Source organism: Myiozetetes cayanensis, unplaced genomic scaffold, assembly GCF_022539395.1.
Source record: "Myiozetetes cayanensis isolate MyiCay16 unplaced genomic scaffold, myiCay2020 scf2-11, whole genome shotgun sequence".
In the NCBI taxonomy this organism is placed as follows: domain Eukaryota; kingdom Metazoa; phylum Chordata; class Aves; order Passeriformes; family Tyrannidae; genus Myiozetetes; species Myiozetetes cayanensis.
In genome coordinates this window covers 33,082,558-33,370,915 of record NW_026087411.1, presented here as the reverse complement: position 1 = coordinate 33,370,915, position 288,358 = coordinate 33,082,558, and the positions used below count along the sequence as shown (strand labels likewise).

Sequence of the window (288,358 nt, the reverse complement as noted above, 5' to 3'; positions counted from 1 at the left end):
GGTATAACTCTAGTATATAGTTAGAGCTTTTGTTACTGCTCATGACAAAAGTTTACGTGTACCATAAAGGAGGCAGTTTTCAGGTACCTATTTCCATCACTGCCAGGAAGGCAGCCATGGCAGCAAGTTCTGCAACTGCCTGGGAAGTCAAATGCTTGGCAAGGCCTTGGCTGTGGGCTGTTTCAAGACAGGTTGGGTATGTCCATATGAACTTTCAGAGTGGTTTTGGCAAGAGAGTAGATGTGACTACACACTGCCATTTTTCCTCTATTAAAAAACACCAAGTTATTAATGCTGGAGCTGAAAAATATTGAGCCTCTCTAAACATGCATGAAAGGCAGCAAAAAGCAGAAGTTACTGAATCCACATGTGAAATGGAAGAAGTTGAACCCCTTTCTTTGTGTACTAGTTTGGTTATTATAAAAGTAGTCCACCAGGTAGAGCACACTACAGAGTGGGGCAACCTGCCAGCCCATCTCCATGATCTAGAGAGAAGGGCTCTGGTTGAAAAACCTTCTCGCAGAAGGCTGTGGGTCTTCATAGCCAGCAATGGCTCCACATGCTCCTTTGAGAACAGCCCAGCAAAAATCCAGAATCTGTACCCCATGTGCTCAGGTCCAAGGTAGGCATCTTGCCAAACAAAAGAGCATATGGTCTGAAAAATAGTTATGATCTCTTTAGCAAGGGTTGGAGCTTTTTCTTTGAATTTGTCCTCTTTTTCCAATTTGTTCAAATCAGAAATCAAACCGACAGGCTTAATAATTATAGGCAGTGTGCTTTGGCAAGCACAGTATCTCTTTCCAAGTAGTGGCAGCTGAATATAGTAGGTAATTCCCAACCTCCTACCTCAAAGTGGGTAATCTCTGTCTTTCCTTGCTGTGTATTTCCCCAGCTGCCAAGTATTAAACAAATATAGAAGAAGGAATGCTGTTGGGTCACATTTGAGACGTGAAAGTTTAGAATTTCTGCTGATCAACATGAACAAGACTCTGCAGAAAATAAAAACCCTGACTTATACCTCTATATTTAAAAAAAAAAAAAAAAAAAGTTAACATGTAAGGTAGCAACCTCCACATTTCAGTGTTGCATGGGTTCATCTGTGCACAGGTTTATTTGTGCAACTGAATAAATTGCCAAAGAGAATGTTAGGTCTCTCACTGTTCCATAAGACGAGGGAATTGGGGAGGGAGGAGGATGAAGAATACAGAAAGCAAAATTAAATTACATTTTAGAAAACGCCTCCATGTGTCAACCTGGGGAGTTTGATTTAATGTGGTAGGTGTTTTTGGAAGTGAGCATTCCAGATTTCACATGTTTTTTTAGCTTTAATTAAATAATTTGAAAAAGAATACCATATGTGCACAGACTTCTCAAGGGATAAGCATGTAAATTTCTACGTTGATATCTGCAGACTGTTGAACTCATATCAGCATGGAAGATGGCTCAGGGATTTTTCATTTCTTCCAAATAACTGCCTGAGTAACTACCAGAGAAACTAAGTGGGCATCTAGTAATCTTTGTCACATTTTTTAAGGTTCAAGTTCCCCAACACAGAAGCAACTGCATCACTGAGAAATTTTCCCAGAAAGAAAACACACCTTTTATGAGCATTTTTGTTCTCCCATAGTAATAATAAAAAAACATTAAAGCACACATAATGCAGCAGTCAGTACCTATCTAGCTGTGCAGTAAAAAGTAAAAGGAGCCCAGAAGAACAAAGGGAAGGCATGAATAAGTGCTAACACAGGCACCAGGTGGAGCGGTACAGCCGTCTGTACCCTGACTGACTCTCTCACTCAGCTTGTTTTTATATACATCAACCAGGAGACAAACTCCACTGTTATGTGCAGCTTTGATAATACATAATAATAAATAATGGCCAGTCTTCGCGAGCAAAGATCCGGGGAAGGTCTTTCCACCTTCCAGCCTGCGCATTGGATTTTTTAGGTGAGACACAGTGTGCGCGGAACTGAGCCCACCCTTTAATCCTAAGGTTCATCTGCCGGGGCCAAGCGAGCTTGGACGGTGGCAGCGAGGTCCTTAGGACGTAGGTGGGTTGCCTTTAAGGGCTAACGAGCTCCACCTGCCCGGGAGTGGCCCTGACCGGGAACCGAACCCGGGTCTCAGCGGTGACAGCGCGGCGCCTTTACCACTTGACCACCAGGGGCTCCTGATAATACATAATTAGTTAGTGATTTAACAACCACCAGGGAAAAAAATAGGACAGTAATAACGGCAGGAGGAAAGAACGAAACACCTCAAAAAAGGAGCTGAATTAGCCCCTGCAGCCGGCAATTTTTTGAACTCTTTTGGTAGTTTGTCAGACTGTAACAATAGAGGTGATTTTGGAAATAGGAGCAGTTCATAAAGTGGCAGTGCTGCTGATTGACGTCCCTCTTCCAAACTAAAGAAATGTTTGTGAATCTGTAGTATAGAAGTCTCTTAAGGAAATATTTTAAAACCAGGATAACTACTGCAAGCATTGTTTTTCTGATCGGAAGCAGGAGGTGAGTGACAGCTACACAGCTGGGGATACAGGGAGGCAGGAGACATCCAGACCCAAGGTCTCATTCTGAGAGAGACTCACAACTCTCTCATCAAAAAGAAAGCTCATCTCTGTTCCTTACAGTGAACGGGATAAAAAGACAAGTCTTAAACATAACAAAAATTGGTCCCAGTCCTCACTGCAGCCAATGTGGAGTTTGTCACTAGCATTATCAGATGTAAATATCTGCTGAATTCTGCTATTAAAATGGTAGGAAATATTTTCTGAAGCAAAAAGTAAGGAAGAAAGCACTGGAATTAACCTTTGCATTCATTAGAGGTACCTATTAGAGTGATTATGTATTTATTAAAATATGTTAACATAATTGCAGTTTTAGGTAAAGGCTCTGATGGCTTATGAATATGAACACATTTTTTTGGTTTGTGATAGCTGGGATCACAGACTGAGAAAAGAGCTTTTACCCAGTCACTTTATAATTCATTTTAGCTGCCTCTCTGCCATAGAGGGAATTCAGTCCAAAAAAGCTAACCTGAAAGTTCCAGCTTAACTTGCACCTCTGTATTTATGCTTAGGTACGTTCCCTTACAGAAAACTGTTTTTGAACTAGTATTTTATACACAACTGCAATTTCCTATGTAAAACTTTGTGCAGGAGAAATAAAAGCATCATGTTTCTCACATGCAGACTCAATCTGGGCACAGTTTTGCGATTTAGTTTTTTGGGGTTTTTTTCAGCTGATGTCTACAAAGCAAGAGATCAACTCTATTTTTCAAGTTTTAATAAAATAAAAAAATGGAGTTCTGGAGTTGGAGGCACTCCTAGACTTTCAAAAATCTCATATTTTTGTCCTTTTGCCCTCAAAACAATTCCAGATTGTGGGATTCCTGATTTGGAGATGGTTTTACATTTAAGATTTCTTAACGTTCCAGTACATTGTAAATTAAATTCAATTCTAAACTCCATTTAAGAATTTCAATGTAGAAGTGAAAAGGTTGATAAAATTTATCATAATTAAGATTCATAAAGGCAGGCTTCTCTTTTATTGGCTGACTAATCCTGAGATTTCACTTAAAACATTAGACAATAAAGTAAACCTCACACTTTCCTAACTCTGAAGGAACTTTATCAGAATGAAAATTACTGACCCGAAGACTTTTTCCTTCAGCTACTCTTGTTTAGGCTTAAATTCTCCTTACTGTTCTCCAGTCATCCTGTCTCTGCACAGTTCTGAAAAAAAACTATATATATATGTGTTTGTGTGTGGGGGCATATATATATATATATATATATATATATATACATTGATATGTTCACTGGAAAAAAAACCTTAAAAACTAAACATTAATTTTGTCCTTAATAAAATGGGAAATATTCAACATCTTATATCTCAAATATTAAAACAGTAGTTCTTACGTGATTGATAAAATATGTCTTGCCACCCCAGTTACACAGACAAAAACCATGAGTCTAGGGTGTAGTACCTTGTTCAAAGGGAGAAGAAAGTCTGTGTGCATGCACGCTAGCTAAAGGAATGGTGAGAACTGGAGTTGCACAATTTTTTCCACAGTGTTGACACAATGTGGTCTACCATACCAAACAATACGAAAAATATAGTAAAAAAACAAAAACAAAACCAAAAACAAAAACAAACAAACAAAAACCAACAAAATTTTACATTTCAAAATTGGACACACATGATGTCAAATCACCAGCTTTCAGGCAGAAACTATACTGCCCTTTAGGTCATGCATTGGTTCCTTCAGCATTTTAAAGTGTAGCAGTGACTCTGGCAATCAAAATCAAGAGAATCAACAATGAGACCAAGTCCAAAAATGGTAGTATGAAAATACAGGACTAAAATACAGTTTGGAAAAAAATAGCTTATATGTAGACTGCATATAATATGTAAGATTTGAGAGTAAATTTTATATCGATACATATTGTTGTACAAAGCATATGAAGACAAAGATTCCTGCTGAGAAGCTGACTTTTAGTTCATTTTCAAAACAGAAAGGAAGAACTTTTGAAATGCAACTGAGTTGATGAGACACATAGTACATTTTTATTTCTGTATTTTGCTGACAGTCTTGACACCCATTTGTTGCCAAGTTGTTCTGGACTTTATTTTTCCCAAACAGTTCCTTTAAAAAAAAACTCTTTTAAATGTTGAACACTCCATAGAATAACGGCATGGTAACATCTGGGGACCTCTGCCTCACCAAAAATAATGGCAGCTCCCTCAAAAGCAGGAAGATGTGCTCCCATTACTTAGTGTTATATATTCATCTGAATGATGCATTTGAGTCTATTAATGTATCTATTTCTGTGGCATTCAAAGTGCAATATTCTTGTGACTTAAACAGCTTTTTTTTTAATTATAGTTGCTGTGTAAGAGTGCATTCGAGCCCTGTTGTACCAAATTTCAAGGCTCATCCTGAAAATTCAAACGGGCTTTGACTTCAGGACAACAACCTGTATTGCTGGAAGAGTACTGAAATTTCAGACCCTCTAAAATCTCTAGCTGTTTGGAATTATGGCACCAACCAGCAGCATCAGTATTCCACAAGTCTTTCCCAAAACCAGGAAAGCCTTAATCCCAAAGAGAGTTGTGATCACTGCCATTTCACTCCTCAGCTTTAGTCCTTACCTCTCTTCTGCAAGTTTGAAGGACTAAGAGAGTTAAAGAAGCAGTTACATTCCTTTGTCTTGGTCATATATCTTTCTTTCCTTCTTTTTTTAGGTAGTAGGCACCCAGGTCTTTTTGTACTCTTCAGTTTTTTAGTGTTTAAATGTAGCTTTATATTTCCAGATATGCACAAATCTCTCTGAAAAAGAGAAGAGGAGGGAAGGAAAGTTCCTGAGGCTTAGAAGTTATATATAACATTGCATAAAATTGCTCTTTAATATATTTTCTGGGGCCTCTGTTTGATCCTAAAGACCTGAAATTGTCATCTGCAATTTCTGGTAAATAACTTCTGAAAAACTTTTGCTTATCAGGAGTGTCCTTTTCTGAGACTGTGCTACATATGATGGCACTCAGGAGATGGGATTAGGATTAACTCATTACTGAGGAAGAGGATCCAAAGAAGGAAGCCAGATAACTGGCTCTGAAATGGTGGTTTCACCATTGAATAACCCAGCTCAGTGCTACATTTCTGTCCGGCTCGGGAAAAATTTCTTGCTTTTGAAATTTCTAGCTAAACAGACGAGCTTTCATAGATCCTCAGAGTTCATAAACACTGTGGGTTTTCATCAAGTTGGCAATTTCGTTTCATTTTGATCCAGTGCCGCAGTCAATTTGTTGACTTGATTTTGATTTGATGTCTGTAATGCTGCACTTTTATTTTCGTGGAATATTAATGCTAGCTATGCTTTGATTTCATGGTTCTATTTTAGTTCAAGTTTCTTAACAAAATGTATTGAACTGATCCTTCAAATGGGATTTTCAAAAGTGCCTAATCTGCACAGGTTTTTTCAGTATGCAGCATCACTGCAGAGTCTTTGAAGACATGGTTAAGTATGAGCTAGTCAACCCAAAACACCAACTAACTCTCAGTGCAGCAAGGAGTTTGCTCACTACAGCAGTAAGTGTAATAAAAACATCATCCAATGGAGTATGTATTTATGTGGGGAAAAGAACACAGAGCCAACTTTTTTTCCTTTCTCTTTTTTTTTTTTTTTTTTTTTTTTTATTTTGAGAGCAATTTTTTTCTAAAGTCTAAGACAGAACAGAACTTCCACCCTTGAATACCGTGAGTCATCCAAGGATGCTTCTGGACAGAGAAAAAGGGTATTTGCACACACAGACGTGTGCAGCTCAGTGTCCAGGTAGTGCCCCTGTGCCACCAGCATTGCAAGAGGACACAGAAGGCTGTGATCTCATTCACCACTTGCAAGAATTTATTTTTTCTGTCTGACAGGGAACAGTCCTTTAAGTTACATGCCTAATGCTGGGTTGGGCAAAGAGCCCACAGAGCATGCAGAAATGCAAATGCAATTTCTGCGTTCAGCTGAGGGTTTTCTGATGGGTGGCGTTGCTGAACTGTGAGTAAAACACATCATAGAGTGTTTTGTGCCACCTCCTTGCTTCACAGTGAAGGACATGGAGGATTATTAAGGTCTGCATACATAGCTCCCTACGTTCACCTTTAAAATCGATCACACTGAGTACTCTCATCCCACTGTCGGTGGCTGAGCTGACAGGACGACTGCAATTTCTACATTGTGCTTGAACCGCAAGGCAGTCTTGTCTACACTTCTGCACTGCATTTGGAAGCACCTCACAGCTAAAGTGAGGCTAATTCAAAGCTAAGGCCTTTCACAGCTCTCAACACTCTCATCCACTCCTGTCTCAACTTGATATTTTGAAGACGGAAACTGAGAAATGTAAATGTTCATGGCTTTAAGACTGTTTCATCTTTTCAGTCCAGTTGCTCTTTGGCTTTCTGCAGGTTTTAAAGATTTTTACTCTATTACTATGCTGAAAAGCTAAGTTAGGGCTGCCATAGGTCACCTTTTTATCAGTTAGTTTTAATCTGGACTTGCCACTCATTATCCTCAGCTCACTCTGCTCAGATCAAGCATACACTTCTCTAAGTAACAATTACTAGAACCACAGAATCCCACAATGCGTAAGGTTGGAAGGGACCACTGTGGGTCATCTGTCTAAACCTCCCTGCTTAAGCAGGGTCAGCCTAGAGCACATTGTACAGAACTGTCTCCAGAAGGTTCTTGAATATCTCCACTGAAGGAGATTCCACAACCTCTGTGGGCAATCTGTTCCAGAGTGTGGTCACCCACACAGTAAAGTTCTTCTTCTTATCCAGGTGGAACTTTCTGCTCATTGCCTCTTGTCCTATTGCTTGGCATCACTGAGAAGAGCCTGGTTTCATCCTCTTGGCACCTTCCCTTCAGATACTTATAAACATCAACGAGGTCCCCTCTCAGTCATCTCTTCTTGAGGCTGAATGGGCCCAACTTCCTCAACCTTTCCTCATAAAAGAGATGCTCCGGTCCCTTAATCAAATTTTTAGCCCTCTGCTGGACCCACTCCAGGGGTTCCATGTATCTCTTTGTACTGAGGAGCCCATAACAGACACAGCACTCCAGATGCAGCCTCACATGGGCTAAGTAGAGGGGCAGGATCACTTTCCTTGACCTGCTGAGATACTTATGTTGACATGTTCTCTCTGTAAATCAATTAAATAATCTCAGTCTCTGTAGGAAAGCAAATTTACCTGATAAACAGTTCATTTTGTTCCACCGGGGACCTGTGGGGGTTAACTGATGGAGATAATTGTAGGAAATATTTTCCCATCTCCTGATATGTCCAACTTCACTTTCTTCAAGTGCCGATCCTCTTCTCCTACCTGTCTCTCAACACCTCTCCCCACTGACTTCACGGGCTTCTTTGCTGCACCCCATTCCCAGGCTGCCTCCCCTCCCTCTCCAAGAGGCCTTTCCCAACTACTTGCCATATGCCTGGCCCCACCAGTCAGTGCTGCACCTCTCATAATTTTGTATTTTTCGGCTCCCACAGTCAAATGATTAGGTGAGAATCTTGGCTTATGGTTTTAAGTAAGTTTCCTAGACCTCATGGTAGCAAAGAGAAACTTAAAAACATGACTCAAGTGCACCCTAAAGGCTAAGAAACCTGAAGGCAATAAACCACACCCTAAACTTATTTTCTTTTTAAAATATCAGTTTTAAGTTTTTACCCAATCTCAGGCCTTTCTCAGACTTTTCTCGTGATTTGTGAACATCTGGGATTGGCAGTGCTGCAATCTGAGCACTCAGGTTGAAAAACATCATCCTACAGTCCAGCTGCTCTCTAGGGTCCACTTCCCACTGGTCCCACCAGAATGCATCTCCTGAAATGACCTTCTAAGATGCACCAGGGACTCCAAAGGGTCACATACTGAGTCACTACATTGCCTTCAGCTGCTGTTTCCCCACTGCTATCTTTGGAAAAGTTAATGACCATGTTGGTTTTCTGAGCTATCCCAGAGAGAGTGAAGTTTTGTAGGCAAGCACAGATATCTGGAAGTAAGAGAAAGAGGTGTGATCAAATCCATGTGTTTTCTCTTCCCAGAGGAGTACATATTCAGCCTTCACCAGCAAAATCCTTTTCACTTGTTTTTCCTCCGCAAAAGAGCGATTCCAGGCACTCCTTCAGCTTAGTAAACAACCTGAGTTTGGATTTTTCCAAGTAACTAGCTTTTGTTTCTTTTGTTGTAATTTCCAAACATAGCAGGCCCAGAATAAAGTTTTATATAAGACTTGCCCATCAAAGGTTATTGATTTCCTGCCTAACAAACATCGCATTTCACTCCAGCTGCTTACCCTGTTTTTCCTCTGTATCTTATTCTGCTTTCAGATCCCACTGTCATACTAGGCAGAAGAGCCTGCCTCCATTATTTCATCTCTAGCCTCAGTAAGTGCTTATATTTTAAAGTTAAATTGACTTTTCCCTCTCTTCTGTGAACACTGCCACTTGGTCTTCTGGCCACACCAGGCCACCCATGACAGCCAACAGAGTTTGCAAAGTACAAAGTATATGGTTTGTAAGAAGCCTGAAAAATGCTGAATTCTAATGAAACAAGGCCAATGTAATAAAAAACACTGAAATTCAGTCCTGATGGTAAGAACGTCACCGTTAGACTTAGCCCTGCTGCAATGAGAACTGCGGGGGTTATTAACCGTCTCTTCCTTCTTAATAGTTCAATTGATGATTTCAGTAGTGATACACAAGTTGCTGCCAGGTGTTAGATAAAAATAGCTAAATACAGTATGGTCACAACAGTGCTGATCAATGTGGGTTATGACAAAGAGTCAGATTTCCCATCTTTGGTTTACTAAGGGTTAGCTGATTCATAAAATTACTTGAAATAGGAAATAACTTTTTCTTTCATCTCTGCAGTCTTGCTGCTCATGATCCATTACTGGAGGACAAAACCAAATAATGTATTTATTATTAATAATCAATATAAATATACCAGAAAAAAAAAACAAAGCCCTGTTATGTCAAGGTAGGGGTTGAAGCTTAAAATCATTGAAGCCCGTGGCTTTGGTTTTGATTGAACAAAAAAATTAATGGAAAACCTGAGAGGGCTCCAACAAAAGAAACACAGAGCTCCTGGGCTGGAGTCCCAGATGATAGGAGATGACTTGGGGAATCTCATCTTAAAAAAGCTAATTTCTTGGGGACCAGGCAGAAAGGCTGCATCAAACTAAATCAGACTCTAGAGCATATCAGAAAATCTGCAGGTCCTCTGCCTATGAAGCAAATGTCTAATGTGTGCCATACACAAAGGACATCAAATAATTAACAAAAGCCTTGATTTTGCTACTGACCTTGTGAAAAATATGCTTTCTGTCACTTAAAAAAATCAAACTCATGTGAAGATGAGCTACCCCTTCTTTCTACATATGAACTACAGTGACCTCCTCCTTAAACCTATACTTCTTTAGATATAAGTGGGGACATCAGGAAATCACCTTGTTACTGCAGGGTGTTGACTACTGAGAAGAGCTTCAATGGGACCTACACAAAGGTTTTAGAATGTCCTCAAAATGAAGGCAGACAGCTGAAGGAGGGATGGGCTGGGAAAGACAGTATATGGAGAAATGAGATTGCACCCTGCTCCAGTTGCTGCTTGATCTGTGAAGATAGCAGAACCTTTTCCTAATATACGCTTTTAGGCTAGGATTGAAACACTCAATAAAAATATACCTGGAGCTAACAGACAATTAGCTTTTATTGCAACTGCTTTTTGTCTGTCAGTACTCCTTAGATTAACTGCTTTATTTTTATTCCAGTATTTGAACAAATGGTGCTATTACAAGCCTCTCCTCAGAACGAGTGATGTGGTTTGTTTTGGTAGCTAAGAGTACATTATACCCCACAGACTATCCTCTAAGTCTTGATAAGAATAAAAGCTTTTGTACTGTGCTAGATATTATATTAAGTGGAAGCTGAAAATTTTATAGGCAAAAAACATGACTTCTGTAAGTGGTATTGTCCAACTTCACCAGGAGTTGGGCTTCCCACACAGTGAGTTTCCCACTGATTGAAATCAGTTCAAAAAATGCACACTAGGAGCTCTTATGAACTTTACAGGAACCAGGGGATGCCATTATGCTGGTGAACTCATAGCCTGAAATGCATGTTAAGATAAACAAGCTCCTCTTCTGCTGCATTTCACCCCCTCCCCCAGAGCCTTGCTCTCACCTGGTGAAGAAGCAGAGCAGCATCATTTATCTACTGATAGGTACCAGAAGCTGCTGTCCTGCAGCCTGGTCAAAAGGGACCAAGGGGAATTGGTTCCCTAGAGAGCACTGCCAGCTTTCCCAAACTCTGATAGTGTCAACATATGCTTACATTTCCTCTTTTTAACTCACAACTCTTATTCTTGCAACCCCAAGAGGAAGAGGAAGGTGTGATCTCTCTCTTGCTTAGCCTGAAATGCAATAGCCATTTTTGCTCTCTGGTAGCTATGCTCTTCTATGCAGTTCAGAAGGCTGCCTTAGAGAAAAGCCAGGTAGTGCCTACATTTACTGCTGCAGCAGTGATATTGGCAAGATCAAGGCTAAAACTGTGCCCATTTCTTTCCCCTGGTAGAAGTTGAGTCACAAAGAGCTCTGTTGTGAGCTGTGTCTGCTGTGCCACATATTGTGAAGAAAAGCCAACAGCCTGGCTAGGGATCAGTATTGAACAGGGAGATGATACAAATCACTGGGGAATTGAAATGACTCACTTACTTTGCATTCAGCTCCACACCTACTGCCTCCTGGTCATTACATTAAAAATAAAATAAAGTACTTTATATTTTCAGCTTTATAAGGTAATATTAGTGACAGCTACCAGAGTGTTGTGTTTCTGTAAAACTCACACTACAAATATTAAACTGCACAATTATTAATAAAAGTGGCAGTTTTATAAAATAATAGAGATAGGGTAAATGCAACTAAACCCATGCATTTAAGTTCAAAAATAGATAAATAATGAATGGAGATGTCATCCTGTCATGAAAATTGTGTGACAGATTAATAAAATTTTCCACTCACTTCCATATATTTATCATAAAAATTTACTGAGCATTTCTAATTGTGACGTGTTTGCATAAGTTCTCTTTTTTTTTTTAAACTGAGTTTTAGCAAATGCTTGCTTTCCCAGAAGAATAATAATGCTGGACTAGACCAGCGGTTCACCGGGTGAAATTTGTAACAGCCACAGTGCTAATGCAGCTGCGTGATGAACTTGGCCCTCATCTTTAACATTCTTGCGAGTAAAGCATAACTATAAATGAAACGAGTGAATTCCTACTACTAAAGTTGTCAGCAGGATATTTCCTTCCACGTCACTTCTCTAGCACTAAAATTTCACCCATAACTGAGACTGAGAGCTGTTCTTAACTCGTTGAATTGGTTTATCCTAGGATTTTTTTTTCTTTTAAGATTTCTAACATATTTCTTTTTACTTTGACCTCCACTTAAAATAGCAATAACACCTTCTTTTTTCCTCTTTCCTGAGCAGTTGGGGCTATTTTTTTTTTTAATTATTCTTTCTATGTTCTTTGCTTTGCATTACTCAGTAATATTCTTCAACTTCCACTCTACCATGCTTTAGTTTGCTTATGTCCCTCCAAGTTCCTCAGTCATCTCTCATCCAAGCTAACCTGGATTACTTTGTCTACTGTATATTTTTCATTTAGTATTCACCTACTTTTCAAGAAAAATATGCATGTAAACACATATATTTAGGGAGGTAAACTGAGGCACTGCAGTATTCACCTTTGCCCATACTAAGATTTAACCATTTAATCTTACTTTAGTGAGGTTTTCTTGTCTTGCAGTCATATCTCTCAGTCATATTCTCCTCAGTCATACCTCTCATAAGGCATGAAGCATTTTCTGAAAATTCAATTTCAATGTCATCCCATTCTTCACTACATTTCTGTTAACTTTTTCAGGGATTTTTTTTTTTTAGAGAGAAGTTATGATTTAGCAAATGAAACACAATTGGGATTAAAAATATCTGAATATTATTTCAGTATCTCCGGGTATCAGCACCCTGACCTTGTAACATCCTTTATTTTTGTTCCTTGGGAAGAATAGGTTACAGAAAAATATATTCACCATTAATTCAAATGTTGAAGACTGAGACAGATCTTTCACCATACTGCAGTACTCACCATCCTTAACTACAGTTCAGCAAACTTACAGGTTTTCATGTAGGTTTTCTGATTGCACTTTATTGACAACTTAAGCTTTATTTGGTCTTCTGTGTCTTTGGTTATTTGTGTTTCATAGGTTTCCCACATCTCTGAATTCTCATCTTTTTGTCCTTTTAATTTCATTCAGTTTGGGAAAACTACCATTTTTTGAAGAATTCCTGTTTGCTTAGGAATAAAAAACTTGAGCTCTGCCTTTGCTCTTACCATCCTGATTTTTGTTGTATCTGTCTCTATTTAGAAATTATTCCAGGTGGTCTTCACACTGGTTTCTAAGAATTTTCATATTTTAAAGTGCCTTTATCTGTAGGGGATTTTTTATCCCCGAGATTTCTCATGACACAAAATATTTCATTTTAAAGCAAAGTGTTATGGTTACAATTATTTTCTATTAACTTATTCCTTTGGAAGGTTTATGAGGGGGTTTTAATGAAGATGTCTAAATTTAGGTTTATAAGTAATAAAATAAGTAATTTTATTTTTCTAAAGCACTGAGATCTCCGGCACCAAATGGAACTGCTCAGCATTTCTAAATCATATTGGGAGGTAAAATTTTGCATACCTCTTATTTTTAAAATCCTGAACCATGTCATGTCAGAGAGAGCAAACAAACTTTACATGGCATTCCAGATGTCCAAAACAAGCAAATAACATCCCCAAAATAGGTCTGCAACAGCATTTTAGAAATCTTAGAGAAAGCAGGTCTGGTCTGTACATGCTTTTAGGGCCAACTCATAAACAAAAATTTTACGAGCTGAAATCTGAGGACACTAACTAATTGCTAAAGATAATAGAGCAATTTTAATCTCCTCCTTTGTAAATAATATTAATTGCCAACATTTTCACACTACTACCATCAATGGAACATACCCAATGCCCCCAGAAATTATTTAGTGACCTCAGCCTTTCTTTCCTATAGCTATGTACAGACTGATATACTTTCTGCAGAAGCACTTGACTTCAGCTGATGAAATTATCACTCAATAAAAGAGAAATGCTTGAACAACGCTTCTTGTTTTGTTATTTTGCTATTTTTCCAGTATTTCCCATAAACAAGATGGTTGCAAGAAGAGCATTTGCAAAGCAACTGTGGAGGGTATTATTCTCTAACACCAAATTAGTTAGTCTGGAGTTCTAATTGACTTTCCTTGGTTTTATATGAGTAAATATACCAAAGATTCAGAAGAAATAAAAAAAAAAAAACCAAGGACAAAGTAAAACAGTATGTTTTGGTTTGTCTTGTTTTTAAAATAACCAAAATCAAAGCACAATTTTTTATTTTAAGTAGATTAAACATTGGGTTCAATGGGAATCTCAGAACTCCTTCTGAGTCACTTCAACCTAGCTGTACTTTTCCACAAATTTCAAAAGCCAGTGGACTTCTTGACCCTTAAAAAACCTTTTATTTCTTCAAGAAATTCTGAAGCAAACCAAAGGAAAATATAAGAAATTGCTTCAGTGTTTCACATGATGTAATCCAAGTCTCACATGATCTATAGTCCCTTCCCTTAATAAATCACTTGGTTAATTACAGCTCCACCAGCAAAGATAAGTGCTGTCACACATCAGTACTAAAGCTGCAGTTTCCCTCTGTTATTCCAAGCAACAGATTAGATAGTAATCTAACATGAGGCACTTATTTCAAACACAGGAAAAAGAATATTCATTTTAAATCAACAATAACATGTTAATGTTCATCATTATTATTACCAGTTTTGATGGCCTTCTTCCACAAGAGGTTCTTACCTTCTTAAGACAATTAACTTCTGCTGAAAAGAAGATTTAATATGTGGTAAATGTCGTGTTTGAAAATATTTAAAATATCAAAATCAATTTACCTATTATTTTTAATACTAGTTCAAATGCCAGAAAACGTTTCCTAACAAGACCATAAAAACCTTTCAGCACATTTTGGTACCGAATACACAGATGGAAGCAAGTTCTCGGTGATGGTAAATATCATATCTTCATCTACTCCTAAATTATTTATTCTCTCTGATGATCTGCCCTGTTAAATAACCATTTCTTCGTTCCTTGTTTCCCACCTGCAGTAGCAGACCTCACTCACAACAGAGAGTAAAGAGAGAAATGGAATGATGTGGATTGACTAACTCTGAAGATAACACAAAATGGAAATTCCTACCAGAGAAGTACTTGAAGACATGTTGTCAATAATTTCCTTAGTCATTAAAAGACCAGTGCATTCAGTGCTGGCAAATCTTTTGAGACAGGATACAAAGCCCTTCTCAAAAGAGATCACCTAGGCTCTTCTTTGAAGATCCCATTCGGACTCTCTGCCAATGTACAGACAGACAGACAGGCGTGTCACTAACTTCCTTGAGCCACCTGAGCCTGTAAGTCCATCTTCCTATCTGTCCAACCACAACAGGATCTGCACCTATAGCCCAAGCCCATTTCCACAATGGTTATCATTCGTAATAGTATATTCTTTAAAAAGAGAACCCAAACACACAGAGACTTCCTAACAGCAGATGTGGCATGTTCCACAGGTAGCATGTCACATGGATTTCTGTGCCCTGCTGTCCCTAATACACTTGCTGGTTTGTCAGTGTTTCTCCAGCAGTAGACTTAACACAAAGTACATAATCTTGTCTTCATTGTACTAGGAATTTAGGAGATCTACATATTAGAAAGTCATCTGGTAATAACCAGTATTATAAGGCTGCCTCACATTTGTTATTTTAAAAGTAAAAATTCCCATCAGATGGGAACTTAAATTACAGGACAAGGGAGGTGGGGGTAGAGAAGAACTAAAAATCTTTTCCTTGTTCCTTTTAGTCTGTTTGCATCACACACAGCCAAGTCGTTGTCTTTTATGTCAAACAGTCCCAGGTACACAAGTTGCTGAGCAACACAGTGACACTCTTGTGAAGAGCAGGCTGCCCTGTTCAAATTTAGTGAATATGTCTTCAGATTCTATAGAGTTTACATAAAATTATGTCCACGAATTAAAAGGGTTTGGGATTATTCTTCAAAAATATTGTGAGTGTGGGTTGCTATTACTTTGTGTCTTCCATATTTTGCTGCTTTATGGAAAATTAAGGTAAAATATGAATGCCCTAAGGCAAAACTAGGAGTACTTAGAACAGGGGTGGGTACATAATGAGCAACCTTGCAACGCAGATGTGAAGCCCCACGTGCTATCTTGCTTTCATTCCCATTCCACAGGGGCAAGCCTGGCTCTGGCTGTGCCCAAGGGGGTGCCATGTTTGGGACCTGCTCCCCTCGGAGGGGCGGGAGCCGCACCGTGCTGTCAGCACTAGAGGGCACTCCGGGATTAGGAAGCACTGCTCGGTGCTCCTTGGGGTGATGGAGGCTCTGCCGCCTTGGGACAGGCTGAGTGCCCATCATGTATTTCCCACCAGGAGACCCTTCGCATGATGAAAGCAAGCAATGCACTCTCTACCCTCAGCCCAATAAAGGGGGAGTGGGGGATGTTATGCTGCCAGTGAGGACTGACCAGGCGATTTTGCAACTTTGTCAGCAGAGATAAATAATAGTCACCTGAAGCATGAAACAAAGCTTGGGAAGAAGTGGTGTGGCTCTTCCCAAAGGAATGGTCAGTGTAGCACTTCTCAGTCACTGTGCGGGGTTTCTTTCCTCATGGGGTAATAAGTGTTACTTTGGCTTTTTCTCCAAAAGCCTGTTATTAAAGAAGCTCAGTTTGCAACTACTCACACATCTTGCAGAAAATGTCATGCCTTTGTGAATGTACATCTCCACCTCCTCCCCAGCAAAGCAGGGAGAACTGCAGATTTCCAGAGGTCTGGCTTTCCTCAGGTGCTAATGAGAAAGCTGTTTAGGAAGGGTACTGCTAATGGGCTAAAGCATGAAGGAGGGAAGAGGGCTAGTCAATCAGATTGTCACTTTCCATAACGGAGCAGAAAACCTCAACTGAAGTTCAAAAGGCTGCCCATGGCTGGAACATGAGAGGAGCCTGTTCCTAGTGAGCTCCACTATCCTTTTTGCGATGGGAGACTCAAGTCAACCTTAAACCATCTCCAGCTGTGCTTTAGGAAGTTTAGCCTTAAATAGTCTCATTATGTTGATTCTAAAATATTCCCTCCATGACTAATTCATATTTTTTCCTTGATATTTAATCTAATTTGCTGCAGGCTAATCCCCTTAGTTTTTGGCCTGTTGACAAACGAAAATGACTAGTCCCTGTGATCCTCTTCTTTCTCTCCATGAATCTATGGATAATTATTATCTCTTCCACGTCTTTCTTCTCTTTCTTCAATAACTCTTAGAGCATAAACACATCTGCTACTCTTCTTTCCAGTTAGGAGAGAAGATTCCAGGTGTAAAGAGGTGGTCAAAGCAAACACTATCAGCAAGTTGCAGGTAAATGCTACATTCCCCACACATCTATTTGGATTAAATTCTTTTGTGCCTAAGTGACTTTAATTACCACCTATAGGCTCTTACTGGAATACTTATTCCTAAGGTGTTTTCTTCCTTGATCTTCTGGGTAATATATCAGGGTATCTTCTTCACTGCTCCTGTTGGCTTTAGTTTAACAGCTATTACAAGCTTCATTAATATTTTAAGTAACGTGTACTGGAAACCTAATGCTTAATATGACCCTTTCAAATGGTAGTAGGTTTGGTCTTGATACTGAAATATAATATTCCACAGATCCTTTACAGAATGATTCTCAGTGATTAAGACATATATATGTGTATACATATATATATATATGTGTGTGTGTGTGTGTGTGTGTGTGCGTGCATGAAAATTTTACTCACAAAAACTGGCATGCTATGGCCACCATATTTCTGGTGCCTAAGTAGACAATGTCTCCTTGTCATCCTAGAGGAAGGTTTGTATTGTTTTGTTTAAGAAATATTCTGAAAATCCGGACTGCAAAAAAAGATGGCTCAGTAGTTTGTGCAGCAAGAAAGTCCAAGTTCCAGCCCAAGTTTTCATAGGCAGCCTTGGGCAGCTATTTTACCTACCCTGCATCTCTCAATTTCACTTCTGTAAACTGAAGATAAGGTTTGTTTCCCATCTGGGAAATGCATTGATACTAGTGAGATATTTGGATGCTATAGAAGAAGCGCTAGGCAAAGCTTGCGTTCAGTCCAATTATAGAACTCCTAAAAGATAAACAAAATAAATAAGATTTAATATTCTCCAGCTTTTGTTTACCTACCTTCAGCACTAGAAATTCCCTGGACTCACAGAGACTCCCTTGTGTTGTCTGAAGCCTTGAGCTGACCAGATAACTCAAACCCAAGCAAAGCTTTTTCATGAGCTGCCTCAGTGTGGCACTTGGTTTAGGCACCCCAGCCCCAGTGGTGGTTGGGACAAACAAACAACTTCCTGGGCACATGGATTTTTTTTCTGGTTTGGAGTACCATGCACTAAGCAACATACAATCAGTGCAACAAAACTTTTAACCTGTTTCGGCTATATTTTAAAAACAAATCATCTGGTGGCTAAAATGGAGAATGAGAAACCTCATCTTGAAAGGCTGATTTTTGTAATAATAGCCACCCTGCCTTACAGAAAGTGGGGCCTGTGTCCTCTAAAGCAAAGATCCATCCCACAGGCCAAATTCTTCAATCTTGGTCATGCAGGCATCACCTACGAAAAAGTGTCCAGTACTGGAATATATCTTTTTCTAATGAAAAATTGTTAATTTAAGCATGCTGCAGATATATATGAGAAGCCATCATGGAAAAAGCAAGTCATGCAAACTGAGCTTAATTTCTAAGCCCTCGTCCCATAGAATTACTTAAACACATGAATCCAGAATTTTTCAGATAACTGTGGAGCATTTGAGCAATATGAGGCTAGTGCACAAAGTACTGTACACACTGTTTATGCACTGCACAGTCTCAGTGAGTGTTCTCAGGGAATATGAGGGCCTCCCCATGAATGTGTGTAAACAGTGAATGTTCAGGTCTGCCAGATAAAATATCTAGCACTTGTAAAATTGTGCTCATGTACACCAAAGGGCTGTGCCACAGGGCTGGAAATCCGAGGTAAAATAAGCAGTTCCTCAGAATCTTCCCAAATTTTCTGTGGGAGATGAAATAATATTCAGGGAAAAATGTGCATGTATCAACCCTCTTATCAAATATTTTATTTTGATTTCTTCAAACCCCTGGGCAGCAACCACTTATGAATGTAAGTTACCACAATGAAATGGATGGAATTATTCACATATTGGCATGTAAATAGGTGGCTGCAGAATTCCGAGCCTGCTTCACAATGAAACTTTACTGCCAGTGGCCCTCTAGATGTAATTAGCATTATTGTAATAATGATATCATCTCTTGTCCTGTTTTTTTAGAAAAAGGAAATACAATGTCAGTCTGCATGAGAGGAGTGCTGGACCTGCAGAGTTTTACAGAACACTGCAAGAATCTTGCTAGTGCAAATAAGAGCAACTCACCATAAAATTAAGAGAACAAACATTATCAACTAAACAGCATAGAGCACAATGTTGTTCTTTATTATATTATTTAAAAGGGGTAGATTTACTTGGTCATAAATTAATAATTCAGAAGGTATAAGAAAGCACAGCCAATTAGTTCCAGTAATTTGCATTTTTATGCTCCTTCATTAGTTTTCTAAGGTTCTTCTCTCTTATTATAGCAATCCAAATGCCATCTTCCAAAAGGTGAATAGCCAACCTGTTATTTGTTTGCATGGTAATGAAGCCTTTTCAATTATTAAAAGACCAAACAATTTATTAATTTTTATGAAAAATTTTTGTTGCTACAATACCTCTTCTTTGTGTTGTTTTTCAAGAAATGTGCTTTTTTAATGTAATTTATTTTTACCTGAAGCAGTGAGTTTATCAGGTGACTGATTTTCTGGGTTTCCTAAAGTCATGCCTAACTTTAATCATGCGAGTAAATCTCTTAAAGGGAGGTATTAAAATCCTTTCTTAATTTAGAGGCTGACAAATAACTCGGTGTATGATGTCTTTGTTTGCAGCCTAGGGTCTGTGCAGGAATAAATTGAGAAGGGTATTTGGCTGTTAGGGGAACTTCCCTTTCTTATGCCACGTGCCTCAGATATCTGCTGGCACAACCACCTTCAAAAGCTTCATGCTGCCTGCCCCAGGGATCTCCCTTTTGGTCATTACTATCTATGGGCACAGTCTTGCTAAAGTTGACCTCTTTTGCTTCTGAGAAATACTCCTGAGGCCAGCAAGGTTACAGCTAAAAGTCCTCCTGCAGCATGACTAAAGCCCTGGTCACCAAAGTGCTGCAGGGCAGCTGTACTTGCTTCGTCTCTGCCTTCCCATGAAGGGCACCAGCAAATCCCATTGGCTTCCCGGAGAGCTGCTCCTAACCTGCAGCTGGCCTGACACGTACTTATTTTTCCATTTTTACTCTGGTATTTTCCTTTCCAAATGCTTTCCATGTGAGGCCATTTCATTTTATTTTTATAATTATTTTATTTTTAATACAGCCCCTCATTCCAGATGTAGATAGTACATACACACACTCAAGTATGCATATAAGCAAAGTAATGCTGAGGCTGCACCTTTAAAGTCATTTATCTGAGGCAGAGTGTAACCCAAAAGAACTCTACACATATTTCAGAGGACCGGTGGGCACTAATAAAAAAAAAAAAAAAAACCAACGAAACAAACAAAAAAAACCTAGGGAATTAAGCAAAGATATGGTATGTTTTCAGAGGCAACCTCTTAAGGGACCTGGCTCTTCAGATTGCTGCAAATGCTATCAAATGGCTGAAGAAGCCGTAGGAAGCCTGCCTTTCTCCGTTTACCTCTACAGAATGCTTGTCTTTTGTGATGTTTGGTCTTTCTAGGGGCGACCTGAAGCAGTGCTCTCTCCCAAGGACCATGAAACCTCTCACCAGCCCACTGAAATCCACTCCACGCTGTTGCCCCATCAGCTTTCCTTTCTTTTAGCAGAGGTGGTGTTCACAAACCGTACAGATCATCTTGGAATTTTTTGGCAACAAATGACATACAAAAAGGCACTGTTTTTGTCATTACACTGATAGTGCAGATAGCACGCCTGTAACATGGACCAAATGACCAGCCATGCAAGCAGTAGGGTTTATTGGTGTGGGGTTTTTTCTTCCTTTTTATGTTAACTCCTTGCTGAAGGCTGCATGGGAAGACCAGGCTCTGAATCACTCCAAGCAGAGGAATGGATGGCTAAATTAGATCTAAGAGCTATGACTCAATGGCAAGTGAGATTATGCCAGCAGGTATAACGAGGTGAAACAGGTGCCAGCAGGTGTAATGAGAAAGGAGAAACAAAATGGATTAATATGTACTTTTAACTAGAACTGAACAAAATAAAAAAACAAAAACAAATGTTGAGCAAATAAACCTATCTGAAAGCATAAAGAAGAATATTTTCTAACATCATAGTAATGGCAGGAGTCTCTATCTATGCCCTTACTCCAGCCCCTTCATCAGCTCCTCCGCTTGTCTCCCAGCCCAGCCCCAACACATCTCCTGCATGGACAGAAATAAGCAATTCTAAACATGCTTATTTGGAGATGAAAGACCAGATTTTGTAATCTAGGTGAACGTAACTGTTCCTTACATCAATCAGAAAAATCAATCTTTTATTTTGTAATAAAGAATTTGAACATTTCATAGCTTATATGCCTGATATTTAGCTTACAAATTAAAATTGTTTGTGAAGTACATTTCTAAAGAACATCACTAAGACCTTTTTGTAGATCATCTCAACAGAATAACATGAGCATTTTGTATTTTTGACTGAAATACATTAACAGTAGAAGGGATCTATTGATTATTTAATATGGCTTCTTTCATCACACATCTACAGGATTCCTCTAAGTGAATTTCTGTACTAAGACCGATAATGCAGCTAAGCTAGACTGAAAACTGATCATGATTTCAAATTTTCTGTTCAGAGGAAGTCTACTGCAGGCCTCAGTAAGTTTTTCTTGTGTTCAATTCTCTTCTCTGTGGTAAGTTACCTTAAGTCTAAGTTTCTCTAATTCCTGGCAATGGATTTTGCTAATCTTTTTCAGAGAAATTAGAAATGCCTTTGTACCACTTTTCTGTTCTTTAGTAAGTCAAGAGTTTAAAATTTAGTCCCTCATTTTCAGCATATTTTCCATTCTTTTAAGCTCATCCAGAGTTCCTATCAAACCCTCCTTATTAAAGAAAACCAAATAAATAATAATGTTAAAAACCAGAAAACAACAAACAAACCAACCAAACCAAACCAACAAACAAACAAACAAACAAAAAAGGAAGAAGACCAAAATCCTTTCCCACAGGGTAAGGTCAGCAGGGATGAAGCATGGTGGCTGACTGCTGAACCCCAGCACAGGCACAAGGGAGGAGCTGTTCAGTGCCCCACTTTCTCCTCTACCAGAGGTATGAAGCCCCAGGCCACACCTCGCCAAGGAGCTACAGTCTGTGTAGCACTTTCCCTTTTCCCTCACACTAAATCTTCACCTGAATAATGCAAGCTCCCTGTTTTTATTCATATTCTCCTCATTATATGCCAATGATCATTTCAGCACTTTGGCCGTGGTGCACCACGGGAGCTCCACGTGTATCTGATTATCCATCATAAAATCAAATCCTTTTCAGTCCCTATTTCCCAGCATGGAGTCTTTTCCATCCTACAAGTATAGCTCACACTGTTCCCACTGCACAGGCTTCCAAAAAAATAACTTGTTCCATTTTGTAAAGAAATTCAGATTGCTCTCTGTCATTCACCAGCTTTATTTATCATTTAATCCTCCACCAGTGTTAGTGGTATAAGAAAACTTAATCAACAAAATATCATGCTTTCTTGTCTCATTAAGAAAGACAATGGAGGGGGGAGCGAATCTCACAAGGAACAAATCCTCACCATGATGGTTCTTCATTTACAGTTATAAGACCTATTTATTTTTAATTAAATTCATAGATGTTAGGTGGATTTTCTATTGCTTTATTTTCTTAACAAAATGTCTTCTGGTGTGAATGCATGTCCTTTCAAAAAGTTTATTACATCAACAATATTATCTTGATTGAAAAGAACTTGTAATCTCATCAAAGGATGGGATCAAATTAGTCTGACAAAAATTATTTTTGCGAAGCTAATGTTGATGGACATTAATTGTGTTTGAGCAATCTCAGCTTGATAGGCCTTTAATTTCCTGAGTTAATTCTGTTATCATCTTTAAATATTGGCATGCATTGGATTTTTCCCAATCTGAAAATTCCCATGTTTCAACACTGTAATCACCAAAATAAAATGACCATGGGGGTCTTTTGCTAGTTCTTTTAAAGCTAGCAGATGCAAGTGTAAGTACACATGCAAACTTTAAAATGTCTAACTTAAACAAACTGCTGTGTAACTGGTTAAAATTAAAAAGACTGCATCATCATGTTATATGACTACCATCTGGCTTTCCCCAAATGCAGACACCAAGTGACTGAGATTCTCCTTTTCATGAATTCTTGTCAATTCTGCTATCATCATACAGTCACAGAACAACAATATTATCAGGATTCCCAGTACAAATGGGAACTCCTTTCTCTACCTTTTCATTCTTAGATCTGCAAACCACAGATTTTTGTCTCTAACATTTTGCTTCCACTATCTACTTTCTAAAATTCAAGACTATTATTATTATGACTGTTCCAGCTTTTTTTTCCCATGTTTCACGATGATTTAGAGATGCTTTTCATTTTACTTTGACCCGTACTGTTCTTTCTTTAAATCACTGCAACAACATCATTCTGAAAATGCAATTTGGAAATCTAGTAAAATGTTGTTCAACAATGGACAATTATCTTTCTCATCTTTCTGTTTACATTTTCTCCAGTTGATTGTCTCAAAATTATTTTCAGCTTTATTAAATTGTCCTTTTCAACCCCCCGAGAACATGTATTCTTGGCAGAACTCACAATAAAAATGTAATCAAGATAAAATCAGTTTCATTTATTTTTTCAGTTCTGTGATTAACTCTTTACTTTTTAAGGTCTTATATAGAGTTCTGCTCCATCAGATACAATTTTTTTTTATATAGAAAATTCCAAGGGTGCCTTAAAAATTAGCAACCTATGGCACATCTCTTTTGAACTGATGCCAACCCATAAAAATTTTTGGGTTTGTTATATACTGTAGCTCAAAGGTTGCACAGCTAACAGTCTTATTCTCTAGTGTGTTTGCACATTTCCAGCATGCCAAAGCTAGCAATCTCTCTTGTGATTTGCTTGTACTGAATCCTTCTCTTTATATATCAGTGGCCTGTAATTTGAACTTGACCGAGGCCATTTTAGAACAGGATGTCTCTCATGCTGCTGCATTTTTCATTCAATCTTTTCAACATTGACTGTTACAGCTGATAATTTTAACATTGTCAGTATGGGAATTTTGCTATTTGTTTCCAGAACACCTATCTTTATGCTAATTAATGAGAAATTTCCACTATGTATATCACACATAATAAATGAAATGCACATATTAGAACCAAATATTTTGCAATTAATCTATGTTATTAAATATTCTTACATTTCACTTTTATGGTTATATTGGCCATAGACAAGGTCAGATAACTTGATTGAAGTCGGTGGGAAATACCAGGAAAAGCAGATATTCCCTGTTTATTTCTCTCGGTTTTATTTCCTTACAATCTGTCTACTGGTCATAATGAGTATGAAGTATGACTGAGTCTAGACAAATGTGTTAAGGGCTTCTATTAGCAAATTTCTTGGTAGAGCTGTCATTATTTTTTTAAGTTGCTATGGAGACTTACTAGTTTGAGGCATCACTGTTTCAATGATTTTCCATAGCAATACTGCTTTGGCTCCAGTGTATACACCAAAACAACCATGAATGTCCTCTAGGATAATTAATCTCCAGTTGAACATGCTAAAATATCTACACAATTGGCTAGAATATGGTAGAAAGCAATAAAATGTGAAAAAAGACTGACCTACTTGCAAAAACTATTGATAGATAAAATGAGTTTCAAAATTAAGATTTCAGTTAAAAAATAGGTAAAAATACATAGCTGGGAGAAAATAGGAAAGGCAGAGTATTGTGTCAAAATAATATTTTTATGCTTTCCCAGTATTTTAGATTTTAAACCTCAACACCCCTTCTAAACCTCAGATTTCTTGGAAGTTAAAATACTCAATTTTGGCTGGTATATTTTCATCCTCTTTATGCTCAAACACAAATAACTATTTTCCTTTTTAGCTAATTGCTGCTTTATAGAATTGCAGAAGGAATAAATTTTAAGAATTGCATAGCCCAGTGACAATACTGTCAAATGGTAAAAATCATAAACTGCCTTTATATGGACAAAGCATATAGCTATTATATGGATGACTGAAAATCTCTCACTGCAGACATGTATAATATTCTGTTCTGAATCTAAAATGCTCGGGACCTGATATATCTTGCATCAAATGTGCAGAGATATAAGCAGCCAGGAGTAATTGGTTTTACACCAATGGAAGCAGAGTACAGGAAGTCGCTCCAGGTTGGGAGTGAGGTGGACCTCACCTCCCAGAAGTCTTGGATAGGGGAAAAATGCACTGGAAAATTTACTTCCCACCATTTATTTTTACTGATGCTCCTCAGTACCTTGTTGCAACCTCTATCCCTTTGCTGGATTAACCCACACAGCCTTCTAGAGATAAAAAAGGGCAGCAGTTCAAGCAAAAAATCAAAAGGAAAGTCACTCAAATAAATTTTTGTCGGTCCAGTGACACTTCAGAGCATTATTGATTAATTCAAATAACTGATTCATTATATAGAAAGGCCTCAGAAAAATTACGTCTGTTGAGGAAGAGACTGAGGTTCTCCTTTGACCACTCAGCCCCATGACTTCTACTCTCTTGGGGAGGAGTAGGAGAGGAGATGTCCTCACACTCACCTGCAGCCCTTCAGTGGGGTTCAAAAGGAGCAACAACAGCCCTGTTCCCCCTTATTTCTCATCGTTACTAACATCCCCACATCTGGCTTGTCTTAGCTCTTGGGTAACTCAGGGCTATAGTTGGATATTTTTCATATATTTATCAGTTTCCTGGAGCCTATTGATAAAGAAAAAATAATAACAACAATAAAAACCCCTTCCTGTTTTTCTCTTAATAGTTTTATTTCACTATTTGAAAGAAGCACCAAGAGACATCTTCAATTTTTTAGATGTGTTCCGTTTTGTATTTTCCTAATGTTTCCCATTGAGACTTAATTTTGTTTGTAGGTATTTTGCTCACATTGCCAATATATTTTCCATTAACATACTCCTTTGTAAGCACACACAGACCACACGATGCTCATCTAAGAACTTTTTCCAATAAAATTGCTGCACGGTGTGTATAACTTCGAGTGTTTCACCTCAGCGACATACTTTTTTGTTGAAAAAAATTTTTTTTTCTTCAAACAACTTGGATTCTCTGCATGGTAGAGATACTGACTTACAGCAAGGCTACATTGGGTTGTAAGCCTCTGAGCAGGTTTGGAACTAGTGACTAACTGACTGGGCGGTCAGACTGGTGCTATGGACACAGATATGTAAATTAATTAAATTCTGTAACAAGGAAGCAGAACAGCACTTTCATTTATAACCATGTGGGAAATTCTTATCAGTGCATGACATATGGCTTATTTTTTTCTGAAAACAAGCTTACATGGAATAACCCCTATTGCAATGCAAGAAATTAAAGATGCAAGATTGCAGCATCTGGTGTAAATGGGCATTGTACAGGACATGTGGACTAGTGCACACTGTAATTTCCCTAGTATAGAGTATGTTGACAACATAGAGTGGAACATTCAGCAAATAAATCAGTGTGTTTTGATACCACAGATCTAATACTTTTCAGTCTGGAGCATGAAAACAGTCTGTATTTTAAATCACTTTAGTATTCTATATATGGACATCAAAATGACCAGACTGTGTCAGACCAGAGATTCATCTATTCTAGTAGCATAAAATGGTCCCTTTAAATTCATCAAATCACCTTCTAAAGCTGTGATAGTGTGGGAAAAATCTGCTTGCGTAAGTAATGTTTTACTTTGAATAAAAATAGTCAGTGATGCATGACATTAATAGCACAGTTATAGTCTGAGGTATCTATCCATTCAAATATTAAGAAGTGAAGAGTGAGCTTTTTGCTATTATTTCAGGTTCTCAAAAGAAAAGAAAAATCAACATAGTTACAATGAGCAAGATGGTAATAATAAGAATTGAAAATAATTCTAGCTTTTTGATGAATTTGTTCCTAGCCAAGGATTATAAAAGCATTGTATTTAAAAAGATGATTGCATTTGCAGTGGAGAAAAAATGTTCTTGTCACCACCTTTTAGGAGGAATATCACCAGAAACTAACATAGAAACATTTACTTCTGTCCAGCAGTTAAAATTCATACTTTCCAAGGAAATTTTTAGTAACCTGTGTGACTCTGAATTCATACAAGCAAGTCTGAGGCAGCTGTGAAAAGCACTGTGGCACAGAACTGGTCTGAGGCTATGAACCATTATAAACTAATTGCACCCAAACGACTGATCCCTATAGGCAGAGATGGACTGTCCCCTCCCAGAGACTAATATGTGTCCCCAAATGAAATAGGCATAAATTAAATGAGATCAATCAGCCTGTTTTGCAAGAAGCTCAATGAGACTGCCACGCAAAGGGAAATGTGCCTTTAAGGCTCTAATCAATCAGAGTCAAGTATGATTAAGAACCATGAAAAAATGGCTAAAACTCTGGGGTAATGGTATTTGAGTGAAGGTATGGCTCTGCTTGCACACCCTGACTTTTGACTACTTAACTGTAATTTTATATTTGCACAGTCCATTGCAGGAGCACATGTACTGACATTGGCTATCAGCAAGGAATACAGCTAGGACCAATGAACAAAAAAAAAATGTAATTGGCTGCTATGGTTCATTTTAAGAGTCCATCTACTGGATATGTGGGGCCAGACTTCATTACAGCTATCTAAGGAGACACTCAAGTGCCTGTGGGCTTGGAAATGACAGCAGAGCTCTGCCCAGGATGAGGGTGTACCCGTGGGCATTCTGCCTTCTCACAGCTGACCTGCAGCGGGAACAAAAGCCTGCTGCTGCCTGACAGCCCAAATGAGATATCAATCACAACAAAGAGTGCAGATCTTCAATCCTCCCCTTTCTTACAGGGGAAAAAAAATGAACAAAATTAACATGAAATTACTAAACCTCCACTGAGATGAACAGAATAGTTTCAAGCTCATTAAAATTGTTCAGAAGGTGGCTTGGGGTTTTTTGGCCATGTGACATTCCATATGACAAGACTGAAATTCTTCACTTATGTCAACCTTTTGTTCCATTTTGAGTTTTCATAAAGAAAATTTTTCACAAGGAATTCAGTATAAATTAAATTTTAAAAAAATGGCTAGCCAAAACCCACATAAGTTTCTTTTTTGAAACAGGTTTTATAATATTTTTGAACTAAATAAAGATCATCCTTTAAAATAGTTGCCATGAGAAACTTGTAATCAAATTTTCCTCTATTTCAGAATCTGTACGGAAGTAATAAATTCCTTCTGTATTGGTTAGACTTGTTTTATCTTCATTTCAGATTCTCTTCACAGGCAAAACAGATGTTGAAATGATTTCATTAAATTAAAAGATGTTGGAAAATGCAGGTAGGCATCTAATGACACGTCCAATGACATCCAGCTACATAATTTCTATAGATAGGGGAATGATCCTTTTAATCCATAGTTCAGGACCAGGTAGCATTTGATACACCTGGTCCAGGGGATCCTGTGTTGTTTGAGGTATTTCAGCTCCCTGCAGTGACACCGTGCACTTTGCAGCATTTATTACTGAAGAGCAATGGGGAGCCAGAGGTTGCCCCTTCTGCAGAGCAAGAGGTGACACCAATAGGTCCCTTTCTCCCTCTGACTAAGCAACCACAATGCCTCAGGAAAGGGTCCGTCAAAGGTAGCTGTGAAGCAATCCCTAAAGTTGCAACTCACTGTTAGTTCTTTTTCTCAAGTAGACGATACTCAGACTATAAAAACCTGCTGCTTCTGCCAGCTAATGTAGGAAATCCATTCCTTCGAGTCACAGGTGTCTGTGCAGTGGAACTGAAAGACTGGATCCAAACACAGCTGATGACTCACTTGGAAAGCTGCTACAACCACACGCAGCAGCACTTGTAACATTGGTCTTCTTTTTCTTTGAAAAAATATCCCAACCTTTTACGTGCAAAAAAGAAAGCAGATTCTCCTTCATTTATGTTACTGAGTTCTATATTAACTTTTGTCTTTTTCCTGCATAGTGAGTTTTATTACTTTAAACTCTGAAGGTGAAAGAGTAAGAAGTCATCACCTCACTCATGCTATGAATACATATTAGATTAAATGCAAATATAATTCTTACCCTGGATGTCCATTTGGTTTGTATTAATTATACCTCTGTACATCTGCCACCCAGTTAGCTCCCAATATAGCCACACAGCTTCAGCAGCTTTACACAACCAAAAGGAGAAAATAAATCATCGCTTTAATGAGAGTTCAAAACTCTGTTAAAAAATTTGCTGGAAGAAATATGAAAATAATTCAATCTGGAACAACTATGGAATAAAAGAGAATATTTCAGTATGTATTGAAACATGACCTAAAAATGCCAGTAAAGCACTTTTCTTTTTTCTATTATTTGATCTGTTAGAAGTCTCTGTACTCTCTAGAGTAAAAGTAAGTTTTCACTCGTGGTAAAATTGCAGTATGTGGATTTTTCATAATATTTTATGTTACTGAATCTCAGATTTTTAAATTGTCAGCTGCTTTTATAAAACACCAGAATCTACTCAAGAAATGTTCAAATTATCAACATTTGTCCTTTAAGGATGAGACCTCAAGAAAACTAATTAATCAATAGTCAATCTCTCCAACCAAGATCTTATCACCCGGGGGAGGAGAGAGAGAGTATGTGTGTGTTCTAAGATATTAGCACAGGTTGTTTATCAATCAGCTTGGCTTAAGGAGAATACAGAGATGAAGGAAAAGGGGAGATTTTCTGTGTGAAAAAAGACAAAAACTGGTAATGCACATCATAGATCCACATTTTTGCTGTGTTTGTTTGCTATTGGGCTTGTTCTGAGATTGTAGTATTACATTAGCTGGTTACAAATAAGCACACAATTGCAGAAGCTCCAGTTTTCCAGTTGCTATTGTAAGGAAGTCAATTGTCCTACATATGTAGGGCAACCCTGGATGCCAGAGATGTATTAGCATCTCTACTTGTGACTTTCTGAACATTGCACAATGAATGAGGGTTTTGGGAATCACTCCCAGCTGTTTCCTTGTTTTCTTTTGGAGATAGAAGTGTGTTTGACACTGTTATGTTATCTCTGCAGCATAGCTGCAAAGCAATTCCAAGAAGCAACATAAATTAATTTTTAAGAGATAGCACATTCCTCTGTGTGACATACAGAAGACAAGTCACACTTTGGCTTTAAATTAGCTTATGAAAGCTATCTTTTAGTTATAATAAGTAATATTTTTAACTGCACAAACACAACAAATAAGCAGAGGAGGCCACAATGATTTCTTAAGGGTTTATAAAATGGCAAGTATGAGCTTGGCTTTTGGTTGTTTTATCACGTGTCACATGTGCGACGGGTCATTTACGGTCATGCAGAGCAAGTATGAAATACTGCAACCTAACCCTGAACTCAAGGAAGGAAACAGTTAAAGAAAGTATATGTGCCTGTACAGTAAACCAAACAATAATATCAAAAATTATCACAGAATGGTGCAGTGCTCTTTCTTCCTAAAATAAGTGCTATTGGTTCACCAGTAATTTCAAATTACTGATATGACGTAAACTCGATAACACTGAAAAAACTCCCACAGTGTTCTGTACAGGATATCCAATTAATTTTATGTTTTCTGTCATTCATTTAAACAGAGTGGCTTACTTTTGCACAGATAAGGAGCAGTTTCAGGTGAACAAACAGCAACACATCTGAAAGGAGCCTTATTTGCAAAGGGGTAGCAGCCAGTATGCACTGGACTAGGTCAATATATCCTTTCCAAGTTATTTTCTTTTTCAAAAGAGTTTTGGTCACATCCTGAGATTATCACAGAGAAAAGAGGGACAGATTCCAAAGGCTTTCAGAAACTATGAGCTTAAGAATCATAATCAACAATACATTGTTTGATGTTCATATAATAAAAACTTGGAGCGCCTGATAGAAACTCGCTCTCCAAAAATCAACAAGAGATCTTAAACTATAATGCCAAGAATGTGAAACCCATGCTTTGCTTATGTATAGTACTGCAAGTGAGTGTTTTAGGGAACAAAAGCAACTGCCCAGAAGCCAGCTGTGTTCATGTTTTTATCTCTAAAACAGCTGCTGCATTTGACTATGTCCCTAAGACAGAAAGAGCTTCCCCCTCTCCCACTGGCCACTATATTAAGCAGCTCGCTGTAAGTGCCGCACAGCACTTGGCAGTTGCAGGCGTGGTAACAGTTAGCATTAATAAAAGTAGAAACTGCTTTCACAGTTGTGTGTCTCACAGCAGCATGTGTGAAACGTATCATGTTCAGTGTGGACAAACCGCACATCTACGCCACGGACGACTACAGGTTGTGACGGGACAAACGGGTTCAGCAAAGGGTGTATCCATGTGACCACATACAGTACCGAAGTAAAGCAACTACGCAGTAAGAAAACATGCAAATATGATGATTACTGAAATCACTGCTTATTTATTTCATGTTTCAGAGCTCAGTGTTGCACTAATAAAAAATAATAACTGTGAGAGACTGTTTTAATTTAAACATTAATGCCTTAGTGCATGAAAAATAATGTGTCTTTAGGCATGTTTAGATATATTTTTCCATACACGTTCATCTGTAGGGAGGGAATGAGTCAGGGTAGCCAGCACATAGCTCTATCTGTACCTGTCTATTCCCAAAATATCACAACAAATATTTAAGGATCTTTTCAACTGACAGAAGTAAAGGTCAGGGTCATAGCAAAGGGCAGTTTGTGGAGGAGGGGTTTAGCATTTCTCAAAGTGATTTCTTCTTCCATCTACTTTTTTATATCCTCTATAAACAGTCCTCTCTAATTTCAAACACATTTTTTGAATTCTGCAGAGAAGTCAGTTCTAAAAAGGTGTCGTCCAAAATAAATGTTTTTCTTGGCTCATACATCAGCTATCCTGTCTTCTCTGGTATAGATATGAGTGGGAGAAGGCATATGTGTGTGTACATTCTGTATATACGCAAATATCAGTGTAGCCTCTATTTAGCATTCTGTACTCACACACTACTTATGCAAAGGTGTTGACTACAGAGCTTTGTTACTAAGACTTTTTTTAGTCTCTATTTCATTGAAAAATTATTATTTAATAGATTGATTAGATTAGCATTTATCTGTTTTATCTGATTAGTAGGCTAATGCCAGAAGAAAGTTCCAGGTGCTCAGCTCCTTTACAAAACAGATCTTTATTTTGCATACCCAAACACAGGGCAACTCTCCAGCATCCCACACGCACACACTGAATACTCTTCTTTTAAGCAGCTGTAAAGTGTGTGCCAGGTCATCTCTGAATTCATACAGACTGCATTTACTTTTCATTTATTTTTAAAGATTGCCTTTAGATCGGAAATTGGTAAATGGCTCTCTGGAAGGGTGACCCCTCCACTGCCACCCTCTGCCTTGTCACCATTCAGCAATAACCAGTGGTTTCTAAAATAAAACTAAATGCAGTGTTTCCCAAAGATTATAATATAGAGTGCTCATTTCAGTTTTTCTTCCCACTTGTGTTTTGGTAAGCAGTTTTCCAGGTTTCAGATGAAATTCCTCAGTAAATAGTTTTCTCTCTCTCTAAATGTGTGGCCAGAAAGCTTAAAGAACCCATTTCTTAATAGCTTTTCAGTTCAGGTCCTCACCTACCACTTTGCAAAATGAAGACAGACAAGGAAAACAGAACCAGTGCTGTGACAGTAACTCACAGGCATCTCATACAGGTATAATTTATTCCCATCCAAGCTGCTGTTACCAGTAGCATTCAGAACCATTCCTGCCTGGCTTTGTGCATGTTGGTACAGTTAATTACAGACACTGTGTATGAGACTGGAGAAGTCAGGGATGCTGAAGGAGGCAAGGCTCCAGAAGCACCATCCCTGGCCTAGCACTGGCCGTCAGCACCCTTGGGGCAGCAATGATCCATCCACACCACTGACAAACCTAATGGTGGGGTTGCTCCCCAAACTCATCACTGACAGCACCTGTGCCTCTGCTTGCCCAAGGAACAGAGGCTATGCCCTGCCTGCTCACGTTACCAAGGGTTCCTGGGGAATATTTCCTCCAGGCCTCCCCATTTTTAGCCCTGTGCTGTCTTCATAAACTGATCAGTGCTGAGCCCAAGGAGAGATAAAAACATTACAGTGGCAGCACAGCCCAAGAGTGCAAGATTTTTCTCCACACCTTGGACAGCACATGTGACAAAGAGTGTAAATGTGCCTAAACTACACCTAGACTAGAGACAAAAAGAACAGACTACGTCAACTTAATATTAAGACATGCAGAGTAACTTGGGAATTTGCTCCTAATTTCAGGGGAAAAAAAGTAAGAATTTGGGACTTTCACTATACAGCAAACACATTCAATAGTTTTTGGAGAGGACTAGGAGGGTAACTATAAAGAGGTAGAAGTCAATTCTGGAAATGAGTTTCCATGTTGTTTGGCTGACTTTCAGAGGATCTGATCATTTTAGTACTGTAAGTATTAAACTGTTCTGTTAATGATGTGTTAAGGCAGTCATGGATTTACTAGAGGTTCTATGCAGACCAAGACTACGTCTTCCCCACTGGGCACACAAAGTCTTGGACAGACATCATTTAGCTATCATTTAAACCAAGGAGAACATAGTAGCTGCTTTCTAGAGCTGGATGAATTATTAACATCAACTGCCCCTTTCTTGCATGTAATTTCTGACAGAAGAATGACTTCAGGAATGTTTCATTGCAAATTTTACATAGCTTTTTAATTTTTGCTTGCCTTGGTGCATGGCTCTATATTAATTCAGGTTATACTATTCTCTGTGGCTGAGATATAGGCAGAGGTATTTGGAATCACTTCTTAAGAAGGAGTAGCCTTTGTGGATGTGGTTTTAGCTACATGGAAAAATAAAGGCTGAAACCTACTTGTTAGTCACAAACATTGCTGTTCCATTGAAAGAGAATGGGTTTAGGCTTTTGAGCTGGCAACACCACCAGTAATAATTTACTGAAGGCAACAACCCTGTATCACCAGTCAAGCAAATCAGGAAAAAAAAAAAAACACAACAAAACAAAACAGTAAATAGTCCACAAAGGCGAGATAACAGATCACAGGCTATCAATGATCTTCTACAGATGTTGTTAGAGAGTCACGTGGATACACAGAATGAAAAGGTAACATTTCTCTTTTTTTTGTCAAGTTCTTAAGAACTGTGAAGATGGTTAGTTTAATTGTCTGCTCAGGCATGAAGAGATAGATTCTTAGTACCAGGAAATCGGCACTCCTTTTCAAAGAACAGGCACATAAGAAAAGGCAGGGTTTCTCATGTGCATAGTTGCAGACTGGCATTTGGAAAAACTGTGTTCTTGTCCCAGGGGTATCACTGCTTTCCTAGGTAACCACGGAGAACTCGTTCCCTTGTCTTCTAGCACAGCTTCCCCCTCAGAAAAGTATGAATAATAATGTCAGGTTTCTTTGGAAAGAACTTTGAAATCTATGGGTGGAGAGAATTGTGTAAGAACAGGGTATCAATGGTTATTTATTTATTTATTTTTCAGCTGTGTGAATACTGGTATACTTTTATCCACTGCTGCACTACAGCAGTAATCACAATAAATATTACACTCTTGGCAGCTGAAGTACTTCCCTTGTGTTCACTGCTCAAACTCCTGTTCCAAGTCCTCTGTCTCCTGCAGCTGACAGGTGGAAAATCCATCACAGATTCTGGCCCATTCTAAAGTTGGACCTGCCTTCATAAGTCCTGTGTACCCCAGTCTCCTACTTCCTCTAGCTTGGGTGCTTCCTTTTCCCCTCTCGCTCTTCATTATGTGATGTGAGTGTCTCACAAGATCCATTCCTTTGTAGTGTCACCTGGGCAGTGATCCCCACTGCATCACCTGCACTGTGACAACCAAGGTCAACACCTCTTCCTCCTGCTTCCTCTATCTCTCTGTTGAGGGCTGTGACAGTTTGGTAAAAAAAAAAAAAAATTAAACCCACAAAAATAAAATAGCAAAGCATCAATGTATTGCCTTGCCTGGAAGCATAGCATCTAATAAGGATGTGCATGACTACAAGCCACTGACAGCAAACTGGATGAACGCTGGTTTCCACAGATCTCCAAGCAGTCACTTATCAGGTTTGGTTCCCCAAACCATGAGCAAAGACTTTCAAAAGAAGGAACACTCTGCAATCTAGTAAAGGTCACAAGCATCACTGAATTAAAAAGGATGACAGGATGGTTTGTATATCTGACCATTATTATATAAGTTTGACTGGGGAAGGGGGGACCAGCCATCCCAAAGATGCTTCATTAACTATGTGAAAAACCTTGCAATTTTAGGATGAAGCCAATCTGGTTTACCTGAAAAACAAACTTAAATAATGCACAGGATAAGGCCTTGAAACTGCCTTAGAAAATACTTTAGGGGCTCAAAACCTATGTAATAATTAGTCATAGATTCATTAGATTTATCCTCAAAGTTTGGTCTCCCTTTTAAACTACTACCATTCATACAATACAGCTTACTCTCTACCAATGGAAGATTAATTAAAGTTCTGATCTAAAAATGAAATCTTCCATCATGTTTTTAATTTTTAAGCCAATTCCTTTCACTTCTTTCTACCTTAATCTTTTTTCACCTGTACATCGTCTCTGCCTTCAGAACTGCCAGTTTACTAACACAGTATTTATGTTATTTTGATTTATAATATATCACCACAACAGAGTCATTCTTGGTGGTAGGTCTGTGCTGCCTTCCTCCCTATTTTTTTTTAATCAAAACAATTCTTTACCATAGCAACTTTTCTTGGCTACCTCCTCATTCCAATAACTTGCGAGCAGAAAACATTTGACAACACAGATCAGACCACATTGTCCTTGTGCCAAATTGAAAGGCAACTCCTCCCTGGAACAGTAATGCAATCCCAAAGTTACAGGATGAAGCTGTTGCACGTCTCTCAGAAAGCTCATATTCTTTAGAAAGTTATTGAACACTAAGAAGTTGGCTGTGCCAAAACTTTCGGAACTTTAGAAGTAACTCAAGGGAGCAACTCCTCCCTAAGCCTTCTAATTTATGATGGGAAGTGAAGAGTTATAAAAGCTAACAAACTATTCATAAAACTGGTAAAGGAAAAAAAGTGTTCAACTCAAGAAAGTATCAGACAAGGAACAAAAGGTACCAAAGTCATGCTGAACCAACTTCTAACAATAATATATGTCAGTTTGACATTAGATTTTTAAGAATATGTGAAGGCAAGAGCCCACTTACTTAATAAGGGTTGTTATTTTACCTATCAAACCACAAATTTCCAAATTACACTTTATGTAAAAATATCAAAATATTATATTTTCCTTCAAAAGTTTCCTACATAAATTTCCCCATGACTTAAAACTATATATCCTCCAACATTCTGGTCAAGGAAATAATTTCAATATTCTCACTTATGTTTTCATACTCCAAAACTTTATCAGTTAAACTACAAGAAAAGGGGTTTGCCTTTTATTGAATGACTTGAAAATGATTAAGAATCATTAATTATATTTATCCTATCTTGCTAAGAAATAGCACTGAGAGTCTCAGTAAGTCATTTCATACTTCCAAATCAGTATGTATAAAATAATTTTCAATCAGTTTTATACTCAAAAACTAAATATTCTTCAATTTATTTTTGGTCAGAAAAATCATTAGTCTCTGATTACAAACCATCAATTTAAAGAAAGACTTTACTTGTCATTGGTAGAATTGGATAAATCTAAAAAATATCCAAGAATGTAACATTCAGTGTAGCCAAGAATTTGTGTTGTATTAAAAGTGAGAGATTTTGAAGAGGAAGTAGCTACAATGTAAGCATAACAAACAATATCACCACATAAATATTAGAGAATTCCATATATTATACGGTTGTAAAAAGTGGTAGGGGTTCTTTTATTGGTATAATCTTAGTGATACCACTCAATCGATAATCTTCCTAAAAATTACCATGCTGTCAAAATTCTTTCAAGATTCAGTTTCTAGTCTTGTTGCCAGAGATGCAACAAGTTGCCTGGAACAAGTTGTTGTCTGCATGCAGAGATGAGACAAAGGCTGCAGCTGTGGTACAGATATGGATGTGGACATGGAACAGTCATACCCCTTTTTGGAGCAACCAGCTTAGGTCTTTTTACTGCTTAGGTCTATACTTGGGGTATTTGTTGTCTCCAAATTCATATGAAACAACAGTAGATTCACCTCTACTCCTGAGATGCGCCTCTCCATCTCTGCCCTTCCTATCATTTATCAGGGTATCTTTCCTTAGTCCCTTCTTTACTGAATCCGACTTAGTTCTTTTTATCTGTTCATCACCTCAGCTGGCAACTTAGGTTGTTCCATGAAACTTGTCAGGCTCTTCAAGACATCTTCCCAATGTCTTTGAATGCAGCTCATACTGACTGCCTCCCTGGTTCAGGAAAGTGTCTGTTTTCGTATTTACTTCAGTTACTCAGACCCCCACCAATACGTATGAGAAAGCACTTATGCAGGGCTTATCCTAAAATTCTCCAGATCTCGCTCTTCAACTTCATTTTCCTTCCATAAACATGACCCATATTGGTTAGACTTTTTTTCTTCTGAGTAGCCCATGAATCTACCTCTGCCACTCCGTTTGCATTGCTAATGTAGGGCTGCCTATCTGATCCTCTTCAGCAACCTGCATCCTTTCCAATTCCTGAAAGAGAAAAGATTTTGTCTCTCTCCTCCTGTCGCAGGGAAAATCTGCTCATTGAATGTAGCTTAACCAAACTGGAATCAAGGTGCTGTAGTGATTTTTTTAATGACATAATTAACTGGCAGTGAGTGAATCCATATATTCATGACCGATATCAATAGTAAAACAGATAAACTATAATATTATATACCTATGAAATGCTCATACATACCCCAAAGTTTCTAAACTCCCTTGTATGAGGAATCCCGGGAAGGACTATTGCCCCATAGATACAGCTAGGTGCATATTCATGCACACACACAGCAGTGGGGGTTACAAGCTCTCTTCTCCTGGAAGCCCAGGTACCTGCAGACACCTCCAGAGGGAGATCTGGATGCTATCAACAGGACCCCTGCAATCCACCCTACAGTCCATTAACACATCACATAACCTGTGCATGTTGAAAAAGCGTCCCAGAAGGATGCAAAGGCACACTCTGAGTCTCTGGTTGCTGCACCCCATGTCATCAGGCTCCTATCTAGGTTCAGGCTACAAAGCAACTTATTAAAAGCTCTACTGAAACTTTCACAACAGCATGCATCTTATTTTAACTATTCTTTTACACAGTTTTGATAATGCCTGAATTATTACAATAGACTCAAGCTTAGGCTATTAGGCTATGGATGCCGCCTCTGTAGCCTATAGAAGTTACCTGGTCTGAATTTTCCTCAATTCACTGTCTTTTATTTTGTACCCTTCTCCTGTAAATGTGAGAGCTGCAGGGACAATTGCAACAGCCAATTTGGATGGTTGCAAAAAGAGAAACAGGCTTCAATCTATAACCCCAAAACTCTGTGTAAAGACCCAAATCCGTCAAATCAGAAGCTTGCTAGAATTCAGTGCTTGTCACCATTTCTGTGAACTGTTCCAAAATGTGAATGCTAGCTGAATCATTTCAAACTGTTTTAGACATTCCAAGGTTGTTTGGAGTTGTTTTTCTCAGAATGACAATAGAGTATTTTGGAAAGAGTATTACCAAAAGCCTGATATACTTTTTATAGGCTGAGAAATTAACAGAATAATTCAGTGAGAGCTTGCTTTGTTTTTGGCAAACCTTATTGTGTTTGCATTCTCTATCGCCTTCTTAGTTTTTCTATATTTCTTGTTTCAAACAATCAGTAATATAAAGTCAATTAAACCCCATGTCATAGAATTGGTTACATTTTATCAGTGCCCTCCAATCAATCCCCAGTTTCATCTTTATTCCAGCCTCTTCTCTGACTTGAGATATTCTGCGTCCTCACAGACCTGTACCTCTCATAAAAATCAAAGGCTTCAGAAAAAAAAAAATCTATATTTTACCTTTCCTTGTCTGACATTTTTGTTGAGAAAAAAAAATCACATTAAATCCTAATTAAGACAGAACTTTATAAATAAATAAGGTATGCCTTTCAGAAATCAAAACTTGCTTGGTAAGCAGCAATTGATTCCTAACTTTAATAATGGAAGACATTTTAAGCCACTAATACTGTTACCAGCAGAGTATTTGTGAATCTATTAAAAAAGACCTAAACTTAGGTTCATCCAGAAAACATAAAATTGGCTATATAATATTCACAGGGACTTAGCTGCAGCATCTCCTGTCTGAAATATTTGCCCTGTATTTCTGTACCTTGCTGACTCACAATTTCATTTCAAGCTCCAGAAGAAAGCTTTTCTTGTCCTGTATCTTATTTCCTCTATGCGATGTCCTAAATTTCACTTGAAGCCTTGCTTCAGAATTCCTCGACAGAAAGTCACTTCATTTGTTTTGGCACTTTCTCTTTGCAATTTTTCCAGTTGTCTTCATGCTTTCAACTAATATTTTTTAAAACATTACTCAAGAGATTCCATCATGCCTTATAGATGACAGAGATCATATCCTATCAGATGAACATTTCTGCTGATAGAGAGGAAGTATGAATGATCCTGATTTCTTTCACAATTTGGCTGCACCAGACCTAAAATAATCAAAATTCATTAGCTGTCCCCATGAAAAATGCATGTGTAAGATGGTGCTATTGAATTAACTATGTTTCTTTCTCTGGCCTATTGTGTGCTATCTTTTCCTACACATCTACCAGAGAGCTCGGTAGTTCAGATTTAACTCAGTGCCAGTGTTCCTTTGCTGTATTGCACAGCATCTCTATATGGAAAGGACAAGATTTTTTCACCCCTATTATTCTCATGTTCACAATTATAACTTCTATATTGAAATTACCATTTCTCCAGGTGCCTTTGTGCTGGTCTACAATCAGTGTACCCCACTGCAGTGGGGCAGATAGGCAACTGCCCCAGCAAGAGTTCACAGACCTGCAGTTTTCATGCACACACAGAAGGGCCCTGCACTGCCAACTTCTTGCTGCTGAAAAGGGATATCCTGGGAACTCTCAGCTTCCTGAGAAGCAGCATTGTTTACCTGAACATGATCACTAAGAGTCAAAGAAAGGGTAAAAAATAACAAGCTGCAAAGCTGATCAGAATTTGTAAACCTAAGATTCAAGAGAAGTCCTTGCACAGAATTTTGGTCTTTCTTTTCCCACAGTACGGTTCCTAGGACACTTCTACCTCTGTAGTTTCAGCCCCTAAAAGAGACATGCAAACATTACATTTCTCAGTAGCAGACCTGGCTCATTCCTCTATTGACTCCTGTCAATGCCCACCACTACCTCTTACATATTCAGTGGAAATCCACTGTTTTCCTCTGTTTATGCTCCCTGTTGACCCACTGAGCCATGACAATTACAATTAGACCAAGAAAGGCCTCTAAGATAATCTCCCAGACATGGTGTCTGACCTAATATCTGATCTCCTAGTCTCACTGAATAAGAAGATTTTACTCACCATCTATTCAGCAACATGTTCTCTGTTCCAACTGGTACAAACATTTGAATAGTAGAAAATCTGGCAGAGATCTTTCACAAAATTCTACTCATAAAACAATCTCCATTCATGTGATGAGTTGAAATGAGATGCTTTACAGGGTCGATATTTTGAGTATGTTTGTGGGCTCTGTTTATGGTCTTATTTCAGTGTAAAGAAAAACAGCTGAGAATATAATTGAATAGAGAGTTGAAAAGCACCAAAGATTAATACAAAATGATAAGAACTAAACAATTCTGCTTCTGTAATAGTAAAAATGTCTGTATATCCTATTAAAATGCTTAGAAAGAATTAATACAATGTTAGATAAAACCAAACTGATGAATACAATAATTTGTTATTTGCAAAAACTTTTAAAAACCAATCTCCTAGAAGCGGCTCTTAGGAATATTTGGAAATCATTTGAAAGTGCATCCATATCAGTGTTTTAATTTCACCCTCACTTTGGTTTGGTTGATAGCGGAGCTGCCTCAGAATGCACAAAAAGGTTTCCTTTTAGACTGAGCTAAATCAGAAGATGCAGGCCTAAAGCAGACCTGTGACACTTCAAATGCTACTGTGTATTTAAATTCCAGACTGTATCAGAAGAAATCTAGCTGAGTACAAACTCCCAAAATGCATGAAGCATGTACATGAGGGACTTTCAACTATTTTGGCCTACATGCTTGCCCTGAGCTATTCTGCTGGCTGATACAGACCTAGTCTGGGGCTCACAGTCACCATGTGAAAGTTACTATACCAACTCCTCTCCCCTAAGTTAGCATGTCCCTTTGGGGCAGTAAAAATTAACCTCATGTGAGTAAACATCTATCTCTTGGGTGGTAAAACTAAATCCCTCAAAGTAACTTACTATACAGGGAGAATCAACAGATGTTGGGGAATGTGCAGAAAGGAAGCTGGTGGTGTGAAAAGACTAAAGTGGGTCAGCAAACCAGTGGGTGAAAGGACTTAAAAACAGCTAGTGGACACTGGGGCAGATAGTGGGGCCAGGAAAATTTGGAGAGACTCTGGGGGATGAGTGTCAAACTGAGTTGGAGCAGTGAACCTTTCTTCAGGTATCTATGAAACAGGGATTAGTGCTGCTTGTCTTCTGGCAAACTCTCACCCCTTTCTCAGCCACAGAGCAGAGGAGGAGGAGGAGAAGGAGGCAGGAATTTGCTGTTTATGCAGCGTGTTCTCCTCTTACAAACAGCCCTCCTGCCCTTTGGCAAAGGCAAAGCTATGCTACCGCTGGCTACTGCCTACTCTGCCTGAGTAGCAATTTGACCCTGTCTGTCTTGAACGATACACCCAAAGAACGAGGGTCTTTCTTCACTGGTGCACCATCTCACAAGCTGCCTTGCCAGCTTCCCTGACTGAGACAGACTCCAATGGTGCCTCTTACAACTCTGCTCTGCCTGCAGGCATATCCTCTACAGCCTATAGTCCTAATATTTTGAGGAGGCTAATTGCAAGTATCACAAATGACAAGGGTCCTGAGATAGTTCACTGCAGTCCCATCATATCTAACAGCTAGTCTAAATGATAGAGGCAGAGAATAATTTATGTAAGATCAACAAAGTCACTGAGTGCCCCTGACACTAGGCTCTTATTCTTGTATTAAGAAGATCCACATCTTCTTTAATTGTTATCCTTGCATTTCTTTGGTATTTAAATCCATACATTTAAAACATGTTTCTCTTCAGCCGTGCTCAGCAAAACAACATGTTCTCAAGACTGTAGTTTTATCTTCAACATTTCTCTGGTATTTTGCGGCTCTTTGGCTGTCACCTATCTGGCAGTGCATCCTGGCCAGCAATCTAAAAAGGTAATTCCAGGTAGTGTTTACACTGGCACCTTACTGCAGCTCTCTCCTTCCTCTCTGATACTGCTACTCTGTGTGCAGCATCAAATTACAATGTCCTTTTTTTACTGCCATATTGTATTGCAGTCATATGAATTTGCTACCTACATTTATGCCTGTTTCAATATTCCCTCAGATGTCAGTATTAATAATAATCATTATCCTTTTCAATATTAATTCTCCATAACAGACTTCACCAACTGCCTACATGTTCTTTGGATCCCAGCCTCATGACTCTGTGCTTATTCATAGAAAACATTTTACATAAACTCAGTATACTCTCTCGCAGCGTAGAAAGAGAAACAGCAGTTGAAATAGATCTGTGAAAAACAAGAGAATTAACTTGTTTTGATGAGAACAACTAAGAAGCTTGGCTGAATGTCCTACATCAGTATCTTTGGTGCATCTCCTCCACTTTGAGGTACTGTGACATCAGTTATTTTTTGTTTATTGAATATCTTTATAAACCAAGGTTTATTTCCAGCAGTAGTTATTTCAGTAGGGTTGCTTCAGTGTAAAAAAGGCAGAACTTGGACCTAGTGTGCTGTGTTAGGTTCCCACAAACTCTTTTTCTCTCTTGCTTCCTCTATTTTTAATGTCTTCTCTTGACACCTTCTTACTAAAGAAGCATAGCAAATTTCAAGATAGCTTGCTTTCATTTGAAAAAGCAAACCTGGCCACTCTCCAAGATTTCTCATTTTAAGTTACCTGGAACATCATTTTAAACAGGAACCACATGCATTTACTGGTAGGCAACCCAGTAATTTCACTCTCCACAGGAATTTTGAGATGCATACATTAATGGTATAAGCATGGGGGGAGAAAAAAAGTTACTCTGAATGAGAAACCTAGTGTTTACAAAACCAGTGCTTGATACTTCTGAGTGGAATTTGGTTTCATTCCCCAGCATGTTAAATCGTAACTAGGCATGTGTGATTTAATATAGCAGAGTGATTTCCTGATTTGTTTTTAATTGCCAGTATACACTGACTGCATTTTCAGCATGAGTTATTTTTATTTTAGATGAAAGAAAATGGGAACAATAACAAAGTCTTCATGAGAAAATACTTTTATGCAACATTTCTTGCAAATGTGAGTTTAAAGAAATGTTTTTCAGAAAAAGTTTAAAGAAATGTTACTTTCCAGAAAAGGAAAGTAGCTGCTCAAGTCCCAAATCAAGAAAGGATTCAAGCACAGTTTACTTCAGTGGGAATTAAACTTATACTTTGACTAAGCATAACTAAAAGTCTTCATAAATTAGGAGTCTGGTTTATAGATTCATACATATATAATATATATGTATTCATCACTGTTAACTGTAATGGATTCACAAATAAGAGAGCCTCCTGTGACATACACCCAACATGGTTCCCATGTCATGTTTATACATAAGTTTGATTCTGTATTTTCCCTATGGCTGAAGGTAGCTTGTTAGGAAGGGAATTGGCATTTGCTCTTTCTCAGCCATTCATCTGTATTAAAACATTCTACTGTAACATTTTCATTTACAACCCCTTCAGGCCAATAAAAAGCATAATCATTTTCCTCCCCAGTAACTGCATGGACATCAGCTTTAATTTCAGCACACTTTGCTCTTCCTAAACCTTTTTGTCTGGTAACAGCTGGTCAGTATATTTCTTCTTTATGCTGCTTTTCCCAAAAATGGCTATGCCATGTTCCCAGTAATATAGTTTCTTGACAACACCTTTGTCCTAATTGTTTCATCCTTTGTAATTTTAGACATATCCTACTGATGGATACAGAATGTCTGGAAGGCATATATTACAGATTCTATTTCCTCTACTATATTTATCTAGTTCCTGTGAAAAATAAATCATACCTGTAATAAATCATAAAGGTTAAAAAGACTTCATATAAAGTTACCGGTATGGTGGACTTTGATACAGAGTTTGTATTTGCAAATAAAATTCTGCTTCATTTTCTCCAATGCTTTTTCAAATGTACACACAAAAGCCTTGTTTATCTATTTGATCCTGGGAGATAAGCAGTAGTTCTAATATGCTGTAGTGAATGTGTCTGAAATTGTTTCAAAACAACTGTGGACTGTTATCAAACAGTTTCTTCAGATAATCCACAAACAACAAATAAACTCCAAGAGTTTTTGACATTCTGGACAGTCAGCAAGGCTATGTGCTGGCACAAGTACCAGCTATAGATAAGTATATGACTGAATGTTAATCTCTGCAAAATCCAGACGTAGTCTTTGTCTCATTTATGTGTCCTGCGACAACGTGAAGAATTTCAATCCTATTCATTTTCTGTCACTTTTCCACTCAGAGCAATTATTAAAGCTTCAAACTGCATTGTCAGGAAGCAGCATATCTTCTGAGACTGCTCTTTCAAAAGCCTACTTATTCAAAGTAATTCTACACATTAATCTGTGACACTCTTTCATTGCCCTCTCTTCCATTCTTTAGGAATACTTGAAGTCCTCCAGTTCTGGACATAAAACCTCTGATATATTTCTTTAAAGAAAAACTAGACTGCTGGCAAGTTGGACATCTTAACATTGAGTAGAACCTACTAACTATCGTCATCTTTGTTTAGTGACCTTTTTTCTCCCTCATGAAAAATCAGTGATGATGTTTAAGTTAAGGCAAACAGGAAAAATAAAATTTCCATGGAAGTGTTAAAAGACTGTCCCATAGCTTAACCTGATGGGTCATACACTGTCATTGCTCAAATCCCTGGCAGAAAAAGAAATAATCTTTTGCAATTAAGGAAAAGGTAACAAAATCATACAGGCAAAAATTATACTACAAGTAGCAGTAGCAATTTTGGTTCCAGTTCAGCAAAGATGTTGAAGACATATTTAGTTTGTCTATTTCTCTGAATTAAAGTCATCACTAAGATGTTCTTAATCACCTCTTTTATTTAGTGAAGGAAAATTATTTTTTAATGTAGATTGCACATAAAGAACTAATACAAATTATGAAATGGAGTGATTGGTGAAAAAAATAGAATCTAAAGTTCAAATCATTTTAGGAACACATAATTATCATTTAAATATTACAATGCCCAGAATAGCCCCACCCTCTTCCTACCTTCACCTCATGTTAGTCATAATTAGAGTAATTGGACAATTTTCTAAGTGCATCTTCCTTAGGAGGAATCTTAAGGTAGAAGATCTGAAGGAGGAGAGCATGAGCGGCTCTCCAAATAATTTCAAGAGAGGGTTTCCGTAAACAGAGTGGCACAGGACGAAGCTTAATGATATCTGTACTAGAGACTAACAAATGCAAGCTCTTGGTAGAGAGAAGGTGGCTGCCACAAGGACTGACAAAAGAAACAGGAACTCTCAAGGACCCATGAAAATAAGGACAAAAAGCATGGGGATTCAGAGGAAGTATTTCATTCAAGCAGGAAGCTGAGACAGTCCCTGCAACTTGATTGTCACTGAACCATCAGATTTCAGGCTTAAAGCCCTGTGAGGCCTTTGTGGTTTACATGAGAGTGTCATGCTTTATTCCTCTTCTGTTCCAGGGACAAGTTAGCTGTATATAAAGAAAATATCAAGGAACAGTGTAAAAATCCCAGTGCAGTTAATTCTTGTGTTCAGTAAAGATGCGATGGCTGAAGTCAATCAGGGTCCTGAATGCACTAAGGGGTTCTACAACTTCCCTTCTATTCCATTCTTGGGAGCTTCTGCCTGTACCCAAGGACAGCTACAGTATGGTGCAGCAGGGTCACTTCGGGCCAGAGTTGGGAAAGAGTTGTGAGGCCTCCATGGGGGCCTCCATCCCTCACCTTGCAAGATGCGTTCAGGTTTAGGCCCTTGCATCTTGTCTCTGTTTTATGAATGTTTGTGGCTAGAGCCCAGAATCCTCTTCTCAGAACTGAAGAGAGCTAAAACACCCAATAGATCCTTCTACCTGTTTTTAAGACAAATCTTTGGGTGCAACTGAGGGCTCATCTCCACATGAATGGAGAATTTCTCAACCTCTACCTAGTGGTTAACCAGAATCCCTCCAAATGAAGTTCAAAGCATTTCTGTCAGTGAATAAGGGTGTGCCAATAAATCAGACTAGACACCATACCTCTTGAAGTCATGAGGGAGAAAGGAGACCATAAAAACAAGAACTTCTAAGGTATGCTTTCTGGATTTGTTTTATTCATGTTATCCAAAATATAAGTTCATATATATTTTCATTCATTAGTAGGGTATTAGTTATGTGGTAGACACAAACACAGACACAATACATGTTTAGATAACAGCCCACTCAGAGCTGAGTAGAGCTGGTCTGTTAACATACACACCCCCTTGTCCCCATTTTCCAACTCTTTGATCCCTGAAAATATTTACCTTACACTGAAAGCCAAAACCTCCTTTTACCCAACTTAACTAACAGCTGCACAAACTTCTGAAAAAAAGCTCCAAGGTTTTTTCTATTAAAAAAAGCCCAACCTAATCTGTTGGGTAAGGACTATTCTCTATAATCTTGCTTTCTCTGTTTATGGATCTGTTCCCTTCTGGAATACATCTGCTTGCTTGGTTGTAAAGGGCTTCTGTGTGATGAATCATTCACATATATGCCTGTCCTGCATGCAAACTGCATGCAGAGCTGTATCAAAAATTGGCTTCACACTTTCTATCAGCAGCTGAAAGTTGGGGTGTGACTGGGAACTTCTCAACACTTTATACTTTGGCCAGTGAAACTTTTGTTGGTTGAAGGTAAATTTTTGAACTACTGCATAGAAAAGGAATAGAAAAACAAAACAAAACAGACAAACAAACAAAACCCACACTGCAGTATGTAAAATGGCACATTTACATTAGCAAACTGGCTCCAAATAACTAAGAGAAAAATGAGGCTTGTCACTGCATTCTGAGCATAAATGGCCATGTCCATTGAATTGTCTTAGGTCCAGGTACCTGAGAACAAGACTGCATCAGCTTAATAGCAAGAAAAAAAAAATCTCTGAAGCAGTTGAAAGACTGACTACAAGCTTCCATGTTTTGCAGCAGACACAAAGGGAAAGAAAACGAAGATGCATCAGGAAACATGGAGGAGAATTGGCACAAGGGGTAGTTATTTTTGGTGGTTACAACAGAATTCCTGCTACCAATTTACACTTCGAATTTACTCATATAAATATAAAGCATTCATGCAGTTCATCTGCCACGCACGCCATGTGGCTGTGCTGTCAATTTTGTCTACGGCAGGGATTAGGCTGGGACGCCTCCACAAGCAGCACTGATCTCTCACTCACACAAAGCAGTATGCAGCTTACTATCAGCAGTCAAGCCAACCATGTTTTACCTCTATTTATCACAGCATGGTTCAGCCAGTAATTGCAGGTTTCAACAAAAATGAGTAATTTTACCAGTAAGCAACACAAACTTCAGATGCCTTTCACCGATCTCAAAATATCTTGTTTTCCTGGATCGCGTCCATAGCCTGTATGTCAATAGTAGCTGTAGTCTAGCTGAAGAGACTTAGCTTCACAGCATAAAGTGGGGGTTTTAATACAGATGTTTATGCTGAACCTGCGATTACTTCATTTTCATATAAACTTGCGGCATTCTGGGTGTAGTTCGGAGCCAGCTCCGATCGCGTTCGCGGCGCTGCGCTCCCTAACGGAGCCATGGGGACATAAATTCTAAAACCAGGGCATACCCCGCGCGTCAAGGGACTTCGCTACGAAGCGCCCAGAAAAATCCAGCGGGCCCGATGGAAAAATCCCGGCCCGGGCAGGCGGGGCTCGGCTTCCCACCCAGCTAAACAAACGCCTGATAACGCCGCGGCGGGCCGGCAGCGCTGCCGCTCGGAGCGGGGCCGCGTCTGTCCCAAGGTCAGCTATTTGAAGTACAATAAACAGGAAGACACGGTGGCGGCAGCTCCGCACCCGGCGGGGACGCGGCCTCCCCGCCCGCCGCCGCCGTGCCCGGGCCGGCCCGCCGCCCCGGAGGGCGACACCTGGCGGCACCTCGGGGCGCTGCCGCGGCACCTGCCCGAGCCCCGGCCCGCCGAGCCCCGGGCCCGCTGAAACGCCTCGGTGTCCTTTTCATTGTAGTCAGATCTGTTGTTACCACACGCTGTGGGTTCGAGAGCAGTGTGCCTTGAACGCGGAGTTCTTGCTAATCCGGAGCGTCCCCTGAGTTGCACTGGCTTCCCCCCCCTGGCCTGCGACCTCAAACCGCGGGGGCTTTCTAAATTACACCGGGGGAAGCCCCTCCGTGATACTGTGTGAACATATGCTCGAACCCAAATGTAATTCTTTATAGCAAGAAAATTGCCTTTCTGGGTGAGCAGAATAAGCAGAGTGTTAAAACACACTCCCTTCAAAGAACTCTGGTTAATCTTCTTAATAAATCACTTCAGAGAATAACAGCAGTAACAATCTATTCATTTTAGTATCAAAATAGCAAGAATGTATTTTAAACCAACTATTTTTTCTGTCCCAGGAAATGGCCAGCCTACCTCCTTTTTTAAATACTATTTTTATAACTCCCGGTGGCCTGGATTCAGGATGGAGTTAATATTTTTCTCCATGACGCAGTAGGCAGAACATGCTGAAACTTTATGAACCCAGAAGCGTAATCTCTATGATAAACAAAAACAAACTAAAAAAAAAAATCTCTTAAGAGCTCTGTAACTCATATGGCTTTTACCATCTGGCACAGAGTCCTGGCACACTGTAAATCTTTGCAAGTGGTATCTCCTTTACAGACCCTAATACATAAAATCCATATGCCAGCAGCTCATAGAGGCCAGCCCCTCAAGTTGCAGGCATCACGTAGTGGTGCGAGATGAAGACAAAACATTTGTGATATTTCAAATTTAAAAAAAAAATCCATCACTTCCATACCATAACAGTTTGGACACTGACAGTGAAGCAACTTTCAGTCATGACTCCTTTCTTTAGAAATGTCACCAATCACACTCAACACAGAGGGCTGGGAGTTGAGCAAAGGCAAAGCATGAGAGGGGGATTGAATGTTGAGTGCTTTACAGATAATTCCACGGTTATCTCTGGAAAAAATTAAAACAACTCACATCGAGACATTTAGTAATACAAGATACCAAGGTTACATTTGATGAATACCAACCCTAATGACAAATATACTCCGTGTAAATCTGAGCTCCATGACTTCTGGCAAGGATATAAGCCAGCAGCTCAAAAGTCCTGGCAGAGAATATCAACATACCCATAAATTTCTGCAGGCACAAATACATCTGTTAAATCATTCCTTCGTGCTTCCCTTCAATATATAAAGTCATAAGTGTTGACCACTTCATCCCCAAGTTCTGCCATAGGCCATAACTGACCTGAGTGGCGTGAAGGGACTGGAGTCCTGAGGAAGCTCTGAACAGGTTCCCTGAAGCGGTGTCTCTTCTCCAGCATCTGAAATGGCACTGCAAAGCCCAAAGACCTTAAAAAGTTAGATTACTCTGAATAAGGACTGTCCTCATAGATTACGACTAGATTTTGATGCCAGAAGGCATAATCAGGTCTAACTCTATGACTAATACACGTGTGGTAATGGATCTAGCTCATCCGCTCTCTAGACTCAGAATCTGTTTGATCTGCTAAAATGAGGCTAATGAAGATATGGGATGCCTGCATCTTCCCCAGACTTTGTTTGCTTTCTCTGAGGAGTCATCACCATGTCTGACCTGAACTGGAGAAGCATTAGAACTGTAGTAGATTAATTAAAAATTATTTTATTCTTTACTCTATTCATAGGGGCATTTTGCCCAAGTGTTGAGGTCACACAGCAGCTCTTTTTGATGGCATCACTGATGAAGGAACATCCTGTTAGACTGCTGCTGCCGCTGTGTCTAGATTGTCCTGAAAGGTGGAGGTTGAGCAAGGGGGATTCTACACAAAGCATCAGCCTAATGTCTATATGGACCCAGAGGGTTGCACAGCTTAAAGATCATGTTCAGGGTGAGGTATAGTAAGGAAAAAAAAATAGTCTAATCTGGAAAAACAGTGTTTCTTCTCTATTCATACAGTCACTTAAAATTTGTAATTAGTGATATCTTTGTTCTTAGATAATTAGATAACTTGATCTCTCCTTTGCATAAATGTAAAATGTTTTTAGAATTCATACCATAATAACACCAGCAGCCAGTTCCATAGCCGTTCTTGGCCATTTTCTCTGACTGAGGCCTGTACCAAAAGAAGTGAAAGGAAGCATCTCTTCTTCAGGTGCCATCCAGTGACGTTTATACCAATGTACATTCTCCACTGTTTGCAATATTCAAGTACAGAAACTCTGCCAAGATTTTAGCATTTTTGTAATATTTGTATTGAAAGAATAGACAGATTTTAAAATAGATAAAGAGATTTTTAATTTGATAAAACACTAGAAGTTGTCTGGTTGTAAATGCAATGCTATGACAAAAATGAGTTTGGTTATGGTATATTATTTTTTATACTCTTAAATTAATAATTACTATTCCATTATAGTGATTGATTCTTCTTACCATAGCAGTTGTAAACTCTGACATGGGTTAAGATTTCACTGTACTAAGAACTATACCATGGAAAAAAGGGGGGGGGGGGGAACCCCATTCCCTAAAGCCTTTAAATCTAAGGGTAAATACAACAAGTCCCTTGTAGTAGAGGGGTTACAAACTGGGAAGTTCAAGAAACAGTAAAGCTGGTTTGATCAACATGATGGATTGACAGACATTGAGAGAATCTAGCTGCTCTCAAGGGATTTACAGAAAATTTTGCACAGGAGAATTTTAAGGAAGTATTTACAGGCAGATGGTGTGGTAACTTTCCATTAGGTTCACAGGCAGAACCTACAGCTTTCTCACTGTATGAAAAGCAGGCTTGGAAAGGCATATTCCAAAATGCTAACAGGTGAAGGATAGGTGCTAGAATCTCAGTGCGACAGGAAGTGGAGGCAAGATCTTAAACCTGATCTATGCAGATGAGTGGGAGAAACAATGTGGAAGGAAGCCTGAGTGGGAAGAGCAGGACACTGCCCTGTATGGGTTGAAGAGCAGGGAGGCCATGTGTTGATGCACAGAAAGGGATGAGTCTGTCAAAGACAAGAATGAGAAAATCAGTCTTTGCAGAAGAATTTTCAATGAATCTCCTTCCTTTTGTCAAGTTTAGACAGGAAAAAAGATGTACTTTTGAGATATAGCAGGTATTTCACAAAGTAGAAAGAAACTGCATATTGCAGACTCTATAACGGAAAAATTTGTGGGATTTAAGCACAGCACTGCAGCTCCAGAGAAGCCTGAGTAATATCAGAGACAAGTGTGATGTTGAAGAAAATGGTGTTACTTCTTGTATAGCAAAAACATTCTGGATAAGGATGGAGGATTACATCTGAGCCTGAATATGAGAAGGTTTTAAGTTTTTTTTGGAGTATGATAAGTGGAATCTCTTTTTCTGTTAAGCTTTGAACTACTATTTCTGTTATAAATAGGAAAATATATGTATCAATATAAGTCTTGACAGTAATGTCTACCAATGATAGACAGCACCATGGTAAAGTGAGTGATTGAAAACAGGGGCAATAGCTGAGGAAGTAAGAGGAGGTAAACATGATTCTGGAACTTATGTTCAACAGATATAGTGGAAACTAAAGTGAAAAAATATTCTATATATCCCTTGTCATTAAAAATTATTAAGCGAGAAAAGTGAATAAAAGCCCAAGTCAGAGTTGGCTGAGAAATTTCATACTATCATCATTTTCTATTGAAGTGAGGAAACCAAAGGCTGTCTATTGATATCAACCTTTTTAGGCATCTTGGTTAAGTTCAGTTTCATGATGAATTTAAGCTGGTATAAAAGCAATCTGATGCTGAGATGCATGGTCCAGCTTTCACCACATTTCAGCTGCTTCTTTTCTATTACTAAAGTAAACAAATTTAAAGTTAACCCTGGAAGAACATCACAAGTTTTAAGCAACATCAGTGGACTGACCTGATCTTCCCATGCCTGAAAAGGTCACTATAGCTGATGTCATAGAGAGGGCAAAAATGATCCGGTCTGGAGAGGGGAAAGACAGAACTGCTCCTTTCCAGGGCAACAGTATTAGATCAACTTTAAAACGGCGATACCAGAGAGTGAAAGCTGGTCTCATAGGTAGGTGCTCTGAATGATGATTAGGAGTCTCTAGATTTTCTAGGCTTTGTGCAATTCTCTCCATTCTTTAATGGTTTTACAGTAAAGGAAAAAAAATCTATATAAAAAGATAAGAAAAATGTCATATTCCGTGAATTACCATTTTTCATGGGGGAAAGAAATTGCCACAGATTTTATTCCACATTTTTCATTCATTTCAGCCCTTGCATTCCACAGAAAGGCAGACTTATTTTACATTAATTACATAGTTCAAATTGCTGGGAATTCAAAGCCGTAGCAAATTTTCACTTTTGAGGAATTTCTCTATCCTTATTTTATTTGCAGATTTAGCAAAATACAGTATCTTAGTCTGAACAATTGAATTTGCTTTGTTTTTCTGAAGTATCATAAAAAATTCAAGAAGTCTTTCGTATCATCTGTGTTCTAGTTTTTGTTTCATCATCGGTGTTTTTCCCCATAAATAACTTTGAGCTTGTGCCTAGTAGAGTGATCATGCAAAAAAACCCAAAACCAAAACCAAGACAACAACAACAACAAAAATCATTATTATGTAGCAAATAAAAGCTCGGCAGGATATTGTTGCAAAAACTCTGCAATTATCCTATCATACATGTAAAAAACAAACAAATAAATAAATAAATAAAAACAGTCCCAGCACATATTTTCTCGGAATATTTAGCAATTGAAATTTACTAATATTCAAGTTCGCTGAACTTAAAAAGTGCAGGCTTGAGCTCATAGAAGTAGACTTTAGACCATTCATTATTTTATTAATACCTGCTTGCATGCTTATCCAATAGGTAACATGAATAATGAGTTATTTATCATGCTTACTCAATTAAGCAAACCAGCTCATAGTTTGAATATCTAATAATGACACTTGAGCAAATTAAAAGAAAATTTAAAAATACATTGCATGAGTTACGTTGTGGATAATTTGGGGAGGGCACTGTTATCTGTTACGGATAAATCTCAAGGGAAAAAAAATAGATTTGTCATTTGAATTAAATGTTTATCTCCAGCAAAATGGCTAACTTAGTTACATCCATAAATGCCAGAGAGGAAAAGTATTGTCCTTTTAAACATATTTTATTAGCCTTGATTTGCTCTCTAATCTTAGTTCCTTTTTCTCCATCTTTTCCCCACATTTACTGCTACATTTCTATTTTTAACTATTGGGATCTCTGTTGTCCATAGTTTTCATTTTTATTTTATATCACAGGGTATTTTTTGTATATTTCATATCAACGTTTTAACCCTGTGAAGGTTTCAGGAGAACCATGACATCATAAAAAATGCTATCTAAATTTAGACATAGGAAATCGAGTGGGAAAAAAAAACTTGAGAAAAGTAAACAAGGGTTTCTATTGCAGTAATTGCCCCAAAAATTGTGCAACATATTCATTCTTAATGAAACAATATCCTGAAAAGATCTGTTCTAATGATACACGTGTACACAATATCTTCCCTATTTTAGGAATCCACGCAATATCTAAAAAAAGATGCTCAGAAACCAAACAAATAGAGCATGTACCTCTAAACTACGCAACTATAAAAACAAATTAAAATAGAAGTGCTGAAACAATTCAAAATTACAGGAAAGTTTATTAAAACAATTAATATATTCAGACAGTACAAGCAACATTGTTCTGAATTCTCTGCAGAATGAGATCTATTAAAGAGCGAAACCAAAAAGGCAAGATTATACTTATAATGAGCTGAAATCAGGCATTGATGCAGCTCCGGCTTTGCCTTTGCTGTTGTGATGTTTTTTAGTGGTTCTGGTGGTACAAAAGAGACAGACATTGAGAGAATCTAGCTGCTCTCAAGGGATTTAAAGAAAATAATTTCTGCCCTGTTTTATTTGGGAGTCTAGCATACTTCAGAATATCCCATTTCCAGAGGCCCATATTAATCCTTAAAGGCCTCCTGTTCAGGAAAGTTAGCTTTAAGCATGAACTTGATCACTTTCTTGAATCAAAACCTAGAAAATCGACTTTGTTAGTGCAATTTATAATAGATTTTGTTGGCAGAGCAATTTTAATTATATTAGTAGAAACAATCCACCTTGATGCCTTTATTCTTTTAAATAATTGATTTTCTCATCCAGCATTTTCACAATCCTACATTAAATGTAAAGATTTTCTACTGAGGGTGTATAAAATAGCTCTTCTGAAAGACATGGGAAAGGAAACACCCCAATAATATATTTGCTGAAACTATGCTGATACTGCTGTGACATTCATCAAAGAAAATGAGATACAGTTACCTTCCTATTTCTTATAACTTCAGTTATTACTGAGGTGGAAGTAGTTCTTCCTCCTATAAACCTTCATTTGCTTATTTACATGAAATCAATAGCTAAAAAAAGAAAAGACTTTTTATTTTTAAAGGACATTCATTTTCATGTAATGCTTACAATGTGATTCTTGGGGCTGTCCTGTGCAGGCCCAGGAGTTGGACTTTGACGATCCAAGTGGATCTCTTCCAACTCAGAATATTCTGTAATACTTGACCCACTCTATTAGAGTAAAATGATCTATCTATCAATAGAATTGGCTCTATTACCTAGAACTTATGATATATGGTAGAATATGGAATAGCTATCCTATAATACAGGGTGTTGTTGATTGTTGTTGCTTGGATTGCTTGAAAAGACTAAGGGTTCATCTAAATACTAAGCAATCTGATAAAATTATCTCATTGGTCTCTGAGACTCTGATCACTTTATTATGCTCAATCCTTTAAAATTTAAGAAAAATTACATCCTTTCAACAATATATAGGAAATAACGCTTCTCTTTTTAAAGAAGTTCTTGGCTGTCAAACTTTGTAAAAAGCAGTAAATTGTCATACCCCATCCACAGCATCTGTTGCTAAATTTGGCTCTTTTCTACTTACTCAAATGTGAGGAATATTTCTAGAGGCCTACATTTTATAGAGTTGAAGTGCCAAAAGTTCACTGACCACACTGTCATCTTCATAATAGCTTTGTTTGCTAGTTAGTTGTTTCTGAGTGCACTTATTCAAAAGGATTTTGAAGCTGCTGATGTGCTGTATTTGGTTCTTTTGAAATGCTGAAAACAGTGTCTTATTATGTTTAGCTTTTAGCTTACCTTTGTAACCAGTTCTAATTGTTTCATTTACTCATGCTCTTTTAAGGTGGACAGCAGAAAAATCCTCTCTTTTCAAATTACCTGAAGATTATGCTTCAGTCAACTGCCATTACATCGAATTAATAAATAAATAAATAGCTTTTTCATTGCAACTAAAATTATGGCTGTGAGGTTAATGTCTGCAGATGGAACTTAAGAGTTCAGGGCTTGGCCAAGGGTTCCCTGCTCAGCACTGGGCAGGACTCTCCATCTTCTTGCACCTAAGTTTATCCCTTAAAAACCAGTAAAAAATAGCTCATCTCTTCTTTCCTGCCTTTGCGCATTACTGGGGTTTTATGCAATGAGGATCAAAAGATTGCACTAATTATACAATTAGAACCATAATTTGTTAACAAATTTAACAAAGTCATAATTTTAAGAATAACAGTAGTCCCACTGAGACAGTCCCTATGTGGCCTATCTTTTCAGGGTCATTAGGACTAGTCATAAAGTATAAAGCCTACTGTAATATTTTTGCAATCACATTTCCATTTTGCTATTAAATTGCCTTTTTGTTTCCATTTTTAAGAAAGACTTAGAGACAGCTCCCGAGTTACGCTGATAATGACCAAGATAGAATAAAAAGAAACTTCATTTCCCTTTGTATCATGACATTCTGAATCCAGGCTGAAGGTTAGATCTAGCCTACCTTTTTATGACACTGAAAATGATACACGTTTATCTCTAAATATCAGGTGTACTTTTCTTCAGATGTCAGTTAGACTTAATTCTGTTATTAAAAGATTTGGCAGTTTGTGACTATTAAAAACAGTTTGCAAGGGATATTGTTGGCCTTGGCTGAGTTTTGCATTTTAGCTGTATCCCTTTTTAAACCTCTGTATTTTCCATGTCACATGAATTGTCAAGGGTCGTCTTTCAGAATAATGGACAACAGCCTTCACTACAAGCATACAGAGTATACCTTCTTCTCAATATGCTGTTTATGTTTTATATATTTGCTTAATATTTACTTAATTGCACATAAAAGAAAATAGTATCTGCATGTTGCAACAATGAAAATAGACTATAAAATCATCACAGAAATGAAAGAAGAACGATAGAATTTTCTTTGTATGTTCACACCAGCAACAAAAGGAATAACCTAAACCAAATATTCCCAGATCTAAAATTTCTAAATAAAAGACAACTTGAGCTGTTCAACATTTCTCATTTTAAAGTAACATGCCTTGTAGAAGAACAATTAATTAAAGATATTTTAGTTTGGACAGAAAATGAATTCTGATTTGCAGACACCTTCTCAGTAATTTCTATTCTTAGCAACAGATGAAATTATGAGTACCTCTGTGCCTTACGTTATCTGATACCTAATGTTTCTGAGCAGTTTTTGGGGGGATGGGGTGAATTCTCACATGAAGAGACCATGGGTATGCAAGTATTTGCTCCACCTATAATACAGTAAGTTTCCTTTAGAAGACAAGTGTCTCAAATTAAAAGAGTGTCTTTCTTTTTAATTGAGATAAACTATCCCTATTGATTGATTTGAATTCATGAATTGCTGCTTCGAAAATATGCACTATTGGCATTTGTATTTTGTTTAAATAAGATTTAAAATGATTCTTCTGATTCTTCTCCTACTCACATTGGTTGTAAAACCCTTAAAGTGAAAAATAATCATATCTTATTCTGATAAAATATCTGTGTTTGTGTTTATATGAGTACATTGTATACATATATATATATATATTTCCAAGAAAGAAGTAATTACAAAAGATGTTCAAAAGATTTCTCCAAGTCTCTTACTTTCTAATATGTTATACCCTTGGAAGAGAGAGACTTCTTAGCCTTTGAATATCTAAACCAATATCTGTCAGCATCGAGTATGAAGTTAACACCCATTATGAATACAACCTTCCCACTGGGCAGTCATTAGAAAGCTGTTCTTTCTGATTCCTGTGTAAATATCTAGGTTAGATTCCTAATAAAAATTCTGTGAACTTTAGCTGAAACAAAAATAACAGAACTATTTGAGGTTTGTTACAGTCACTTCTATATCCAGTTGACCTTGTCCCAATTTAGCTTTGTTTCCTTTTTCTGTGTGGCTTCTGGGAAACTGCTTTGAAAACAAAATCTACTCAGAGAGTCAAATCCTGAACATCTTACTCTGATAAAACTTCTATCTAGTTCTGCCTTGCAAACAATTGTCATTTTTTTCAGAATCAGAGCCCAAGTGCAAATGTTAAGGCAATGAGAACCTAGAATAAATTACAATATATTGAAAAATGTTAATTTGTGCCAAACAAAGATTCATAAAAGTGTAAACAAATTACTACCAGTTCAAACATACAGGAATCTTAATAGTAAATAATGGTCATATATTTAATGTTAAGGATTCAGGGTTTTTTTAAGATGTGAAAAAGTAGTAAACTAACTTTAACTGAGAAGGTAATATTAACTTCAGCAAGGTATTTTCATTTCAGACCATATGCTAAGGACTAGACTATGCCTTTAAAAAACACGTATCGAGCACTTTTTCCAGGTTTTCATCCTGAGATGAGAGGGGAAGAAAGGGGTAGCACACGAGTTGCTTCACTCCTCCACAGGAGAAGGTTACATTGTCCAATTTTTAGCACTGCACTGGGCTGTAAAGCAAGATCAACGCAGCTACCTGTCTCTGTCCCTTTGTGCCCCATAGTGAGACCATGGTAACTTGTGTTACCTACCTGGTAACACTGAAAATAATTATTTTCTTAGTTTCTTGATCTTCCTCAGTTTATCTGTTATTATTATCTTGGTCTCTCTGTAAAGAGCTTTTAAAATATTTAACAAAAACGGTATATTGTTTATATTTACTTTTATTTGAAACAACATGAAGTACAGGATTACCGGTAATTTTTACAGCAGCTTTGCTTTTAAATAACATAGACTGACAGCCTGTTCAGTGATGATCAAGTATGTATCAGCAAAGTTTAAATTTCTGTCCCTGTTTCTCAAATACGCTAAAAATTCATATTCTGTTCTGGTAAGCTAAAAGAATCTCAAAATTTAAATCTCAAAGATCTCATAAATCAGAGTTTGCCCCAGGACATAATATACATTTGTTGTGAAATACTATAATAAAAAATCAGAAGGCTTAATTTGTAGCCACCATTGCATTATGAACATTTCATAAGCAGAAGATAGACTTCTAACTGATAATTTCCACATAAACTCTTCTAATCACGTAAGTGGTCACAATAGTCGAGTACAAATGCTCACATGTGCAGTCCTGGCCCTTTTAAGTGTTGCAATACTCCATTCACACTGTTGATTGCTAAGTCTCAAATACTGCTACTCAGTATACTGTCAGTGGCTGAGGATAGATCTTTCACAGCCTGATGAAGCCACAGCAAATAAAGCATTCCCCAATGCAGACCTGAGCTGCAGTGACCTCCATAGTTGCATAGGTAGACAGTACAAACTCACTGTCTGTCTCTGGCCTTTTCTCAAGTCATCTGCATGGCATGGTACAAAAAAATGTTTTGAGGATCACATAATGCTCTGTGAAAGCCATACTTTTTCTGTCTCCTGGGTTTTTTTTACCAGAAACACATAGGAAAATACAGCTTTTGCATCCTTCTCACTTTACCTAGACTAGTAAACTCCTGAGCCTAATAGAAATAGCCACAGGATTAAGACAAGAAGGATCTGTGGGCCAGTATGTAACGCTCATGTATTCTGATGTTTGTTTCTTCTAATAGTATAGCTGTTGATGTTGTGTGGGACTAGCAACAAATACTGGACTGGATGTTGTTCCTACTGAAGTAAATGTAATACTCCCATAAGGAGAGCAGGTGCCAAGAACTTGTGAAACAGGTGCTACAAAACATATAGCTAAATTTGGAAGAGATTTTTGGATACCACCTACATGGCAGACCATACAGTATTGATTTCAAACTCTTTAAACATTCATCTTGTGGAAACTCCACACAAAAAATTATTTTGAAAGAAAGCCTGCAGCAGGATGGATACACAGTCAGAAAAATATGGTAACAATTTCATAAGATTATACACTACTAGATGAACAATAAACCACCTATTCAGGATATAGACTTCTATATTTTTATTTTATGACCAGAAAAAGATTTGCAAGAAAAACACTGACATACTTAGAGTTTTGAAAAATTACCATCTCGAGCAGGCCAGTGGGATACAGATCGTTCCCAAGAGCATCATGAGTTCTAACATCCTTTAGAGAACAACAATGGATTAACCTCAGAATGTATGTCATAGGTAAAGAATGGTCTGTTAACTGAAGCAGTAGTCTGTGAAGCAATCAAATACACTTGATTTCAAATAAAAATGCTCTTAAAAGAATGCTAAAGTAGCAAAATGAAAAAAATGTCATGATTAAAATAACTTTGATTTGACCTACTTGAACATATGCACTCTAACAGTCTTTTCTACAGTACACAAAAGTTCCTGGCAAAGTAAAGGTCTCACTTTCAGGTCTAACTTTGGTAAAACTAAGTAAAAGAGAACATTTCTTTCTTTCTGTCTCTCATTTGCTTCATCCACTATCTATCTGAAACTCTTAATGGTGGAGAGGAATATGGCATAAATTAGGACTATAAATTAGCCAAACAAAGGTTACACAATATCTTATGTACACAAAATTAATGACATTCACTTGAAGAGTTTAGTCAGAAAGTGAAAATGAGAAGTTTTGAGACTTTTATCAATAAGTGTTCAACAAACTCTGCTGACGATATGGAAATTAAGTTCTCAAAGGTTTACTTACAGTTTGGACAATTCTGCCTGGATGTTCCTAAGATTGGTATATTCATCTGTCTTATTTCAGGACTTTTCCTTCTGTCTTTCAAAATAATCTTGATGGCAATGGTAGAGCTTTACAAAACATTGATTTTTGAGAAGATGACTAAACATTTGCACAGACGCTTCTTTTCATTCTTAATTTTTCTTTTTAATTTAAGTTAAAATATAAAATTTGTTTGGAAGAGAGGATAAATGTAGAAAATTTGTTGACATTGGCAAAGCTATAAGCAATTGCAATTAAAAGAATTATGCAATGTTAACTTTGAACATTAGTACTAATTCCATCTAAAATACGTCAATTTCAATATTATTTACTCAATAATGGAAACATGCGTTGGAATTAAGGCTTTTACATTTATGGATTATTATAATATATCCTCGATTATTAATTATTAATGTAATCAATTTAAAAAACTGTAAGGATAAAATTCATCCTAAAATAACTAAATGAAGGTCAATTCCAATGGTCAGTTTGACCCAGTATGCTTACTATTACTTTTGCAACAGTCTTTTTGAAAATGCAGTCTTGAAGGATGGAAAGAATGAAGACAAATGAAAAACAACACACAAGGTCTGACACTGTTAATTCTTTGTTTCCCTCCCCTGGTTTGTTTAAGGACTCTTTCCTCATTCTTAGAAGTGCATTCCCCAGAAATTAAGTAAAATCATTCCCTATTTTGCTTACCAGAGTGCAGAGGGAACCAAGCCAAGGTATGTTCCCGTTCTGCCCCGGCTTACAAAGTAAGTCTTAATTCTTGATGGAGTCAACTGCTCCCAAAGGCATGTAGCAGTACCATAAATATTTCAAATACCAACTGTATGCTGGGAAGCTCCAGGAGGCATTGGGGTCTCAGTGGAACAAGACGCCTCCCCTGGGAAGGCATGAGGTTGTGTAATGCTGAGCTGTGCTTACAAGGATAACCAAGCTTCCTGTGTTGCTTATTAAAACTTAGATTACTTCTTGTTCCTTTTAAATCTACATTTGTGGTTTCTTATTAACTGTTCCTTTAGCATATTATCGAAGTCTGATGATACAAAGTCCAGAGTGTGCACTCCTTTTAGTCCAGTTTCCCCAGGAATGTGGTTTGCAACTATAGCATTTGTAAGCCTTTGTGTCATTTATCTACTCGTCCCTAGTAAATCTATTAGCTACTTTTGCCCAAATTCAACAGGGAGCTAGAAGACTCATCTGTATACATCTCCTGCAAGTCCCATGAAAATAACTGGACTCAGAGGCTGGGGTGATACAGACATTGCTGTCCTGGTAGCAAAGGCTGCAGTGTGAGTGAAATCATGGTTCGGCATAAGAGAATCCACACAGAAGGTCACCCTTTAGATACAAATGATATAAAATTACACTTCATTAATTCCTTTTGGAATAACTGCTTATGGAACTACTTGATTTAGGTAATGTATCTACACTGGAAAATCAGATGGCAGTAATATCTTTGTTAATTTATGGATCATTAACAATTTTGTATACTAATGTATGTAAGTATAGCAAGACATATCGATTGCCTGATCCAGCTGCCATCAACATCAAAGGAATCTTTCCACTGAGTTAAGTGGGAATTGGACCAAGCCCATGCATAGTATTATCCATCATAAACATTTATAAAAGAAACATTAAAACATAATTATTTTGTAAAATACTCAAAAGCAGAAAAAAAAGAAATTTTAATCCAATTTTAAATGCTGTAGTAGACTTCATTTATACAAACAGCAGCATAAAAGGAAAATACAAAATCATATTCATAAAGGCATAAATGAGTGTACCATAAGTGCAAGTAATGTTCACTTCCTTCACTATTCCTGCAACTTTATTATATTTTGGAAATAAAAGTTTCCATTATGCTATTTCTTGTTCAGTTACACTCTCTTACAGAGGTGGTTTTCACTGATGTACAAGATGGCCAAAGTTATTCTGCCGGATGGAAAATTAATGTATATGAGGTATGGGATTCCATGACTCCTTTTTTAAAACATCTATATAAATTAACATGAAAATTTTCAGAAGACTTGGCTTTCGATGATTCATGGAAGTCCTACAGAGGCTTTGGTAAATGCCTCCATTGAGGAAATATTTCATATCCTCCAGTAGACTGCTATTCCACCCAAGAGACCATTCACATTTTGAACCTAAGTTAAAGCTCAGCTAAGAAGCCATTAACTGTCCAGATTAATCCTGTACAGGAAAATCCTGCACGGGGAAATGGAAATTCCATGGCAAACTCTTAGCAGACTTTCCAGTGTATTGTTCTTGTAGGGAGAAAGAGTTGTGTTCCCACAGAACTATCAGTGGGCTCAGTCCAAGGGGCTATCACAGGATTCATCAGGATCTAGGAGCAGCAATAAAACTTCTGTGTCTTCTGATGCATTTTAGATCTCCATCTCCCAATAACTGTACTGTCAAGTTCTCCCTCTGTTGTTGCAACTGTCACAGAAACAAAATTTGGAAGGACATTGAGATTTATATCATCTAAATGTGCTCAGGGCAAAGCTAATGTTAGTTGGGAATTTCTACTGGTAGATCTAAGTCTCTAGTTTTGCTTCTCCTCAAAGGAAATGCTCAGGCCTATGAAAGAGCATCCAAAATAGGAGGAAAGTTCCTGAAAATTAAACACTGTTTCCATCTATAGAATTCATCTTGAAGTTACCTTTTTTTGCTACTGGAAAGTTTCTTGACTTCTTAAGCCTGTATTAAGCTGCTGATCATTGTACCAGCACATATGTGTGCTCACCAAATACTTTTTGAAAGGAAAAAAGAAAAAGATTTAAATACAAGTTATAGGAATAGTTTTCAGTCCTGGAATGTGCCCTGACTGGATCCTGAATGAATAGCAGGGCAACTGCTTAAGTTAGTCCTTCTCTCCTAATTTGCTCTCTTCTTGCCTCCGTGAGAAGAAAGCACATACATAGGCCAGACCATAGCATGGTCCCTTCAAGTGCCCTCAGCTGGGTAATCGTGGGTACCTGGTAGCATTCAAGTAAACCTTGATAGAGCCTGATTAGCAGACTAGATCCTGATTTCAAATTAATACAAGCCTATAGGGGTTTACACAAAGTACATTCATCATCTATTCACATTTGAAAATATAAACTATGCCTTGTTTAAGTCAGATGGGATGTAGGTTCTTCAACAGGATTTCTGAACTTAAGTGCCTTAATTAACCAGGGCCCTTTGGAAAATCTTAGATATCATTTTTCTGCTAGTGTGCTTTTTTCAATCTCTTAACGAATCAATTGGTCATTTCCATGCCTGTGATACAACTATAGTCTGTGAATTCTCAGAAGAAAGAAATCTTAAAATTCAATATCCATTAATGACTAAATTAATTTTGGTGTTAATTAATTAGGACCCAGAGCAGGCTATATTGTCAATGAAACTGTAACTCTATAGAAAAAAAGCAGACCAAAACATGCACCTGCAATTCCATTTCTTCTGCAAAGATGCATTATTTATAAGAGATCTTTTGTTTCTTAAATCTAGATATACTATTTCTGATTTTAAAAGAACACTTAGTATGTTCTGGTTCAGTGGATTTTGAATTACTACGTATCCACCCTAACAGATCTCTTTCTTCAGCAACTAAAATTATAAACCAAAGGTTTGTAAACTGTCAGGCAGTGACTGACATTGCTTCCAGCTTGTATATTTTGTTTTTGACACTCCTTGTACTAAAACTGGTAGTTTGACTCCTTATTTCTTACTTGTTTTTCTCCTATATAGGGTACTTGGTTGCACAAAATATTTTTGGATGATGACTTCTTCAGCAAAATATCTTTGAAATCTTCTTGTGTTCACAACATAAATTATTTAAACTTCATTATCCTTAAAATTAAGCATTAATATATTTTCTATACACTGTTTTAGATTACTTTATTAACCATGCTACTTCTGTTTATTTCTTGAAATAAAAATAAAGCTGTTTTATTTATTTTTTTAACATTTTCCAGACAAGCTCAGCTTGCTAAATGGCATGTAAAAAATTATATTAAAAAAAAAAAGACAATTAGGTATTTTGCCTAAAGTGCAAGTATTTGAGATGTCTAGTCTGTGAGAATCAATCAATGGATTGCTGATTTTGCTTGAGACTCAATTAGTTGTGAGAAAAGGCTTCAGGTGAGAAGTCACAGAATCACAGAATATGCCAAGTTGGAAGGGACTTACAAGGATCATTGAGTCCAATTCCTGGTCCTGCACAGGACTATCCCTAAGAGTCACACCATGTGCCTGAGAGTATCATCCAAATGCTTCTTGAACTCTGTCAGGCTTGGTGCTGTGACCACTTCCCTGGGGAGCCTGTTCCAGCATCCAAACACCCTCTGGGTGAAGAACTTTTTCTAATATCCAACCTAAAACTCCCCTGACACAACTTCAGGCCATTCCCTTGGGTCCTGTCACTGGTCTCTGCAGAGAAGAGATCAGTGCCTACCTCTCTTCTTCCTCTCACAAGGAAGTTGTAGACTGCACTTCCCTCAGTCTTCTCTTCTCCAGGCTGAAGAGACCAAGTGACCTAAGCCTCTCCTCATACAGCTTCCCCTCAAGGTCCTTCATCATCTTCATTGCCCTCCTTTGGACATTCTCTAACAGCTTAACATATTTCTGATATTCCAGTGACCAAAACTGCACACAATATTCAAGGTGAGGCCACCCCAGTGCTGAGCAGAGCGGGACAATCCCCTCCCTCGACCAGCTGGTGATGCTTTGCCTGATGCCCCCCAGGACACGGTTGCCCTCCTGGCTGCCAGGGCACTGCTGACTCCTATTCAACTTGCCATCAACCAGGACCCCCAGGTCCCTTTCCATGGCACTGCTTTCCAGCATCCATCATTTTGTACATATATCCGCGGTTGCCCCATCCCAAGTGCAGATGGCACTTCCTCTTGTTGAACTTCATATAGTTGATGACTACTCAGTCCTCTAGTCCTTTCTGGCCTGTCTGATATGAGAAGAAGCCTTGTCAGTAATACCACTAGGAATCTAATTTTCCATCACCCTGACTTGAATCAGTGTGTACCTAAAACCTGAAATATTTTAGAATGGCAACATAATGACTAAATGCCACCAAGATGTTTCAGCTTTAGAGAATCAAAAACAAGATTTCCCCAGTCTGGAGGAATTGGGTTCAATTCAATTTTCTGGGTTTTAATCTTGGTGACAAGAAATAAAAATATTCAAATGGCCTTATTGTCTGTGTAATTGGTTTGACAGCTAAACAAAAAAAACACCACAAACTGAAACCCAAAAATAAACAGAAAAAAATGTACCACAAACTCCCCTCAGAGTCTCGGCCCCCCAAGCAAGGTTTTTTGTGCAATGCAGCAGAAATGAGTGTCACCCTTCAGAGACAAACTCTTTCAGATTGTGTTGAATAATTCATTTTATGTTTTCTGACTGAATTTCATAACGGTTGGCTTGTCAAGAATCCATGTGATCATGTAGAGTACATTTGGATACATGTAAAGATGTTCAGCTTTCTTATCTGTGTTGCTGGAGTATGAAAATTGTCTCATTATCCATCAGGTTTCCAGCTGACACTTGCTGATGGAGGTGAATGGTCACTGAGGCACAGTATTATCATTGCTGCCATATCTCCTGTGCCTTAAAAGAATTTTATTACTATGTTTCCTGCAGTTTGCTTTTATATAAAATGAAGAGGTTTGAACTAAAAACGTCATCTGTTGAGCACATATGCTTCTATTTCCAAGAATTTGGATAATTTAATTATGTTATCTGTTACAAAATGTGCTTCATACAAAAAGTGGTATTTGAAAAAATTGTTTTAATTAATACTGAGTTTTAATGCATGTCATAAAATGTCAGATTTTCCCAGACAGAATATCCTGATTTTGACTGATGTGGTACCAGTAAATTAATGCAAAATGATAATTTAGTCTATTAACTACACTTTTACCAACTGGCAATGTTCACTCTCTACCTTTTCCTGTGTTAAGTATTTGGTGCCAGTGGATGCTGTATACCAGAACTTAGCTTCAGTCTCTCTTCTGAGCTAGTGTTCTTCATTTACTACTACACCCTCTGCCTACTGGCTCAATTTCTTTGCTAAGGTTACACTGTTAGACTGTGCTTCATATAATTCCAAAAATCTTTGAGTCAACTAACATATAACAGAATTAATTCAAGCAAAACCAAGCTCTGTTAAATAACTAAAATGCAAAATATTTTTAAGAAATTTTTTCCCCCAGGTTCAATATAAATTCAGTTTCAATTTCATAACACTGTGTGAACGGAGATAGCTACAATGCTAGAAAATCTGTAGAAAATCTGTTCTTCTAAACCTGCCTATCAGAAACCTCCTCTCACCTCTTCACACTTCCCTATCAGAAGCCTTCTTCCACATTTATGAAAAAAAGAAAAAAGAAGAAAGAAAAAGAAAAAAGAAAAAGAAGAAAGAGGTGGGGCCAGGGCAGGCCAGGTAAGGTAAAGGAATTAAAGCCAGGATGCTAAAGACCAAGGCTCACTATTCACAGAGGTAAGAAGTGTCTTACAGCCGCAAAGGCAGCTTCCAGATAGCTCCCCTAAATGTCCAAGTTCCATTGCTTTACACAGCATACTTTCCCTCATCTTACAGAGATTTTGTCTATATTTATTAATGCTTCCCCAAGGCCAAACCGGAGTTACAGCTAATCATAGAAGGATTTGAAGATGTTGTCTCCCAAAAGTCCCAGTACCTGACAGAAGAAACTAGGCACCAGTGGTACCCTGAAACGTGAAGGTAGCTGTACTACCCAAACAGGACAAAATTGTGCCAGGTACCAACTTCCCTGTCACATCTTGCCCGTATGATGCAACAACATCCAGCCCTACTTTTCCACCACCGCCACTCACTTCCTTCACCAGCACTGCCTCTAACTGTATTTAAAGCAACATAGAGTTTAAATGAACATGGAACTGTGACAGAAAGCAGCCTTTCTTGAAGTTCAGCATTTGCTAGTGGCCCATAGAAAACACTTCCTTTTCTTATATTGAGATTATTTTTATTTGCATTTGCTGATTTTTCAGTCTTTGTATTTGCAATATTTTAACAATATAGTTTTAACCCTGATATATCCTGAAGGAAAACCTACAAATATATGTAGATTTAGAAACAGTACTTTGACTAACATTAACGTTGGCCACTTCAATGTGATTTTTAAAGATATTAGTGAATTTGTTGTTCTAGCAACAGCAATAAAGGGAAAGGAAGTGTTCTGTACACAGCGTAGCTGTGAAAGAAGCAGAAAAATACACCTAAATGGAGTCCTAACAGTACCAAAGAACCCTTTATCTGCCCCCCTTCACCAAACATAATGACAATTTCTGATTTCCTTTAGGTTTTACCCAGCAGTAAAAGTCATCAATAACCTGTCACACCTGACAGAAACTGCCAGCACATGTTAGCACTTGAGCTTTCATCTGACTCATCTAAAATACATGACACAACAAGTGACAGCAGTCATTTGCACTTTCCCCAAATTTTTGAAAAAGCTCATTTTATGGCTCTGGTGCACCTTTGTATGGATTGAAATTAATGAAAGCTCTGAACTATAGAACACAGGAAAGTGATTGAGAAAACAGACAGAAATAAAACAGTATTTTGGAAGGAACGGGAAGTTTTGAAAAAGACGGGTTATGTTATTGCTCTGATTTAAACTCCAAACACTAATTTCAGATAATATGGTTGCAATTTAATAAAATATTTCCATATTAGTTATGAAGTGTTTCCTAGTGAGCTCCCAGGAAGTGAAAAAGCAGTCCTGTCTGCTTCTGAATGGTCTTAAATACAATGCCTAAGAAGAATCTGAGATCAAGTGAACACTATTTGCCAATGAATATTTTCCTCAGCAGGTTTAAATAGAGAGACACACTTTGGCATTTAAAGGAATATAATTTAAAGGACAACTGTCTGGTTTAACCTTTTACATGTCACGACCGTTAAATGGAGGAGACTATTGATAGACAAATGTGCAACAGGAAAAGAACAGCTAAAAAAATTAACCTCTAATAGCTTATAATATAAGAAACAATATTAATAATAATATCAATATTAATAATGTCTAGTTCACATCTGAGAACTGCAAATATCCTGATAATATTCTAAATGTTGACTCTTCCTGGGTAAACAGACTCGTGTCCTATTTATTCTACATATGGTATCAATATTGTCATGGTTACAGTGCATCTAAATTATTAACACATATATATAAAACCTCTGAGATCAGTTAGATTAAGAATGAAAGTAAGCATCACAGCCTTGCACATTGCTTCTGTGCCTCTAAAAACAAAAAAGTAAAGTTCAGAAGAAAGGAGAAATCATAATCATAGTTTAATAAAGATACATATATTTTGTATAAATAATTCTTAGCCAGAACTTTATAAAGTTAATGAGGGTATTTTTACCAGATTCAATAGATGTTCTGTCCTTTAGTTATGTGTGTAAAGTTCTTATAATGGAAAGTTAGCTTTAGTGGGTTTTAGGAGCAAGCCAAATGAAGATTTTGCTATTAAAAATATGTTCATCAGACAGTTATGGTCAAACCAAACTCTTTTTGTGACTCGTAAGCTTTAAATCTCACTAAAAATTGCATTTAAATAGCAAAAAGACAATGCATGAATATAAACTGAATTATTTATGATGATCTGGAAATCAGAGAGAATAAAAAATGTCCAAGGAGTATTCCTTTTGATAATTTTCACTTTGCCTATTTTGTAGAAAAAAAATATAATTTTCTTACAATAAATGTAAAATACCAAAGATATTATGGAAGAATTTGTAATATAAATACTCATGTGAACTTGAAATACTGCATAATTACAAATTTTTAAAGCTTCCGCTTAAATTAAAATTTAGCTATTAATTAGCTATTAATTAAATTAAATTATGTATTAAAAATACCTTATTTTTTCTATTTTTAAAGTTTAATTGTGTCTCAAGATTTTTATATTGAGAATGAATACCCACAGAATTTTAAAAAATAAAAAAAGAGTTCATTTGTATATTTTGTTTGTATTCATTCCAAAAGGTTCTCTATAAAACATACCATATGATTCCAATTGCATTACTTAAACTGAACAAATGACCTTGCTTTCTTTTTAAAAGGAAAAACAAACCAAAAACAAAACAAAGAAACAAAAAAAAACCAAACCAAACCAAAACAAACAAACAAACAAAAAACAAAACAAAAACAAACCCAAAGCTTTAAGTTGAGAGATAAGAAAAGAAAATGCTATTAAAAAGTAATGTATTGGCACCTTGATCTGCTGAAGTTTATATTGGATGACCAAAGAAAGGAAGGTGATTCAAGATGCTTCTGCCCTTACTTGATTCTAGATATAAAAAATTAATCAGAAGGGGTCGGGAGGATGTGGACTTTGCTTGCATCACACTGCCAGCTGTTCTGAATCTCTTTCATGTAAGTCAGAGGAACTGTGAATTGTTGTCCTCTTCCTGATCACCTGCTCATGTTCTTGAGTCAGTATCAGTGGTTTTATCCTCATAAAATCTACTAGAGAGAGTACTATGACAACAGGACTGGAACAGCACTCTGATCATAATGTGACCACAAGATCAAGCTGAAGGCTGAGAAAACTATTTGCAAAATGCAAGTCAAGATGCTGACAGTGCTACACTTTCCCAAGATGGACTGTAGCTGAGACGGTGTGAAAAATCAGTATACAACCTGTACTATAGTCACAAGTGTGATGTGGTGTTGCTTGCAAATCTAATAGAGATCTGTAGAACCAAATTAACTGGCTAGTAAAAAATACCTCTTTACTGCTATTCTGCATTGCTGTGACGAGTTAAGCAGAAAATACATAACAGCAAATCTTTCTCCTTAATGCTAAGTAAGAAAACTAACAGCTTCACTGCCATAAGGTAATAGGAGCCCTGTAGCAGTGTGTTTGGTACAATTCAAAGATTAGCTTGTGAGAGTTGATTAAATTATTTTTTCAGATTTGTCACCTAAACTCTCTGTATCTTCTTTTCTGAAGAAGATTTTTTTAATAAAAAAAAGTAAAAAATCACTCAAACACTCAAGAGAATACGTTAACTACATTAAACCTTACAAAGTCTTTCATAACTATCATAAGTTAAAGCATGCTAAAATCTACCTACTCAGTCTACCTACTCACTCTAGAGCCTAGCTAACCAGGGGGCAGGTTATAAAAGGCTGTAATCAGCTGTGGGGGCTAGACCAACTAACTAGAAAAGGAGGTGGGAATTGTGGCTTTAATGTAATCCCATAAATAAGGCATTTCCTAGAACAGGGGATCTGCTTCAGCTCAAAAGCAACAAAGGTTTTGTGAGAGGAGAAATCTTTTGCTTTAAAGGGGATGGCATAGTAGGCTATTGACATTAATCCCCCTTATATTAAGAATAATACCAATGATGTTTTGTGGGTTTATTCTTTTTTCGTTAGGAAGTGATAGAATTTGAAATGTCTAGAAAACTGCTAATATACTGCAAGTTCCTACCAATGGTAGGATGCTATTCCCCATAACTGCATCCAAACCATCTTTCCTCTGGTTTGGGAAAATTTTTCTTGTCTGCCTATTCTCTACTAGTCTGTACTAATCAAAACATCCCCCTTCCCCTCTTTGTTATTGCTGAGACTTCTCTGCTCTTCAGGGCTTGTTTCCTCCCACCATCATTTTTCATGTGAAACAATAATTTGTGAGGCAGAAATGTTTCAAGAAACAGGAGATGCTGTGTTCTCTTCCTAACTGCACCACTGACCCTGTTACAAGCAAGCCATCTTACCTTCCTGCTTCTTTCCTTAACCCCCATCCAAGTCCCTAAACTTAAGATTCCACACTTGAAAAGATAAATGCTGTTCAAAAGGCTGGGTATACAGCTACATTAATTTGCTTCTTTCATCCAAGCTGGACCGGGAAATCTATTGAACGTGTCTTCCCGCAGACTGAAAGAAAAGGTGCATGAACTTGTGTGATGTTGAGTACCTCCTGATGTAGAATAAGTGCATTAACATTTGTTGAAGCCTACAACAAAATCCAGTCTTGTAACATCTCTCAGTCTACTTAGGCAATTCATAAGACGAGTCACCATATTTCTCATTACGTACAGAAAAAAAACCCAGAAGTTAGCAAACAGTTATTGTCAATATATAGAAATAAGCCATGGGAGGCCAATTAATATCACGACATGAATAAGAAGATATTAACAGGAAAAAAATAGTAATGAATAAGTAAGGCCTAAATATCCTTGAAAAAATATAGTAATCTGTGGGGATTGCCCTAAGACGTTATAAAAGCTAATACAGACTAAACAATTGTTCTGAATGCTAATCTGTACTACCTTGTTCTCTCACTGCAACCATAACCCAATAACTGTAGACATATGGACTTTGCAAATGGTATCTAAGCTGTGCATGGTACTAAACAAGCTGTTAAAAAGCTGAGCAAGTTAGACTGCCCACTAACTATCTATCAAGAGACATAAAGAAGCCCAAACAATTTATAGGAATACTGGTTTACTCTGGGAAAATGTCTCTGCTTTCTTCTCATAAGCAACATCATTTTCCTAGGACTGCTGGATGACCTAGCAAAATCTGATTTCTTCAACATACTTGGTAGATACCAGAAGGCTAACTTCTTAATTTGGCATATGTGAAGTTGTTGTAACCAGAATGGCCTTTCACATTGTCCTAAACGTTTTTGATAACCCACACCATCATCTGCAGAAACTGAGAAGGTGATTATAGACATGAATTGGAAGCAAGTCGGTAGGAATAGGTGGCTTTTATGGCCAGTGACATTTTTCAGCATTAAAATCTAGAAAGAGCTAGAAAAAACATGGGAAATTTGCTATGATTTCTTGAAATGAAAGCTTCTATTCAGCTTTAATAAAGACATCAAAAATAGTTTTCATTTGCTAAATAAGTAAAGGGCCAAGTTGAGATTGTCCTAATAACCCCTGGCATCCGTGAGTTCCAGCAGGCAGAATACAGCCAGAATATGCAACGGTGCTTGAAAACATTATAGAAAGATTGTCAGAAAACTCACAGGGGTTTATATAGCCCTCTTGTCATAAAGCAGGATCAGCTATAGCTGCCTCTCAATCAACCACTGACGGTTTGTCTGGGTTATGGATTAACTGTACTGCAAGACCAGAGACTCCTGAAAGGCTCAGCATGAGCCAGCTCACATCCATGAGCAGAAGAGCTGCGTCGTGCTGGCAGGACTGACATGCTGGCTGGCTCCACACCTGCTGGGTCCCCACCCTCGGCTGTCACCGTTGTCACCAGACCACTCCTTTCCCCATTGCGTTCTCAGGGTGGGATCCCAAACGCCACCTTGCATTCATTCTGTACTTCCTGAGGGTTTTAAGGTAGGGTTGGGTTTTGAGTGTTTTGGGGTTTTTTCTTTCCCTTTTCATGTTACTCTTAATAACCAAGAGCTGACTAGGCCCACACACGTGAATATACCTGATGAAGTGACATTTCTCTAACATAGAAGATATATTTTGGAGATGTTTTATAGATATAATCCTTCTAGAAAAAGAGAAAGGGGAGATCTTCATTGTCATTGATGTTGTCATTATAAATCCTTTTTCAATGGTTACCACTGATAATTCAACAACGTTCCTTTCAGCTTTTGATTGAGCTGAAAACCAGAGAATGAGCCATTTTACCCCTATTTGAATCTGTCATTTGAAGAGTTTCAAGTTCAGGCAAGTTTTGATGAGTTTGAACTAAAATAGAGAGTATTGCAGGTGGGCCCTGACTTACCTTGATAAGCAGCTACCCATTAGCTTCAGCCTCTCCTTCAAGAGTTCAAAACTGTGTTCAGAATAGAAAGTACCTTGCCTAGAACTCTAGGAACTTCTCATGGACCTACTAAGCTAGGGAATTAGCTATAACAAACCTTAGTTCACATCCAGCGTATCCCTGATCCTATTTGATTTAATCTGTTTTTTACTGCAGTTATTGACACACAGCAGACTGCAGTGAAATAAACACAGTATTTTGAGATTTATATTTTAACTTTTAAAATCTTATCAGTATGCAGCACTATAAAGGGGATTGTGAATGCTGTTCTAGTCCACTTACTTTTCTGGTGGCCAGATTTTCTCTAATAAAAATGTAAATAATCCCTAGAATGACATACTAGTTTAAAAGACTTCTACTTTTCTTCTGTAAACTGACAGCAAATTGTCTTTCTTTGCTAAATGTGCTTATTTGTTAAGAATATTTACTTCATGCTAAAGAAGCTAAAACCAACGTGACCTTGAGTATGATCAATTTAAGTACAACATTGCATTTCAAGATATAGCAGTTATTTCTCCCAGTATACCCCTGGTAGATAGCCTCAAATAGATATTGACTCCCTAATTCCTCAGCCTTGAAATTTTGAAGTTATGTACTATAACATGTTAAGATCTGAAAAAATCATTAGATAGAATGCACAGTTTCAGTGATTTACGTGCAATGTGAAGTATTATACCTGTAAATGGCCATCACTATTCATTTATAATTTTGTTAATGTATAGCTTATAAATTTGAGAAAAAACATTCACAAGTAAATTAGTCATGCAATCGTATTTTAAAATTGCTTTTGCAGTTTGATCTGAAGCCATTAAAAACACAGATCCTTTTACTTCTATGTTCCATATGAGCAATCAAAGGAAAAACTACAAACAATTCTGCCTGTTAGTTCCAGACTTAAGTTTTGAACTACTGAGCTGTCCCAAGTTAGGGATTCAACTGAGAGGAAAAGCTTACAGGACTGAACCTCCCCCCTCGCCCAAGACTTCCTGTTGGGATATTTATTTCTTATTAAATGGTTCAAAACATATATTAAATGGTTCATAAATATATTATTTCTATTAAAATGAATTCTTATATTCACCTTCCCAAATGACTGCCATTTTCCATTTAAGGGTTTTGAAACATCTTGCAGCAACTAATGTAATAAGCCCATGATATCTCTCTCAAGATGAGAGAAATTATTCTCATGTGATTTAGACTGATTCAGCACTGCTTGTATTAGTGGCAGGGTTCATCTTGATCCTTTTTTTTTCTGGTAGTAGAGATTGCTCACGTGTATAACCTGTTTACGAAAGAGTTTGTGTCAAGAGACTGCTATAAAGGAGACATAAATGATCTTAACAGACTAAAGAATAAAAAAGAAATATAATGTGCAACAAAGACACAGTGAGGCACAGAATAGAAACAAAATATTTATGTAGAAAAAAAGTACAACTTTGGTATTAAAAACACCAACGTTCTCAAAATTCAGAGATATATAGGGAGTTTCCAGTATATATCAGCACGGTGGAAAGAGCCTTTTGAACTAAAATGGGGACATTTTGATGTTTTATTTAGTGTTAGGAGAGGGGGAGAGATGTTTTTATTTTTGGTAGCATAAATGTTATCTTCACCTATGTAATAAATTGTCATTATTGTGAATATCAGACTTACAGGTGATTTATGCTGAACACCTATTTCTCACATGGTGAGATTTACCAGTAGGAAGGGGAGTGAGCACAGGACTGAGGAATCAGTGAAAGGGATAGTAGTTTTCTCATACCACTTTGCTGTTTAGCAAAAGCTCCACATTCCATGTTGACCAAGGAAGCTATACAGCTTCACTCAATTACTGCTGCAACTCCATCCAGCCTAGATGTGGCTTTGATACAACACTAACATTACAGAAAAACAAGCCCAGGAAATTTCAGCTGTTACAGCCTGTTTATCAGAATGCTTTTCTTCCTCCCACAGTTGTATTCAGCATTATTTACTAACCTGTTTCTAGGGGAAATAAGGAGTTGGATTGCACTTTGGTAGCTGAATCCACTTACTCCTAAGCTATTTGGATCAGTAGAACCCTTAATAAATCAAGAAGAAGGTAGGAGCACGGGTAAGTGAATTTCCCAGGAAGGACCCTTCACTCCTTCTTGCTGAGGAAAGCAGGGATATTTACTTTCCCTGTGCAGTCACCAGGTAGCAGATTTGCTGATTTCCGAGGAGTATGTCATTGTCCCTATGGACTCTTCTCAGGTGTGGGGTAGGAAAATTCTCTACCTTTCCTGTTGAATCTGTGACACTGTGGAATTAAGTATTTAGATTCCTGGGGTCAGAAAAGGGAAACGCAAGCACAAGCATAAACAGTTTGTGATTTGTACTTAAAGGGCAAGGCATAAGGAGTCAAGAACCCTAATTTTTGGTCATTGTTCCATAAATATTTCCGTATTTTGCTCCCTTACATACAGCTAGATTGAGTAAACAGTGTATGAAGCAGGGTACTAATCCTGTTCATAGCTGAAGCCTCTCTGACTTGGCAGTGAGTTTAAAAGTTTGGTCTCTTTTTCTCAGGGCCCCACAACATTCTTATCAAAGCTGTCTGCAGCTTTCCTCTTCATCTGTTTTTGTACTGCTTCTAGCACTTCTTTGTTCGTTCCCACACAAGCAAACAGGCACAGTAGGTCCAGTGAATTCTTTGTGCATTGAATATACTGCACATCAGTACAGTACATGACTGGTAAGTCTGGCATGTCTGGGAAATATTGAACTGCCTGAGCATGCAATCCAACATGTCTGGGATTTCCATGCTGGCTACGTTCACAAGTCGTGGAAAAATACCTATGTATTTTTTATAGACCAATTCATTTTTCCGCATGAGGGGATTAGTACACTGTAATCAGTTCACTTTTCATCTTTTGATAAACTAAGCATATTAAATTCAAGCCTCTGATCACGTATTGTATCGTACAGCATCCTCTATAGCACTAAAATCACTACTGTGATTCCCTTCTGCTCCATCTCTGTTTTGTGAACAGTGTTTTAAAAATACAGTCGCATGAACTGTATGGCTTATTCAAAAAGCAATCTCAGCGATGCTATACATAGAAGGCAAACCCCCTTCATGTGCCTCGTCAGTAAAAGACATGACCAAAAGGCAGTGTTTCCAGTTCATAGGAAACGGTATGTTTTTACAAACTGCTCTCATCCAAATCACGGTGGGTTTTTTGGTGGAAATTTCTGGTGAATCAAAAGTACTCTGACCCCTGCAGGTGCTTCGGCAAACTGACACGAGAGGGCTGACATGAGGAAAAGAAGAACCTGCATTTTTAAGGAAACGACAGAAACTTCTTCCTTGGCGTGTTGCTTCACCAGGGAGTATCGTCCATTTACTACAACATTCAGAGTTTGAATGCTTGTCTAATATGACCTTAGGGGTGCTTTGCTGGCCTACTGCTTTCTAGAATTCAGGAACACGCAATGTTTTTAGTTGTTCTCAAATTATACATTGGGTTCGTTTATACCAAAACACAGAACCTTTAGAGAGATCAGCTTGTCATTTGCTTTCCAAATCTGTTAAAAATATATCAGAGTATTAGTTCAAATACCATTGCCCAGTAGATCGCTGTTTCTCCATTCATTGTTGAGGTATGTCAGCCACATGGCCCTAATCCACGTAATGTATCGATAGTGTTTTATTACAATAATGTCTTGCAAACTATTGGGGCTAATTAAAATACTCTAGCTCTTGAAAAATAATCTACAATTTAGTTTAAGTTCTGAACAAATCATGATACAGCCTGCTATTCTGCTACGATAAAAACATTATTATTTTTAAAAATAGACTTATATGGCAAATGCCTTCTTTTAGACAAATATGGAAGTGCTTTGTTTTTCAACATCGTGTTACATGGCTGCATTGTTTCCATTAGCAATGGACCTGTGTTGGTAATAGGGAACCTTTGCTACCAGTAGATATTTAGGCTGGAGTGAACAACAGTGACTTACAGTGCTTTTAAGAACACACCGAAAAGATATGCTACTCCTGACAAAGCTTTACACTACGGTTTCTTTTCTTCCTGGTGGCACTTTGTCCTTTGCCTTGTCAATGGGGAGCTTTGCCCTTCAATAGCAGCTCCTTGGTTGACATGAGAACTGGTTCTTTCTGCCAAAGTGGGACGAGCGCGTGGGACTGGAGAAACAGTAGAAGCCATACTTTGGCCCCCTCCATAATAACCTATATTAAGTTTCCAGAACCTCTTTCCCAAATTTTTGGCACGCGTATGTGCAACCCAAGCCTTCCCAGCCTCGGCACCTTGCAGCTGACACAACCCACCTGCGAAGCCAATGGCTTCATCCTCCCAACGGCCACAGCTTCGCGCATTCCTGACCGCGGGATATGCCGTTCTCAGAGCTGCCTACGCACCTTGGGCAGGGCAGGACACGGCAGCAGCAGGTCCTGCTCTGAGATTATAGCGAGGGGCTGCCCTGTGCAGTCAATTTACTCCCGTTTCCCTGCCGCTTCCTCCGCCCAGTCGCTGCCGCCCGCGGTTACCGAACGCAGACACGGCAGCGGCTCGTCCTTCGGTAAAACCGTTCCTGCTGGTTTCCCCCCGGCCGCCCTTTCGCCCCGGCTCGGGGCAGGCAGATCCCGCCCGCCGCTCACCGCTGGAGCGCCGAGCGCTGCCGCCTGCCGGTCCTCCGGGGCCGCCGCCGCCGGGCACACCGCGGCAGCGCCCCGCCACCGCACCGCCCGCCGAGCCGCTCTCGGCCCCGCAGCCCCAGCGCTCCGGGCGGCCCAGGAGCAGCGACAGGAGCCTCTCGGCAGGGGACCGGCCAGCAGCCGGGGGCGCCTCTCGCCCGTGTGCAGGCAAAGAGCGCCCGCCGGACCGGGGGCGGCTTTCGGCGCTGCGGTCGGCAGGCGAGCTGCGGCACCGCCGCTTGTTTACGAGCGGGCAGAGGGGCGGCCCGGGACAGCGCTCGGGGTGGCGGGGCTGCCCCTCCCAGCCCCGCGGACCGGGGTCCGCCCCAGCTCCTCCGCACCCGCGGGGTACCTGGGCGCGCCCGCAGCCCGGCGGCGGGGACGGGACGGGGCGGGGCGGGGCGGAGAGAGCGCGGCTCTGCCCTCCCGTGGCGCCGGGGCTGAGCGGGCGCGGAGCCGCTCCCCGTCCCGGATCCCCGCGCCCCTCCAAGGGGCAGGCGGAGGAAGAGGAGGAGGCTCCCGCCGCCGGGCACGGCGGGGCCCCCTTCGCGATTCCCCCTGGCGTTGCCCTGCTGTGGCTGCACCCTTCGCGGGGCCCTCTCCCACCACGCCCCCGGTGTTCCCCGGGCCGCCGCCAGCCCGTCCCCGCGGTCTGGCGCCGTCGCCTCACTTCGCTCCTGGAGCTCCGGGAGGGGGAGGGGAGGGGCAGGGGGAGGCGGTGGCGGCGACCGCCGTGGGGCCCAGGCTGCTCCTCGCCTCCGCTGCGCCTCTTCCAACCCCGGGATCTGGGGCTGCGGGGGGGGCGGGAAATGGAGGGGGCGGGGCCGGCATGGGCAGCAGCCAATGAGGGGGCGCAACCCGGCAGCTGGGGCGGTGCGAAGGCGGTCACCGCCCAATGGGGGAAGGGCAGAGGGCGCACTCGGAGCGGGGCGAGAGTCAGGCAGGAGGCGAGTCGGGACTCGGGCAGCGAGCGGGACACAGGAGCTGCCGCCGCCTCGGCCAGGGCTTGATCGCAGCCGCTCGCACGGACGGCGCCGCGGGACCGGGAGCCGGTGGGTGAGGGACGAACGGACTAAGGGACGCCGCTTCCCGGAGGGGGCAGCGGGCGGAGCCGCCACCCGGAGAAGAAGTTTGGCCGAAGCGGCCGCCTTCGCCGAGAGAGGAAACTTTCCTCGGGGGGCCGGAGGCGGGGGCGGCGGGAAGGAGCCGCGGCACACTCGGATCCGCCGCCCGGCGAGGGGGCTTCCGAGAGGCTCCCCCCCGGCCCAGGCCGGGCTGCGGCGGCTGGGATGTACCTGGCAGCGGTCTCGGCGGGGAGGAGACGCCCGGGCGGAGACGTCGGCTGGCACCTGGCGGCGGCGGGGTGGCTGCTCCTGCTGGCCCTGCTGTTGGGCGACTCGGGGACGCGGGCGCTCGTCTGCTTACCCTGCGACGAATCCAAATGCGAAGAACCGAAGAGCTGCCCCGGTAGCATCGTGCTGGGGATCTGCGGCTGTTGTTTCATGTGCGCTCGGCAACGGAACGAGAGCTGCGGGGGAGTCTATGGGCTGCACGGGGCTTGCGACCGGGGCTTGCGCTGTGTCATCCGGCCGCCGCTCAACGGAGACTCCATCACCGAGTACGAAGTGGGCGTCTGCGAAGGTGAGAGGCGGCGGGACATCATCCGTCCATCTCTCCATCCCCCGGGCTGGGGGTACCCGCTGGGCGGCGGGAAGGGAAGGAGGGCGCACCGGAGCCTAACACATCTTAGACGCCGGTGCGCCTTCCTTCCCTTCCCGCCACCCGTCTGTCCCATCTGCGAGCGCGTCTTTTTAACCCTCCTTGTCTGAAAAAAGACCCAAAAAACCCTCGTTACAAGTTTTACTCTTAATTTTTGTAAAGGCTTTATAATTTCTCTATTCGCATAGCGCGTTACTGGTTTGCTTAATAGCTTATACCAGCTACTGATGCCCAGCTAAAATTCCTTGATAAAGGACTCGGGAAGGGTTTGGCAGATGGAGATCGGCGGAGGTCAGTCGTGCACACATGATGCCTGTTCCGGATTCCCTCCTCTGTAAGGAAACAACAAAGGCTGATCATCTGTTGTAAAGTTTTCCTTCCTGTTCCTGTCATTTAATATCTCCCCGTCTGTCCTGCTCGATATTTGATAAGGGGTGTCTTTTTTTCCTGCTGGAGCATCAAGGGGGTAGGAGAAATACCCACGACAAAACTCCTCTCAAAGTCACTTCAGCTTCCTGTCGTCTGCTTGTTGATGTGATGAATTGGTATGAAATGCAAACGGAGTTCACCCCCACTTCAAATTTTGTGTCTATCAGAGTCCCTAAGACTTATTTTTTATATGTGATAATTTAACAAAGGCCAGAGGCAAATTTTTAGTCTCTTTCTCTTGTACCTCTAGTTCCGTTTTTCCCCCAAGTTGAGGGAAAACATGGCGCTGTAAAGAGATTACAAATAACCAGTAGTTTGGGATATGTATAAATGTATATGTGACTCGGAGCGGGAGCTTCGACAGTTCTGGAAAAGGAGAGGGAGGCGGTCTCCTCTCGGCGGGTAGAGGGCAGTAGAAAGTCCAGAGAGCTGGTGAGGCAGCATCTGTCCAAAAAAACTTGCGTTTAAAATGATGCACTATTTTGAGAAAGCTAAACTCGGTCATTTTTAGTGGGCAGCTGACCTTTGTCCTGGCTCTCATTATTAGTTTAAAACTCCGCTTGCCTGCGTGACAAATGAATTGCAAGCCACAGCAGAGCAGGGCAATGTGTCCCGCCTGTGCTACAACCAATGCCATCTGCCTCATCAGCTGATGCTTTGGTAGGACGAGTTCCAGGGTTAAAAGCTGTGTTGTTAAACAATTAAAAATGGCCCTAAACTTTTGAAGACCTTGGTTGAGATCATGGTGGTGAATATGTACATTGTTGTGGTCTCTCTTATTTTTAACACTGGAAAAGTTTTCATAAACAGAAAAGTACAAACGTACTTTAAAAACCTACCTGGTTTTGGAGGAGTTTCTCTTGTTGTGTGTTTTCAAGTAAAAGCTTGGCTAGAAGAGTTTCCCCCATTCCCCATGGTTAAAGGAACTAAAAGTCTGCAGTCATTAAATGGCTTAATGTTCCAGCTCCCTTACTGTATCACAGTACGGACAACTCTGGCAGTTTAAGAGTATTTCATTCCTTTGAAGTGATGCAATCTGTACGTTGCTGTAGTTCAACTCATAACACGTCCCATTTACTGTAGAAAATAGTATGAAGCATTTGTTGGCAAGATTGCATTTCAATTAATGTTGTGGTTAGGAACTAGTTCCAGCTGTCCCTATAGGAATAGTCGAGATAACTTATCTACTTAATTTTCATTCTCATAAATGAAAAGCAACTGAGTTGAACTGTCAGCCTAATAAATAGTCCTGGAATACCTATTACTGAATTGTCAGGAAACTGCCTCATTCTAAGGAACAGAAGTAATGTGCTGTTCTTCATGGTGCTTGTTTTGCACGAGGTGGCAGCAAGGATGAAAGGGAAGTTATTGTACTGCCTCTGATCACGAAAATGATGTTGAATAGCTCTGATTTTTTGATTGTGATGACCTAAACAGTTGTGCAGTTTACAGGCACATGTGCAACAGGCTAGGGTGGTGATGCCTGATCTGTGAGCTGTACCTTTATCTTTTAATGGAACAAAGGCTGCTTTTTTTTTTAATTGTCTTGTCCACTGGGAGTGCAAACCAGTCCTACCCCAGTTCAGAGAGGAGGAAATGGAAGTATCTTGCAGAACTGTGTGAACAGAAATCCGTGGTTTTGCTCTCCTTCCTGTCTTTAGCCTTTTCTTTCACTGCAGTTTTTTACGCTGAAATGACCCCTACTGGCTACAGTTATAAGCATGTTTTTTGTATCAGTGTTGAAGCTTCATCGGTGTCTTATTTCAGAGTATCAACACGTACTAGGCTACAGAAAACTCTTGAGAGCTGAAATAGCAACAGGTAGAAATACTTGTCTGGTAACTTAGTTTTAGCATTTAATGCACTTTGACGTTAGTTAGTTTATAACACCTGATGGAGGAGTCTCTGTGGCATCTGTTACTGGTAGGTTCTCTTTTTGAAATTACAAGTAGACTGTTCTTTGTTAAAGAACTGTTTATTAATGAAATCTGTTGCTGGTTCTGAGGTTGTTTTTTGTTTTTTTTCTTTATCCTTCTAAAACCTGAAGAAAGTTCTCATTCATGTCACCACCTTAACTATTCACATCTCTATGCAGTTCTAAGGCTCAGTTTGTGTCATTATCCCAAAGTAGGTAAATATCTTCCCTGACTGCAGTTATACCCATAGTAAATAATTCTGAGGTCAGCTCAGCTTCCCTGGTGGCCACTCCTGAAGGGCATTCTTGAGAGAGTTTGCACAGCTCCAGCATGTGTTGGCTTTATAGGGATACTGCTGGATTGGTTCAGTGAGGTGTGTTGAGAGCCTACAGCCCCTTCCAAAGAGTTTGAGCATTGAGAAATTTTGAATGCAAAGCAGGAATTGCCCATTGCTCTGCCTTTGAAGGTAGTCCTAGAGTCACCACTGAATTAGACTGAGGTTCTCCAGAAACACCTTAGCCTTGGCTTTTGCTGCAGTGCAGCTGGGCAGGGCTCTGTCTTCCTGGGGGTTCAGGGAGCCTTGGAAAAGTTCTGCCAAAGAAGTTTGGTTACTCTGTGAAGGCATTTCTTGTGATGACACTCTTCTTGTTTCAGTTACCATGCTTCCCAGGTTTCTGGTGCTATTAAATGAAGGGGCCTAGATTGCTATGCTAAACTCTTCGAAGACATGACAATAGCACATAATATAACACTGAAAATGAGATGAAGTTATTTTTAACTAACAGAAACATAAGATTTTGTAATATATTTGAAATGCTTCGTTAACAAAACTCCTAGTCTCACTGTGTTTTTAAGTTTCTTTTATGATGTACTTCCATATAAATTAACCTCTAGATACATATTAAAAGAAGGTATTTCTGTGCCAGTAGCTTACCAGTACTTTGTTTGGTTTTGGTTTATTGTTTTGTTTTTAGTGGGGTTTGAGTGTGTTTGTTTTTTGGGGGAATGGGGGATACAGCTATTGCTGTATTCTTTTTGCTCACTGTAGGTAGTTTAAGGTTTGCCTTGAATACTTGAGGCTTCTCTGCCTAGTGCATAGCTTCTGTACTGGGGCTCCCTTGGGACCAGAAGAAAGCTGCTTTAGGAGATTTTAGGCAAGTATTGGGAAAGTATGTGGGTTAATCTCCTAGGACAATGGCAGAAGCTTGCCTTCCTGTGGCTAATCCTAGTCTCATTTACTGAACTGCATCTTTTTGGGAACTTGGAGCATTACAGTCTGTCTGACTCCTTGTTGGGGCAAGCTGGGAGAGCTTGGATGTGTCCATTGTCCTTTTCCCCACCTTTAAGCCTGCTGTGGACTAGTTATCCTCTTAGAAATATGTAAGGGCACAATATATTATATGTTACCAAAGCATGGTGAAACTGGAGCTTGTGAAAAGAAAGGAAAATTTGACAACCCAACTTTTTTTCAGAATTTGGAAGAGGAAACCTAAGCTTGTTTTTGTTTTACTGTGTTCAGGTATTGGTTTACATGTATGCTAATGGAGTTCTTTCCTGCTTTTCTGTAGTAAGAATAACTTGGTTACAGACTTTATAGTATTTTTATCATAAGTAGTGCTGATACTTGTAACTTCTGTAACTAGTACCTTGGGAGAACTTTTATTTTCAGTTGTTTTCAGTCCTATGCTCTCTACCTAATGGGTCAATGGACCCAAAGACCTCAGCTTGATGCTTTGTCTCCAGACATACTTCTATACAGCATGCTAGGCTTCTTGCCTGTGATGCAGTCCAGACCCTTAAAGATCAGGCCGTATTTTGCTTTCAGTACCAGTTACTGAAGTTGAAGTAGTTGAGAAGTCACATGTTGGTAACCCAGTTGTTTATATCTGTTTGGACTCGAAGAGCATTGCCCAGGTTTCTTATCTTTTGTTAGATTGGGGTTTTTATCTTACTTCGTTATGTAGTGAGGGGCTGGGGAAGTATCCAAGTGGTTCTGATGCTCATGTGTGCACAGAGAACTTTCTCCAGTAAAGCAAGTGTTAGAACTGATGATGTAGTTGGGGACTTCATCAGTATTAAGTGGTGCACCAAATTGTTGTTGGCATGAAGACAGTCAAAATACTTTGTTCAAGGACTGTCAGCAATCCAGACTATCAGGGAAACAAATGGAAAAATTACTCATGTTTTCAAAAAAGAAAATTATCAGAAAAATTATTTTACTTGTGAAACTGGAATGAGAAGTAGTTCTCTGGTGGTGAATGTTCAGCTTCTGATATGCTAGTCTTGATCAAATTTAATAGTCCCCTTCCCTTACTCTCCTCCCTCCACCAGAAGATACTTACTAGGAGCATGCTGTCTTCTTACACACAGACCGGAGAATTTATAAACTACTTCTACTCTGTATTCTGTCAGTGTGGAAATCTCAACATCAGTAAGAACATGTAACTTTGAGTGTGGCATGGAATTTGAATTGGATCAGGTGCTTATTTGACTTGGAAATGGCTTCCTCTCTGTTTCTGGGCACCATATTTTGATTTTAGAAATCACTTGGTTCCAGTATTTCAACAAAAATTAAATGGAAGAGTCTAACAGATATGAGGAGAGATATTGATGCAGTACTTGGTAGGCTTTGGCTGTTGTGGATCAGCACAGTTAGTTAAAAACTAGAAATCTCACCATGGATAGGCTGGGTTACTAAATGTTTTAACTTCTGTAAGTGGAATATTCTCTTTTTATTTATTTTTAGTTTTTAAAACCTTTCATAAACATCCTCTGCTTATGTGAATTTTTCCACGTAGAAAGGGATTATTTCATCAGGTTCCCCAAAATCACACTGCTTATAAAGATTTATTTTTTTTTAAACTACCTTGAGACTCCCCCCTAGGCATGTTTGCTAGCTTAAGTACCCTCTAGCTGATTCAAGGATTCTTGCATAATTTAACTTCTTGCCTAGTACTTAGTCAAGCAAAATGTCATTTTACTGACAGGCGTATTATGCAATAATTAATCCATTAATATGGTTCAAAAATGCTTTCCTCTTCCCTTCCTTGCTTTGTGCCCCCCTCAAGCATTCTTCATCTCAATAAGTAAAGTTTATAGTATCTTGCAGACCAAATATTTCTCTGTTTTAATGGATTAAATGCCTTGTAGAGGTGACCTATTAAATGTCTCTTGTGACTTATAAACTGCTTTCATTTGAGAATGCATTTAATCCACAGGGAATGTAAACTTGGAAATGGTGAACTCAGGGTTTGCCTGAAACTTTGAGTGACACCAGTTGTGTAGCCTGGAATTTGGAAAATTACTGACTGACACTGACATAGAAAGCTTATTTATATGGACCAACTTACCAACATAAACTAAGATTGGAAGATAACTTTTGATAAAAGATACCTAGATTAAATTCCACATAAGCATAGGGATTAAAAGATGGTCCCTGAGGGAGCTCTTGTCTGAACAGACTAGTTTGGCCTTGTCTGGGTAAAGTAAATCCTTGGTAATGTTTTGAGATGAATGGGAGCAGTTCACACCTTTACCAGGGGCAGTATTCAGTCCCTAGCAGCATTCACTGGGTGTACTGGGCACTTAACTTCAGAATCTGCAAATCACTAACACTTTATGGGTCATGAGCATACAAGTCTTTAATAGGAAAACAAATGGGAATGCAGGGTTGTGAACAGAAGGAAAAGCACTGGCTCAGAGGCACAGCACCAATTCCCATGTTCTTACTCATTTCCTAAACTTTAAGCCTTATATAGCCAGCTACTGTGATACTGCTAGGCTTCAATTCGTGGTTGGTTTTTTGTTTTGTTTTGTTTGTTTGTTTTGTTTATTTTCATTTTTATTTGTTTGTTTTTTTGTTTGAAGGATTTTTTTGTATTAGTGAAAATAATTAGCAAATGTGATGTTTCTAAATCCAAGAGAGCCAAATCTGTTGGGTCACTTATCCTTGAAATGAATTAAACTTCAGTGTTTTGCTACAGGCTGTGTGGGACACTCTTCAGGATTTTTTTCAGAAAGGATGGATGTAAGCATGTTGGAGGTATTTTTTCCCCTCACTGATGGGCTGTTGATAAAAAACTGGGGTCATAATGATAATGGTGCTACACGTGGTAATGTAAAACATGCTGCTTTCATGATATAAACACCAAACTTGACATCTATCTCTAAGTTAGGTTTTAGAAAAAGAAAAAAACCTTGAGGCTAGTTCTAAATCTGAGGTAGAGTTCTAAATGTGTAGTCTCCTGCAGCTAAGAATTTGGGTGCAATTCCTCTGAAACATCTTGCAATTATGGTGTTCAGTGATGCTGCGTTAATGACTGGGGGCAAAAGTGGCCAAATATTTAAGATGATGTATTTCTCCTAATAGTGTTAGCTGTTCTTGGTATAGTTTGCTCAATTCATAGCCTTGTTCCAGAATTTGTCTTTGGAAAAACTTTTCCTGCTTCTGTCAGCTTTACCTCTGCCTAGCAGCTGCAGCAAGCTGCCAGCCAACTACTTGCTTGCAGTGAAGCTGATGTGTGCTGCTGTCCATGAAGGCTTCTGAAGTGTGTGGGTGCAGAGTGCAACTTAAAAGAATCAGAATTTTAGCCTCCTCTGGAAAATTATCATGAAGATTTGGCCCTCTTCTGAGGCCTTAGCAATTATTTTTATAATGAGATTTCTAGAGCTAGAGGAAAAATCTGCTACAACAACTGAAATGCTGCTGTCCATGCTCATTCTAATCAGGAGAGTACTGGCAGAGGCTCTTTCTGATCAATTAAACCCTGGGACATGGTGTAGTATTTTCAATCAGCTATCTACAAAGAAAATATTGTTCTGGTCACAGGTTTAAAACAACTTATTTGTCTTTTTTCAGGTGTGTAAATGCGTAGGGTCAGACTTCAGAACTAATGACTTACCATTTCAGGCCATCTTTGGGGAAGGAAGGCTATTGGAAGTACCATTCAGTTTTATTGTAGGGAGTCCTAATAGTGGAAGTCCTAAAAAAACAGAAGCCAAATTAAACACACCTTTCTTGCCTCTGCCACCCTCTCCGCTCCCCTGCCCCCCAAAAAAAAAGAAAAAAAAAAAAGAGAGAGAGAGGGAGGTGTGGTACTTGGATAACTAAAATATTCCAGACAGTGTGGGGAAAGGAAAACTTTAAAACCTGAAATAGTTGTCCACATCACATGCTTCACTTAACATTTCCATTTATCTCCTTGCCTTCCTCAAGGCTTCTGTGGAGTTTCTGATAATTGAGTGGAAAGCTGGTCTGTTTAAATACTTTCTGCATTCCTTAGTATGAAATAACTGTCTTGAGACACATGCAGAGCTACTGCAGTGAAAATCTTTCTCTCTGCACTGGGGATTTGATCACCTGAGATACATGCTCTATTTTGTATAAGCTAAAGCAGACAGTCAGATTTTAGACAAGCCTTACATGTGTGTGTGTTCCTGAGGTATCTAAATGTTATGGTACAGTTTGCTTTCTAGCTTTGACTAGAAATTTTCTCAGGTAGCTGCAAAATGCTTTTGTACTGCTGTACGTTCCACATGAAGCCTGGGTCTTGGAAAGCAGACCCTTCCAAAAGGTGGAAAAAATGCTTTCTCACAAAATTCTCAGCTGTGTGTCTTGCCATAAAAGTTTCTGCCGGCTGTAGTCCTTGATTCATGAGTTCAGTGAAGGAATAAGTTGCGAGAGGGGAAAGGCTTGAAGCCAGTGTATGAGCTCAAACTCACTTCAAGGCTAGTCTTCCCTTCTGCTGCTTTTCAAGGTCTGGGGCTGGGTTTCAAGCATTCTTTAGTGGTGATTAGTCATTTCTATTGTTCAGCTCCTCCAAAACATGAATTTCCTTTCCATCGTTCTTTTTTCCTGTTCAAAGAGAAGCCAAAGCCTACTGGCAAGAAGTATTTCCTTTTTTTATTTTAGCAAGTCTCTAGGATTCTTTCAGAGTCTCATACCATCTTAATGAATACCACTGATTTGAAAATGCTGTTGTGTAGACCAGTGTGCTGGAGTGCTGGGGCTCAGACCTTGGGTCTAGTTTGATGGAGGAGCTTCTGAAAGGTTCTCCGTCCACCAGTTCTCAGAGGACATTACCAGTCCCAGTAAGGATTGCTTCTGTGTCACTGTGAAACCCTTCTTTCTCCTTCAAATGCAGGATCTAAAAGGATGCAAGAGTCTGTAAGATGTGAGTTGGACTATTTCACTTTCAGACCAGCAGTGTATCTTTGCTCTTTCAGCATCCTGAGACCTACCTGTTGCTAAAAAAACAAAACAAAAACCAAACCAAAACAAAAACAAACCCACAAAAACGTAGAAATAGCTGAGTAACATGCTGCAGTTAAATATAAATTATGGGGCTTCACTAAGTTCACTCCAGTACTTTTCAACAGTGGTACACTTCGGTGTGTTGTTTGCTGTTTTGAGGTGATGCATTATCTTTTATAAACAGTGAAGAAGAATAGTATAACGTTTTCCAAACAATAGCTGATATTCCTTAAATGCCCAGAAAGAAAGAGAGGGGTTAGGAGAGGACACAGAAGAGAAGTTTCTGTGCTGGGCAGAAGGAACTGAGAACTTGAAAGAAGGAAAAGCAAAAGTTTAAGCAATGGAGAAGGAGTCTCTGAAAAGATCTCTCCTTGTACTTCTAGCTTGCACCTGTTTTGAGATGATCCTTTGCATATGGAGACAGTAAATGTAACTATAGTGAGGTACTGTGTGCCTTAAAAACAAGGCTCAAAGTTTATTTCTCAGTTACATGCTCTTTTGAAAACACAAGCAGCTCTTCAGGTGAAGAAGAGAAATGCTTCAACTGTAAGCATCATACCTTGCAGGGTGCTATGTTGTGAGTGCTGGTAGGTAAGATTTAGTATGAAAGAAGTGATGGAATGCTGCTTACCAGGAGATATATTTCTCAGACTGTTTCCTAGACTGGACTTGTTTAAGGACCTCTCGTTCAACTTGTTAATGCCTTAATCCTCTTCCCTGCTTTTAGATGCATGCTATGACAGGACTTGGGAGTTCAGCAACCCAGAGCAGTGCATGAATTTTTAGCAAACTGAAGTGTTTGCTTTGCAGAAAGCAAGTGATTATATGAATGATAGAAGAAAATGAAAAAAGTTTGAAATTAATGAGAAGTTCCCCATGGCTTCTTTATGGTATGAAAGTACACTTAGAAGAGTTAAAAAGGTATTATGTCCAGGATTTAACTTTGATCTGAGTAAATGCAGAACTGTGTTATTATCTGAAAAGGCAACTTGCCTGAATGAGTTGGAAAGAGTGGGGATCACATGTAGATAGAAATTATTTGAAAGAGAAATTACTTTGAAGCTGTAGTTACCGACCTGCTGGGAGCATTTGAACTGCTTTAAGACGTGTGTGCAAAAGGTGCTTAAGTAACTGACTGTATAACAGGAGCCCACTGACAACTCAGGGCTTCTAAAAAGCATGGTCCTTTCCTTTTTTGTCCCTACCTGACCATGCTGGCACAATGAGGTGGTGAAAATCACAGTTAAACAAAGATCAGCTTGGATGGAAACTGGCAGTATACTTGGGCTTCTTTTCAGCTGGATTGCTTCTAAACACTCAAGAATATTAAACACCTACTTGATTTTTGTATTTTTAGGTCTACTAGAAGTCAGCTAGGAGATAAGATGTGCATACCAAGGCTTGACAGACTCAGATTCTTACATTTGGGTTTTGTCAGCTCTACCTGCAGAGAAGTAAAGCTCTGACAATTTATCATATCTCTGTTTATTCCTTCATATAATTCAGATTTCTGAGATGTAGACATGAAAGACCAGAATCCTGAAAGGGAAACCGTAGAGACGGTGAAGCAGAGCATGCAGGAAAGTGTTTGTGCTACAGCTTGGAATAGTTCATGAACTGTCCCAGGTCCCAAATCACTGGTGTGTAAAAGTTTGCTTTCTGGAACAATCCACAGGATGCGATGACTTTTGGGAATAATAGAGGCTACGTTATATGTTTTGTTCAAGACATGATTCCATTGCCCATTGAAGTATTACTGACCTCTAAAGGAACAAGCTTGCTTTACTGGACTACCATTTATCTGCATCAAGTAACCAAAGCTTTGAATTGAAGTGAGACAATTGAGCTACACCCTTGTAGCTCATGTGAATGCTTTCATCTGGTTGTACTTCCCATTCCAAGGAATTTTGTTCTGCCTACGTTGATGTGATGTCTGAAGATTTCTCTAAATGGTAAACAATTTATCATTTAATAGGACCTTGAAATTCTGTTCATAAAAGGAGAAAATCAACTAGGAAAAAACGTCTTAAGTCTGCATGAAAAATCATTCTAGACTTTGCATTGATTTACTAAACTAAAATAAGCTCCTGTTACATATTTGCTCCTTCATTGATGGAAATCTTGTTTCTAAATGAACTTGTGTGAAAAGCAGGCTGGTGGAAGCTGTGCAGGCTAGAACTGGATTTGCATTCTTCTTGTCAGAATGTAACTTTTGTATTCACACCAAGTAATGAAAAATACCTTGTTTTAAGATTCAGAAGATGTTAGAAGTATAGTCTGCAAGTATTACTGGGGTTTTCTCTTCTATCCTCTTAAATGGCTACTGAGCTGATTTTGAGGTGTGCGGCACTGAAGACTTTAGGTGCACCTACTACTGGGCCATGTGCTTTATGTGTACCAGCTTTTATGGAAAACCATGAGAGGCAGCAGGTATCAATGACTGACCTGTCCCTGAAATTCAGGTGGGTGGTGCCACAGTGTACAGTGCATCTGCATCCATACATTCTGCCCTAGGTAAGGGGTGACTGCTATCCCTGCCAGGTGAGTCCCACTTAATGTGAGGGGAGCAGCTTTTGTGTGACAGGGATCCTGCTGATCTGTCAGCCTTGAGAAGATCTAGTGCTGAAATACCACAGGGCAAAGCGGCATGAACTCTCTGAACCAGTTTGCTAAAAAAGCACCAATTGCATCTTGTGTGCTCTACCTGTCTGCACTGCAGTGACCTGGGAGGCTTGGGGCTGTGGGGGTGAGAGCACATGCAGCCACCAGGCTAGCTGGGCTTTGTCCTGCACCCAGAGATAAGGGAGGAGAGCCCATGTTTCAGAAACAGGGAGCAACCCAAATCCTTTTGTTAGACTGATCTGGATGCAGCTGTGGTCCTTGTGGTTACAGACTTTGAAACAGGGAGCCTTGGACCTTAGATGTAGCTTTTGTTCTTGTTGTTACGTGGATTACTGCTGTGATTTCTAAAATACAAGTTGTCCAGGCTGTATTCCGGCTTCTCAGAAAACAGGATGTATTATTGTTCTCCAAATTCTCAGGACTTTTTTTTTTTTTTTTTTTTTTCCTCTGCATGCATGGCCTCCTCACAATTAAATTGTCCTAAGCATTACTGAAGGGGCATCTTCTTTTGAAAGAATTTTAATAGTTTCTCTTCAGGAACTTCTGCACTTCCTTTGACTTTCATTGATACAGTTGCTGTATGGGATGATAGGTTAACATTAGCTAAAAAAAAGAAATTACTTCCTGGGGTTAATGACTACTCTTCCTTTGCTATTTTTATAGAGTAGAAGAGCCATGAGGTTCCCATGGAGATTCCCATCTTCACATCTGTAATTGACTTGGTTGTTTATCAGTTCTTTGTTTGAGCAGAATACTTTGCCAGCTCATTAATAGAAAGGACACAGTTGCTTGTACAGGGAGAAATATACCTGTGAGAATCTGCTGTGACACTTCCTGTAGATCACATACAGTACTGAACTGGTAAACAGCTCTTTCCAGGTGGTGTTTTTTTTATTTTCCCCAAAACAAAAACTGCAGGTTAGCAGATATTCTTCAATTTTTCTGAGTGAACAGTACTTACATGCCAACCTCAGCATATGTGGGTATATACTGTTATTTATTATAGGTTTTCAGACTATGGTTGGGCATGAGACTACTGAATGACAAACAGTTTGTATTTGGCTGTGGCCTCTCATACCAGAGGACAGCTTTTGATAACACCACCAACAACAAAAAACCTACCCTTCATAAATGGAAGATGTTTTAACTTCTCTGAAGTATGTCTTGGCAGGATCTGTATTGGGAACTTGCCTGTTGCTACTATATAAAATTGGGGTGAACTGTTTAGAACACACAATGTGAGTGCTGCTGTTGAATGTAGAGATGTAAAGATTGAAAATATCTATTTGTTCCTTTTGTCATTACTAGAAGTCAGTAGATTTTGTGTGACTGTTTTGTAGTACTTGTTTTATAGACAGATAAGCTTGGAAAATTATCTGATTCTCTATAGCAAAGAATACCTAATGCCTAGTTTAGTTTTTTCAATCTTGCATAAAAAGCATGTGATAGGATGGCTTTAAAATGAGAGTAGGACTTAGATTAGATATTAAGATGAAATTATTTGTTGTGAGGGAGGTGAGGCACTAGAACAGATGGCCCAGAAAAGTTGTGGATGCCCCATCCCTGGAAGTGTTCAAGGCCAAGTTGGAAAAGTTGGTGGTGTTTTTTTGTTGGTTGTTTTTTTTTTTTTTTTTTTTTTTTTTTTTTTTTTTTTTTTTTAAGGGCTTTGAGCCTAGGTCTAGTGGAAGGTGTCCCTGCCCATGGCAGGGGCAGTGGAGCTAGATGATCTTTAAGGTCCCTTCCAATCCAGGCTGTTTTATGATTCTGTCTTGCTTGAACTTCTGAGTTGGTGCGATGTTGCTGTTTTGTGAACTTGACTGAAGGAAACTGAGATTTTGTAGAACTGGTAATTGTACTGAAATTCTGGATCGACTGGATTTATATCATTTTCTGGAGCCTCCTAAAAGGAAAATAGGCATTTTTATAGTGGGAACAACAGTTACACATATTTGATGGGACTGATTCAAAAGGCACAATTATTTGAGCAGAGGGGACTCATTGTGGCCCAACTATCTCCAACCCCTTGACAGCAAGGAATGCAGCATGCTTGATCAGTTCTTCTAGAATATGTAGGATAATCCAGGACTGCTGGAAAACTCACTTTTAGTCCTATAATGGAATCAGAGGTCTGGCATCTTGCAGTATTTTTGTAATAAAAAGTTATCTCTGTGGAGTGAATTCTATGTGATGCATTTTTAAAATCATTTTTTAAAGTACTCTCTTTCTGACTCAATTTTGACTTCTAGAACAGCTGCATATTCTGTCCAATGTTCTCACTTCCATTATAAATATAACTTCAACTGCCTGCAAAAGTTCTTTCTGTTAAAATAGCACTCATTTGTACTACAGCTATGCATTTCTCTGAGATGACATAGTTTTTCATACAGATAGAAGGTAAACAATGCCAGTTGCTGTAGCAAAATGGGCAATAGAATAGCTGTGAAACATGGTATTTGGCAAATCCCACTGCTTAAATGAATCCATTATTTTTTTTAATCTGTTATCTTCTGTCTAGCGTCATGTTGAACTTGATGTGAATTGCACCCAACTCCAAAGCAGCTCAATTTATATACTGCAGCTGAAATCCGATAGTGAGCGAGTTTGTTTGTTTGTTTATTTTAGATGAAAACTGGGACGACGATCAGCTTCTTGGATTTGAACCATGCAATGAAAACCTTATAACAGGTTGTAACATAATCAACGGGAAATGCGAATGTGACACCATTCGGACCTGTAATAATCCATTTGAATTTCCAAGCCGGGATACTTGTCTGTCGGCCTTAAAAAGGATTGAAGGTAAGCACTTGTCTTCAGTAATTCAGGGTTAGTAATTTTTTCTGTGCAGTTGATGAAAAACTAGAACCTAGTTTAGAATGTTTTAGGATGACTTGTTTAGTTTCAGACACACATGGTCTTGGACTTTTTAGAAAAGAGAAGTGTATGTTTTAGAGGAAGATAGTACCTCAGTAAACTTGGCATTCCAAATGCTTAAGTTTAAGAACGGAAGAAACTAAGACTTTGTGATTTGTGTGCTATGACGTTTGCAGATTTTAAGACTAAATGGTTCTGTTTGTGGTGGCTACCTTTGCATACAGTTAGCTGTAAAGCAGTGTGAAATACTCACTTTAAATGTATTGATATGACTGAACTGTGAATAAATGCAGTGGATTTTAGTAGTAAAGACCTAGAAAGATAAGTAGTTATTGATTGTACTTGTATCTTTTATTATATGAATGCATGAATTGCTATTTTCTTTAAGCTTACATAATGTAACATTACCTTATTGCTCATATTTTACAGTTTATGTATTCCATTGGTTAGATTTGCGTTAGGCCTGATATGTTTTATGTTTATGCTTCTGCATACGTCCATGTTTGTTTTGGTTTTTCTTGTTGTTACTTATGACTGAATTGGAAATGAGTTGGTTCAAATATATCTGGCTGGAATTAAATTTCCATGGTGCATTTTTAGGATTGTTTTGAACAGTTATCAAAAGCGATCTTGGACCCTTTCTATGATGCTGTAATGGACATGCATTATTAGTCTACTTTAATGCCTAAAGTCATATTGGTGAAGTGAATGTATTTATAAGGCTACTGGCTATATTTAAGGTTACAATCTTTGAGTTAAGGAAGTGTGATATGATGCCATCCGTTGTATTTCTTTTGTGATAAGATAATTGTTTTTGAGCTACAGTCTTTAAACAAGGAGATCTTGTGAGAAACTGCTGAAACATGATCATTGGTTATGATGTTGCTCACTAAAGGCGTACAAGTGCTTTGTCTGGGCCTTTTGTGGTTTCTTTTTTAGCTCTAGGAAGAGCAGAGGCCGAGCCTTTCGTCTTTTGTTGCTGTAGTCGTGGGCAGTAGCATATATGAGTTCCTAAGTAATCTTACTCACCAGTTCTTTTTTAACTTGTGAATGTGTGACTAAGTCTGTAGTAGTTCAGCAGGACTCCATTGGCATGACAATTCATCATGTGTTTAACTTGCTGTGAAAATCTGCTGTGGGTTGCCTTTCTGTACTTTGCAGCCTCAAAAGAAATGGACTTAGTTTGTGGAATGGCATAGCTAAAGCAGGTTGATTTTTTTTGTGCCACTTGCAATCTCTTGTTTCAGCTAAATTTCCATTCTGAAAAGAACAGCATTTTATACTTAGCCATGAGGTAACAGTATTCTACATGTAAACTGTTTGGTATAAGAGCAATGGTTCAGTTATTTTTTCAGAGGTATAATTTTTTAACCTTTTTAAAATTTGTTTTCTTGGTTTTATTTCCTTGGGGAGGGTGTTCTTCCAAAGCCTCAAACTATAGGGCACCAGTATAAATATTGACCTGTTGACTTTTTAATCTTTCACAATTTGGAAGGATAGCTGATGCAAGTGCTGAAACAACAATGGTATCCTTAAATACCAGAAATCTGGCAGTTACAACTTTAGTGTTAAAACAGTCCAGCTTTTACTCATAAGAGTGTGAATTTGCATTTTCATCCTTAGACTATCAAACTGAGGGATGTTGAAAGTTAAATCCCTTTGTATTTCCTAATAGATGGGCAGAAGTCATAATGTAACTTTGATTTCTGCATTTGACAGATGTAGTCTGTCAAATCTACCTACTGTATCTTACACTGTAAATACTTATTCCCTCTTTCTCCAACTAGGATTGGTAATCGAATGCTGACTGCTAATGGAGGTTGTTTCTTTAAATGCATTAGTTCTTGTTTTGATAATTAAAACCAAAGTAATGCTTCATCCTGTACCTAAGCTAATGGAAAAGAAGAATAACTTTTTTCCACTAGTGCTTGCCACGTCCCTGTTTGCTAAGCAAGCCAAGTCTCTTAGGTAAAATGGAATAGACACTTCTGTGTGTCTGAGCCAGTATATGCTGTTTGAATATTTCAGGCTTTCAAAGTTTAATAATCTGAAAGTGGAGTTCATCCATTTGGAAACTCCACCTGAAACATGGCTTAGGTACTATGCAAACCACACGGCTTTCTGAGCATGCTAAAATCTTTCAGTTTCTTGAAAGGCAAGGTAAATCTTAAACTGTAGTGTCATGTAAAAGGGATGATTCATAAGATCTGTTAAATATGTCAAATTAAGATTTTCCTGAAATCCAAAGTACTGATGTATTCTTCACTCTTTGGCTTGTCCGTTAATAGCAGGAAGATTTGAAACTAATAGTTTAAATCTTTAAATACTTTAATAGAATCTGTTGCCATGGAAAGTGGGACCAAGGGAGGATAGTCTAACTTTCCTCTCCTCACCACACTTTGCATGGATAATTAAATACACAGTGTGATTAAAAAGGTGTAAGTTGAGCACCTGAATGATGGATACAACATAATCAGTTTTTGAAGAAAACTGAAAGAGGAAAAGTGCCATTTAAGCAGCTAGTTTCATGAGTTTTCTACTTTGAGGATATAACACAATACTTTGTTGTTCAGTTACATGTCACTCTGCAGTGTTTTTGACATTCATTTTAAGTTTGTTTGTCATTCACATATTGATGAACTTCCATAACACAACTGAGGGAAGGAAAGTCCTTCACCCCATCCTACTGAGGGGAAAAATGGGTAAGGTAGCTAGGTAGCTTTCCTTCTACTTATGAGGATAATTATGAGAGAGGAAGGTCCTTCCTATCAATGGAATTTATTTTTTTGGTGACAATATTGTTGTTAAAAGCACAACTGAAATAGATTTATAATGTTAGAGAATATGTGACAAACTGCCACCTAGAAAATTGCTACAGCCCCTTTCTTTTGTTGGAATTTTTTGTTTCCTTGGAAGAAGGAAGCGTTGCATTTAGTCTACCCAACCATAGTAAGTATACATATGTCCATTCACAAGAGATGCATAGCATTACCTCAGTCAACCTGCACTGCTCACTGAAAGCCTACAGATAAGGAATCTGTTCTGTAAATACAACCTGATAAATAACAAACAGTGAGCTGAAATCTGGAGTCCCATTTCCAGATGAGAACGCACTAAGGGATTGGAGTTTTGCATGTACTTCATTTCCTTGTGTCTTTTTGTGCTCACACCTTCCCTTTCAAAGAGCCTTTCCAGTCATCTTCCTTCTTTATCTGGTTTGTCTTAAGCTTTTCAGGCTGTGTGTGGTCTTCCCTTCTGGGCTTGGTGTCAGTTCTAGCTTGCTTACTCTGCTAACCCAAAGTTTTCTCTTGTTAGCTTCTTGTAGGATCTTTCCTGCCCTCTTGGCTTGTGTCTGCCTGTCTTCCTGGGCTCCTCATATTTCTTTCTACCTGTACCTTTCTTTGTCTCCTTTTCTTGCTTTCTTTGCCTACCTATTGCATTCTGTTTGCACCCCAGTTTACTTAAAGCAACTTTTTCTGTTCTTCCTTCCTGAAATCAGGCTGCATGGGCTCTAATATCACATTGTTTACATGTCACTGACAGGGCCTAAAGCCATGTTCTTTATTTTGTCTCCTTGAGTCTTGCTCTACCCTGTTCTGAGGAAGGCTGTAGCAAGAAGATTTTTGGTTTTTTTAACCTCTACTCAAATGTATGTAACCTCTGTAGGGGTACTGATGTCTATTTGCAAGAAAGTATGGTGAGGCTCAAGTGCAGTCTCAGTAAGACAGGTACCGAAGGCAGTTGTCACCCCCAACCCTTGTTTTCCTGGAAAACAGTAGGATTAGGTACATTTGAAAGGATTGGTTTTGTCACAGAACTTGGTAGCCAACTTCTATCCAATTTTCATGTAGACATGCTGCAAAATGTTCAAGGAGTTGCTACTTCAGCAGAGTAGCATAAAGCATATTTATACTCTAGAGATCTCTCCAACTCAATTACCAGGCTTGAAGGGCATGTTTCTCTACATGGACCATCAGTGACTTCTCGTAGAGAAGGTTTGTATAGAGAACATGAACCATCCTACTATGAGGGAATGCACACATTCGGGGCTAGAAAGAAACTGTCTGGAAAAGCTATTGCATACCTTAGTAGTAATAATAATAATAATAATAATAGATTCCTGTGTTGGGGTGTTTTTTTTTTTTGTTATTGTTGTTTAAAATGCTTTTGGTTATTGTCTTGATGAGTGCCTGCTCTGATATGGCTCAGGAAATCCTGTGTTCTTGAGCTTGGAGAGCATATTTCTGTTCAGGAGATTGCTAATGATGACAGCTTGGTTGAACTTGGACTGCTGGAGTGGACTGTGAAAAATATGGCCATAGGGTAGAAAGCGAGGAGATGCTGCTGTCTGCTGAACCACAGTAACAAACAGGAGTCTAATAAGCTGTGTCTATGCCTTCTTGCAGTCACCATCTGGGAAGAATTAGCTGCAGATGGCACAGAACAGTCAGTTCTTCAGATGTGTGAGATACTGAGGATTGGGGGTGAGGGAAGTAAAAGAGGAAGTAATTTTTTTTTTCAAGATGAATTGATAGGGCATTGATAGGTAGTAGCATTGAAAACTTTTAATGCAGTCCAGTTAGGTTAGAATCTAGTTTGAAAGACTGCATTCCAGTTCTGGAATCTTCTCCTTTTTCTCCCTCAATGCCTGACTCCAGTTCAGATAGCCCAGCAGAGCTTCAAAGAACAGGAGCTTCTTCAGCCCACTCCTCCTCTTCTGTGCTCTCAAGAGGTGCTTCTTCAAAGGCATCATCAGGTCTTTGCAATGATAACTCACTTCTTAAAAAAAGTTTTCTGCTAGAACAGCTGTCTCCTCTTCCCACTGGGAAGTGAGGGAAAAATTGTGGGTCACCAGTGGGAAAGTTGTGGGTTCTCTTCAATGGGGTTTAGTAAAAACTTCAGTCTGTGGATTCTTTTGAAGATAAGTACTTGCTTTGATACTACCAGGTACTGATGTGACACAAACATGCTTTCCAGAGAGAGCATAAGTGCCCCCAGTCATAGCAATGGTAGTGGTTTTGTCTTATAGGTTCTCTCAGTGTACACTTGAGCTGTAAGAAGAGAAACAAGTTAACTTTATCATTTGTACTCTACCAAAACCATAAGCATTTTCCATATCAAAGTTAAACCCAGTCTTTATTCAAAGTAAATGTGAAGGATAAAATTTGGACCTTTTTTGGTGAAAGATGTGATTAATGTACTAGGTAAACCAACACCCTTTACCTGAATGTCTGTCCATATGTAAAACCTGCAGCTGATAAAGGGTTATTCAAACTGTTATTTTAAGAGTTGCTTTTTGGTTAACTGGCTTGCACCTTTCTGAGCTATTCACTACTGTCCTTCATAGGTGAAAGGAAAAGGCCCTTTTAAGTTGCTGGTATCTATTAAGCTGGTTTATTGCAACACACTCCTTGCATTCCATTATTTTTACATGTAACTGAATAACTTTATGCTGACAAATGTTGCAATACCTGTTAGACCAGTCCTGGAATAACAAATATGAGAAGAAGGTAATTTTATTCTGAATGCTTGTTTGGTTGTTGTTAAGTCTGATTTTGTGTTAAACTTCACTTGTGTGGTCTTAATGGCTGTATTGAATGACTAGAACAAAGTAGATCCAGCTCTGTGCTGATTTATCAAGCAAGGAGAGGAGTGAAATACCTTCAAATGGGCTTAATCTGATATGCTTTCCATTCTCCTTGCACAACAATTAACGTATGTTTTTGCTCAAATAACTGAACTTTGAAGGTTGGCATGTGTTTGCAATAAAGAATGCAGTTGTGGCAAAGATCCAGATTTTACCCTTGAAAATGCTTCTGAGAGCCAATCAGAAGGCAATTTGAAGGCAAAATTTCACATGAAACACAGAGGAAAACAGCAGTACAAAAAAGCTTTTGGGCTTTTTTTCTGACTGCATAGAGACAGAAGGAAAAAACACTGTATATGGAAGTTGTGTATTAGGAATACTAATAAGAACTTAAATATACAAAGAAATTTTCCAAAAGCAAAAAGGGAAGGTAACTCGATCATTAATTGTTGAGGGAGTTTTGTGACAGTGGCACAACTGGCAGTGCAGTTGCTCTCACAGCATGACAGCACAGTGTTAAATTTGCAGGACTTGTAACTTTTCTGATGCTAGTTCCTCTGAGAACTGTTCCCTGATCAAGGAAGTATTATCATTTTCTAATGTATCGGCTCTTTTACCATGTCCTTTTTTTTTTAAGATGAATTGTCACACAGACAACATCTGTGGCATGAAATTTCAAGCTAATCAGAAGAAAACCTTGTAGAAGTTTCAGAAATATATCAAAAGGGAAAAATGACTTTGATATTTCTATATTGATGTGACTGAATACCTAATTTTAGGCTTAATTAGATTATTAATAATGCAGTTTGTATTAGTGGGGGAAAAGCTGCATTGCAGGGGGGAAGGTTGAATAAAGAACACAAAACTGAGCAGCTGGTTAAAAAAAACCCTTAGTGTTAACATTACAAAAATAACTTATAATTGTAACTAATGCTGTATTTTCTGTATTTTTCCTTGCCATTTTATGTAAATGTGTGTTTTTACTGTATAATAACTGAAATTGTTGCCTTGCTGTGCTGTACTTGCTCATGTGAGCTGCTGTACAGATGCCACGGCTGCTTTTCCTTCTTCTACATCAAAATCCTCGTATATGTAATGCTTATGGAGACGGTGCTGGGTCTTCAGTTTGCGACACTTCAGTTTCCTTCAAACTTGCAGTTTTGGAGATTGCTGTGGACAGAAGTGTAACCTTAACTGTAGGGATAGGACTGTGTGACAAATGACTCCTACAAAGCCAGCAGTCAGATGTGGACAGTCAAAGCAGGGTTGTTCACAGAGACAAAGGGACATTCTTCTTGCCTTTTTCTGTTTCAAATGCTTACCTGCATTAATCTGAAACTGAATACAAGATAACTGATTGTACCTGGAGCCTCTATGAGAGCAGGAAAAAAACAGGGCAGGTATCTTACAGCTAGTAAGAGCTTGCTCTTGATAAATTCAGTGCTTCCCAAATGCTTTTTCCCATGTTGGCAGGTAGGCTGTGCTGAAGTATGTCCGCTTTAACTCTAGTGGCAAGTTAAAGGTTTTAATGAATGCTTGACCTTCTGTTCAAGTTGAGGAAGAGAGTGAAAATGGAGCAGGTGACTTTTAGCAGAACACTGCCAGGTGCAGTGTTGATTTTAAGGATCAAAAGTTATCTACACGTGACAGAAGAGACCTGAGCAAAGATCTCAAATTGAATGGTGTGTAAACATTAGGTTAATGTTGCATTGTTGCAGGAAGCTATATTCCTGTGGCTGGGTCACAGGTCTTGTTTAGACAGGGCAAGTCTTGTTTGGATATATGTGGCACTGATGCTGACAGAAATAAGTGAGTGTTGAATCAATGTATCCAGTGATAGTGGTATCAATGACATACTGGTCAATATGAAAATCTTAATATGATGGTTATGTCTCTATAAATATTGAGAAGCAATTTATTGTAAAATAAAGTTGACTTTTTGTTTTTGTTTGTTTGATGACTTTCAGTAACTTCACAGTTGTCTCTTTAAATGAATGATATACCATTATATTGGGGTTCTGAATGGCTGTATAGCATGGTGACAAGCTATTTTAGCTCTGTCTCCAAATTTAGACCTTGAAGTTGTTGTGGTGGTGCTGTTTTCTAAATAGAACACTATGCAGCTTCCACATCATCAGACTAATTTTTCTTTGCAATAGAATGAAGCATTATCAGCAATGTTTGTCTCCAAGATGGATAGATGGAGACTAGAACTGAAGCAAGATCCTGTGAACCAGTTGGGTTTTAGACAAACTTTGAAGTTGAATAATCCCTTTCAGAGGATGGAAGGTGGGAGAGGAAAGAAGCAAAAGAGAAGTGTTTCTGGAAAACTTCAATTAGTTTTTCAGAATACACTGAATAGTACTTCAGAATACACTGCAGATAGGATGCTTAATAAGCTTGGTTTGCCCTGGCAGCTAGTCCAAGGATACTCATACAGGTGTTCCAACAGTAGCCTTTTCAAGATGCATGAAAATTTAACTCAGTCAAACTTAAACGTTGGAAAAATGTGTATGAGCCCATCTGTGTTCACTACGAAAAGCTCAAACACTTCTTCCTCCCATATACAATAGCACTTTCTAATTAATACAGTAATAAACATGTCCCTATAAAATAATTTGCAAAGGTAAAGCTTTTGCTCTGTTATAAAGAAAAATTATTAATATCTGCTATGGAACTGTGATATTAGTGTGATTTAAAAAAAATATTCCTCAAGCAAATGCATATTTGTTTAGTTGTTTAGTTGAAATTTTTTTTTCCTTAATAATTATAAGAATACTTAGTCTTCTGCACATTAACTTACATAATATGGGACTGGACATGCTCTTCGCTGTTGGCCTTTCTGTGCTGGTAAATGCAGGGAAGTTTTAATTGCTGATCAAACTTTTGGAGTCAGGCTGAGCTCCTGCCCCCATTGCCTTCAGCCCAAAGTTGCACTCAGGACAGCTGCAAGCAGTGTGCTGATGTGCATGGAAGGAGTATCTAGTTTGCTTCCACAGTCGTCAGAAGTGTATCAAAGACTTCAGTGTAATATCCTCTGGGAAGTGACGTTGTAAGTAGGATACTATCCTGGATCTATCATGGGATTGTGCATTGAGCGCTCACAACCCTTACTTTGTTGGTTTGTCTGGTTTAGTGTGTGTTGTGAATCATTTCAAGCAGAAGACTTGCCCTGCTTCTGTTCCTCTTCCTTAATCCCATTTTTGTTATCTACTTCCAACAACCTTGGGAGTGGGATGTTTTGTCTGGGTCCATTTTTCTTTCTTAAAACTGGCAAAGTTTCTGTCTATGTCAAGTGAGTACCTCATCAGGTTTTACTGGGAGGTACCTCTCTAGAAAACTGTCCTTTTTTTACTAATGAGTGTAAATGTTTATCTAATAGAGGTACACCTTAGGAGAAGAGGATTTCTATCATAGCAATTAAAAAACCACATCTGAATCCCTTTTAGACTGTGTGGCTAACTACTCCTCATCTTCCCAAGGCCTTGAATGGAATTTTTTTAGGTGACTTTGCATTATTATTTGCATTACTATTATTATCTTTTCCAAATTACCAGACCTTGCTAATTTGGTAGCATTAAATCTGGCTGGATGCTATGTGACAAATCCAGTCTACCCTTCTGCTTTAAAAAACCAGCAGTGGGGAGGGGGAAAGGTGTACAAAACCATTTCAAGTTTTCCTGTTGCTGTGACTGCTTCAGTTTTAATTAGCTGTAATCTGTCACTGACAGCCTGACCTAATGATCTAGGAAGTTTTATTCTGAGCTTATTCCCTCTATTTCCCCTTTTAGGTTCAATATGAGCAGGTGTTGCTTAATTGCACCCTCTTAACCCCCAAAAGAAAACTCTGCATAAAACTTATTAAAAAAAATAATTCCTCTTACAAAGACATCCAAGGTGATTTTCCTCACCCTACCCCAGGGTGTTATCAGGGGTACAGCTGACAGTATAAACAAACATCCAAATGTCTCTTTAAGGGTATGGAAACTACCTAGTTGTAAGTGGGCTCTTCAGGACTAAGTTCCACCTTTCCTGGTGACACTGCACTGAGATGGTGCTCTGTCTATTACCCTTAGGTACTGGTCTTGAGCATAGGTGGTATGTGTCCTTTCTGGACGCTTAAAAACAAAATACCTGCTCTCCAAATATTGGGACATCTGTCCATCACTATCAGTATGTACTTTGTGGGCATGTGTTTGCATTTTACGTTACTGATAAAGAATTAATCTGTACAGATACTTGGGGAGAGTGTGGGTGTTTTATATGTGAAGCCTGACCTTGAAGTTGAATGGCTTTCTCAAAAGAAAACCCAACCAAAGGCTTTCTTAGCCTTAGTGCTGATGAAAAATAGCTCTACCCCTTCTTGAATTCCTGTGTATGTTCTGTTCCCTGTTGTTCTGGATTCCCTCAAGTGTTCTGTGATCAAAGTATTTCTAAAGTTCTTGTTGTTCAAATCCAAGAAAACTGCCTTTGGATTCATCAAGTAACTAATCTGATGCATGTTAAATAGCTTTTCTAGAATCAGATGTTGTGTAAATTTTGCCTTTCTGTCCAGAAGAGGTAAAGCTTTTAATAAGTCTTAGCTTCAGTTAGGAAGAGAAAAATGGTGATTTTGTATGTTTTAGAGACACGTAAAAATTGTTGTTATAGTGACAAACCGATCTACATAATTTAAGGTGTTAGAGTTGAAATGACCTGTCAGATACATATGCCAAAATCTCAGCTTCTATAAATGACTGCACTAAGAATGTTAAATGTTAAACATGTTTGACACTAGCATATAACTTCAGAAGGACAAAGAAAACACTCTCTTGATTTAAAACAAACAAGTATAAAAAAAGTCCCAAACTGGAAACTCAAATGTGCTCTTGACCCCTGGTTAGGAGGTTCACTCATATACAGCAGCAGAGGAAATGCCTGACATTCTAGCTGTGTGAGCTGGGACTTTCAGCCCTTTTGGCACACTTACACATGTAGGTCTGATGTCTTTTCTTCTCAGTTGTCATTGCAAGCTTTTTACAGAAGTGAATTGGGAACAAAGTAATTCCAAAAGCAACGTGTTTCATCTTTTGGGTCTTTCTGTAATATGTATTAACTGCTTTGGGAGAGTTGGCAACACAAGTTCCTAAACTCTTGTTCATTTTTAGAAGCCAGGATAGAATACTAGTATCAAGATGTTCCAACTTGAGTAAAAATAATATATTTTTTAAAAGCTAATCTGGATGCTCCTGAAGAAAACCACTTCAAATATCAAAAATTGTTCAATAAACTTGTGATTGATACACCATGCTAGAATGAAGGATAGAAAACCAGAAGTAAAATAAGCCTGTTTAAACAAAATTTTCTAATTATTGTCTATTATAGTTTGTGGGCAGTATGGGTATTCCTTACCTGGGTAGATCACATGTGACAGAAAAGTAAAATAGCAGTCTTCACGCTGTTGCTTTTCAGAAGTCTTGCACTTTGTACTACCATATCAGCCACAGAGTTAGAGTGTCTACTTTAGTCGGCGACATCGTTCTGGGTATCCAGTCCTTATCATGGTGCAAGCTGCTTCTTTCAGCTTCCAGCTTGCAATAACTGGATACCTTCTGCTGGGGTTTTGATGTCGTGCAATGTAGGCATACTGGGTAGAGAACAAACAGCTTGAGCCTGGAACTCACCTGTTAGAGCTGGAGAGCTATTGGAAGTTAAATGCTGGCAGTGTCCTTGAACCGGATCTGCCCCTGAACAAGATGCTGGCAGCTGGCAAGTCATGAATGAGAAGAGTCAAGTGTTTCAGGAAAGTGGATTTTTGGGAGAGCATACAAGTAGCTGAAGGTGGATGGAACTTGGATCCTGACTCGAGGGCTGTACGTGGGTAACAGGGCTCTGCTCATTATTAAGAAACAGGTGATCTGACTGGTTCTCTGGTAGGTCTGGAGCTTTTACAGAACATGATATATCATCTAATGAACGAGTCTGAGGTACAGGAGAAAATGAGGAGACGAGGAAATCGTTGCTTTTATCAACACCTAAATTGTGCAAATTTAGAACTCTATTACTGCATAAAGTTATTCTAACTTTATTAAGATTTTTGGTTTTTTAAGAAGTGTTTGCTTGGTCTTTTCCAAAGCTCTATAGCCTGTTACTGAGGTTTCCAAGTCAGGTCTGCAGCAGCTAACATTGTATAAAGGTATGGTACACGTTGGTACTGCTTGAAAACAGCTTACTGTCTCCTTTGCCATTCTGTTTGAAATTAGGGGTAAATAAGGACTCTAGTTAACTGCTAATTAACAATCCCTTATGAGGATTGTCCTGTATAAGGGGCTGTGGTTTACTACTGTATTCTGGAGGTTGCTTAGATTGCAGATGAGTTTCAACAGAGCTTTTCAGTACTACTGTGAAGTGTGAGACTAAGTGAAACTTGAAAACTGAGATAAAGCTGTATCTTCACAATAACACATCCCTAACTACTTTTGAATGACAGTACATTCCAGTAATGAGAGTAGCTCTCTTACACATAGAGCAGAGTGTGAGTGTTCACTGTAAGAAAGCCTTACACTTTCTGTAAACCACCATTGGTTTGGTTCAGGAGGCTGCAGACAGAAGCTGTCTGTCTGACTTTTACTCAGAATCCTGCATTTGTGAAGCATTGCTTTGCTAATGCAAACCTCAGTTTTCCTTCTCAGTCCTAGGGACTATTGCTGTGAAAGCTACTGGCTTGATGACAAGGGAAAGAGAGCTTTGCTTTCTAGCAGAAATCTAGTCTGTCTTTACAGCTGCAGTCCACAGAATCTATCACTGTGTGGTCAAATGTGGTTTCACATCTGCACCTCTCTTCATCACTGAGGTAGTTCTCACTTGCCTGATACTGTACACAATTGAAATTCAGATCTGTGGAATACGAAGCAAGAAATGAAACTTGCTGAAATCTTCTCTTACTTTCTTATAAAACTCCAGTAGAAATCTGTGAATCACTGCTAGGTCTGCAGATTGGTTCACCTGTGAACCTCCTATGCCAAAACTTCCTTTTTTTTTTTTTTTTTTCTTCCTCCCCTCCTAAGGGGAAGGTTGTCATAGGCTACAGCTAAGAAACTTTCTGGTGAGTGTAGGGATTGCTATGGTGTTGGAGGAAAAAAATTGAGAAGACAAAGGAAAAATGTCAAAAGGATAAGACTCACAGCTGTATCATGCTTGTGATCTTGCTTATGTGTGTGTGGGGTTTGTCCTTACTGTTTTGTAGTTTGGTGGGTTTATTTGTTTTCTTTTGTTGGTGGTGGTTTTGGTTGTTGTTTCTTTGGTGGGGTTTTCTTTGTTTTTCTGGACTGAAACTAAAATATCTGAATCTATCTGTTATTTACTAAGGTATCTGTAGTAGATACAGACCAGAAGTCCTCGTGGCTTACCAGGGTAACAAAAGTTGACAAATGGGGGCTGGAACCTAAAGCATTTGTGAAGGTATAGTCTAGTAAGAATATGAGATCACTTTAAATTTCTTTGTCAGTACTCCCACAGAGGAAGCATATCTGTCTTATATGAAACAGAATTGTTTGTTACCTGGCTATGTCAGTGTGAGGTGTGTTCTCTGAATGTGCCTGTGATAAGGTTTCTTTTCTTAAAAATAAATAAAAAAGCAGTGAGCTGCTCTGTGCTTTGTAGTCCAGTGGTTTTGACCCATCTTGACTAAGTTGAATGAATTGATACTTGCTTTCTCATCTGTGTTTTGTGTAAACAAAGACTGACCTAGTTTAGGCATTAAAGTGCTCTGGCTTTGAATCCCAAGTGGAAAAGGGGGCTTTTGAGTTTATGGCCTGGCAAAAAGGGGGATTTTTGCTAGCTGCTTGCCTTAAGCAGTTTGTGCCTTTATGTTCCTGTGTCCCCTCTCCCTGTTGCCATGACATGACATGCTGTGTGTCCATGCTGTGAACTGGGCAGGGGAATCCCTTAAGCTGTTGGGGCCAGCAAAGATTCTTCATTGACAAACTGCAATGCAGACAGTATTGTGAAGAAACGAGGCTTTTATCATTCTGCTGCTTCTGTCTCTCAGTCTCTGCCTTTCCCTCTTTCCTACTCAGGATTACTTCTGAGATTTATCAGATTTGAGCGGTTTTGACAATTAGATAAGGACTTCAAAGATATAATTCTGCAAGTAGTGAAAATGGACAAGTGACTATGAGAGAGACTATACAACATGAAATCATCAATATTAGGCAGCAAAGAATCTGTGAGAGTTGGAGGACTGATGAAGAGAAATATACTACGGCGACTTGAACAGCTAGAAAAACTTCAGTTGAAACTCTCATCATCTTGAGTGCTACAGAATGCAATTCTGAAATAAAGACACAAGAAACCAGGCTTAGTAATTTCAGCGCTAGTGAAACTGTGTTCTCTAATCTGTTCTGTGCTGTCAAATGCTTCCAGTTTAAAAAAAAAAGGGTAATAATAATATGGTAGATACAGTAATTTGAGGCTCTAGATGCCACTAGGTGGCAGAACTCCTGCATCTATTCTGTGGGTTTCTTTCTGTGCCTTGATTTTTCATCTGAGTATATTGAAAATACTTTTCAACTGTAATGGAATGGGAATACACATCATTAGGGATGCTTGCATGCTATCGTAATTGGGCTCGTATTGTCTATTGTGGGAAATATGGAGGGTCTGCAATACACTCCTTTACTGTTCAGACTGCTACTCTTCCTGAAAAGCCTGTTACTCAAAGCAGTTACGTATGCTTAGTTTCGTTTAGGTATCAACGTATAACTCTTCTTTTCCTGTTTCTTGGGTCTGTTGTTAATACGTGAGAAATCAGGAGATAGCAAAGTGACGTTTAAGAGCAATGCATTGTAAGGAATACATTGGTAGGAGCATGGAGATAGTGACTGGTTTAACCTATGGTAGACAGTACGATTTTTAAGTGTTGGAAGCTTAGTGCTTTGAAGTGACTCATTTCTTTTGGTGAGATGCTTGTAGTTGATAGCTACCAGTTGGAAACAAATTCATCTGAAGAATACCAGTTAATGATTATCTTTAATAAAGTTCCTCTCTCAGCGCTAGTCTTTGATTCCAATGTGCTTGTCATCCACCCAGTGCGGGAGGTTGTTTTAGCTTCGTCTTTTGACTTACAGAGCAGCTGGGGTGTGGTGACTGAGAACAGTCCAAGAATAGGGTCATTGCTCATCTGTATTTACTAGTAGTGGGCTGTGTAGGTTGTGGGTGTGGGGACATGACCAATTCTGCAATTATTATATATGTTTGTATGTTGTATTAGCTGAGGTTCAGCCCTCATCTTGCATTAGGGCACACAGTTGTGACCAAGGCAGGAGACATTGACATCATTGTGATCTACTTCATAAATATACCATCTCTTTTACTGGAGACCTCTGAGTGGATGCTTAGTAATGACTGATAAATACTGAATGATGAATCTAAAAGCAGTATTGTTTCTTTAGGTGCTGGATTGTAGAAACATCTAGTTATTTCCATTTGGAGTATTAAAACCGAAGTGTCAGATTTCAAAGCAACTTGATTAGGGTTTTCAAAGGGTGTTAGAATCACTTAACAGAATGTGATACCTACTCTGAATTCTGTATACAGTTGATGCTATGCTGCATGAGGTCAGTTGAACACAGCTGTTTCTGATCACCTATAAAGAAATACAAAGGGTTACCAGATTATTCTGTTTCTTATGTAAATTTTGATTAGTTTATAACTCTATTTTGGTCTTCTGAAATAATCACATGCATGAGAATGACCTTTTGAATGTAGTGTCTTGGATGAATTGTACAAGTCTCTTATTTCTCAGCAAGTCCAAATAGAAGTTCATATGCAAATAGCTTTTTCCCACATCAATTTTCTTTTAGTGCTACAGTCAGCACAGCCTTCTTATTCCTTCACCTTTTCAGTACATGTACTGTATCTACTCCTAACTATCTCCTCCCCAGCTACCCTGCATCAAATCAATCCTTTCCTCTGATCATCTTCCTGGGCATGCCCACAACTCATGAATAGCTCACTTCATTCCTCCCTGCATCCTCTGTGGATCTGCTCTGAAGAGCTGATCAGGAAATGCAAGTGCTGTTGCAGCCACTGTCAAGTTCTGCAATATCACTTTGGGGATGCCATAGGGATGTTAGAAAACTTGTGCTTCTTGGTGATGGTAGATGTAACACTCATTCTAATCTGGACAGGGTTGGTTTAGTTTTGATTTTATGTTGGGTGGTTTTGTGTATTTTGTTCTTTTTTGTTTGTTTTTTTTCGGTGGGTGTTTGTTTGTTTGTTTAGAGGGTTTTTGGGTTTTGGGGTTTTCATTTGTTTTGGGTTTTTGGTGTGGTTTTGTTTGTTTGTTTGTTTGTTTTTGTTTGGTTTTTTAAAAGAGATTTTAGGCTGTCAGATACAGGAAGCATGGCCTTACTTGAAAAGCTCTGTATTGGTACATGTGTCTAAAGCTAGTTTCTCTTTACTGTTCCTTTAAAATTACTAGTGTTTGGCTGAAGAGTCTTTATGAAATGTATATGGGAACACTGAAGGAAGTACTGGGAAGGAAAGAAATTCAGCCAAAAAACAGGGTAGTTTTCAGGAAGGTGCTACTTTGGCTCTAAGTTTGTTTGTCATAGAAAGGTAAGTTGAAATAACAACCCAAAAAGCAAAAAAATAGTCTGTTTTTAATTTAAATGTACTTTCAAAAGCACACTATACTGACAGAAATGCCTGAAACATCTTGGTGTTCAGAATTATGTATAAAGTTTCTCTTTTGTATCTTGTTCATGTCATTAGCTCAGTTCAGTTACTACCTACAAACCAATACCACAGAGATCATTCAACGGGCTTCACTTGTGATGTAAAAGCTGTGGGTATTTATGCATAATATGCTTCCAGTTCCTCCCCTCAAGTTATTATTTTCTAATGTTATATAGTATTTTGAAGATGATATTTCTCGAAAGTCTGAGGTTGTTTTTTTATGTTTGGTTTTTTTTTTAATTTTAAGTAGAATTTGACAATTTTTTTAAAAATTGTGCATAGAAAGCAGTCTTTCTTTCAGAAAGGAAGTGTTTTCTGTGCTTTCCTATGCTGTATTGAAAATAACTGATTGTTGAACTGTGGCAACTTGAGAGCTCCAACACATGAGATTTGTGTGATGCCTGGTGATGTTACTACTGTAATTTCAGACCAGTGTAAGCCAAGCATACTAAATAGGTGATGGAAACAAGTTTGTACTGAGTAGATGAGCAGTGATGCCGGGATGTAACAGCCCAATTTTGTTGACAGTTTAGAAGTGATAGTGATTTCTGATGAAGCTATTGCAGTGAGATAGAAAACAAACTTTTTAAGCAAGCTCTGGCAGACTTCAGATGCTGAAGAGTTCAATGTTGGTGAAGAGGGTTACTTAAAAAAATAAAATGTAGAGAGCATGTGGAAACACTGAAAATACTAAAATTCAAAAGACAGCTGTGGTTTGTGCTTTAAGAATAGCACTATTAGAGATAAAGGTGTATTTCTGTCCTGTTGCTGAGTCAGTGGTTAATATTGAAGAGCTGTTCTCCTTTGTGGCAGAGGTCTTACATGGGTTTCTGATCGGTTTTTGTCTGAGAAGAGCTGGAAATCCACCATGAGGGAAAATATCTTGTATAATCCATCAGCCTTGGCTTATATTAGGCCTTGTTTCAGAGTATGTGAAACACTATGATGTCTACTTCTGAGACTGAGTGACGTACTTGTGCAAAAAGAGACTTGCCTTTAGAACACTGTTTTGTCCCGATGATCAAGGTTGTACTGAGGCTGTATGAGTGCAGTGAGCTTTATTTAGAAGTTCCTGAAATTATGGTGATGATCCTTTAGTCTTTCTGCAACAAGATGCAGAGAAGACTGACAGTGCTGGTTTGTATCTCCCGATTGTGGCTGTGGTTCAAATGAGTTTTCTGCCAACTTCTGTGTGAAGAAATTTATTTTCATCCCTGCAGTTCTTTTTTCGTTTCACAGTAGGCATAATTGCTGAGTGGGGTGCAAGAGTTTTAATTCTGCAACATAGCTTGATGTGAGATACTCTTTTTCTGCTTATTTACGAGAGTGTGTGTGGGGAGCAATGCATTGGTCTGCTGTGTCTTGTGCCCCTTAGGGACTTCAGTGACCCTGGGCCATTGGTTTCAGAGTAGTGCCGTGACTCTGCCTGGCCAGTAAAGTTCTCTAGGGACATCACACTGGATTAAGTGAATTAGATTTGGACTGTGCAGCCAGTGGTTCTTACCAGCTCCAGCATGATCCTTTTTAGCAGGTGGATTAAGTCTATCAGCTCTGCAGTCCCTGGCTTCCATCAGTCTTGAGCCTGCGGATTCGTTGGCACTGGAGAAGGTAAGTCCCTTAAAAGGGAATTTTCTTTGGAATAAAACCCCCTCATCAAATCCAGCATCACTTTCAGTTAGTGTTTGAGGAAGTAACTGTAAGAGTTAGTGCTGCGTATTTAAAGCTTTGTCACTGACAATGTACACGCCAGGTTGTCGTAACTTGGATCATAATTCTCACAGAGAAGTGTTTTCTCAGCTTGACTTTTTGAAGCTCTCGAAGTTCTGCTGGATCCCAGGGGTCACAGTGTCCTCAGGAGCTGTATCTGTGGCTCTTCCTCCCGTGGCCCTGCCATGGTCTGTTTGGCCAGGGAGGGACACAAAGAACAGGCTGCAGTTACTGGCTGTGACCATCTGCAGAAACTACTGACAGACGTTACTCTCTCATCTCGCTCTGCAGTAGTGGGGCTGATACAAAGAACTGTGCAAGAACAAATGAGCCAGGCAAAAGCCATGCCTTCCAAATGTTTTGAGACACTCTTCTTGTGCATATGAAGGTGGTGACCTTCTTTCCAGAAAGTGATAGTAGACTCTTTTAGACTCTTTCGCATGTAATTAGTGGTTGTTGCCTTCACTGCCCCACCCTGTTAAGACTTGGCAAAAAGAATGTTAAATGTACAGATGTCTAATCTGTGAAAAAAATGAAATATCTCTTTTTTAATCAGGTCATATGGATTTCTCTCAATTGTTAAAAAGTTCATAAATGAACTGTGGCTTTTAACGTCGAAAAATGATGACATGATGGAGATTTCCACAGTCTGTGGCTTTAGAAGATCTCTAGATATTTAGAATTCTTGCTATTCTGCAGTGAATGTTGTATAGGAATTGGAAGGAAAGATGATCATTGTCTGAGTCAACTTACTTGCTCTCACTGCAGGTCTTGGACACATAGGAAATCAAATGCATTTCAGTTTTTGATTCTTAATCTATAGAACTTGAAATAACAGTTAGAAAGATTGAAGAGTATTAAGAAAATAATGATGGATCAAGAATTTAAAAATTGAGAGGAGGGATAAGTATAAAAAAAAACGCCTGTTCCTGACTTACTTTCTAGACATTCATAATGAGAGACTTTGGGTTTCTGATGCACACATTTGAAGCTTCTCTGCAGAGGATACTGAATTTTTGTCTTGCCATATTTCCAGCCTTTTTGCCTGGAAAATAGGTCCTGAATCATGAATGAGTGTTCACTGGAAGTTATTATGTTGGTTCACTGTAGTCTTCACTACGGATGCTTCTGTTGAAGCAAATATGAGTTGTTGTAATCTGTGTTACATTGTAGATAGCTTGAGTTGTAAACTTCTTATTCTTTAGTCAAACATGGTGGTAACTGAATCTTCTCTAGTGTTCGTGTTCGTTTTATCTATTACAGTTTTCTACTTGCAGTCACTTTCTTTTACACATTAACACTTGTGTTGGCTGTTTCTCAGCTAGTTCAGGAAGCTTTATGTTCTTACATTTCCCTTAATTCACCTCTAGGGTTGACATTTTAGGGAGTTCATTGCTATCAGTAATAAAATTCTTTCTCTTCTAGTTAAGACATCTGCTTTGTTCTGTGCTGTATTCTTCCAGAAACTGAAATATTCCCACTGTGATATTATACTGAAATTGCTCCTTGCTAATTGCTTGTGGAAGTACAGGATAAGGTTTTATCACTGCTTATAATACTTTCATTTCTAAACTTTCATGATCAAGGGAAAAAAAAAATCTTAAATATGATTTTAGATGTTAGTAATGAAAATTTGAGTATTATAGCTAACTACAAAAAAAGAGTGAAAAAATCCCCAAACATCCCAAAACAAACAAACAAAAAAAACCTCAAACATTTGGATAAAGGAGGAGAAGCAACAACCACTACCTTCTTTCAGTGTCCTCCTTATAGAAAAGAGATGGAGTCTAAACTGTGTTAATTCCCACATTTTAACTGCATTAACTCACAGTATTTTGCTCTTGCATAGTCATGTTTAGATTCTCTAGGATTATGCAACCTGCCTGTCTACCACTTAGACTTAATTTTAAAAAGAAAACGTCAAATTCTTTAATTTTCTTTAAGTTCTTTTCTTTAGGTTTTATAAGAAACAGGTTACTTTTCCCAGGTCAACAGACCTATAACAAATACCATGAAACCAAGTGCTTGGAGAGCTTCCTAACCTTTAAATATGGTGGAAATTTCCTTAGCTGCAGTCTTCAGCTCAGAAACAACCACATTCTCATGCTTTTGTAGCATGCTTGTCCTTTTAACATGAAGATGAGTAATATAAACATAAACGTTCAAAACTGACTCCTTGTTAATTCTTTTTAATTCATATCTCAAACATTTAATCCTAAAGATTTAATTTTTGGATTTTGGAAATAACTTTTTATTAATAACTGTGACAGACATAATTCCACATTCATCAACATTCCTATTACAATGTACTCCCATGAGTTTTTAGTACCCAAAATTGATTCTATATTATTTAATATTGGGAGTTTTCTATTTTATTTTTTTGTTATAGCACACCAATGATTTCATTTACTAAGAATTCTGTTTGATTTATGTACTTGTGTATATAATGTATATGATTTCATGTTATCTGTTCTTATAATCTTGTCAACTGATATATTGCTGACTGAATTCTAAAATGTCATTTTTAAATAGTATCTTTTAAATAGTATCTAAAGTCTCAGTTAAAAAAAAAATGGTTTGTCTCTGTAAGAGTTGAAAAGCAACACTAAAATATTTTTGGAGTAATATGCTATTGTACTCAGCCTCATTCCTGTCTCTGCATTGCCTGCCTGTTGCCTTTTACTTTCAAAGCTGGTGGTACAGGTAAACACTTCAAAGATTGAGGAAGAGGATGCACTTGAGCTCCCTTCAAAGCCCTTTAGAGAGGAAGTACAACTGACTCATCAGTGAAATTGTCTATACAGCAAATGCTGGTAAGTGTACTAAATGAACTGGAAAAGAAAATGTCTATGATCTTTTAATTTTAGCAGTCCTGTAATAGGACTACATTGTTTAGATGACAATGTATGTTTTCTTTTCAAGCTGAATGATGCTAAGTTAATCATCCTTTCTTTAATGCATCTCTTCTCGTCTTGGATCTACGATTGTCCATTTCTTTCAAATAATACAAGAAATTACTTTCCCTAGGCTGCTGCCTCTAATGACTGGCTTTCTTCCTTACAGTATATGTTCCTGTTCCTTTCACAGTAAGAATATTTCTCAGCAGCCGCTCTACTTATCCACATATGATCTGAAAGCAGTAATTTTTTGGTGGAAGAGGGAATTGTTTCCTGAAGTATCCATGGAGGCATGTATGAAAGTGTCTTAGATCCGCACTTAAAGCTTGCTGATTGTTTGCTAACAATGATGAGTGTTTGTTGCACTCAAACCATTTTGAATCCTTTTGTAATCAGATTTACTTTGTCTCTTTAAGATGTGAGGATACGTGATCTGATAAGAGCTAGGTCAGTGTTCAGTGGATTAAATTGTAACTGCTCTTGTCCACTTGCTTAGCTTAGTGCAAGTGCAAATTAAAATTCATAAATTTAGCTGGAATTTGCATTTGGAACAGAGTGAGCATGCTGTCGTTTCTTGTTACAGCTTAGCTCATAAATGCTAGCTTGTTAAGACAAGGTAATGTTAACATGGTCTGGATAGCATGTCTGTGTCCTTGGTATCACTGGAAGTGGAATTTTAAAATATGACCATTATTTTCCTTGATTTCTACTCTCATTATGTTTGCTTTATACAGCACTGTTGCTCTAAATTAATTTTTTTGTTTGTTTTATTTTGGTAACCCAAAGAGAACCCTTTAGTAGTAAAATAGATTTTTGGAACTTCTTTTAGAGAAACTTACCATGGGGTTTTCTCCTAGAAACATTGGCACAGGCATTTTCCAATGCTTTGGGTTTTGTTTACTCTGAATTAATCCTTCCCGCCCTCTCCCTGCCTCCTGCCTGCAAAGTTCCTAATACATTTTTTCATTAGTTAATTCTGTTGACTCCAGAGGTCTTCAGATCTATTCTTCTGAGTAACTTCTGTTTTTAGATGTTCATTTCATTGAAAAGTTTTGTGCAGGTTATGCTTAGACCACTAATGAATGTATGCTGGTGAGACATAGAATTTTGTGCACTTTAATTTTTTCTTTCTATTTTTTGGGGAAGCTGCATGTAGTAGGCTTTCCATCAGTGGAGGCTGGAATCATTGTTTTCCCCTCAGTGTTTTCAAACATGGTCCTTCATGAGTCAAGTCACTGTATTTTAAGCAAATCACTGCTTGTTTATCTTATAGACTTTGCTTGCATTAACAAAAGCAAAAATACTTTCTGAAATATTAGTTGTCCCCTCTGCTGCACAGCTGTTGAACATCCTCAGTAGCATTTTACTCAGTTCTTTTCTGGTGTTGTCATTCCTGTTAAAGCTTTTCCATGCTATAATTACTGATATAGTTAATAACTATTACTGATATAGTTAATAGTTATATAACTATAGTTACATAGTGAATCTCGAGAAGCAAACAGGCTTTCTCAGACAGTTGTTTTGTTAAATATGGATGGAAACATCTCTTAACTCCAGTAAGGACTGAAGTAAATGCCATACCATCTCATGATAGTATTTTAGAGTTTAAGGCTCTAAGGGGTTTCCATCACTCTAGTTAATTTCAGCTATGAGACAGAAGAATTCAAACAACAGAAAACTTAAAACCTTCTGTTTGAATATTGAGAGGCAAATGCTACTTCACAAAAGTTCACTTTTATGAACTGTTTCTGTTCAGAAATGCCCATCTTCAGGATGAGGAGTGATACCAGACAAATGTCAATGTGTGTATGTGCTTTAAGTTTGTGCAAAGGGACTGGAAACTTAAATGGGTTAGAGTAAGAAATGCAGTAATGCCTGTTGATGGGAACTTTAATAAAGAAAGAAACAAGCAGTGATATGACCACGAATGGGATGCTTTAGATATGGAAACAGAAGAAAGAAACTAAGTAAATGATAAAGCTGACAACTTAAAGGTCTGGATGAGCATCAAAGAAGAAAGGTTGAGGTGTGGTGGTAGCTGGTGCGGAACACAGGAAGGTGTAGGAATGGAAGTAACAAAAGAGCTGTATGGCAGTATAACTGAAAAAGATAACTGAGAAAACGTGTAAATTATGTGCAGCTTTGAGAATAAAGGGGACAAGGTGAAAAAGGCAGTCACTAAATAAGATCCTAACTCTGTGCTGAGAAAGTCTGCAAGATGCTTTTGCTGCTTGAGAGTAGTTGAGAAGAATGCCTGTCACTGTGAATGGAGGAATGTCACTCTTCTTAAGGAAAACTGTCTTACTGGATGATGAGACGAATCACTGACAGGGGAAGTACAGAAGATGTGACTGAGCAAAGTGAAGAGTATTAATTCTCTGAGGCAGAAAGGTCAGCTGTGGACTTGGAATTTAAGGGCTCTCTTTGCTTTTGATTTTGACAGAAACATGACATCTAACAGAAGCAAGTGATACCACCATCCTGGAAAGTCATTGTAGTGTTAAATACCTGTTGAAGGGCTTTTGGCAACCTAATGGTTTACAAGTGTGTTCAGAGAACATTTGATAAGATAGATACTGAGTAGTGGCAAGGTGCAGTCTGTCTGGGTGAAAAACCACAGTATTGCCCACTTACAAGCTTGTTTTTCTAGGTCAACACAAATGTGTAAAGAAATGCTCATTCAGTTATTTTAAATAATTTTATATTGGTGGAGGGGAGTGGGCCGGGAATGGAGTAGCACTTCAAGAAACTGTTAGAAGCATTGGTTAGCCTGAAGGTTAGCATTTGGTTTGCCTGAAGGTGTTTTGTGCACTTCTTCAGTGTTTCACATATAGTACCTACTGTGTCAAGATTTTTGAAATGCATAATGTGGGTTAAATCTTTAGTGCCCTGGAGTATTTTTTTTAAGCAGTTGGACTTCATGCTTAGTGAGAAATTTTTTATTCAGCTTTGATGTTTAGAAGGTATTCAACTTCTGGCTTCAAACTGGAAACTTTCAGCTCCTCTTCCATCCTGCCTAATTCCATATGTAAAGGTTCTCCATTTTCTATAGGGAAGTTGGGTGTGTTTGAAAGACAGGAAGATAGGGTGTGCTTCTGTGTTTATTCTGGTGTTACACAAGCTAAATGCTTGTTTCATTCTCAATTTAATATACTTCCTAATTTTCCTTTGCCATGTTTTTTCTGCTTGTATTTTGCTGGTAAAGGTGTTAACATAATGTTGGTTGTGGGGTTTTAAAGCACTGTATGAAAAGTACTGATGCCCAAAATTTAGGCACCTGTTTCCATCTTTGCAGAAAAATGAAACTGTAACGTTTCCGTAGGATCATAGAATGGTTTGGGTTGGAAGGGATCTTCAGACCTCTAGTTCCAATCCCCCTGTTATGAACAAAGACACCTTCCACTAGGCCACTTTGCACAAAGTCCCATTCAACCTGCCATTGAACTCTTCCAGGGATGGGGCATCACAACTCCTCTGAGCAACCTGTTCTAGTGCCTCACCTCCCTCACAGTAAATACTTTATTAGTATCTAATGTAAACCTACTTGCAGTTTAAAACCATTCCACCTTGTCCTGTCACTACATGCCCTTGTAGTCTGTCTCCATCTTTCTTGTAGATGCCCTTTGGGTGCTGGCAGGCTGTGTTTACGTCACTCCGAGGCCTTCTCTTTTCCAGATTGAACAAACCAAATTCTTTTAACCTTTTCTAACAGGAGAGGTGCTCCATCCCTCTAATCATCTTTGTTGCCCTCCTCTGAACTTGCTTCAACAGGCCAAAGTCCTTCCTGTGCTGAGGACTCCAGAGCTAGACTAGTACTCAAGGTGGGGGTCTCACAAGAGCAGAGTAGAAGGGCAGAATCCCCTGCTGGCCACGCTGCTTTTGATGCAGCCTAGGATACATTTGGCTTTCTGGGCTGCCGGTGTATGTTGCCAGCTCATGTCCAACCTCTTGTGCAACAGCACTCCCAAGTCCTTCTCAGCAGGGCTGTTCTTTGTCTGTTCGTCCCCCAGCCTGTATTGATACTGGACATTGCCCCAACCCAGGTGCAGCACCTTGCACTTGGCCTTGTTGAACCTCATGAGATTCCCATGGACCCACTTCTCAGGCTAACATTTTGAGTTACCCCTGTGAGTATACCCTCCAGGAATACTCCTTGGCAATCCATAAAGAAGAGACTCCATTCCTTCAGTTTTTTCTCATGAGTTGGGATGGTGTCTGAGCCATTTTTACTTAAGTGTAGCGAGCTCAATGGGTGTCTCAAATAAACTTAATTCAGACAAATATAACTTCATTGATGTGATGTCTTTATTTGGAACACGGGATGCTTTATTTTATAAAACAATGCAAATTTTTCTCATTTACTAATGTTTCTTATTTCACCCCTCTTTCCTAGACAGCTGCAGCTGCTGGAGGCTTACAGCTACATGTAACATGTAGCTTACAGCTAAAACAGAAAAAGCTATTTTTTTGAGGATCTTGACTTAAAGAATAGTTTCTATAATGTAAACAGTAATATTCTGATAGTAAAATGTGACTATCCTTGAAAAATTTGTATCATTTATGAAATCAGTTGGTTATTTTGGATTCTCAGCTCCTAAAAGAGGCAATGTCAAAAACTTTATATAAGGAAATTTTCTTGTAAAGAAAGTTAGCACCACAGAAAGGTGAACCTCAAATAGAAAGATGATTTCATTCTTGTTTTCTCTCATCACCTTATGTATCATCACATCAACCTCTTATCTGTAGATAAGTTTTATATCTCTAAGTTCCACAAAGATTGAGTTTCAAATGTCATAATGCCAGTAAGTTTGGCAGCTGAGATGCTTGTAATTTTTATCTCAAAGTAAACCCCACAGCAGTTGTAATACTTGGAAAAGGCGTGCTAGAAGCATGAAATCTTATGACAACTTTGTCATGTGTCCTCATTTTAGACAGGTAAATTGCCTTATAGCAGCTCACACAGTTCCTAAAAACAGTGTTTTGCGCTAGTCAATACACTTTACATTCCTCCTCTTCAAAGACTTCTGAGAATAGATAATTTTTTCCCCTCTGTACAAAGAATAGATAAATTTTGCAGATACTTTCATAAATTCAAACAAAAGGAATAGGTAAGTATAACATGCTTTTCCAGGCCCTTTTTAAAAATTTCCGTTGCAGTATATGCCCATAAGAATTTACCAATACACAAGTACAGACAGAATAACAGTCTAAACTGGATTATATGCATCAGTCCTTTGTGCAGTCTGTCTCTGGAGGTTGCATTAGCAGAGAAACATAAGTCCTTTCATATCCTTTTTCTTCAAAGGACAGTAGCCAATATAGCTAAATACTGCAGATAGTTTAAGTTTTTTGCCTAATAGCACATGTTCTTACCATAGCAAAAGCAGTAAGAGTCTGTAATAGCAATGAAGTCCTGTTCCTATGTAACTTGCTATGCCCCATTAAGCTTCATTGGTTCTCCTAGTGTTTAGACTGCACAGGTTTGGGCGCATACCTTGAGTGTGCATTTGGCCTCCAGTAACTGCTTATAGCAACCTTTCTTTTCTTTCTGCTTTCTTTAGCAGAGATTCCTCTTTAAGATATGTGTGGCAGGTGAGAAGGAGAGAAGTCAACAAGCCATTGCTTCTCTCCAGCCTCCTAATGCCTCAAGCAGCTACTTTCCTTAGGTATTGACCCATGCTGTGGAAATGTGGCTGAAATAGAACTGCATGGGCTGGTACTTCCCTAATGACCTTGACTGATAATTCTTTTGCCTCCTGGTAGGTGGGAGCCGTAACACTTAGTGTAAGGACTCTGTTGTAGGCTGGATGAAGAAGACGACAGCAATAAACAGGACAACTGGTAAGTAGTACTGCTCCCCTTTCCATAAAAGTCCTCAACAATATATGGTTGTGATGGTTGAACTCTCAGGAGGTTAAAGTAACTAAGAATAATTGAGGGTGCAAAGGGCAGTCTCAGTATGAGAGGCTTCAGACTAGTGGGATTTTCAATCTTCAGCATGTTTCTGGATTAGAGTCACTCAAATACAATGTTAGGAAACCTATTAAGAATAGAAAGTTCACCTTCAGCAAAAATTAACTGTCAGATAAAAGAGCATGGTTTCCTTGTAAAAGGAGTAAAGGCATTTCAAAGCTATGTCTCCTGTTTGTCTGTATAGCATTTTGATGTTGCAGCCACACATGTTGATTAGTTGAATTGCCTCTGATAAGTGTTCAGGATGATGTGTTTCATTCCAGTACTCTTTTAAAACCGTAAAGATTTCTGAGTGATGGTATGGTAGACTTGAGGATAGACTAGTTGGTGTTTGCATATTGGTATCAGTAAAGACCATAGCACGTTTCTTTGTAACCAGAAGAAGAGTGAAATAGTGACATCTATCCATGTTGTCCATCTGTACACTTAAATTCAATATCTGTTGCCCTTTGTATAGCCTTGCAGAGCAGGTGACTTCTCAGTGCTGTGTAATGAAAATGATTCTCGACTTCTTGATGCCGTGTGATGAAAACTATTAATTTTACATACAGCATCAACACTGCAGCTCTTTTTCGGTGTTGATTTTCAACAGAAAGTGCATGAGAGTGGTTATGGTGCTAGAGCCAGCTCTAAAAATGAAGAGAAGGATTTCAGATATTGCCCTGATTGCCATCTCCCTAATAAGGTTTATGAGGCATTAGAAGGCAATAATAGCACATAGGAAAAAATTTGGTCACAGTAAACTGTGAACGTTACTGTGTTTTACGAGTAAATTTTGCAGGTGTAATTACAAAAGCAGGTTGTGGAATGCTCATTAATTAAACAGTGTTTACCATCCTTCTGAGTAAGCAATGAGTTGGGGTAAATTTGTGCTTTCAGAATGGAAGTCTCCAGAAAGCCTTGAACAGAGTTGGTAAGGTAGATATGCTGACAAAGAAATCTGCTTAGGCAGGTAATTCTTCACAGTATTTGCTGAAATTTGCATGATGACAAAAGAAATGCTATGAATAAAGCAGGGATATAGATGGATTACACATGCAGTATCACATCAATTTGCCTTAGGACCTCAAGTATGCAAGTATAAATGGTTCCTTTCTACAGGATAAAATAAAGGATTTTTATGAATTAAAATTGCTCTCCCTTGCCTCTTTTAACAGTACTTTAATAAGAATGGGACACATTGGAGGATGAGACACACTTGGTTTGTTACTAAGCTCTTTGTTAAATATGTGAATATAAACTAATCTTGTAATCTTTGCAAGTGTCAAACTTTTACTTGACCTGCAGTTAAATTGAAACATTGCCTTCATAGGGTTTTACTTAGAAAAAAAAAAAGTAGATGATTCATAATTTAATACCTCCCTTGGTTTTATTGTCATCAGCTTTTGTAAGCTAGAATTAATTTCGGCAACATCACTGTGCTGTCATACAGTGCCACCTTTAATGCCTTGAAACCATATTAGTGTCTTAAAACCATATTAATGCTTGATCAGACTTTCTTAACTTCAACTCTGGATATATGTAGTCTGGTAGGTCAGCAAGCCTAGAAAGACAGAATATATCAAGTTTTCTGTAAGTGGCTGTTTCAAGCCCCTTAAAACACAGATATTCTTTCTGCTCCCATTTCTTAATCTGAAAAACCACTCTGTATCTCTGTAGAGTTGAGAAAAATTAAACAGTTCTCATGTCTTTTAGTATCTCTAATAACTAAGACAGGTAAGGCTAAAGGACCAAACTTACTGGGTTTCTAAAGAGAGTTACTCCACAGTTGATTTTAGTGGACAGTTTCATTTTAGTGAAGGTTATTGGAGCTGAAAAGAAAATAGTGAGTAAATACTGAGAACTTCTTGGAGCTAATGAAGTTATGAGTGTTTAACTTGTATACACTTTCAGACACCTGGAATGAGAAAGAGGCATTTTGGCTACAGGTGTCAGATAAAAGGTGTGCTAAAGGCTGACTTTAGCCCTTAGTTTGCTGTAAGTTACACAGAGACCCTTTCACCAGCAGTTTGTCTCTTGCACTAATGCTGCTGGAGGGTGTCCAGTATTACATCTCGCTACAGTAGTGTTCTAGCAAATATCACTGGTTTCTGCATTGATATATCTAGTTTGCACCCATGCCATCTTGCCACTTCTGATTGGGAGCAAAGGGCCTGATAGTCAGCTGCAAGAAGAAGCAAACAGAATCAATGCAAGACAGCTCCTTGTTTTGGAAAAGTGGCATTTCCCCACTCTGGCAACCTCTGATTTTCATTCTCAAAGGAACTATATGGATATAATGAATAACTTCTACTTATGTGTGAAATCTCCCATATGGAGCTGATCAAAAGACATTAACTACAAAATAGTGTATGATGTGATGTGGGTGTGCCATAGTTACTGATACGCCTTTGCATGCACAGGGAGTCATTAGCCATCTGAGTAAAAATTGATAGCTTTTAGGTGATTATAGCTAATGGTAGTTGGTATAAATTATGCATGGACCTTAAAGAGAAAGAAAATCCTCCAAGACCAGAAATTGTTTTAAATTTGTATCATACTTGGAGTGAGGGACAAAACACAACTGGTTAGTTAAGAAAAACTTCTAGAATTAAAAATTAACAATTATTCAGAGAAGGCACTGGAAAACAGTTGTTGAGTGATATGGAATGTGAAGTACTGCAGTGTGAATTAAAAAAAGAAAACCACTCCTGAAATCCTCAGTGATGAAGCCTGCAGCCAGCTTCCTAAGAAACCAGAAATACCCACTGTAACTGGTACGTTGGGCAGAAACAACATTTGTTTAAGAAAAATCTGGCACATAACCCAGAAGATTGTTTAGAGCTAAGAAGTAAAACTAACTGAAGTTAGTTTTAAAGTGTAATGTTTTCAAAGTGTAATGTTTGCAGACTGCATCCCAGGCATAGAGGCTTGGTGTTTGACCACCCTCCTATGAAGAATGTTTTCCATGTGTTGCACTGGGGTGACACTTTCTGCAGTTTGTGACCCTGCTGTGCTCTCCTTCCTGCTGGGCACCTCTCTGAAGCGTTGGGTGCTGCCTTCTTTGTAGCTGCCAGTCGGGCACTTGGAGTTAGAAGTTGGAAGAGCACTGCCAGTAAGGAGTCACCTGCTGGTTATCAGGACTGTGGCCACCATGCTTTAAGGCTGGTAGTCTAGTCTGTCATTCACTCACCTTGCAGTCCACCTGTGCAGCCTGTTTCTCCCTCATTTGGATGCAAAGGTGTTATGGGCAACCAAGTTTAAAGCCTTTTAAGTCAAGGTAAGTGACATCCACTGTTCTCTCCTCAACCACCAAACCAATCATTTTGTGGTAGGCAGTGATGAGGCATAATTCAATCAGTGGTGGCGGTTCCAAGTCACTTGTTTCATGTACCTAGAAGTGGCTTCCACAGTGACTTGCTCCATATTCTTCTTGGGGACTCAGGGATTCTGTAAATCCAGTTTGCTCGTAGCTGTCTCCAACTTTAACCATGCTCAACCCTGACATAGTCCTTCATCCTTGAATGCAGAGTGGCAGAGACCCAGGAGGGCTGATGGTAGTCCTTATCAGGAAGGACTGAGGTAAAGGAGACAGACATACAGTAACTCAGTCTTCCCCATGTATTCTTATTGCTAGGTCCTCCTTCCATGGGTAGCTGCTCTTGCTTTCCTTGATCTTATTTTTTTCCCTCTGTCAATGTAGCTTGCACAAGTCCTTGTGGCTTCTACCCTCGCTAGCAGTTTCAAATACAGCCCAACTCTGGCTTTCTTAATTTCATCCTGGTGTTTCTCAGCAGTGTCACTGTCTTTCTCCTGAGTAACTAAACTCCAATTAAAATTTATTTTGAGTTTGTATACAGTCAGGAATTCTCATTCAGGAAGAGTTTTACTTTAGCTGTTCACAGATTTGGGTTATCATATAGTGAATATATGAACTGGTCTACACGGTAGACCTAGAAAAACCTTTTTTACAAGGACAACAAATTCAAAGAAATATTTGCAGCAGTGAGGTTAACTATCTTGCAGATATACAAAAGGCAAGAAAGAGGCTTTTCTGAAATTCGGCATTAAAATTTCAGTGAAAAGTGTCATTGTTGCCTTCGTTCCCAAGATACTGTGATATATTCTATTCCTTGCTGAAGTTGTATGGAGAAAAGTATTCATGGTCAAAGTACACATAAGAGCTTTAGAAAAGCAACATTTTATCTGTAAAACTTATTAAAAAAAAAGAAGATGACCAGATAATGAGCATTTGGGAGTTACTTGTTAGTAGCAGGCCTAATTGATTTGCCTTTTTGGCTCTGGAAAGAAGTTGGTTTTATTCTGGTATAGTTTTGAAAATCTACCAAAAAAAATACAGTAGTTGTAATTTTATAGTTGTCTGTAATTTTAAGTCTCTTTTCATGCTTTCCTAGTAAATTCAAGCATTCAGAAAGTTTTACTAACTGTTTTGAACAGAAAATGTACTATACACTATAAGGACCCTCAAGAGAGTGACCTTGTGCCTGAGTCTGTAATTAATAAACACTGCAGGGCAGAGCAGCACTTTCCACAGTCAGTTCCTCAGTAGAAGTTTCTGATCAAAGCATCTTTGTGAGGTTTCTCTCCTGTGGAGATTTCCTACCTTGTGTATAGACTTGAGGGAAGGATTTTGTGCTTTGTAGCTCTTCTGCCCTTTGATTTTTGCATTGATTTTGTGATCTAGAGCCTCCTCATTGGTTTTGTTAGCTATAATTTACTGCAATGTCATGTTTTTCATACTTACTCTCTCAAGTAGGTGATGAGAGTTGTATAAGTGGTTCATGAGTCATAGAATATTAAGCAATGTAGGAAAGAATGGGTATCAAGAACATTGAGTTTGTTTACTTTAATCTCAGTGTTTTTATAACATTAACGATTATTCACTTTGCTCTTGAGGAATATTGAGTAATTAACACTTACTTAATGCAGACTTATTAATATAATAAAGCAGCACTTCAGTTGCACCAGAAGCTGAAACAGAGGTATTGGACAGCGGTGGAAGTATAATGAAGGGCAATACTGAAAGCTAGAATATTGAATGTTAGAGTACCAGAATATTAGGGTACTGCATCATGTTGATAGAGTAGGTTTTTGTATTGCAGTCAATATTCTGGAAGTGGTAATAAAAAGCATATGTATTAAAGCTTCCATGTGATTATGAATTGTGCAAGGTGTAAAGTATATTATATGTATCCAGAGAAACTAGGAATATGTAACAAGCTCTTCACAGAAAATTTCTGTCCATACTGTTTATATTTTAGAGGTAGGCAAAAGAGGAAGAAATTTGAAATAATTATGGGGTGGGGAGAAAGACTAAAACCTGGTCATTTAATGAACAATGTAAAGACTGAAAGTCTGTTGGGATACAGCTGTAAGGGCATACTGTAATTAGGTCATTTGATGATCTCCTCAAATAGCCATTTTATACTTGAGCAGAAATAAGAAATCTTCCCTGAAGTTCTGCAGAGAATCAAGGTTTTCATCTTACTTCCTTCACTAGTTCTTCCTATTTCCAAATATATATATCCTGCATCTATTCATATTGAGATTTCAGAAATAGATGTTTTAGGTCTGGTAACTCAATTGTTGAAACTTCATGTATCTCCTACTTTTTATAATCAGTCTCTTGTAATGATCTCTGCACAGAGGAGTGTATGGAGATTTCTGCGATTTCAGAACTCTCTGTTTTTAAAATGTGTTTCAATGTAGGTATCAGTGATATTTTTTAGGATGTAAAGAACAGTTTATGCCTTCTAAAACTTTCTGATTTAGACTGTAACATCATCAGATCTGGCAGCAACTTACAGGGAAATAATGTTCTAGAAACCACATCATTCAAGGAAATTTGGCACTTTATTTTTACTGTGTCCTTAAAATTCAGTCTTTCACATAATTGTGTTGCTCATTAATTACAAGTTCTTACTTCTGTGGTTTCCTAGCAGGAGCTCTTGAGTTTAACTGTTAATTGATAAATCTGAAAATCACACTCCAATTCTTAGTTTGTAAATTTTTTGAAGAATATTTATGAATGAAAAAAGGAATATTTTCAGCAGCAAGTGGAATATTTTTGGAAGCTCAAACCAAGAAGCAATGGTGAAAATGCTTAGGACTAATTTTAAGGATTCCTCCATTAAGTTGCTAATCACATCAGCTTTCACCTTATGCTACAGTGCAGATATGGATAGTGCTACCTGTAACAGGTTTGACTTTGAAATAGTAGAAATTAATAAAATACAGGCACCTGCTCCCTGGATATTACTCTAAAATAAGAGGATTACAGTACTTACAAGGGAATTCTGAAAGGTTTTACATTTAGAGCAGTAGTTCCAATAGAATTATTAATTACGCCTGATCTCCTAAGTCATTTTTGTTTGTAGAATTCAGCATACTTTTAGGTTACAGCATTTTCCGACACCTGATTCTTGTACCTTAAGCCAGAAGATATCATCCAATCTGACCTCCAGTTTAAAATTACAGATGTAATTTTAGCCAGTGAAACTTATTTGGAAAGATTAATAGCAAGATGATTCATATGCAGTAAACCAGTGAAAATACTCAAATGCAGTACACACCCTGAACTCTTCTTCTTACTCTTTTCAAAAGAAACCTTCAACTGACATTCAGACCTTCCTCTCACTCTACATAAAAATGAGCATTCAGGCTAGTTGCTTTCAGGTTATATAATAAAAGCAAGGGTGCTGGATAAATAATTGCATGTATATAGTGTCAAAACTTGACCTCAGAATGATTTTAATGTTTTGGAAAGAGCAGCATGGGTCCTTTTTTTACTTGCTGGTTTGGATGCCTTGAGGTAGAGTTGTCCTGTTCCATGCTTACAGCAAGTCTTCCTAAATACCTGAGTTTTCACTTTAAAAGTAGGTTATGTAAGAATAAAAAATACTAACTTAAGTCAAAGTACGTACCACAAGAACTCACATTTGCTTGATGGAATGTTAACTTTAGTGGTTTAAAATCCGAACTATCTATTCTGTCTTGCAGAGATTTGCTTTCTAAGTAGGCAGTTTTCACAGGCTTCCTGAGTCACAGGAAGCTTTTCCAAATTCCCACCTAGACCTTGGGAAGATCCTACTGTCTTTTTCACGTTGGTGTCTTGTTTGTTTACCTATTTTCAGGGGTCTCCTGTGTATTGGGATCCAGGGCTTGCTGTGTCTCTGCCTGCTGTCTCATCCCGGGACTGCAGCATCTTGCCCTGGATATGGTTAGCTGCCTCCAGGGAAAGGGACACTTTTTTTGTATTGTTTTGTTTTTTAAAGATCTCACCTCAAAGAGTTCAACAACCTAGACAAAGCAAACATGCAGTCTTCTTCATGGCTATTCAACAAATACTTAGTGTTTACTTAATTGAAGAATAACAGATCAGCACTGAGTACTACCGGTGCGTCCCTGAGTACAGTGCACTGCTCTGGAGATACCCGTGCAAATTCTAAAGTGTCTGACTTTGATGCAAGAAGAGCATAGCTGTCTTAATGAGCACTTGACAGGTTAATCTGTAGTCTGATGTCTCTCCTTTCTCTCTGATGTGTCCATATGGGAACCTGGCAGAATTCTCCAGTGACCGTGGTCTGCCCTGGCTCGATGCGGTGGCCCCACAGCACTCCAGCTTATGGTTCACCACAGGGTAGTTGCTTTGTGGTGAACCATAGGAAGTCTGACTTGAGACCACTGCCAGCTGCTGTTCCCAGTGCTGGTACAGCTCTGGAGACAGGAGACAGGCAGCACTATTTCAGGGTGGTACAAATAATAAGGCCAAGGAAATGATGTAAATCTAAAAATAAGTTATCTAAAATAAACCACATCTTTTTCCATTGTGATTTTTCACTACGACTTTATAATAATAATATGCTCCCAGATGTTGTATTTCAGAAGGGCATTTTGCCTTCACAAGGAATTAACATCTTCAGTCAAAGCTTGAACTTTCCCTGTGGCTATTAAATATGAGATGAAGTCCCCACCCTGGTCTCTCCTGTGCTGAGGACTTCTGTTCTCATTGTTAGGCATAGTCAACCACTCTGGTCTCCTGCCCTGTCATCTATCATACTGTATCAAAGTACATACTTACCAGCTGGTTTGGGTTGACAGCTTAATTTTATTGAAATTCAGCTGATGTGACTAGACAGGAATCTTGAATTACACAAGGCAACAATTTTAATATTATATCAACATAGTCTTGTGCTGCAGTCATGTGCTCATGAATAGTTCTTTCACTGTGTTTTACCCACAGAATGTATTAAAAATGGTTATTTGTTGTTGTGAGTTATAAATTGAGTAAAGCAGTTAAATAGCTTGATCAGTGTGGCTAGTAATGTAGACAGACTGCATTTGGTTGTGGGTTTTGAGGGAGCTTTGCCTTTTTTTTTTTTTTTAAAGGGCATTACCAAAATGTATGCCTGGATGAACATCTCAAATGGCATTAAGGGCTATACAGATTAAAAACAAAAATATTTTTCTGTTCAATTTATACAGGAAGTAAGCAAAGGATACCAACAAATGTGTAACTAAGCAGAACCAGTGAAAATTTGGTTTAGCGTGGAGGCTAGCATTGGAAATATAGTGTTGCCAAGATTTGTATTTGGTATCTTAGCAGGAGCTTAATAAGGATCTAAGGATAATGACATCGTGGGACAGTCGAGTAATCTGAGGGTGGCAGCTGCACTTTGTTTTGTGAGAGTGACCATTTGTCCTTCAGCCCCACTGTGTAACTGTCATCGTTACTTTCTCTGGTTTCCTTAGCTTATGGTTGCAGTGAGCCAGGATTAACATATCTGGATAATTATGCTACTTGAAAAGTCACCACTTGATTATTAAGCAGTGAACTAATACATGTAATTTTAAAACAGATTGCTTTTGCAGGGCAATGAGCTAAACTTTGCCTTAGGTGTTGGTGTTAGACATGCATTCTGCTTGTTTTCTTTTTTTACTAGCTCCTAGTGCATAGTTCTCTTCAGTACTATGAATGTGAATACATTTCAGGAAAATTAAGATAATATTATTTCAGAGCTTTTTTTTTTTATTCAGTTCAAGACCCTTCTAATGATAACTAGCTTGTGCTCTTAGGAAGAGGTTTCTAGATGTGTCTAACTTCTTTTAGAACTGCAAAAGTTCATTCTACCTTGTAAGACAACTTCAGTGTCCTTAGTGTATAAAGAGAAGACTTATGGTGGTTTCTCTTACAATTCTAAAACAGGAGAAAAGATCCCATTAAATGGGGTGAGCACGTGGATTTAGAAGATGAAGGTTTAACGGGTCAAGAACCTGCAGGCTGAAGCTTAGAAAAAAAATCTTATTAACGTTAAGGCTGGTTAAGCTTTAGATTATTTTTTTTCTTACCACTTGCAGTTTTAAAGTCAAGATCTGGGTATTTTTCTTAAAAAAGATTCATGAACTCGATTGGAGACAACAGTTGCTGTAGGTTTTTTTGAGGGGGTGGTTTTGGGGTGTATGTGAGTGTTACAGAAGTCTGTATACTACTGATTCTTCTTGGTATTAAAACAGTTCAGGGAGCCATATGTATGAAATACTACAAAATTTGTTTGAATGGAGTGTAAAGCAAGGGAGTAATGTACATGGTAATGTAGACTAGTAAAGACAAGAAAGTCTTTGGTCAGCAAGGATTCTCCAAGGTGAAGTCATGCTTTACAAACTTACAACCTTCCACAGTGAAATGACTGGCTTGGTACAATGGACAAGAGACTACCTTGGCTTCCATGAGGCTTTTGCCACTGCCTCCAGTAAGATCCTCATAGAGAAACTCATGAAGTATGGGCTGGAGGAGCAGATAGTTAGGTGAAGACTGGCTGAATGGCCAGATCCACAGAGATTGGTGGTTCAAAGCATAGTTGGAGTCTTGCAGCTGGTGTACACAGGAGTCAGTACTGAAACTAGTCCTGTTGAACATCTTCATTAATGATTTGGATGACAGACCAAAGTGTACATTCAGTAAATTTGTTAATTGATGCAGAACTCAGTGGAGTGGTTGGTACATCAGAGTCATGCTGCCATCCATAAGGACTCCAAAAGGCTGGAGAAATGGGCTAGCAGGAGCCTCATGAAGATCAACAAAGAAGAATGTTAAGTTCTGCATCTGAAGAGGAAAAACTTCAGGCACCAGTATGCTGGAGGCTGCTCAGCTGGAAAGCAGCTTGGCAGAAAAGGCTCTGGCTGTCACGGTGACTGTGAGCCAGCACTGTGCCATTGCAGCAAAGAAGGCTGATGGTATCCTGGGGCTGAATTAGTGTGTTGCCATCAGGTGAAGGGAGGTGATACTAGCCCATTACTCAAGACTTGATGAGACCATATCTGGAATACTGTGTCCAGATCTTGGCTTTCCAGTACAAGAAAGCCATGGACATAGCAGAGAGTGTCCATCAAAGAGTACAGAGACTATTAGTGACTAGAGCATTTCTCCCATGAGGAAAGACTTGAGAGAGCTGGGACTGTTCTGCCTATAGAAGAGAAGGCTTAGGGGGTTCTCTGCAATGTAGGTAAGTACCTGAAGGGAGGTATAAAGAAAATGGAGCCAGGCTTTTTCCAGCAGTGTGCAGTGACAGGACCAGAGGTAATGGTCACACACTGAAAAACAGGAATTTCCCTCTGAACATCAGAAAACACTTTTTCACTGTGAGGGTGACGAAGTGCTGGCACAGTTTAACCAGAAAGGTGGTGGAGTCAAAGGTGGTGGAGTCTCCATCCTTAAAGATACTCAGAAGCCATCTAGATGTAATCTGCCACCCTGGGCAGTCTGCTCAGGGTGGCCCTGCTTGAGCAGGGAGGCTGAACCAGATGACTTCCTGAGGTCCGTCCTACCTGTTCTGTGATATGTGATATGTGAACTAGGACACTGCAATTACATAAAAACTTTTTAAATAAAAATAAAAATGGGATTTTTAGAATGGTACTGTCACAGCTTGGAATGTGACTTTTATCTGAAGTTTTTCACCACATTGAAGATAATTGTATTATATGTATGGAATAGTTAAGTAAGATTCTGGAACTTGAATTGTTCAGGTTTGAAATTCAGACCTTATATATTTGTCTTCCTGAATTAAATAAAAGAAATCAATTTGTCAATCTCTGCAAGGAAGGCGTGTGCTTCAAACAAAACTTTTCCTCATACAGTAATATTTTAGCAATACACACTCCTGCCTTAAACACAAAGCTGTTGACTTTGTTCTGTGGAAAAAAAAAAAAAAAAAGAAAAGAATTTTCTTTATTTAAAAAAAAAAAAAAAAAAAAAAAAAAAAAAAGCCTACTTTCAGGGACTTTTGTGCTCTCTACCACAACTGTGAACTTAAGTATAGGTCTTCAGTAAAGAGGATGTATAATGTATCTATTGCTTGGCTGAAAAAGATGCAGTGTTTACTACAGGGAAAATTTTCTAGGGTAGGCATGTAAGACAGGAAGGCACTGCTGGATCATGCTGCTCTCTTTTTTGATCATAAAATCAAATGATTGTGGTCAGTGCAACTTTTAAAATAAAACCTTAAGGGTTTTGCTTCTTTCAAAGAATTGTAGGTTAATAGAAATAACATCCTATTCAGAAATAGGGATAATCATGAACTAAATGCCTGAATTTCTTATACCATTTTCTTAGCATGCCTCCATCTTAATGTCTTCAAACTGCAAGGGTTCTACTGTATAAAAATATTAATGCTACATTCTGCAATGAATGGTTGCTTTAATAGTGGTGTTAAAATGCCACTTTGCAGGTATTACAGGAAAATTTTGATTTGTAAGAAAATGACTCTTGATGATGTGCCATCACCTAGTATACAACATCCTTTAGCATAAACTGTCCCTATGTTCTGGTCAGGTTTTAATTTCAAAACTCCAGCTTTAATTTCAAAGTCCAATTGAGACATTCATTCTTTGTTTCATAACTGTAGAAGTAACTCATGAAGTCTTAAGAAATCTAGTCTTTAAAAAGTTTGAATATACAAATGAACATGTTCTGTGCATGTATTTATCTTTTCAGGGACGAAAAAGTCCAGCAAATGTTTATGTCCAAAGTAATTTTCCCAAGTAATTATGTTGCAAGCAAATAGGGAGTAAGGGCAAGAATTTTTTTGGTTGTTGTTGTTCCCTTTTGGGGTTTTGTACCTTCTCCTTGCTGTTTTTCATCAGTGTCCTACTTTGCCTCAGCAGTCTTTTGGTGTTTTTCTGGTTCACTGAAAATGCTACAGAGCTCTTAGGCTTTTGACAGTATGAAAATCCTGACTTGCACAGTAGACTAAACCTTTGCTTTCTGTTAATAATAATGACAGCTGTTTTAATTTCAAAAATATGAAAGATACTGTTGAGCTTTTTAGACTCATCTCTATTGCCCCATGAAGTACTTAATCATTTAATTCATGGAGCTAATTTAAAACTAAGGAAATCTTGCAAAATTACAGTATTTCTATTTTTCATAATGCTTTTCATGTCACACTAACTTGTACCAACAAGAGAACTTCAACAGGACAAAAGTAATGTTTTATTGTGTAAGAAGTGTCCAAACTGTCATCCCTAAAGTCTCACTGAGGAAGGTGTGCAAATCAAATTGTGCTCACTGTTTTCATGTGCTGCTCGCAGCATAACCTTAAAGCATGGGGTGAAGTGATCATCTGCTGCTTGTGTGCGTTACAGATTTGGAGACTGACAAAGCTGCTTTACTTAATGAGGGCACTTGAGCTTATTTTTATGCCTGAAGTAAAAGACCTTCAAAAAGCAGTCTTGTAGAAGAGCCATAAGGAATTCAAAGCTACCGCTTCAAAAAGCAGTAGCAGCAGTTTAAAGGTGCTTCTGGTATGGAGAGTTTCTTTCCTCTGCTGGCTGAATAGCTCCAACTCCTCTTACTCTCTTCCAGCTGTCTGCCCAGACCAGCTTCTCCTGACCCCTCCACCACTGTCTCTTCTACACTGCAGCTTATCTTCTCCCATATTCCTCTGTACATAGCATAAACAAAGTTCATAAATATAAAATATAATTATGACTTTATCCCTTCTGTCTACTTCTAGTTTACTTAAAACAGTCTCTTTCATAGCAAAGTATGTTGTCTAGCAGCACTACAGCATGCTTTCAACCTTGGCATGGATATTAGCATATAAACATAGGCTTAATAAAAAAGTTACCCTTAATAGTAAAAAAAAGAGCAACAGTTTAAACTTTTCCTTTCTAGAGTGTTTCATCCTTGCATCATAATCTGTTTTACCACATCTCTATCCAAAGAAAAGCCCCAAAAGCCTATGCATAGTAAGATATAGTGATACATTTGTTCTTTGAAAGGGTTGAAGAATTTACTGGGCTATTTTGATTAGATTAGTTTCTGGTAGGTGTAATTGTTATACATTCGGTGCTTTTTTTCATTTGTCAAAAGTATGGATTTGTTGCACTGTGGTTAATAGGGAAATTGGAGACGGTGATCCAGGTCACCAAAGTTCTGTGTGTCTATGGAATACAAAACTCTTTGTCACTGTTACATGTTTCTACTGTATTTTATGTTTTTCTGACTCTTTTTGCATCTTTTGTGGCACCTGCACTAGGCAAAGAAAGATGCATGGTATGTAATTAACAGCTAAACATATGATTATCTGCAAACTATTTTAAAAAGGCAAACCAGTATTGAATTAAAAAAAAAAAAAATCAACAACAACGAGCCAACAAACAAACAAACAAAAAAATCCCACCAAAAAAACCCAACCACACCATCCCTCCAAAACCAAACCCAAACCCAACAACAAAAAAAGCTAACTTTTTTAGTTTTCTGTCTCTCAGGTCACTAGATAATGGCAATAATCAGACACTGGCTTTATTCTTCCATACCCCTTACCTTTTAGGAGTTTATTTTCCTGTGTTTCAGACTTTGTCCTTATTTGACTGAAACTGGCAACCAGTTTAAAAGCTCTCAGGCAGAGGTGCTAGCAGATTACATAAGCTTGGGAAACTCAAATAAAAAAGGATCAAATTGCTTTTAGCACTGGCAAGAAATGCCAGTATTGCTTTTCTTCTCTCGTTTCCTTGAAGAAATCCAAGTTGACATGGCTGAAATGTTATGTTTTTTCTCCTTAATAGGAAAGCCTGGGGATGAAATACAAAGAATTCTGGGTTAAAGGGCTAGTTTGCCAGTTAAAAGCAACCAAACTATGATTTCAAAGGGAAATGGTAAAAATCTTAATTAGATTTCATCATTAGAAATTCTGACTAAACCAGAGACTTTTAATACTACCGTATTTTGGGTTTTTGTGGGATGTTTTTTTTTTCTCCATATAGTCTTTCAACCTAATGTGCTTTTTATTTTAAAACTTGGAGAAATATCTGTGGCACTTGAGATTTGGTTTCAAAGAAAACTATACATGTACAACTCAAATGTGTTTGAAATCAGGAGTTGAAGGTCAGTCTATTGAATGAGCTTGCAGACAAGTAAATGGGTGGCAAACAATATAAGCAGGCTATTTTAAGACTTGTTTTTGGGTTTTTTTAATGGAATAGGCCAATGCTGCTTTTTATCTTGACATTTCAAAAAAGCAAACAGTTTCGATTTGGAAAAGGAAACAAGTGCTGTGGACTACCCAACCCTGAAAAAAAGGTAGGGAGTCTGTGATAGGCAAGTGTATAAAGTACTGCAGTGGTCTCTTGAGAACATGCAGCAGATATTTGTCACTGTTTACAGTGTTATATGTGGGGCAAACCGCTTCAGATTAATGCACCAAATAGACAAAATTAGAGGAAATTTGCAAAAATCAAGTAAATAGTGGGAAAAGTATGTCTGAAAAGTAGTCAGTGCTAAATCAAAATAAGCCTGATAAATTGCATTGAAGAAGACCCAGCTTTTATTCACAAGGAACATATATTTTCTCAAGCTATCTTAAGAGAGGAGAAACAGATGAACCTACTCCAGAAAGGTTGAAACAAGCCTTTTGAGATCAAAGCTGAATCCAAGGTGCTTGTTACTGACAGTTTGTTTCATATTCACCTCTTCTGACGACAGTGTGTGCAAATCTCAAATGGAGTATACCCAGGCACTTAGAACACTCCAACCAGAGTGCTGCAAGCCCTGCTGCTCACACATGTACCAGGACTCCTGCCTTGCAGAGGTAGCTGCCACTTCCAGAGGGCAGTTGTACTTTGGGAGTAGGTTAGAGGTTGAACACTTTTAAATGCCTTCATTCTACCTCCTGTTTCTCTCGTATTTTACAATTGCCTGTTTGTTGGACCTGAGAGATAATTAAGTAATTTAAAAGATTAATTGGTTTCATAACTGAATTTGCATTCCTGGGATTCTGAAATTGCAGGAAGCTATTCATGCAAAAAAATGCCTTTGTGTTAATTCTAAATAGCTCTATAAATGTGAGACATTACTGGTTTTATGACTGTAGCCTTAAACAAATAACTCGTCTGTCTTCAATGTGATTAATTATTTTAAACATTTAGGGTGAGATTGATTGTCAAAGGTGATTAAGAGGTTTTTATCTAATATTTTTTCAATACAGAATTTAGAATTTAATTAAGATGTTGCTAGCCACTTTTACATGGAAGAAAATATTCTCTGTGTACTTATTTAATTAACAGTAGTTATTGATAATAGATCTATTGAAGGCTTATATTGTAGCACAGACAAAAAAGATTAGTAGTTGAGTTTGTAATTTTTTGTATTTAAATCAAGTCATATAAATAAACTCCTATGTTCCTTGTCATAGAGCTTAGACTGGCAATTTCGTGAATCTTTTTATTAGTATTGATAGACCTCAAGGCCCAGACTGGGACAGTATGCTGTAATGAGTGTCACTTTGTGGCACAGTGTAATCCTCTATAATTTTCTTCTGACATAAGAATTTGGAAATTGGGCAGGAAATATTTATATAAACAAATATACCACTTGCTTTTCCTCTGAGTCCCAGTTTTTTTCAGATGCATCATGTGTGCTTTTATTTCGGCTTTGTACTAGAAGGTAATAAGCAATTACAAAGACATTGTCGCTTTCCTGTAGATTGACATGGGTGTGGAAATGTTAGTATATGAAATATTGATTTAATTTGTTGGATACAGGTTTCTTATAGTTTCCTCTACTTAGCTTGTATCTGGTGTTCATGAAGTTGGTTTGTATATAAACTGAATTTCTCATATAACTGTTTATAGTTGGAAGGTTTCCAGGAATTTCTTTGGGATAAAATCTTCCATTTTATTAAAACACAGTAAACAACAGTTTCTAAGCCTGGGATATATATTTGGTTTCCTTTAAAGTTTCAAGTATATTTTCTTAGAATTTAGAATCCAGTGAGCTTCAACTATCTCAACTTCCTTAAATTCAGTTTTACATTTTGTTCCATTTTTGTTTGTAGGTGCTCTCCCCACTTTCCTGGTTGCACAGCGGGACTTTTCCCACTGCTGCTGATGCCCCAAATGGTCTTCTTGCAGGAGGAGCAGCCTCAGCCATTCCGTAGGTGAGTAGAGGCCTTCGGGATGGAGGCTTGGACAGTAGTGCCTCTCCTCCTACCTGCTCCTCTTCTCTTCTTCCCAAGCAGCCTGTGAATTCCCCCCAGCCTTTACCTATAAGACATGCAACGCTTGCATTTCCCTCCAGTTTGCAGGCATGGTAGAGGTCTTTTGATGGACACTTTCATCTGGAGAAAAACTCTTAATAGCCTCCCAGTTATGTGGTTATCAGACTGTGCCTTTCTGCAGCTCCTGGTTAGTCTGTTAACTGCACTGATCCATTCCCATGGGCTTTTCAGTGTCTGTGGTTCCTTCATTCCATCAGTAATCTCAGTCGCAAAGTTAAAAGACTATCAAGTGTTACAAGTCATGGATTGAATGTATTCTGGTGCTTCCTCAGTTTCTTCTTCTTCATGGATCTGTCTCTGACAAAATCCCAAGTCCTGCTTTGATAGTAGGAATTGGTAGAGAGTTACAGGACTGCTACTTAAAAACGAGTGAGGAAAAACAAACAAAACGTCACAGATTTCTTGTTGGTTTTAGTTTTTTGGTTTTTTACATTAGGGTTCCTGTTCCCTGTACATTAATGGAGGTCACTAGCTAAAAGAAAAGCATAGGTTGAACAACATTATATTTAGTTTTGCCCCTTTTTAAAGACCAGTTTCTTATCTTTTGTCTGAAGTAGTTCAACATGGTACTTAATCATTGATCGTGAAGCTTTTCTTGTTGGTTGGAAGTGGTGCTTGGAAATGGTGCTTCGTTCAACAAGTTAGACAAGTTTTTTCAAACTAACAAGTTTTTGCTTTCCTAAAATGGCGGGATTAAGTCACCTTCACACTGAGTATTACTTGGTTCTAGTAGCTCCATTCAAGATTTGTGTAATGCTGTCTTTAAGATAAACCTCTGTAGTTCAAAACCTATATAGTAGCTGTTAGTACTAAATGCGCATCTGAGAGGTTCATATACTCAAGATTTAGTGACATCTGTAAAGCATTTAGTCCTTAAGTTTGAGGACCAGCACTAGATAATAATTTGTGGCCACTGCAAAACTTCCTGAGTGAGAATAGTGGTAAAAGGACTGTTGCCATTCCTTAACATCTTCCATTATTTAAAATAAGCACCTGATGTCTACAAAAAATGTGTGAGCAACCAAAGTAGAACAAGAGAAGGCTTCTGAAGTAAGATAATTTATCTATTTTAAGACTAGGTTATTTATTAGAATCTCTGTTCTTTTGACTAATCAAATAGTACCAAAAATTGAGTATTCAACATTTGATTTAAGTACTATTTTATGGAATTCCATATTATATACAAAACTGTGGTCAATTAAAGTAGACTCCGTGAATCCTTACTCAGGGCAATGTAAGAAATGTTAAATTCAGATTAAAAACAAATTTATTGTTTACAAAAAGAGATTAACCTTTTCCATGTTAATTTGGAACTTTTCTCATTTCAAGTTTTAGTCGATAAGAAAACTGAAGAAATTTGGTCCTCAGTTTCTTGAAGCTTTATATAGCCAGTGTTTCTTTAGCTCTGTCTTGACCTTGATCATACATTACTTCCTGTTATCCTTAACTTTTTCTCTGTATCTAATTTTGATATAAAAAATCCTTCCAGAAAAATAATATCATTTAACATGTAGTGTTTGAACTGTTGTCCAATCCAGTGTTAAGCACTATATTACTGTTGTTGTATTACTGTGTTAGAAAATACAGGAGGTTAAAAAAAATATCAGTTACTCATATCGTCTCAGGTGGTAAATCATAATAGATAGTATTTGGACATGCTTGTGTCTTGTTCTTTCAGTAATTTCTGCAGAGCTGTAGCAATGTTTTACAAGTGGTAAATGAGTGGTGGTGGTGTTATAGTCTAAATGGTGGCTTATATTTTTGCATTTTTATGCTTGTCTTTACAGGTCTTTTAATTCAGTCTTTTAATACAAGTTGGAAACTAAATGTTATCTGTACTCAATATTTTGTCATCCTTTTCATCAGTCTTTTTGGTTGATACAGTTTTACCCTTGCATCTCTCTGAGTGCTTCATGTGTTATTGAGGCAGAGGCATTCATTCATTTGACAATGGTAGATTCAAGCTGGAAGTAGACAGAATTTAGATGTAGTGTCTAAGTTAATTTTGTTGATGACCTTATTAATACCTGCATGCTATCTACCAAATTAATGAAAGAAGTCCCTGTTACTCAGGCATATGTTACTACTGATTCTGGGTAGCTGAATAATATTTTGGATAGATATACGATTTGGAGGGAGGCAGGGGAGTGGACACTCTTATCTATTAAAACTGACATGGTCAGTGCACAAATAACACATCCACATAGTGAATGTAGTTATTTGGTGTCTGTGAAAGGAATCTTCTCTGTGTTAGGAGGTGTCTGATGCAAAGATTTTTGGAGTTCCACTGCACAATTATGTCCCTTTGCTTTGTGTGGAAAGATCTTTGCAACATGAAGCTACATACTACACAGTGGTCAGAAAGGTATCTTGAAATATTTTTCATTATTAGACTGAAGACTGAAGGTGGCAGAAAAATTACTTTTGCATATATTTTCAATCCCACTGTAAAAAACTGATCAAATAGAGAAATGGTAGGTGTGTGCCTACAGTTATTTGCAGCGCTTGACTTCTCAGCAAGCAACAGAAGCGATTTCTGTTGCAGGGAAATTGATAGTGGGCACGTGGCCAAAACTACTTTGGCTTGCTGAGACACCACTGAGGACCAGGATGCTGACTGAGTCCAGCTTAGGATTGTTTGGGGATGTAAGTGAGCAAGCAGCCCTGCCAGCTTTCCCTCTGCTCCACGTGAAGTGCTGGCTGCCTGTAGCAGCAGTGTGGGCGGTCGGACGCCTTCCCTGGCACTGCCTTCAGGTAGAAATCTGAACTGTGGCGTTAATCCTCTTCTGTTTACTCTGCCTTTCACTAAGGGAGGATTTTTGTGTTTACTGCATCAGTGAATAAAAATCATTTACACAGTATGATACTCCTTCTCAACTTTATCATCACTTCCTCCATTCCTTTAAACTTCTCCCAAACTAGTTTTTTGCACATCTGATGGTAAATTTTGTTGGTAGGACAAGAGCTTGTTTTGTGGTCATTTCAACCTTCAGGTGGAATTGTGTTAGTCTCTTAAGTTGCAGAGTTAAACTGGACTGTCTGATATTCTAGTAAGCTCTCATATTTTATATCACTATCATCATTAAAAATCACAGTAGAACTCAATTTGAATAATGTTATGGACAATGTGGATGTGTTCATTGCTTGTTTGCTTCAGGCAATAACATTTAATGGAGAAAACATATGCTTAGAGCTGGTGTGCTAAATACAGCTGAGGGTTGCTCAGGGGCTGAAGGAGACTTCGACCTGCTTGCAGGTTTTTTTTGATGTGTTCTCAATTGACAGCTTCCAACATGTTCCTCAGCACCACACTCTGTGGCAGACTGATCAACACATTGACTTTTTTTCCATTAGCTACATATTTGATTTCTTAGCTTTACGTGGCTTCTGTGGTGCTGTTGGTGCTGTGAAGAGGCCAAGCCCAGTTTGCTCAGGGAATGCCTGTGGTCAGTGCCAATGATTCTCACTATCCAGCTTTGCTGGTTTGAAGATCAGGATTATTCTGAGTCTTTGCCATATTCTGCAGTTGTGCCGTTCTTCACAATCTATGAAATGTAATTAACTCTTTACATAGTTGTTGTACTTCTGAGTAACTGTTCTGTCTTAACACAAATTGAGCATTTCTTGTTTGTTTCCTTGTAGCCTACTTCAGTGGTGTCGCCTGAGGGAGGCATTCTTGTAGGGCCAGTGCAATAGCAAACACCTTTTCTTTTGAATACAAAGCTTTTTTGATTGATCTTGATGTGCATTTCTTTCTCATCCACATTTGTGGTGATGCAGAGAAATGAGAATATGATTGAAGACACTTGAATACTCTGGAAATATATAGCATGGTTTTTCTGGAGATATGGGTCTGGTAGCGCTTTTTTCCCCGGCGACAATAGAAACAACAAAAATCTACCAAAACATTTCATAACTGTTATTAGTAGTAGCAGATATATGAATAATATTGTAGCAAACTCAATGATGATTTTAATGAGTGGGTTTTCCAGAATGACATAACGTTCTACGGGTTTTTTGTTTGTATATATGTGTGTGTATGTGTATATACATAAACCAACATAAACTAAACTTATAGACCCGTCTGACTAAAATTGCATCATATGATGTAGCACTGTTTCGTAACCTGATGTATCAAGCTGCTTCCTGAAAGCCTTTGTTTTTATAATGTGAACTTCAGGGACATAAAAGGCTACTGATGCAGAATACTGGATTTGCGTTTGTGTATTTGAAGAGAGAGAGAAGGGTCTTTTTAGGATAAGCTGCAGAGTTTGTTGTTTTGGGCTTTTAGCTTCCTTACTTGGAAATCTTCCTACCATTTGAATTCTTAAAGAAATCAGCTAGGTAGTCCATAGCTTCTGTATCTTTTCAGAGGAAAAAGTGCATGTATCTCAAATGTTATGCGTAGTTTAGCATGGTCAGAAGTATCTCAGAAAAACCAGTATGCTTTGTGGTGAGAAAAAATGCATTGGTGATGATAATGGAACAGAGGTGGTGTTTGTTTTGTTTTCCCCAAAGTTTATCTAACAATTTTAAACTAGTAATATAACAATTGCACTTTTTTTGTTGTAATCAATGATATTTAACTTCCTTTATTGTAGAGTAATATTAAGGCAGACTTCTTTATATGTAATGAAGAGCTATATAGTGATGCTGAAGCGATTATGTATATAGGATTAAATAAACTTACGTTACAAACCATGGGCATTTCCAGTTGCCTGAACCTTATGTTTATATAAACAGATTGACAATTTTATTCATTAACAATTGTCTCAAAATAAGATTTAGTAATTTCTTTACTACTTTGTAGTATAAAATAGAATATTAAACATTGTTCCTATGTAATGATATTTGTTAAGAACTTGAATTAGTAAAATATTTTCCAGGTGACTGTTTGTACATTGCATGTACATTTCTACTTACATTTTCTTTGCTCTTAAATAAGAAAAGGTGTTACTGGCTATGCATATGAATATTAAATCATTTCAAAACTTTGATTTTTATAATTAATGAGAAAATTTTTGGCAAAAATTATTAAACAGTAAGCTCATTTTGCAGCATGGGAAGACCAATTCTAGGACAAAATGAAAATCTGAAGTAAAATTTTTTAAAAATGAATAAGCTTTTAAACATAACTTTTTTCTTCTACTATTTATATTTGGTATTCCTAATGAATCGGAAGAAAAAAGAAAAGACTATGTTGTTTGAAATTCTTATTATGAAAATGTCAATTTAATTTGCTATTAAGAAGGTAGCTGGTATGAGCTTGGAAGCTTAGTTCAAGTATGTTAATTTGGTTGTTCCCATATCCACAGGAACTCTAGCACTGTGTCTATGTGATGTTTATAGTCTCTGTTACTGGAACCAGAAAAGATAAAAATTGCATGCACATGGTGTCACATCCTGCCAATCATTTGGGGTCTATGTAGTCATTCTGCTGTTTAGTGTTCTAGGAGGTATTTCCATACATTTCTCTTTTTTAATAAAAACTCAAGCTTTTACTATTTGATATTTGGGAAAAGCTGCCTTAGTCATCATTCTTGTGTATTTTATTTTTTCAAAGAAATTGCTATGCTTTATACTTCATTGGATTATGCAGTTTGCTCCTGCGTTCATACACGTATGTAGTTGCTTCAATTATTTCGTGCCTGCTAGAGTAACTAAACCCATAATTTAACAGGGAGGATGCATTTAGTCTTTAAGTAGACTCATTCCTTTTTAGTGCCAGAAATTTTTTTCTTGAAATTTGATGCAATTAGGTTGGAAGCTTGCCTTTTTTTTTTTTAAATTATATTTCTAAGTATATATATATACACACAATATTTTAAAAAAGTAAAAAAAAAAAAAATCACCACAGACAACAAATGACAAAATTTTTTGTCTTAGTATTTGGTGCAATCTAAGAGTGTAAATTTACTTGTTTTACTTGTTAGAATGTGACTGCCTGTGTGTACTCTTCTGTCCTACAATTACTGTGGGCTAGCTTGTGATGTTTGAAGTAAAGTCCTTACAATTGACTTATTTTTACTTTTTAAGAGCACAGTGTTTATTCCACCACCGATGGAGTACCTAAGGTGCAGTATGTAATCTTAACACCTTAGTTTTGTTTGTAATAGTTACAACTTTTTTCCTGTCAGAAGAGAGTTCATAATTTTGTTCTGTTCTGTGAAAATGTCATTGTGCAAAATCTGAGTTCACCTTCGCTGTTCATTTGCTGATGTTTTGCTGAAGTTTTGAGGAGAGTAAATGTACAGTTGCAGACTTGCCAGTTTCAGTTTGTTGCTGAACCAATATGGCAATTATAAAGTACTTACTAAAAGCGTAACATTTTTGTGCATTTGTCTCAGAAAGAGTGGTCCATGTGTGTTAGCACTGTGGGTAGCTTTGCTAGCATGATACCGATGAAGTCAAGAGAATCAGCAACAACCAAAGCTGACTGAATTTTAGTGGATTAGGCCACTGGGGCATTAATGTGGTTGGTTTTTCGTACAACTGTGCTGTGTGGAACAATGTGCAAGTACACTGGGTGTTTAGTTTTCTGTATGTTAGTGAACTCGGTCAAGGCACTGCTTTATGTGAAGTTTCAGGTGCAAATTTCGTGTTACTAGCCCTCTCAGTTATGTTACTGTCTCCAAAAGGTATTTTGACAATTGTTGGGTTCTGTCTGTCTGTTGCTTGATTGTGTGTGTCAAATCTGCTTTCCAGCTAAGGATGAGTTCTAATTTTTTGGTTTCTGCATGTATGCTTTTAAACCTGGGCAAATGTATTGCTTAAAAGTCTTAAGACGACAGATGAGGCGTGTTTCTTTCTGTGTGCATTGTATGGTACAGGACAAAAAGACAATCAAAGCTGCCCTGGTCATTGCTCTGCTCTTCCATTTTTGGTGGCATTTACCATGTGAGAGAGGGAGGGAGAGAGTTATGACTGGTGTTGAGATAATTTAGCAATTTAAATATTTCTCTCTTTAAATGTGTAGCGTATTGCTGGACTTCAAACAGGTAAATTGAATTGCTTTTTGCTACGTCTGCCTCTGGATGATTTAAAACAACAAAGTACAATGCCATAGCAAATAATCAGTTTAGTTTTGTTTTCTTTGGCGTTTTTTATTGAGTATGGTGTAATGTTCATTACTTTACAAAAAACCCAAAAGAACAAAACCAAACCTAAGAACACCCAAACCACCAAAAGCTTCCTGCAGTGCTTTCTCAGAAAAACTCTGTACCTCAGATTTAACTTTGACACTGGTGATTCTTCTGCTTAGAGATAACTGGTAGGGAATTTGTATTCATTATACTCTTTCTTTTATCAGCTGCCTTGTTACTTTTTGATATGACATTATCTGTCAAAATAGACATTGCTTGTAGTTGGCCAGGATAAGCCATTCAGAAAATGTTTGCAAAGGTTCAGTAGAGATTTAAGAAAAACTTTTCTCATTTTAGTTCTCTGAGGATTCAGTGTGCTTTTGGACATGAGAAGGCAAAAGAGGATTTCATGCAGTCTTGTATCTCTGTCAGGTGTAAGAATTGAAAGCAAGGACAGACTTTTGGGCTCTTCTTTACTTGCACTTGAACAATGTGTGGAAAGAGATTGTTTGAACTAAATCGAATATGGATGGGATCTGAAGAAGGGGAGGGAAGAGGGAGAGGACTAGGAAGTTTTAAACATGAGGTGTCTGGGATGAGGAAATGGGAGGAATTCAGAAAGGAAGAACTAGAACAGATCGGGGAGCAATAAGGACTGGTGTTTGAAGAGAAGATGAAAAGATCTGCCAAGGTTTGTGTGTTTGTACCTTCAGTCTCTGCAATCCAAGCTTGGAATAATTGACAGATTTCATGTATTTACCATTTACTTATCAAGCAAATTAGGTCTTGACTCACTGTACTGTTGGTCCAAATAGAAACCTCTATCTTGCAAGGTTTTATTGTTGGAAAATATTTACAAGCATTGCAAATCTATGGTGAGTATAATAAATACCCTTCCTATTCATGAATTAATACAGTTCCAAATGATGCAAATCTATAATCTATTCTAAACATAAATGCAACTTTCTAAAAGAAGTGTTGGCTCAAGAGTCCTTGAATTCATGGGGTGCATGTAAAGTTACATTCAGAAGGATCTATAGATCCATTTTGTATTTTACATGTTTTTAGAACTCTCACTGTTTCTGTCATAGAGTAAAATGTTTCTGCATTTATTATTTCCTGGGCAACAGTGGTGGGGCTTGGAAATGCATAAACTAACATGGATAGAATTGGTCTGGAAACCAACTGAGTTGGCAGGGAAAACATTCCTCTAATAGGAAAATGTGGTATTTAACTAAATTCTGATTTTCTTTGAATATCTCAGGATAACCAGAGAGGGTTAATCTCTTAAAAAGGTGTTCTTCAGGGTGGGTAAAGTTGTAACCTGTGTATGCATTCAGTAGGATACAACCTTGCAAGCTGAGTTCTGGTGGTACCTTGTCCTAGTTTAGAATGGGATGAAATTCATTTTCTCTGCAGTACCTTGTATGGGGCTATGTTTTGGATTTGTGATGAAATAGTGTCGATAGCATACTGTTATTTTAGTAATTGCAGAGAGTTGGGGCCTTTTCTGCTTCTCATGCTGCCCCACTAGCAAGTTGTCTGGGGGAGCACAAGGAGTTAAGAGGGGACGCAGCCAGGTCAGCTGACCCCAACTGCTCAGAGGGGTATTCCTCCATACCATGCTCAGCAACAAAACACGGGGAGAAGGGGGGAGGTTTGCCAGCATTGCCATTTCTCCAGGAGAGGCTGGAGGTCAATGACTTGGCTGTTGGTGAGTTTTTTGCACCGTGAGTGCAAAAGTGATGAGTTTTTTGTGAGTTTTTGGCACCGTTTGTGGTGGGGTTGTTTTGTTTTTCTTTGAGGAGTTTCTATCCTTTTTACACTTCTCTTTTTTTGACCTTATTAAGCTGTTTTTATCTCAACCCATGAGTTTCTGTACTTTTGTCCTTCCAGTTCTCTCCCCATCCCATGGCTGGGTGGTCAGTAAGCCAGTGGCTGTGTGGTACTTAAATTGCCTACTGCGATTAAACCATGACATAACTTCAGTTCATTTGGGAAAGTTTATCAAAAGGAAGTCTTGAAAGGTTTGGCTGATTGCTGAACATTTCAAGTTACTGTGAAGTAGTAGTCTAGACTCTCACATACTTTCAAGATCTGCCAGTTGCATGTTGTGTGCTTTAAGAGTTTGCTTGCATATCTGAAGACTTCACCATATTCGTGTTAGGTTTGACAGTTTACTTCTGTATTTCACTTTGACTTCTTATTCTGGAGTCTGAAATATTACAGAAATCTATTTGTTTGGTACTACTGCTCATGAAATTGAATCCCTTTAGTGAAGTTGAGACTACAGTGAGCCTGCTGCAGTTGAAGTCTGTTTACTCCACATAGACTCCACATATGCTGAAAGATGACATTTAGGTATTGCTTAATGTATAGACTCTAGTGTGCTGTTAATATGCTCCCAATAAATTTTCTTTTAAAGTCCAAGGAGCGTATTATGTTCTGTTTAAAAAGAAAAAACCCACCAAAACAAACAAACAAACAAATCCAAACCCCCACCAGAACAAAAACAAACCCAAAACAAAACAAATTTGCAAGTACTTCTAACTTTAAAAGGGAAGATAAGAAGTTCTAGTGTTCTTGTTCTTAAGTGATGCGTTACCCATTTAGTCTTGCTAAGTATACAGATCTTAATTTAATGTATGTATAAAAATAGAAATATATTAATGCACCAGTTATGTTGAATATTTTAATAATGTATTAATATATTATGTATATAAATAAAAACAACACTTGAAATCTCTGAAAGAAACAAAGATATTAAAAATTTACCAAAATAATTTTCATTTTGCACCATTGTAAAATAGATCATTATTTTTGTCTAACTGTAACGTGATAGTGTTGTTGAAGCACAAAAGTGATGTAGCTATAGCATCTGAGCCTTGTTAGCATAATAAATGTCACCCATTTACTGCTGGCCACTGTGCACCTTTATTTTAAGATGATTACTACAATGTTATGTGTTGTAATAATAAGTGCATCCACTATTGGAGCATTCATGTGACTGGTATTACAGGACAACACAAAGCTGTGACCATGAGTATGAATACAAGTGTATTTGTTTTATTCCAGTGTTTTTCACAACCGAGTCTTGGCAAAGGGCTTTGTAGTAGAAATGAAAATTATTTTTTACTGGAAGTCTTGCTCTTTATATTGAGTTCTTAGAAGACAAGGTTACTGTAGGCTAGTCATTCCTGTAGTTAAACACAGTGTAGGTATAAGTAATACATATCTGTCTAGTTATTCTGTGTGGTCACTTTGATTTACCACAACATGTGTGGTAAACCTCAATGTAATCAAAAGTTTGTGATAGCAGAACTGGTTGTTAGTGAAGGAGGGTGTGTTTAGCTGGAAGAATGTAACCTGTTGTATCAAAGTTTGGTACGTTGGGACATGCCTTCTATTTGACCTGTATAAACAAGGCTGTAGTCTTTTCAGACTTGTCTGGACAAGAGCAGGCATCTGAAGAGGGGCTGCCCTAACTGAGTGAAGGTGGAGGAGATAACTCTTAAGACTATGCCAGCCTCTTAGGTCTCAGGCTTTTTGCTTGGAAATAGATGAATTTCTGGGGTAGTTTAAGTTAATAATAAATATTGGGGACAAATTTGACTTGGAGTTTGAGGGGAAGAGTACTATTGTTTCTCCTCAGTTGTTATTCAGTACAGATGCTCCCCCAGCACACCTCCCTGCACCCCATGCTTAAGTACTACAAACAGTAATGCTGAGATGAGAGAGAAGGTTGTCATAACTCACCCTAGTGCTTCTGGCACTATCCCCTTAAGTCAAATCAAGTTTGTAAATTATTGAAGAACATATGTTAACTCTAGAAGAAAGCTTATGGGCACATCAGTGTCCATATAGCTCTCTCAACTCACAAATTAAGTTCAAAGTTAGTATTTAAGTCAAGGGCAGAAAAGAGTATCTGATAAAACTGTGTGGAGACTATATTGCATACCCAAACTGTGAAGGCTAGATTACAAAATGATAGGCAGGATTGTTTCCTTCATAACCCAAACAAGCTGAAGTTCGTAATAAAAATAATAAATACTTCTCTATTTGCAGAGCAGTAAACAAAATGTAGTACTCTGAAAATTTCCTCTTTTTTTTTAATTCAGGATTTGTCTATTACAGGTAAAGTTGAATTCAGGTCACAGTTTAAGAGATGAGAAGTGCATAAATTCCCCACTGCAATAGTAATTTGCAGACAAAATTAATTTCTATTTTTTGCAGTGTGTACACCTGTGCTACTCTTGAACGTTTGAACATCTTCAGGAGACATGACTGAGATGGAGGGAGGATAAAAACGGAATCTAAGATCAAAAATACGTGTCTTTGGACTTCCATTATCACATTTGTTGGTCATAAATGTCTAGCTCCAAAGTAAAATAAGTAAAGATTTTGAAGTTTCTATTTGGCCGGTGGCAATGATAGGATGGAAAATCTACCTTAAAATGTTTTACTAATAATTGAAATGCCACGCTGGGGCACACTGTGTTACTCATTGTAGAGATTTTTTTTTTTTTTGTCCTCACGAGAACTTGTGCAGGGAAGAAGTGTGCCTGTCGGAGGCAGGAGCGGTGATTTATCGCGACAAGGGCTCTGACGGTGCAGCCCGGATCGCGGGTCAGCAGTGTGCCCTGGCGGTGAAGGCGGCCAACTGCAGCCTGCGAGCAGCAGCGCGGCCAGCAGAGCCGGGCGGGCACTTCACACACCTTCTCTGCAGCACAGGCGCAGCTTTGGGATCCCTGACGCGAGACGGATGCTTGAGTAGGAGGCTGGGGAGCACGATCTGCGTGCGGAAGACGTTTAGTTCAGTCTAAAGACAAGGAAGTGGTGGAAGGGACTTTGTTGCTGTCTCCAAGTGCCTCCTGTTTGGTTACAGAGAAGATGTAGCTGGGCGCTGCACCAAGGTGCACAGTGGAAGGATAAGAAGTATCAGACATCAGCTACAATAAGAAACATACCAGTTAGACGGTGGGATGTGCTTTTGAGGGTAACCTAATAAACGGACCAGCTTCCCAGAGAGGAAGTGGAATTGCCATCCTCAGGGTTGTCTGAACTCACCTGGGCTTGAGCAGCTGACCAGTATCAGCCCTGCCCAGAGTAGGGATGGGATCAGATGACCTCAAAATGTCCGTTTGGACTGGAATTGCCCTGCTGTTGGCAGACTTGGAAGGGATAGATCCTCACTAAAAGTGATGGAGGGTCTCAGAACTGGTTTGACAGTTCGGAAATCAGAAATTTTACTTAGTAATACTTATAATTCTCGAGAGCAGTTCTGGGCTGCTTATAACCTGCTAGGGTTTGTTTTTCTCTTTCACTGTATGATATCAGTTGGAACAGTTGGTTTCTATGAGACATTAATACATTGCTTGCTTCTTACTGTGTAGTTGGTTTTGCTGCTGTCTGTGTCTCCTACATCTATATCTTCTTTCTTAGGATATATTTGAGACAGCTTGAAAATTACTCCATAGAGTAAAACAGTTCTGGAACCGTGTTGGTTCTTCTACCTTTTCTTTGAAGCAACTCCCTTCTGAAAAAATTATTCGGTAACGATTACCCGAAGTGTATTTTGTTCCAATAAAAATTATATGATTCTAGCAAACTGTCTAACTGTGCATAGGGGTATATGGCTTAGGGCTTAAGTGTTAATTTAAAGAAGAAAAATGGATACATCGTACTTTGGTTTAGTCTGAATTTTAATTACCAAACACTGGGTAAATGGAAGTTTCTTTGCAAAACAGCAATTCACAACTACTTACCAGTGACTGATTAGTGAATATGCATTTGATAGTACTTTGTGTTACCTACTTTTTGCCTGAATCTAGTAAAGGATGAATACTCTGATTCAATTTTTTTGTTGAAGAAAAACTTTTCCGTTTTTTCTTGAATATTCAGAATTTCTAGCAACTGTATAGCATTTTCACATACATATTAAAAAGTCAGGGTTTTTTTATTGGAATGTTTCTGGAGGGGTTTTTTGTAGCATCTAGGAATCTTAGCTGAAAAAAGGATTTTGTGTTGCACAAAGCATGATATCACATGTGGCACAAGTTCCCCTGCACTTGTGAAGCAATTGTGTTGATAAAATGGATGATAAATTGGGGAGTGAAATGACCAAAATAACTTGTCTGAATTACTGAAACTAGGAATAGAAAGAAACTCAGTCCTGTTAAATGTGGTATTAAAATTTGGTCCTAAGTCTTCTGAATTTTCTGTGCATTGGAGTATCCTTTCTATATACATTTGATGCCTCTTGGTTTGGCCACTTAGTTATATAAACCTCTCTGTTCCTTTGATATGTTTCTCTGTATTTTCATGTGTTTTTGTGATGCAATTTTTAAAATTTGTTTCTAGGTGAGTTGTTTTGTTTGTTGGTTTGTTGGGATAGTTTTGTTGGGTTTGGGGTTTTTTTGTTGTTTGTTTGTTTGTTGTTGTTTGTTTTTTAAGTCAGTGTTCTTAGTTACCATGTTGTAATTTGCAAGTCATGAGACAGTATAAATACCCACAAGTATTTGTAAGTGCTTACTAAGTCAAGCATCTAGGACAGTTTATGCTAACTGAAGATTTGTTCTTAAATTTTGCAACATAAATAATTAACTTCCAAAGACATTGATTTCACATTTCTTAAACTGTGCATTTACAGGTTATTTAAGCTTGTCCTACTGTCCACTTTTATGTATCTAAGTTTTGCTTGTTTTGCAGCATAATAGAAATTGTGCCTGAACATGACATTTACTCAGTTTAATTGTATCTTTTTAGCTTTTTTTCCTAAAATAGTTGGTGCTTAAATATCTTTTAAAATGTCTTGAAATCTACAACATAAATCAAGAAAATTGTGTGAAAGTGGAGAAGGTCAGCATGTTCAAAGTGATATTTAAAATCCTACCCTATAGGACATCAGCTGGGTTAAGTGTAAGGTTAGAATCAGTACTGCAAATTAAGTATGTGAGAGATTTATTAAACTTACTAGCTTTGTCTCCTTTCAAGCATTCACCTAAGGCATTAATGGGTCACAGTGTGTGGGGAAGATATGCATGTGGTAAGAAATTTAGAGTGAAATTTTTAACTTTCTTCTGTTGTATTTCAATTACTCTTTTATACTGGTGAGATTCTGAAGGCATACTTCAGAAGGCATGCAGATGACAGAATTGACATATTTGCATCCTATTTTACCATTATTGAGGTATCAGTATTACTTAAACTTGTCTTTCCTGCATGCTTATTATGCTGCAGAGACTTCTGATAAACCTTAGTGAGTCTTGATCCAGAGCTCCATGAAAACAAGTATTTATTCTATGCTGAGAAAGTGCATTCATTGCATAGATTGGAAGAAAGATTAGAGGAGAATTGTTTGATTGTCAGCAGTAATACTCAGTGGTATGTTATGCACCTTATTCTTTTTGTTGAAAAAATGTGTGCATTCTGAGTTGTGCTAATGAAAAGTCTCCTTTAAAATCACCTCATTAATACTGCCTTCATTAACAGTTAGCACCTCCAGTTGCTTTAACTAAAGAGTTTTGAGAGTAGAGAAGCATTTTTTATCCTTTCTCCTTTAGTTGCTGCTGGTTTACAGTGAGGACTGTGGTTCATTGAGCTGTACCCTGGAGGAGTCACGTGACATGTTAAGTGTCGTGTGAGACACCTCTTCATGTAATGCTAGATTTTATTTTCTCTTCATCCAGCCAAATAGGGGAAAACAATTAAATCTTTGCTTTGAGATGCATAAGCATCAGTGTCTGTGGTATTTGATAAGGTTATTTGGTAGCTTTTGCTTTCTGCTGTTATTTTGTTAAACAGGCTTTCCTGGTTCATTTTTTTTGTGGTAGCTGGGAGAGGGCATGGCCAGGACACAGTGGTTATTCTTTACCATCTCTCATCATTGCTGAAGCTGGGAAAAAGGCACTCTCTTCCAAGGAGAAGGGCTTCCTTCTGGTCGAGAGAAGGTGGTGCAGGGAACCTCTAATATTGTCTATTACTGGGGTTTTTTTCTGTGTGAATAATTTCTTTTCTTATACCTTTTCTTATTAGTATTGTTGCTGTTACTGTTCATTTTCTTGTCTCATTGCTGTTTCCAGTAAATTATACTTATCCCAACTCATGATCTTTGTCTTTTATGCCTCCAATAGGAGGGGGAGGGGAGCAGTGTGCTGGGTTTCAGTGGAAGTGTTAAACTGGGCAAGAGCAGCACTAAGCCGTGACACCTGGTTAGCACTGCTCAGGCTTTACTGACTCCTGCAATGCCAGTTGTCAGCTTGTTCTATATGAAGGAATGAGTTCTCAACCTTGGGAATTCTTAAATGTATAGTGTGAGTTTCTATGATCACTGCAGTATTGTGGTTTAAGGATTATTGCATCTTTTGAGATATAACTTCCTAGTGTTTGCTAGCAACCTCAACTCTTTTCTTCATCCGTTTTTGTTAGTCTAGTTCAAGCAGTAGAATTATTCTCTTCACCACAGTTCCCAATTAAAATTCTAAATAGCATGTTTGCTGCAAACCTTTATATGTCGGATTAATGTACATTGATCATGTCAATTCTTTGCCATGCATTGTACTAAGTTTGATCTAAAAATGGCTTTGAGGGTGACTGAATCCCAAATCTGTCCAAGGTTTCCATCATAGGAATCTTAATGTAAATAATATTAATTTGCTTCGCTTACGAAGTACAACTGTGTCTGCAGTTTTCTGCCAGTAACTTCTGTCACTATGCATAATGTTCCACAAAGGTATGTAACCTGCATTTTAGTCCTTGTAAATTTAACCTGCATTTGAGGCTTACCCAAGCTGCCCTAAGAAACTATGCTAATTTAAAACTTCTGCATCTGAACTTCCCAGTTTGTTCTTTTTCTAGTTGTGTCATGGTATGCAAAATGCTACAACTATGCTTTTCATTGGTGTGTAAGAGAAAATAATATTTTGTATTAAGGTAGATTGTTGCACAAACCAACTATGTTGCTCCATATTGTACTGATGGAGATGTATAATAAGAAAGACACATTAGAAAAGACATGAAGTAATAGTTTTTGAGGTTTGCTTTAAAGAGGACATAAACAATAACTGGATATTTTAAGAGGAAAGATCAATGAAGAAGAAAGAATAAGAAAAGCAGAGGGTAAAGAATCAGAAAAAATGTCTGAGCCAGGGTAATTTGTGATACGCTTTACTAGTTATGATTACAAAAAAAAGTAATCCAATCAATACACTTGGGGAAAAACAGATTACCATACTTGCAGTCATCTAGATCATTCCCCTTTAAGCTGATCTTGGAAACAAACTTTCCAGGTATTTAATGCACAAGTGTATGCTTCAAATGAGATTAGAAACTGAATCTAATTAAAGAATGTTGCAGCCAACAACATTCTGAAATTGAGAGATTATTTTTATATATTTGGCCTAGGATTGCTGGTCTCTTTCCAGACTCGCTGTCTTTTGTTTGTAATAAAAGGTGTTGGCTTTCATCCAGCTTGAAACAGAGGGGTCCAAGTTTAATGATTACTGCAGTCAGCAAAATACTTGTACTAGTGTTAACAGAAGCTCAGTGCTGTGTAAACTCTGATTTGTGATTTTTTGTAGTTTTGACATTTAATTCCCTCTGTGGGATGTTGTTGCTTTGAGGTAGAATAAGGGATGCTGCAAGAGGGTGGTGATATCTAGTAGCATTTAACGTGTGATGGACGTGAAGCTGTGTTTAATTGGTATCATCAAATATTTTATTTATTCACCTGCATAGCCCTGTGCAGGCACCTGTTTAGTGACTATTTGAGGAATAAAGACTGTGGATATTTCAGGATTCTCAGTTTGTCTTAAAACTAACCTGGCTTCTAACATGGAGTTTTGTGTGGCAGTATTGCAGGGTGGAGCAACTTGTTTACCCTTCCCATACAGTAGTTCTATGTGGTCTTTAGTCTATTTGAGGGCTGGTTATGCATTTTGCGTCTTCAGTGACTGATATGGCAGTTTATTAGGAGGCTTAGTCTTTGGAGGAAAGATAATGTTTTTCGTGGTATATCCACCAGTTCTGTATTCAGTGAAATGCTTTTAACTAGAGTTTTCTTAAGTGTCATTTCTCTGCAAAAATAAATCTGATAACAACTGATATCTACTTTTTCTGGAGGACTGTCGAAATTCCTTCATGTTGACAATTTTTCTTGTAAATGGAATTACTGTAAAAAGTTTGTAGAATCTCTACATTGCAAGGCACCAAAAATTTTTACATAAGAATTTGCTGCATCAGTATAGATTTCACCTAAATTATAATGTCCCCTTTTGGTTTACTGTCGTATTTCTTATTATGGGTAGAGTTTTTTTCTGTTGTCCTAAGTAATGAATAGAAATTTTATTCAATAACTATGCAGATTTGGTAACTGATGGATTGCAAAGGAACAGTTACAGTAGTTGGTATTAACGTTTATTCTTTGGAGACAAATTTAACAGAAATGTTAATGTTAAAAAAAAAGATAAAGGAAAAAATAAAGTAAAAATTCAGGAAGATCTCTGATTGTATGGAAAACTTATGTAGTAGAAATGTGTTTAAATTCTAAAATTAGACTGGGTATTTTGAAGAACTTAGGAAGAAGCCAACCCAGAGAAGTCAAGAGAGGTGAACCACAGTAGTTAGAGTGTGAAAATGTCTTGAAACACTTGGGTATTGGCCTTCACCATTGGAAGCAGTCATTTTATCCTTGCCTAAAAGAAGGAAACTATTCTTCTCTTTATGGTTTCTGATGACTGTGATATCTTAGGTTAGTAAAGAGAAGAACAAAATGTTGAACAGTGTTGATTTTCCTGATAATTATGCATCTTGAGTGTTTTTGTGAGAGAATTTTGAAAATATGTGGTTAAGCTCCTAAGAAGCAGAGGTTAAGCTGGTAAGAAACAGATAGAGGCACTTTGGCCATAATAGCTAGGAAAACTAGTTTGATTAATGGAGTTTAATTGCCAGATGTATCTTAAGGCATTTAGATCCTTGCATTACTGTGTGTGGCCTTGGCTTCTAGGGGCTTGGTGGTTTTTTTTTTAACATTAGCAGGTATCACAGAGAACTGAAAGAAAACATATCCTTCATTTATTTTTATTAAGAAAACAAAAGAGAATACTGAAGGGCAGACAGGAATTGATTCAATTTCACTGGAAAAAAATGCATTTCTTTGAATATCAAATCCCTCATTTAAAAGTTAATGTTTACAACTCAGTTGCTATTGTAATATGGCTCTAGAAAACTTGTCCTTCCTGCTGTTCAGTCTCAACTGCTAGCTTCATACATATGTAAATTCTTATTATTTGTAAAATCATGTTTTTGTTTTGATTGTAGTTTGCATTTATTGCAAATGCAAGTGATGCAAGTGTTTTCTGGGTTTGTGTTATGTTTATGTTTTCAAACTGATTAGGAGGAAGCAAACAGCAATTTGAGACTACTACTTTTGGTGTGATTATGTGGTAAAGCAAGTGGTTTGGTGCTCCTTACATTCTGAGCTGCCTCCAGAGGTTTGTCCTTTGTGAGGTATACAGTATGTCTTGAAATTCAGATCCCTTCCCCCTGTCACAGGTGTGTGTTGCAATACTTCTCCTTCAGTGAATACTTGTGATTATTTCTCCCAGTATCAGCTAGTTTATATTGTTTTCTCAAGCTGTATGAAGCAGAATTGTTCCAAATACTTGTTCTTTATCATCATTTTGGTACTCATTCAGCATTACCTTTGTTTTCACAGCTGAATGTACTGTTGTAATAAATAATACTTTCTGGTTTAGGTAAATTTACTACTGGTGTACATTTTTGTAAGTCATTGAAGTTTATAGTGATTATAAATTTAGCGTTTTCATTTTTGGTTTACTTCCAAAATGATTTGGCGTTCTTTAAAGTCTTGACTCTCTGAGATCACTTCATTACTATTTACATACTCTTCCATCCTTTGGAAATTTCGGTTGTTTTGCCAGTAAAAAGATTGAGCAATAGTAGGAGTAGTACCATTCATCCAGCATAATAGCCTCTCTTATACAGAGAAATCACAATGTGCAATGTTATTCCATTCGTGACAGTATTGAAAACACTTTTTTTTTTTTTTTCCTACGTTAGAGGCAACACATCTGTTAATCTGACTGCAGGTAGTTAGCTATCTGCTCATCTCTCCAACTGACTTCTGAAGGATTTTCACTACTGAAGTTTAAAGCTGCTTTAATGCTACTGAAAGTAGTGCAGTTAACAATAGAAGTGGATTCTGTCCCTGGGATGGCATATCTTCCACTGTGTTCTGTGCAGTGGACTGGGCTCATGTCCTTCATGTACAGTTCTGTCAGCTAATGTTGTCCATTATTGATTTGGATTAACTTGTTGGTGTCAAGCGAATGTATACCCACTGAAAGCAGGTTTTGAATTAAATGGAGGAAAAGTAAAACTACCTTTGAGTTTTCAAGACCTGACTGTTTCTAAGCCTAACAGAGGAATTCTGTGAGCTGAGAAGTCTGAACCCAAATGTAACTACTGCCCCAGATGTTACTGGTTTTATAGAACTTGCATTTGCATTTAGATGCAGGTGTCTGACACTCTCATTGAGTCTATTAACTCTTCTTCCTTTGGAAGAGAGCAGGTTGGGGGTCAGGATTGTTTGCAATTCTAGAGTGAGGTTTGGGTTTTTGTTTGTTTTGTTTTGAGTTACCACCTTTCTTTTTAATATTTTTAATGTAGGAATAAAAAACAGTTCAGAAATTGAAATTATAACGTTGTAATAGCTTTGTTATCCAAATGGGATTATTGTCTTTCTTGAGTGGTGTAACCCTTTTTTCTTATTTGGTCCTTGAAATGGAAAGCCTTTGGCAAATCCATATTGAATACCATGTTGCAAAGATGTATATTAATGAGTGCATGTTTCATAAAACTGGTATCTACTACTGTCTTTTTGTGTGTGACATCTTTAACCCAAGTTAATTGCAGGCTCTTGTTGTTACATTATGAGAAGGTGATGCTCTAATGTGGGTGAGATAGGTTGCCCCACTGTGTAGTACATAAAGCCCAGAATGCTAGAATGCTGAAAAGCGTAATAATACTTGTTTAGACAACAGAATTGATTTTAAATAAAGTTCAGTTTTAGGTAAAAGGTCAGGCTCTAGTTCCTTTTTTTATTTGTAGCAGTTCATCCGTATACAATACTGTGCATATTGTGTGTGTAAGGTAATCTCATTTTTTAATCTACTATAACTGCCCTTTTGATTCTCTGAAATCCTTTTGGATATTTTGCATTCCAGTATCGATCCCTGTCTGTCTGACTGCTTCAGCTGGGTAATCATTTTTCTTGTTTATCCCTAATCCTTATAATATTTCCTTCCTGTCACTGTATAGCAATACAGTATGCCTATTGTTTGGAATGTATTTCAAAGACTGTACAGTAAAAGTGGCTGTATTTTAGCCTAGATTTCACAAAAATTGTTTACAGTGAAACAAAAATACTTAGCTGAACAACATGTGCCTTCAAAGCTCCAATGCCAACCAATGCATTACTTTACTTAGTCATTCAAAATGTTCATCTTGATGAAACATATTCTATTTTGAACTGCTCTGAAAATTAAAATATGAAGCTGGCTATTTCAAAATGCTTCTTATTCTGTATTCTTTGTAGGGACCTAACAGAAAAAAAAGAACGTATTCCCTCCATCTGTGTGTACATACATATGTGTATGTGAATCCATATGCATACATATTAAAAACTTAATTTTAAAGAAGCAGGTGTAGAACAGTTTAAATATGTCAATGGAAGCATTTGGACCCGAATCTGATAGTTCTCTTCAGCCCCCTCTTCAGTTAAAACATTCTGTCCTTGTTTCTATGGTGACCACTGAGTAACAGCATCATATGACACTTTGACAAAACGATAAAAATCCCCCCCTGAAATGGTTTCACGAGACACATGGATCTGTTCTTTTTCACCTGAAGAATGAGAAGACCCTCCTACCCCTGTTGGGGCTTTTCTTCTCCATTTCTCCCAGACTAGATTATTACTTAAGATCCTTTAACGTTAGTAACCAATGGTTTAACTGTTCTGCTTTTCTCATTAAATAAACTTGGCATATACTTTCTCTGCATGTCAAAGCAGAGCATGCAAACATAATGAAGGAAAAGAATTTGAAACAGAGGTAAAAGCAAAGGGTTTAATTTTTCTTGAGGAGCCATTTTTTATTTCTGTACTGCTTTGGTATTAACAAAAGTGGGAGTGAGGGTGGTGTATGCTCGTTTGGGGTTTGTTACAACTGCTCTACTTTAACAAAACAAACAAAAAAACCCTGAGACCTAGGCTTCCTATATTCAGTAGTACCTAGTTTGAGTATTGCATAATACCTTTCAGGAAGGTAAAGAAGCTGCCTTCTCTCAGAGAAAGCATTACTTTCAACATTACAACTTTATTAACTTGACATTATACCTCCACTTCCCCGTAATAGCTTTGTATGGTCATGGTAAACGTAATTTTAAAAATACATATTAGTTTTTGATGTGGAGAAACTTTGTGAAAGTTCTGGCTTTATGACTGTTACTTTATGAGAGATTCTTTCTAAAGTAAATGGGAAGAAAACTAACTCCATATCTTGATTTCTTTCTTATTGTTCTATCATTTGAAGATTGCTTTTCTCCCCCTCATACACTTTATAACAAATATAGTGTGATTTCAGTGAAAAGTCGGTTTGAATGATGTTATGCCTTGACTTGTGAGATGCTTAACTTTTCTGTTTACTTCTGAGATAAAAATATGAAAATTTTTTGAGACATCCTGACTTTTTAATATTAAAGCACGCAGTAGATTGTAACTTAGCTGTTCCTTTCACTTATACATTGTAACTTAGGTTATTCTTGGTAATTGTAGGGTGTCCTCTGTCATGTGCTCAATAACAGCAGGTTCTTTTTGCAGGCTAATTGCAAAGTAACAGCAAGTAAGACCTACAGAAAGTAAAGTTTGTCTTGAAATGCAAAACTGGTGCCAGTAGTAATTACCAGTAGTAATTTATACCTAAAACTAGCACTGTCACTGTTAAACTGAAGGACTTTATAATAAATTATCTGTAGGGTGGCCTTTTAGAGCAGGGATTAAATTTGTTTCTGAGGATAGGAGTTTCTTAATTGAAATGCATCTGAATGTCAGTTTTCCTGTTTGGATTGTGTTCAGTTTATGAAAAATGTTATATTTCCAGATAAATTTCTGAATTTCTTTAAAAAATTATCTGTCTCAGGATAGTTTGTAAAAGCTTGATTGATCCAGACTATTTCTTTAACTGTGTAGAGATTCTTTGTGGGCTCTGAGGTGTCAGGGATACCAAAATGCTTCCAGCGTCAGTGGTGTTTGATGAAAGGCTATAAAGAGAATGTGTCCCACAGAGAAACCTCATCAGAAAACCAACTGATAGTTTCTGTTCTTTGTGTTGCTGTTTGAAATGCTCCTTTTTGAAACATAAAGGCAGTGTTTGCAGCTAGCTAAGTTTTTCTTAGTGGGTTGTAGGTTATCAGTTCAGACTTTTATGAGAAGCTTGATGGATGCATCCTTGACAAGTGATTGTTCTCCTTGTTAATGCTTTCACCTGAAATGTGATGAGGTTCTTTTCTTTTTTTCCTTTTCCTGGACTTCAGCAAGGCTTTTGACACTGTTTCTCATAATAGCCTCATAGGGAGAACTCAGGAAGTGTGGACTGGATGGGTGGACAGTGAGATGCTGAACAGAAGATCGCAGAAGGTCATAGTCAGTGGCACAGTTGGAGACCTGTCACTAGTGGTGTCCTGCAAGGGTGGATTCTGGGCCCAGTGTTGTTTGGCCTATTCATTAATGACTTGGGTGAAGGGACTGATGACTCCTCAGCAAGTTTGCTGGTGGCACAAAGCTGAGAGGAGTGGCCAATACCCCAGAGTGCAGCCCTTCAGAAGGAACTTGACAGGTTGGAGAGATCGGCAGAGAGGAACCGTATGAAATTCCATCAAGGCAAAGGGTAGGGTCTTGCACCTGCTGAGGAATAACCCCATGTACCAGTACAGGCTGGAGACCCATCTGCTGAAAAAGCAGCTCTGCAGAGAAGGACCTGGGGGTCCTGGTGGACAAGCTGTGGGCCAAGAAGGCCAATGGTATCCTGGGGTGCTTTAGGAAGAGCGTTCCCAGCAGGCTGAGGGAGGTGATCCTGCCCTTCTATTTAGCCCTTGGGCGGCTACGTCTTTACAATCTTGTACAATGTGCTCGAGGATGACCCTTGAGCAGGGAGATTGGACCGGATGACCCACAGTGGTCCCTTCCAACCTTACCTATACTGGAATTCTGTGATAACTGTTTGATTCTGCAAATCAAACTGCAAGAGTGTATGCAACTCCTCAGTAAATTAATTTGTGATTTCTATAAGCAATTTCTTGTCTTTCTAAATAAGTAAACATATCAAATGAGACCTATCAGCTGTTTCAAGGGTAAAGGGAGAGCAATGTTTTATAGAAATATGTTTTAATTAGTGTGATAAGTGTCCTGAGTACAACCTCTTAGTTACAAAAGCAGATATCTGCTGTAACAATTCTACTGTCTTTACATACAGTTAGGGTTGTATGAAATTTTTCTTGTAAAGGAATTTGAACTTTGGATGAGAGGAATGTGCCACGTGTATCTTCTTGTAGTGTAGTCTGTTAAGATGCCTCATTATTTAGAAATAAGTATAAATTTGCTGTATTAATTTATCTTAGAGTAAGTCAGATATCTATATAGTTCTTCCTTTCCTCAAAAGTCTAATTTTTTAGGTTTGGTATACAAGTTCTTCTGTTTCTGGGGACACATAGTATTTGTTTATATTCTATTTATTATCAAAATAGAGATAATAAGATGGAGTTTAAGTCCTGATGCCTTGTCTGACTTTGGAGACATTGGTTTGAAGATCCTGATTTGTATAATATATAATGGCTTAAAACAACATCTAGGAGACAGGTCAGTGCTTCATGGTATATGTCTATTTGACTGAGAAGCAGTAGGCTATTGTTGTGAATCTGCTTTGGTCTATTGAGAAGCTACTTTGAAATAATCTGTTGGCGTATAAAAGGGGCAAAGTTATGAGAAATATCACTGGTGAGTGACTTCACAGTTGTTTTTTGGGGAATGCATCTTGCCATTACCCCACCTTTTTGTCTTTTGAGGCCGTTGATGCAATTTTAATTATTTTGTTCTTACATGTTTTCTTATGTGTTCCTTTTGTAAGGGCTAGAACTGTTTGTTAGTAAAGGAAAAAAGAGGTATTAAACAATTCTTCTTCTTTGATGAAATCTTAAATAGCTATATGTAATGGAATTAAATCAGGAATCCAGCTAAAACAGTGACATTTATAGCTATATGAATGTTTGTAATTTATTTTGAGAACAAATTAAATTTTGATGCCTTCTTTGATGAAGTAATGAAAAGGTAAACAAGTTCAGTATAATGAATCCCTGTGGATAAAGATCTTGCGATTTGCTGAGATAACAAGAAGAAAAACCTTGAAACTTTTATGAATGGGTTGCTTAAAAGTAATGTCTTTTATTCAAACTTGGTATCAAAATGAGGACCCCTCATCAGCCTTTACTGAAATGCAGTAAAACTGAACTCCCACCTTCTTATATTGCAGTGAGTTCTGGACTCAGCATGCAGTTATGCTAGTGTAATTCTAGCTGATTGAAGTTTTAACCACCATATAATAATGCCAGACCCAGAGCTGCTGGATTTTCATGTTTTAGGTAAAGATTATGTTCAAAAATATGAATAGGGACTGTACAAGAAAAAACAATTTATATATGGCTGACCACATGTCATTTCAACCAGTAGCTCCTTTCCGTAAAGAAAATGACATCTAAATCAAGAACCAAATCATGATATGCAGAAAGTTTCTTAACCTGTTTTTGACTCTGATGTGGGCTGGAGTTTGAAAAGCTGAAAGATAATTATCTGTTGGCTGATCCAGCTTGGGTTAATATATTTGACTTTCCTGTTTCTCAGTTGCATCTGTATACTGGAAAGGGAATTTTTCAACGTGTACGTAGTTTGAGATGTAATTTGGAAGCATGATATTTACATGAGTGTTCATAGAGAGTTATTAGTAGGATTTTCAGGACTATGAAATACAAAAGTAATAGTGACACTATTACTTTTTAAAAGAGATTAAAAAGAAAACCTTTAGTTTGTTTTCTAAATGTCTACTAGTGTTATGTTACCTGGTGTTAAAACACAAACATATATTTGCAAGATGGTGGTTATGTTTAAACCATTTCCTCTGAAAGAGATACTAGCTTTATTTATTTATTCTGTTGCCACTAACTATGTTGGGCACAATGACATGGAAAATACTATCAAAGATAACTTTGAAACGCTGAGTGAAAAATTCATGCAAAAATCTCTTCTCTTGTTTGTGATATGCCTTACATGTTGATAGTGATATATCCTTGTTTTCATATTTTTGCTAGGTGATCTTACCAGCTCCAATAGTAGGCTTTGCATAGGTCCTCAAAAGAAAGATATCTGGAGTCCTGAATAGTCAGAATCCCAAGACTTTGACATGCATTTCAGACAAATCTTGCCTTTCTGAAAGTTGGCCAAATTAGTCAGAGTTTTTATTGTATTTGACCAATTGCATTGACCAAATTGTAACTGTATTGTTTGGATTTGACCAATTGCAAGTACAAGCAGACCTTAAGGAAATGTATATCTTCATATAGATACATGCATACATCTAGTTGCAGTTAAGTAGAAAATAGTAGTAAACTTGCCTTTCCATGAGAAAGATTGCATGACAATGGGATTATCTGCTAGTCATGGAAACTAGAAGATTGCTGATGCATAATGCTAGGGCAGATCAATGAACAGTTGGAATTCAAGGGTCTATCTTGAGTACAAGTATTCTATCAAGAGCCTTATCATAAGTACAAACTTCAAGAGCTGCTACTGCAGCAGTTCTATCACTTCTCTGTGAATGTTGAACTACATATAGTGGAAAACAAAAATAATTTTAAAAGCTAAAATGTCAAGCCTTTTGTTATATCTGTAAACTACATATCAGTAAAATACTGAAACTAGTATATTATCTATTATTTATACCGCTTTCTGCAGGGAACCTCTGTAACCAGTAATGTTCAGTCTGAACAGTGTGTTTATTAAAGCAGAAAAGAATCTAAACAAAAGGATATGCTTCAGAAAAACATTGGTCTTACAAATGTTATTTAAAGTTTCAGGCAAAATATATATCTAGTCAAGGCTGTTTTGAAGATAGATGGAAATAGCGGGATTTTAAACTATAATAAAAGAGTTATGACTCTATCTAGTAGCATATTTAGGTTAGTAATCTTTGTTGCTTGTAAGAAAAAATATGAAGAACTTGTTTTTAGTACTTTAGAATGGAGGAATCATTGAATATCCTAAGTTGTAAGGGACCCATAAGGATCATCATCAAACCTCATCACCATAGTCAAACCTCTTCTGTTAGTGATCAAGCTGCAAAAGTATATAGGAACAATGTTTCTGATGTGAACATGGGAGCATGTACAGAAAAAATCCTCTTCTGCAAATATGTTAGATGTTGAACTTTTAACTAGCTTTTTGAATAAGTGAAAGCTCAGTCTAGGTTAATAAATCAGTCAATTAAAATCAGTTGCTCATAATGGAAGATCTTCGGAAACTGAAGGTATAGGTGTGAACTTCAGAGCTGACATGATGTGACAAGTTGTATCTAAATGTCCTGGCCAACTGTGTAGCTTCACAGCTGTTCTTGAGGCCGTGTGGGTTCAACAGTCACACACATTGTACAGATTAGCATTTTGTAAAATACTCCGTAGGGAACCTGCCATCTAGCAAATAGCTATAGTTTTTTTTAAGTATATTCCATAAGTTTTACTACTCAGTTCAGCAGCAGCTGTTTCCTTTTCTTTTTTATTGTTTTGGGGGAAGGAGAAGAGAAGGAGTTTTAACTGAGTTCATGTTTACAGCTTCAGTACAGTGTTTTACTGACACGTATGGCATGCTGATTTTTCTCTCCCTTTCAGAAGAGAAACCCGATTGCTCCAAGGCCCGCTGTGAGGTCCAGTTTTCTCCTCGCTGTCCGGAAGATTCCATCCTGATTGAAGGTTATGCTCCTCCTGGTGAATGCTGTCCACTGCCAAGCCGTTGTGTGTGTAATCCTGCAGGCTGCTTGAGGAAGGTTTGCCAGCCCGGCTATTTGAATATATTGGTTTCTAAGGCATCAGGAAAGCCAGGGGAATGCTGTGACCTCTATGAATGCAAACCAGGTAAAAGCAGACACAATTCGTTTTCCCATTTTTCAGTTTTTTTCTGTCTGATGAGCAAAGTAATTTATATAATTGTGTCTAATAAAGCCTATATAGCCTCTGAGTTACTCTGATTCTTAAAAATTAAAGTTATTAAATGTGGCCAGTTTCCATTTAAACGATATATGATAAATTTTACTGTGTTTTTTTTTTCCTTTAAACATTAATTTAAACTGAGCAACAAGGGAAAAGTAACCTAGTAAGAATGTTACATTTCTGTGAATGCCACTAGTGCAAATGACATACTTTATATACTGATTAGATTATACAAAGGTTTTTCATAGTAGGTATACACTGGTGCATGGACAGGGAATTATGAATTCTGTCTTAAGATTTCTCTAGATTATCAAGTGATGACCCTTAAAAACTGGAGAGCAAAATGGTTATGAAATAGCATACTGAAAAATTTTACAACATTTTCAGTATTTACCCATCTTCTATTTCATGAGAGCACAGATCACCCTCTCTTGTGATTTATTATTCCAAGTGAAGTGGAAGATGTAATGTACTCTTTGATCCAGGCTTTGGTAAAGATAAATAATAAAAATAGAGAGCTGAAAACAGGAATATAAAATGGTATAATCCAAAATCTTATAGGCAAACAGGTTCAAGTATGTTTAACTGTGCTTTTCCTATGCTTGTTTAAGTTTTCTTAAATCTTCCATGCAAGAAGATTGTACAGTCTTTGTATCTTCTAGTACTTCTCTTTGTGGGTTTTTTTCCCCTAGTATCCAATGCAAATCCAACCAATGGAAATTTAGGCAAACTTTTTTATTCCCCTGTCCTGAGTAATTGGTGAACAAGTCTTTACTGTAATTTTTACTATAATTTTTTGGAACATTTCATCAACCTTAGGCTTCTTTCATCTAGAATTGGCTGTAATTTCTCATGACATAGCTCCTTTGAACTCCTGCCTTGTTATGTTTCCCTTCTATAAGTTTTTTTTCCATTTATCCACATTTCTTTAAAATGTGGTATCCAAAAGCAGACTAATATTTTTAGAGAGTCTTCCTCAGCACTAAATGCTGTAGAATAATTGTTTTCTGTCTCTCATGCAAATTTCTAAATAAGATTTAATTGTTTTACTGGAGTTATTTCTAGTTGGTGAAGTGCTGTGATGCCGGGATCTTTCTGTAGCATGATTGCTTCTGAACCACTATATTTTTACATTTTAATTCTTTCTATATGTACTTAATTATGCCTTTACTGAATTTTGTCTTGCTGACTTTGGATTATTTATCTTTCTCAAAGTAAATGTTAGCTCTGATCATGTCCTCCCAGGTGTTATTTGAATGGCCATCTTGTAGTTTGCAAATAAGTCTGACCCATGGAGATTACTTCTTGAAGGCTGTTTTCACTTGCCACAGAATCTTCAAACTGAACACGATTCTCTATCACATTAGTGAATTTATGTCACTGTGTGTATATTGTTTTCTGAAACAGTTCATATTTTTTGCTATAGGGACTTAAGGAGGTGAAGGTACATGGGAATGGAAAAATGTAGATGCATATTAGAAGGACAGAAGAGTAGAGGCTTTGAAGAGGTTGGGGAAGGAAACTAATGAGATTTAAGGGAAGTGTAGAGCTTTGCAAATGGGGGTTAGAAATTGAGAGGCCTGGAATAGACCTTTTGTTTTCAGAGTTTGACTTGGTATCCTGAAGAACTGTAGGAAAGAAGAGTTGGAGGGGAACTGAACTATATGAATTATAACTGAAATGCCATATTGCTGGGAAAAAAAAGGGACAGTGGACAGTATAAGGCCTGGGAGGTAGGTATTCATGTAGAGTTTCTTATGGGGCTGATGTCACAAGCTTTACTGAGTATGTCAGCAAGTCGATGGAATTCGCATGTTGAACAGAGAAAAATGTTTTCCAGTTTTTGCCACAGACCCAAAAACTTCAGTTCTGTGAGTACTGCTACCAGAGTGCTCTTCTGCACTTCTGTGTCTGCTTGACCAGCCTCAAACTGGGACATCAAAACAGAAACTGGGAGGACCGCTTCCTGTGACGGCAATGCTGCCTTATGCCAAGATAAAGTGCTTGCACAAATAAAGCATAAATTGTGTTTATTTTTGTTCCTTAAATAAGATATCACTGCTCGCTAGTTTACTGTGGCATTTGAGTTGGGAAGCTTCTGCTGAGATCTGGATATGTTCAAATGCTGTGATTGGCAACTGAGTTACTGAAAGGAAAATAGTGTTTCCTTAACACTAAATGCTAGAATAAAAACAACATTTTTATTTTGAGATCCACTTCCTCTTTTGCGACTTTTACTTTAGGGATACAACTAAAGGCATTGATATTCAGTAAAAATTAACAGTGAAGAAACTCAGTAGCTTAGTCATACTTGTCTATGGACTGTCTAGATTTGCCCAAATTTGAACAAATACTTGTCCAGATAAATTAATCTTAAATGTTCTTACCTGTTGTTTCACCAAGCATCTCATCACAGTTGTGGTACCTACTGAGAATAAATATGTCATACTCACTGTTTATGCTCATTGTTTTGCTGCAGTTACAAAACTCAGAGGTGAAATAACACTGGCCCGGTGCCATAAGCAACCTCCTTTATTCCTACAAACTGTGTATAACTGTCCGTTCATGAGCAGTGAATTTAGTGAATGTGCATTGAATTTTTTTTAAGCTGGGAGTTACAGTTCCTAAAATGTATTTTAAAAACATATAATTCTTAAAGATAGTTTGAATGAGCAATCTCAAATGGAGCTGCATAACATGCTAATGATAAAAATAAAAACTACCTGAAACAAGATTTTTGGGAGTATATGTGCCTCTTTGGCTAAAAAGCTAAACCACTATGAACAGTGATTTTTTTAAATCATGTTTGTTTATTTAAAGATTGAATTAAAATCTATTTAAAATGTATGTTGCTGAAGTGGTGATAGGAACTCTAGCTGTCACTTTTGAATAAAGCAAGCTAAATAGTTTACTTTGGCAGTTGTCCAACAGATGTTTGTTGAACCTTTATTTATAACTTTTGTTGTTGTTGTTGTATATGGTGCAAAAGGGAGTGCCATCTTTTAGTTTCTGACATCCTTCCCAGCACTGGGAAATGTCTGTCATGCTAGACATAACCTATGTTGAAACAATGAGTCGTTTGTCATTCTTCTAGAAGTTTTTCTGGCAGAACTTTCATTTACTCACCTCCAGCACGGCCTCTCTTTTTTTATGGTACCAAGTATTGGTTTAAACACAATTGTAAAGAAAATATTATTGTTTAGCTTACTTCTCTGAAGAATTTCGTGCAGTAAGGGCTTCATGGAAAGTCTGAGATCAGCAGCAAAAGTAGTAGGTAGTGTAATGACGCACAGGGAAGTAACTTGTGCTCCACCCTGGTACAGCTTCAGCATTCAAAATCAGGTCTGGAGCTTTCACAGTCTTGCGCTTAAGGGCAAGGGTCAGCAAAATAAAGTTTTTATGCATAGCTGAGAGAAGAGAAATTCTATGTTCTCTGTTACTCATAGAAACAGTACATGCATTGGATGCTTTGTTAAAGCTGATGTTGAGAGAACTCGAGATAAGAGCGGGGAAGAACTACAGATAACATACCAAATGGAACTGGAGAAATGGCTTTTAAGTTGATGGTGAGGGAGGAAAAAAACCCAGCACATGTGGGGGTCCATGTTGGCAAATACCTGGAATAGGGCAGTTAAGGAAGTGATTCAGGCAGTGATACGGCTGCATTGGAAGTCCAGGAATGCCATCTGTTATGGTTGTATGTAATGTATTCTGAAGTGTCAAGGAGTGTCAAAAGGGTAATGCCTTGTCATGGAGAAATACTTTCATGTTTCTTTCCTACTCCCTGGGCAGAAAGTGCAACTACCATTATCACATGTAGATGGGTTGTGCTTTTTTATTCTTAAGGAACCACTTGGAATGCATCTGAACTAAAAGCAAAGGATGTTACATGGTGCTTTTTAGCTGCTGTAGAAGCAGACTGGGTATCCTTGAACTGAACCCTCAGTAATCTGCAGTTTCTGAAGTCTTACCCCATGCTGAGCCACCATGTTACATCAGATATGTGATTACTGACTTGCTACTGGATCATTAAATGCATAGATCGTTATTAAGATCTTGCCCCTAAACTATATACTCTGTTAGTTGAAAGGATGACATAATTTGCCAGGGTGAAACTTAATACACCTAATATACTGTGTTAACATATTCTACCAGGAAGTTATTCTCACCTAAGCTTTAGCAGGTTCATGATCAGAGACCTTTGGTTTTATAGTCTGTAAAGGAGGTGGCACATTATTGCAGCTATGTCAGGGTCTGCAACCATGGCAGAGTTTCTGCTACTTTCTTGTAGAAAACTTGGTAACTGTATACAAATTCAGAGCATGAGAAAATTCTTGAAGACTTGTAAGCAAAGGTTGATTGGGTGTGTCTTCATTGGTAGGAAATTGAAACATGTTTATGAAGACACGTTATTTGTCAAACTGTATATTTAAAGCCTAAAGCTTCTAGAATAAACTTTTTTTTTAAGCTTGTAAGAAAACATATAATAACAGCTTATAATAAACCTGTTCATGAAATGTACATGTGATAATTATTGGAATCAAAGTTGTGAAAAGACACTAGTAGTTCAGTGGCAAATGTTTGCAGTCTTATTTTTTTTGGACAGTAGTGCAGCTAACTTGGGAAATATCTTTTTAAGCAATGAAGAATCCAGTTATAGACTGTCGTGAAACCTTACAATATTTTCAGATTATCTGTAAGTTTGTCTCAATACTTTTTCCACTTTGAGAAACCTGTTTAAATCTGAAAGACAGTAGGAACCTTTTTTCCTCTTTCAAATATTTTGCATCTCTTATCTGTCTTCATCACTCTCCTGGGAGGAAAGTATGAAACAGATGGGACCGTTCCACCTGGAGAAGAGAAGGCTCAGGGGAGATCTCTTCAATGCATATGAACACCTGAAAGGGGTGTGACGACAGAGCCAAGTTTCTTTTTCAGTGGTGCCCAATGACAGGACCAGAGAGGCGAGGGGCACACACTGAAACAGAGGAGGTTCCCTCTGAACATCAGAAAGCACTTCCTTTGTCATGAGGGTGACTGAGCACTGGCACAGATTGCCCCGAGAAGTAGTGGAGTCTCCATCTGAGGAATACTGAAGAGCCACCTGGGCATAGTCCTGAGCAGCCAGATCTACATGGCCTGCCTTGGGAACCTCCAAGAGGTCCTGTACTACCTCAGCCATTTTATGATTAATCTAACAATATAATAGTAAGAAAAAAAAATCTATTTGAAACTTCTTGATTTGGGGTTTGTTTGTAATTTTTCTTAAGTTTGTACTTTTTTAATAGACTTTCGGACTGTTTTTCAGTGTTAGTGAGCTATTTACTATCACTCTAACCACTAAAATGGAGATGTGCTGAACACATGTAATTCTGAGACTGAGATGTTTTGTTATGACTGATTTGGTTATTATTGCTGTGTACTGCTGAGCATCAAGCTGGGAAAATGTAGGACCAGAAGAAACAGGCCTTTGAAGGTTATCAGCTCTTCGAGGAAGTGTGGTGTATCATTGCCAAGCTGCTTTAGTACTTCAGTAAGCAGCTATGATAATGTCAATACTGAAGTTTAATCACTAATCAGAGATACCTTACTGTGTAATTTTCAGTCTGATAACATTCTGTTCATCTTGCTCGCTTAATCAGAAGGTAGCTCATATCTTAAAGCGGGAAAGATGTTTTATTCTGTACTTTCTTAGTATAATTATGATAAGGGGTGGCAAATAGATAATACCTGAGTTGATATTGTTTGTTAACATGGAAGATTTAGGACCAAATAAGATAAAGATGTGTTTCAGCCTTCCTGAGAATTACTCATAAGGATTAAATATATATTCAGCCTGTTTATTTTTTTTTTGTCTTCTGGATTTCTAAACATTTGTTGCTTTCTAAAAACTGTTGGTCAGTCTTTCTTGTTAAGTGGAATTCTTTATCTCATTAATGCAGAAAGATTTGTTAATTTGCATTTCATTTTCATCATATATAAAACCCCAAAAAACAACCTAATGAAATAGTATTTAAAGTATATACTTTATATGTGCAGACATCAATCCATAGTGTATCTCTTTTTTTTTTTTAAATTTTCTATAACCCAAGTATTTTGCTGTTTAAACAGCCTTTAATTAGGAAAAAAATAAACAATGAATTGTTTACTCTTTTAAAAGCTGTTGGAAGTATGTATTTTCAGTAACCTAGTGTACGTCTAGTAACTAATATTATTCACAGGTGTAATGATTGTTTAAGGTTGCCTCGTTGTTATAAATTTTTTATTAACTAATATTAGTTCAGTTCCTTCCTGAGTCAAGAATTTTAAAAAGTGAATCTTAAAGAGAAAGGAAGTCTTTCTGTAAAGTTACCTAACAAGCATGCATTCCTTGGATAATTTTTCTGATTTAAAAGATGATTTGATGCAGATGATGCATAAGTGGTTGCTTATGAGGAAGTAATTTGCAAAAAGCTTCTAAAGCATAAGTAAAAGAAATTTTCTTCTTCCCTTCCTCCGTAGTGTTCAGTGTGGATTGCAGCACAGTTGAATGTCCTCCTGTTCAACAAGTTGTTTGCCCCCTGGATAGCTATGAAACCCAAGTCAGGCTGACGGCTGATGGATGCTGCACCCTGCCCACAAGGTTGGTGTCCTGATGGCTCAGTATTTTTAACTTGTTCTCTACAATTCAAGTACTACTGTAAGCACAGGCTAATAACACATACTTCTGTGGCAAGAAACATATTAATACGGAATAAAAGAGATATGAAGTAGGTTAAAGATTTATCGGGATAAATAAAGATATTATGCAGGAATCTATCTTTTTGAAACCAAAAAAAAAAGTAAAATCTTAGTGCAAATGAATGAAGCTGATTTTTGCTTAAAATTCTTTGAGGAGTTCATGTCTGTAGATTGACTTTCAGTTAGTTTAATTAACTTCGCAAAAGTAAATACTTTTGAGAAACTTTGGAAGATGTTTAACGGTAAATGATGAATGTTCTGCCAGAGATATTTCCATCTAGTTAAAGGAAAAAAATCTTAGTTTTTTATATGTGGAAGACCACAGTAAGAAGCTAAAAGATAATGGCTACCTGGAACTGTAGGGAAACAGAAATTTCAAGTATTTGTTTCCATTTTACTTCTGTTGTTGTTCAAGTGGGTGTAATTTATTGCGATTAAAAAAATAAAACACTACAGAGTTTCTGTTTCACAATTATGCACCACTATTTGAGTTCCTGTTTTTACAATAAGTTTCCCAAAACCTGATTCAGCAGTAGGCCAAATAAATACAAATTCAAGCAAAAAGTATCATCAATGAAAATATTTTACACCAAAAAGAAAATATTTCTTGTAGATGTAATTAGTTGTTTTACTTAGTATGAAGGTCTTCGCGCCATAGAATATTGACCTATTCTCTGCCCACTGTGTAAAGCAGTGATACACTTGCAAAGAATTCAGAAAGTAGAAGATGGCAAAGGTTGTGTAATCGTGGATCTTCTCTGTTGGGTACCCTTTTGGGGTCACATTTAATATGGTGACTGTTTTAAAACTGCTGTTTCCATATGGGAGCCTCTTATTGCATGGATATTTAAAAACATTTTTTTTAAAAAAAATGGGAAAAGAGATGGGGGAAAATATCATATGATGCACTAATCCTGGCTACTAAGATTTGTAAATATATTTCTAAACTTGGCAAATTTTATGGTCTGATACTTTTAAATAGTACTATCCTTACTCAGTGAATACTACAAATGTTCTTTAATTCAGAGTTGTTTTCTTCTATTTTCTTGTTTTCTGAATTTTGGATCAGATCATGGGTATGGATTCTCAGAATCCTTTCTTTATTGTTTAACATATTTTCCATAAAATTCCCAGGATTTGCAGTGATACCATATTAGTTGAGAGCTGACCTGGCTAGTCGTGATTGCACAGGAGGGTGTAGATATTATGTAGTCATCATACTGGCATTGTTGTGAATACAGCTCAACATGTTCAAGACAACTCAAATAGAATGCTAGTAAGGACTGCATTCAGAAAGATAGATTATAAAGTAAATCTCAGGTTATTATTTCATAAATTTACAGTTTAGATTAACACTCAGAAACCTTGATATGATAGAAAGATGAATGGTACATTTTTACTTCGAAAGTTGTTTCAACTTGTTGGATTAGAAGGTGATATACAGGGCAAATTATTTTTATTTCACAGAAGTAAAATTGTGTTCTATTTTTGTGCAGCCTAATATAACTTGTGGCTTGATTTTTCTAGTGCTTGTATGGAGGGAATGAAAAATATCCTCTTTATTCTTTGTCAATGATAACTTCAGTGTTCCTTCTATCAGGGAACATAATGTACCAAGAAAATAAAACTTCATTACTTCAGAGAAATGACCAGTTGGAAATATTTTCTATTTCTGGCACACGCATGGGAATTAACCTTAAATAAAACACCTAGAGCAAACATGTTCTTGAAAGACTCTTTTTATTTCTTTGTGAACATTTAAAAATAAAGTCAGTTGTTTTGCTGGGTGTTAACTGCAACTGATGTCTGAAGTGTACTTGTCCATGTGTGTGGTAATTCAGTGATGAAACCAGTATGCTTGTCTCCTGCACACAAAGACCCCAATTGTACAAGCAGGCTTTTACAGTGTGTGAATTACTAGATAATTGTGAATTCCTGAAACCTCTTGGAAATCATTTGTTTTGTGTTACTGGGATCAGAGTTTAACAAGAGATCAGAGCTGGGAAAGATGAGTACTTAGCTCCTGGAGTCTTATGACCTGATCTTATGTTCGGAACAGTTTTTGTGTTAATACTTCTGCCCTCCTTGACGTATAAAACTGCAAAAGAAGACCACAATTAGCATAATCTAGTGTTTCTGCAGGCAGGTAGACACAATTATAGGTGTCTTGTACTCCTTTAAAAGTTTTTAATTTTGTGGGTCAGGTCTATGTTGCTGCATGCTGCTATTTGGATTGCCTTAATTCAGCCAAAACAATAATATACTCTTTAATGGAGTAGGTGAGAAGAAAAGAAGAAAAACTGAATCTGGCAGCAAAAAGATCATATGAGATTATTACATGTTGTGTGCCTGCTAGAAATATATTTAGTTATTTTGATTTTAATATACTGCTGTGCTTTTTAAGGAAGACCATGCTTTAGTCAGCACTGTGCTGTAGGTAAAGATATTACTTGAAGGGGGGAATAAAGGAACACAGACATAGGGATAATCAGAAAAAAAAGCTTGTGAGAAGGTTAGAGGGAAGAGAAGTGTATGTATGAAAAGAAAGAGCAGAAAGGGAAACAAAGTGCAATTAACTGCAACATGAAAATCAAACCATTTGAATTCAGCTTCAGTGTTTTCTCAGATTTGAGGAAACATTGGAGCATTATATTTGAAGGGTCTCTGTGACACTCGCATGTCAAAACTTTAGAAAAAGTTAAATAAAGTGCAGATTTATGGATGAGTGAATCTATGCTGGGAAAAGGGGATGTTTTCCCTTAATTGTGGAATTTCTTAATAAAATATTAAGAATTGTGAAATATTAACATTGCATTGTCTGACATTCAGTTTCAAGTCACCTAAATGGGTATCATATTTTTTTTTAACTGTTAGAATTAAGTTCAAAAGAAATGTCACTGTATGATTTTAGTGTATATTTGAGAATAATTTATTAAAAGCAAAGAGATATTGTTCCTTAAGGTCATAGTCTTTAGACTTCATCAAACTATTTTTGTTAAGGTTCTGGAATTTTTGAAGAAATGATGATCATCTGTTTCATTTACTGCCACTAAAATAAAGGTCTAATACCAGCAGAACCAGAAAGCAGTTAAGGAGAATACCATGGCTAAGGATGGATGACATGTTACTCAGTTGGTTAAGAAGTAGTTGATAACTTCATACACAGTAGGAGCAGATTGACTTCTGTCCCACATCTTGTTCTTGGTCTGTTTCTTGTATGTAATATGCTAGAAAAATGAAGATTATTAAATCTGTTGTTAAATTAGCATTTGTTTTGAGTGAGCTCTTGAATGCATATTAATAATAATGAAAACTCTGCGAGCAATGCCGGGAGAAAGTGGGACTGGTAGACATTTGATACCATAAATTCTTGTTCTTGCATTCAGAGGTTACATTTGGTGTCACACTGATTTCTAAGACAGTGGTTCAAACAGAACAACTTACTGATGGGGCATTGATATCAAAATACCGGTTGCTTCAGCTTTCATCAGACTGTTATGAGACACCTTAAATTTCCAGCTATTATGTTAGGGAAGCTAAATGTTAGGAAAACAGGCAAATAGCTATTATGGTAAGAAAACTATTACGTTAGTAAAACTTAGAAAAGTCTGTCTCTGCTCTTGGTAAAGATTCTCCCTTTTCCAAGGAGCTTGTTGAAGAAAAAAATGTATTAGAGCTCCTACAAAAAACTTGTTATTACAGTTTTGTTAATGGAAGTTTGTCACCTTCTATTACAAAGTTAAATGAAGAGATGATCAATATGAACTGTACAGAATCTGTTACCTTCAGATGTTCCCAGTTCTTCTGTTGTGAGTGAAGCTTCTTCAAATTTTCAGATTCCCTCGAGAATTTATTTCTGAGTGTACAAATCTTTATCAAAATCTGTTTAATTTTATCTATGAAAAATGAAAAGCAACAACAGGAGCTTATTTCAATGATTGTCATTGGCTTATATCTTCATTGCTCACATAGCTATGTAGGTTTTTCACTGGATTTATACAGCAAACTAAACAGCATGTTTGCACCAAATATTTTTGGATTACCATTTTCTTTGTGACTGTTCTCAGAGTAGTTTGAAAGTTTAGTCTTACTAGTCTTTACTAGGTCTCCACTTCTTGCTATAGTTTTATATTCCTGCTTCATTGCTGTCACCTGTTACAGATTTGGTAATTTCAAGATTCACTCAGTGCTCTGTTCTCAGAGATATTTCACACACACACCCCTTCCCCCCCGCCCAGCTATTCTTGGTCAGTCTTTTAATAAAACCAGATAAACCAAGAAAACTCGATAGAGAATAGAAAGATGTAAGTACCATGCCAGCATTAAAAAGAATAAAAGCTAAGTAATTAAATCTGCTAGTCTTGGTATCAGTTGTAAGAAAAATAGTGGGGAAACTGATAGAGGACTGAATTAAGGATTAAAGGATATAATTATAGCTAGAAGCAACTGATATTGCATTGACAGAAGCAGTTTATGGAATCTCATTATGTCTTCTGAAGATACTAAGTTTACCTTAACAATTAGACCATCGGAGTGCTTTCCTTTTCAATTTCAGTCTTCCACAGTCACTAGTCCTTTTTTTTATGGTATTGTATTCTAACTTTAGAAAACAAAGAACCAAAAAACAACTAGGACTTTTTAATTAATGTTGTCTCACAATGTTTACTTTATAAAATGAAAATGTATCCCCTTCCCCAAACTACTTAACATTGAAGAAGAACATTTCCCACACTTCTCCTCAGAGTTTGAAATTGAATCAGTCTCAATGAGTCAGTGTCATTCTCCTTTACCTCCTGAGATGGACTCTTGCAGCATGCTCAGGATGGTTTCTATATCTTCCTGATAATATAGGATATAGTAATATCCTTCTGAGACGAGAGGTACATCCAAGTGTATGTTCACTAAATCTCAAGAATAAGTTTACTTTAGATACTTTTTTAAAAAGCTCACATGATAAATCTGAATATGTTCTAGATTAGAAAAAGTTCAGAAATTTAATTGATACATGTTTATCTATCAAAATTTCCAGTATTTTATTTTCTACCCAAGTCTTAGTTTTAAAAAGCAGTTTCAAGAATGATGTGGTAGAATGAGAAGAAAAGGCAATTGTAAATTAAGCATAACAGAACCAGATAAGTTACAGAGAGACAGAGACTTAAAGAGCAGTGAACTGCTTAATAAAACGAAAGCAAAAAGGAGTACAAGTGACGATGACTGTTTCATTTGTCAGAAAAGTGATTAAGAGCACGTCTTGCAAGACTGCAGCCCAAAAGGCTTGTGCTTGATGGATGAACAAATGAAGACTCTTTGAATTGGATCATTTCACTATCACTTAGTTACAGATAGCTGGATATCATTACAAATGCAAACCTCTCAATTGGCTCAAGTAGCATGAAGGAGTAGGATTATAGTTGTATGGTTTAGAAGAAAACCTCTGAAAAAAATTCTTGAATGAATTAGTCATAGAACTTTTTTTTTCCTTGTTTGAATAGTCTTTTCCTTGTTGTTTTTCCCTTGTATGTGGCTAAAATGTCTCAATCTGGGGCTGCTGTGAATGACAATGTGAATGACACAGTTTGGTCTGCAGTATGGTAAAGAAGAGAAACATGCTTGACCAGCAAGTCCAAGTGTTAGTTCTCTGGATGATATAAAAAAATACTATTTAACATTGTAATCACCTACTCAGTCCCGTTGGGGGGTCCAAGAGGCACTTTAATATGTGCATTTTGTTTTTCCCAAGCATTAAAGCTTTATTAGAAAACAGCCCAGTTCTTCCCTCTGCCCCACCTCCAATTCTTAAACACTTGCATTTTTATACAGCTCATGAAAAAGATTTGATTTAATCAAAAGGTTTAATTTAAGCTGTATTTGGACAGAAGTTGAATATAAGTTAGAACAGTAAAAAAATAGATTTTATTATCATATGTAATAACCTTTGAATGTATGAAATAGTAGGAAAAAGAGTAAATCTACAAAGTCATGTTCCACTTTGAGAATCTTCTGTTAAGAAAGCATGCTTTTTCATCTGCCCTGTATTAAAATATTTTTATCATGAGTGTGCTTTATTTAGCAGTTCTAAAAGATGTTAAGGGTTAGTAGCAGCTGCAAAAAACACACCTCTTTTAGAGGTCATTGAAATTTATTTATAATTAGTGTAGTGAGAGGTCAAGGGATAATGGCTTTAAACTGGAAGAGGATATATTTATATATTTTTATATATAGGAGGAAATTATTCACCATGAGGGTGGTGAGATACTGGAGCAAGTTTCCCAGAGAAGGTGTGGATGCCCATCCCTGGAAGTGTTCAAGGCCAGGTTGGGTGGGGCTTTGGGCAACCTGCCCTGGTGGAGTAGGTTTTTCTTTTGACAGCATCTGTAGAGGTGGCCTCGCAATCCCTGATTAACTTTACATCTGTACCATTTAGTAGGAAGGGTTGTATGCACCCTTTCTGTTCACTCCTCTTAGCTGTTTAGCTGTTCCACATCTTTTCTACATCGTTCCTTGTGATTCTCGCATTTTTGTCTGCATTGTTTTCTTAGGTCTTTCTGTCTTCGGAAGACCTTAATTTTATGATAAATTATTTGTGTGTTCCATACAGGATTCACCGCTTTGATTTCCCCAACCTGCTTTAGAGGGCAGTCATGATTTTCTGAGAAGTGTAAATTTTTCCTCATTTTCCCTATACCAGTCATCTCTCTTAAGCAACTTTCTCTGATACAGAGGTCTCCCTTGTATTTGTTCTAGAATTTTAGATCCTTCTCCTCCACCCATCTCATCTTCAAGAATTGGTATCCCAGAGAAAAGTGGTTGTGGATCCCAGTTTTTGTTAAAGGAAGGTTCAGCTGGAACTGGTAAGACCAAGTAAGAATCCCAACACCTGTATCTTCCTGAAATTTCTGTTCAGGGATTGACTTCTGAGTAACTTGGGCAGCTGCACATAATGTCTAAAAAAAGTATGTTAAGGGTTTTGCAGAAGCTTTGCTATGCTTCTTAGAAACTCTGGTGTCTAGCCATTGTGGCCAATTTTGCTCAAGTTGTTCCTCCTGTACTTTAACTCTAGCAGATCACTGCCATCTCAAGTGCATCTGCCCATCGGGGTGTAACACTTCGTGTTGAATTGTAGACTGTTGCTTATTGAAAAGGCAGGTTTATATTGAAGGAAAGCTCTACATTGATGCCAATTGAACCCATCCCATGTAGAATTCAGGCTTGCAGTAGGCTTTTGCTGGTTTTGACAGTTGATGAATAGAACACTGCAATTTTGTGAAGTTTCATAATATCTGAAAATAGGTGTTTAGAGATTTTTACTTTAGTCTTTAAAACCCTCAAAAGTTGGGAAATGGCAAAAATTTTTCTCAGAAAGTGGTATTCAGTCCTGTTTACAGACTACACTGTACTGAATATTCACAAAGAGCAAGGATAACAGGGCATGAGTGTAACCTTTATAACGTGATCCATGTCCGTGTCTGTCTTCTACATGGTGTCTTCCAGGAGAGGTAATGAATTCCTGAATTCAGAGTTCAGGCATTCCCTTTCTTCCTTACTATGGCTGCCTCAGGAATTCCTAGATGTTCTCAGTGTGATGGTTATTGCTGCCTTGGCATCAAGCCTCACAATGTTGGTTGTTTTGGCTAGCAACCATATTTTTCTAAAGTCCACAAATGAGGAAAAGAAGATAAGTTGGTTGGTTGGTTGTTTTTTTAAAGCCATCCCAATAAAACTTGAACAGAAGCTCTTGAAAATATAAAAGACATTTCTGGAGCCTGATGGGTGACCTCTGAGTATCAGAGACCTCAGGCAAGGAGAGGAAACATGAGAACGTTTGCAGAAGAAATAGCATGTAAGTCTTCTGCAGAAGAAGTTGTAAGATATCATAAGTACAGTACCCTGCTTGCATCTTTTATAAGATCAGCTTTTTGTGCTTGTATGATCTGTTGAAAATACACATCCATGGTCTTACAGCAACTCCTAGGAAGTACTGAATTGGACAACCTTAAAAACAATTCTACCTAAAGGAAGAAGCACATTTCCCAAGAGCAAAACAAAACAAAAGTACTTCTGCAGGGGGAGGAAGTATTGATGATAGCTATGCAAATAATTTTATTTTTTTAATGTATGAGTTTTTATGGAAAATCATATGTAGTTCTTTAATATGACCCTGTGCTGAGTAAATGGTATATTTTACTCCTCTGCTGTGAAACTTTTAAAGAGGAATTTTAAGCCAGATAAATTAAAGTGTCTCTTAATTGTTTCTACTTGTAGGTGGCATTTTATGCTTGGAATTAGAATGAGATTATAGTCTCTATAGAATTTGATTTTGTTTCCATTCTTGATAAGCAAGCTAGTGTTTGAACTATTTCAGTTTATAATAAGCTGGTAGACGTATCTTTCTGTTACAATTTTTGTTTTCAGTTGGCTGTCTAACAACTGATCACACTGAATATTGTTTTTCCTTCTTCCCCTAAGACTTTCCACTGTATTTCATTTCATTTCTTCTACTTAATTAGCTAATAACTTGTTTGGAAATTGAATAAGTGATTTAGCTGAGAATAGTTTCTGACTTGAATAGGCAAATTTCTGTTTGTATCACAGAGATCAATAAGGTCTTTGACTGTTGACTTCAGACTGACAAGTGCACAGATGCCTAGGGAAACCCATATACATGAAAACACAATAGAATTAAAATCTGGATGTCTGCATTTTAGAAGAGAAGTAGGTGTGAGAATTTCAAAGCAGTTTCCAGTGGTGCTCAGAGAGATGATAATGTCAGCATTACTGAGATTATAACAAAAGAGTTTGAAGTTGTGTTTCCTCTAGGAAATAGCAGTAAACATCATGTCAGAACTCAGCAGCCACAAATTGCTGTTTCTTTTTTCCTTCTCAAATTATTGAATAAGTAGAAAGTGGACCTGAAGGTTGTGGACTGTTTTAAAATAAAAACTAGTTTCTCACTACTTCTTTGAAACGTCATTGGTGAATTTCAGTCTTGTTTCTACAAAAGTATTACAGTTCTTCCACACGTGGTTCCCACTACATGGAAAAGGTCTCATTAACTGAGTGGAGCTGTTTGGTCTCAAAACACTTCAATTTTGGAGCAAACTTCTGGCTTCATTTTTACTCAAGGTGAGGTTGAATGGGACTCTGAGCAACCTCACCTACTTGAAGATGTCCCTGCTTATTGCCAGGGATGGGGTTTGACTAGATGACCTTTGGAGCTTCCTTTCCAAAACAAACTATTCTGTGATTATATTTCCCAAACTTGTACAGAGTTGCCTTCAGGGATACAAGAGAAGTGTTTAATAGCATGAATGGCATGGAAAAACTAAACATGAAGTAATTATTAGGGTTGGGTGTTTTTTTCCTTTCGAAGAGGAGAAAGTGGACATGAAATTAAACAGGAAATAAATCGAACAATAGTATGTTTTGGGGAGCTCGGTGGGGGTTTTTGCTCTTTTTTTCGAGGAGTTTTTGTTTGCTTATGGCAAAGCTATCCCTGATGGCTTGATTTCAGGGAGATATGTCATTCAGGAGTAAGTTTGGAGTTAAAAGAAAATTGAAGTTAATGAATTACTTATAAAACTATTATCTGTAAGTGATTTTTGACCTGAAGTCCTTAGGAAATGTGTTTTGTTTGTAAGAGGATCAGATATTTATAATTCCTTATTAAAAATTAGTGAAATAAGAAAACAAGTAGCTTTTCTTGGTATCAGAAATCAGACATTTGTGTAACAATTAATACCTTATTTTTAGTTTTGAAATGTTTTTTATATTATGAAGGGTAAGACTGATAAACCTAAGAAAAGAGTAACTGAGGTATGTAGTGGTAAAAACCACAGGGATCTTCAACACAGGAAAACACCAGCTGATATGGCAAAATATGAGAAAAATGCAAGTTGGACTGGTTTATATTGTGCTGTATTTCCTATATCGGTGAACTCCAAAGGGTCTATACATATATCAGTGTGCTTGAAAAAAATCAGTGCACCTCAAAAGTCAGTGCACTTGGCCAGTGGCTGTATGCCTACGGGTTCCATAGCATGATTCTTTTGTGTCTATCCCCTTTTCCTGTCTCATCCCTCAGGGAAACAGATGAGTTGATTTAATATTAGTCAAAGGATGAAATCAAGTCTTTTAGTCAAATAAACTCTTTAGATTCTAGTAAGCCTTGGAACCATGGTAATCTACTCGACCTAAGTGCTGATTTTTTTCAACATCTTCCTTTACTTGATGTCTGTTTGCTATTTCCTAATATACAGAATTTTAGAGAAGAATTCTTACTTGGGAGCACACTAGCTTTGATTTCTCAAAAAGTAACCCCCCCTGGAGAATTACAATAGGAAGAACTTCCATATTAGTCAGTTTGTATAGCAGTGGGGACAATTTTTGAGCATTCTGAAACAGTCTGATAATAAGTGTTATATGCAACTTTCAGTTTTTCTATCATCTCTTTCTACATGTTTATAATTGATCTCTGAAATAAAATACTGAAAGATTTCCCTGAAAAATGGGCATTTTCATTACTGATGTGCTCAAACATATCTTTATCAAGCAAACTACATGAAGTAGTGCCTGAAGATTTAGGAAAATTCTAGAGTTTGTTTTCCAAGACTAGTGTTCGTTTGATTCCTTAAGCTGTAGCTTAATCAGCTGTATTTAAAACTCATCATCTAGTTTACTAAACTTACATTGCAGCTTCAGGTGTGAGTAACGTGGAAATAAGCCTTCAATAATTTCATGAGATGGCTGTGTTAGTATTTCATTTTGCTGTATCATCATCACTTACACCCTGTGCTTTATGATAGGGAAGATCTTGTAGTTAAACTCTTTTCTTTGCCACTACTGAGCTTTGATAATGCTGGGAGTTCTCTTTTGAAAATTCCTTATTTCACAGTATCCTAAAATGCTTATATTAACATATCTGTGGGAGTTTTCTCTACTACATTTGAGTAATATAAGTGCTAATAATCTAATGCAAGTTATATTAGATTGCTGCAAGGGACGAAAAAAAGAACTGATAAAATCTCCACATGAATGTGATATATATTTCAGGAATGCTTTTCTCTAGTCTCAGTGCTTTAGACTTTAATTTTGTTTTGATCCTCAAAATAAATATCTCTCTTGTCAATACACCCCCACCCCAACCTTCCCATTCACTGGTACTAAATCTTTTTTTCCAGGGTGTCTGTTCTTATTTTCATAGTCATTATGCCTTGTGCCTGGAGAACTCTTTTGATCCTACCATCAAAACAGATTTTCTGAGGCTAACCAAGCCCTTCTCTCTTTAAATCTGTTTAATAACAGAAGTAAATGAACCAAGATAATTGGATTTGAAGTAAAAGTTGTCATTTACAAGTATTCAATTTGATTTTTTTTCCTCATCTTCTTCGTTTTCCTTTTTGCCCTTTGGGACCATAAAGAAAGAAAGAAAGGGATTATATTTAAAACAAACAAACAAACAAAAAAACCACAAACAAATAAACCCATGAGACAAACCCCACAACAACAACAAAGACAACCAAACTAAAACAACTCCACCACTGATGCCCCTCAAACATATATTAAACATATAATGAAATTATTTATTTTCTGAAGAATGTGAAAGTGAATTTAAAAATCAGCCCATTTACAGTATTGAAGGAGTCACCTTCCTCAATCTGTAAAGCATCCATTAATGAACACCATCTCATTTCTGGTTCTTTATATATTGAAATTTGCCTTGCTCAGTTGTTGAAATTTCTAGGATGTTTTTGGGTGTGTTTTTGGTTTTGTGGGTTTTTGTTTCATTTTTGTTTGTTCGTTTGACCTGAAGAACTAGAAACAATTCCTTTTACCAGTCAGGTTGATTGTGTATTTTAAAAACTTCAGTTCAGCGAACTCCTTTGTTGGGCTTCTTGGTTTCTTCCAGGCCATGCCACCACCTTTTCAGGCTGCATTCCATGAAGTCTCTTGCATGATTGATTAGATTATTCTGGTTTTTCTTTCTGGGCCCTCTTTTTGGTAACATTGTACTCTCGTACAGAAGTGGTCTTCGTTGTTAAAAGAACATGTTCTTCTTGGCCTGACTTGGATCCTGTTTACGGGAATAACATCCCAAGAGGCACATTTCCTTAGAGCCCTTGTTAATAAGGTGAGTGAGGGGCAGACGTTGAGTGCCAACTTCTCAGTACCTCAAGTACTGCCCTCCCTTTTATCTTGGAACTTTTGGATGGCACCATGCCATTTGATGTTGCACTGGTGTCACTGCAAGGTACATAAAGGGAGAAGGTGACGTACAAAGCAGTCTTCTCTCTGGGAATGTTTCCTTGTAGAAACTTCTGTGTCTGTTTTGCTTAGGCAAGTTGCAGTTACAGCGAGAACAGCTCAGAAGCAACCCTGTGCCTTACTAAACTGCAATTTGAACAGCTAAATTTTGTAGAAATTAATCTGAGAACGACCATGGCCACTGTCAACAGGCTTAACTCAAACTGACCTGCTAAACTTCTTCAAACCTAATGTTCCATTACCGAGGGTAAGATACAGGTGGATAGCTGTCTGTGACAGGGCACAGAGCTGGACTGCAACTTATCTTCCATCTGTCTCTCTGTCTTCAAAATCAACTTCAGAAGAATCTAGTTCTATAAAACCCATCTTGGTCTCCTACTGAAAATGGGATCACTTATTCCAAATTTCCAGATGTTGTTTTGGCAGTGTAACAGCCATTCTCAGCTACCAGAATTCCTTGGGTTTCTTTCTGATGGACTTCTGTCTCCAAAACAATGTTTTCCATGCTAATGGCCTGGATATGGTCAAAGGTTTTCCTAGCAGAGCTGGCTGAAAAGAATGCAGACTATTTAAAAGTCCATCTGAGATTATATGCTATTTTGACGTTCTCTTATGCATGGATTATTTTTTAACCAAATGGGAAGTCACTTTATAAAATTTTGGAGCAAGAGGTTGTGTTTGCTTGATCTGAGTATGTGAAACTTTCATTGCTCTGAAGAGGAGGGAGAAAGCAATGTTCTTTGCTGCAGAAAGGAACATTGGCTCCCCCCAGTACTCTAAATAGCTCTTTCAACCCTTTTTATGGAAGATTGTCCTATCTTAAGTTATTTAATGTGGTGATTCATATTTTCTTCTCTTTCAGTTTTGTGTTTTGGGAGTTTTTTTAAGCTATTGACGGGAAAAAAATGAGAGGGGAAAGGCACAAGTTATTAATCTAGCCATGTAATGTCATCCTGGAACTCTAATCAGTAACAATGAATATGAGATTATGAATAAGGAAGATACAGACATATCTGAGAAAGCTTATTTTGAAGACAATAGAACTAGGAGTTCTTCAGCTCATAAGATTTGGAAAATCAACATCCACAACTATATTTTCATCACATGTGCTGTTTTCTCTGTGGATTTCCAGGAAATTTGATCTACCTATTTTCCTGGAGGTTATCTGGATGTTGAAAATAGGGTGATTGAAGTGAAACTTCATATTTTTATTTAGGCTTTTAATACTTAGGCTTTCAGATACTTTAATACTGAGGCTTTCAGATTGTGTCTGTACTTTTTTTGTTGTTATATATGTTTTGAAAGATTATTTTTTTTCTTTCATCATTACTAATGTATAGGCACTTATTTCTTTGTCTCGTTCTTTTCAGAAGGGAAAACCATCTTTCAAATCAGTGTCTAGATGGGTTAAGGTACGAGTTCTATGAACCTGAGAGCGATAATTGTTCTTTTCTGTCAATTATACTAGAGATCATTTTTTTAATTCCTCTCCCCAGTTCCCTGCACCCCCAAATTCCGGTACTATTGGGACAGCAGAAGTGAGAGATAGTAGTCATCTTAAAGAGAAACTGCTGACACAAATCCTTTGGATTTTTTGCAGACATGTAGTACAAGCCATAATGCCTTTTTTTGCCTTTGCGTCTCTGAAGATAAATGGCATACAGTAAAGAAAATAATTAGATTTCCCCTTTCTTTGTATTTACAAAAAAATTGAGAAGAAAATGTCAAAAGCAGAGATGTGATAATTAAAACTTTGGTTTCTGTTACTATACTGTGGTATATATGTGCACATAGAATTAAATTGCTTCACTTTATCTTGACATATTTAGCATTATTTGTGAAATGTGATACAATTAAGACTATTTTTTTCAAGGACTTATTTATCTTTTTATAGTAAATGCTTCTATAATACAATAATTTAGGAATCAGTTTCAAACAGTTTAAGAAAAGTTCTGTGAGATTCCTCAATTTTATTTGTATTTCTAGCAAACTTCCTTCTGAGTAATATCTTACAGTGGAGAATATAACAATTTTGTCTAACACTGGTAAAGTTAAAAGGAGGTGTATTAAAACCCTGTCTGTTGAGAGGTGTCTTTTCCTCATTCATTGAATGCTGGTCTGAGATGAAGTGGCTGCTGGGCAATTAAGAAGACATGGATGTCAGAGGAGACTCAAGCTTCTTGGTTTTTGAGCATAAAGAATAAGCAAATGCATTAAGGGCTGATAATGCTTCTTACGAAGAAGTGGTTTAATGGGCAGGTTATGTTGGGATACTTAAAATATTTGAAATAGAAATTAACAAGTAGAGTTCTTATTTCTTTAACTCATAATTACAGGATCTTCTGTCAAGTTCTTTGTTTCCATTTGACATACATGTGTATTTATAGAAGGCCAATCTATGGGGGGGGTTGCCAATAAAAATTGATTTACAATTGAAAAATGTAAGTGCTATGCACTGAAGTTTCTCACCTATGATATTTGCATATTTCTCTTTCTTCATTTTGTCTTGCACTTTATTATAGAATCATTGCTGACTTTCCTCCTAGTGTGCCCATTGTTCAGGGCAAGAACTCTGTTAAATGTAAACTAATCAAAAGTCCTAAGTGTTTGACTTTTAGATGGTTATGTTACTTGTAAAGCAAAGAATCTGGAAACAAATGTGATTACTGTTTATCTGCATTTTATATTTTCCAGTTCTTTAGGTTATTTTCTTAAATAAACAAATAAATACTACCTACTTGGAGAAAATACTCTTTTTAGAATGGTCCAAAACTAACCACAGTATGTAATATTCCTAGCCTCCTACATTATTTGGCATCACATGTAATTGGTTGCCCCTTCCACAAACTGCAGCACCATCAACACCAAACAAGAACTTGCAATTATTTTTATTTGGCTTAGATTTAATGGCTCTGGACTTCCTTTAATTTTTTCCAACATAACACTGGATATAATATGGTTTCCTAATGAGAGCACACTCTTCTGATGAATGGATGCAATAACTGCTATTAGTGTTTCACCAATTGTGATTTTTCAGATAGAATTGGATGAGAAGCCTAATTTTGGAACTCTAGAGAACACAGTTATTTTCAAACAATCTGGAAATACAGTTTTCTACATTTTTACATACAGCACTAGAGCAGCATTGGTGTTACACAGTACAGTCGTCTTGTTTCCTTGACCAGCAGAGTTTGGATGGTTAAAAAAAAATCTCTCAGGTTGATAAGCTGTCTTGGCTGTTGAGTTAATAAAAGGTGATTCTAAGATGTGAATATGGCAAAGCTGGAACTTGTCCTCTGACTTTCCATTTTTCTCATGCTTATTCTTTCATCCTGTATGTGGCTTCATTTATTTATGGGGTTTTCCTTGCTGTTCTTTGGTTTCAGATGCGAGTGTCTCACTGGTTTATGTGGTTTCCCCATGTGTGAGGCAGGCTCCGTTCCCCAGATAGTCTCACGTGGAGATGGAACACCTGGCAAGTGCTGTGATGTCTTTGAATGTGTCAATGGTATGTGAAACCTTCTCTTACACTTGGAGAGGAGGGTTTTATCTATCTCTGGAAAATGCTGGGCATTTGGTTATTTTTGTGTTGTCAAGATCTAAGAGAAATAAATAATTTTCTTGAGGTTCACTCAGTAAGAAGGAACTGGAAGTTTAGGTGAAGTGGGAAACTGTCATTTATAAGTTGTCATGCTTCTTTAATTTCTAAAAGACTTTTCCCTGTGACTCAGGGAATTACAGTTTTAGCAGAACTCCCTAAACACTTATTTTTCATGTAGTCTTTTGCCAGTAGCAGACACTAGAGTCCTTCTAGAAGTGAAAGTTTTGTTAACCATTGCAACTGCTTGTTGCAGCACTGTAAGTGAAAGCAAGCTGTTTAGATTATGGGGTTCTCTTTCAGAATCAATTGCAGACTAAATTTTAACACAAGTGTACAACCATTTAACACAAGTGTACAACAAATTTTAAGTCAGTGTAGGAATATATTTATTCTCATTCTTTGCTTCCCAATCTAAATGTTTAGAGGATGTTTTAAAACCTTCAATTTGTTACGCAAGTGACTATATTTCAGGACTTCTCTATATTATATGTGTATAGAACTTCATCTATGCTATATAGGGTGAGTTGTGAAGAAACTTGATATTTGCCTATTGGTAAGGGGAAAAACACTCTTTAAACATTTCATGCTCAGGTTATTTCTGAGCATAAAAAATTACAAGTTGGCACAATATTTATTAATTAATATTTATCCAGCAATATTTGATCCTGGTTAGTGATGCATGTGTCATATGTTTGAAACAGCCATTATTTTACAATAGTCATTTGATATGCACATAAACGTGCATAGAGAGAGAGAGAAAGGCAGAGATTTCCCCAGGAGAATGTTTGTGGTATTTACACATATCAATATTTTAAATACTGAAATGCTGAATCAAAAATAATAGTACATATAATGGGATATTGTATATAAAAATTAAGTTCTTTCATATGAATAAAAGAATTTGTATCAGGAAGTCTCACAGATTCTTTAGCTTTCAGACTAATACTTTCACTATTTGGGATAAAATTGTACAAATGTAACTTACCTTAGTTTTGTTTATTTGCTACCTGTTATACTAAAGTAATACTCATGTTCCTTTGTTTCATATTTGTTTCATTCTGTTAAAGTATTATTTCTGAATCTAATTTAATGAATCTGAATCTATGACACAGCTCAGTGCAACATTTGATTCAAGATTTGCTTTAGTAGTTTGAGCAAGAAATAGAAAGCCAATTTCTGATATGATGTCTTTACTGGTGTGAAACAGTCTCAAAAGTACAAACCACCTTGATAATTGTTTCTCTTCAGTCTGTATATTATTTGTGGGTTCTGCTAACAGAATTATTGCAGTATATATTATAGCAGGTGTGAGATGGAGCTGTTTAAATTGGCACTTTTTTTGTCCTTAGTCATCATCTTACTCTATTTCCAAGGAGCAGTTATACTCATTTTTCCTTGGTAACAGTGAATTTGGACTGTCTTAGCACTGTTGCCCTGTGCATCACTGCTTTATTGCTCGCTGTAACTCACTCCAAAGATTCCAGTTGCTTTTGGGTCAGAATTCCTTATAACCTCTTACACATTCCTAATCTTCACCTTAATAGCTTATGAATACAGAGTAAATTGCAAGAAAACTTAGGAGTTTTTGAAGGGAGGTTGATGCCACAGGGGAAAGTAGAAAGGCCGGATTGAAGAAAAATGAAGACTTGTAGATTTGTCTTGTATGTATCCTTAAAATCAGTATTAATATATTACAGTCCAGTATCAAAATTATCTTTTAAGAAGTTCTTAAAAAAAATAATTCTGAGAAACCTGGCCAGAAAAGTTAAGTACTTTTTTTTAGAAAACAGCATTTGTCATTATGCAACTTATTGCTACAATCAGATTTTTAAAAAATAATTCTGTATGATGTAACTTTAAATTGCTTCAAGCAAACTTCCAGGTGCAGTTATTAATGATGCTTCACTTTGAAAAGAGGAAATAGTTACAAGCCTGAAGATGATAAATATTTTTAATAACAATCTGTGAGCAACTGTGAAACTACTAATGAGTGTGTGACATTTGGATTGTGTGACAGATCATTGGTAAAGAGAACAAATGATCTGCATTGCTTTATAATCTGGGTTTTTTCAAATGCATTTTGGGATGTTTAGGTGGTTCTTATTTCAGGCAGAAAAGTCTTCTAAAACCTCTAAATTACTAGAAAACTAATTCTGACAAGAACTTCTACATAAATGTCTAAGGCAATGACAAACTGCTAAATATAAACTGCTAAATATGTGTGTGTAATAAATCCCTACCATTACTTTGGTCAGTTTACGATGAAGACAAGGGGGGAATGTTGTTTGTGTAACTGATAGTTGAATGTAATATCCAGTTCTGTTTCTAAAAGTATCTTGAAATACTAACAAGTGCAGAAGAGATGCAGTCAATATCAGTAACAGATGGAGAAAATATCTTACAGTGATAGGCTTAGATCAATTTCTTCACATCATTAAAAAAAATTACCATCAAAGTAAGAAGAGTCAAATCTGTAAGATCTAGGACATGCTGTTCTCAGCAGTGGGAGTTGGCTGTTGGCACAAACTGCCAGGAAGATGCTGAATTTCTTATCTTCATCCTTTCCATTTAGGATTAGATGCCTTTTTAAAGACTGTGTTTTAATCAAATGCAAGTTAATGGGTTTATAGACAGTAATTGGGGAAGTTGTGTAATCAGCATTACCAGCAAGTTCAATTGTTACTTCTGTTGGAAAAGCTCTTAAAACACACAAGAGGATGGAGTAAAAAGGACATGTCCACACTCACATTAGTATAGTTTTCCTGCTATTATATGTCATCTATTGGATGTTAGAATTAAATGATTCTTTTGGTGCTGGAGGGAGCAGTCAGGAAGATTAGTGATCATCTTTGCCTTAAAATAAAGTCATCCATTATGAACAAGTGTATGTAGACTGCAAAAACTCCAGTTTGTATATTTAGGTAACCCTAATGGTGGATGTTAAAGCAGGCCAGACTTCTGCAATATTTATTGCAAATATGAGCAAATGTGATAGATGCAGAGTTGCGTGTTCAGAGTATGGGCTTTACTGCACAGGAAAGAGCTCTGCTTTTGTTGTAGAATAGGAGTGGCCAGTGCTGAGAGGATAGTTAATGGCAGCAAACTGTGTGTCATGTAGAGACTCTGCAGTATGTTCCCTTTGTTGTTTGTCATTGATTTTGGGACAGATCAGTTATTATTTCATGAATGTTTTTCCTGGATTTAATATAAAATTGATTTAGAAGCTCCACAATATCTGTAGGTTTTGTGTGATTATCTTTGTTAACCAAAACTAGCTTTTGGTTAGTCTGTCTTAGAAAAGCATATTAATCTGTAGTGAGAGAAACTTCTGCAGTAATTACTCTTTTTGTAGATTGTGAGGTTATTGTTCCTGTTTGATTATAAATAACTGCAGTAAGTCAATACACTAATCATTATTTTTCTGCTTCAGATTTATGTTGGATGTGTCTCCTTATGCTTCCCATCGTGTGCAATCTGCTGTTTCTCATGATTTATTCTATAATTATATAGACATAATTAAACACCAAAATATCATTTATTCCTGCTTGGAAACGGTCCTGATATTTTGAGTTAATTGGGGCTTGTTGTTAAGACCTACTGTCTGTGGCTGTTCAATCTTTGCGTAGGTTGACCTTCTTTTTGGATTTTTTTAATACAAAATAATTATTTAAAAAGTGCTAAGAACAACTTTCTTATTGGTTACAGGAAAATACTACACTACAGAGGTCTGATGCTCCTAATAATTCTGTGTGACATTTTAATCATGATGAATGTATGCAGATATCGGAATATTTTACATAAAACTGTTAGACTAACTAACATAAATTTATGCTTTTTAAAGCAATGCTGTGTTTAAAAGATTTCATTATTACAATTAATGTACAGGTCTTACTGTCATTAGAATGTGGTTCTTGTCCCAAAGGTCAGTCAATTTGAAAGCAAATTTTAAGGCATACATTGATTCCTTCATTTTGAAGGGAAGCATCTTTGTAAATAAAATCATTCTCTGTTGTTAAATGGTAATAGGAATCAAACCAAAGTTCCCTTTTGACTCAATAAAGTTCCTTGTCATGATTTATCTAGGATGAATGTTTGAGCCATCCCAGAGCATGACCTGCCTGGTCTTTGGATGTCAAAATGATAGCTCAGACAACAGTGATGCCTACAACATTATTATTTATTTTTGCTTCTTTTTCCTTGTCAGAAGAAACATGTTTACTCTTTAATTTGTCAATTAAACCTTGCAACTCTCTGGAATTGTCAGCAAACACTAGTTTAAAATGCAATAGTGATATGATTTGTTCATTCATCTCTGCTTAGAAGATGACTGGCTGGCTCTTTCTCCTACTCTTACATTCTTGATGACCTTCAGAGCAAGCCACAGTTTGTACATGCAACAGAATTTTAGCCTCAAGGAGACAGAAGCATGAATTGCTAAATTTAAGTCTCAGGCTGCCATAAAATAGTGTAACTAGAAGTATAGCTAACTATATACATCACTGCTTCTTGCATATGGGAATCAGAGATCATCATAGTGGTGTTCAGTAGTGAAGTTTTAGGGCAGAGTTACACCCACAGTCAAATGTGCTCATTTCTGAGCAGTGTGAAGTAGATAAAGAGGAAATAAAGCAACATGGGAAATTTATAGCAAATAATTTCATCTTAATATATGAAAAATGAGAGTTTTGCCTGCTATGTGGTTCCAGGGCCTTGTAACAGAGCGCACGTTTGGGGAAAAGTGAGAGTGAATATTACTTTGTTTAAAGGCAAGTAATTCCAATTGCCGTGAAGTTTCCCCACTTGCACTTGCCTGAAAACTACATTTAGAGAATACTATCGTATATTAATGTATATTGAGGGAAAATTGAAAGAGAGATTCCCACAATGCAGTCTTACACAAAATTCTGCATTTTACAGAAGCTAATTCAAGGATTCTTCTGATCCAAAATATATTGCTCACCAGGACTTCTATCTTCTAATCCTGGTGTGCTGCTTTTCCTCAGGGGGCAGCTTGTAAAAAAAAAAAAAAAAAATGGTTCATCACTAAATTACAAACATCAACAAGTGAATCTAAAGAGATTGAAAGCTGCACATGCAGCAAGAGTACAACTGTTTGGAAACAAGAGAGTATCCAAACTTGTCTGTTCTCTAATTAGGTATTGATGCATGGATCTCTTCAATATAAGTTGCAGTAAAGCACATGCTGACTGTGAGCTCTGCCTTAGAAATGTGAGAGAGCAATTACCAAGCGTCCTGCAGCTACTGCCTTCTGTCAGTCAGGGCTTTCACTTCTCAATAAGTTTCCTTAAAAACAACTGCTGCTTTAAAAGGATTGTTGATTGCTTTGTGAAATAGGATAAATTACATGTGTGTGAGTGATCCTCATCAATGGGTCAAGGCCAAGGGGACCAATCTGCTTACTGCCATAGCCATTTGTGAGCTGTGATTTTAGAGTCCACCTGTGCTAGGAGTGGCTGTGGAGCCCCCCTTCCAATCCCTTTTCCCTAGGGGGTAAGGTATGGACTTTTGTTGCCCTGTTCACAGAAAATGGGACTACCCTGATGCATGCATGAAAGTAACAGGCATTGATGCTGGGAAGAATGGATCACACTTTTCCCCAGGACTTAAGGTTTTGACCCTTTCTGTACTGCTGTTTCAGGTTGTACTGATGATGCCATGGTAGTACAGAAGTGATGTCCTACATCAGTAAGATCATTCACTTGACATAACACATAATATGCATTTTATAACTCCTTGTGATACTTTTTTTCCTCAATTGAGAAGATAAACTGACAATGACATACAGGAGGCATTTCTCTTTTCTCTATGCCTTGTGGCTTTTTTTCACACTTGCATCTCTATACAGTGGTATTGCATTGGAGGAGAGATTAAAAACCCTCTTTAATCACCCTTTTTGTCACCTGTTGGTGCACTTACTCTTCTCAACAGTTGCAGATCCATTATTAATCTAAAAGGAAATAAGAATGGCCTGTTTCTAAAGAGAGCATCAAAGAGTACTGAAGGGATTTGATAGGAAATATAGAGTCAGCAAGGAATTCACTGAAGAAGGAAGAATGGAATCCAAATGAATCACCTGACAGACACCACAGAGTTCCCATTGTTTACTGCATTAATCCTGACAGTCTTTATATTGCACTTTCATTAAACTTAAATATTTATGTGTGCTCTTAAGAAAAATGGATTTGACCAGGGTTAACAGAGTCTGTCTGAGAGCAGAGAGTTGATTATAGTCCTAATACTGATTAAACAGTACTGTATGTTTCTCTCTGGCTATCCAAATCCACAGATTTTTGTGGTAGACTTTAAATAGACAGCTGCTTAAAAATTAAGATGCAAAATGCAGCTTGTGAGGAACAAAAGATAACAAATTGTTTTGTACATAATAAAAGGCAGATTAATATTAAAGGAAGATAATCTGATACCAAAGAGGTAAAGGGATTTACTTGTTGTGGGCTGAGATTTTGGGTTTGGGGTTATTGGTTTTTATTCAGTCATTTTGAAAATCATGGCTAATTACCAGTCACAGTAGTATGAGAATTTGGTCTAGTATAGTGAAAAGGCAGATCAGTCTGCCAGACCAAGTCAAATGTTTCAGATCCTCTGAACCTCTATTATACTTGCTGTAGTCAAATTGGGAACGGTATGTGAAACAGTGCAGATCATTACCAGTTACTTTTAAAACAAGAGGCAAAAGGAAAATGCTGAAAACGGAAAACCAGTCAACCCAAAACTCCTGGTAAAAAATATTCAGTCTGTAGATGCGTATAAATCAATAAAATGTAAATAAATATATCAGGAGGGTAGCAATTGTTGGGACCACAACTGGATGTGAAACCAAACTCAAAGCTCTACAGGGGTTCACTATGAGTGGGAGGGTTGATCAGTGGGAAGTAGAGACTGAGTTGTAAATAACAAAGTTATTTTTTTAAATAAAAAAGGACAAAGTCTAACTAATTTTGTTCATGCCAGTTAATGAAAAACAAGATGCTGGGTAGATGCTGTGAACTGATGAGATGTCATAGACAAAGAATATTAGGTGTCAAATGGTATAGTTCTGTTTGGTTGTAAAAGTTAAAAAGATAAAAAGTAAATACTTCTAATATTTTCTTTGAAATAGTAATGTTTTTTGCCAAAGTGAATTGTCTTGGTAAGCTAATATCTTCAGTAATGTTCTGTCTTAGAATCACAGATTCATAGAATTAACTGGGTTGGAAGAGACCTCTGAGATCATCAAGTCCAACCCTTGATCCAACCCCACTGTGATTACCAGATCATGGCACTCAGTGACACATCCAGTCTCATCTTAAAAACCTCCAGGGACGGTGAATCCACCACCTCTCTGGGCAGGCCATTCCAGTACCTGATCACTCTCTCTGTAAAGAACTTCTTTCTAATATCCAACCTAAACCTCCCCTGGCAGAGCTTAAGCCCATGCCCTCTTGTCCTATTGCTGATTGCCTGGGAGAAGAGACCGACCCCGACCTGGCTACAACCTCCTCTCAGGGAGTTGTAGAGAGTAATGAGGTCACCCCTGAGCCTCCTCCAGGCTAAACAACCCCAGCTCCCTCAGCCTCTCCTCATAGGACTTGTGCTCAAGTCCCTTCACCAGCCTGGTTGCTCTTCTCTGGACCCGCTCCAGCACCTCAATATCCTTCCTGAACTGAGGGACCCAGAACTGAACACAATACTCAAGGTGCGGCCTCACCAGCGCTGAGTACAGGGGAAGGATCCCTTCCCTGCTCCTGCTGGCCACACTGTTCTTGATGCAGGCCAGGATGCCATTGGCCTTCTTGGCCACCTGGGCACACTGCTGGCTCATGTTCAGCTTCCTGTCAATCAGCACCCCCAGGTCCCTTTCCACCTGGCTGCTCTCCAGCCACTCTGTGCCCAGCCTGTAGCGCTGCAGGGGTTGTTGTGGCCAAAGTGCAGGACCCGGCACTTGGCCTTGTTGAACTTCATTCCATTGGAGCCAGCCCAACTCTCCAGTCTATCCAGGTCCCTCTGCAGAGCCCTCCTGCCTTCTGGTAGGTTGACACTCCCTCCCAACTTGGTGTCGTCTGCAAATTTGCTGATTTGCTCAATCCCCGCATCTAGGTCATCGGTAAAGATGTTAAACAGGACTGGGCCCAGCACTGATCCCTGGGGGACACCACTGGTGACCGGCCGCCAGCTGGATGCAGCCCCGTTCACCAGCACTCTCTGGGCCCGGCCCTCCAGCCAGTTCTTAACCCAGCACAGAGTGTCCCTGTCCAAGCTGTGGGCTGCAGCTTTTCCAGGAGTATATTATGGGAGACAGTGTCAAAGGCTTTGCTGAAGTCCAGATAGACACATCCACAGCCTTCCCCTCAACCACCAGGCGGGTCACCTGATCATAAAAGGAGATCAGGTTGGTCAGACAAGACCTGCCCCTCCTAAACCTGTGCTGGCTGGCTCTGATCCCTTGTCCATCCTGTTGGTGCCGTGTGATTGCACTCAGGATGATCTGCTCCATAACCTTGCCAGGCACTGAGGTCACACTGACAGGCCTGTAGTTTCCCAGGTCCTCCTTGCAGCCCTTTTTGTAGATCGGTGCGACATTTGCCAACTTCCAGTCATCCGGTCTTAGATATTTCTAGGTGCTTAAACTCAGGCAGAGTTGCCAACACTTTGGCAACAAGGCTAGAATTCGGTGTTTTTCTCAAAGCATGGGAGAAATGGTTAGACCTGTTATAACACCAGACCACAGCCTTGTGTTACAGGTTTGGAGATTTTTTTTTTCCCCTGCAATACACTAGAGGCCAAGCACAGAGGTACTGGCAATGAATGATGGGCTATGCCAGTACCTCACAGTGGTACTGAGACTGTTGCAGATGCCTGTGCCCTGTTGATGTGCCTAGGGCTGAACTGATCACAACATTTATTTTCTCTTGGGATGAACTGACAGAGACCACTGGGATTTAAACACATTCCTTTGTTATGAAGAATATGTCTTGCTTCCAAGAATTGTTTGGCAATTTCATCAAGAAAATCTGTCACTCTTTGGGGGTTTTGGAGCACAGCCACCACACTCTGTGGCCCCAGCTCCTCCTTTGGCTGTCCTGATGTTTTCATGTAACCTACTGAAGGATGTTAAAAAGTAGCAATGCCTAGTTTCCAGAAGGAGTAGAGAGAAAAGGGGGATAGCCTTGAGGAAAGCCACAGAAACACAAAAGCATGGCCTGATGAAGAAAAATTAAATTGAAAGAAAGGCTTGCATTTTATGTGTAAGAGAGGATGAAGGCAGAGGATGAAGGAAGGATGAGGTGTCTTAAGAATGAGTCCTCTTAGCAAGAAATTTGCACATTGGAGGATATGAAGATGGAAATGTAATGAAACTTGGGAAACTTCCTTTCTGCTTGTTTTCTGTTTCTGTGTTACCTGAATTACCCCCTTCTGTGATTTTTGCGTAGTTACAGTAGTTAAAACTGTGGAATTGTTTAATAGGTAGGCTGCAGTTTCTCTGTTAGTGGTAGTTGTAAAGAAAACGGGATTTATCAGGTAGAGCTGATTTTGGTTTTCCTCAGCAACCCAAGTATCTTTTAACAGTTTTTACAGACTGGAGGTGCCACAAAATAGTATTTCATTCCTTTAAACTGTTTAGGTATGTATAAATAATTGTATAAATTCATGCATAAATAATTGCACTGATTTGCAGGTAATAGTTGTGAGTTTGTTTATTTCTGGTTTGTCTGTTTCTGGATGATCTTTTTAGAAAATACAGGACCAAAGGACTTTCAGAATGGTCCTGTAATCATGTTAATAGGGAATACGCTGCACTAACCAGTACAATCTGAAGAGTAAGAACCCACATAGTTTTTTTTCTATCTTATTTTTATATGATTGCAAGACAGCAACAGTATAGCTTGTGGTGTCCTGTAACATTGTTATGGGCCAATTCCAATGAAACATATCCTTCTCTTTTTTAAACTATCAGCGCAGCTTTTTAAAAATGAAAAGCTTCTCTGTATTTTGTTTATATGGACACAGGATTGAAGTTTATCAGTTTCCTTCCCTTTCATTTAATAGAAAGTTCACAGCACTTGCCCTAGTTCCTTCCAAGGCTCTGGTACAAATACTTCTTTTTGCTAAGGGAACATCTGAAGTGCTAGAATCATGAACCTTTTAATCCTTTAAACAACAGAAAATCGTTTTGAATCTTGCTTCTGCTTCAGAAAAGCTGGAATTTCTGATATTACAAAAGAAAGTGCCCAAACTTGCCTACAGACATGTGATGCCTGAAGCATCTCGTGTGTACCACGTGCAGAATTGTTGCCTTGCAAAGGGTGGCTTCTCAAACTTGGACATGTTTCTAAGCTATTCCTTGACTCTAATCAAATAAAAGCATAAGTATTGGAAAACTAAAACCACTCAATAACAGAAGTTTTGTTTTGGACTAGTTTAGCAATAGAACTGCATTTCATTAGATTTAAATGTAGAAGTTAAAGTACCTTAGAAAAATAATTTGATAAAACAGATTGTGGCCATTTGCCATTCAAATTGGTGATAGAGGCCTTGAGAAATAACCACAGTTTGTGTAGTATGAGACTCTGGTGTTTACTGCAACCCTTACATTTAGGGCTCTCACACCCAGTAAAAAAAGGCTGTGGCCATGAGATCTGTAGAGACAAATATGTGTCAGAACTATTCATGCTTGACTTGATATAACAGCAGAGATGTGATGTCATCTGTCCTTCCACAGTAAGTATAAACTCTGTATTGTTCTGGGAATCATCTGCTCTATCCTCACTTCTTTCACAGGTGGGCATTAGTATGTTAGTGCTTGGGCTGGATCAGTCTTGTATTACTGGCTTATCTGAGAGCTAGCAGACACTGAATTTATTCACGAATCCGTGGTCTGTGTCTCATGCCCACTGCTTTGTTGTTGTAGCCTGCATCAGAAACAGGATTTGGAGTCTGAGATATGTTTAACTGTTTTGTGCTATGAAGTTTGGTCAATTTGAATTACTTTGTGATGCAGCGAAGCTTGAAGAATCCTACCTGTAGTTTTTCTCCTTATTAGCAAAACAATGAGTTCATGATTCCTGACCTCTAGGAAAAGATGCATTTATTTAATGTTAGCTTTATGTTCTTTCATTGCTTTTTGACTATCAATAAGGCAATAAAATTGGCACTTTAAAAAAAAAAAAAACAGAGTACTGAGAGAATCAGCATATTGTGGTGGAAGAAAATGCATTATTATAATTTCATTGTGTGCTGCTCACTCTTTCATTAGGCTTCCACCTGGAGTATCTACAGCTAGAGATTTTTGTTTAGTGCTTGTTCTGGCTTGACTCAGTGTCAAGACTGGAGTCTTATATATACTTATATATTACTTTGGTTCTAACCAAAGTAATCCTTGTCTTGTAACTGGATGTATAAGCTTAGGTCTATAGTTCAGTATAAATGTATAAGCTGCCATAAACCTGGATGGTAAAAATACACATATAGTGAAATTCTATGGTGGTTTTCATTGTAGAAATAAAACATACTGCTTCCATTCAGGATTTGCAGTTACTTGCTTAGTCTTGTTTGGACATTTAAAAATGAATGATAATTCATTGAAGATGATGTTTCTGCTTCTAACAAGGCATGAATTCATATCTACTGTTTGGGGTGGGGGGAAACTAAAAATCTGGAAAGCTGCAGTCAAAACACTGAAGCTAGAAGCAAATGGATTAAAGGCCTTTTGAGTTGTGTTGGCACTTTTTCCTTTTTGAGAAGGTTTTTAAACTAACAGCTTGAGCTACATAAACTTGAAATATTTCTCAAGTGTTTGTTTATGTGAATTGCTTTCTAATGAGGTCATAGCTGTTTTCCCGGACACAGTGGTATTTCCTCTTCTTACTCTTATTTTTTATGCTGCTTTATACATTATACCTTGAAGACAGAACAAGCATATAAAAATCAAAGATTGCTCAAGATGCTTCCAAGTTTGAACTCTAATGCTTTATGATCATATCAAATGACTCAAGGCTGGAGCTCAGTATAAGCATATATAGGAAATAAGTATTTAGAGTTTTAAAGAAAACCTTGTCAAAACTTGTTGTCAAAAGTAACTCAATTTTAGCTCTCAAAAGTTAAGAGAATTGGGGTGGGCTAAAAGGAATCTGCAAATGCTGAGTTTTCATTTGAATACATTTCATCTCCCATATGAGATTGATCACTAAGCAAAAAAAAAAGAAAATCACCTGACCACTAAGTGGGCAGTTTTCAATCCTATGTGGTCAGGCATTACGTATACAACCAAGTAGTCATTTCCATCTATTCTACAGAAATCAGAAACATGGACAATTATCTTTTTTTTTTTTTCTTTGCTATGTTTGCTTCAAATGTGGTGAAACATAATGGTTTTATCTACAGTCTGGTAACGTTGTTGCTGAAATAGCTTCCTGTTTGCAGAACCTTTGGCTTTTCAGACTGCTAGATTCATAACTTCTGAAAAAAAATACATTGGTTAACTAGATAGTGCTTTACGTCAGGTGGCTGTTTTCGGGTATCTTGGGCTAGTGTCATAGGAGGACAAAAGGTTTATTCTGAAGCAGGGAGGAGGGAGGAGGCTGAAGTCATTGAGCAATATAATGATGATAACATGAAGTCATGATTTCCTAATGACTAATGTGGAGTCTTATAGTTGAACATAAAGTCAGAGTATTTTTTCTACAGTGTCTTGGGTCACAATGATTCAGCCCTGGGCAGTGGAGCTTCACAAATCGTGTGTGGGGGATCAGTTGAGCTGATTGAACAGAGTACTCATTGCTGGCAATAGGTGGTGGAGTTAGGGGGAAGTTCGTATATGTGGGGTAACTGCAAGGTCAAAAGCCCTAAGAAGACCTTATGATATATTCATGATGATCTACTTCACAATCTGGAACCAAACATCTTCAGTATAAAAAATAATATTTATGAAAGAAAACTGATTAAATCTGCAAACTGTTCCAATTGTCCATTTGTTTAGTAAGCATCTAAGCATCTTTTTTTTTCCCTTTCTTTTTTTTTTTAATGCTAACAAAGTAAATAGGTAATGTCCTTTGCAAAATACTTCAGAATTTTCGCAGGCTTTTATTTTCTAACAAAGGTTGGATTTAATTATATGTCACGGCTCTGCTGTAGATAGAAGCATATGAGAAATAGCTGCCTTATGTTTTTGAAACAGTAAAGTGGTCACATAAATGTTATTACAGTTGAGTTTATGTTTTGTGGGAAGTATAGCTGTGAGCTGGCTGTTACAGGTCCACGTTGCTTGAACTAAGAAGTGTTCAGTTCTGCATAACAGATCGTGCAGTCACAAAATGTTTGTTGGGGTTTTTTTTAACTTATCGATTGGACAATTTGCTTTAATGCAATTTATCCACCTGAGTACCAAGTCCTGCAGAAAGGAAGATTACACTTAAGAGACATGAGAAACTGTCTTCTTAAAGCAGAAAAATCTAGTGTTTCATGTGCTGAAATCTGAAGTACCTTCAGGCTTATCCAGAATGAGAAATATTTAACACCTATGAAGAAATACTAGTGCTGGAACCTTCCTTCAGGATTTTTTTTAAATTAAGACTTTTAATTGTAAGGAGTTACTCTGAAAGTAATTTTGAATAGCATTTTATTTTCTTCCGTTGTTGAAACATAATAAAATGTACCGTGTTCTTAAAAATAAAATAAAACAAGATTTTAAGTTTTAAAAATGAAAGAAAAATCAACTATCTCTTTTATATCTGTTCTTGTCAGTAGCAACATGAGCTTAACTATTTTCCATTTAACAACATCCGTAAAATACTTTTTTCTTTCTTTCAGAAGTGAAGCCAACTTGCATATTTAACAGCATGGAATATTATGATGGAGACATGTTTCGGATGGATGCTTGTCGGTTTTGTCGATGCCAAGGTGGAGTCTCCATTTGCTTCTCTGCCCAGTGTGGTGAGCTACACTGCGACAGGTACTACGTGCCAGAAGGGGAGTGCTGCCCAGTGTGTGAAGGTACAGTATTTTTTGAATGCTGTTTATGTTTAATTCTGCTGCTTTTTTTAATTTGCCTGTTTAATGGAAATGAGCAAACAAGGGCTTTTGTTCTTCTGAAGCTTGTAGATTCCTCCTTAATTGAATTTATTTCTTCATTTTTGCTGTGCCTGAGTGTGCTGTTTTGTTCTTTGCAGCGCTTCTCTGACACTGACACTCTGCCCTTTCTATACAGAGCTGCTTGGCTTTCCTTTCCCTTCTCTGCCAGAACTTCCTTAACCACGATCAAGTGTGCAGGGATTTTGCAGGGATCTTCTTCACAAAGGACGTAAAAAGCTGTTTCTAATTTCTGCACTGGGCATTTAGACAGGCATCTCCATAGCAGCAGCTGTGGCCCTAAGACACATTTCCATTGCTTTGCAACCTGCTTCTTTTCCTGTTCAGCTAGAGTAATGCATACACCTTCTCCCCTCTACAATTTTATATATACCTCCTTTGCCTTGCTGAGAACTTCCTCCTCTGCTTGCTAGGCCTGCAGTCCTCCTAGAAAGGACTCTCTGTGAAATTTCATGTTGACCCTACTAGAAAGTATTGGAGGCATTTTCTGCCAAAATACAACCAGGATTCCAGCAAATTGGCATGGACGAGCACTCTACATGTGGATCTTGCCCCAGTGGGGATCAGATTATGGCCACTGTGTAGTCAAAAGGCCTTTGAAGCACTCCTGCTCCCCTTGTTTAAATGTGAATTTAGGAATAGATTCTCAAAAAGTGAAATCAACTGGACATCTCATATCTCCTCCTCAGATAAGAGAAATCTAATAATTAAAAATCAAAGCTCTGATCCCTTTCTTAATAACTGAGGTAATGTTGACACCTAAATTGACAAGGTAAGTCTTCTAAATGGGCAGTGTAAATACTTAACAGCCCACACGTTCATGTTTTTCTAGTTGTTGAAAAGGTGGCATTTTTTTCTACCTGCTTTTCTTCTGTGGATTATTTCATGACTGATTTTCAAGGTGATTCATTGTTTCCTACTAATGTTTACTTGATGATAGAAATAAAAAGAAATATGAGGCTTTCTTCTTTTCTGTGAGAATTCTAATTTGATGTGAGTTGTGTAGTACAGGCACAAGCCGTTCTTGCCTTAACTCTAGGAGGAATTCTTTCTCAAAGTCCTGTAGGATATATCAGCATTAGGATATGTAATTTGCTGGTCTCAATTTATAGCTTTAAACACAACTGACCTTTTAAGGGTACCAGGAACTTTGTTCTTTGAGTCACATAGAAGACTATTGCAAATAGCAAAAGTCTTATATGGCTTTTCTGTGCTTTCTCTGTATTCCTCTGTCAATCAGAATCCTATATATAAGTTGAAGGATAACATTCACTTCATTTGTTTGTTTATGATTTGATTTTTGGCTGAGTCAAAATAGTTATTTACAGATGCAAGGAAATCCTAAAACATGAAATGTGCAAAGTTAAGAGCTTAGGAAACATTTTAAGTGCCTTTTTTTCACAAACACATGGTTTTTGGCTTAATCAAAGCCAAAAACTAGAATTACTAGAATTGTGAATATCACTACATTTCAGGATAGGATAGAAGTTGTGAGCAGTTTCAATCCACATATTCCGTGTCATAAAGTGGCTTATTATAAGACAGCAGCTACTAGCACCATTATGTGTTTTTCCTACTCTCAAAATGCATTGCCTTCCTTCCAAAGGGGAGTGATAAAATTTCCTTTAGATAGGACATCTTATTTCTCCCAAGTCCTTTAAACTTAACCCTCCTGGAAAAATAACTTCTAGGTAAATCACTTGTGCTTATTTGATGTCCACTAAAAAATGTTTTCAGTTGTATCTATTGCTTTTATTATATTGGATTTGCTTTAATATGTTATTTCTATTACTGCTTGCTTTATAAATTTGACCTACTTACTGTACATTCTCAGATACTTAATTTTTAAGCCTGACAGTTATCTTTTTATTATCCACCATGATAAGTTGTATATATTCACATAATGTATGTATTCTTTTTGCTATTTATATTAGTGCAACTATCGCATTTCTGGAGTAATACTATTTCTGAAGAGTAAAAGCTGCTTTTATTTCAAGTCATGGGTTTGCATTATTTGTTGTTATATACGGGGTTGCATTATTTATTTATATGAAACTTGATGAGAAATGTTACATAAAGTATGTTCCCTAAAGTTATGTTAATTAAATACCAAAATCTTCATTTGATTTCTAGCACGTAAGTGGGTCTTCTGGCTTTCAAGGGGAAAAAACTTCAGCTGAAATGAAACTGAAAACTGAGCAGATCATCTGTTCAGAAGAAATAATATATCTCCAAAGCTGTGATAAGGTGTAGCTTAAGGCAAGCTTCTTGCTCTAGCAAGTAATGTGCCAGAGGTCTCATCTTTGCTCATGGTGTAAAGTAGTGATACAGTGCTGACATGAATCATTCCAATGGTTCATTTAGATGTTTTCGGTTTCCTTCAGAAAGCTGGAACGAAAAAGGAATCAATAGATCTAAGATCCATGTTGTTCTGAAAAAGAAAATCAGAAAATCAAAACATTAAACCTCATTCTTCTACAATTCCTCTCGTTTCAGACCCACTTTATCCAGTAAATAACCCTGCTGGCTGCTACGCCAATGGTCAGATCCAAGCTCACGGAGACCGCTGGCGAGAGGACGACTGTACCTTCTGCCAGTGCATCAATGGAGATCCACACTGCGTTGCCACGGCCTGTGGACAGAGCTGCCTAAATCCTGTTAAAGTCCCTGGGGAGTGCTGCCCGGTGTGTGAAGGTAAGACTGGTATTTCCTCTTATTTTGCTTTGCTCTGTCATGACTGCTGCTCTCGTGGTAATTCTTGGCTTACTTAAGAATTTTGGAGGATTGAAGTAGCTAGTACAGCATTGCCTGGTGACTGAATAAACTACTGAGGGCAAAAAACATCAGCATGGTTTAACTACACCTGTAAGTGGCAATCCCTGATACTTTTTTGGCCCAAAAGAGTATAGTAAGATCATTTAGTATCAGCATTATTCACTAATGTTGCTCTTAGCTTTCCTTAAGGCTTATTAATAAATATAGGATAAGTTAGAAGATCAAAAATGTTCAGCAGTTGGTGTTACTGTTAACTGGATTATTCCTGGTTTCTTCTTCATCAGTGTCATTTAGTTGCAACTGAAAATCTTTTTGCACAACGTAGTTTGATACTGGGCATAAATATTTCAGTGAAACTTATAAAAGGTGGTATTATATGGGAGATATGGTATAAATCACTGAGATTTAATTTAACCATATGGTAAAATGCTTGCCCAACCTGACAATGGAAATGTGAAGACTTGCAAATTGAGACAAAAAAATATTTTAAATTATATACATAATGTGCGTTTAGAATTGCATTTTATGGAGGAGTAGTTCATCAGGAAAAAAAAGGTTACAAAATTTAGAATTGTTTAATCTAGACCTGTGGTCAGAGCCATCTTCGCAGTGTACAAACACTTGTGGGTGCTCAATGAGCTGCCACTCAAGATTTTTTGTTCTATATCTGATAGAAGAAAAATATTTTTGTGTATCTGCATGCGTCTCAGGGCCCTTCTTGGTTTGCAGTATTCTTCCAAGTAAGTTCACTGAGATACTTACTTTTTAGGACAAATTTGAAGAGCATAAGGGTTTTTTACAGATGCTCTTTAATTCCAAAATTCATATCACAAGGTATGAAGAAGGTGTCTGATAATGTGTAAAAGCTGCCGGTGAATTGTAGGGAGTTGCTACTTGCCCTGAATTAATTTTACTATGAGGAAACAGGTTAACTACCTTTAATCCCCAGTGATCACCTCATGATGGATATCACAGAGTTATTTGCTGTCACCCCTCATTATTTAGGTGTCTGTGAGCGAGCTTGGGAAGGTAGTACAGAGAGAGAGAGAGACTGATGGATGTATTTTCAATCTTTTAGTATGTTGAGAGGATTTTTTTTTTTTCTCCAGTGAAGGAAGGATAAGCAAATATCTGTGATTTCCTGTTCCAGACTGGGGAAACTGGATGAGAGATAATTGAATTAAATGCTTATGTATATTGAACTGAGCTAATTAAGAAGAACTGTGGGCAGCAAACAGGGTAGAATGTAGGCTTCCATCATTCATTATTGAAGGTTGCAATATAAACAAGCTGGTGCTTCTTTAACATACCACATTAATGCCTCTGCAGTGCTTTCAGGACTCAAGTTACCTCATCTGGACTTGGTTAGGTGATTCTATGCAATAACATTTTCTCTTAGAAAATGCATAATATTTTCTCTTAGAAGGAGATGCAGCTAGCAACTCTTTAAGTCCATAAAAGTTTTGTAATTGTTAAGGGTGTGGGGTATGGTGTGAAATTATACTTATGATACAAATAGACGAAGACTGACACAATAGCACCATAGAGTCAATATTTAAATGAGGTCCTGGTGTAATTTTAATTATATTTTATCCAGAAATAATCTGGCTTCTTATTTGTTTGTCATGTTAACTGTTGTATGATATATGCTTAATTGTTGTCATCTGGTTTTGAGTGTGCCATTTGGAAGACAATAACACTGAATGGTATTTTGAACAATTATCCTAAACTTTAAGGTTAAAAGCATCACATTTAACTTGGTGTTTCTTTGATAACACATACTGCCAAATAAACAATCAATGGGTAACGAATTTATGTAAGTGATGGAACAAAAGACCAACTGGAAGTACTTTTAGTTCTTGCCAAGAGGAGATTTAAGTGTATTTGGGTACCGGTGATCAGAGAATATCTGAAAACACTTGAATCCTTTCCTCTTTCTTCCCTTTCCTCTCCCACAGCAAACTAATATAACAAAAACAGATTATTTTGCTCCATTACTGCAAGTTATTTAATTCCAGGAATCCAGATTTGGGATTATTTCAAGGATGAAAAATATGGACTGTTAAAACATATCAGTGAGTTCAGGTGCTAACACCCAAAATTTAAAAAAATTGAGTTTGCAAGAAGCAGCTTTGGATGACTTCATGAGAAATTATTTAGCATATGAGACTTATCTTGCAATAATAGGAAATAAAAAATCCCTGAGAAATGGACCATCAAGGGTACCAGTAAATTTCTTGAAGTTATATTTTGGGGCATCAAATGAGTTCAAGGCTACTATGCCTTTTGATCAGCAGCCTGAATAAAAATATTTAGATATTTGAGAGCAAGGTGTTACCAGATTAGAAGTTTGAGACTTGTGTGTCTTTCTGAATCTGTTAACATTTTTCTTTGAAAGCACACATTAAGAAAATTCCAGAACATTAGGAAAAAATAACAATCTGTTAAAGGTTGGCTGTCTGCATTTAACATTAAGACTGTGTATTTTAAAATTATTTTTGAAAAAAGTAAATGTTTGAGCTGACGGCAGCAGGGACTAGTATGTTAGTCTTAGACTTCCGGCCCACCCCTGAGGTCAGATAGCATCATGTGTCTTAAGCCTTAAATCTGAGATTAGTAGTGTTTTTACTTGGAGTTTAATACATGGGTTAGGAAGTAAGTACTGTCTGCCTTCATTGCAATACAGGTGTTGCTTGCTAACCCAGTAGGAAAGGGGCTTCTTCAGATTTCTGTTCTCTGGTTTTTTCCTTATGGTAAGGCTGAACTGGGAGAAGTAAGTATGCCATGGCAAGACAGGCCTTAAAAACATTGCTTCCTTCACACGTCTTACTGTCCTGAATTTTAGTTATATCATTTTAATGGCAACCTCATCCCATTTAAAATGCTATTTTGTTTCTGCCATCACTGATATCTGTTCTCTTAACCAGGTAAACTGCATGGATTGGTGCTCCTTCCCCTTTTAAGTCAGTTTTTCACTCCTTTTCCTGAGCATTGATTCTGTTGATGATACGAAAGTTCTGCTGCTGATACTCACTGTGTTGTTACAACCTAAAAAGTTGTTGCAAAGAAGAAGATAGGACAAGAGAGAATGGAATTGGATTACAAGAGGGAAGATGCGCTTTAGAAGGCAGACAGTTGTTGAGGAAAACAAAATTCTTCCTGTGACATGTTGGGACTAAGGTTGTCTTTTTGATGTGTTCAGGGCATGGCAGTTGAATTTTCAGCCTCAGTGAAATGAGATTTGCTCAGAAAATTGCTTACATAACTGAAAGCAGTAATGGTAAATCACGTGTAGCTTTCAGTGTTAACACAAGTGATGGCTGTGGCTCAGCAATGTATAGCTCAATATAAAGCTGCTTTACTTTTTTTTCTTTTTTTTAAACTAAACATCAAGGTGATCAAAACCCTTTTGGCAAGACATCTTGGTACAGTATATCACTTCTTGCCCGTTATCTGATGCAGCGATGACCATCAATAGAAGCCTAGTGTATCAGGCCAGGGAACTGGACTGCTCTAAGGCGGCTGTTTCCACAGGGAGAAAGGCAGAAAGGAAAGGTCACAGAAAAAGCACAAAGCTGGAGACAGAGGCACAATGAGATAGTTTGGTGACGAGGGGAAGACCTTCATCACTGGCCTGTCCCCAAACCCAAGCTCTTCAGTTAATACAGCTTTTCAAGCCAGGCATGTCCTTTCACTGGTGGGAGCTGGAAAAATCAGGCCCATTCTGTTCTGTGGATCCAGCACAAACAGTTAGTTTTAAACTTCTGATGGATGTTTCTATATAGCTTCTATAGCTGCTGTAATGATATTGGTCCTTTGGGATTTGCCTTTGTTTGTTTAGTCTATTATCTATTCAGTTTGTTTTTTCTCTTTCTTTGTTTGGTTTTTATTAAGAGCCAAGGCTTAGGTAATCAGACTGGCCCTCTGTGCTTTCCCTGTGGTTTTAGAGCCAGTGGCTTCTTGCAGCACAAGGAAGTCTCAAAGAGAACACATTTCTACAGATTTAATGAAAACAGACAGGTAGACAGGAGAAAGTGGGCTTTCAAGTGCCAAAAGGGACTGCAAAATTTTGCTGTGTGCTCACACTTCTTTTGGCTTAGAAGTTCTTCACAGTGGCTGGCCTGGGTTCATGTTCTGTTGGAGCTAACCAGATCCATTGGCAATCAAGTGCAGTTAGTATTGCTACTTACAGAGCTGCTTGTTTCTCTGCTGGCCTAACAACTCTTTTCTTTCCAAATAATTTTACTGTGGTTTAAATAGCAATTCCATTTTTAGTGAACTTTATTTTAAAATAGGGGAATATAGCATATCAATATATAATAGCATATGAATAATACTAAACAAGCTACCATGATAGAAATGACCAGGTTTCCCACAGACCATCTGGAAATTGGAATAATAGCTGTGTTCACAGCAAGTAAATATTGGGTAAGATAGTATGAAAATACCTACATTTTTTCCTTTTTTTTTTTTTTTTTTTAAACAAGATAATAAACACAAGTGTTCAGTGCTGGCATTGATGCAAAAAATGCCCCTTAGGAAAGTTTATGGTTGCTTCTGTTCCCTTGCATCTCCCAGAGGCTCAGGCTATTCATAGGGATGCTGATATGCAGTAATTGGTTATCTCGAAATACGTCCTTGTGCATGAGAGCCCTCAGGTACAGGTGGCAGGGTGCCAGCATAAGCCATGAATGAGAAATTAAGTGTTAAACAAAATCCCCTGAGAGGATTTTCATGAATAAGGCCCACATTACTTTGCTGTTATTATGGCTGACACTTTATCTTCACAAAAAGAAATTAACATTTTCATCAATAAAGGGCTGCAAACTCTAGCTGAGATGTAATTCAGTTCAGTTCCTTTAGCGTGTCTAGCACTTCATTAAGTGAAAACAGGCAGCAGAGTCCAGTGAAAAGAAACTTGATTCATTCAGGATGAAGTCAGTGGTAGTGAGGAGTGTTCACTGACATGGGTTTGGACCCAGCCTTCTCCTTAGAGCATGAAGTATAAGTTATTGTTCAGCAGAAGCACTGTAGCACTGAACCAACCTTTTCATCAAAGTCAATTAGGGGATGCAAACGCCAAGCTGTAGAGAATTGGGCTTACTTCTGCCAGATCATGATTTAGTAATAGTGATTCTAGACAAGACAGCTGAGCCTGTTGAACCACACCATCCAGAGTATAATGAAACCTACTGCCAGTGAAAGTCAATGAAATTCAGGAAGACTGTGCTGCTATGAAATAACATTTTCATGGGTTTCAGTGATTCATTGTTGAGTTCAGTGGAAGACTACTGAAAGGATAAATAACCAAAGAATCTTAATGAATATATGTATCAGTGCAGCTAAGGATATCTCACTTATAAAAGAGTTCCTCTAATTCTTTTCAGTGCCTGTAACAGTCATAGATTTGCCCCAAATGTACACTAATTTAGTGTTTGCTGTATCTTTACCTAGTAACAATAACTGAATGGCCTTCTTAATGTATTCAGGCATTTCTTGATAGGCTTAATTGATTCTGCTTTAACAAAGGTGGTTATTCCTTAGTCTCACTCCACCTAAAATTGTCAAAAAAAATTCTTATCAGAATTGAAATACATTTGAAGAGTATGTAAGTCTTTGTTAAACTGAAAACTGGAAGAATTGATTACAACACACAAAAGGTTTTTAACTTTACATCTTGGGAGTAGAAAGTATGTATTTGGATTGCATCACTGCAAGAAAGACACATACACACCCCCATGCACCATTGATTCATAGGAAGCTTCTTCAGATTGCAGCAGTAAAAAGTCTTTGATTATAATAGTTACTTTGAAGGAGAAATACATACTTTAGTAGTTTCAGGTTGACAGTATGAATAAAATTTGAGACAAAAGGCTGCCAAACTAAACTATGTGCTTGGAAGTATTAATGAATATGTTTTTGGAGTTATTTGTGACATTAGAAAATTGTATCATCTTAAGTCCTTGCATACATTTTATGAATTGTTATGCGATGCTGAATTGTTAAACCCTGAGAGTTAACACAGATAGCTAAATGCTGGGAAAAAATTTCCTGCAAGGCATTAGGTATTTCAAACCCAGGAAGGAAATTCCTCAGCCCAGGACTCAGGACTGATATTTTTCATGTAATGAACTGGAGGGGTGGGGAAGGCTGGAATGCAAACTATGAGGACGGAAAACATTTAGTCACTCTTGGAATGATATGAATGTTTTTACAGGAAGCTTAAGTAAACACACATGCTGCTGCTTAGTAGGCTGCAGTTAACTTTTTTGGACAGTAGACAAAATTCAAACAAGTATGCAGACTCGAATGAAAGCAGCGCACCCTTCAGGACAATTTTTTAGCCAGTTGTCACTTAAAGCATTAGGTAGAAACCTAGACTACTGTTCAGTTTCTTTTTTTTACTTTTTTTTTTTAATGGCAAATGATTGAACGCACTGATGCAGTATTTCAAGTCAGTTGGTGCTGGTTTCATAGGTTCAAAACATCTTATTTCTTTTAAAGGTAGTCTGTGTTATAAAATACTACAGAAGAGGGAGCTATTTCACTTTCCCCAAACATGGGCATGTTCTTTATTATTCATGTTGGAGGTCTTTCTTGTTTCTGCTTCTTTCTTGTTTCTGTTCTCCTTGTTTAGAACATCATTTTGATTCATTTTATCTTCCCCTCCCTCCCCTCCCTGCCACGAAGAGGTTTTCATTTAATGCTCCAAAAGAGATGTTGAACATCGTAAAATCCTATTCTGATGAGCAGAAAAAAACTTAAGATACAATAGTTATTTCCCTGCTTAAACCCAATTTTGTAAAACCATGGAATAGGTATTTCCCTCACATGGTATTTCTGCAAGTGTGAAACAAATCCTGTCTGGAGTTAAAATACTGCATTCCAAATGAAACAAAGAGATTGGTTTTCATGTAATAATAATAATAAAAATACCTTACCAAGAGGTGAAGTGTGGGTAATGTATTAACTTAAAGGATTAAAGAAGAGAAAAATGAGACTGATAAAAGGTGGTTATGGCTGTCACTAAATAACACTTCACAGAGAACTGATGTTATAAACACCCGGAAGAAATTTTCCTTCCTGAATAGAAGCTAGTTTTTAAGTCATGAAGTAAATTTCAAAGAGATGGTGTTAGGCAAACATTTACTTATATTGCAGGAGGAAGGTGATCAGTACTTGGCAAAAGCATACAGAAATCATCAGAAATTGAAATGTTTGTCTTTGGATTTCGATTTCCTTGATTAGGATCCATCAAGGATATCGCTGTTTTCACTGGAAATGTCCTGAGTTTATATGAAAGTAAAATTCATGGAGTCATGCAAATTAGAAAGGACCACCAGAGATTTTCTAGTACTGTCTCCTGCTCAGAGCAGATCTAGTGACACAAACCAAAAGCGAATGCTTGGTGCTCCCATATTATGTGACTTTGCAGTACAGCAGTAATCCGTCTTCATTTTCTGATACACATTCAGTGGCCAGAGTTCAGATTTTGAACAATTAAGACTGGAAGATGGGTATAGTTTTAGGAAGGATTTTTTTTTTTTAGTTCACTTCTATATAATTCTTTAGTTAATTTTAATAAAGTCTGCAAAGTTAGAAGAAAAAAACACTCAGATAAACAGTAGAAGTCAACAAGATAGCAATAATTCATCTCTGATTTTTTTACCTTTGTTTTTATTTTTTTCCAGGGCTTCAGCAATCTATGGTGTATTTTAGTTTTCTGTCTCTTCTTTTTGATAACTTGAACTGATCAAACTGTGTATATAATAAAATTCTAATCCTGAGAAACAAATTTTCCCTCACCTCACTGAAACATGAGTGCATCAGTTTCTCTCCATACCTGAATGCTTTGGTTGAGCATCAGCTTAGAACCTCAATACTCATCAAAGTTTAACAAGATCTATATATAAGGCACAGTACTAGACCATCCTGTGTTCTAATGTGTGTGTATATATAGTACTTCTCATTTTTAACAGACGAAAATGTTTGCTCTTTGTAATGCAAGCTGTATCACATCACTCAGGAGAAGTGGGAGGTCTCAGAAACCAAAAAAGAGGGGACTAGGGATTGATTTTGTTCATATTACAAAAGTATTATAGATAGAAATATACCAGTGAAAATATTCTACCTTGACAATTTTATTTTTTTTTTATGACAACGAGTTTCTTTATTAGTATCTCTAATGTAGTCTCCTTAAGGACAAAGCCAGCTCCAGCCATTACGTGTATGTCACTATATTCCTTTCCCTATTTCCCCTTCTTCCCGTTTCAAGCTAAAATGAATGAGATTCAGGGTTTTGATCACATATTTTAATATTTTTCAGCGGACTAGTCAGACGGATGAACCACTAGCGGCTGTATTATCCATTGTAGATTTCAAAACTGTTGAAGTTGTTTTTAAGTAAATAGCAGGGTAAAAAATTAATTCAAATAATTTTACCAACCTCACAGCAGACAAGTTAATAATCTTCTGCACTAAAATTCAGCATAGAAAGTGTCAGGTTTAGAGATATTTGAAAGCAAGATGTTCTAATAGGAGTCTGCATTTAACCTTATATATAAGTACTTGACATCAACAAAATCTGTGCTCCATTAAACAATCCATTGTTTTCATCCAGACTCTCTTCAATCCCCTTCTCTCTGTTTTCTTCTCTCTTTCTTTCTATGGTATAGTTGTATCATTGGCAAAGCACACAGGCAGAAACAGCACCCGTTTTTCCCACCCATTGTGTGTGCATTTGTGCACTGGATCTTTCTTCTGCCGTTTCTACCAAGAGCAGCAGTGAAAACCCGGTTCAGCTCATGCAGTGGTACTTGCTTTTTCAAGCTTAGCTACTGCTTGCCTATTCAAATAGCCAGAAGTCTGGCATAGCAGAGCTGGCTTTATTTGTTGAGTCTTGTCTAGTGAAGTGAAAAGGGCTGATTTTTTTTTTTTTTCCCCCTGGCTGCATTTTTGCACATGTGGGGGCAGGGAATGAAATTATTTCTTTTGTCCTCTACTTGCAGCTCATTGAGAAGCAGGCATGCATATAAAATTACTGTATCTCAGGGCTTACCTTTAGGGAGAGGAGGGGTCAAAAACAGCTTCTCTGGAAATGCTGAGGATGCTAAAAGCAGGCCAAAAAGTGGAAGGTAACAGAATAATAAAATACAATTAATAGGAGACTAACAAAATCCTTTCAAATGGATATAAAACAGTTCAACTTCACCCCTTGAAAGAAGTACCACATTACAGGGTGTATCAAGCACACAAATAACTGTTAGGTGTTCCCAAGGCATAAAACACAGAGGTATAGTTTTGGAAAGTCACCACAGAAATTGTATAACATTATATATATTATACCTGCTCTTTTTCTGAGATATTAAATTATAGCTACAATTAAAGGGAGGTTATCTTGAGGGGTGGACTTAAGTAACAGACAGTAAAACACAATTCTCTATCTCTCTAGGTTTAGTTGACACCCAAGTGGATCAATGAATACTAATTAACTTGCATCTCAACTTTCAGTAAGGTTTTGTAGGGGTTTCTCTAACTGCAAGTTTTACCTCACATTCTGCATTCCTATGGTAAAGCTGTAGTCTCCTTCAGTCCTCCAGCTTGTGTTACTGCCTGTGAACTTTGCTTTGTGTAGCATTAATGATTCATATGATTTGTAGTGGTTTTAACTACCTGTGAGTATAAGCATTGCTGTGGCTTTTTTGTCACTTGAAGTGTAGGGTTTGGGCTTGTTCGGGCTGGCTGACCAGGAACCTGAATGCAGCTTCAGGGTAACTCTTGCATTCCAGTCTTTTGCATGTTTAGGATATTTTGGTTAGAGAATGGAATGAGGTAGGAAAGGAGGTTTTCAGAACAGTCACCAGATGCTAAAAGTCAGTTTGGTTGCAAAACTAGTTTATATACTCAGAGTCTTAAACAGCTGGGATTAATGAATGGAGTTTCTGGAATGTAAAATGTTATTGGTATATACCAATATGTTCTTTATTCCTAAAGTAATGGTTTGTTAAAGTTGCAAATGTTAAGTATTAGACATGAATATGATTTAGTCAGATAGTTTGCTGAATGTACTTTGAAACAAATACAAAAAGTTCACTGAGCTTAAAAGAAATCTAGTTTGGAAATCCATGGATTTTAAAATACATTGCTCATTATGGTTACTCTTCTGCACTACATGTGCAAACTCAGAGCTGTGAAATGTAGAATTTGCAGAAACCCATCCTTTGACCTCCAACCTAGTAATTTATATTAAACCCGTACAAAAAATATGAAAAATTTTAATCTAAACCAGAAGTTTGAGGGGTCTAGGGAGACATGGATACCATTATACAGATTTTCACCTTGTATATGAACAAAGCTGTTGGTGCTGGTTTATATGTTTATATTTATTTATATATTGTATTGCTACTTTTCTACTAAAAATTATACAAACAGCAGAATTTGAATGTTACTTTAAAACTTTCAGCAAAGTGAGTAATCTGAACCATGACCTCTGACATAAGTTTGAAGTTCTTTAACCTAGCTGTAGTGTCTTTAATGCAGTTTTTTCCCTCCAAACTCTAGTTAGTTGATCTTAACTTTAAAACGAGTAAAAATGTTCATCAGCTGTATAAACTGTCCCTGTTGCAGAGTGGAGCTGGGGAGAAGCTATGAAAGCTGAAAACTGTGAAAGACAATGAAAGCAAAAGTAATAGGAATATTTTCACTTGACTGGAAGGCATGGGTGCAAAATCTGCCTGTTGGACATGGAACCAATAGGCACGGAAATTAGTATTTTGGTTATCAGTGTATGCATCTAACAATCAATGCTGAGTAATATTTTACCCTTATTGTGGCAGTAAAGACCATCTGCCTATAAGTAGGAATAGCAAAATCTGTGGTTTGAGGATGAGAGATGGCAAGGTGTGGCCACCTCCAGTCCATATCATTTTCACAATTTATCAATACATACTTTGAATTCTTTTTAAATTAATTTCCTGTAAGTCTCCATTTCTTGAGGAGACAGGATACACTCAAACAATTGAAACTGTGAAATTAAAGTTCTTTAAAAGTCTTGGCATTTTGATTTCCAGAATGCTTTTTATAGTGCTAATAATGCTTATAATTATAAATTCATTGGTTCTTCAGTGCCTAAGTTCTGTGAAAAATACAAGGTAGACAAAATTAGTCAGACAGAGTAAAAATTCATTTAGAAAAGATAGATGTTTCTTTCCTTCTGTATCTTGTTTTATGATAGTAGTTTTGGAATTTGCTTGTTCTTTACATAAGTCTTTGGACTTTGTTTTATTCTAACGACTTTGTATACTAGAACACATTAATATTTCTGGCTACCCAGTGTATTAAAACAAATTGCATACTCCAACATATTTAAATTATGTCAAAAAGTAGGTATTGTACTGATTATAAGTAACTTCTAATTGGTAGTAATATCCTCAACTTGAAAAGCATAATCTGGTACTACAAAGTATACTGTAAGAAGGGATGTTTTCGATGAATAGACATGTTGAATGGTTTCCAGAGATCTTTCACATGCAGTGAATCTTACATTCCCTTTTAGTATTCAGAATCTCTTCTGCTATAAATTTCATTAGAAGTGATCTTATTCACACAGAGAACAATTTGACTACTGAGTCATGTGCTTTGATGTAAAGCTTGGTAGTATCAATCAACTGAGCTTCAGAGGAAGCTCTTTTCAGTTTCTAAAGCAAAAAAAGCTGCATGAAGTTTTGATGAAATACTTCTGGAGAAAAGTGGGCAAATAAATATTTCACACTCAGTTTCAAATTGCATATGCAGTAAAGCAGATTTCATAGTGAGAAAAAAAAATGTGGTATCTTTTTCCAGTTTTAATACTTCATAAATTTTCTGCAGCCTCATACTCTCTGTGTTGAGTGTACATCCCTTTAAAACAAAGTCTGTTTCTTTTATTGTTTCAGAAGTACCAAGAGTATTCATCAGAAACAAAAATAATTAAAACTATTCACTACTGCACTGTGTATGGATTTTTGTGAACTTAATCAAAATATTCAAGGAATCTCAAATTTATTTATTTTTTCTTACCCCCAGAACCAACTTATATCACAATAGGTCCACCCACCTGTGAGGCTTTGGTGAACTGCACTTTGACTGAAAAAGACTGCATCTATAGCTTCAAGCTGGACCAAAATGGTTGTCGCATTTGTCAGTGCAAAACCAGTGAGTATGCAAAAAGACAGTGGCTTCTACCTTTTATTTCAAGCTGTATGTAAAAATGCTAGTATGCTGGTTTTTTCCATTCATAATGTTGACTATATGTTGTGTCAGTTATGCGAGTGCTTTAAAGCTGTTCATCTGTAAGGAACAGGCTCCTGATTTCTGGCATTGCTTGCTTGCTTAAAATTTTTTTTGGAGGAGAACATGTAATGTTTGACTTGAGGTAAAAAATTAGCAGCTGGGTAGAAAAGGTAATAACTTGGCCCTTAATATTCATTCAGACTTCGAGAAGTCTAGTCAGACTTCCACATTCCATTTTCCTCTGTGTATGTAAAGAATTTCAAGAGCATCTAGCTTTGTGCACTTCAGAAACTTCTGTTGCTAAACAGCCTATTTTCAACTTAGCTTTTTTCATCAAAACTTAGATTTTGAGGATAATTTTTTGAAAATTATATACCTGGGGGAGTGGGTGTTTGTATATATCCAAGCATATCCATATTTAAATTTGTTTCTATAACATATATTGATATTATATATATATATATATCTTCAGTTAACATTTACGTAGGTTTTAACATCTATTTCTTCCCCAAGGAAAATTACTGTGCCTTGTGAGAACTTTGTATGTATCAGCAAAAATGTATTTTCTGTTTGTGTTTCCTTAAAAGTTCAATATTTACAGAAGAAATATAAAGCAATTTCAGGTTGGTTTTTGGAACTGGCCAACAAAGGACACCTGTGGAATACTAGTCCCAGCTACCAACCCAGCCTAGGAGTAGGTTTAAACTCTCTTTCTAGTGCTATTATAATTTTGCAGCTTTCTTTTAGCATCTAAGGCTTAAACAACTAAAATATTAGTTGTGTAATTCCCTTCCTTTGATTTCAATCTGCCCGTTCTCAACCACTTTCTAAACCAATATGATTATTTTAGGTGTCCCAGTAGATATGGTGAAAATAAAACTCTTAATTGGTGGAAACTAAAGAGTTTTAGGATTGGATTCATGTTCTGCTAAAGCAGCAAAAAAGGGGTGTCCTGGCTTTTTTTTTTTCCCTCTGGGGAAATACGCATTTTTTAATTCCATAAGGTAAAGGAGAGGACATCTTAATAAAAGTAAATATACTGTAGGCAATAATGCTGTCATGGTAATACAGAAATATTACTTTTGATTACAAGTTGTATTGTGGAAGGATGACTTTCCATGGATTACATCCATGCTGTCTTGTATTACATGCCTTACCTAGTTCTTCTGAAGGACAAAATTAGAAATGTTTAGTTCTGCTTTTAATATTGTAATTTGATTTTCCTTCTCCTTATATTATTACTAAATTGACTGGGGAGTTTGACACAAACAAGATGGACATAGTTGGCAAGTTACATCATCTATACCTGTGTGTGAAGTTCTTTCTTCCAGTTTGGTGCACAGGAGACACATCACTCCAAAGGATCATTTCATTTATCCTAGATTACCTGGCTGCACAGGTACACATACCACATCCCAGGAAATCTCTGTTCTTGCTTGGAGTATTTCTGATTAAATAGTGCTTAAGAACCTATTCAAGAAAGTTTTTTTCTTTCCAGATTTACTTGAAATTATTTTCATGGTACAGTAGCAAACTATCTGGAGCAAGCTGAATAGTATCATTTGTCTGTCATCTTTTTTTCCACTTAAATAATGTGACTAGTAGATTACTTAAAAATCTCAGTCACTGAGCCAAAGGAAACCTTTATTTTCTAAAGAAGTGAAAATAACAGCTTGGAAGTCTTCATCATTCGGTGGTTATCAATCAGAATGACAGAAATTGAATTTTTCTGTCAAGTAATGTCTCTTGCTTGCAAGGCTCTGGACAAATGAGAATACAAGAAATGAGAAGAAAGGAGGTTTAGGTCAAATCCTATGTCCAGACCTTTGATGTCCAAATCAGTTTAGTTGCATCTTGGCTCTCTTAAAAATATGAGAATGTGTATTACCTTTAGTTCATGAAGACTGATATGGACTTTTGGGAATATCACTGTCTTTACACTGCACCCACTTGTTTTTTGCTGTTCTAAGCTGCTCAACAGAGTCAGGTTTAAAGTGCCTGAGTAAAGGGTATCTCCCTGCCCCCTGTTACCATTTGAAGTCATCATATACTATTTCTACTAATCTCTTTCCAATAAAGCTTCATTTTTTGCTAATTTCTCTTTAGATATCTCTGCTGAAGATTCATTATACTTCAGTTTATTTCAGCCAAAATAAAAGCAAAATGACAAAGTGAAAGAACATAGAGTGAAGATGTAATTTTTTTCTTCATTATGACCTTCATTTACATTCACGTAGCCAGAAATAAGTACAGCAGGTTTGTTTGGAATAATTATGTAAGTAGAATATCGTGAAACTTGTTTGGTGCTTTATTGTAATTTAGTTTCAAGTTTATCCAGGCTGATTCAAGCCAGCAACAGAACAGGAAGGATGAAAGAAGCAAATCATAACATTTCTAGAATATGCTATCAATAGAAGTAGTTTACTTTGTCTTTTATCCTTCTTCATGTTTTTACAGTGAATGCGAAAACATACTGTAGCAGCACACAGTAAAAAACACGCATGCTGTAAAGTAAAATAAAATAAAATATTTTTAAAAAAATTACAAAGTCAGACCATAGTCATTAAGAGAAGGGAGCAAAAAACTATGTTGAGCAAAGAGTGAGCATAGATAGATACAGAGAGAAAGTTCCAATGAGTAGAGATGGAGCCACAAACAATGAGGGAGAAAGAATGATCATACTGACCAGAAACATATATAAACCAAAGCAGCACTACAGGACAGTAAAAGGTAAAAAGTATAATTGAGGATTTAGTAAGAACCACTGCAAATACCAAGAATAAAACTAAAACAAGAAGGAAAAACATTAAATAAATTTAAAAAATTATATAAGATGATACAAGAACACAAAAAAAATTAGCAAAACAGTAAATAAGAAAAAAATTGGGATTTGTAGTGTACAAGAGATTGTTTTTTGTGTGTCTAGGCCTCTGCTTTCATAGGGAGAGCTGGAGTGGATTAAAGTCTTTTGGAGAAGGAGTACATACAGAGGAGTCTTTATGGTAGACCAGTGATGGGCTGTTTCTGAGGCAGGACTCTTGTTGCTGCAAGGAAGACTAACGGGCAGTTTGAATAATGCCTTCTGATTGCAGTAACAGAGGATTTAAAATCTGGTTGCTGCTGGACACTGTCATTCTTCAGTGAGAGTCTGCAGTCAGGGCCTTGTCTATTCCCCATATTAGATTAATGGAAAAGAAAAACGCTTTAAAATCTCTCCTGCAGCTGAGACTACGGCGTTTTACCCCAAATGAATTGAATGTGAAGTACTCTTCAGGCTGTAACTCTGAGCTTGTCTGACTTCAGTATTTTTTTAACCTTTCAAATTTTACTAAAATTGAATTGGAGTGCTGCTGTCAATTTTAAAAATTTGTTTCTTCATTTAGAAGGCTTACCTTTGCAGTTCCAAGATGCAGCTGTCATCCAGTTTCATTAATTCCAGACTGCTTATGGAGAGATGCAGTTGCAGAAGGCTGAGATGAGTCGTTTTCCCTGGACATTATAATACATCATCATCCACTTTGTATCGTGGTCTCTTTCATCTGTCCAAGCAAACCATTCAATAACTACTCAAAAATTAGGAGTCTTCGTATGTTATGTGTTTGCACAGTTCTCTAGACATGATACCACCCTTTCCCCAAATCACATTCTAGGTATATATGCAGAAATATTCTTTTCTGAAGAGTGTTAATTCCTTTTTCTTAAATGAGAAGAAAATGTTTGATATCATGGAGTTAAAAAGGAGGTGCTGTCATTCCCTCTATACTAGCACACACCTGAAGCATTGAAGGTCTTCAATATTCTGGCAAGTCACACCATATCCCTTTATAGATGATGAAGCAGAATGAAATTCCAGCATGGACTTCGGGTTTGGCAATGTGGGACTTCATTTAGTTGTGTAGACATTCAAAGGCAGGATTGGAAGGTTTGACAAAAGTTAGATAGGTGCATCTACAGGCTGTTTATAAATAGCAACAATTAAGGCTGTGAAAAAGTGTATGAAGTGATGACTAGAAAAAGCCTAAGAAAAACTTTGCAGAGACTGACTGCAATCAGAGAACACATCTCAACTCCTCTTTTCCATGTGTTAATCCTTCAGTAGTTAGAGTTTGGGATGGGTTTTGCTAACCTTTCGCTATTCTAGCCAAAATGTGAATATTTCATTCCTATATTCTCATTATTTACTCCAGTTATTTACACTGGCTGATTTATTCTGGTTGTTTAATCTGTACTCAGAGATGTGTTCTAAACACTAAACTTCCTCAGTGTTAATTTTGCCCATTTAAATAAATGTATTTTATGTTTCTTTTTTCTGTCAAATACAGGTGAGACAAATAATTACAAACTAATCATGGAAAATGTACACTTCAAACAGTGCAAAAGTCCTCAAAATAGTAAAATAAAATCGAAATTATGTAACATTTTTCTATTTTAGTACCAATTATCTTGGTTACTTTGATTTAGCAACAAATTCCATGGAAAATAAAGATTATAAAATAAAACATAGACCAGGTAGTCTCCCTTAGAGCAAGGAGAGTGCATCCTGGATTTTTTGAATAATTTTGTAGATAAAAAAAGAATGTTTTATTCTTCTACAGTAATGTGAAAAGGAATAGCTATTCAATATTAGACCTCATTTAATGAAATACAGCCATGGAAAATTTGGGACGAAGCATGTTTGCTAAAAATTTAAGGCTTAGGTCGGAAAAAAAGTACATATTTTAAGTAGAATAGAAATATTAACTCTAAGTACACATGTGCAAGATAGTAGAACTGTTCCCTGAAGAAGATTGAATTGAGATGAACTATTCATGCCAAATAAATTTTATCTGTCTTCTCATTAGAATAAAAGTCTTAAGCAGGATCTCTGAAAATTACGATATACTGGGTTTAGTACAGTAAGAGTAGATAAGAACTTCACTTGACACATGAAAGGGAAAAAAAACCATAAATCCAATGTGCTTAAAGCTTGATCATTCTCCAGCAATCACTGCTGCAATTCCATTTTCGTGAATTGATACGTTGTACGTGAATCCTAGAGTTGTTTAGAGCAAGTATTCAAGCCATTAATTTGCCTCAATGGACTCATGAGGTGATTTTTTTTAAACAGGGTTTTCTAGCATCACAGTGCCCAGTCCCTTCATTTTTATCCAGCTTTTGTGAATCGTGAGCTAATTCTAACAAAAGGAGGGAGGGTTAGTGTGGATCTGTGGAGGCAATATATTCAGAGAATTCCAGTTACTGATAAGTAACCTAGTTTTCTCCTTCATAAATTTGCCTCCCCAGATCCCCACCCCCGAAGATAAACCAGCAGTAGCAATCCACACCGAGAGGACGGCTGAGGAGTGCTTAATTATAAAGGTACTGTGAAACAGTTCTCCTGATATGATCTAGCCTCAGCGTCAAGAAAATAATGCTGGTAAAGGTATGTAGCTAGCTTTGTGTAGCCACACTACCAATTTGCAGAAATGGACAGCAGCCTGAGCCAAGTTGAAATACTTGTCACATATCTAGTAATATTCTCTGGCAGTTATTTTTCTAAAAAGAAAAAAACACAACACTAAAAGTATTTCAACATAGAATGCATTTTCAAAAGTTTTTAGAGTAAGATGACTTTCAGTCTTTGCAGTACAAATATCAGTGTGTCCATAAGTAAAATAATATATTGGAGAAACATAAACATCCCAGTTTAAGAGCTTAACATTTTTTATATACCATACATATGTTAGAAGAAATGAAGTCTTTTTTTTTAAATAAAAGCTGGAATTACAATCAAGCTGTTATAAGTTCAAACAGAAGACATTTTTTATAGCTAAACATGCAATTCATGGAATGGAATTTTTTTTGCTTTTCAGTTTGCTTTTTGGGCAATATTTTATAACACTCCTGTTATTCATAGGTGTGAGGTAGGGATGTGAGCACTCTGAAACCAGGAATAAATTATGCATCCAGTGGTTTGAATTTAGGCCAAAGACTTGTGATTCCTTTTGAGATACATTGCCTCTGAGATACTATACTTGTGAAGGAGAGGTGGTGTTGTATCTGAAATATTCCACTGTTGAGTGAATTATCCCAAATGCAAGGATTGCTGCCATTACATATGATGGGACAGAATGTTGTTGTTATCTTGTTTGTGGGGTAGGCCCTGGACTATAGTAGGTCATGTCAGTATATCGGCTGCTCTTACATGCTGATTTTTGAACATATTTTTCTTCCCTTCAGCAGCCAGTGACTTGGTTTTATAGATATCAGACAACCTTTTAAAAGAAGAGGTGTTGTTAGTGTTGACAGTAAGATACTTAGTGGAAAAGAGTTTTAAAACACCACATAGTTCAAGTGTAGAGCCTCACCATATCTTAGTAATCATCTGTTCTTAAGACAAGACTTTCTTCTACAGGAAGGGTTGTCCCACCACCATGTCCCAAACAGATTCCCTTTAAACAGTGTCATGCTCTTCTGAAACTCTAATATTAGTTTTATTATAGTCTGCACGTATGAAAGTGTCTGTAAGTGGGGGGGAAAAAATCACTATATTTAAAAGGAGTTTATGAACATTGGTGACCAGGCCTAAAAACCTTGCCAATATCTGTATGTTAATAATTCACAAATATGGTTGGCTTTTTTTTTTTTTTTTTGGAAGATCAATTCATCCATTCATCCTCAGCTGTTCTTTGTGCTTGTATATTTTTCCAGCAGCATTATATTAAATTGATCCAAATTAATCCAGTAATTTGAAATTCCCATATTCGAGTCAGCATACAGTGTGTTAAATTGTTGCAACTATAGAACAAAGTATTTGCTATAACTACAGTCTTCAGGGGGCTCAAAGTCTGCAAGCAATAGTTTTTGCCAGTATAGTGAGTACTAGTGAAGACCGAACTACCAGCTGGACTTGCTGGTAACTGACTTTGCTGCTGCTTTTGCAGTCGTGGTTGCACATAGCAAAGAAAACTGTATGGTCGTGTCGTGTGGGCTGGGTTCACTGCTATATGTGTTCAGTGCATGTTTGTCCTCAAGTGAGTATTAGTTCTTCCCAGGAGACTATTTAATAATGTCACTGGTTGAGGACAAACAGCCTTTCCATGATTATTGCTCTAGCCATCTACTGTACATAATTCTTTCGGCATTTTATGAGGTATTTCAGCTAATGTCTGTCCTCACATTAAAAAGCTAAGTATTTCTCGTAAAAATGTGGTTCTATTAGCCTGAGACATTCAGGAACGCATTCATCTTTTTCTAAAGTCATCTCATGTCAGTATCGTTCTGAGATCAACCAGTATCCTGCCTCTGAACTCTGAGATTGTCACATAAATCCTTGCTTCTTCCCTATGGATGGCACAACCTTGTATGTTTGCAGTATTATATTTCACCCCAATATTACTTTATCCCCCTAAGCCCTCCTACTACCTTGTTTAGATGGATTATTTTCTTTATTGAAATTATGTCATTGACATTTCATGTTTCATAAGAAAAATTAACAGGTTTCTACAAATCATGTTTTCCTAAGCAGCACAATGAGAGGCATTTTCCCTTTTGATCCATTTCCTATTGATCACTTTGTTTCTGTTTTAGTCTTCTATCTTTTATCTAACCATCAGTTTAGCTGCCTAGGTGATGTCACTATAACTAATCAGTCAGAAAAAGAAAAAAAAAAACACAACACAAAAAATAACATGTACTGTGTGATCAGAACATTGATCCCATTCTGCTGGAGTTGCAGTGATATGCAAGTGTATAAAGCAATTCTGTAAAACTCTGAACAGGAGTTTTCTTCTGCATTAGCTTATGTTTCCTGTCCAGTCATTTCAGCCTGTCTGATTGCCCTTATACACTTTTGAAGCAGTTATTAGATTAGTTAGGGCTGGATCTCTCCTCTGCAAATACATTCCCTTATTTGGGATTCAGTTTGCTCTTGAAATTTGTCTAAACAGAGGTGGAAAACACCCTCAAACAAGGAAACCCCTAACATTTTGCCATAATAAATTTCCTCAGTTCATTGCTGTTGACTTTTATGAGCTAGTTCTCCTTGTTCTTTAACATTTGTCACTTGAAATGCAAAATCTTTGCAGAAAGTCTTCTTTTACTTATGCTTTCATAATGAATTTATGATTATTTTAGTAGTGATTAATTTAAAGCTATAGCTAAGGGTATAGAAAAATTTTCAGGATGGCAGTTGCGTATACTGAATTTGATCCATTTGTGAATATTTAAGTTTGCAATCTTTTTCTCTTTTTCTTCATTCTCTGATAGCTACTCTCTGCTTTGTGACATTGATTGTTCACTTCATTTTCTCAAAAAAATACTAGTTTAAAACGCTGGACTAGGCCTGTACAGCAGATGTAAACTGTGTATGTGTACCAGATGGTACTTCCTTTTGAGACTGCATGTAGTTGTCATGAGTGTTGCGCTTTGATAGCTCTCCTGAGCAGATAACCTGGAGACAAATAAGATAAAGAAATATGGCAACTAAAAAAAATGTTCTAATTGTTTCTGGTTTTTTAGATATTTTTAAAAATTTTTACTTCCACCTCTTCCTTTCACGTTTTTAAGATACCTGTTCATTTCTTCTATGTCTTTGCATCTGTACCTTCCTGTTTCTTAGCGTGTCTTCATGAGCCTGACGTTTATGGACAGCCACCTAAACATTTCATCTCCATGACAAAGTATGCTTCAGAAAATTAATGGTTCTGGTCGATTCTACCTGTGCAATTCCAGGTTTATTCACCTATCAGTTCTGAGCATCTGCACAAGATATCGTAACTTAAATTATATCAAAGGTCCATTAATTGAAATTGATTCTTTTTGGAGATTTCCAGTGTACTTTTCCATAAATTCTTCATAAAGTTCAAGTCTAGCTTTAAAAATGACGACTACCTTATAAAGTCTTGCATAATGAAAAGTTTAGTTAGTTATTATTGCTGTATGCTGCAAGGCAATAATTCTGTACAAATATTCTAGTATAAAAGCATCATAAATGAAAAAGAAGTTCTCATTATTTTAACTTGCTTCAAGGAAATTCTTTGCATTACACATACATTTTTCTCCTTACCAGAGAAAAATATCAAAGTTTTCTCTGCATTATAATGTTTTAAAATCAGCATTAGTAGCTACATATTAAAAAAATCTAGTATTTTTGATAAATCAGTCTGACTTAATGCTTCCAAAATGTGTGAAAGTTCATGAAGATCTTTGTATGTGCTTCTGTCTGAACAAAGCAAGAACCTGAGATAAGGGTTACCGTTGCTGTACAAAGGTTAGATCTGACTGAGAGTAAATGCTTAAATCTGCGGCATCGATACTCTGCTTACAAACACAATCTCTAGAGGTTATGAAAGGATCTGGCATTTATCTGTATCCTGAATAGCAAAAAAAAACCCCAAAGTTGCACCCTGTTTGCTTCAGACACCAAATTTGCATAAAATGAAGAGGTGACACCCATGAACCTGATGATATTCATCCTCCTTAAACTGAGAACTGTTGTTTGGGATAATGAGGCTCTTATGTTGTATTGCACTTGTAATGCCCCAATTCCACTGCAGAAGTAGGCAGTGAATTTGCCAGTTTTCTCCAGAGCTTTTTCTGAGACAGTAAAAAACATGCCTTCTTTAACAAATGAGCATTAACCTGGTAGAATAAATAAGGAAACACTTAGCCACGTCAGGTTAAGTCTTTGTTTTGCAGTCTTAATTGCAACATTACAAAAACAGAAGAGAAGGCATTAAAGTAAAGCTAAGATTCCTTATGTGGTCTGCCTTCAGTATATTTCCATGTTAGAGATTATATTTCAGACTCACAGAAGTAAGAAACGGAATAAGTAATGTACTGATCTCCTCTTTAGAAAAAACCTGTCCCTAAATGTCCATATCCCTAAAGGGGTCTCCATTGGCTGTGTATCTATTAATAAAATCATGTTATTTTATGGTACCAGGTGGTACTTCCCAAGTTCCTGACAGAAAGTGTAGAAATTCTGTGGTGTCTGTTCATACAGTTTGGGTCATTACTGGAAAATTCTGTTAAATATTTTAAAAACAGAAGAGTCTGAAGGTAAGGCTTACCAGTACTAAAAAAGTTACTAAGTAAAAGGGAACAGAAGATTTAATCTGCTAAAGATGTGTCCGATATAAACGGTTTTCATGTTGTGTTAACCTGTATGTATCCTTCACAGGGGAGGAGCTGTGCACCGGCCTCATTTCGGGCTGTTCCTTGGACTGTTCCTTCGGCTTCCAGACTGACATCCACAACTGTGAGATCTGTCAGTGCCGACCACGGCCTAAGAAGTGCAAACCCATTGTATGTGACAAGTACTGTCCCTTTGGATACTTGTACGTATTCTCATTCTGAAAGTGTATTTAATTCAATCCCTGTCCATACTGAAAATATGCAAAAATGAGGCACCTGTACTTGTGTTTACTTTGTGGCAATGCAGGGGGAAATGCAGGAAAATAGATATGTTGTTACTTGATGCGAGAATACAGTATTCTTCAAAATGGACTTTGATCAACATATTAAGTAACAGCAACCCAAAGAACAGCAGCAGATTGTAAAAGCAAAGAACTGCTTAAATTTTTTTGAAGACTTTGACAAACAAGATGAGAAAGCTACTTACAAGTAATGTCTCTTGCACATAGCTTTTTGAAATTGCTTGAATGCTTTGATAGCTTTTCATTTTATAGCCCATTTATTTTATTCAAATTATTATCTAATATTTCAAGTTTCTTTTCATGTTGATATGACAGCAGACTAATTTTAGTGAGACATTTCTGATAATTACTTTACAGAATTCGTGAAGAACAGTACTATCTCTTATCTAAGTTTTTGTAAATGTGTTCAAAACCTGTATTTGTGGTGGAGTTCTTTCTCCATAAAAGCAGGTGTTTGTGGTATTCATTAGACTATGAAACAGGTGAGGAAAACTGAGCAGATCTTTTGTCACAGAAATTTCATAGTAGTTAGTCTGATAGCTTCTATATATATTTTACCAATATATTTTATTTTTCATGGGTCCATTCCATGTTACTTCCTGCTTTTCATAATGGTTTAATTTCTACCTCATGATAACAGATCTTCAGGTAATGTTCATATGCAATTTATTTCTTTAGGATTTTTAATGAAGTTTACTATATTTGCAACTCCTAGTGTAATGCTAATACTCTTTTAATTTCTGATTCATTTCAGAGTTCTGTTTGACCCTTGTTCATAATTGCAGCAGGTTTTTATAATAGCAATCTTTCATGTAGTGTGTCTTTCATGTTCCCTTAGCACGCTGAGTAGTAGATGAGAGAGGAACAGGATGAATTTTAAAGGGTTAGTAAAATTATCTTCAGGCATGTTGACTTCAGGAGTAGCTGAGAGTTATTTTCAGTTTCTCAAGTGACAGAAAGGAGAGCAGGAGGGAAGTTACAGAAAAGCAGTGTCAGTTTTGTCTTCCCAGAACTTTTGCCCAGTGGCTTCGAAGGCAAGGATTGTTGAAGATGGGTAGCAGAACAAAAGAAACGCAAAAGACTGAGCAGAAATAACGTCTGGTTAGCTGTCTCAGTTTTTTAGATAGGATAATATTGCTTACATTAAGTATCAAAGGAGTGAAGTCTATTAAAACAAGTACGAAGCATGTGGAATTGTTTAAAAACATCCAGGGAGAGTGAAGTTTGAGCCATGCCAGTGAACAGGCACAAAATACAGGTGTCTTAAAGTTGTGAGGCAAAGAGACAAATGGTGTTGAGGTGTCTGAAACTGAGGGAACTCCACAATGGAATCATCAGGAAGGGTGGCTGGAATAAAACAACAGCAATAAAGGAGTACAATTTACAACTGTATTCAAGAATTTACTTGAAAACTCCATGTAGTCCTCTTATGGTGTAACTGTTTCACAAGGGGCAGTGAAATCCTTTGCGCTAGCTTAAATTTGATTTTGAACTTGGGCAAAGAAAAGAGAAAAAAGTCTGAAAAATAGCCATCAGAATATATTTAATTCCTATTTGCAACAAAGATGGAATCCATTTTTTTTCCACAACATATAATGCATCTTCAGTAGCTAGTACAGGATGTGAGTTTGGTAGTCTCCAGACTGCATATGCAAACATAGATCTTTATTTCTGTTTTGTATTTGTGTTTTAAAAATTAATGTCTATTAAAATTGTTTTATAAACTGATATATCAGCAGATTAATCAGATGTGATATTTAAAGAGTGCACTAAGGCTGTTAGATTTTGGAGTTTATACTACTTCCATATCATAGCTCTTAATTTATTGCCTGTGTCAAGGTCAATAGCTTAAAGCTATCAGGACAGAATTTGAGAAGACTGCTTTCATCTATGTGCTCAGGGATGTGAATGTGTTTGCATAATAGCAGAGACAGCTGGTATGAACTACAGAAATTTTTACTGTTTATTTAGTGTGATTGAGTATTGTTCTGTTTGAACAGGAAAAGCTTTTTTAGTTTTAATATTATGTGTGCATAAATAAATTGTTATTTTCAAGGCCACTTGCTTTAGCCTATTCAAAAGTTATAATATGATAAAAACATTGAATAAGATCTATTTAACATCTTTTGTCATTGTGTTTTTGGACTTACACTGACATACCTTGAATATATTCTTAAAACAAATTCTATGTGTTTTCTTTCCATTCTTTGACTCTACTCTATTCTTTGACTTTTCTGTGGTGTCTAAAGCAATCAAATTTGTTTCTTCTTTTGGTTTCTTTCAATTTACTTCTACTGATTTTCTTCCCTGGCAGTCCCAATGTAGATGTCACACTGAATTGTTAAAAATGTTTTTCTTCAGCCGATAAGGATTATTCTGAACTATATTTAGCAAAGTCATTTACCATTAATCAGATTAAGGGTAAAAAGCATAAATATCGAATCTTGCAGTTTGCAACTATTCATTTGAATATCTAGACATGATAGAATGACACCTTGATCAGACATGGACTCGCAGAGTATCAGATCTGACACTGACTCACCAAGTATCACATCTGGACCATTTAATAACTTGCCCAGGCACTCCCAGCCTGAGACATGCTGCCTGCCCCATTGCACTGTGTCCCGTTTTGGGGAGTTGTGGGAGATGAGTGAAAACATCACACAGGTCAGAACTTCTCCACAGGCTAGCAATGAGCACACAGTTCATCTATAAATAGAAAGCATTTTAAAAAAATAAATAATAAAGAAAGGAGCGTTCAGCCTCTTACACCACATCTTGTAAAGAGCAGTAATTTTTAGTCTGTGGTATCACGCATTTAGTATACTGATGTACAGAGGAAAATTACAGATTTCTATATGTGTTTTCTGTACATAAGTAAGCTAAAACACTATATTTTTTTCTTTTTTTTTTTACTGAAGTGTGTACAAAACATTTTCATTAGAAAATCTATGAGAACTATATAGCAAAAGCATATTAGAAATGACATCACATTTTAATGGGCATAGTAAGGTAGTTGTGGGTAAGGTAAAGGTATTTTAAAAACACGTTGATTCCAAGCTGGTGCCAATGTTTTCAGGAACCCTGTGTTTGGGATGATCTTTCCCATATATTTTTGTACACCTGAAAAAAAATTTGAACTTTAAACCTTTTTAAGCTAATTGGAAAATAGTCTTCAATTTAAAGTCTGGGTTTACATGTAGAATGGAATTCAGTTATGCACAATGCTTGGCTGCTATTTTTAAATTTTTAAATTTTTTAAATGATGAATGTTTAATGAAGTCTTCAGATAATTTGATTTTTTTTAAATTGGAAATAAGCACCCTAATCTTGTCATTCTCTACAAAATACATGAATAATTGCACTGAGTGAAATTAATAACATTTAAAGATAACTATGGATGGAACTGTTTGTAGGATATAGGGCTAAAATTGTGGTAAGAACTACTTTAGGATCATTTCACTTCAAGTCTTACTTTGGTGCCAAAATTTAGACTTGGAGTTGTATAGTACCTGTGTTCGGTATACTGCTACTGTGCCAAATTATTTTTTAAAATAACATGCTGTGTTTTAATGTTAACATCATATGATGTTATGATCATTATGTTATGTTTAAAAACATGGGATGTAATGGAAGACAAATCTGTATTTTAATGTAAAACTTCAGTCACAAATAGAGACCAAAAAAAGGAAGTATTAAAAGAAAAGTATATTAGAGAGTTAAAAGTTAAGGAGTAATCATCATGTTTGTGATTTTTCTTAAGACTGTCAAAGGTTAGCAACTGGAAATACTGAGGTTGTACATCTTTGAAGAAATCAAAACCTTTCCATAATTGTCGGAAAAAAAAACTGCTGAAGAGCTCACTGTTTTAAAGTTTACATATTAATGGAAAGAAACATTCCTTTCGATGGGATAGAAAGACAGGAAGTCTTCCACTGTCCATCCTACTGTGTAATGATTTGTTGTTCTCAGCTCTCTAACTAAAAATTAAGTAAAGTTTTTTAGAGCTTGAAGTCAGGCTTTTCAGAGATCTACATAATTTATTTCTCTTCTATCCTTCTAGATCATGGTCTGTAATTTCCCATGTCTTTTCTTTGTTTAGTACATCTGTGCCTAGAGTTTGAATGGTATTGTCTGTCTTCCTGTAAAAGAGACAAGGAAATACTTAGTATGGGATCCTCTAAAGCAGCATGTTTATGGTGCTGTGAAGAGATGCTGTTAGGTGGTGCTCCAGACTCCTGCCTAGCTTCACCAGGAAGCTTTGGAAGCATTTTTCTTGATTCTCTGTACTCTCTTTCCTGAATATTTCTCTGGCTCTTCTATTTCAAAATATGTTACTGTGTGTTTGCTAATCTTTGTATGGTTTACTGACATTCCATGTGCTAGTTTTCAGGTGAGCTTTTTGTCTGCTTATTTAACATTTTTGGAAATCTCTCTATAGTTTTATTATGCAAGATAGGAAATCTACTGTAAGTTATCTGTTATTGGAGGAAAATACTTAACAGTGATTTGTGTTATAAAAATGTAATAAATACAACAGAATCCTACCTACTCCTTCAGTATCTTCACAGTTGTAAAGGTCTTTCCTTGCATTTTTTCACTTGAAAAAAGAATGGAACATCAAAAGTAGTCATAAGCCCATACATCTGTATTATCTGCTGTGGCTTGAAAGTGCCAACTGCAGAGATTTTGCCAGTCACGTGGAAGGAGCACATGGCAGGGATGGAGAGCTGTACACCCCATAGAACCACTGAATCTAAGGGTGACAGTTAACCAATAATTTTCTTTAATTATCAGTCACTTTTCTGAGGGATGCTTTTGCTTTAAAGATCATGACATGTAGATATTTAAGGTGTCTTGCTGACCTTTTACAAATTATTTTGTTCATCTAGGAAGAACAAGCACGGCTGTGAAATCTGTCGGTGTAAGAAATGCCCGGACCTTCCTTGTAGTAAAATCTGTCCGATGGGCTTCCAGCAGAACAGTCATGGCTGTGTTATCTGCAAGTGTAGAGGTACGTGCAAGTGTATTACCACCTCTAATTACAACTTGTTTTCAGAGCAGTTCAAAGAAAACAGCAAAAGAAAAGGAATCCTGCACAGAATATGTACAAGTTGAAATGTGGTAACTGGTGTGGGAGGGTCGGTTCAACATTGTTCAAAGGATTCTATTGTTTTGATGGTGTTTGTTATTATCTGTGTGCATCTTGGTTTCAACAGAAAACCTCAGCTCTGCTTTCATCTCCCATTACAAAGTCACAAAAAAATTGTTATCATTAATAAAAATTGGATCAAGCTCTTAATAAGCAACTGCTAGAAATAAGCTAGTTGAAGGCTTTTTTTTTCAGTAGTGATGTTCTTGTTGGTTTCTCCATTGTCTTTTCTTTACAAAGAAGCTTTGGATTTGATAGATATCCTGTATATCATCTAAAATGGGGGTGCTGTTTCTTGGACACTTTTCAAACAATTTTAATGAACAATGAGTAGAGAGAGCACTTATCCATCAGGAAGAACTTGGTATTCTTAAGTTAAAAATTTCACACACTCCACATACCAAACTTGTAACCATCAAGTTCAAGGTGAATATTGAGATCAGATGTTCGTTAGTTGTCTGCTTTATATTTGTGCTGCTTTTAGCTTGACTGTTTTTTAAGATATTTTCAGACTGTGTTTTACATTAGTCTGGGTATGAGACTTCCTTCATAGCTCATCTCTGTGTTTTCAATTTAATAACTTTTTGTCTGTGCTCAGTCTCTCTCTCTGATTCTGACTGTTCTTTCAGGCTTGCTTTCTTTGATTCTTACTGGTGTGCTTTGATTTATAGCTGTAGTCAAGTAAGTTTGATTACTTTCCCATCGTTTTGTGTAATTATTCTTAACATTTTTAGCAGCTATTTCTTTTGCATTTTAAAAAATTATATAATGCAATAGGATAAGCTATGGGAACTATGGAAGAAGCACTGGAAGAAAGTGTGTAAGTTCCTGAAGTCACTCTTCTGTATCTGAAGGCAAACATGCAAGCATATAAATCAGTAATATCCAACATATCTTTTCTCTACATGACATAATACACTGCAGACAGTTATAGCAAAACTTTAGGGCTTCTAGCGAAATAAGAGTTGAAATGTTACAAATGTACTTTGCAGATATGAGAAGCAGAGAGACATTTCACTGACATTAGATACAATATATGAGTTTTACTAGAAATTAAAACTTTAAATAAGAAAGGGTAACTGCTGAAGGGCATCCCATTGAGATAATTTTTATCACTCAGCTTGTCATTTGTCTTCATGTTTACAGTCAGAACGCTTTTCTTTATTGTTGTGATGCTGTGATGGCATATACACAGAATGTTCTCTTAAGTGTGCCATAATCACATCCCACACTATAAACAGATGTAGTTCTTTGGTCACTAATGATGTGTATGCACACTGTTAAGTGCTTTCCTCAACAACGGTGAATTTTAAAACATGCACAAATATTTAGTGAAATTTACTTGATATCTCTGTAAGTATTTATTGTTGTCATGATCATAAAGATACCAAGCCATGAGAATATCATTTCAGCATCACATCATTAGCAACTTGTCATAGAATAATTAGAGCAGTCACCAGTATGTTCTAGGGAAAATGTGAGTCCTTGTTAAAATTTTGACCCAAAATCCCTAAGTAAGAGGAAGGTATGGGTAAATCCTCTGCCTGTGAATTACTTCCTAAATTGCTTCTGCCAGAAGTAGCTTACACCAGGATTAATGGAAGTAGGACCATAGAAGTACAGGGCTGGAGTAGTCCTTTGGAAAACTTGGAGAGTCTATTTCTTTGCCCTCAAATAAAATAGAGTCTATCTGGATAATCCTTGACAGATGTTTGTCTAAGATTTAGTTTATTAAGAATCTCCACTTTAAAAAAAAAAAAAAAAAGGGCAATCACTTCTCTAAAATAATGTTTTCCTGTGGTTAGCAGTATATGACATTTTAAAATAAATTTTCTAAAATTTCTATCTCCCTTCCTACACATTGAACTGGTTACTTTTTGTTCCAAGCTTAGCAGACATATACAACAGCTAAGCACCATTCCCTTTAGAATTCTTGCAATGTTTAAGGAGTTGCAACTGGAGACTCCTAGACATTTTCTTTTGGGGGGTTCATTTCTAAGTCAAATAAACCCAATTACTATGGTTTCTCATCACTGTTCAAAATCTTGATATTGTACTTTAACAGTGGTAAAATCTTCAAACTAGTAGAGTAGTAGTGTTGCATTTAAATTCCCAGTGCTCCGGTACTTGTATCTTAGATTGAACTTGTCTGTTCTGCAACCTTACCACATTACTGACTCCTTTTTCCTTGTGAACTACTGCATCTCAGATCATTTCAACCATACCTTTAGTTATTCCCATTTTGTTTTTAGACATTGGGTTTCTTCAAGTATCAGCTTTTGTACTAGTTGTATTTAAAAACTGAAAAGTGAAAAGTCTCAGTTTGTGAACTTAATTTTGAATAGTTGCCTATGTGCTTGCTGTGTTTCTCCAAATTTTGGAGTATACTTCAGAATATATCAGGAAAAAAGTTTGGTTACATCTGATACTTCATTTATTTAGGAAGGGGAAGGGTTTTATCATCTAGGACTTCTGAGTGTCAATAATGATTTCAATAGAGAGCAGTATTCCAGTGAAATAAAGTCAAATCAGAATTTGTATAATCTGACACTAAAGTATAAAAGTGTAGTAACTGAATGTAATTTTCTTTTATAGTATTTCTGTATGTAGTATTTCATGCAAGAGGATGAAGGCTGTTCTAAGAAGTATTTTATCCTTGTGCAGCATTTCTTTTTAATTCACAAAATAGTATACTGATGTAATTTCTGTGTATTGCCTTCCTATTCTGAAAACCAGCCTCAAACTTTGTACCATCTGCTTGTTAGACCACTTTTGACAGATCTGCTGCTGCTGAGGAAGTGCTGACCTACATGTTAGTGTGTAAAAAAACCCTCACCAAAAAACACCCCAACCAACCAACTGAAAAGCTCAACAGAAAAATGCTTATTAAAATTACATATAAATATTGCTATCCCTTTTTTAAAAGAAAATAAAATTAGGAACTTAATACAAATAACCTTATATATATGTGTGTCAGCAGAACATCACTGACATACCATTGAAAACAAGTCAGTTCACTGACAAACTGATCCTAAATCCTTCATCGTAGTAATGATGTGGGTGGGGGAGTGTTGGGCTCTAAATTCACTCAGCTGATTAACAAAGAGTATATTGAGGCTGAATCCTGCAGCACTTAAATACCCCTTAAGATACCAATGAGACTTTATCCTTCCTGGACCAACTGCTTGTGTGTTTCAAAGGAGTGCAACAATCCAAGCTACTGTATTCTCATCTCAGTAAAAGCTAAAAACACTGAGGGATAAAATTCTCAAAGCAGTTCTCTTTCAAACATCTCATTTATCATAGTAATATAAACAAATAATTTCTCACAAGAAGTACTTTATGTAATATTTCCAGTATCTGTCATTACCCTGTTAGCACTTGCTTGTAATTTTTTATCATTTGTAAGATCATCAGTAGCTCTTGTAAGTGCTTTTATATTCTACTTGCTATCAGATACATTATAGATAATCTAATATCCTGTGATATTTTAATATTTCATTTTAAATATATTTCACGCTTTCTCCTATTTCCCTCCACTGCATTTCTCTTTCTTTCTTATGTTATTTAGACAGTACTGTATTTCTGGGTGATTAAAAAATCTACTACATCCTATCATCCCCTTCAGTATACCTTTTATTGTTTCCTGTGTGTTGTTACTTTATTTCTAAGTGTAAATGACAGAACTTGGTCTTATATATGCTTTAAAAATACACGCAATCCAGGCATGACATTGGTGTGGTTCTTCCTAAGCAACAGATGCTTATCAGGACACCTCATTTTTCTTTTATTTTGTGCAGAGGCAACGGCTTCCCTCATGCCTCCTGTTAAAACGGGATCTTGCCTGTCGATGGATGGGCGCCGACATGAGAATGAGGAGAGCTGGCACGATGGCTGCAGGGAATGTTACTGCCACAACGGACGGGAAATGTGTGCCTTGATCACCTGCCCCGTTCCCAACTGTGGCAACCCCACCATACATCCAGGGCAGTGTTGTCCATCATGTCCAGGTAACGTGATTTCTTTTACGTCCTTTGTAATCGGGTTTCATTTCACATGTGTTCTGTTTCCTAATACATGAAAATAATCTCGTGCATCATTCAGTAATAGGTACAGGTGAAAGTTTCTATGCCCAAATATAACATGATGACTTGCTGTCATTAAGATCTCAGCTGTGAAAAATAGGAATTTAAAAATTTAAAGCATGTGCATGTTGTGGGTCCTAACTTGTTAATTTTTGACACACTGGAATCTTTAAACTAGTAAAAGTTTCTAGTCTGTTATCTATGATAGCAAATATTGTAATAAGCCGTTACATTTTCTTTTTTTGATTTTAAAGTGGAGTTTTATTAAAATTTATCTCCTGATCTATGTTTCACAACCTCTCAAAGGTGTACACAAACAGGTGTCATAAGTAATTGAACATTATGATTCTGTGTTCTGAGAGAAAGCTCTTGTAGATTATTTCAATGCTTTCAGTGGAAAGGCCAAGTACAATTCATGTTGCATTCCAATACCATTTTAGTAAGTGTTAATATGAAAAACATCTATGAAAAAGTGTGGGTAGAGTGTAAGAATAATGCTCTCTGTTTTCAGAACTATTTTACAGTATTTTATGTGAGAAATAGATTAATTTGTAATACAATGATATTGTCTGTGGGTTTATTGAAAGTCATGTTACAAGTAGGAACAATTGAGGCTCATGAAACTTTTATGAATAGCAAAACAGTAGGACAGCACTGGGAGAATATAAGCAATTATGAATTGTTTCACATTCTTTGTAAAGAACAGGAAACCCTAAGGGTAAAATGAATAGCCAGAACCACTTTCTGAAAGTGACACAGAAAAGTACATTCTCCCTATGACCTAAGATAACCGATCTCTTTAGATTGCTTAGACAAATGTTGATCTCCAATCCAGTTCACACCTTGTGGTAACTGGAAAAATATAGTCCCCAGAGAGATGCACGACTTCAAAGGTTTGTCTCTCTTTCAGCTTTTTCACAATGATTTGTGTAGTATTTTAGGGGATGGTATACTTCGTATGGATGGGGACAGGTTAGCATATCAGTTCTTGCATTAGATAAACTCAAGATTCAAAATTTTAATGTTGTGATGTTGGTCTCTTTTATAAAAGAGCCGTTGCTTACCCAGCAGTGTCCATTCCTTTGAGAGACAGTGTCTGCATAGGTTTCTCTGTCTGACATAGTTCCTGCTTTCAAGACACTGGTCACCTAGCTTCTGTGTTAGCAAAGTCATACTTGGTGTAAACTCTTACAGTGCTAGGGCAGACACAGCATTTTAAAGTGATTGCATATATAAGTATACGAATAAGACTAAATTAGTCTCAGTGTGTGTTTTTTTCCCCACTGAGGTCTTATATTTTTTACAAATGTAATTCCAATTTTATTTTGCAATGTATTGATTCCCTACTGATGATGCTAAATAAATATCATGGATTTTAATAGATAGGAATGAAGTTTGGAATTGTGAGCCCGTGAGCATGTCAGTCAAATGTATTTGCCATAAGAACATTGAAATAATTAGCAGTCCTCATGTACTGAGTTTTGAATTGCAATGTTAACCTATCAACAGGCTAGGGGCAGCTCTCAGAGGTCATTTTTCAGACTGAAAAAAGTGGTTACATTCAATTCAATATTTAATTAGCATTCAACGGAGCAAGATACCTTAACTGCTACACTGTTCCTTATAACCCCGTTTCTATAAATGAGGAGGTTTAAATGGTTCATCACAATGTTTGTGAAAAGTTCCAGGTTTCCAGTAAGATTTAGAAAGCCATAAATTTATAATGTTTTGCAGAACCATGCTATGCAGAAAGTGTGTATTTGTTTGACTAATTGCTCCTTCAGATTAGCAGTAGTAAATTTGCAATACTAGCTGCAAATTTGTAGCAATTCAGTTGCAATGATATTTCATTATCAGGGCTGCTAAGGAGGCATTAGGCAATACCATACATACAGCAGTAATGTCTGGTTATGTTTGTTTGATTAAGAACAGTATATAAGCTGTAGCAAAACAGGCCTGTGACTTTGCAGAGAACTAAATGCAAAGCAGATGACTCAGAAAATTTCCAGAAAAAAATTAGCATCTGCCTTTGCCATGGTGAGTTAGGATGTCGTTGCATAAAATGTAATATATTGTTCCAGCTGAAATAAAAATCAAACAGTGACAAGGCAGCAGACTAGCAATCTCATTTTGGGTAAATGCTGCTGAATCAGGTATGTGGTTCATAAATGTAAGCAATTGGAAAAGCATAGCATAAGCAAATCAGTGAAAGATAAAATAATTCCCTGAAAGAAAAGCATTAGTACTTTGTGAATAAAGTCAGATCAGCCAGAGTCAGCTTCCTTGAGTTCTACTGATCATTCTCCAGAAATGAGAACAATTAAGTTGTGTGTCTTCCACGTGGCAGTGTCAGAGAGCAAAGGGCACAAAAGCCGTTCTCCAGACAAGTACAAGAGAGCCAGGTATACTCTGTGGGCTTTGGCCTGCCTAAATAACTAGAGGAGCTGCTGTCTGCTCAATTTTTCTCTCCTTAACCAAGATATTTGGATTAGGATGATGTTCACATTAGGCATCATTATAATTAAGTAGGAGAGATGGACGGACCTTCTGAAAGTGGTTTAGAGATGTAGCCTAGTTAGGGAAGTCACTTTCTCTTCCCCTGCCATTCATAGCACAGGAAACGTGATGCAGTTCAGTTCTTAGCAGAGGCACCTAACTTAGCTATCCAGTGTTAAATGGGTTGAATTCAGGCTGAAGGACATCACTTATAAGCCTGAAACTTCACTTTGCAGCTTGTAGCTTTCAAACTCATGGCTTCTGCAGCTGAATAAAACATGCTGTGTGAGGCATCTCGGTATCTATACACAGTGCATGGGAAAAGCTGGTGAACTTATTCCAGGTCCAAATGAACCAGCATAGTAAGCAGGCAACTATTACTGCCCTTACTGCACCTTATGTGGGGTAGTCTTCAAAGCATTTCAAGCAGGTTACAAACATGCTGTTTGTGGCATAACCTTTTCTTGATGATAGGTGCTTAAACACCCTCAAGGTGGAGGGTAGGATTCTTTTATTCTTTCAATACACCAAGAGGTAAAGAGAGTTCCCCCATTTTTAATGTCCCAGAGGCTGAAGGACCCTCATGCTGAACAAGGGAAACAGTTTGAGTTCCTTTCTTAACATGAAGGAAGACAAATCTGTTCTCTAAACTGCTGGGGTGAATCTTTTAGCCAGGGCTGCAGAGGTAATGTAATTAATTGTTTGAAAAGGAAGTAAGGTTCATTTGATAAGATACAGTCACTGAAAATATGAGTCTACACACTGTGGCATCTCCTTGGATCCAGTTTTCAAAGATGGCAGATTTCTTTTTTTTTCCCTCCCCTTCTTTTTTTTTCTCTTTTTTGTGCAACATTGATGAAGCACTTCCATCAGTGTTAAGTGCTGATATGTTTTTAGGGGGCTGGGTGTGGGATTCTGTGTTTTTCTGTTCTGATAGGTTGGGGGTTTTTTATTTTTTGTGGGAGATTCTTGGGGGTTATTTTGTTTGGGTGCTTTTTTTTAATGTAGCATCAAATGACAGAGAGACATATCTGTTGGGAAACTTGACTTGAACCTGGATTTCCTAAATTCTAGAGGAGAAGCATACTTACTCATCCTTTCAGGAATTGCACTGATGCTAACATTTAGCAGCTAGGAAACTGTCTGATGAGTAGAATTTTTACAGTTACCTCTTGGAATTCCTATATCACAGGTTGGTTTGATTTTTTTCTGAAATGCTAAATATGCTTAAAGTTACATCTGATTTATATTAACTGCTCTTTTTTCAGAATGATTCTCAAGTTCTTTCTTGTTTATCTTTTTCCCATTTTTCATGAGATGCAGGTGACATAAAGTCAAAAGGTCTTCATCAAGAATAATCTATAGCTGGTTTTGTTATGTATTTTCAGTAATAACATTACTGAAATATATTTGTTGAAATATATTTTCAACAATAACAAAAATTCTTAATCTTGGGTACAGTTGTTAATTATTAGAGTAACAGTTGATTTTGCCTGTCTTCCAATTCTGTTTTTCCCAGATGAAATAATCGTGCAAAAGCCAGAGCTCACCAGTCCATCGATCTGTCATGCTCCTGGTGGGGAATACTTTGTAGAAGGAGAGACATGGAACATTGATTCTTGCACACAATGTACATGCCACAGTGGACGTGTCCTGTGTGAGACTGAAGTCTGTCCACCTCTTCTTTGTCAAAACCCCACCCGCACACAGGACTCCTGCTGTCCACAGTGCCCAGGTATGTGCTGACAACCAGCTTTTATCAGAGCCCTTCCTTGATCTGAGAATACGATGTTTCAGTATGAGAAAGTTTCTGAATGTGCACAGGTGGTTATTGAGGTGCCTTTGTTTTTAATAGTGAGGAGTGAGAGCCTGCAGGCCTCTAATTCAAATGCCAAACCTGACTGTGTGCAAGAGAGATCTGAAGTGTAAAGAGGAGCTGTGGTCCTGAACTTTGAACATATTTTAAGGCAATCTAATAATGTAAAGGTTGTGAGAACCAGAATCCTTAGTTGAAAGGTTTATGAAATATGCACTGGAAACATGCACTCGTTTATGGAGACATGCAGGATTAGAGAAACTTTGAAAGCAGTCAAAGTGTTAGGTAGATAACAGGCTTGTTTCTTTTCCTTTCTACATGCCTTGGTTTTTATGAACTTCTTTATTACTATCTTGTCTATTTGGGATTTGGTCTCAAAAATATTTCTGTTTGCTTTTACCTTCACATGGTATGATTTCAGAGTGACTTGAAGGCAGCTGAATAATATCAAAGCATTCCAGCCTGGCAGGTGTGCCAGATTCCTCTTAGACTGCCTCACAGTGTAAAGAAGATAACAGGATTTGCTTTCCCCCAAGGAAAGATATTTGATTATAAATGAACATGAATTCCTATTTTACGTAACAAATGGGGGAGTTTTTTGCTGTGGAAATTTACTACAGACCTGTGAATTATATGTAAACTCGCTGAAAAAATATGTCTTTCTTAAAACCAAAATCTAAAAATTTTACTTTAAGAAAAAAGAAAAGTTAGGTTTTGCTGTTAGGTTTTGCTACAGACTGTTGTTTTGGGTGTGGAGGTTTTTTCTGACAAAATATTTGCAGCCGGTTCTGATGCAAATATTAAGTTCTGCTGCTTTCCATTTTTCTCATTATTAATAACAACGAACATTTGCTTAACCTGAAAATACTGTTTTGAAGGAGTTGATCTTACCTCACTGGCTATATAATGAGTTTAGTGTCATAGATTAATGCAGTTAGATTGAGAACCTGATATGAATGCTCTTATGAATCCTTTCTTTTCTTCTCCTTTTCTTGTACCTTATCTGCACATACAGTCCTGTTTCTTGTTTTGTAATGTCTTTTAAGATACAGCTTAATTGCAGAAATATGTCTCCTCCACAGGCAGGCATGACAATTAAAGGAAACCCATTGGCATCAGGCTGCAGCCTGATTAAATTCCATTTGTTTCTCAACAGCATATAATTAGCTCATCTAAGTCCACTAGTGAAGGTGACAGCAGCATAATAGCTTTTCACTTTGCATCATTCTAAGATTTGGACTGTCATGGTAGAAGCTGGGATTCAAGTTTTAGATTTAAAATTTAATTTCTCTTGTTTAAGATTAATTCCTATATACCTTGCAATTCAGAGAGTTCAGAGTGGCTTTTTGAGGTGCTGATTCTGATGGTGATTATTTTTCACTTTACTGTCCTTTTCTCAATGTGTTTTGGGTTGGATTTTTTGGGTTGGGTGTTGGGTTTTTTTTTGGAAACTCAGTGAAGGTCTACATATTATGCTAGAGCACATCACGAGGTCTTCATCACATGTAAGGACTGAAAAGGCATGAGGCTCTGTCCTAGTTTTGTTGAAGTAGTGAGCCAGCGTGTTCCATTGTGTTCTTAAAGAGTGAACTCTTTGTTAAGGAACTATGAGAAAAGTTAGTTAGCCACTGTATGTTAAATAACTTAATCTGTTTATATTTACAGATGAGCCTCTTCAGCCCTCCTCATCAAGCAACGAGAGCATGCCCAGTTACTGCAAAAATGATGAAGGAGATATTTTTCTGACAGCTGAGTCCTGGAAACCCAATGTCTGCACTAGCTGCATTTGCATGGATGGTGTGATTAGATGCTACTCTGAGTCTTGCCCACCGGTATCCTGTGAGAGACCCGTTTTGAGAAAGGGACAATGTTGTCCTTACTGTATTGGTGAGCAAATAAAAACAGTTAACTTGCTGTTCACTTCTCGGGAGTAAGAAAGAAGTTTTATTCCAAAACTGAAATATGTTCCCCTGGTTTGGGGAGTAATGGTTTGTGCCTTCAGTTGAACTGGAGAGCGAAATCTGCGTAGGGAGCTTGGAGGGTCAAGATTTGTGGTTTTTTAGGTAGAAGTGCATGGAGATATACATGTAATTTACCTACAAACTCGAGAGGACATCCTTCTGAAATCATGGTAATACACTTTATTGGATGAAGACATTACACAAAAATTGTTTTATTTAAAGGAAGATTTGCCAGGTAATGTATATGGTATGTCAAAATTCGTGTGATAATATGAGGAAAACATTAATTATGACTGCAGAAGATGAGCCGAAGCACTATGAAATTCCATGGCATGTAGAACTGTTAATAAGGCATCTAAATTGAAATACTGGAAAAAAAATGGAAGTTTGTTAATGATAATATCTTTGAGGAAAAACATAGGGAAAATATGTATTTTTTAAGTACTAAAAAATGCATAAAGAATTAAGGGCCATGCACTGGTTTTGGATTTGGAGCTAAAGTAAATGGTGTATGCTGTAGATAGTGAAAATTGCCAGGCATTTTTAAAGTTGCAAAATTTGATATTACTGATCACTTTTTCATTGCATGTTGAATAGAGTATTTAAAGATTACTTTTTTGTGAGTTCATAGCAAGTACAAAGGCTGTAGAATGGAAGCTGCTAATAGAGAAAAATTGGATAATGTACTTACTGAAATTAAGTCTTTGCAGCATTGTTGAAAAGCATTCAGAGCTTACTTACCTTCACTTCCAAAAGTAGCAGGGGGAGATACAGTAGGCAAGAGTTCCATAAAAAGTAATATAGTAAAATTGACAGGCTTTAAATATTAAATTGAACATGTGAATCAACTTGCCCATCTATAAACAATACGATTTTCCTTTGGAAACATGTCAGAAAGGTTTTGAAGTACTTTCAGATATGTACTATTGATACAACTGTTGAAATGTTTAATTCATTGCAGATAAACTGTCTTTAATAATAGATGATACAGTTTTATATGATGTACAAGGAGTTCCTTGAAAAAATGTCTGAAAAAGTTACAAAATACCCAATTTTCCATTGCCTTTGGAACCATACTTAGATTCCTGATGAGGACATTTTGAGGGGAAAGTTCTTTGTCATCCTATGACTATTTCTTCTCATGGTTTGCATAAAAAATGGGGAGAATTTAGAATTTTTTTGACAACTGATTTTCTGCAGGCTTTTCTTCCAGTGATTGACTTTGAACCATAAAAATGAATTTTAATTCAGAAAACATTTTAACATTAAAAAAATACAGAACGTATGCAGAGTTGGGCAATCAAATCAGTAGAGTCAAAACATGAGTCTTAATACTGTAGTGGAGAATGATTTGGGTGAGAAAGGGACTAGTGCTGTGAACTACAAAAATGAAACCTCTAAAACTTTTTGTCTATACCTTGCATGTCAATTGCAAATATATACACTCAACATGTAGATAAGGCTTTAATTAATTGACTTTGAATCCTTTTTAGTCGCATAATATTAGAAATACTTAAATGTGTGAGCAATAAAAGCATAATGATATTTTTTAGTAGCAACTGATCAGCAATACAAAATACAGAAGCTAGATTTTAATTAATGCTCAGATATGAAGATTTTCAATTATGGTGCATTTTACTAATCCAAGTTGTACTATGTTTTGTGGTCTAAATAACTGAAATCCATGGGAACTATTTTTTTTTATGGTTTCAATGAACTATATACTCTTGCATGTAAGACTAGTCATGTTGTGCACCTAATTTTTGTCTTCCTGGTTCTTACTGGTCAACCCTTTATTTCTTGAGAACTGTGAAGCACATCTTTATTCAGATTCTTCCTCACTGTTTTAATTTAATAGTTGATAAAATGCTTAAATCATAGAATCATTTAGGTCAGAAAATACCTTTAAGATTGAGTCCAACGGTTAACCCAGCACTGCCAAGTCTGCCACTAGATCACATCCCCAGGTGCTGTGTCTATACATCTTTTAAGTACCTCCAGGTACTTAATCACTTCCCTAGGCATAGGCAAACTCTGTGGAAACAGGCTTTCTTCATTTATTGGAATTTCAAAAATTATGCAGGCTTTTAGCACTGTATTGTATTCTGCTTCTTCCTGGATCCAGTTTGTATAAATTCAAATTCAAAATTTTACAGGCCTTGTTGTTTGAATCCTCAATATCATCCTGTGTATTTAACATTCTTCTTTTTTCTTACAAAGAAAGGTTAATTTGGAAAGATAACCTTCTAGTTTAGAGATGATAAAGGAGTGTATCTATTTGGTTAAAGACAAGATCACTCTTCTGCAGAAAACAGAACAATGACTGTTTGTTTAGCAGATGAGACTGATTTTCTAGTACAGCTAGAATAAATTTGAGAGAAGCAAGTAGAGCTAGATGCAGTCTTCTGAACTCCAGTTTTTTATGTAGGTTTCTTACTGCAAGTCTCATTTCCATTATCCTTGAGCACTTTTTGGTGTTGTGGTCTTCATCTTCATTCTTGTTTATACTTGCATAGGGATGGACACCAAAACAGGAGACACACACAGGATAATACTGTATTAGGATTTAAAAATTTCCTCTTGAGGTTTAAAGATGCAACATTGCTATTGTGATTTTACCCTTGTTCATTCGTCTAAAAACTATTTACTGTATTAAATTGGGATGTGTTCCTCACAAACTTGCAAAACTGGGCAAATTAAAGGACTTTTCCCGACAAATCAGCTGCTAAATTGAAGAAGGTATCCTGAGTGGGACAAGGTAGCACTTTGGAAGCAAATCAGCCCTGAGTGCCCAGGCAGTACACAGCTTTAGGTCTGCACAGGTAATTATCAGGAGAGGAGTGTTTGGGCTGTGTGCCTCACCCTCGTCCCCAGCCACATCTACTTGTTGGCTAATACAGGGCTCCACTGGCTCTATGTCAACATGCACATCATCTGGGTAAAAACCTAATGAGCTTTCTGCATCTTTTCCTCCCACTTTTCCTTTCTCATATGCACCCAACATTTATTTATAAAATCTTCTACTTGGGGAGGTTGAGACCCATACTTACAGCCATGGAAGCCATGGGATACCCATACCGAGGATCTCCAAAACCCTTTGTGCTTTTCAGATAATTCTACTAATATTAGTATTATCTTCTTTTGCATTTGAATTTATTCTGTCCAGATCTGTAGCACTGGTCTGCTGACTGCTAACCTTGTTATTCCAGATTATGTCAGTCTATTATGTTGTCACTAATTAAAACCTTTACTAAAGGCCAAATTATTTAATAAGGTTTTTTATTTATGTTTGAGAGTATTTCTAATTGACATATTTAAATATGTAATCTGTGTGAATGTTAAACCAGAATTTATCTGATGGTTTAAGAAGTTTGTGATTTCATTCTGTAACATCCTGCATATGTTTACTGGGCAAATTCATGTAATCAGCAAGTTTCATCATAATAATTTTTGCCTCTTAAGAAATAAAGTTAGTAAGAAGCTAAGGTGAAAATGAGTTGCTGCTTGGCTTTTGGAGCTTCTGCTTTGTGGTTTTATTTTGATTATCTATAAAGTGCCACAGCAGCAAAAAACTTCCTAGGCTAAGCAATTCATTACTACCTTCACAGTGAAACAGAAGGTATACTGCAGACCACCTAAAAGGCTTGCATAGGATGCAACATTAAAAAAATGGTATGCTGAATGCTTAGGCAGAAAGATCACACTGATTTCCAATTTATATAACACTAAGCATGAAAAAATCTACTGAGTTTAGTTATTGCCCTTTTCCTGGGGTTGACGCAGTTGCAGGTAATGATCAGATTCTCTTCAAATGTGTTTTATCATAATAAATAGTCTAAGCACTTCTGGTTACTTCATCTGCAAGTTGCTTCATTCTTCTTGGCATCCTGCCTAATCTGTTTTTTTTTCAGTATTCTAGACTAACTTCATCTTTCTTAAACCTTGCTATAGAAATTTAGGTAATTAGGAGGTTTTTTTCTTAATTGAAGTCTCAAATAGTCAAACATATAAAAGAATCAATTCTTCTTCATTTTCACAGCATTTTTTTATATCATCATTTCTTGTCCCAGTCATCTTTCCTCTAGCCTCTTGCATTAAGAAAGTAAGGAGAAGCAGCCCAGGCTAATTACATATATAAAGTAGCAGAAATGACATCTTTTTAACAAAGATTTTCTGGAAGGTGAAGAGAGGGTCTTTTAATTACAGTTGAGATTTCTTTGTAGCAATTGTTTCACTTCCGTGTTTAGGGAAGAAATCGGATTTTTGTGTAATTGGGCTTTACTGCATAATCACACCACTGTTTTCCTTCAACAGAAGATGCAGTTCCAAAGAAAGTTGTCTGCCACTTCAGTGGAAAAACATACGCAGATGAGGAACGCTGGGACATCGACAGCTGCACACACTGCTACTGCCTGCAGGGTCAGACTCTCTGCTCCACTGTCAGCTGCCCACCTCTCCCCTGTGCTGAACCCATCAATGTGGAGGGAAGCTGCTGTCCCATGTGTCCAGGTAATGTGATGTGACAACCCAGTTTACTGTGATGCTGGTTTACCAGGATTAATTGGAGCCCTTGGTGGTCTAGTGGTTAAGGGCGTGGCGCTGTCACCTCCGAGGCCCGGGTTCGATTCCCGGTCAGGGCCACTCCCGGGCAGATGGAGCTCGTTAGCCCTTAAAGGCATCCCACCTACGTCCTAAGGACCTCGCTGCCACCGTCCAAGCTCGCTTGGCCCCGGCAGATGAACCTTAGGATTAAAGGGTGGGCTCAGTTCCGCGCACACTGTGTCTCACCTAAAAAATCCAATGCGCAGGCTGGAAGGTGTAAAGACCTTCCCCGGATCTTCACTCACGAAGGCTGGCCATTATTATTATTTAATTTTGTTTTTGAATAGCAGTTCATGTTTGAACAGCACCACGAAGACAGCAGAGTTTTAGACTTCAGGAAAATTAATATTCTTAACAGATAGGCACATTGTGCGAAGACATAGTTTGAATTCCACTTATTCTGAGAACTGTGAACTCAAAAATTAGTTGCTTGCCCCTGGTTTGTCCTTTCACAAGGTTATGGAAATACGTTATTGAAGTCAAAAATTAATATTCTTACATCTCTGCAGATTATGTCACAGTGATTAATATTTCTATCTTTTCTGAGTCTCTTCATTACTTTTCAAATACTACATTGCTTTATTTATCACTTTAAGTTGGCTTAAAAGCAGTATGAAATTGTCTTGGCAATGGGCACAAGAGACATAAGAATTGCAACTGGTTTCTAAAGTAAGTCCTGAAATGCTTCTGCAGAAGTTTGCTCATCTTAGTCAGCTGGTAACTACTTCTGACAGGACAACTGCAGAGATTCAGCAGTACCATGTCTTGCAATTCCCCTGCTTTGAGAATTGCAAATAAAGGAAGGCAAAGAACCCAGTAGACACTGTTTACATATCATCTGGGAAGACGTAGCCTTCCCTTTGTTTTTTTTTTTTTTTTTTTTTTTTTTTTTTTTTTTTTTTTTAAATACCACAGAGGAGCAAGCCTGTAGTAAAGCATGTATTCTGAAATGGTATTTTCAAAAGCAAATTTGTCCACACCACTCCATCATCCCATTCATGTTAGGATGATGATAATAGCAGCAGGCGTGTATCCTGTATACATTATGAAACACATTTTAAACAAAATTCCAGACTAATAACGATGAAAATTCTGAAACAAATAAAAGAATTCATAGGACAAAGCACTGCAGATGGCCAAGTGTATTTCCTGAATTAAGAGGAGCACTGAGAAGTTAAGCAGCCTGTAATTTGTGAAACACATTTATCTCATTTCGCAGAGATGTATGTACCTGAACCCACTAACATTCCCATTGAGAAGACAAATCATCGAGGAGACATTGAACTAGAAGTACCAAACTGGCCAACTCCAAGTGAAAATGACATAATCCACATTCACAGAGGTAAAATCTGACACAAACTGGGATAACAGAGGCCTGTTTATTCCCCATGTTTAATGCACCTACTTGTTCTATTCAGGTAGCATCTATATAATGCTTTGGAAAGGTGGTTATCTGAGAATATTCTTCAGTGCATAACTCTTACATGCATTTTTCTTTGATTAAAGATGAGTCAGTCTATTAAATTACATTTATGCAATTTGGTCTCATTATCATTCCATCTTCTGCATGGAAGAAACATCTGTGTTGGTATTATGATGTTCTATAAAATTAAGAATACGATGAATGAGAAGAAATTCTGCAATGTCTTTTCTGATTCAAAAACTAGAAAGAAGACCAATGGAGTTGATAGATCTTAATTTGATTTTCTTCTATTGATAAACAAAGATGGAAAACACGTACCACAGCTTAAAATGTATCATAGACAAATGTCAAAGCTTAAAAAAATCCCATCTCAGGTATAATGAGACAGAGCTAATAAAGTTGTCTAAGGATATAAATGTATCTTTTGTTTAAAGCTGTGCTGCAATCATTATTCCAGGGAAGAGGAAACACTCTATGACACTGTCTTTAACCTTTTCTAATTGAAGGACAATCTAAGCTTGTATGTATTTTTTTTAAATATGAGGATGATCTCATAGCATACTATTGTTTGGAGAAAGGATGCATGAAATTTAACTGCTTTTTAAGCAGCTTTTTAAGAAGTTTTAACCTTACACTTCTATAATTAAAGCATTTTCATTTCTCACAGGCATTAGTAGCTGGGTTGCAACTATCCTGGCTAGGGATTATAAACACACACTGCAAAGTGTGGAATTTTTTAGATGTCATTGAAAATTACTATTCTTTGCAATTACATGCAAAACTTCTTACATTCTAAGTAGAGTGCCAGCAATCTGTTTTCAGAGACTGAGTGGTGCAAGTATTGTAATATGGTCTCAACAGATGAGAGAGCAAACACATCATAATTGTCCTACTGGCTTTAAAAGGTAAAAAAAAAAAAAAGACTTCCATCAGCATGGAAACACAGTCTGATTTTTTTTTTGTAAGTGGGAATTTTGTTGTGATCAGGTAAGATAATGCAAACACAACTGAGCTAAAAGGTTATTGTCAGACTTGTTTGTTGTTGTGCTCTATATTCCTGCTATTTCCTCTCTTTTTGATGGCCTTTTCATGCCTAATATAGTCACTATACAAGATACTAGCTTTTGCTTGTTCTAACTTCTATAAATAAGGTGACATTGCAGGAGAGAAAGTCCAAGTTCATATGAGTGGCAAGACATAGGACTGAGACTTTCAGAATTACATCCTTCATTATGGCCAAGGCCCATTTGTAATCGCTAACAAATGCTCACATTACCTTCCAGATATGAACCATCTCCAGGGAGAGTACCGAAGCGGCAGTGGGCCACACCCCAGTGAGGATGCCTCTGTCGGCTCTGTTGCCTTGGTGACAATTCCAATCATGATAGCGCTTTTACTGATCATCATCCTCCTGCTCATCAATCAGAAAAAGCAGTGGATTCCTGTGTCCTGCTACAAAGCTCCAACAAAGGTGCTGTGTTTCTGTCTGTTTCCAGACTTTCACATTTTTTGGAAACCAGGAACAGAACATTGTTGTAAATGTTCAGCAACAGATTAACCCACCCAACCGGGATATGAGGATAGCAGAGCTCCATTCAGAAGATAAAACATGGTGATTCTAAGGAGAGTGTTGACCTGTTACTGTGCCTGGCATAAGCATTTAACAACTTTGGGAAAAGTCTAGGCTCTTTAATTGCTGTATTTTGTTTTGTGCTTATGGACTTGAACGAAAAGAACTTTTTTTAATTATGTGTGGAATACAAAAATTGTTTAACTTACTCAGTATTTCCTTTCTCTTTTAACAGCCTTCTTGCCTAAACAATCAACTGGTGTATGTGGACTGCAAGAAAGGTACCATGGTCCAGGTGGACAGTTCTCAGAGGATGCTAAGAATTGCAGACCCGGATTCAAGATACAGTGGATTTTACAGCATGCAGAAACAGAACAACCTACAGGCAGATAATTTCTATCAAACAGTTTGAAGAATTGCACCCTTACCAAGGATTAAGAAAGAGAAGAGAGAGAGAGAGAGACAGTCTGCTATTAAAATAAAACTAGAATTGTGCACTTGCTTAGTGGATTGTATTGGATTTGTGACTACATGTACAGCTCTAAGACCTTACTGGGATGAGCTCTGACTCCTGCAATGTGCCAGAAAAAGCATTCCCACTTTTCCTTGAGATAACTGACCAAGTGTTTTCTTAGAACCAAAGTTTTAAAACTTGTTAAGATGTATTTGCTTGTAACATAGCTATAGAGGTTTTTTGGGAGGGGGAATCAGGGGCTAGGGATAGGCAATGAGGTAAAAGGAAGCTTCATAGAAGAGAAGCTGGTCATGCTTGGCTGGAGAAGAAAATAAACTGCCGAGCAGCAGGATAGCGGTTTTCCTTGTTGCTCTGAAATTGCATCTGTTGCACCCAAAGCCTAACCCCAGATGAAAAAAATATGAAAAGGTCTGATTTTTTTTTCCAGCTGTTGCTACAGTAATATACTCCTAGAACAGAATTTGTCACATCACAGGTGTGGTGTAGCTGCAAATATTTTTCTATATGATGAGAAGCTGCAGTAGTTAATGAAATAGCAAGGAAAAGATTATAGCAGAAAATAAAGGGTGGGTTTATTAAGGATGTATAAAATTATACCTTGTGCTGCTTTTTGTTTTTATTTTTGTTTTCTTCAAAGCTGATTGGCTAGATTAGCCAGACTTCAGCAGAGTTAGCAAATGACTGAGGCCTAAGTAATTCCTGATATGAGCACTGGATCTTTTGACAGCAGTATTGAAGGAAGGAAGGAAAAGTCAAGAACACCATGCAGTTCCAGGGGCTTTTGTTTGTTTGTTTTGTCTGTTGTGGTTTTGTTTTGTTATTTTATATCAATCTCTGGTTGTTCATACAGGAGAAGGAAAAATATTTTTGTTGGACAAAGCTCTTGCTTACAAGAGAGTAAAAAAGAGACTGTTTTAAGGTTGTTTTTTTTCCTGTTGATGTTCTTATTTACTGGTATGCAGATTTAGAAACTACTTCCATGCTAGGAAGCTGCTTAATTTTAATTGTATATTACTCAAGCACCTTTTTTGAAGCTCAGAAAAAAAAAGGAGATCATGCTTCTTTAAACTCTAGCATTATAGGAATATTTATGTAAATATAATTATGCTAAAAACAACAAAAAGTATTTGTATGTTTGTGTATATATATGTATATACAAATGCATGTAGGTATACATATGTATATATACATGCATGTGTATATACACTATACATATATATACTGTATATATAAAATACTATGTATACAGTATATATTTTTTTCTATTTTTTTTTTCTTGTTGAATGTATTTTTATCTGAGAGAGATTTTACCCAGAGCAGAAACAGATAACAGGCATTCCATATCAATGCTTAATCGCTTGTGAGTTTCGGAAAGACAAGAAAAGAGCATCTCATTCTACCTACAGTTTGATTTGATTTGATTTGATTCGAAAGTGTTTGTGTGTGTGTGTGTGTGTGTGTGCGCGCACTCTTGTGTTGGCGTGTGTACAGTACGTGCACGGTTATAGCAGTAAGCGTTGCTCTTGCTACTTGCTACATTTCAGGGTGTTTCTTATTTTTCTTTTCCTGCTTAGCCTTAAAAAGGCTTTTTAATGAATGCATTGGCTAGAGACACTGATGACAATATACATGCAGCACTAATCAACTCCATAAATTAACACCATCAGCTCCTGGATTTTGGAGGTTTTTTTCTTTTTTTCTTTTTTTTTTTTTTTCAAACAATTGTTTGAAACAACTACTGGAATATTGTCCACATTAAGCTGGAAGTTTATTGTAGCTTGCCTCATTTATAACTCTGACTGTATAATACAATGTTACTTTCCAAACAGGTCTTGGCACTTTTATACTAATTACCCATTTGTGCATTGCCTTTTTTCTTTTACAAATGCTTCTCATAAGAGACACAGATACCCAGTATGCTTAATGTGAAAAGAAAATGTATTTTTTGTAAAGGAACTCTCAAGTATTGTTCTAAATACTTGGTCAGAGGTTGCTGAACTTTAAAACTGAAAAAAAAAAAAACTAATTTATTATTATAATGACCTAATTTATTAATCTGAAGATTAACCATTTTTTTTTTGTTTTAGAATATCAAAAAGGTGTTCTAGCTGTTTGCATCAAAGAAAAAAATAGGTGTATCATTAAGGGTCAACATTTTTTCTGCTTATATAACTTCAGTTTCCAACCACCAGTAAGAAAAAATGTAGTCTCCCCAGTGTTTTGTACTCAATCTGATATTGAAACAGAGATGTTTCTGTCCAGTTACTGCAGAGATTTTGTCAAGACAAAACATCCATTCCTTGCATAAGAGTAAGCAGTCTTTATCCAGAAATTGTAAATGCTTGCTTTTGTTTTACAATCAAGGCCATATTCTGAAAATATTAGCAGGATATAGGACATGGTGTAAAATGTTTTTTATTATTATTATTTTATTATTATTATTTTAAAGATATGATTTATCCTATGTGCTGTATCCATTACACTCTTTTACTTTGGTTCCTGTTGTGCTCTTGTAAGAGAAATGCAGATATAATTTTCTGAAAAATAGATGCATATGTGGCACTCGGAGTGCACTGCGGTTCAGCAGATTGCTTGTTTACTTTTTTAACTGTAAGGCGGTTTCTTGTAATTTGGCTCTTGGCAGCACAATAAAAAAATTTTAAACCTACTGATGTGTATTCTCTTAAATGTTCACATTTATTACTCCTGCACACTAGTCCTTGAAACATTAGTTTACAGATTGATATTGTGGTGGGTAGGAATTAATTTTATTGTTGTGCTGACCTGAGATTGGAACAGCTCAGAACACACTGTGGATAAAGAACAGTTTTGCAGTTACAGAAAGTTCTGCATATTATACTAAAGAATTTTAACACTGGAGAGCTCTGTGGAGTTCCAAATACTTTCAGCATTCAGTAAAGATGAATCTCTCAAATGCAAAGTTAGGCCTTTGCCCTGTCATGGAGGGCATGTGGTCTAGTCATACATGTCAGAAAGCTGCGCTTAACCGTACAAGACTCTGATACAAGGTCCTATAAAAAGCATGTGGAATCACAAATTGTACTTCATGGACTTCCCGAGCCACAGATCATTTATTTATCTATTAGCCCATAATGTTTTTTTCTTCTAGTAATTTGTAAGTTAATGGACTTGATGTGAAGTTCTGGTATGTAACTACCGGACACAAGGCAGTTTTCAGCTTGACTACATGCTTTGTAAACAACTGCTTTCTTTTCTTTTTTTGAAACCATCCTCCTAATGGTTTCATTTAATATCCCTGACACTGCATTCAAATCAGCAGTAGATCATTATCTATATGCCACCCATTAATTTAGAGACCTGTATCTTGTCTCCATTTTTTCTTGAAAAGCCCAATGTACAATTCTTTGGGAGCAGTTCCATACCTTATGGCTACCCTTGCCATTCCTTGTACTTCTCATTCATGTACTTCCCTGTACATCCTTTTAAGATAAAGGGTAAGGGAACTGAAAATGTCCACATTGTTCAAACATGGTACTCCCTGGATTTAGCACGGTATTTACAGTTTGGATTGCTACTCCCACTGAGTCAATGTTCTTGCAGTGCTAGCTGCAATAATCCCAAATGCCCAAGTACTAATAGTTACTGCAAAGCCCATAATTGACTTTGGCTAGGATAGATCGGTATTTATGTGCATCCCTTTACATTTACATATGCTGGATTTCCTCCCCTTTCCTATTTTACTGTTTCAGCATTTTTGCTCCTTTCCAAAACTAAGGCTATGGAAGACATGTGTGTTCTAGAAGAGCATCTTCAAACTTTCCAAACGTTTTTATTTTTCATCAGAATGAAACAGAAAACATCACTGAACCAATGTATAAAATAATAGTGCGTGCACATTTGAACACTCAGAGCAGCCCTGGTCTCCTTTGCCTTACATGGAAAGGATAGTATGAGGAATGCCTCTGCCCACCAGCGTTTGTCAGCTTGAGAAAAGCTATAGCTGAGTAGGATAGAATGCAAATCCTTTAAATCACCTCAGTAGCATACAGATGCTTAACAAGGAACGAATTTGCTCCTTGCTGTGTTTCTTTCCAAACATCAAGTAGGAAGTACAAAAAGAAACTTCAAAGAGGCTCCAATCAACTTCAGGAAGTCAAGCAGAGAAAATTCCTGGTATGTTCGTTGGGATATCAGAAGTTTATAGTGGCTCAAAAAAACCAACACAAACAAACAAAAAAACCGAACACAAACACAACCTAGATTTAAAAAAAGCCCATCATAAGGGCACAATATAAAGCTGGCAAAGGACGGGCACGGGAGTGACGGTGCTGGTTAAGAACCAAGTATCTCCAAAGCTTAGTTTCCCAAGTGGCTGCATGAAGGCGAAAATTATAGCGAGAAAGCCACGCAGCAGGTTACAGTGAAACTACTGCAAATGCTACTACCTTTCCATGGCAGGGACGTTGGTAGCGGGTGATCTTTTAAAGGTCTCTTCCAACCCAAACTATTCTGTGCTTCCCCCTTGTGCCCGATGAGCCGCCCCTGCTGGGAGCTGGCACGTGTGTCAGTACAGACACCGACCTGCCGGTGCTGAGTGCGGCCGGGCCCCGCCGGCACAGCCCTGCCCGCGGTGCGAGGGCCGGCCCCGCTCTCGCCCCGCACAGCCGAGGCCTCTGGGCCCGGCCCGGCCCCGCCCGCCGAGCGCCGCCGCTCCGCGCCCGCCCCGAGCCGCGGGAGGCGCCGGGAGCGCGCACGGCCGGGAGCGCGCGGCTCCGCGTCCCCGGCTGCGGCGGCGGCGATGGCGGCGGCGGCGGCCTCGCAGCGGGACCCGGGGGACTGGCAGGACTTCTCGGGATTCCAGCCCTCCGCGGGGAGCGGCCCCGAGAGCGCCCGCGACAAGGGCGGCTGGGGCGGCGGGGATCTCGGGGCGAAGCTCTCCCTCTGCTTCGAGCTCCCGCAGGCCCGGGCTGGCGGCGGCGGCGAGAGCCGCGTTCCGCTGCGGCCGCTCACGGAGCAGAACGCGCTGCAGGACGACGAGTGAGTGCGGGCCGGGGGGGCGCGGAGGGGAGCGGGGGGGCTCGGCCCGGCCTGAGAGGACAGCGCGGCCCGACAGCCCTGCTCTCGAAAACGCTGCCCCTGGGCCTTGGCGAGCCCCGGCAGGGCTTGTGGGCTGCGGGAGCGGAGCCTTTCCCCGCCCCCGGGGCTGCAGCTGCGAGAGGCCGGGCCCGGGCAGGAGGGCACGTTCGGCCTCCGCGGCGCGGGTTTGACGTGGAACCCTCCGGCTTTATCCCCGTGACGACCAGGGACGCGTGGGAGCATCCCCGAGCCTCTGGCCCCGCCGGGCTAACGAGGAGTACCTGCTCTGAAGCACCGAGTGACCGGGGGTAGTGTTCGTTTAGCGTCTTGCAAAGTGCCCACTGTCCCCCTGTTAGTGCGGAAAGCAAATGAAGAACAAAATCTCAGCATCAACCGTGTTAATTGTGTGTGGGGTTCCTCTGAGCAGTAGAGCCTTTCTGATTCATGCTACTTTCCATTTTTTAACATTATTTTACAAGTATTTATACTTCTAATTTTATAGTAAATTCAGTCAGTTTATCTTCATTAAAAATACTGCAGTTTTACTTTAGGGTAACAGAATTGTATGTCTTCCTCTAAGAGAAGAAAAAAAAAAAAGCCTGTCAGCAAGAGACTAGATATCTGTCGTATAAACAGTGGGGTAGGTTCAGAGAACCATGAATCATTCTGGGCAGTGATGGGGCCCCGTCTGCCCTTCTGTGTCTGCCTCGGCCATTCCTCTGACCTCCTCTGAGCCTTAGCTAGGCAACCACTCCAAACATCCACCCACAGCAGAAGGCCTGGAGGAAGGGCTTGCCGGGTGACTAAGAAGCAGCCTGCTCGAAGAGCTGCTCTGTTTAAAGTCTAAAGTGGTGCTCCAGGGTGGGTCTGCGTGTGCAAGGCTCTGGTACTGCCACTCTAGAAACAGCTATGATTGACAGAGTGATGGGCTAAACTCAGTAAGAGTACTTCTGGATAAAACTAAATTCTTTCAAAGTTTTAGTATAATTTGTGTATGTTCGTTGTTCTGTCATAAAGGGAAAGAAAAAAATAACTGTCTCAGAATTTGCTACTCAATCTCTGCTAATTCGTTATGCTAATGTGCAGAAGGAAAACAGGAACATTAGGAATGGAATTTACAGCTTAGTTAAGATTTCATTAAAGGAAGGGCTCATCCACCCCCAAAAAATATTTTGAGTATGGTTATATAATTAGCATGGAAGCTCTCTCTTCATTTGTTCTTCTGTTTCACTTCTGTGCATACATTGTTTAAAAAGCAAAATAAATTATGTTTATCAAAAAACATTTTCTCTTAGCTTCAAAACCAAAAATATTGTCAGTAACTTGCAGATGAATATTTAGGGAGGAAGATATAGTTACTGATAGAGGTATATGATCGTTAAGAATATGTTTGTTGCTGATCAATTGCTGCTTATTTTAAGATCTGTGTTTTTGTTCTTTTATTCCTCTCTCCAGGATTTGGAATGCTTTGACTGATAATTATGGTAACGTGATGCCAGTTGACTGGAAATCTTCCCACACCAGAGCTTTGCACTTGCCAACACTGAATCTTTCAGAAAAAGGGGTAAGTTCTGATCAGCAGAAGTACCCTCTTTGGATCTTTTCTACTGAGCAGGGAAATAAAACTATTTGCATTTGTATAAAACAGTGTCGTTATTAAATGGCTGAAAATATTTTTGATGCTTGCCATTATACATGAGAGGTTTTTAAAAATAAAAAAATCTAACAACCATTGATGTATGTTTGCATCTCCTTGGGTTGGAATAATGCAGGGTTAGTTTTAGATGAATTTTCATTAGAGCCAGAGCATGATAGAAAAAAATATAAAATGAGAAAGTGCTTCACGTAAAATCTTTCTGCTGTCTGATTCATTTTGGACACTGATGTGGGTAAGGGAGGAGAAGAGGCAGGGAGACTCTAATTTAGTAAATCCAGTATGGGCTTTTTTTAAGGTCATCTCAATCTGCAGTGAAGTGTCTTCTTTAACATGAAGGGTGGCCCATGAGACACTGAATTGCCAGAGTTTGTTTTGTTTTTCTTATTTAACAGTTAGAATAGTTGTCCGGGGAGTGAACAGGGAATTAAGAGCTTCAGAGAGGTTTATAGAAAGAGTTGTCCTCCGATCTTCTTATAAGTGGATTAAAACGTTTCAGGAGGAGAAGCCAGGAGGAATTCCCATCTCGCAGGTCTTCTGAGGAAAAGAGTGGCTTATCTTTGAAGTTGAGTTACGTTGTAAAAATATCTCTGTGTGTAACCTGAGAATAGGGTAAAGGTTTGACTTCAGCCATCATTAGATAATCCATAGATGCTTTTAATGTGACAGGAGTGAAGATTGTTCTGCTGAAGAGGATGTTTTTGGGGTCCAGCAGGTGAAAGTGCCTATTTGGAACTCACTTTATTGATTTGAATCTGATGATTATCCCTTGAATTTGACTTGTGTTTATTGTAATGTTTATTAGAGTGCTTCTTCAGATTTTCTAAGTGGTTTTAGAGTAATTAAATCCTTACATTTTAAGTAAAAATACAAGTCCCCTCCTGCTGTGACCTTGTGTCACTGAAAAATGGACTGGAAGACTAATGGATTTCTTGATAAGGAACTAAGTATAATATTTTAAAAAAAAGTTTCATATAGTTTTTTTTGTAAGTTATTTGCAGGCAGTTATGAAGAAAGTACATAAAAAGTGTAAAGTGGTGTTGCTGGATTAGAAAGAATCTTAGATATGCTGCCAGGAGAGAGAAAACCAGTTTATGGATTAAACATATCTCAAGGTTTTTCAGCTTTCACTCCACCTGGCACGCCTTCTGATGTGTAAAGCCTGTCTGTTTGGGAGTGAGTGTTTGACATACTTTTTTTCTGCTTCTTTGTGTTCAGCAGTATTTCTGGATATGTGACAGCACATATGGGCCAGCTAGCAGCTTGTTTTAACTTTCTTACCAGGACTACTAACAGCCAAGCAACCTTTCCGTGATGTGTTTGAAACTAATAATATGCTGCAGAAATTGTACTTAAAGCATTTCTCTTCTATCTCAGTAGGAAAAAATGTAACGTGAATAAGGCTGATTCATCTGATCTTAGTTGCTTCACGTCACAGATCTGTGCACACTTTTGTATGTTTCAGTGAAAGAAGCGGTTGGGTGGAAGTGTTGTACACAGCAGTACAAGGAGCAGGATTGTGCAATTGCTTGTTTGTTTTATTTTTGCTAGATTGCTTTTAAACAGGTCATTCCCTGGTGCTTTGAGGACAGGAGGAGGCCTGGAGTGTGGCTGTGTGGAAAGCCAGGTGTTCCTTTTAGCACAGGCTACAGCTGATGCTGTGGTGGTTTATTAGCCTAAGTTATCAGAATATATCCTGCTAATCTCAAATATCTCTGGACATGTCGGAAGAGGAACTTGATCTCCTTCTTGATAATCTTACCCTTGCTTACTGTCCCGTCATTATTGCTGTAATCCTGTATACATGGAAAAATACTTGAGAACTGCAGATGTTAAAAAAATGTCAAATTGGGGTGTATCTGTGTAGTAGGTGAAGAGATATTCTTAATGGAGCCTTGTCACTACATGGTTATTGTAATTCAGATTCTGTGATAAAAGTGAACATTTGACTTTATTCTGAGGACTGAAAAAATGTAAATTGTTTGGTTTCCCCTGTAGATGAGCTACCTGGGGATATTGGTTGCACCTTCAAAATTAATCTGAAAACTGTTAGGGTTTCTGAAGAAACTAAGAAAGTTGGAGGAATTACAACAAAAATTGAAAACTGATACAGTGAGGCCAAGGACTTTGTACAGCCAGTCATAATGCTTGTAAATTAGCCCAAAGACCAGTAAAAGCAATTGAGCTCAAAATGTCAAAGGTTAGGGCTTGCAGCTCTGCAGGGCTTTTCTAGATTGGTTTGGCTGGAATCTAGTAATAGACAAAGTGCAGAGAAAACTAACAACTTTGTAAATAAACTAGAATATATCACTGTGTGAGAGTACAATATACCTGACTAATTAAGGAGGGAATTTAAATCTTTTCTTTTACTATATGTATATCTCTGGTTTGGAAGGATGAGTATAACTTGATGGTATATGTATGGGAACAGTGTTGCTTCTCTTTCTTTTTGAAAAGACCCTGACGGTGATACCAGTGTTCTGATAGCAACTTTCAGTATCAACTCTTCTCAGCTTTTTTCCTTGTCCTTTATTAAGTGACAAAGTAGAACCGTAAAAGCACGTAAAGTCACAGGTTTGTGTGATATTAGGTATTATAGGCAGGTTTTTCACCATCCACTGACAAGTGTCTGTCTTCTCTTAAGATTCAGATATCTACGTTGGATTGACAGCCTTTCATGTAGATATGTGTATATCTACATGAATATCTTTCATGTCAATGTGTATATGGTCTTTATATGCAGAGATTATGTAAAGACTTTAAAGACTGATGGCTATTTTAACTTTCTCCAGTTGCAGCTTTGATTTCATTTTCCAGGTTATTTGACAGCAAGAGTTATTGATTCCATTATTGCAGGCAAGGAACATGTTTCATTCTTAAAATTCAGTGTTGGTTTTGGGGTTCATATATGTGCATGTATTTTATACACTCACATTTGGGTGTGTATATATATGTTTATATAAATACACTTTTTCATGCTTTTTAGGTAAATGATAACTTGAACCTTGACCTGTCAGATGATGAAGAGCTGAGAGAACAGTTGGATATGCATTCTATCATTGTTTCTTGTATCAATGAAGAACCACTTTTCACGGCAGAGCAGGTAAAGTGTTCAGCAGTGTTGTTGGTGTAATATGTTCTTTTAGTCTGTTTTTTTGTTGTTCTTCTTCTTGCTCTTCACTGTAGCTAAGCTTCTTGGTTGTTCCTGTTGTAATACTGTGTGAGATACTACAATGTCATTCAGATTTGAAAAGTATTCCAGTACTTCAGGTCAGGTTGATAGTCCAGGGTCTTTGAAATCTTTATGCATTTCTAACCATGAATTAGTCAGAAAGGCTACTAAATTAAATGTAAGAGTAAAAAAGCAAAAATATTTTCAGAGTCTTAGTGGTGTGGTAGAGTTTGTAGTTTTCCAGCATGACTGTGTGCATTTCATAGCTTCACGTGGCTTTGTTGTTAACAAGAATTCTTTGAAGTTGTTGCCTAACATGAGAGCAGATCAGTGTTTCTGCTGAGCTTTCAGATTACTTAGTGTCTAAAGACTTCAGTTCCAAACCCATGGATTTACTTCAGTTATCTTGAAATTTGCTCTTCTGAATAAGGTTAATGATGGTCTATTAAGATCGTGCCTTAGGAAGCAAACACAATAATATATTTTCTTGTTATTTAAATGGCTACCTATGAATTCTCATTAAGAGGGTTATTAATAGTATGACAGACAGGTTTGCTTGAACTGCCTCAGCTCTTTTTTACTGTGAGGTGGATCTCAGTAATGATTACAGCCTTTAAACTTGTAAAAGTTGATGTGTTATTTATTCAGATGTCTAGTTAACAATTTAGGCGGTAGAAATATGGTCATTTGTGTAATGAAAAGTAAGCTCTCCACTCACGGATTCTCTGTTGTCATACTTTCTATCTGGCTCATTCTTATGTCCAGGGATGCAAATCAGCTTCAGGTTATGGTGGATCAGTTCATAAAACTTCTCATAAGCACAGTAGAGTTTCAGGCTGTTCAGAGGGGGTTTTTTGTTTTGTTTTTGAGGTGGTTTGGGGTGGGGTTTTTGTTGCTTGGGTTGGGTTTTTTTGTTTGGCGTGGGATTTTTTGGGTGGGTGAGTGGTATTTTTGTTGTTTGTTTTTTTGGTTTTGCTGGCTTTTGGTTTGGTTTGGTGTTTGGTTGGTTTTTGGGGGATTTTTTAGGTAGAGAAGTGTAGTGAAGGAGGGGGAGGGAGAGGTGATTGGTTTTTGTTGTGTTTTCCTTCAGCTGAATACTCAAGAAAGATACTGCAGCTTGCTCTTTAGTTCAGTTCTCTTAAGCAGAATGATGTGTATCTTCATATAGAAATAACCATGTAGTTTCAACACACTGCTTGCTATGGGATCACCAATTTACTGTGACAAGATATGGGTATTTTTGGGGAGCGAGGATGGGGAAGAAACGTCAGTATGATTTTGTTGACTCTCTTCCATCTGCTCTTGGTGTTAGTTTCATCAAATTGCAGGCTGTTTCTCTTCAGGCAGGAGGGTTTTCATAAGGGTTTTCATTTTTCAAAGGTGATTGAAGAAATAGAGGAAATGATGCAGGAATCACCTGATCCAGATGATGATGAAACACCCACCCAATCAGATCGGCTCTCCATACTTTCCCAGGAAATTCAAACACTCAAGAGATCCAGTACAAACAACAGTTATGAAGAGAGTAAGTGATATTTATTAAGTATTTTGCTTTATGCTTTTTGAAAATAGTTGAAAGGGTAAGTTTGCCATGTGTTTAATTCATAGGAAGTCCTTCTTATGATATTCTGTATTCAAAAATATTTTCAAAATGCCCTGAAAGAATAGTCTAGATTAAGAACATAAATAGAGGATTTATCTTTGACAGCTTTCATAACTAAGAAAGAAAATAAAACTTTATAGAATTTCAATTTAAAGCAAATACTCTGAAGGCTGATACAGTGGAATGGGATTTCTTCATGGGTAAAGTGATAAATTGGTAATTTTTTATTAAACTTTCGCAATTTCTGTAAAGTGAGACACTTTCTTGACGCCCATGTTTAAGATTAGCTAAAGCTCTTGGAAGCTATAAAGTAAATAAAGAACATGGTGTTTCTTTGGTACTGTTTCAGTCCCTGTAACATATCTTCATAGACAGTAACACAAAAATAAGGTGACTATTACCTTTTATCCCCATAAGGACCATGAATATTTTTCAGTCCTCCCATTCCTCTTCAAGAAATTTAAAAGTTAAAAAAATCCTATGTGTCTACTACTGAAATTAAATCATCTGTACTTTCCTACATAAAAGCAAAGAAACTACCTGTATAGTTTAATTGTAATAGATTGAATTGTATGAAAAAGAAACCTATGACTAACCAGTTTCACGGTGGAAAAATTTGTTTAATCCATGCATTTGTCAGAATCAATTCTAGAAGGTGATATTCAAAGAATATTCATTAGAGCATCGTTATACTTTAGTCCCACTTATAAAGTTTAGTGCTTTCTTTCCTGTAGTCTGGGTCATCAATATAAATTGTAGAAGATTCAGAAAAGTGGCCAACCTCTTGAGGCATCACTTACAGTTTCTGCTACTTTCCAGATTTATGGAGGAGATACCATTTTCATGGCTGGACTCGCAACTGTCTCAACACATAAATTTAAGGAATGTGAAAGCAAAATGTATTATGTTCAGCAGGGCTTCCTGCTTTCCTGACAGTTCCATATGTCTTTAGGTTTGGAGCTAATCAAGCTTGCTTGGTATTTCATATCATATTTATTTTGCTTTGTCTCGATTCCATCTTCTCTGTTTCATCTTTATGGTTTAAAGGTCAGTCTCAACCGAATTGTGCCTTGAGTTACTTTGGCAGTTAATTTAACTTTGCTTCACCAGTTTCTCAGAATCTACTTTCTTCTCTTTCAGGTCACTGTTTTATTAAGAACTCTTGTTACCTTTTCTCAGTGTGTGAAGGTGCTTCAGTGTTGGTCCGCACCTCTCTGAAATTTTTGCAGGTTTTTGCTGGAAGCTGTCTGGCTTCTATAGGATAGATCAGAGTTGTTCATGTTTAGGATTCAGAGCAGGAAATCAAAGCTTGTATTTAGTTTTTTCTTGGATAGGAAAAGACATGCATTAAGGCAGTCCAGCAGTCAAGCTGTGGTTACACAAGTGAGTTCTTGAGCCTACATATCTAAGTTTCAGTCCATGTAGTCTTCTGGTTTTGAATTCCTGTCTTCACTCACCTACATTAGCTGACTATTTCCTATGTAGCCCTTTGTAGACTTTGATAATCACAACCGATCTATCATAAACAAGTCAGGACTGCAGTTGGGTAGCCTGCACCTATGTTTTTGGAACAATTGTTTCTTAGGCTGTGAAGATGGTTCTTAAGTGTTGGGAGCACTCACAGCTGCTCTCCCTTGGTATTGTTACAGGGTTTGAACAAGAGTTTAAGGCCTAAGCTACTCTGAAAAAGTCTCCTTGACAGAGAATTGTCTTAACAGGTTTCATTACTTTTTCTTTAGTTAAATAAGTGACAAGGAGCTTTGTCCAGTCAATTTTCCCTGCTGTAATTTAAGGCAGAAAATCTACATGTCACATATAACCTTTGATGCTTCTGAGAGCTACGCTTTTTTCTAGTTTGTGGCCTTATTTATATTTTTCAACACTTCTCTGTCGGTGCTTTCGCTTACAAGAATTTTTTTAGACATGATATTTACTAGACTAATTTTATGAAACTAAATAATTGCAAACATCTATTCAGTGTCCTTAAACAGATTGTACCTGTCAGTGTAATCAGGACTAGCTGTTTCTCAAGTGCCAGTTAAAATTACGTTCTTTGACATAGCAACTGCTGAGACTTACTTGCTTCCTGAGTCAGGAAGTCAGACTTACATTGGAACAGAAAGCAGTCCTCAAATAATGTGTACATTTTTTACCCAAGCAACCCTCAGAACATTTTCTTGATCATAATTTCACTCTCTGTAACACATGACCCAGTAGTACCTTTAAAATGCGAACCTGGACATTTGTTTTTTCCATACAAACTGACATTTTACAATCTTCTGCTTTAGCTTTGACCCATTCAGTCTCATGCTGTCTCAAAACTATTAATGCTATTGATCTGGGTTTTTGTTTCGGGCAACACAAGGCCATGCTTTTGACTACATGGAAAATTTGGAGGATTTTGCTAGTCTTGCTGCTAAATGCCTCTAAAAATATTGTCATAAAACTTTGTCACAAGCTTTTATTAATATGCATACATACCTTAGCAGTATTACCAAGAAGATTTCCTTACTCATAGAGCAAGTTTCTATATTGCTATGGGTGAAAAACCCAAGGATTCCAGAAATGCCAAAGTTTTGATTGTCGTGTCAGAAAATATGAAGGCCTTTTACTTTGAACAGTGAGTGCAGGTAAAAAGTAATAGTTAACAGCGGTGTCAGAAGTTTAGCACTTACTTCAGCTTCCTTAACTACCAACCCTCTTCATATTTGCAGATTATCTCATATTTCTCAGAAGTAAGAAAAATTTTACCTGTCTTCATATTGCTAATCTTATTGCCTCTGGGATGTGTTTATTCTTTTAGGAATTTTGGTTTAGAGTTTAAATATAGTTAAGAGTTAAATGTAGTTTAAGAATTGAATTTTTTGTTGTGAGAAATTTCAGGGTACTTTTTTCTTTTAATCCCCACAAGTTTTCTCATGCTTCAGATCTTGACAGATTACTTTTTATACTAAATATTTGTAGGAATAAAAAGATTGTCTGTTGCTGAATTAAATGAACTGCTAGAAGAAATTGAAACTGCTATTAAGGATTATTCTGAGGAACTGGTACAGCAGTTGGCTCTACGAGATGAGTTGGAGTTTGAGAAGGAAGTGAAAAACAGCTTCATTTCTGTCCTCATTGAAGTGCAAAACAAACAGCGAGAACACAAAGAAACTGCAAAGAAGAAAAAGAAGCTGAAAAATGGTAGTCCTCAGAATGGCAAACAAGAAAGAGGTCATATGCCTGGAACAGTAAGAAAATTTTTATAGCTCTTTATTCTTTTAAAATGTGTTTTGTTTTTTCTATATGGGAAGTAGCAGTCCTAGATTATATCAAGATACCTGATACACCTGCTTCTATGCCTTCATTAGCAAACAAGTCTTAGGCACTTCCTATTGGGAATTTTTTTCATAAGGTTATATAATGTTTTCCTCTTCCCATACTCCAAAACATTTTTTTTAACTGTTTGCAAATTAGCCTGGAGCCAGCATACCTTTCTTCCAGAAAATACTGTCTGTGGATGTACTTCTCTGTGTTCTTTTGTCAGTAGGCAAACTCATTTACCTGTTTGGTTTCACTGTGTGAATTTTAGTATGTGTTAGTCTTGCAGGAAGTACTGTTGGTGTAGTTGTACAAGTATTTATTGATTGTATTGTTTTTTAGGTAGGAAAAAAGTGAAAGTCTTAGCCGAGATCTCTTAACCTGGGGCAGAGTTGCTACATCCAACAAGAGACAGGGATAAGGCCAAAGTGTAGTGCAGATGTACAGGGTGGGCAGAATTTGTTTTGTTGTTTACAGAACAGCAGCAAAAGGGAAAATGGAACAAAAATGTCTTTCAAGCAGAGTTCAATAATCGGAGTCAAATAACAAAAGAAATTATGTTATTAGCTTGTCAATGCAGTTTTTTCTTTCTTTCTGACTAGTATAATTTTAAATTATTTGAGATATTAATGTTTGAATTTCTTAGTGGCTCTTATAGAATGCAAAAAATGTGGTTTTCTAGATCTTGGCTAAGTCCCAGAAGGAATACTTCAGTTTAACATGAAAAGGTTTTGGGGTTTGCTTTTCAAATATAAGGAATGAATATTTATAATGGAATATAAACACTTCAGAATCTATTCCTAAACTTACAAGAATAAGATACCTGTGACATAACCTAAATGGGGTTTTGATCTCATTTGTATAATTAAAAACCTATGTGTGTAGCTAAATCTTAGTGAAACTCTAAGAAAGTATATGTCTGGAAAACCACACAAAATTGTCATCCCTTTACAAAAGCACAGTGAAAGTTCCTTCTTGGTTCTCAGTCATGGAGAACCAAAAAGGGGTATTTTACCTAGAAAGAAAAATAATTGTTTGGTTTTGAAACTTGAGTCAAGTGATTCATAAGCTATTCTAGTTAGTTTCAAGTTTAGAAACGTGAATGATGCTTGCAATTATAACTCTGTGTGATCCCAGTATAAGATATTTTCATATTTGGTCGCTTCAAGATGCTCATGTGTCAGGTTGCTTTCTAAGAGGGAGTGAACAGACTAGCTCATAGGTAAGAGTGTATGCTGCATATGTGTGATTCCTTTGAAAATAGCTTTCACTGTCACTAGATATAGATTTTAGAGCCCTCTCCCAGAAAGAGGTGCGAATTTCCTTCCTGCAACACTCCTTTTTTTTTCTTTATTTTTAAGAAAGTGCTGAGAATGTGCATACAGATAGTATGTTCAAGTAGCTTTGTGAAGAGTGAGTTTCTATTAATAAATAATGTATAGATTAGTAATTTTATTAACTGTAGTGAAGTCTCGTTTAAGTACAAAGTTTGGAAGTAGAGTTCAATTTTCATTCTCTTAAGAAAATGAATTTTCCCTTTAGATACTATAATTGAATTTGAAAGAAAATAGATATTTTCAGTTTTTGTCCTTGATACAGTCTTTGGGTAAATCACTTTCTTAGACTTCTAAAACTTTTACCTCTCTCATAAAGGCAAACTGGAGAGCAATTAAAAATAGTCCAGGCTTGAAGATACCAGTTCCTCTAAGCAGGATATCTTAAAAGGGTTAAGATGGCTTTGGTAACATTTAGGTCTTTACTGACCTTGTTGTGCTTTAGAAAGCAAATGAATACTGTATTACAGCACATTTTATTCCCTCTCCCATATAGACATACATTCTGATAAACATGCTGAGGTGTGGTCTTTTTACTGCCCTGTTTCAGCAGCTTGACAGCTGCTTCTTCTTATATTTCTATTTTTATATTGCATGTTAAACATCAAAATTATTTTTTTTAAATTTTATTTCACTTGTGTTATCCAGCAAGCGAAAAGGATTACAAAGTTCAAGAAAAAAAACTGTGGTCGGATTATATACTATTTATATACTATATATATATATATATACTATATGTACTATAGTATATATACTGTTTTTTCTTTACTTGGATTCCACAATTCTATGTAATGGAGCTTGAAATCAATATGGGTGTATTATTAACTGATTTTGTGTGTTTTATCATATTGCAGAAAAGGGGGAATTGTAATTGTTGCTTCAGTTGTGGAAAAGGAAGCATGAAAGCATAAAACTGAACAGTGTTTCTAGTAGGTGCCTAAAATCTGAAAAATTGGTATCAACAGTGTCTTTAAATGTATATCATTCAAACACAAACGTTAGAGGAGATTTTACTGTGAACTAAACTTCCAAAAATGCTATTTTTTGCATTCCAAAATGAAACAGCCTTAAAAGGCAAGTCTCAGTTATCAGGTCTGCAGTGTGAGGGTTTTATTTGAATAAATTTTGATGTAGAAACACTGCTTAACTGCCATTACAAGGTTTGCTTTTTAATGATAAAAAATTAAGTAGATGAATGAAGAAATAGAAATGTGCTGAAATACATCGCAGAGCTTGTCTTTGTCATTTGTCTTTCACAGTCTTGATAAATACTGATTAATAGTCCTCTGAACTTTTCTCTGTGCCTTTTTTTTCTCTCTGCTGTGTTTTCACTACTTTTAGCGCTTCAGCATGGAAGGGATCTCAAATGTCATACAGAATGGCTTCCGCCACACGTTTGGAAACTCAAGTGGAGAGAAACAGGTGCTGGGCTATCTTCTCTCTTTTTCTCATTCTTTGCCTGCACTTTCAGGAGCTGAGATCTTGAAAATTGACAGTAGTTAAAGATAAATGCTGAGACAGGAAAAAATGGGATAACGTTAGAAGCTCTGCTCCTTCCCTGTCTCAGGACTCTGATCAGCCTTTAGTCTCTTTCTCTCCTCAACAGCTTGAGAGATTCAGGACTTGATACCCTGATGCACTGAGCTAATAACCTGTATTTCTTACCCCAGACTAAAAGCCATAATGCATGCTTCAGATACGTTGCATGTCTGTAAAAATCTAATATCTAGTCAAATAATATGTGTCAGGTTAGATGTAGCATTTCAACCTTCAGCATTAACAACTTGCACACTACCTCCAAGTAGAAAAAAAAGTCTTGTTTTCCTTTTTCTTCGAATGTTCAGAGCTGATATATCTAAAAACAGAGTAGCACCTGGAGAATGCATGGGCTATATTGTATGTCTCTTGCCTTCAGAAACTGCATGATTCTAAAAGCAGCCAAATGTGTGCAATGCAGATTAGTGATATAAAATACCTGAGCCATACATGAGATGTTGTATGTCCCTCAGAGGCAAGATTCTTATGCCTTATTTCAAAATAAAACTTACCTGTTTGTTTCAGAAATGTAGTATGTATTTTATTAAATGCATTCTGTATTTTAGTGAACTGTTGATGCTTATGCTATTATTTAGTCTTTTGGTGCACATTTCAAAATATTGGTATTTCACATTATTTAACACGTACCCACCCATTATAGTTTATGCAGTTGTGCCAAAGAAGTGCATTAGAGGTTTTTTTCTCCTGGTGAGAAGTCCGTTGAGGCAATAAATTGTCTGGTAGTTTAGAAGTCAAGGCTGATTAGACTTTTCTCTGGGAGATGAGTGTTGTATCATACAGAGGATTTCGGGAGGTAAAACAACAACTCTCAAGTCATTCCGGAAGCATGAGGTTAAAAATCATGGATTTACCCACTTTCTCAGGCAAGGGATATGTATGAGAGTTTATGAATACATTGATCCAGATATTTGCCCCCAGCTTTTGGGATCTTGAACACATGTGCAGAGCCAGAGCTTACCTAACTGAGTATATTACCTCAGTACTAATAAAGATACAGCTCTGTTGTTTTTTTTCTTTGCTATCTTTACCATTTAGTAATAAATTACAGCTGTTTACCTGTACCTTTAGGTATTTTAAATGTCATGTATTGTCATGAAGTGAACATATTTAGCTATGCCACCCCATCACACTTTTCGTTAAAAGACTTTCACTGCTTCCTTCTAGACATAAGTAGCATAATCATATGTTAACCATAACAGATTGGATACTCCTCCATTCATTTTTTGAGTTAATTTAATTCTTCATGTTGATCATACTTTTCCCCTGATTTATCTTATACAAAATCCTTGTTAGTGGAACTACAGTGGAGAAAGGTGGGAAAGATAAAAAGGTTAAATCTATTCTGATTTAGTCCTGGAAATCCATTTTTCTATGGCATTTGTTTTTTGTCTGGAAAGTTTTTGTTTGATTGGGCTTTTTTGTCACATTACCAAACCCCTGGCCTTGTTTCTGAAACACTGGTGTCATCTTCTTATTGTATCAAGTTGCAAAGTAAAACAAGAATGAGATATTCAGTTTCTTAGTGCTACTCTCACAGTATTAATTTGAGTGTTTTTTCAGGGTGTATTGTCATTATAAACTCACATTCATGTGTTTTCTGCTAGCAGGGAAGAGTTAGTTAATAATCTAGAATTTTGATTAAAAAAAAATGCAAGGACAGACAATTTTTTGTGTACCTGGGAAGGCAGAAGTTCCTACATATAATGTCACGACACGAAGTTTATGACAAGTTTGAACAGTTATTTTAGAACTCTTTTCAATCTTTAAGTTTAGTGGTATTTACCACTTCTACTACCCTCTGATAGTGGGGACTTCCCTTTTTAAATTTTAGGCCTTTTTTCTGTGTGTATGTTTGAGACATAAGTGAAAATTAATTGGAGTTCTTCAACATTGAAAGATAAACTTCCAGTGGGCACTTCCTGTTCCCATCTAGTAACGCAGTTGAGGAAAAAAACCAAAACAACACCCAACTGCATAAAAGCCATTGAAATCTTGGTAGCTCTTTCTGTGATCATATTTCCAGGAGAAAATTCAAGATAGACATCTTAATTTTGATTTTCAGGCATATCAGACACTTTTTCTGATTACAAATTGCAGTGGGAGTTGCTGTTTATCATCAAATCTGCTCCAAAAATTTAGAGGTCACAGTAGATTTAATACTTGGTTGTGTCAATCAGCTACACTTTAGACCCTTTTCATCCTTTTCATAATATGTTATCCTTCACACAGCAATTTTTATAGTGTTATTATAGAAACTGATTGTTACACTGCAAATTATTGATAAGAATAAGAATTTTTTTCTGGAAACTACGAAAGAAATTACTTTTTCTTCTTTTTTTTTTTTTTTTTTTTTTTTTTTTTTTTTTTTTTTATAATTTTTACTATGAGAGAAGCAAAATGATAGGTGGAGTTTACAGGAAAAGGAAATCAGGGATACATTGGTATTTGGTCCAGTGAAACATATCCTGAACATATCCTGGTAGTTCATTGTCTAGGTAAAGGGTAGAATGCCACTTAGTTCTGAAGGCTGGAAAAGACAGAGGTCTGGTTTCTGAGTTCATAGATCCACTTTCACCTTTGACATTGGCAGATTCAACAGCCTTATATCGGGCCATCGATTCTGGTCATTTCATTCAGTGGACACTTCTCTGCTGATACTTGGTTGGTTACATCTCCTGTAGAAGAAATTGAAAATCGACTGTTTCCTAAGAAGCATTGCATACTTTCCTCTGCTGTGCTGAGTGGATGTGAGAAAATGCCAAAAGGAAAGGGAGGGAGAAAAGCACCCTGTGTTTGCAGGTCTTGGTGAGGTGTCAGTGCATCCCGTACAATTGGTTCCCTCAAGTGACACTGAACTGAGTCTGTTTGGCTTTGGGCAGATGCTGTTTTTGAGTGCGAGGTGCATGATCCTACTGAAAACATGGCAATGGTTGTAGCAACGTTTGGCAACACTCAGATCTCCTTCTGCAAAGTGAACCTCTTCACCAGAGTCTGAGTTACACTTGACTCTCACTGAAGTGCTGTTACTTGTAGAGGAGACCTTTTACCTTGTATAACATGTTTTCTGCCTGTTGCATGGAGAACTACATAGGTCTCAAGTTGGATGAGGGATTGAGGGTTGCTTTGCCTACTGCCTTGTAGCTCTTAAACCAGAATAAAGTTCCTGTTAAATTCTTATGAATTGAACGGAGGGAGGTTTTTCCACTGGAGAAAATTCCAGTGATTTCAGTACTTTTGAAATGCTGACCTCTTTAAGAAGAATATGCGTCCATATAGGCTGCAAAGTAAGATATCATCTAAAATGCATTTACTAAAAGAGCAACAGGGGTGCTTCAGAAATTTGAAAATTATTCTTGTTTGCACTTCAGGCATGAAAATCTTGAAAGAGTTGAGAAATTTTTGCCTTTTTTTAAGCAGACAAGAATTAAAGATTTCAGTAAATAGAAAAAAATTGAGTTGGTTTGAAACAATCTGGTAGCACACTCAACTATTAAAATTGATAGTTTAAATCAAATTATAAATGGGGGGACTTGTATTTCATTAGGCTTGCCTTGTTCTTTTTGGTTGGAAGTGTAGAGCAGCAGAAGGTGAAAGTTGTCCATTTTCATTTTCACCTAACTGAAATTAGGGGCACCCTAATTTTCTTTGCGTAGGGGACTAGATCACCTTCGGAGATGGGACTGGGCTTTGATCTGTCAAAATCTTTGGAATGTTCCATGTTCTCAGTAAGAGTTAACCAGTCACTGAGAAAATCTTGCAGCTGTTTTGAGGCTGTTCAAACAAAGCATATGCTGAGTTCGAAAGATCTGTTTAGGTTTTTTCCCCAAATACTTCTTAGCACACTTCTGCAAACCTGAATGCCTTATTTAAGGTAGCCAACCTAACAGCCTGCATCAATTGTGCTCTGGAATCCTTTAAAAAGGTGGCTGTTCTTAGTTTCACAAGTTACTTAAAGGTTACATCCATATTTACCTGGAAAGGTTTTTTATGTACTTTCTGGAAAGAAAGAATTACTTTCTGATTTTAGATATAACTCATGATGCCTGCTTGATATTTATACTCTTTTTTTTTTAAGAGCAAGTTTGACAGTTGTTCATCTGCATTTATAGTGTTGTTTGAGGGAAGGTTGATCTTTGAGCTTTTATTTGATTTGATTATAAGAAGTACTTTCAGTATATGAAGTACTTCACTATTGGTGTGCATAGGCTCTGAGGAAGAAGCCTAGCAAAGAAGCTTTATACTGTAAACAGCTCTAATTTTTTTAATACTTTTTTTTAGTGTTTAGCTGCATGGGTTCTGAAATGGCCACATAATTTGGAAGAAAAAAAAAATAGAAGTTGGCTTCTGTGATAAAGGCTTTGGGATAGGAAAGATAGAATCTTAATCTCTTGTAAAATATGATTATTTGTGGCTAAAAATTTCAGTTGCTACAGTTTTTGCAAAATAAAATGCAAGCAACAAAGTTGCATGAAAGGACCTTCAAGTAACTCTGTTTTTCATTTGACAGTACTTGACAACCGTCATTCCTTATGAGAAGAAAAATGGACCCCCATCTGTTGAAGATCTTCAAACATTAACCAAAAGTAAGCATATGAAGTTCTCCCACTGATCCTTTCCTCTTTGTATTTCCAATTGTGTTTGCTCCAAACCATGAATCCGTATACTTTTCCCTTCCCCTCTTACCCCATGCCATGTATGTAAAGTTCCATAATTTTTAACCGTACATTTTGGCCAGCTTTAACAGAGCCTTCGTGGTATGTTAGTTTTCTATCTGTTCACTGAAACCTTGAAGGCTAGAAACTTGCATGTGTTACAGAGTAAAAGTTCTCACATTATTTTGACAGCTGGGCCTTATGGAAAATACTGCATGTCATGTAATTCAGCAATACTGTCATGTAGTGCCCAGTATACCCCTGTTTGTTTAAACTTGCTGTGCTTTATTGAGGTTATTGTAATGACTTTGAAAAATTGACGTGGATGTCAAGACACTTGTGAGTAGTTGCATAATGATTGTGTTTGATTGCCTTTAAAATAGCTGCCTTCTCTCTGTAGTTTTGGTGGGGTTTTGTTTTGGGGTTTTTTGTTAGTAAATTTTGATAATTAGAATTTCCAAACCAAACAAGAGTTTTGACAATGCTTTGAATTCCCTGTTCTTCACATCTTTTTAGCCAGATCTTCAAAATTATTTATAAGTTCTAAGTTCTTTGGTTGCTTGGTTTTTTATAAATTCTAATTTGCAAGAAAAAATAAGGTTGTATTTTTAAAAATTACCTACTAAGGTGATTTAATACAACAGAGCATATCTAGGAGTCAGTGGCATCTCCTTCATTTGAGGCTTATAGGAACAGTTTAAAAATAGATGGTAGAGTGCGTCAGTGTATTTTATTAGATCTTTGGATCTAACTATGTCTTAAGGTGATTTTCAGCAGTACAGTTCTGTGATTCCACAGGTGGCTGAAGTGGTAAAAGGCTCATTGGTTATTTCCTAGAAAGAGAAAATAAATAATGTTAAATTCTGAAGTAAATTAAATATTTAAGCAGGAATTAAATTTCCCTTATTTTTCTACAGTAGACACCCTTAGCTGTTAATTCATACTTATTTTATGACAAACGGATTTCTCATTTTGTGTCTATTCCTGCAGTGAAATTTTATCCTCTTACCATATTTAAATTTCTCTTGAAAATATTAAGCAGAGAGAGACTAAAGCCTCCTGAAAACATTTTGTGATGACAGTTTATTAACAGAATGTCTTGTACAAATGCATTGTAAAGACTATTAATAGTACTGACTTCTGTGGGCTGGTTGTGGCTGGAACCTGATCCTGTGACTCCATTGCAGGTTTCTGACTCGGTCTCTGCTGTTGTTAAGGCCAACAGTAAAGCAGGTGTTTAGGGCTGTTCAGTTGGGGTTTTTTTTCAAAGCTGTGCATTATTCCATAATTATGAACACTAATGTCTGTCTTTAACATAAAAAATTATATTAAACACTTGTTATAATTAGAGTTTAGAGTCTCGTACGAGGAATGTGAAGGTTACTGCTATTTGATATAACTCTGTATTTTTGATTCTTTCAGTCATGTCCAGAGCGCTTTATAAAGGATTGTCATTGGTTGTCATTATGGAATAACAGACAAGCTTGTATGTGTCACGTTTTGCCATTCCACTTGTTTTCCCTTCTTCAGAAATAGGAAAGATGGACAAGATTAACCTCATATACGTCACAAAAATCACATTTTGGCATTATTCTAAGTTACTGCCAAATTCAGTCATATATTTAAAATTTTTCTAAGCTACAGCAGCCAACATTCGCCATTTCAGGGAGGAAAAAACCCACCACTGATATTTTCATAGAATAAGTCACATCAATATTTCTCCAGAAAAGCATCATTTTTCCATGATTTGAGGTGAAGATCAAACACATTAAGTAATGGAGCATACTTTTGTGGCCTGAGATTTCCAGCCCATCAATAGTTGTTCGCACATTTTAGTTTTGGGTGTGGTGGCTTTCTTTAGGTGAAATTTTTTTATAGGGAAGAGGTGTTGTTCTTTTTATGTCTGATGACATTTTACTCCATATGAAATGGGACTCTTGCATCAATGTACTGTGGAGTTCAGTGAGAATTATGCAAGTGAAAGGTGGAGATGTAGTGGTGTCTCATTCGTTGTATCTTCTCATATTTCAGTTAAGAGTTTTCTGACTAATCTGGTCATGATATCCCTGTGAGTAGTTGAAACAGTTCCATGGTATTTATTTTGAGTGCTGTGCTTAATTTATGGCTAAATATCTGCTTTGCTTTCTTCCTTACGTTAGTTCTGCATGCCATGAAAGAAGATAGTGAGAAAGTGCCAAGCTTGTTAACAGACTATATTTTAAAGGGTGAGTATGTTTCTTAGCAGGGATTTTATTTTATTCTAAATTAACTTAAAGTACATTTAAGGTGTATTTGAAAAAATGGTTCTACAGCATTCGTGAATTATGTTGCCCTTCTATCAACATAACTCTCATTTATATTCTATTTTGTTCAAGGTTTCTGAGCATACAGTTCATAAATAAAACATGTTTATTTTGTTTGTGATAGTATAATGTAGTAAGTGTGTGGTGTATATTCAAACAGCTGAACGACATCAGCAGGAGCAAAGAGATCTGGCTTATGAAGTTAAATGGGGCAACATACATTGTACAGGTTTTTCAGAATCAGAACTCAAACTGCGTTTGCTATATGAAGTGCTTATAGCGTCATTTTAAGTGTTGCCTTCTGATCAATAGTAAAAATTACTTATTTATTTCACTTGTTACACCTTCTTCACATTTTATTTTGAAAGTTTTTGTATGAGTCATTCATTTTCCAGTCTTATACATTGATATATGAATAGATAGAATGTCAGGCATTGAAAGTCGCTGCTTGCTTTAGTTTGAAGGAGTTGTTCCAGGTAGTTTCCAGGTTGTCAGATTTTTTTTAAATGTTTTCCTTCTGACTTCATTTTTGCCTAAATCTTACTAATGCTCATGTTCTTACCTAATTCTTGACATATAAATTATACCCAGGTTTTTTTTATTGTTTTAAGTTCAGCATTTGCATCAAACTCCCAAGATCTGAATAAACAGCTGCCACTCAAATGTATATTATGTTCTGCTTTTCATGTGCTGTAAAAGTGTTTCTCTTCTTTTGGTATCACGCTTTCCAAGTCTAGCTGTTTTTTCAAATGTACAATCATTGACTTAACTCCATCTGATTTTTAAAGGTTTTTTGTGTTTCTTACACAGACACTCTCATCTTACGCATATTTGACAGTACTATCAGGTTTAAGTTATATAGTGGATTGGTACTTCAGAAAATCTGAAAAGAGCTGTTCAGTATTCTAGAAACCCTGACTTCCTGTTGGAAGAGGTTAATTTCTAAGTTTTGTATAGGGTTGCAGAACTACCACATACAGTAAGAATGCAGAGATCCTTTTAGTTAATTCCTATGATTTCTCTATTGTTTACTTACATTTTCTAAAAATTCTTCTTAAACTAGACAAATGTATTTGCATATGAGCTGAGAACCATGTAGGATCAAGGTCAAGGCTTTTTTAATAGGGATGGCACTAGACTTTAGTTTTGTAAGGCACAATCTTTGGCCCAACTGTTGTCAGTAATTAAAAAATTTTGCTCTTCTTAATACATCTGGTAGAAAGTGATTGGATTTAATAGTGCTCTTTACAGTATCTGCTCTTATTTTTAGATATAGCTGTCTAGAAAAACCTTCAGATTACTAGCATACTGAGAAGAAACTGGCTGCCTAGGGAAATGGAGCAACCTCCTGCAAAGAAGGCTTATAGATTACCTGAACATATGATAGGATGATCTGGGAAGCTTGAACTGAAGTTCCCTCCTGCCTCTGCATGCTTGTGACTTATAAATCACCAGGGATGTTCTACTAGCTAGATGTGACAATTACAAAAACATCATACATATGCAAGCACCGTTATCTCTAAATTGTAAAACACGAATGATGGGAGTATGAAGACTAATCACTCACATCACTCATACTGAAAGGAAAAGGCAATTTCCCCACAGCTATCGTTTCCTTAGTGAACAGGACCAAGTGTGGGCCTGTGTGCACAAGTGGCAGGTGGTTGCACAAGCTAGTGAGCACAGAAATTTACTCTTCCTTTCAGTGTAGCCTTAACTGAGCTGTTGACATTATGTTAAATATTTATAACTCCGCTAACAGGGTTCCATTGTAATGCAGATTTATCCTGTGGAACAGACAAAGTCTTCCAGTTGTTTCTGAAGTTGTAACCCATTTCTCTTTTTCTGCCACTAAAATTTCTGGTCTGAAACCTCAGTGAGGCTTTCATGCCACAAAATACTCCCAGCCACCTGTGTGTTGTCTGGAAATTATTTTTAAAGCTTGTTAAAGGGAGATTAGATGAATTCTCTATAATCACTTAGATCAACTTTCAGCTCAGCTTTCGTACTTGAAATTCCAACCTACTCCTTACATTCCAAAATATAAGTAGTGACTTCCTTTTTGAACATTCTGCTGCACTGTAAAATGTCTTAGCAAGGTAGAAATCTTTATGAAGATTTAGGAGTTTGAATTTGTTTTCCAAAACAAGTTCTGTATCCAGTGGTAATAATCCATATGGTATAGTGGTAATTGTATTCATTTTACAGTTTTCTCCTCTGTGATCCAGCTGTTGTCTTACACTGAATGGATTTTATTGCTTTTTCTTAAGCATTAATCAAGAAATGAAATTGTGAAATGTGTGAATTATATCACCAAGCATACTTTGTTCTGTTAAAATCTGTGAACTGCTTGTTCCTTTGAGAATCATTTTTTCCAATCTTACAACAAAAAAAAACCAGTGTGTTACACGTGATAGTGGTATATGTGTAGCTTTATAGAAAATCTGGTTATTTTGTCATTTGTCTGCACAGGTAAAACCTTCTTTCAATCTTTATATTTTATTCCACACAGCAAAGAAAAAAAAATGTTAAAAGTAAGCTCTTAACGATTTTTTTAAAGCAGCACTGTCTTGTTATTCTGTGGTATGTAAGAAATTAGAACATGCACTCTTACGTGGGTGTTACAGCTGTCCACAGAATTATTAGTAAACATTCCCAGATATTGGTGGCCACTCTTGAAAAGGTACTAAAATTGTTTCAAAGCAAGAGCTGAAGAAAAAATATCAGGAAAAAGATTATTTTAACAATCACCAGAGTATTGTTTGCACATTGCTATGGGAAAGATTAAAAAAGAATGCTGTGAGCCTGGAAAGGTAAATGGAACTGTAAGGTTCAGCAGTAAGAAGTGCTGTAAAAGCAGTAAGAAGCAGTAAGAAATGATACCACATTGCTGGTATTCAGTGAAATGAGTTTATGTTTTCTTTGAAATTCAAAGTATTTTGTAGCATTCACTGTCTTGAATAACTTGAACTAAATGCCAAAATAATTCTGAAATTTGGATCATGTAGGAAGACATGCATAGATCCCTTCTGTCTGCATTGTCTAATAGTTGCTGTCTTCATTTAATAATGATTGAATAGATTTGTTTGGGCAAGACATTTTGGGCAAGAGCTGGAGCATGGAATTGAAGCTTGAAGGAGAATTCTGCAGCCAGATTGGCTGTTGATCTTCCATGGATCATTCTTGTACTTTTTTTTTCATAACCAGCTAATGCTTCTGAAATGCTGCAAATCCTCAGAACATAGGATGTGCAAATCTAGTATAATAAAGAAATTACAAAGAACAGCGCAACTTAGTGCATTTCATGTTAGGGAAAAAAACGTGTACTTCTCCATAGGATTATTAGGTATGAAATTATTTCTGATGTTTGCTTTTTTAAAAGCATCCTCTTTTCCCAATTCATACCGCCCCCTTGTGTCCCCTAAAATGTTAAAAATATCAATTTTTTTTCTCATGCTTAAGTCCCTCTTTCCAGGGGTCAGTTAGCTCTCCCCTGACTCTTTTCCACAGGGAATATTTCCTCACAGGTAAGTGTCCCAAAGCCAGACTAAGTACATACTCTGTGTAGAGTTGGGTCCAATGTAGTAACTTACCTCCTCTTGTTCATGTTGAAGCCTAAATTATTTTCAAGGGATTTTTTCTCTTTTGTTGCATTCTGTTTGTTTTTACTTTTCAGTGATCATTTCTATCCTGAACTTAATAATAATGAAAAGTGGCTTGCTTTGCAAGTAAATTGTAATTCTTCTCCTACCAGCATATGATTCCTGTAATATTTTAATATTGTATAGATTTAGAATTAAAATAGATGGTAACATGAAATTGATCAGCATTTGCAATTGTGCTTAATTTTTTCTGAATATATTTTAATATGTCAATATTGTTATTATATTTTATCACTAGATATCATGAAGTAGAAACTGGGATTTGAAAAAGGGTAGGGGAATGAAATTGCTGACAGGGAACGAAGGACCAAACCAACACTGAAATTCTTTATCTTAAAAAGCACACTTTTCAAGGTTAATATTTTCCTTAATTCAAGAACACAAATAAGTGTAAATAACTGTGACATTCTTGAAACATAACTATTATGTAACAATATGTAAGTATGTATTCAGAGCCTTTGTAATCAGGTGTGTCATTACAGTAAGCTGTTATAAGATGTATTTACTGATAAGCTCTGTGTTCTTTTCCTTAACAGTCTTGTCCTTAAACAGTAATTGTGACATAAAAATACAGTGCTACAAATAATATGCTATACATTACTACTTAGTAAAATGTATGAAATACCTAGTTTTGTTTTTTCTAAATGCAGATGTCATGAAAACAGTCATTTTCCATCTTTCACCTTGCTCTTTCATATCTGTTCTTTCAAGTAAAACCTTAAATAATTTTTGTTTTAATAAGGCAAGAATTTACACCTGGTTCTATTTTTAAATTATATGTTTCAGATAATGAGAACGTTTATTTTCTTGACTTTGAAGTTTTTGTTTAATTGTTACACCTGACTTCTTTATTTGCTTTTGTGTTGTGCTAGCACTGGTTTGAAAGCTGGATTGCTCTGAGGTTTGTGTCTTACGTTGAAACAGGAATGAGAAACACGTGAAGGACATGTCTTATCTTCCCACTGTGTGATTCTTGTACACGCACCAGAATTAGAAAGTAGAGTTAGAATCTCAAATTGTCAGTGCATATTTTTAAAATACAGCTGCATGCGTCACCTGTTATTTAATGTTCTGTTTTCTCATAGAACACTTCAAAAAGCACTGTTTAAGACATGACCTTGAGTTAACTCATTTCTGGATAGTTAGTTAAAGATAGTGGGTTGTGTCACTTAATTACCTTTTGAGAGAGGCTGATAACTTAATTGCCAGTTTCAAAAGATTTCTAGATTTTACTGTGTTACTAATAGGGTAGAATCCAACATTTAAATATTTTAGTATATAAATTACATTTTTATACAGACCAACTTCACTGATGTTTACCAAGATGTATTTGTGGTCCTTTTGCAGTTCTGTGTCCTACATGAAGAGGGCTGCCTTTCAGAATTAGCCATGCTCCTTTCTGTGATGAGAAGCTTTCCGTGGATATAACTCACAGTATTTTTTCATTTGGCACTATACCTAAAAAAGATATACATTTACCTCCTCTGTGTGTACGTGGAATTTCTGATCCTACAGTAAGTCGTCTGGGCATGACATCTCATCCGTTTTAACTTAATAGTGCAATGAACTGGAGCAGGGAACAAACGTTGTACAGTTTTACTTGCATTGTTCAGACTTTTTAAAGTCTATTTTTACATTGTATAGCATGTAGTAAATCCTCCTGCACATTTTGCTGTTGGAAGGAAAAGTAAACTTTGAATAGTGTAAATAAAACAAGGCTCATTTTAAGGAATCCATATTTAAAAGCATCCTTAGTTCCTGTAGCAAAGACGAAAAAAGGATCGTAGCCAGACTTGGAATTAAGGATTCGAGTGAGTTCTCCAGGACACATTCCAGGATGGTGTTGGTGAAAGTCAGCAATCAACACTTCTTTGATAATGCTGGACTATACGACAGTATTGTTCATAGATGAACAAATCCAGATGCTCTGGTTTGACATAAGTAATTGTGTGTTACCAATTCTTTAACACAAACATCTTAGAAATGTAATATTTCATATTTGGTTTTATTTTAATTATTAATGTTCATGTGGCTTAGATATGCTCCCATATTGCTGCTATAGTTTTACAGGTTTTAATAAGTGTTTGATCTTAATGGAAATGCTTCAATATATAAACATTTTAAAAGACAGTATCTTTTTAAAAGTACATGTACAGTTTGAATAACTTGCACCTGGCTTCAAAGTTAGTATTATATTGAGACATTTGTTGTTGTGTATCTAAATTTTACTACAAATCTCTCTTATAAATTGTATGCACTGTCTGCTCTGTGACCATGTGTCTGCATTCAGACAGATGAGAATGTATTTTACAAATCCTGTACAAGAAACATACCCCATAATCTCAACATTAAATACTTGTCACAAGTAATTTTGCCAGTCTTAAAAATGAGATTGAAGTGTAAGGAGTACTAATTAAAAAAAAAAACAAACCAAAAAAACAATGCACACTGTTTTCTAGGTTGAATTCCTATTGATTCTATACACAGATTTATATACTGAATATCTAAAGGCACTGGAATATAAGGTTCTAAAGAGATAAGCATGTGTTTTCTTTAAATAGTTTTTTCCATTTGAAGTCTTCAGGGTTTTTGTTAGTTAAAGAGAAATTTGCTCTTTAATACCTTGCATCACTTTAATGCTCAGTTTTATCATCATAACCAAATACTGTTTTGATCCATAAAACATAGTTTAAGAATAGTTTTCATAATGCTTTTTCTTTTTTTTTTCCAAAAGACCTCAGAATTTTTGTCTTTTGTGCCTTTTTCAGACCATACATTTTTCAGTTTAAAATTCTTTTTCTGTCTCTCCCCACTTGACCACATACTTGCCAGCCTGCTCAGGAATAAATAGATGCTCTGCATAAGTGTGTCATATGCGAAGAAGTTTTTTCATTGCTTTATTTTAATTCATTTGTAGTTTCTCTAAAAAAGAAAGCTGCCATTTATTTCTGTAGCTGATGTGTTGTGAACTCATTATGGCATGCTTTTTGTGTAGAAATTCTTGATGTTGACTTGATGTTGATGCCTGGAAATTGGCAAAGGGTGTGACCCTACTTTATTTTCAAAAAGGTGCACATATGAAACCCACCATGTCTTTATATGAGATCTATCCAGAGGTGCTTCAATCTCCTGTTGAGGCTTGAAGTGACAAGATGGAACAAAAAAACCCAAATAAACAAACAAACAAAACCAAACAAACCCCCACAACAACCAAGGGAAGAATTTAAAAAAAAAAAAAAAAGACAATAACAACCAACAACAACATTTGACAGAGTTTGTATTACTTGTAGCAATCTTGGGTGACTTGAAGTCATGAAATACTGAAAGTAAGGAAACTGGAAAGAAAACTCACCACTAAAGACCAGAAACAGCTTTAGTGAGCTAAGCAGCTACTTCAGTATTTCATGCCCCTCATCAAACTAAACAAGATTTCATTATGAAAAGTACCTGTTTACCTTGTATGCATTAAACAACAGCTGCCAAAGATGGCAAGTATTATATGTATACTTATATATGTACATAAAAACATAGCTCTCAAAACATTTGAATAAAAAGAACCGTGCAAATCTGCTTTTCTGCTGAGGTCTATGCACTTTGTGTTTTCTATTACGCATCCTTTTTCCACATCCATTACTGAACTGTGCATTCTTTTGGGGAGGTGGATTTCATTGTTTAGTTTTTGCATGTGACAGCTGTAAATGGCCACCCAAAAACAGTGGCTGACAGGTGCCCTACCAGAGATTTAGTAAAAATACATTTTTTACCAAAACCCATTTCATCTTTGATATGAAGAGTCCTGGAAGCAAAGTCCCCCTAAAGTCACTGAATTTTAAGGTACTTATTTGGATCGCTCACTGTAATAGCCTCCTTTTTTCCCCTTTTTTTTTTTTTTTTCCTGTTTTGTTTTTTAGTCTAACTCTTTTTCTGTGTTTTCAGCTGTTTCATTTGAAGTTTATTTGCTTGCTGGACAGAGCTGAATTTTGAGTCAGGAACTGTGGACAGTATGTCAGAGATAGTTAAGAGTCCTAGAATTCTATTTTCTTGGTTAAACAATGTCAGTTGCCTTCTGGCGAAAGATAATGATTTAGCTGGACTCTCAGCTGGTATAGGAAATTGGTGATAAAGAACATTTGCTGTTGACTGTGCCAGGTAATTGTAGCCTTTAAGTTGGAGTGGTCATTTACTGTACATAATTTTTGCTTCCAGAGTGTGTTACCTTGGAATTCTTTCTGCATGCTTGTCACTTGAAAGCCATAGCTAGACCAGAAATGGCATTCTGCCTGCTTGGTGACAGTGTTGATAATCAGGCGTGCATCTGCACAGCATCTTTGACAGCAGCTGCCTCCTCACTTCCAAAGGGACAATTTAAGGTACAGGTTTAAACTCCTGAAGCTGTAGGTGGTGCAGATCCTGTGCAGCAGGAAGCCTGCTTCTCCGAGTCTGGCTGCCATAGGCAGTGGAGATCAGCAGCTTCACTTCAAACAGCATCTACTCCATTTAGTTGTGAAGGACCTGTTGGCAAAGCTATTGGCTCTGATGCACCCAAGCTGGAACCCACTGACTCCTCTTGTCAGTCTGCAGTATCATTCTTGTGTCCAGTGGTGGAACTATTTTTTTGATCAGGTATCAATCCTAATTTTTAAAACTTCACATGAACCTCCAAGTTATCCCTGGTTATAAAGACACTTCAGAAAACACTGAAACTGTCATCCACTAAAAAAGGAAATATCAGAACAAAATGGATCTTGAGTCATATTGTGTGAATTTAGTGTTCTGCTTCTCTTGGGGGCACAGCACTGTTATTTTAAGCCTAAAAAGAAACTGTGATACAGAAAATCTACCTGTTGTAATGCGAAGACAATATGATTTATTTTCAAGGTGTCTACAATTTTGCAGGTAGCAGTGTGCCAGTAGGGTTTTATAGGGCCCAGCTAATGATGGAGAAGTGCTAGATACCTACAGCTACCTAAACTATATGAACTGGGAGATCTAGTTACTGAATTTTGTTGCTGCAGGGTTTTTTTCTTGTTTATAATCTGCAAAAGTTGGATAGAAGCCTTTCTTTGCACTTAATTCTAATTTTAAAAGAAACTGTAATTTTCGTGTTCATTTTCCAATCCATCTTTGTGTTTGGGTTTTATGTTAGCTTTATGTAAGGAATATTCATTTTCATTTTCTGCAGCATTGCATGCAAATTTATTAATTCAAGTTCATACTTCTAGGAAACAATGTTAAAACTTAGGCTGAATACAATGGAGATGAAAAACTCAGCAAAGAAAATAGTGTTTGCATTTTCTTTATCAGGAGAATGTTTGGAGAATACCCCACTTTTTTTCAAAACTATGGAAAGCAAATTCAGATCCTACATCTGCTCCTGTCAATATGCAATCCTGCACAGTTCTGTGGTCCCCTGATAATATTTAGTGGACTGATCAATTCAAAGAAAACAATCCAGTTTTACCCACTGACTGCATTTTTGGCCTTCAGGAATATTTGATTCCCTAGCTCAAGCATGTTGGTGTACTGGAAGTCTTTGGAGTGGAATGGCAGCATTGCTGTTAAAATACCAGTTCATTTTTATCTGCAGACAAGTCTTTGCTCCCAGGAATGTTTCTCCTTCTGCTTGTATTGCCTTCACAGGAAAACGAATCATGCAAAGTAAACACCATATAGATCATGCTGCTTATCTTTGTATTTTGAAATCTGGGTTTGGAATATTCCTAAATTAGCATAGAAGTCCGTCCTCAAAACACAGCTGTTTATTTCATCATGAAAAAACATCACAGTATTACCTGCATTGACCTCTTTCCAACCTGAGGGATAGAAATTGTCCTTGAGATAAATTTGAAAAAGACAAATGCAGAACCTCCGTCACTATCATTTCCAGAAGAAGTTGATACTGTCTCCTAGGGATAGCATGAAAATAGATGAGTAGAGATCTGCTTCCTTCTACATGCATCCGTTATTGATGCATGGAGGAAACAGTTGTATTAGTGTGATCCAAACCTCATTGTCACCAGAAACACAGAGCTTTTGCCTAAAACTGAAAAAAATTATTTCCTTTAAATTCATATCTGAGATCATAAAAGATTGAGCTGTGCTACATAAGCACTTAGTATTGAATAGGGGTCTCACGGAACCACTGCACAGTACAGTGGTGACAGCTTCAGTAGGACAGGATCCTTACCATCCTTAAGATCTCTGTAGGTCTTTTTTTCCTGATTCTGCTGCCTTTCCAGTGTCCCACTGAATTTTGTACTGCGCTGAACTGACTGCAGAAGTTAGAGGGAAGTACGACTTTCCTGGCTTAGAAAAGTAATATGTTGAAATTTGGAGTAAAATCAAGTAAGATCTTTCAGCCTTCAGGATAATTTTAAGAGCCCTGTATCTACCATGCATGTTTGGGTTAGCAAACTAATAATGACCATTCCTTGTCATGTGCCCTTCAACATAAACTCATAGTGACATTTTCCTTTAAAAGTTGATCAACAGCTCTGTTGACTGCCTACAGACAACTCTGCACTCTTACAAATGGCTCCCAGAACAAAGTTGACCTATAACCAGATTTATTTTCAAAAAAAAGCTCAAAATTGAAAAACCTATTTAATTAAGGAAGGGTATGAAGAACATAGAATAGATTTCAATATACTTTATATTAGTATTATCCCTAAACAACTCACAAGCATTTTTTAATAGCTAGAGCAGTACCGGGAACATGAGATGAGAACATACCATGCAGACCATACCTTTAGCCTTTTTTTGTAGAAACTTTATTCCCTGCAACTGAGTCACACAGCTGAAAGTCTTCCCAGCTGAAAGCAATAACAGAGTTGAGCTATCAGAAGGTGTTAGAAGGTCAGGAGACAGCTGTGTTCTTTGCTGCTATGGAAGAACTCAGGAGGAAGTGGAGATCAGCTGCGGATGGATAGACCTGAGAAGGTAAGATCAGATACTCAATGTTACCACCATCAGTGACTTACTGACTCGAGAGATGAAACAGCAGGACCAACTGAAAGGTTTCTGTTGTTTCCTTATGGCCTGTGCTTCCTGAGCAGGACTGAGTCCCACAGTGGCCAACTTTCCCTGCCTATGCCCGTGTTCCTTTCCAGGTGGACCTTTCTACTCCTTCTTTTGTTTGTGGTCCTTCGTATTCCTGTTCATCCCCATGTGCCCTGTTACCTTTTGTGGTAACCTTTGCTCCATGCATCAGTAAGAGGAATGTGGCAGGACCACTGTCCTCCCCCTGCTACTCCAGTGTTTTTTCTTTTCCCCCTTCCCCAGCATGGAGACTCCGCATTTGTGTTACCATTTGTGTAAGCCTCTTCTCCTTTTTAAATATCCTATGTAGCATATGTAGTTGAGACTTTGTGTCTCAGTAAGCAGAGAAGCCTCTCAGAAACCTAGCCAAGTATATGTTGGGGGTTGCTGACAGCAAACAGATTGTTGCAGGGTTGTCTGGCAGCGAGAGCACAGAGAGGCAGAGGCAGAAGCATCAGTGGGTGTGAGGCTGATGGGCAAAAACTGTTTGCCTGGCTGCTGCAAGCTGCTGAGTTTTGAGCCTAGAAGGTAAGGGGCTGTTGTGAAGGTGCAGGTCTGGGTGAGAGAGTGGAGGTTATCAATATAACTTAGTAAGAGAGAACGTGCTGGAAGATTGAAACTCCCATTTGGTCTTAGCTGGTGGAAGTTGGTTGGTTTGTGGAGGCTCTTCAATCTAATTCCCAGTTAGCTGGTTGTTAAAGGGACTCTCAGGGTTTTCTCCCTGCTCTGTCACGTGCTAAGGGGAAAACAAGGCTAGGCTGCACATGCATCTGTGGGGTACAGTCCTATTGTGGTCTTTAAATGGCTTTTCATCACCTTTGGACAGATCTCAATTCAGAGATGATGTATTGTACATCATACAGACCTTCCTAGTGTCTACCTATCCCTTAGGTTTAACAATCCGGGTCTTTTTTCCTAAGGTCTTGTGTAGCACAGGTGAAGTTAACAGGAGATAAATGATATTTACTCAGCTGTGAATTGAACTTGGACTCCCACAGAAACCTGGTACCTGCAGAGTGGAAGAGTATTTATATCTGCCCTCACTCTTGGAAATTGGGGCATTCACAATCTGGCATCAGAGGCAAGACTCATACCTGTACCTTTGGTGCTTGTGAATTGTTTCTGGTGTCTAAGGGTTTGTGTTATCAAGGAGTGATATGGTTAGGGTTAGAACCAGGTTAGGGTTAGCATCCTTTCTGGAGTTAGACCACTGAATACTGCAATACATCTCCAAGTAAAAAGGTGACATGAGCCCATTCTCACATGGTCCTTATTTTCTGCTTCATAGAGTAATTTCTAGTAGAATCGCTGTAATGGCCCACAGCTTTCTAAGATCTGAAGATTGTCGTTTATGGAGGACTAGCTTTCCTTCTGTGGCATTTAAGAATAGTACGAGTTAGTAAGAGTTCTTTCTAAAATTACACCTCTAGAAGAAGGTTTCCTCTCAGGCAAGCGTCGTTCTGAATTACGTGTGCCTGCCACAGGATGGCAGCAATCCGTCACCACTGATGCATCCACTTTCACTTCGAATGTTACATTTCGTAAGACGAAGTCCAAAGGTAAACTATTCACAGCAGAGACCACTATGTGAAGGTGATATGACAAGCACAGGAAAGCCTTTGTGTGTAGTTATTCGTTATTGGTTAAAGCCATGTTTTACAACCTTTATTACAATATGAAATTTACTTAGCTTCAAAAAAAAGTTCATTCTGTGGGGGATTAAATACTAAGGGTAAGGTATGGAATCTCTTTTTAATACCCCACAGTGAGTACATGTTTCTTACAAAAACCTGAAGGGTTTCCACCTTTAGGCTGCATTTCCACTGCTTAGAATCATCTAAACAATCACTGCAGTGTGATGCCCATCTGCAATAAACCTTCTGTTTCCCTGGAATTCAGTGCCTGTTTGAAGACATTCAGTGACTGGAGCCAGTCATTACTATTTTCATTTTTATGTACATTTACTTACAGCTAGTTTGCTGCCATCTCATCTGAAACAACAAATTAATGTTTACGTCCAGGTTTCTTTAAGTCACTTGTAGTGATGCCTGGTTGGTTCTGTGGTCAGTGGCCTGACCCAGCACTGCCTGCATTCATCAGGGCTCTGTTTGAAAGCTGAAGGGGATTTATAGCCTTTACCATGTAAAGGTTTTGTGAAATTAAATTATTCTTTGAAGGTCTTTCTTGGCGAAAGCTGAGCCTTTTTTTTAGAGAACACAGTTTTAAAAATCAAAAAGTACAGGCAAAGCAGGATTTGCAGCCAGGGAGTTCTCTGCCCTGGCAGACAGTAAGTCATGCTGCCTCCAGCCAGGGATACACATCTCCATCTCCACCACCGCAGGTGCACACCCCAGCTCTGGAGGGCAGGGCCAGTCTCTCTCAACCCCAAGACTAATGATGTCTACAAACGTGAGTCATGCTAATCGTAACGGTGCAGAGGTGTTTTGGCTGCTCACAGGCTGCTCACAAAATAAAACTGCTCATGGTTTTGGTTTGGAACCACAAAACCAAAGTGGGAGGTGTGTCCTCTGGGCAGAAGGAGGCTGCCCTACACCGAGGGAGCACTAGAGACTATAAACTCTTCCAACAGGGCATAAAGGCTGGGCTGAGGCAGTCAGTGGCTGATGTGAAAGGGAGTGTGAGGAAGGCAAGTGACAGAGAGAAAGCCCTCATTCAGATGGCTTGTAGATGGGGTGCTCAGCTTCACAATGACAATACAAGAGGTAACAATAAAGAATAAGATGA

The 288,358-nt window shown here is 37.4% G+C and overlaps 2 protein-coding genes across 3 annotated transcripts; both read left to right on the top strand.

Moving 5' to 3' along the window:
• The first annotated feature begins 78,833 nt into the window (after positions 1-78,833).
• CRIM1 (cysteine rich transmembrane BMP regulator 1) lies at positions 78,834-252,520 on the top strand. The gene is made up of 17 exons (XM_050315533.1): positions 78,834-79,537; positions 93,458-93,631; positions 164,232-164,474; positions 171,051-171,171; positions 186,917-187,038; positions 200,956-201,138; positions 203,731-203,928; positions 216,073-216,201; positions 226,442-226,598; positions 231,590-231,711; positions 235,650-235,859; positions 239,950-240,165; positions 241,912-242,133; positions 246,522-246,716; positions 248,029-248,151; positions 249,516-249,703; positions 250,038-252,520. The coding sequence occupies exons 1-17, from the start codon at positions 79,186-79,188 to the stop codon at positions 250,212-250,214; spliced, it is 3,132 nt and encodes a 1,043-aa protein (XP_050171490.1). The 5' UTR covers positions 78,834-79,185; the 3' UTR covers positions 250,215-252,520.
• A 2,506-nt stretch (positions 252,521-255,026) lies between these two features.
• Positions 255,027-282,145, top strand: FEZ2 (fasciculation and elongation protein zeta 2). Of its 2 annotated transcripts, XM_050315548.1 has the most exons (9): positions 255,027-255,296; positions 256,791-256,899; positions 259,976-260,092; positions 261,542-261,686; positions 264,729-264,997; positions 267,743-267,823; positions 272,466-272,541; positions 274,770-274,835; positions 279,923-282,145. In XM_050315548.1, the coding sequence occupies exons 1-9, from the start codon at positions 255,058-255,060 to the stop codon at positions 279,937-279,939; spliced, it is 1,119 nt and encodes a 372-aa protein (XP_050171505.1). In that variant the 5' UTR covers positions 255,027-255,057; the 3' UTR covers positions 279,940-282,145. The 2 variants fall into 2 exon arrangements, with proteins under 2 accessions (XP_050171505.1, XP_050171506.1); XM_050315549.1 differs by lacking the exon at positions 267,743-267,823 and having other exon boundaries at positions 255,032-255,296.
• Positions 282,146-288,358: the final 6,213 nt, after the last annotated feature.

Coding starts and splice junctions, on each gene's coding strand:
- CRIM1 (XM_050315533.1), top strand. CDS start 79,186: ATGTACCTGGCAGCGGTCTCGGCGGGGAGGAGACGCCCGGGCGGAGAC. Junction 187,039..200,955: donor TGTCTTTGAATGTGTCAATG/GTATGTGAAACC, acceptor TCTTTCTTTCAG/AAGTGAAGCCAACTTGCATA. Junction 249,704..250,037: donor GCTACAAAGCTCCAACAAAG/GTGCTGTGTTTC, acceptor CTCTTTTAACAG/CCTTCTTGCCTAAACAATCA.
- FEZ2 (XM_050315548.1), top strand. CDS start 255,058: ATGGCGGCGGCGGCGGCCTCGCAGCGGGACCCGGGGGACTGGCAGGAC. Junction 264,998..267,742: donor GAGGTCATATGCCTGGAACA/GTAAGAAAATTT, acceptor CACTACTTTTAG/CGCTTCAGCATGGAAGGGAT. Junction 272,542..274,769: donor TCTTCAAACATTAACCAAAA/GTAAGCATATGA, acceptor TCCTTACGTTAG/TTCTGCATGCCATGAAAGAA.